The 265,322-nt window shown below is 47.4% G+C and overlaps 6 protein-coding genes across 17 annotated transcripts; 4 read left to right on the top strand and 2 right to left on the bottom strand.

Moving 5' to 3' along the window:
- Positions 1 to 42,459: 42,459 nt before the first annotated feature.
- On the top strand, positions 42,460 to 67,038 carry L3MBTL2 (L3MBTL histone methyl-lysine binding protein 2). Of its 3 annotated transcripts, none has more exons than XM_090042955.1 (17): positions 42,460 to 42,618; positions 45,708 to 45,978; positions 46,262 to 46,395; positions 47,197 to 47,320; positions 47,835 to 47,914; positions 55,157 to 55,274; positions 55,495 to 55,629; positions 57,068 to 57,156; positions 58,786 to 59,017; positions 60,075 to 60,151; positions 60,891 to 60,995; positions 61,582 to 61,729; positions 62,169 to 62,251; positions 62,884 to 63,118; positions 63,858 to 63,923; positions 65,028 to 65,150; positions 66,056 to 67,038. In XM_090042955.1, the coding sequence occupies exons 1-17, from the start codon at positions 42,589 to 42,591 to the stop codon at positions 66,163 to 66,165; spliced, it is 2,160 nt and encodes a 719-aa protein (XP_089899081.1). In that variant the 5' UTR covers positions 42,460 to 42,588; the 3' UTR covers positions 66,166 to 67,038. The 3 variants fall into 3 exon arrangements, with proteins under 3 accessions (XP_089899081.1, XP_089899080.1, XP_089899082.1); XM_090042954.1 differs by having other exon boundaries at positions 60,072 to 60,151; XM_090042956.1 differs by having other exon boundaries at positions 60,072 to 60,151; positions 65,009 to 65,150.
- A 3,254-nt stretch (positions 67,039 to 70,292) lies between these two features.
- Positions 70,293 to 80,423, bottom strand: CHADL (chondroadherin like). Its single transcript, XM_090042952.1, has 5 exons — positions 80,047 to 80,423; positions 78,461 to 78,631; positions 75,933 to 77,606; positions 73,704 to 73,870; positions 70,293 to 72,199 (listed from the first exon to the last, which is right to left on the bottom strand). Exons 2-5 carry the CDS (start codon positions 78,617 to 78,619, stop codon positions 71,968 to 71,970), a joined length of 2,232 nt encoding a protein of 743 aa, XP_089899078.1. The 5' UTR covers positions 78,620 to 78,631; positions 80,047 to 80,423; the 3' UTR covers positions 70,293 to 71,967.
- A 6,809-nt stretch (positions 80,424 to 87,232) lies between these two features.
- LOC149866113 (uncharacterized) lies at positions 87,233 to 98,291 on the top strand. 2 transcript variants are annotated; one of them, XM_090042949.1, is made up of 5 exons: positions 87,233 to 87,859; positions 89,560 to 89,706; positions 91,929 to 92,384; positions 92,737 to 93,335; positions 95,737 to 98,291. In XM_090042949.1, exons 3-5 carry the CDS (start codon positions 91,940 to 91,942, stop codon positions 96,574 to 96,576), a joined length of 1,884 nt encoding a protein of 627 aa, XP_089899075.1. In that variant the 5' UTR covers positions 87,233 to 87,859; positions 89,560 to 89,706; positions 91,929 to 91,939; the 3' UTR covers positions 96,577 to 98,291. The 2 variants fall into 2 exon arrangements, with proteins under 2 accessions (XP_089899075.1, XP_089899074.1); XM_090042948.1 differs by lacking the exon at positions 89,560 to 89,706.
- A 939-nt stretch (positions 98,292 to 99,230) lies between these two features.
- On the bottom strand, positions 99,231 to 137,672 carry RANGAP1 (Ran GTPase activating protein 1). Of its 2 annotated transcripts, none has more exons than XM_090042951.1 (16): positions 137,407 to 137,672; positions 134,844 to 134,982; positions 133,095 to 133,222; positions 132,111 to 132,170; positions 131,214 to 131,393; positions 130,498 to 130,632; positions 126,206 to 126,364; positions 125,866 to 125,979; positions 124,894 to 124,993; positions 122,901 to 122,985; positions 118,891 to 119,074; positions 118,337 to 118,447; positions 117,893 to 117,995; positions 114,817 to 114,905; positions 112,084 to 112,205; positions 99,231 to 106,720 (listed from the first exon to the last, which is right to left on the bottom strand). In XM_090042951.1, exons 2-16 carry the CDS (start codon positions 134,953 to 134,955, stop codon positions 106,651 to 106,653), a joined length of 1,752 nt encoding a protein of 583 aa, XP_089899077.1. In that variant the 5' UTR covers positions 134,956 to 134,982; positions 137,407 to 137,672; the 3' UTR covers positions 99,231 to 106,650. The 2 variants fall into 2 exon arrangements, with proteins under 2 accessions (XP_089899077.1, XP_089899076.1); XM_090042950.1 differs by having other exon boundaries at positions 134,844 to 135,005; positions 137,407 to 137,671.
- Positions 137,673 to 147,172: 9,500 nt separating this feature from the next.
- ZC3H7B (zinc finger CCCH-type containing 7B) lies at positions 147,173 to 213,225 on the top strand. 6 transcript variants are annotated; one of them, XM_090042943.1, is made up of 23 exons: positions 147,173 to 147,378; positions 156,024 to 156,084; positions 158,911 to 158,944; positions 159,712 to 159,909; positions 160,781 to 160,939; positions 165,325 to 165,405; positions 167,474 to 167,533; positions 170,076 to 170,118; positions 174,471 to 174,730; positions 175,368 to 175,719; positions 176,736 to 176,848; positions 177,754 to 177,916; positions 177,999 to 178,160; positions 179,875 to 180,080; positions 180,789 to 180,889; positions 181,958 to 182,139; positions 188,907 to 188,992; positions 199,472 to 199,605; positions 200,739 to 200,844; positions 204,195 to 204,303; positions 206,061 to 206,194; positions 207,945 to 208,108; positions 208,971 to 213,225. In XM_090042943.1, the coding sequence occupies exons 2-23, from the start codon at positions 156,032 to 156,034 to the stop codon at positions 209,161 to 209,163; spliced, it is 3,093 nt and encodes a 1,030-aa protein (XP_089899069.1). In that variant the 5' UTR covers positions 147,173 to 147,378; positions 156,024 to 156,031; the 3' UTR covers positions 209,164 to 213,225. The 6 variants fall into 6 exon arrangements, with proteins under 6 accessions (XP_089899069.1, XP_089899071.1, XP_089899068.1 ...); XM_090042945.1 differs by having other exon boundaries at positions 147,184 to 147,254; XM_090042942.1 differs by lacking the exon at positions 147,173 to 147,378 and having other exon boundaries at positions 167,477 to 167,533.
- Positions 213,226 to 224,951: 11,726 nt separating this feature from the next.
- TEF (TEF transcription factor, PAR bZIP family member) lies at positions 224,952 to 250,573 on the top strand. Of its 3 annotated transcripts, none has more exons than XM_090042940.1 (5): positions 224,952 to 225,108; positions 237,547 to 237,870; positions 240,100 to 240,320; positions 241,026 to 241,237; positions 242,807 to 250,573. In XM_090042940.1, exons 1-5 carry the CDS (start codon positions 225,006 to 225,008, stop codon positions 242,826 to 242,828), a joined length of 882 nt encoding a protein of 293 aa, XP_089899066.1. In that variant the 5' UTR covers positions 224,952 to 225,005; the 3' UTR covers positions 242,829 to 250,573. The 3 variants fall into 3 exon arrangements, with proteins under 3 accessions (XP_089899066.1, XP_089899065.1, XP_089899064.1); XM_090042939.1 differs by lacking the exon at positions 224,952 to 225,108 and adding an exon at positions 230,730 to 231,017 and having other exon boundaries at positions 240,196 to 240,320; XM_090042938.1 differs by lacking the exon at positions 224,952 to 225,108 and adding an exon at positions 230,736 to 231,017.
- Positions 250,574 to 265,322: the final 14,749 nt, after the last annotated feature.

Genomic DNA, 265,322 nt, shown 5'->3' with positions numbered 1-265,322 from the left:
ACCAGCACAGACTTGCACTGAAATCAACTAATTGCTCTAACATTGCGAATGAACTAGTTTAGTTATCATAGTTCCTATTGTTGGGTAGATGAGGCTTAACATGATTATAAAATCCTCCTCCTATCTCTGTTTTTGAGCGGGAAGTGGGAAGTCAGTCTTCAGGTCTGCTCTATCTTTATCAGTCCATTGACACTTAAAGGATGCTTCTTTCTTCCATCACTGGCAGCTTGACTGTCATGCCAAGCTCTAGGTGTTCCAGAGTGGTGTCAAATGGAGCTAGCCTAAAAAGTCATGGAAACTCAGTTCCCTGTTTTTGTCCTTTTATCACTTTCATTTGCCCTCTAACCGAGCAGTTGTCACCTTCCACTCCATTTCCAGTAATGCCATTTGGGTAAGCATGCCTGGTTCTTCACTGTTGACAAGACTCTTTTGATAGAGGTAGAAGCCCACCTAGCAGTCCAACTGAAGAGGGATCAGTATGCTGTAAGACAGCTTGGAGAGCTATTTGCACTCCGCTTGGCTTATGGATGGTGGAGCCTTAAACAAGTGTTGACAGACCTGAGATCAGTTCCATGAACGATAATTTGTGTAGTGTGGACCAGGCCTCCAGACATCACCTCACACTGGTTGGGTAGCCTGTTTCTGCATTTCACTTGCCATCAGGACTCGGCCAGAGGGTGGGAAAGCACTGTTTTAACACTGGTTTGCTTTCATGTTCAGGTTCTCAAGCAGGCTTGAATGCTGCTTAAGCAGCCGTGGTGTTTAGTTCATCAGAAGCGTCATGTCACAGAGCAAGGTGTCAAGCATTTAAAAAAAAAAAAAAATCATTAGGCCCTAAACCCTGGACATTCATGAATCTTAAGCCAGATTTTAAAAGATGGTGTTACTTGCCTTGAAGCTCTGGAGTCTTTAAGCTCTGTGTGTTCAAGGTTTTTGCATCAGACACTGGGGCTGCATGCTTACTCAAGGGGGAAAAAAAATGTAATCCTTTGATTCCAGGAGCCAGAACTTCAAAAAAATACTTTCTGGAATGTGATGTTCCTGATTAAAATTGTTCCTAATTCTTGCACTGGAATGCAGAAGTGGATGGACCAGACAGAGGTGCTATCTTTAAAGTGTTAAATATATGTCCCGCAAGTCCAAGTGTTTTAGAATGAATCCAAAGCATCACATATACACAGGAAACCAGCCACACCTCTCTTCTGCTGGCATTCCCCGGTCATGCTGTGATTGGTCGTGGCTGTTCTGCTGCGGAGGATGAGCTACGTAACATCTTTTCCAAAAATCAGGTTGTTCCTGGAAAACCAATTCTATTCTGGTCCAGGCAACTGCTGAGGGATGAGAGGAACATACATCCCCTCTTCTCTCCTCTCTTTGTGGGCTTTGGCCTCTTAGTGTGGTCACAGGCCTTCTGTAACCTCAAGTACTTTTTCACTGTGTTTCTGAGCACCTAAAGCACTAAGGGGTGTGTTTGCATACGGCGTCTTTATGTCAGATGCCATGTGGCCTTCCAGGAAAGCCACATCTCATTGAGTTCCTTTGAGTGGTCTCTTGTAACCCTGGCTTCTATCTCTCCCAGCACACGGGAGTCAACTTATTGCATGCAGACTTTTGTTCAGCACCAGGATTTAGTAAGTGCTTAAACTGTGAAGGTTTTATTTTCTGCACCATTAACTTTTTTCCCCCCTCTTTTTTGGGGGGGATGGGGGAGGTGGCCTTTTAAAAGAAACTCAAGGAAACATTTGTTGCATGAGCAGGAGTAGGAGAGTGAAGTCTAATGAGATGCATTCACTACACTGCCTCTTTCACAGACCCCACACAAGGAACTTGGAGGTCAATTTTAATTTAAAGCAGAGTTAACCAAGCCACATGGGTTTACGCTCCACCATGGGAAAGTCGGGCAGTGTTGCATCTCCCCTTGCTTAAGCTCCCACCACTGCTTCCCTCCCTTGTAGCAATCGGTAGTGCGGGATGCAGTGGCTGAAGCAGAGCGACCCTGCTGGCTGCACATGCCCCTGCTAGGAACATAATGTACACACACACACACACACACATGCAAGCCTGTGCTAGGAACATTGCCTGCATGTATGCTTACATGTGCATGCTAAGAGCCTTTCCCCAAACTTTGGCAAATTCTGCTTTAAACAAAAAAGGCACTCGTGTAGCTGTGGGATTCCAGGACTTAGCATTTTATGAAAAACCAAGGGGAGCTACGGGACTTGCAATGAAATCAGGAGTGACCTCAAAGCTGTGACCTCAGCTTGAAGGTTGTGACAAATGCAGCCCAGAGGTCTGATGATGTCATCTTTGGAAGCCAAGTGTGGAAGTCACATCTTGCTCAGTTGTGAAAAAGCATCTCCCAAAAGAGGTTTAGGGGATTGTTCAGGGATGCCCTTGAAGACAGAAGAAACTCAAGGCAAGCTCAGCCAGGCATGCTCCTTCCCTGAGGGATTGACCTCACAAGGACTGAGCAAATCTGAGTAGTATCGTGCAGTGATCGTCAGATCAAAACTAGGCTGTGGAGGTGCTGGCCTGAGCTGTACTTGGGCATGGGACCAATGCAGCCTCTTCATGCAGGGAGTGCTGGAGTGCAAAACCACTTTTGTGAATTAGATGTAGTTGGCTCCACCCAGGGGGGACATGCAAGTTGGATTCCCTTTGAGCTGTCTAAACACCCTTGCTGTTGTGCAGGGGGCCTGGTGCGGATGTGAATTATACCCCAAGATGCCCAAGGAGGGTGAGCTAACGCGAGAGGCCAGCTGTTGCATTTTGCCATCACTAGCTATTTTTGCTGCTTTGACTGAACCAGAGATCGCACCGCCTGGTTGTAGAGCATGGGGGGATGTGAGATCAGCTGAAGGCAAAGGAAGTAGGAAGCTGACATGGAGGGGAAATCCAGACCTCAAAGGACATGAGCTGCAGGTGCCAGGTGCTATTGACCCTAGACAGTCTGACTTAAGCCCAGAAAATGTTTCAGAGCGGTAATGGAAACTGAGGCAGGGAGGGTTTATTTCTGTGTCTTTTGCTACCTAAACTAAATTGTACTGGAGTTTAGAAGGCTGTACCTCCCATGGCTGTCTGGTTTCACTGTCATGTGTCCAGGATTGTCAAGTGGCAGGAGCCTGGGGTATGACTGGAGCTCTTGGGAGTGTCTGGTTAGGGCAAAAGCCAAAGTCTAACTCATCAAGCCCCAATTACAATCCCTGTACATGTCCCTTCTGCAAGGACCTAGGCTTCATCCTTGGACAGGCCCCTATAACACTCTCAGTCCTACCACTGCTTTTTTGATAGCCAGGACTCTCAAAGTGCCAAAGGCACCAAAGCCACTACTGTGTAATAGGGCTGAGTGAAATGGAAGCATTTCATTTTGACTAACGTTTCGACAGAACCATGTTTTGTTTAGACTTTTGTTTCAAGTTGAAACGACTGTTCTGTTTCGTTCTGTCGGTGTTTTGCCATTTTGACCCCGTTTCAACATTTTGCCCATAGGATATAATGGTTGAAACAAGCTATAACTTTATCATTTCTAGCCAGATTTAGATGAAACGTGCAGAAATGGTGGACCCTTCTGATGGCATGATGCATGCCAAATTCAAGAAGATCGGTGCAAGGATTTGGGGGGAACTGCACCTCAAGCTGCTGACAGGCAAAACTCGTGACATGGGTGGCACTGTGTGTTAAAGCACAGCAGGCTGTAAACTGCAGGGGAGGTTGACCCTACTGAGGCCATGGAGCCTGCCAAGTTTCAAGGAGATGAGTGCAGGGGTTTTTGGGAAACTGCACCTCAAGCTGCGGACAAGCAAAACTCGTGACATGGGTGCTTGTGCAACTGTGTCTGTCCTGGGGGATGGAGGGTGGGGAACAGGACACAGACTACTGCTGGCCTGGCTACTAAGCTGTTGTGTTACCAGTTACCAATTAATCATGATTCACTGTGGTACCAGTTCCATACATAGTTGCTAGCTACTACATAACGAGTTAATGAGCATGAATTAACCCCTACAAAACACCAGACTAAGGAGAGGAAATAATCAATACAGGCAATCAACTGCCCCAAGACGGAGACAGTCAGTTGCACAAGCACCCATGTCACGAGTTTTGCCTGTCAGCAGGTAGGGGTGCAGGGCCCCAAAACCCCCTGCACTGATCTCCTTGGCAGCTGGCAGGCTTTGTGGCCTCAGCAGGGGCTAGCAGGCCAGCAGCTTTCACCCTGCTGCGCTTTAACACATGCAGTGTCACACGTCATGAGTTTTGCTTGTCTGCAGCGTGAGGTGGAGTTTCCCCCAAACTCCTGCACGTATGTCCTTGAAACTTGGCAGACTTTGTGGCCTCAGCAGGGGCTACCATCCCTGCAGTTTTGACCCCACCATGGCTTAACACACACGTGACTTGAGTCTTGCTTTCAGGATTTTGGAGTTCAGTTTCTCCGAACCCCCTTCACCCAACTCCTTGAAACTTAGCAGGCTTTCTGGCCTCAGCAGGGACTTGCATTCCTGTAGTTTTGACCCTGCTGTGGCTTAACACATACACATGACACAAGTTTGGCTCTCAAGATTTTGGGGTGCAGTTTATCTGAACCCCCTGCAGCTAACTTCTTGAAATTTGGTACACTTTATGCCCTCAAAACGAGCTACCATTTCTGCAAGATTTATCTAAATCTGTCCAGAAATTACAAAGTTATAGGCTGTTTCAACCTTCCCCATTATAGCCTATAGGTGAAACATCGAAACTCTGAAATGTTTCAACTTGCCTTGTTTTGTTTCGAGGCTGTTTCAACCATATCTGCTTCGTTTCAATTTTGCTGTTTCAAGCTTGAAATGGGTCGAAACAGCATTGAAACAAAACTGGTGGCGAATCTCACAGCCCTACTGTGTAAGTAGTAAATAAGTGCTGCTATGTGGTATGTTAGAAAGTACCAGCCTGATCTTCCCCTCATGCTTTCCTCACATTCTCCCCCTTCACGTCCACACCTCACCCTCCCACCCCCTTGGAAATCTCTGCCCTCGCTGCCTGCAGTTGCAGAATTGGAAGTGAAACCTTTTGGATTCGAATGTGGCTGTTTTGGAGGCAGGGGTTGTCCCAAGGCCCCTGGCCCACCTGGTGGTAGAGGTAGATGAGCAGAGGGCTTCTCCTGGAGAAGCAGCAGAGAAAACCATGGTCTCAGCAACTGCCTGAGGTCGACTGAACTGAAGGACATTCTCCCCAGCAGAGGCATCACAAAATTTGTGACGTGAGGCTCCTGGCCCCTTCCCAGCTAGTCTGCCCGTCCTGCCCTCTGAGCCACATAATCGATTTCACCAGCACAAGTACCACCCTGGCGTCCCCTGGCATCACCTCTGGGAAGTGCTCCCGGATATGCTTCTGCTGCTGTCCCACCAGTGCTTGGGGGATGGCAGCCCTACTCCTCTCTCCCTTGTGGGACAGGTCAGGGCACAGCTGGCTCAGCAGAAGCCCCTGTTGACTGAAGCAGGGCAGCAAAGTGTCCTGGACACCTTCCTGCAGCATTGTCTTCCTCTGAACTCAGTAGGGGACATGACCCAGCACCTTAGCAGCCTAAAAAGGCTTGCAGTGAATTTGGCCATGTTTGTGGATCCTCTGGGGTCTCCTCCCCCCTGCTGCCCTCACTCTGCTCTTGCCTCCCTTCCCTGGCATGCTCTTCAGTCCTTGGCTGGGGAAACCCCCCACTGCAGTAGTGGGACAGGTGTTTGCCACCAAGGAGAAGGAGGGGCAGGGGGCTTGCAGACAGCATGGCCCCATCACAGCTGACTGCTGCAAGCTACCATGGGAGAAATGAGGATGAGTTGCTATCCAGGCAGAGGGAAGGTGCGGCCTTTCCAGCAGTTAGCAAAACAGTTGTTGTCATAAAGGCCTCTGATGTGCAGAGATCTTTGCAACACATCTAAATCTATATTGAAAAAGGAAAAAAAAAAAGAATTGGGAAGCTGGATGAACAGGGGAAGGGTTTTGTGCTGCTTGGAGGCTTGTTTTCCAGCTCCATTTTATCCCTGTTGTACAGAAAAGGATTTGGGGGGAGGGTGGGGAGGAGAAAGTAATAAGAAACCAGTAGTTTCTTTCTCTTAGGGCTGGGTTAAGTGGAGTCTCTATTTTGGGCAGTCAGAGCTGTGTATGAAAGGCTGGCTTTCAATCTGACGTTCACTCTGTCTCTCTCCAGCAGAGGAGCAGAGAGGAATCCCGAAGTCAAGACAGAATATGAAGTGGGGAGGGGAGGTGGCTAGACTTTAGGGATGCTCCCTAGCTGAGCCTGAGGGAGCTGGGAACTGGGCCCCCAGGGAGCAGCTAGCCAGGCAATCGGAGAGGGTCTGCAGAGGGTGATTACTGCTCCACAGTTGAAGTTCATTGTTGTTCTCATTCGTTGTAAGCCTGTGTTTATTGAACCTGGTGATCACTACGGGGGGTAGGAATTAAGATTTTTGAAGAGGGTATTTTTGTTTTTGTAGGGTTTTGTTTGTTTGTTTGTTTCATTTGATCATTTCTTAGGGAAGGTCTGGTCCAGGACTTTGAATCTCCTGAGACTGGCTTTGCTGCATGGCCCCAAAGAGGTGATCAGCCAGCCCCGGTGCACTCCAGGATAGAGCTTAAGCTATGGGGAGTCTGGACAGTCAGCACTGACCATGGGGGGCCCAGGGCAGCTGAGTCATGGGGCCCCATTTGTGAGAGGGGCTCCTAGGCAGAGACCCTGGTCCCAGGGCATGTCTCAAGGAGGCTGCATGCTGGAGGCTTCTCGGTTCAAGGGAAGCGTAAGAGCACACAGAACCAGTGAGCTGTGGCTAGCAGCCTAGGGCATGCCCAGCACAACCCCTGAGGAAAGAGTAAGCAAGCACCTTTGAGAGATTGAGCACTGGAGATACTGCACCTACCCCCATTCCCAGATAATCAGGTCTGGTGAGTGTTAACAACAGCCTGCAGCCATGTTAGCTCTGACTACAACACTGGCAGGGTCGGTATTAGTGATCTGTGAAATTCCCAGTGTTGCACTAAACAGTGCTGGAGCTTCAGAGAAGAGCACCATAGTCCAAGCCCCATATGCCACATGGGAGTCTTTTTTTGGGGAGGGAAGTGGTGGTATATGTAGACCTTCGTAGTTTCTAGGGTCGGAAGGGACCTGAGTAGATCATCAAGTCCGACCCCCTGCCATGGCAGGAAAGAGTACTGGGGTCAAACGACCCCAGCAAGATGTTTATCTAATCTCCTCTTAAACACCCGCAGGGTAGGAGCCTGCACCACTTCTCTTGGAAGCTGGTTCCAGACCCTAGCCGTCCTGACTGTGAAGTAGCGCCTCCTGATGTCTAACCTAAACCTACCCTCTGCCAGCTTGTGACCATTATTCCTGGTCACTCCTGGCGGTGCTCAGGGAAACGGTGACTTTCCCCAATGCCTGCTGATCCCTCCTGACTAGTTTATAACAGGCCACAAGATCCCCCCCTCAGCCTTCTCTTGTGGAGGCTGAACAGGTTCAGGTCCTGTAGCCTGTCCTCATAGGGCCTGCCCTGTTGTCCCCTGATCATACGAGTGGCCCTCCTCCGGACCCTCTCCATGCTGTCGACATCTCTCTTGAAGTGCGGCGCCTGGAACTGGATGCAGTACTCCAGCTGCGGCCTGACCAGTGTCGCATAGAGGGGGAGGATCACCTCTTTGGACCTGCTCGAGATGCATCTGTGGATGCATGACAAGGTGCGGTTGGCCTTCCTGACTGCCTCCCCACACTGCCGGCCCATGTTCATCTTGGAGTCAATGATGACCCCCAGATCCCTTTCCGCCTCCGTGCTGACAAGAGGGGAGTTCCCCAACCTGTAGGTATGGTGCCGGTTGTTCCTCCCGAGGTGCATCACCTTGCACTTGTCTGTGTTGAAACCCATCCTATTCTTGTCCGCCCACCCTTGTAACCTGTCGAGGTCTGATGCATCCCTCCAATGTGCCCACGTCCCCCTACATCTTAGTGTCATCAGCAAATTTGAACAGGGTGCTTTTTACCCCCTCATCCAAATCACTGATGAAGATGTTGAACAGTGCGGGCCTGAGGACCGAGCCCTGCGGAGCCCCACTGCCCACGTCCTTCCAGGTTGAGAAGGACCCATCCACTACCACCCTCTGGGTGCGGCCCTCCAGCCAGTTGGCGACCCATTTGACTGTGTGGGTGTCTACACCACAGCCCCCCAGTTTCTTAATGAGAACAGGGTGAGACAGTGTCAAAAGCCTTCCGGAAGTCCAGGAAGATTATATCCACTGCTACCCCTGCGTCTAACGATCTGGTGATCTGACCATAGAAGGCCACCAGGTTGGTCTGACAGGACCTGCCACTGATGAACCCATGTTGGTTGCCCCTAAGCATGCAGTCCCCTGCTGGCCCCTCCTGGATGTGTGCCAGCATCATTTTCTCGAACAGCTTGCCTAGGAACAAGGTGAGACTAACCGGGCTATAGTTTCCCGGGTCCTCCTTCCTGCCTTTTTTGAAGATGGGAACCACGTTGGCCCTCTTCCAGTCCTCCAGTACCTCACCAGAGCACCACGAGTGCTCATAAAGTTGTGCCAGGGGACTTGCAATGACCCCGGCCAGTTCCTTTAGAACTCTAGGGTGGAGATCATCTGGGCCGGCTGACTTGAATACGTCCAACCCCTCCAGAAGCTCCCTAACTAACTCCTCGCTAACCCGTGGCCCAGGTGTGCCTCCCCCGGGGCCCGAGGGGGGCCCAGCAGGGAGGTGGCTGTTCTGGTCCCTACTTAGGAGGACCAAGGCAAAGAAATAGTTAAACATGTTAGCTTTGCCATCTGGTGTGACAACCAAGTTTCCCATGGCATCTTGCAAGGGCCCCACATTACCCGGGACCTTCTTTTTACCCCCTATGTATTTAAAAAAGGACTTCTTCATAGACTGCATCTTTGCATCTTGGCATTCAGCGGGGATGTCACCTTCATATTGTAACTAACTGATGGGTCCAAATGGAGCCTGGGTTTTGCTGCAATATGTATTGTCTTGCCTTCACCTCACACAGGGATCCTATGTGGCCTGACTTAAGTGGTGCAAGAAGTCTTGGGAAAAATCCTAGGATTCTTTTCTTTCTGAAACTACAGAAGACGGATGCTTAATTTTTAAGGGCTGGCTCAGGGCAGTGGCTCAGCCGTATCTGGAGCCTCTCTCTTATGTCATGATTGGTTCAAATCTAGTCCAGGTTAATAGTGATCAAAATCGTTGCCAGCTTGTGGCTGTTTGCAGAATAAGTTGGGGGAGGAGAGGTGCCTGAGCAGTGATTTTATGCTAGCTGCTATTGGACATGCATCCACAGCGCACAAACCACAGGAACAACTGGCAATAATTAGTGCCCTTGTTAGTTCTTTCAGTTCAAGGACACAGGGACCCATTCCAGCTGTCAGGGAACTCAGCAGAAAGACCTCCCATTATCTTCATGGCTGTTTGACTGACGTCTCATGGAGCTTGCTCCTCTCTCCCTTCCCTACAAGAGGGCCTGCTTATGGAAGTCTGAGACATTGTCGGTGGGGGATAAAGCTTGTGCAGACTCTGGGTTGTCAGCCTGGCCTCTCTTCCCAGGGTAAAGCTCCAGCCTAAAGAGCATTGGCTGGACTCGAGGTTTCCATGTGGAACCACCCTCTCTTATTTTAAACTATGTGAAACTCGGTTACTCAGATTCTTTGCTCTTTTGCTTTGGTGATGCCTCAGTGGGTCTTTTTTGTATGAGCAGCTAAGAGATTTCAAACCATTTTACCTTTGGGAGAAAAGACTGATGGCCGCTACCCAGCCCATGTGTGCAGCACGTGGAGAGATGCAGATGGAGAAAAAAAGCATCACTTCCAGCATGAGGCTTCTACTCCCTCTGCCCTTTCAGTGGCACACAGCAGGTCTCCAGGGCCAACCCGGGATGGAGCAGGTCTGGTCCAGGCACCTGCCTCTGAGAAGTACCCCAGACACAAGAGACCAGCAAGGTAGGCTATCCACACAGCTGCCTCTCACCCAGTGGCCAAAAGTTTCAGCCTGTCTCTGGCAGCTCCTTTCATCATTCCCTTTAAATGCATTCATGTTTTTTTAATACAAATGCATGGGGTATTGCTCCGAGCAAGAAACATGAAGATAGTCCTTGTCTTCCAACTCTGCCTTGCAACTGTGAGAACTGAGAACAGCTTCTTCTTTCAAATAAAACCAGGGATCCTGTGAGGTCAGCACACTGGCACTATCAGCACATAGCTAGGGCTCCAGACCTCAGTCCAGCCCTGCACAGACTGTCCCACCTCCTGTGAGACTGCAACCCTTGCAAGAACCAACTGCCTTTTCCTTGCTCCTTCAGCCCTGCCCCACTGCGGCCTTCACAGAAATCTGAATTATTCTTCACCAAAAGCACAGGCACCTCACGTGGAGGATTTCCATTAGCTGTTAGCCGCACAGGACCTCTGACATGGCAGGGCAGTATTGCTTCCCTCTAATATAGGGCCGTGGAAGCTCTAGCTAGTGTGTTTAGAAGTCTGCAAATGTGCTGCATGTAAGGCTCTGGTGCAAAGGTGTATTAAGCACCTCTTTTCACTTTGTACCTCCATGATGTCTGAAAGCAACTTTGTTAAGTAACCAGTGCTAGCAAGAAACACGTGTAGGACAGAGCTTGCAAGGAAATAGGAGCTGTCACCAAGCAAGTCATAACTTGTCCATGAACTCCATTTGCTGATCAAATGAGTATTATATTCCTTACTAGTTCTATTTGGCTATTTTGAAAGATCCTGGAAAAGCAAAATCCTGACTGCAGGGTACTAAGATTTGGAATTTTTGTGTAATACTAGAACAGACAGCAGGATCAACAAATAGTCAATATTTCCGATCGTGTTTATTTGCCATTAAATACTAGATGTTACTCCTTTTTTCAGTTGATTTCCTATACACTTTGGGTCAACAGCAGCAGCAGAACTGGCGAACTCCGCAGCCATCTTTGAAACTGGAGCGTTACATGCAGATCAGTATAAATTAGTTCTTGCTAATCTCATGTATTGTACCCTACAGAACGTGATTGGTTTCCCACCCAGAAAAACTGTGCCTGTGTTTCAAACCCAATTTCTTTAGCAATTCATTGTAAAGTCCACGGAGTGTACAATACAATTTACATCTCATTCAGTACATAAAAATGTTGTTACCTTCATTTCGTTGACATGGTAAAAAAAGTAATTACAAAGTAAAATTGGGCGGAGGGGGAAATATAATTTAACTTAACTATAAAGATGCAAGTCTGCCAGTCATGTAATAGCAAGTTTTATTTTCTACGGCCTCAGCTCAGCCAAGCACTTCATCTGAAACCCCGTCCCTCAAGCATGCGCTTAACTTTAAGCCCGTCTTGAAATTCTCATGACTTCAGTAGGATTTAAACACAGTGCTGGGTCTGCATGACCCACCCTCAGGCTAATCCTGTCCAGTGAGACTACGTGTGTGAGGAGACAAGGGAGAGAGAGAACAAACTGGTAAATGTCTCAGATTTTCCATTTGGATTTGTTGGGCTGATTTCCCCTAGCCTTCATTTCTGCTGGTTGCCTTGGCTCTAGCTGGTTTGTGCCGGTAGATCCCTGTGCACTTTCTGCTCCTTTATGTTGGCTGAGTTCTGCAGATATAGGGGTTTGCCTGCGCAGAACAGCCTTCAGGACTGAAGCCATACAAACTTAAGAAGTGCCATACTGGGTCAGATCAATGGTCCATTTAGCTCAATATTCTGTCTCTGACAGCAGCAGAAACTGATGCTATAGAGAGCGAGCACTGAACCAGGTATATCTAGAGTAATCTATCCCCCATTCATTACCCTCTGCCATCTACCATCATTGGTTTAGGGAAGCCAGAGGAAATATCTCTGATGTCCTGTTTAATAGCTATCAATACATCTGTTGTCCATGAATATGTCTAGTTTTTTTTTTTTGAACCTGGCTATGGTATCTGCCTCTACCACCTCCAGTGACAGTGAGCTCTACAAGTAACTACACATGCATAAAGAAGCACTTTCTCTTGTTGGTTTTAAACCTGCCTCCTACTAGTTTCAGTGGATGCCCCTCATTCTAGTATTCTGGGACTTGATGAATAGCAGTTTTCTGTTCACGTGGTCTACACCCTTTGTGATTTTATAGACCTCTATCTTATCTCCCCTCAGCCTTCTTTTCAAACTGAAGAGTCCTAGTAGGCTTTTTAGTGTCTCCTAATATGGCAACTGCTCTATACCCCTGATTATTTTGGTTGCCCTCTTCTGTACCTTTTAAAAATCTACTATATCCTTTCTGAAATGTGGGGACCAGAACTGCACCTTGAAACAGCAGTATTCAAGATGTGGGTATGCCATGGATTTGTATAATGGCATAATGATGTCATGTATATCACCTTGCACTTACCAATGTTTTAGTTCAATTGCCATTTTTTTGCCCACTCACTTAGCCTGGCAAGAGCTTTCTGCAGTTCCTCTCCATCAGTTTGGAATTTCACTACCTATAATAATTTAGTGTCATCTGCAAAGCTGGAGATTTCACTGTGCACCCCCTGTTCTAAGTCATTGATTAAATTTTTGAACAAACCTGAGCACAGATTCCTGCAGGACCCCACTTTTGACCTCCCTCCAATCTGAAAAAGCAACCATATAGACCTACCCTTTCCTTCCTATTTTTTAAGCAGCTCTCAGCCCACACACGACCCTTCCCTTCAATCCTGCAGCAACTCAGTTGGGCTTGCAGTTTTCAAGTGGCCATTTCCAGCGTTTCACATGCTCTATGCGGCATTGGTCAGGCCGCAGCTGGAGTACTGTGTCCAGTTCTGGGCGCCGCACTTCAAGAGAGATGTCGACGGCATTGAGAGGGTCCAGAGGAGGGCCACTCGTGTGATCAGGGGACAACAGGGCAGGCCCTATGGGGACAGGCTGCGGGACCTGAACCTGTTCAGCCTCCAAAAGAGAAGGCTGAGGGGGGATCTAGTGGCCTGTTACAAACTAGTCAGGGGGGATCAGTGGGCATTGGGGGAGTCACTGTTTCCCCAAGCACCGCCAGGAGTGACCAGGAATAATGGTCACAAGCTGGCAGAGGGTAGGTTTAGGTTAGATACCAGGAGGCACTATTTCACAGTCAGGGCGGCTAGGGTCTGGAACCAGCTTCCAAGAGAAGTGGTGCAGGCTCCTACCCTGGGGGTGTTTAAGAGGAGGTTGGATGAACATCTTGCTGGGGTCATTTGACCCCAGTACTCTTTCCTGCCATGGCAGGGGGTTGGACTAGATGATCTGCTCAGGTCCCTTCCGACTCTACAAACTATGAAATTATGAAACATGCTGACTTTTCAGGCTCCTTTCAGGACATTCAGGGTGTGCAATCAACATTATTAGTGGCTTTTGCAAACTGAAGCTGGAGGTCTCTTCCCTTCTCCCCCTTTTTTCCCTTCCAAGTGACAGAAAGACTGATTCTAGTAGGGTTGGAAGGAAAGTCAGGAGCTTATCTAGTCCACCCCCCTGTTAAAGGCAGGAACCTTCCCTGTCTAAACCTTCCTAGGCAAGTATTTATTTAACCTGTCCCTAAGGAAAAAAAAAAGTGGAAGATGGAGACTCCACAGCTTCTCTGGGTAATCTTTTCCAGTGGTTCACTACCCTCATACTTAGTGATTATATGGGTTCAGGAAGACCTTGCCGAGTGTAACATGAAGATCAATTCACAACATACTACCCTATTTCCACTTGATTTTTCCACTGTGGTGGTGGAGTGTGCATTTGGAAGTCTGAAGGCAAGATGCCAGTGTTGCTAATTCTGCACATGAGACTGACCTACTGTGACCTGCGTGGTCTGCAAAGCTAGAGGTGAGTATTTCTGGGTGGAGCGCAGGGGTCAGTGCTTAGTCCAGTACTTTTCAACATCTTCATTACCAATTTGGATGTGGGGGTGAAGAGCTCGCTGGCCAAGTTTGTGGACGACACCAAGTTATGGGGAACCATGGTCATACTTGAAGATAGGCTACAGTTGCAGACTGACCTAGACAGGCTGGCAAGTTGGGCGGATTGGAACCTGATGAAGTTCAACGTCAAGAAATGTCAAGTGCTCCACCTTGGGACAAGCAACCCCCAACACACCTACAGGCTTGGCGGCACCAAACTGACTAGCACCACAAATGAAAAGGACCACAATATGAGTATGAGCCATCAGTGTGATGCTGTAGCCAGTAGGGCAAATAATACTCTGGTGTTGCAAAAATTTGCTATGGTTCGTTTCTCGGGAGGCAAAAAACTCTCAGTCACAGACACACTCCATTAGCAATACAAAAGGTATATATTTGCAAATAGGGTCAGAGAGAGAGACAAAAGATCAAACCCTCTGCCCGCGGGGAACACTTCTCAGCAGGCTTTTATCCCCTCTCTCCTGAGCACGTGTACAGAAGCAGGAACTCTTACAACTCATTTCCGGTTCATACAAACATATATGAAATGACGTCACGTCATACATCGCATGTGTATTATAATTAACTACTTAAGTATGCGAGGCGGGTAGGCTTATATGTATTAGCTGATTGCGCTTGCTCAGAAAGTACTTTAGGTTACAAAAAGTTCAGACCCAAGGCCAAGATTGCAATTATTCTTATCTACCCTGAGAAATGTAGGGGGCATGAAAGGAAGTGTGATTTAGTGTAACAAAGAGATAGTAAATTTGCAGAACAAAGAGAGAATGATACCTTAGTACAAAGAGCCCTTAGTAGCTTTTTTTTTTTCTTCAATCTCCAGCCCCCCTTCTTCCACCAAGGAGACAAGGAGAGCTAGCAGCTGTGCTGTTCTAACAACACTATTGATAATGCATTTTTAATAATATTTCTAACACTGGTGTGCATCAATTGATGGATCTCCAGCAAAACCAAGGAGGTGATTCTTCCACTCTACTCAGCATTGGTGAGACCACAGCTGGAGTACTGTGTCCAGTTCTGGGCACAACACTTTAACAAGCTTGAGAGAGTCCAAAGAAGAGCCACCCATATGATCAGAGTCTTACACAGCAAGCCATATGAGGAAAGGCTGAGGGGGGACCTGGTAGCAGCATACCACTACACTAGGGGAGTACACCAAGGGCTCAGTGAGCAACTGTTCACCAGGGCACCCAAGGGGAAAGCCAGGAGTAATAGCCACAAACTCCTGGAAGATCAATTCAGGCTCAACATTAGGAAAAACTTCTTCACAGTCAAGGTGTCCAGACTGTGGAATAAGCTCCCTCCAGCGGTGGTGCAATCACCTACCTTGGAAAACTTCAACAGGAGACTGGACAGTCACTTTGCTAGGGTCACCTGACTCCCTGTTATCTTTTCTGCTTGGTTCAGGGGGCTGGACCTGATGATTTTCTGAGGTCCCTTCTGGCCCTGTACAATCTATGCATCTATGAGTGCACCCTAGACACTGACCATTTACTTAGCCCCTCCACACAGAGCCAGAGGCAAAAGAGGGATGGAAAATTATGAATGCCATGCAGACTCATATCCATGCTATACATGTTCATTTTAATGAGTAATCAATTGCAAATGCATGGGCTGTTTTGAGGATTGTTCATTACCATGGAACGTGTTGTACCGATACCTTCCAGACTTTAACATCAAGGGTCTGTTGTGCTTGTGTGATTAATTTTAAAGGCTGCATTGGCTGAAGCTGATTTATTTGCCAAATAAAATCTCTATTTAAATGTAAATCTCAGCAGTTGCTGGTTGGGGATGTGGGGTGCCGTGTAATTGGCTGGTGGAGATTGCACACCATTTTCTGATACTTTAATAAAACATGTTGGTGCCGCTGCAGCAACTTGTTCACTTACGAGTGCATGGACAGCATCAAGTGCTCAGCACAGACGTGGAACATTATCGAACATCCAGCTATGTCAAGGGGAAGAAAAGGAAGATGAGATCAGAACACTTTTCTTGCTCACAAGAGTTAAGTGCACTTTTCAAACAAAGGGTGGCCTGGAAAATTGAAGTGCAAATTCTTTCTCCCAACAGTTGCTGGCAGCTTCCAGGGGAGTGCCCATAATAGAGATAGCTGCTGCCTGCAGTACACTTCTTATTTTCCTTTTGCCTCTCACCTCTTCTCATCCAGGTGAGCACAGGGGTTGAGTGAGGGGAGTAGCTGGCCCTTGCAGTTGTTTGAGCCGTTTGTGTCCCAGACAAAAAGGGGTAGTCCCAGAACACTGAGCAGGTGGCATTAGTCAGCTGGACAAGGTGGAGATCTGGGGCGTCCACCTCCACTGCTGCCTGATTTAGGAACCTGCATGGAGGCAGGTGTTGTCAAAGTCACCTGCATAGGAAACATATATGGGGACCCAATGTCAAGGTCCTACCAGAGGATAGGTGAGTGGAAGGACCTAAAATCACAGCAAAGTAGGGCTGGAAGAGACTTCCAGAGGTCACATCTAGTCCAACCCCCTGCTCGAGGCAGAATTATCCCAGTCTAAACCATCCTAGACTAGTATTTGTCTAACCCAGTGCTGTCTAACTGGTGGCCTGCAGGCCACATGTGATGCACAAGGGACTAAACTGTGGCCCCTGGGCTCCCGTCCAGCCACTGCCTTTCCCCCACTAGCATTCCTGTTGAAGAAGCAGATGGGGCCTCCAGGCTCCTTCTCCCTTGGACTTCATCTCCCCATTCTCTCCCCCCACCCAGAGGTGGGGCAGGATAATATGGCACTGCCCACTGTCCTGGGGGGTGAAGGAGGGCACCTGGTGCAGTGGGAGGGAGCACCGAGGGTGCCTATACATGAGCATCGAGGCTGCTCCAACACGCTGTAATTACAGCACATTGGAACAGGCTTGACTAAATCAAGTCTGCTTGAACTCGGTAATTACCCTGCTCCAGCTGACTTCAGCGTTTTGTGTACCAGCATCCCCGCACTGAAAAATGGCACCGGGGTGTTTTAATTGAAGCTTGAACGAGCCTTAGTTAAAGTACCCTCGCTGCCATTTTTCAGCACAGGGAGTCTGATACATGAGATGCTCTGGGCGCTTTAATTAGAGTAGCTCTTGGAGCTGCTCTAATTAAAACACTCCTTCCCCCCACTCCCAGAGCACATGTATGAACACATACAGCAGGGCAGTATGTGGTGCAGCAGCAGGGAACTGGGGAGGGAAGAAGGGGAGGCAGGTGCATGGTGCAGCCAGTGGGGGGCATGCACTGTGTGGCCCTGGGGACCCATGGCCTCCTCTGGTACAGTCCCAGAACATTCAGCCCCCAGACACTTAGAAGCAGGACAACCCTGATCTAGCCTCCCCTGTGTCACCCTGAGCAGGGAGGTCATGTGTGCCACGTGTGGCAATTTTAAATGCATAATCAACTTGCAGAGGCACTTCTTTGTGGCCTCTGCATCACTGTGGGACAGGCTGTCCTGACAGAGTACACCTTAGAGTGCCCACTGTGCTTTTCCTCTAAGCCTCTGGCTGAAGGAGACTGCCAGTCTTTGGGCACAGCATCATATCGGATTAATTTAAGGGCTGTGTTGACTAAGGGTGGAATATTTTATTTTCAGGGTGGGGAAAATCAATTTAAATGTAAATCCCAGCAATAGCTCGCTGGGGATGTCATAAAATCAACTGGTGGAGATTTGTGACTTTAATCACACCTTCCATCCTTATTGTGGCTCTTTGCTTCCCTACCAGTAAGTGGACTACATTAAGTGCTTAATACAAACATTATCAAACTTTCTGTTCTAGCCAGGGGGGGAATAATGGAGTCATCAGACTAGTCATTTCCTAACAGGAGCAAACTCTGCTTTTAAGGGGTCAAATAAGTGGCAACCTGGAAACTTTAAATACAGAATAAAACAACAGCCTGAAGTACCTGCTCTCAGCACACTCTTTATTTTCATTTTCTCTTCCACCTCTTTTTGTCCCTGTGCTATGGGGTGGGTCCTCCCCCTCACCCCCAGTCCTGCAGTTCCTTGAGCTGTCCCATCTTGCAGGGGATCACTGCCCAATCCAGATGCTGAGCCAGCTGTGGGTTGTGGTAAGGCACTGGAGTGGGCAGGGGAGCAGGGATGTGTAGAGATCCCTGAGCTTGCTTAAGCACTAGCATGTGTTGTCAGAGACATCTACCTGCACCTTCACTTACAATCACAGGAAAGTGGGGCTAGAAGAGACCTCAGGAGGTCACCTAGTCCAGCGTTTCTCAGTCTGTGGGTTGCAACCCAAAAGTGGGTCTCACAAATATATGAAAGGATTGTGAGCTATCATGGAAAAACATGAATGTCATTTGGGAGTAATGTAGGGCCACATGTTGATATTTATTTCTGTTCTTAAAATTAAGACTGTTGAGATGCTTTAACTTGTAGTGTGTAATAATACTTTGTGGCCAAAATACTTGTGTGTTTTCTACTTAAACTATTTACTGGGTCAATGCTTGCAAATGGCTCTTAGTACAAAAAAGGTTGAGAGTCACTGACCTAGTCCAACCCTATTCTTATGAGTCTACTCTTATCCAGTCACAGCAGACAGTGAGAAAAAAATGTTCACTTTAAGAAAATGGCAATATGAAGCTGGAGCCCATGATCCTGAAATCAAAAGCCTCATCCTCTACTAGCTAAACTAGCAAAGCACTGTTTGTGCCTATAGTGGAAACTTTGTAGATGCTGGGATGTCCTTAGTGGTGCTGCTAAAAGGACATTGTGTCACTACCTTCACACTCTTCCAGTCCAGGAACCTCTTCAACATCCTCTGCTCTCATGTCTCCCATTCACATTATATCTCCATGTAAAAGTGGGGCACCAAATTTATCTCAGCATCAACATCATTTACAGCTCTTTCTTTCCTCCTTTCTGCAGCAGTGTCCCTGTACTTAGTCTCCTGGGCAGGATACTTGGCTCTGTAGATTGCAAAGTGCCTGCAAAGGCAGTGAAAGAAAAAGTAAGGGTCACTAAAGTTGGAGTTGCAAAGGAGGCTACTACAATGGGGTTCACACTGGAGGGTACAGAATCATGAAGTTGAGCAGGTCCCACATGCTGGAGCGCTATGGTGTTGTCCTCTATCTCAGTAGTACATTATGGGCCAAAACAGACTTAAATTCGAGCCCTTATTGTGTCAAGGCCATTGGAATGAAAAATAGGCAGTGGTCCAGTTAGATCTGCACCATCTCAGAACTGAGCTGAACTTGATCTTGTATTTCACTTTGAGAGGATTGTACTGGACCTTCACAAAATGAAGCAGGAAATGAAAACAAGCTTTCACTGGATTATCAAGTTTTTTAGGCATATGTACTGAGCATCTTTGATGAGCCACATGCTACCCAGTTTAAGGAGCTGTCATATCCAACTACTACTCATATCTACCAACACCCTCTTCAGCATTGTTGTGTTACATTAAAGCCACCTTTGCCAAACACACTTTTTACAGCTCAGGTCTTAGCAGCTCTGCAGAGGAGTGCGGAATAGCCATTCTGATATTAGGTTACTGTCAGTGATTGAACTGGATGAGGGGCTGGGTGTCTCCATTTCAAGTGGCTTGACTTTAACTGGGGTGTTGACCTGAGAGATTCCCATCAGCATAGACACTTCTTTCTAGATGGATATCTTCTCTGGTAAGAGCAGAGGATTTGCCACAAGTGTGTGCTAGAGGACTTTTAGGAATCTAAACTCATAGGCCTGTAGCATCATGGATGATTGTGGGAGGAGTCTTCCTTCCTTTATTGTATTATTGTAGCAACTTAATACCCAGTCAGCATCAGAACCCAACCATACCAGGTGAGACATGAACATACAGTAAGGGGTGAGGTCTGCTCCAAAGGGCACGTCCAGACGAGTGTGCATGTGCCTCTTGCCCAGCCTCAAACCCCTGTGAGGCGAGGTAAGAGGTACGTGCAAGAACAAAAAAATGTTCCCCACATGCAAACTTGCAACATGGGGAGAAAATTAGACCCCTAGGTGTCCAGGAGTCTAAAAAAACAAAACAAAAAAAGCGGGGCAGGGCACAGTCCCAGACCGTGACCCGAGGCAAGCAGAGGCTGGGTCCTCCATGGAGACACTGTGGCTGCCAGAGCATCTCCATGGTTGGCCCCTCACCCTGGTGCTGAAACACACGGCTGGCCAGGCTGTGTGTTCAGTACTGGGGCTCTGGTGCCAGTGAGTAAGGGGTCAGGGGGGCTGGAGGAGGGGACCATGGGGGGGACCCCCATCAGCCCTGCCCACTCCCCCAGCCCTCCCGATCCCTGCCCAGTTGGGCCCTGCCGCCCTTGGGGCCCCTGCAATGCCCGGCTGGGCTGGGCCCAGGGCGGCAAGACCCGGCGTGGTGTGCAAGGACCACACGCCATGCCCATCTGGGTCCTGCCAGCCCTAGGGTGGCTTCTGCTGCCCCAGGGCCAGCAGGACCCAGCAGGCACGGCAGCAGTCCCCACACACCGCACCAGGTCCTGCTACCCTGGGCCCAGCCCAACCAGGTGGCACAGCAACCCTAGGGCTGGCAGGACCTAGCTGGGCCCAGCACGCAGTCCCTGCATGCCGCACCAGGTCCTGTCACCACTGGCCCAGCCCAGCCAGGCTGCAGAGGAACCCCAGGTCCTGGCTGGGCCCGGCATATGGTCCCCACATGCTGTGCTGGGTCCTGCCACCATAAGACCAGCCTGGCTGGGCAGCCGGAGCAGCCCCAGGGCCAGCAGCCCCCGGGCCAGCAGGACCCGACTGGGCTCAGCACACGGTCCCCCCACTGCTGCTATGAAAGGTTAGTTACAGGCCCTGGACAGAGGGGTGGGGCCCTGTGGGGGGCATTCCATGTGCTGGGGGGGGGGCTGCACCCTGTGGGGGCCAGGGGACCTACCCCTCCTGAGCAGCCCCCCCAAAAAGGTCCCCCACACCCACAGTCCCCCCAGCAATTGACCCACACCTACCCACAGACCAACCCACATCCCTCCACACACACCCACCCACCTTCCCCCACATCCCTTCCCACCCCCTTCCTGCAAACACCACATCCCCCCCTCATCATACACCCATCATGTGTGAAGAAAACCAAAAGTACCTATCAACACATATAGGTTTTTAGAATTAATTTTTTCATGATGACAGACACTGGTAGACTTCCACATAGCTTTAACATAATAAATTATACCAATAAAGCATTGCCCAACTGATCACGCTCTCTCTGTCTCTTTCTCTCTATAGTTGTGTGTGTAGAGTGTTTTTTTGTTTTAACTGTGGAAGAACATGAACGTTGGGGTATGTTTAAATATGGATTTGGGATGCTGCTGCAGCAGTCCAGCTAGCACAAGGGGTAGTGTCTCCAGGTACCAAGTGGCCGGGCCCCAGAAGCTCGAGAACGAGTAGCCCTGAGCTTCTTACAGGGAAAGCTCTTTGTATGGATGGGGCCAGGACAGGGCAGCTGTTTATACTGCTGGGGACAGCACAGGTGCTGGCCCCAGGCTCTAGCTCCCCCTGGCTGCAGATCCAGGCAGCCAGGCAGGCTTATTTTGCCCCAAGTGGCACAGTTTGCTCCACAACAAAGTACAAGTCTGAGCATGTGCACTGAGGCAAAAAGCCCTGGCTCAAATTTGCACTGCTTCTATTTGCGCTGCTGCAAGCTCATGTGTTTGTATGTGTGGACATGCCCAAAGAGTTTACAATCAAAATAGGTAGCACACATGTTAGTCAACGCCATGTGTTCTTACATTTATAGAATATGGCATCCCTTACTCTGTGCCATAAATGTTACTTTGTAACCAAGTTTACACATTCTTAAATATTCATAAGTTCATAATTATTAGGGGCCTTCCCTGTACTTGTACCGAATGTATACCCATCAATTCTTTTCTTACCATCAATGCTTTGTACTCCCGCTAAGCTCTACTTTGGAGATGTGATACAGAACAGTTGTAGACCCTGTACTAATTGCAGGACTCACCAAAAGACAGGATTTGTGGCTTATTAGTGAAGAGAAGAGGAGGTTTCCCGGATGCAGATACTGTATACAGCCTGAAGTAATTAAAGAAAACACTATCAATTGTATAACAGGTGGGGTGTAAACACTGGTTGTGCCGAAACCTGTATTGAACAGATTCTGTCCCATGACTGCAGCTGCTGCTTCAGTCTTTTTGAATTGATAAGACAGAACTATAGCTCGTGGGTTTTCTTAAAACTGTAGTTGTTAAAATAATCATGCTTGGTTAGTTTGATCTCTGCACTCCTTCGTTACAGAGGGAGAGAACGTGGAGGGAGAAAGAGCTGGTCTGTGAATCACACCAATTTGAGGCAGACCTGTGGCAGAGTTGGGAAGAGCTCAGGTCTCCTGCCATCAAGTCCAGGACCTTATTTTCCACTAGGCAGTCTGTCACACTCTGATGCCCTGTTCCTATGATGAGAGAACAGGTATTGGTTGCTGTGGGAACTGCAGTGGGTCAGCTGACCAGAAGGGGGCCGGGCCTGGCCTTTATAAACAGCCCAGGCTGAAGCCTGGCTGGCAGTTCCCTTCTGGCAGCTTGAGGAGTCAGAGCCCTGCAGCAGAGTTGAGCAGAGCAGCCTGAGCACCTAAGCGGCTGCACCATGGTACAAGGGGAGAGAACCCTACTGGGGAGATTTTGCAGGAAAGCCTGGTTGGCCTAGATTGTATGTTATAGCCAGGAGACTTATTGTTGTGTTACAGCCGATGGGCTTATGGTTCTGTTTAGTTATGGTTATACCGGAGGACCGGGTGAGGCTGTAGGGGTGGAGAAGGCCTCATTAGGAGCTCCCCAGTAAAGTGGGGTGCTCCCAGCACTGGAGAAGGTGCTGCACTTTGGGGGTGTCCCAACCTAGAGAGGTAGTATCAGGAAAACTCAGTAGGGCTCCACAGTGGTGGAAGCCCTGGTGCCAGCCGGGCACCATAGTTTAGGGGTGCAATACCCCAACCCTGAGAAGGGGAACAGATGATTTTGCAGGGGCCAGGCACGGCTAAGGCCACCTGAGCCCCAATTGCAAAGAGCACTAGCGTGGACACCGGCCAGACGCCCAGAGGATGTTCACGTTAAGACCCAGGAGGTATACGTGAATCGAAACCCAGAATGAGGTGCTGTTATAAAGACAAGCCTGGTGAGGGTGAGTGCACGGTCAGAAAGCCCGGGGAGGGTGAGTGTGCTGAGAGACAGGACCCCGGGGGGCACCGTCTGTATGCGGAGGAGCCCCAGGGAGGGGCAAGCATATTGAGTGGGCCTAAGAGGGGCAGATATTGAGCAGGCCCGAGAGGGCTGACAAGCCCGGGGGTGCCGGTTGCGTGACAAGCCCGGGGGCTCCGGTCAGGGCACAGGAAGGAAACTGACCAGACAACGTCCGGTACATCGGCGAGGCTTGGGGTGTGCTACAGGGAAGGTTGGAGGCACGCATAGCCCATAAGGCTGGGGTGCACCCGTCACTCTGTATAGAACAGGGGACAGGATTAACACAGCACCGTGTCCAAGGGGACAACAGGCAGCCTTCTTTATAAAGTTTAGACAACATCAAAGACGTGGCAGGAAAGAAAGAGGGTGCTGAATCGCCTACTTGGCACGGTAGGGGGCGTTAGGGAGATCACGGCTGCTCCTAGGTCCCCACGCCGTGACACAGTCCCACTATAAATAGTTAAAAGGAGTTCCTATGTCAGACTGGGAGGGTGGCTAGTCAGATGGCCTGTATAGGCTAGAGAATTTCCTGCTCTTTGGCCTATGTTCTTAATTACTAACTTTATGGATTTTGTCTAGAGGTTTATGATATAAAATTAGTCTAAGACACATGTCAGACTGTTCTCTTCACCTCAACAGCCATCCACCAATGTACAGCTGTTCCCAAGTGGGTTTATGACACTTTGGGGAATGAGGTCATCATCCCTATGGACCCCTAATTCTCCCAACTCTACAGAGGCCAGAGACTTAGCCACACCTCAGGTGCTTTGTAATAACTGTTCCTGTGTCCATTTCTGGACACTGCACCTCAACAAGGACATGGAAAAACATGAGAGAGTCCAGAGAAGAGCCACCCATATGATCAGAGACTTGCAAGGCAAGCCATACGAAGACAGGCTGAGGGACTTGGGCCTCTTTTAGCCTAAAATAGAGAAAGCTGAGAGGGGACTTGGTAGCGGCTTACCGCTACATCAATGGAGTACATCAAGAGCTTGGTAAACAGCTGTTCACCAGGGCACCCTTGAGGAAAACCACGAGTAATGGCCACAAACTCCTGGAAAACCATTTCAGGCTCAACACTAAGGAAAACTTCTTCACAGCCAGGGTGTCCAGACTGTGGAATAAACTCCCTCCAGAAGTGGTGCAATCATCTACCCTCGAAATCTTCAAGAGGAGACTGGACAGTCATCTCACTGGTGTCACCTGGCTCCAGTTGTCTTTCCTGCCTAGTGCAAGGGGGCTGGACCCAATGATCTTGTGAGGTCCCTTCCAGCCCCCATACAATCTATGAATCTGTGAATCCATGAATCATTACACTGTGGTCATTGTAAGATAAACCCTGGCATCTCAGCATTCAGGGGTAGGCTGCTCTGACTTAACTGTCATGACCTAACATGGGGTAAAAGCAGGAAGGGGATGAGTTACCATAGCAGCTGAGACATGGTTAAGTGCCCAGGTCCTGTTAACCACAGGTACAGTAAGAGTTACCATTGTGGGTAACTCTTTAAATTATACCATTTAAATTATAGGACTATCAGTGTGATCCCAATTAGAAGGCATTTGGGAATCACAACTCTCATGTAAAAGGCATTTCTATACCTCCCCAAAATACCCTGGAGAAGAGACAGGTTTGCAGGGTGCCTGGAAAATAATAAAGCCATCACCGGACAGACCAAAAAGTGAGCAGTGAATTCAGGAGCGAAGGACTCTTCAGCACTACCCTACCAGTAGCTCCCTCAGCTCGCAATTCAAGTGGTCTCCTGTATGGCACAGGGACAGGATTACCTTGGGCAACTGGTTTGAGACCAGGCTAGACCTTTGAGAGTCTATCTTGAAACTCCCAAGCAGACTTCTCTCACTCACCCCTACCATGCATCAGTAATATATTCATCTATATGGCATAGCCAGGAACATGGACTTGAGTATCCATCTTTATGCTGTAGGCCTGGGGTACAGGTTAAAAAACACTTTTTTGGCAAATGGGGGGAATGAAAACCTATTTAATAGATGGGCTTCAACATGCTTTCAGAACATAGATGGCAGACTCCTTTACTGTGTGTTGAGATGAGCCAACCCATTTTAGCTAACTCCTGCCTAACCAGAGGTATAACTGGGCAGTTCTTTGCCCTGGGTGGCAATGACTGGGCCAGCAGCCTGGCAGCTGCTATTTTTGCGCCCCCTCCCCACCCTGCAAATCATCACCAAGGTCTAGTGGATGCGTACATCACACTACTGTGCTTAACTGCTGTTTTTTTTTCCCCAAGAGTAGATACAGGTTAACATTTTACAACATAATTTGGCTGGTTAAGGTAAATAAAATTAAATTGCATTTCCATTGGGGAAATGGCTGTGATTAACTCCAGATTAACTACCTCTTTCTGACCCTAGACATTGCAACTAAAGGATCATTTGCTTACAGATCATTTGTTACTGCATAACAAGCCCAGGTAGACCCCACCTTGCTTGTTGTTTATGGACCTCTAGTTTTCCTGCTACGTCTGCTCATATGCTGCTGCAGAGGCAAGCTGTCAGCTAAAGTCTCTTCCACACACCATGTAGCTAGGAGTTCAGCAGCAGCTATGGGAGCAGTTGGCAGCAGACCGACACGACTCTTCTTTGCTCTCCTTACATGGGGTGGGAGGGGTGATGCACCTGCCTCTAAGTGACTGTGGAGGAGTTCACTCAAATCTATTGTTGGCATATGCACAGGTAAAACTGGAGAAAGGCTCTATGCAAGTCACATACTAATTGTTGCAGACTAGTGACAGAGGTAGGAAGGCCAGGTCCAATTAGTCCCCCTTGTCAGGGACAAAAATTAACCTTCCTCATCACTCTTATTTCAAGGACTTTGTCCCAGTTTTTCTTGGCAAACCTTCTGAAAGACATGGATTAACTCAGCAAACAAGATCACTCATGGTCATGACACATATTGCTGGGTCCTACATGAATGCTAGGCACTTGAGAAAAGGGCCTGGGCAGCCCTATAGACAGCTCAGTGAAAAGTTTATGTAACTAAAAAAAAACCAAACAAACCCCAAAAAACACCGAACAAAGTAGTGTAGGACTGCCTAAGAAAGGGAGGGGAAATGTTGAAAAATGTCAGGCTACTCATAGAGAAGTAGGGTTGGAAGGTACCTGCAGAGGTCATCTAAAAGTCCAACCTGCTGCCCGCGGCAGGATCATCCCTATCCAAACCACTCTATACAAATCCAGTGTCTAATCTCTTAGCAAAACTAGTTACCCCTGACCTGTTACAGGAGGTAAAGCAGGGGGACCACAGTGGCTCATGTCCTGCTGCTGTAGAAGTTGCTAATATGTGCTCAAAAGATCCCAAGAAGACAGCCATGGCTCCTGCTACAGAGGAAGGCAACCCCCCACCCCAGTCCATACCCATCTGACCACGGGGGAAAATTCCTTCCTGATCCCAAATATGGTAATTGGCCTGACCCTGAGTGGAGGGGCAAGACCCTCTACCCAGGAGCCTCTGGATTTAAGTCCCAGCATGGGGACTGGTGCACCTGAGTCACAATCAACACCAATGCCTCTCAGAAAGGCTTAAAAAGCTCTGACACGTGTAGCAGTTAGGGAGAAGAATTTCCTTCTAGCCCTATACAGCAACAAGCAAAGATCAGAAGATGCATGAGGCCTACATACTCTCTTTCGAAACGTGGGAGGGTAGACCGTAGAGAAAGAAGCAACAGCTATTGTATTTAGCACATTTTAAGTGTCCCTGAGATGCCTCTTTCACTGAGAGAGAGGGGAGAACAGAAGCATAATTCCTGGTCTGGAGAAAGTAGCTTTGGTTGTTCTGTACACACTTGCTCGTAATTCAAGGGGGGAAAAAAGACTTTCTTTTTCTGAAAAATAAAGGCAAAATGTTTGCAAATTGTAGAAAGAGCTTCTTTACAGATAAAGGCAATGCAAGACAAAAGGTCAGTTGCATTCAAAGATGAATGGATACTTGAGGAAGAGGAACATCCACAATTATGTTAAAGAAGGGAGATACATTTGGAATGTATTGAAATCTCTTACCTTAGAACATGAACCAAATGGTGAAAGAACCTAACAAACACTTTACTCTGTGCGCTGATTATTCCATAATTATCTGTTGTACCTTTTTCTGGTAATTACCACAGACTATATTTTAAATGTAAAAACACGTTCTTAGCTCTTGTCTCTCTTTTCTCATGCAAATCTGATTAAGAGAAGACAGATCTGGGAGTCCAGGGTAAGGCAGGCATAGTAATGCAGCTGTGGTGACTTAAAAAAAAAACAGGTTTGCAGGTTTTTATGGTCCTTTATGTGATGATCATCCCTCACCTGTGACACTCCTACCCCAGTACATGATTTGAGTAGAATCATTTGATAAAGAAGGACAGAACTACCAGCAAAGCTACTTGTTATACAAAGAAAAGATACTTTTTTAACCAAGCTTTCTTGAAAGGGAAGGCATGTAAGTATTAGAATAGAAGTTTGTGTGTGGTGGGGTTAGGATTGTGTTAAACAAGTTGTAGTGATGGTTGTTTTTCAGAGAGTATGTAGCCTGACTAAAGGTTTCCCCTCTGCCTTCCCCCTCCATCCTCCTACATAGCTACTGCAGTGTGGGTCTTCTTTTAATGTGTTGTGGGTACAAGTACATAAGAAAAACGAGAAAGTGTTGGGAATAAGAATATATAAGGCCTCTAAGAAAACTGGTGGAGACACATTAGTTTGTTCAGTTCAGTGCCCTTCTTTTTTGCCCTAACCCATGTGGCTGTGACTATTGCTTTAGTGGATGGTGAATCTTCTGCTACTGCAACACTGAATATGTTCCTGTTCGTGCTGAAAAGCCTAGCTGTTCCCTCCAGCTCCTGTAGCCTTTCATCTAAGGAAGACCCTTTTTTAATTCCTAGTATCCAATATGCGGCTTGGACACATCTCGCTCTATGAACACCCTTTGACAACGAGCCTTACTTAAACCTGTTGACCAGGTAGTAGAGTGAAAGCCTTACTGTGAAAGCCTTACCTTACTGTTCTTACATGGCAGTTTCTTCTAGTGCTATGAACTGTCTGCTCTAGCCCAACACAGGATGATGATGCAATTTAACTTCCACCCTTCACCCTGTGATGAACAGCCCTTTAATAGGGAAGAGAAGGAGGGGAAAAGTACTTTGTCACGAGTGCCTGCCTCTGTACAAGGTGGGGGGTTCCATCAGGACTTGAAAATGTAAGATGCCCTAGCCTAGCTTATTTCCTTTTTTTGGTTTCCTGTTTTGGGTTTAACCAGTATTTCAGCATAGGGTTCTAGCAGTTTAATCATCTGTAGAAGTTTCTTGTGTGTGTGTTTTTTGGGTTTTTTTTGGGGGGGGGGGTCAGTTAAATGAGAGACAGAGAGAATTTCAGTAGTTGGGGAGAAATTTTTTAAGATCGCCTGCTCATGCGGTGTTCAAAAAGTTTGAACCCTCTATTTGAAATGGCTGGCTTGGTTAAATGCTGCTTGGATAGAGAAGCCTTGTGACCGAACTATAAGGTTACAGTCCTGTGAACATACAATAGCAGCTCTTGCTTGTCCTGCAATAGCTGGTGTGCTGTTGCCTTCATAAGCAAGCTGCTGTACTTCCAACTCAGCTAGATTTTTATCAGCTTCAACATGCTTGAGGGTAGCATAGTTGATATAGCAGAAAATGTAAAATAGGGTCAGTTTATTTTTTTTTCAGGTCCTATAATCAAAAGCAAAGTGGGTTTTTGGTTTGTTTTCCTCCCCTTTTGGAGGTGGGGGTAGAGGGGGGATGCATAACAACATCCATGTATAACAAAGGTGCTGATGTTTGCTGCTTCAGTTCCACATTTATCTGGAGCTAAGTTTGAACACAACCGTAATTCTACCTCTGCCAATATGCAAATCAACTGTTTTTTCCACCTTTTCAGTTCTGCTCTCTTACTTCCAGTGTAAATCTGCACAAAACTAATTGCCCCATAGTCTACTATGAGGAAGGGTCGCCATAGTTTGATTATGCACGGTCTAATTCCATGCCAGTCATATAGGCTAGGGCAGCTGTTAGTAACCTTTTTGGGCTACAGGCCAGTGACCCAGTTGGGGTCAGAGGCGGGCAGGCAGGCACTAGGATTCGACTGCTGCTGCTTTTGCCGCAATGGCATGGGGAATGCAGCCTCAGATTGAGCCCCCAGGTGCTGGACTTGCAGGTAGGATCAGATGGCTGTACAGCAGGGGTGGGCAAAATAGCCTATTGAGCTGGCAGCCAGCCTCTTATTTCCCAGCTGCCCCTGCCCACATAGCTGGGGCTGGTTGCCATGGAGACCCCAGCCACAGGTGGGAGAGCTCAAGGCTGGGGTTGCCATGGAGACCAGCCCCAGCCTCACTGACAGGGCACACAGCAGAGCAGGGCAGGGGGCTGCTCCAGAGCTGCTGGGAACTTGTGATGGGGGCAGCTTGCTCTGGAGCCAGGGCAGAGCTGCGATCTGTGGCCTGCATGCTCTGGGCCGGGGCACGCAAGATTGTGGCTCTGCCCCCTGTTGCAGACCAGGTTGTTACCGCTGCAAGGAGCCAGGGCAGAGCCATGATCCCCTGCTTGTGGGCTCCTGTCCAGAGCATGCAGGCGACACATCACGGCTCTGCAGCTTGCTCTGGAACATGCTGTCCCTGCCACAAGTTCCCAGCGGCTCCCTGCTGATCTGCTGGGGCTGGGGCTGGTCTCCATGGCAACCCCAGCCTTGAGCTCTGCTGTGGCTGGGGTCTCCATGGAGACTGGCCCTAGCTATGGACAGGGGCAGCTGGGAAATGGAGTCCAGCTGCTGCCCAGATCCGACCCATGGGCTGGACTTTGCCCATCTCTGCTTTACAGGCCAGATGTGGCCCATGCTCCGGAGTTTACTGATCCAGGGACTAGGGATTAAGGCCAGCCCTTGTAGCTAGTGGCTGGGTTTGTATGTTGAGTATGAAGAAGGTGATGATATAAATATGTTGAGTACTTTTAGCTTTGGGGGTGGGTTAGATGGAAGATGGGCCCTTGAAATAAACAGGGACTGTGAAGGAGTCTAACTGGGGATGCTAGACACTATTGTACCTTTGCTCTTCAACTTGTTGGAAGGCATTTTTGCCCTTGTACTTTATATTAAGCCTTTCAGGACAAGAGTCATCTGCTTGTGAACAACTTGGTCCTCATACTGATTGGGATGCTCTGTAGATGCTGCTGTGCGAACATAACTAATGTAAGCTGTTCACGTGGCCTCCACTCCAGATTCCTCTCACTACAAGAGCTTCTCTAATCATACTTTTGGCACACAGATGTAAAATGGCACAGTACATCTACTTCATACAGAAGAGAGATGCTTTCAGTTTTGAAGGACTACTAATAGACTGTCTACTCCAGCAGTTCCAAAGGGAAGTGAAATAGTACGGCCTATTGCTACGTGGTGAAACTTCTTGAGTTAGCCTAGAAGAGTCAATTACACTAACATGTTTGTGTAATAGCTCTTGCTCTTGACAACTATGACAAAGTAGGGTTGGAGTGTTGTTGTTGTTTTTTCTTTTCTTTTTGTGGCTGTGATTGGTCTAGGGAATGTCTGAGAGGCAAGAGTGTTTCTTCTGTAATATCTCTACAGTTGATCCAACTGCATAGTTGGAAGAGATGTTGGATAAGCTTTGGGGCTTGAAGTACCCTATTTAGCTGTCAAGTGACCTGAACAATGGCACTTTATGCTCCAAAACCTATACCAACTATGACCAACACATTTGTGGTGCTTAACTGAACAAACAGTGTTTCTGGGAAGACAGCCCTATGTCTAGCTACTCTGGGAGGAGACAGCCACCTAGCTAAGGAAAGGGAAGTGACAGGATAAAGATGGGGAGAACTTTTTGTGGTCATTTTGGAGAAGAGTGGCCATTCTATAGATGTTACTTTTTTCTAGGTTTAATCTGGACTAGTGCTGTCACTATATATGTGGATGTCTATAGTCTGAAGTAAAAGTGGCTCCAGTCTGAATTGGCTAATCCTCATTGGATGAGGATTAAAATTAATGCACATCAGGGCAGTCCAAATTTGGTCAATTTTAAACTGTATTCATTAACATGTAGATATACCATGTTGCTTTGAAGAAAAACAGTTCTTAGGAACTCAGATAAATATTTCTTAAGAATGCAGATAAGCATTGAAAATTGGGTTTTTGCAACACAACAGAGGCTATTCCCCCTCCCCTACTCCCCTTCCCACAACTGTACAAAGTCATATGTGCCAACACCTCATCAGGCATTTTTATACATGTAAGCACCGCAGTGCCGGGCACTTTGAAAACACAGTGAAATGTGTGTCAGCGCTGAGAAAGTGGTGGTGGTACGCTTTTGGACTAAAACACATCGGAGGCGCTTTAGTTCAAAAGCGCACCGCTGCCATTTTCTGCACACTGACATGCATTTTGCCACTTATACAACTGCAAGCAGTGAAGTTCATCTCGGTTCACATATGGAACAGACTCGATTAATTGAGTCTGCTCAGAAGCAGCAGATCTCACAGCGTGTTGCAGATCAGAAAAGTGTGTGTATAAATGCCCAATATGATTGAGTATCAATATCCTGACTAAGATCCCAGTTCTGCCCAAGCACATAGGCTACTGGTCTGTGAAGAAGGGGGCAAACTCCCTTGATCATCTATTAATCCTTAATTTGAATTGAAATTTGATTCAAACTGTGTGATGCAAATCAGTTAACATGGTTTAAAAGATGGTGAGCACATCTACAAATGGCCCTAGATACCTTAGCCTGGCTGCTTGACTCTTGCAGGTGTCACTCTTCTTTCTTAGTTGTATTAGTTAGCAGTGTGGAGTTTCTCCTATGTAGAAGAAACTATGCCTAGATTCATGTCTGGCTAGAAAATGGACTCTACATACATTTTGCAGACAGAGATGTCTTCCAGCAGTGCCCTTCTTACTATAAAATGTTTGGTTAAGAAATTGTCTGAATATTGCAATTTGACTCCTGTAGGAGGAGCAGCCCATGTGCTTCCTTTTTTTTTTTTTTAAATTCTAGCAGGCAAACCTGGGCATTAACTTGCCATGGCAATGGTACCTGGTGTCTGTCCCCGATATGGAAAATGGGTTTCCTATGCTATGTCGGGGAGAATGCTTTTAAAGGCACATGGTCAGTATTTTAAACTTCTGGTTTATGGGGCCTTCCTAGAGTTAGAAGATCTTTGAAAATGCAGCATTACTTTATAAAGACTTACATTTCCCCCTCTTTCCTCTTCCTTCCCCCACTCCTCCACAACATAAAGCTGATGCCTTTATGCTATTTTATGGATCCCTGCGAAGTCAGCATTGACAGTGAAGCATTTGTACTTCATTTCAGTATTATCAATATGGTGATCTGGTGAAGTGGCATGGATTTATATGCATGCCACTTTTTTCAACTGCCATACAAACTAGACTGAAAAGATGGCTCTATTTCCCCCTCCCCTGCCATACTTGCATAGGCAAGTCTGGTTGTGTATATGTGGGTTTCTTTGGGTCATAGAAAGTGGGGGAGCTCTCTTGAATTTCTCTTCCTCCCCTCGCTTCCATCTTCCCAGTACATGACTGAATGCATTGAAGTCACATAACCATTTAAACTCTGCAATACTCCCTGTGGTATGGTTCTTTGGACCTATTAAATTCAGGTCAATAAGTCAATTGCCAAGTTATGCAGGATTCAGAATCTTACGATAGTACCGATGTGATTGAGTTCTGAGAAATTGGTACAAGCTGTTTACAATTCTTCACAAGCCCCTATGAAATCTTGGCCACTGTCACTTGGCTGACTCCAGCAATACTTCTTGAAGTGGTGTTGGAACCCAAACATCAGATCCGCCAGCTTCTCTCTTGCCAAAAACCCCCAATAAATACCTTGGTCAAAAGGACCATGTAACTGTGACCCAAAGGCTAAGGACACAAACCCTTCAGCAGAACAGTGAAACCATCAAATTTCAGGGAAAATGTTGAACAGGGAAAGAAAATGAGCAGAAGGCAATGACATCCTCCCTTTACGCTTCTAGAACATCTACTGGTATATTTTAAGTGTCTTCATATTCTATTAGGATTAAGGAATATTCCTAAACTGACTTGACCTCCCCACATTTTTTCTCTTCCCCACGCACACCAGTCTGCGTCTCCTCTTAATATTCCTGCCTCAGGCATACTGTTTCATTCCTACATATTCCACCATAACTGGCTAATGGCATCTGGGTAGGGTGGCCATCATAGAGGACAGTCCAGTTCTCCTCTGTCCTCTGATACAAAACCAGACACCTTTATGTAGAGGACATAAAGGTGTATATGTAGAGGACATGAAGGCATTGGGTTTTGTATCAATAGAGGACAGAGTAGCAGAAAACTGGAATGTCCTCTATGATGGCCACCCTACATCTGGGAAATGCTGAGGGCAGTCTTCTCTACTTCTGTGTTCCTTTTTCCTGAGAAACACTTGCTAGTGAAAGCAGTGCTTGACCCTGTCTTGCTGGACTCCACTCTTGGCTTAGAGATGGTAGGACGACAGCCATGAGTAGGTGGCATGAGACTAAATCTAGCAGTTGCAGTCAGTCTGAGACTTCAGGGTGGTGTGCTAGGCGGAGAGAATGAAGCATCTGGAGCTCAAGATGGGTGATTCTTGGCTGCTCTAAACATAGCAATGAATTGCATCCTGGAAGTATTGAAGCTTTAAGAAAAACCTAAAAGGGAAAGTTGCTATGGTACTTCTACCAGCAAAACCTTGGAGATTTCTGCTGGCTGAGGGAGTCTGCGGTGAAAAGCTTCCCCTCCTCCACCTTCCTTGCTAGCTTGAGAAAAAAGCTTCTACTGAAACTATCCATGCTTCTTACCAATGTTGTTTTAGCATGGGTTTCTTGTGATAAAATCTCTACCTTTTTCATGTGTAGTGTTTTAGAGAAGCAGAACAATAAGAAGGCCTTGTTTCCTCTAGCCTGTCTTCTTTCAAGATGATGAAGTAAGCTATGATGGGTGGGGGAGGGGGTAGAAATAATTCTCTATGCAGGGCCTAGTATTTTGGAAGGAAGAATAAATTATTGATTTTTTTTTCTTCTCTTGTTTTCTAGATGTGGATAGCGTGGGAGTGAGCAGAGAGGTTCCTTGCCCAGTTTTGCCACCAGAGCAATGTTTCTTTTGGGTATAAATTTTGAGATGTAAGTTTTGGTCCTCTTAATCCATGTATCTTGTCCTACATTAAACCACTGAATGAAACATCTCCCGTAAAGTTGAATGGAAGGATGGGCTGTGGGGGGCAGGACGCAGGTTAAAAGGGTTATTGAGGGTTGCTGAAGTCTTGCTTGAAGTCCTAACTGCATCTGTGTCCTGAGGTGAGCATTTCCTTGGTGTAGCTACATGAGCTTCAATGTCTTCCTGCTGCATCCCTGCATGTTGAATTCTGAAGCTGTTCAAAGGGACCCTGTGGCACTGTCCTCCCCTCAGGACGCTGATAGACGGGGAGCACCATGTTGCTGTGGAAAACAGTGTGCATTGTCTCTGCGGGGGGGGGCGCTCTTTGAACCAGAAACTTCTCCTGGGGTTAGGGGGGACTATTCTTTAGGAGGGTGCTCTTGGCCTCTAGATCCATGGCTTTCCTCCAAATGGAGATGAGAAGTGGTGGTATCCTGGCCACAGTTCAGTTTAGGTGACACATTTCTTCTGATCTGCCTTTTCCCTCCCTCTTGCCTGTGGTGGAACTTGCTTCCCATGACAAAGGGGGAGGCTCAGATAGTGAGGGTTTGTGCTGGTCCTAAGTGTACATGTCTGGAGTTCACACTTGGATACAATCCTACAGCTGTCTCCCCTCTTAAACTAGCAAAACCTTACGCATAAGGAAAGTTGCAGACTTTATATAGTCTGAAGTGTTTCTGCAAGTGAGGACTGTAGAGACGAGGAGAACTTAATGTGTAGGTTTTGGGAAAACCTCCTTGACATGGTTCTGACTTTCCCCAGCAGCATACAGGACCCTTAACAACTTGGTTGGCGATGACCATGCTCTCACCCAAGTCTTAGAGCCAACAGCAACACCCAAGCAGAGACAACTGGTGCCACCTTAGTGGGGGGGCATGTGCCCCATCGACCAGTCAGCAACTGTGGGGGGGTCTCCCCATGGCTGATCTCGCTGACCAGGGTTTGCCTGTGGCTGATCGAGGCTACCAAGAAGCAGCCACACTTCTTCACCCGGTGCTTCCACTCCCTGGCTAGCAGTCACGGGGGAGGCACCGGTGCTCCTGCCTGGCCCCCTGCCCATCGCCTAAGCAGGGAGCGTGGTCCGTCAGGGGATACACCAGCACTCTCAGGGTGTGCGCGTGCACCCCCCCCTACACATCATTACTGGGTGAGAGGTTGAGTGACTTTTTTTTTAGCTGAACCTACAGAATGAGGAAGTGGACTCACGTACTCATGAGGGGAATATGGCATCAGCTTGACCATGGAGAAGTTCTTGGGCACTTGTATGGCTCACCTCTGCCGCAGAGAGCACTGTGCTCTAGAGTCCCCCTAAAGAAGTGCTGCCTCCCTAAGATCTTTAATTGCAAGTCTCTCTCTCTCTAATCCTTAATAGCTTCTTTCTCTTTCCTCTCTCTTCTGTCTTCCCCTTAAGCCCAGGGAGTGCAGACAAAGCAGCTCTTGGCACCCTAGCTCCTATACCAAGAGCACCACAATCATCTTCCACTGGCAGGAATAAACAGTGGCAAGAATTTGTGTGCCCAGCTCATTGTGAGCATATTGTGCATGGCATGTAGGTATCCAGCCCCCAAATGGAAGTGGGTCTTGAGTGGCTCAGGTACTGGGTGTCCCTTGCCATATATTTAGGAGCTCTGAACTTTTCATGGAGTTTTTCTCCCGGACCTTTCTGCAGCACCATGCTCTTTCCAGCCCTGCCAAAAAAGGCAGCAGGCTAGCTGTGGCCCTTGTGGCTTACTGAAAAGCCTGTTGTCTTCATTGAGGCAGAGCTCTGGGAGTGAAGGCTTTAATCAGAAGAGATGGTCTGTGGTTGATGTTCACTTTTGAGTAACTGAAGCAGCTCTGTCACCTTGGGATTCTGCAGTGGGCTTGAGGGCACTGATAAGCAGGCTGGGGACTGAGAAATTCAGAAATGAAGCAGCCATGTACTCTCTGGTGCTGCTCCTGAGTTCTCCATCTCTGGCATGATTGAGAGCAGTGGCAGGCCTGAGACCTTCATTACTTGATTTCTGGGGTTCAGCAGGGATGGCTAGGCATGGCTGCATTTCTCAGCAGTGGGCTCAAAAGTGCTGCAAAAAATGCTATCGACTTACCCAAAAGTCCTCCAGTGGAGACCAGATTCCCCATGTGTTGCAAAAATGTGCACCGAGAGACCGTCTCCTCCCTGGAACTGATTAATTCTGGTGTCAGTAATAGGACTAAATATCCTTGCCACATTTCCTTTGGTCCTTCAGCCATCTCACACTACCACACATTCTTCAACAAATGGGAAGGGTAAGGTACGGCTATCACTGAGGGGTTTAGGTGTGTTTATCTATGCACACACAAGATTCCTGGCATAAAGACTTGTCTGTGGCCTGACACTTAATCTGTTGCCTGGGTGTCTCCCTGTCAGTGTTGAAGTGATCTATCCTATTCAAAATCGTGCAGTGGGAGCAGGTGAGCAGATGGAGAGAGCTGCGTTGTATGCTCAGAGGCTGGAAAGGGATTCATACGAAGAAGCAAACAGCAGGGTGAGTGGCTCCTGGCTCTTCTACTGGTGCTCTAGAGAGGACAGGCTCAACAAGAATCTGACTGGATCTGGCAAGAGCCTCCAGGATAATCTGCCAAGCTTCCCCAGTGATTCAACCCAACAGTGACGGTTCTAGTTTTCAGGGAGCTGCTGTTGCTTTTGCTGCTGAACCTACACTTCTCCTAGGACCTAAAGATGATAGAGAAGTAAAAACTGTTGCAATGTAATGCTCTTGCTGTTATTGCTGTAATGCTCCTGAGATGGTGGTAGCAACAAGCAGAATGCAACAAGCATTGGGGGAGTCGCTGTTCCCCCGAGCACTGCCAGGAGTGACCAGGAATAACGGTCACAAGCTGGCAGAGGGTAGGTTTAGGTTAGATATCAGAAGGCGCTACTTCACAGTCAGGGCGGCTAGGGTCTGGAACCAGCTTCCAAGAGAAGTGGTGCAGGCTCCTACCCTGGGGGTATGTAAGAGGAGGTTAGATGCACATCTTGCTGGGGTCACTTGACCCCAGTATTCTTTCCTGCCATGGCAGGGGGTCGGACTAGATGATCTGCTCAGGTCCCTTCTGACCCTAGAAACTATGAAACTATAAACCTGTGCCCCTGCATCTCCTGAAGTCTACCTTCTGGGAGAACACTAGCTGGTCACAAGGAGGTGGAAGGGTATGTCCCTTTGTATCAGCACCTGCTCAGGGTAAGAAGGTGCTTTCCTTGAGTTCTGTACTGCTACAATGGCTTTATGTCCAGCAGGCAGTATGCAGGAGGTGCTCTAACACCTGAAAGAAGTGGCAATGCGTGTTGGGGAATCCATATAGTAGCTGGTCTTTTTGAAGTTCTTCTTCCTTAAAGCAACTCCTGCCCCAGGGTGCTGGCCTTCCTAGCCCTAATCTTGCAATGTACTTTGCCTGTGGCTTTTTTTGGCATACTAAAACCAGGAGGAATACTATATGCTGCTCATTGATAAGATCTCTGAGACTTCCACGCATATACAGGAGCTGGAAAGAAACAGGCGCCAAGGACCTGATGTACCACCTGCTGTTGGGGATCAAGGAGCTCATGTGGGTCAACCATAATCAAGAGCACCTGCTGGTAAGAACAATTTGTGTTTAATATCTCAATATTAAATGGTGAGTGACCAGCTATAAACATAACTGCTGACAAGCTTGCTGTGATAGTTGTTGCATGTTGGTGGTTTGAGGCCTAGTCTAGAACAGACCAATACCATTTGTACTTTTTTAGTGGGAGTTGTTTCTGTTGACCACCTTAAATGGAAACTTTGTGGTTGCTTTCATAGTTTGAAGGACTATGGGAGGGATGGATGGGAAGGCATTACAAAGAATCATGAGATGCAATCTATCTAAGAGTGATACCTAAAGCATGGACCTTCCTATTTCTCTAGTTCACTTCAAAGCATCATAAAAAAATAGGGCTGGAAGGGACCCCAGGAGGTTGTCTAGTCTAGCTCCCTGATCAAGGCAAGATAAAGTGTTCTGATATTGACCAGTTGGCAATGGTGCTCATTTATGGAAGTTTTATGGAAGTTTCTTCTTGATGTTGTTAGTCTCCCTCTAGGTTTAATACGTAACTGGAGATTTGTGGGAATCCCAGTGGAAATTAATGGTATCTTAGGAGTTGAAGTTAGATGTGTTTCTATTTCTCAGCTCCTGCAAGGAAGGCAAAGGCAAACGACTAGAATGTGAAGATCAAAGTACAGCCATATTCTGCATAATATGGGTGAGTTCAAAAGACTAGCCAGGGAAGAAAAGAACCCAAGGTAACTGTGTCATAGTAAAATACATAAGCCTGTCACAAACCACTGTGTGGTCCCAGGGAAATGTGCCTGCAAAAGGCTGAACTTCTAAAGATTTAAGGAATTGGTAGTAATGGACTAAGATTCTCTTCTGATAAGAAAATCTGTAGAAGGCTGACTAAATAAGAAGAGATTTTATTTATAGTGTGTGCACATATACCCAAGATCACAAAGATGCCTGCATCACCCAAGCTATGCTAGGAGCTGACAATTGCTGGACTGATCACCAACTCATCTGTTTGTTGCTCAAACTGGCTCCAAAGCAATGGCAATGTCAAAGGACTTGAGTACCCAGTCAAGCAAGTCTTCTTTCACTAATGCCTCAATGGAAAACTGGTGAATTTCAATCAGCAGCAATGGGAGAATGTCAGCAGCACTCAGGTTGCCTTCAAGTCCACTGCAAGGAGACACTTAGATTCTCTACCAGGAAACATCAAGACTGGCTTGATGAGAATCACTGAGAGATCCAAGAGTTGATTAACTGCAAGCACAAGGCCTTTTGTGCTTGGCAGAAAGATACCAACTCTAAGCAAAATAAATTGAATCTCCAGCAAGGCAAGGCAGAGGTCCAAAGGAGAACCTACAGTACAAAGAACAGATGGTGGAAAGACCATGCAAAGGAGATTCAACATCTTGCTGGTATCCACAAGATACATGGGTTATTTTCAATGTGACCCAAAGCTATCTACAGTCTGAGCACTCAAGGACCAAACCGCTTTAGACCTACGATTGGAAGAGACCTGATCAAGGAATGGTGAGCCATCCATGCCCATTGGAAGGAGCATTTTGAAGACCTCCTCAATCAAGACTCTGTTGTTGATGAGAGGTGTTCTCCACTCCATCCCACAACACCCAGTCAAAGAATATCTTGGAATCCCTCCAACCCTTGATGAGGTGAGGAAAGTCACCAAGCAGGCAACTGGAGTTGATAGAATCCCTGCTGAAATCTTCAAGCAGGGCGGACAGGGCAGGGGCAGAGAGGAGCTCACATCACAGCTCCATGCCTTTTCTTAAGGATTTGGGTGACCTTAGGACTACCATGATCATGACAAAAAAGGCAACAGGTCTGACTATAGAAACTACAGAGGGATCACCTTGCTATCCACCACAGGAAAGCTTATTGCAAGAACCCTCCTGAACTCTTTCCTTCCACTTGATGAAGAGCTCCTCCTGGAATCTGTATGGATTTAGGGCATTAAGAAGCACAACTGGTATGATCTTCACACCTCACCAGCTACAGGAAAAATGCTGGAAACAACATAAACCTCTCTACATGGCATTGTTTGACCTCACAAAATGCCTTCAGCTCTGTTGACCAAGAAGTGCTATGGAGGATCCTTTTAAAATATGGATACCCACTGAAATTCATCACCATTCTTTGCCTGCTACATGAGTGGTTTTCAGTAATGGATCTATCACTGTTTTGAGGTTAAGATGGGAGTTAAGCAAGGCTGCATCATCACTCCAACACTGTTCTTGATTTATTCCTTGTCATGATGCTACATCTGACTACCACCAAGCTTCCAGCCAGAGTAGAGCTAAACTACCAAATAGATGGTAAACTGTTTTTAATCCCACCCAACTCTGAGCCAAAATCAAGACCAGTCAAGCTCAATCCTCAGGCTGCAGCATGCTGTTGATGCTATAGTCTGTGCTCACTTGGAAGCAGACCTTCAGGCAATTGTCAGCATCGTTACGGAGGCATACAAGTAAATGGAACCGAAGCTTAACAGTCAAAAGACTAAGGTCCTCCAACAACAAGCTCTTAATAGTAATTCAGATTCATGGTGAGACTCTTGAGAATGTTGAGTATTTCCTGTACCTCAGAAGCCATCTCTCACAAGAGGCTGACATGAAAGAAATCCAACATCACCTCAAATGTGCAAGTGCGGCCTTTGGATGCACTTGATGAAACAGGTTTTCAAAGACTGTCATCAGATCCAAAACCAAGCTCATGGTTTATCAATCAGTTATGATCCCCACCTTTTTTGTACAGAGCTTAGACTTGTGTGGACAATGTAGAGGAGACTCCTCAAGTCATTGGAGAAATATAATCAATGCTGCCTGCAGAAGATCCTTCAAATCCAGTGGGAAGATGTGCTACACCAACATTTTCTGGCATCCTCTCGCAAGCAAATAGTATGAGTACTGAAGGGATGATCGTCTGACATAAACTTTGTTGGGCCAGCCATATAATTTGGATGTCTGACTCTTTATTCCCAAAGCAAGTTTTATTCTCCAAGCTCAGTCAAGGCATATGCTCAAAAGGAGGGCCGAGAAAATGTTTCAAGGACATCCTCAAGGCCAACTTGGAAAAAATGCAACATTAGCAGCAGCTCATGAGGAAACTATTGCCTAGGACCTCCCCAAATGGAGGAAGGGTCTGCTGCAAGAATCTCGATACTTTGAAACCTTACAACAACATGAGATGGAAAAGTGGGAGTGGCAGAAACAGTGCATCACAGACAGAATCAAGAATCTGGAGCCAGCTACCCCATGCAGAAACACGTGCGTAAATCGTAACAGTCTGTTGATCCTGCATTGGCCATCTTCAGACCCACAGATGAGACGTTAATGGAAGCTGTCCTTGACTGTGATGGGCTGCTGAAGAAGGGGCCATGGCTCTGGCCCTCTACCCAGGATCTCTTGATCATATATTAATACTTCATGAAAATGAGATGTTGGCTGCTGTGGTTCCCCTGCTTTACCTGGGGTTGGTTAGGGTGTTGGGTCAGGACTGACAGTAATCTTGTGTACATGGAGTTTAGATTTTGGATTGTATGGGATAGTTTGGATATGATGACCCTGCCTCAGGAAAGGGGTTGGCCTAAATGATATCTGGAGGTCCCTTCCAGCCCTGCTTCTGTATGCACGTATGTCTTTGTGCATGTGTCCTAAAACTAGTTGCATCTTAGTTGGGATATAAGGCATACCTGTCTTGAATTCAAATCACTCATTCCTTCCTACATAGCTTTCTTCTATCCTGTCATAGTATCTGAGGGAGTGAGTTTGATTTCATGAAAGCTCTGAATAAAAAAGGGGTAGGCCTTACATCTTTGCATATAAAATGCACCTCTGCTCTGCCTTTGGCCTGACTTGAGACTAAAGACTCTACTGCTGCTACCTCCTGCTCACATCCATAGTGCAGCCCGTGCAGCATGAACCTTTAAAAAAAAAATAGAAAAGGTTTTTGTTTTTTTTTGGCGGGGGGAGAAGAAGAAACAGGTAAGCTGCCCCACAGGGCCTCTTATGCTGGTGGCTTTGCTTTAGGCCCTTCCTCTCTCCAGCTTTGCTGAACACCACCACCTCTGCAGGACTGGGCTTGGCTCATTTCTCAGCCCACCAGTCACAACCCCAAAGTGGTTACAGGAGTACAGGAAAGGGCTGCAAAGACTTTAAAAACGGAGTCTCCTTCAAGGGAGAAAAAAACATGGGATAAGTAGGGGGCTGGGGTGGGAGGCAGCGCCCGGGAGTGGGGGCACTGGGTCGGGACGGGCCATGCATGCTTACAAATACGTCCTGGAACAAAACTGGCTGAAAACCACTGCTCCGGGGCACCAGGGACCTGATCCCATGTGAGGGGAGGGGGCTTCATGGTCTACAGGCTTCTAAGGGCTGGGGATGCTGGGCTCCCTGGAGTTGCCCCAGGCTCGCACCTTGCACGCTGGAGCGGGTAGGCCCAGAGCCCGGAAGCTGGGAGCCTGCGGCACGGGGCAGCCCCGACACTCTTCCCCCCGCCTGGCAGGGACGCAAACTACCTGTCCCAGGATGCCGTGCGGCCGGACTGCGCGTTCCTTCCGCTGTCGGCGTTTGCAAAGCAATCTGCCTGGCGATTGGCAGGCGCGAGGGGTCGGCGGCCAACCGGCTGCCTCGATGTATTGGGGACAGTGAAGCTAAGTAGGGCCGAGGTCCCGCCATGTGAGTGCAGCGGGCCGAGCCGAGCCGGGCCTGGCAGGGGTGGGGAGCGCTCGGGGCGCAGGATCCCGGCAATGGCGGCCACGGAGCAGGAGCAGGGCGAAGTAAGGGGCGGGCACGGGGCTGGGGACTGGGGTGGGGATGGGTTCGGACCCCCTTGGAAGGAGCGCGGGGCTCCCCGGAGGGGGCGGGGCGTGGAGCTTTGCGTCACAATCGCTGCCGCGGAGATTCCACGGTCCCGCGGGGAGGCGGAGCGTGGAGCCCTGTGTCACAGTGCCACGGCGGAACCCGCCCCCCCGGGGCCGGGGCCAGGCCCAGCGCGGCGCTTGGGAGCCCTGGGCTCCCCCGCGTCTGGGAGGCCCTGGCTGCGGGCGGCAGGAGCCCTCTCTTGTCCTGGGGCTGCACAGGACGAGCCTTGGGTGCAAACAGCTGGCACTAGGAGAAGGATCCGTGCGCGGGGCCCCTGCCCCCCTTTACACGTATGACACGGTTGGTGGGTGAACCGCACAATAAATGTGGTGCAAAGTAACACTCACACCATCAAAATGGCCATCCTATAAGAACAGCCACTTACCGGGTCAGACATCTTGCCCAGTCTCTTGGGTCTGTGTAGGCACCAACACGTGGGTAAGGGTAGCAGGGAGGTCCTGGGACCTAAACTTAGGCAGCTAGGTAAGAGGTTGAAGTCCAGGACCTCTGAAATGCTTCTGGTGCCATGCCCAGGGCCAGATAGGCAGGCAGAGCTCCAGTCTCTGCAACCTGCTCCCAAGGTAGTGCTTGACAGCTCCGTAGCTGGTTTCTATCTAGCTTTCATTTGAACACACAGCAGGCCCCGTGTTCTGCAGCTGTTCTGCTCTTGCTCTTGCGGACAGCAGAAAGATGCCTGGGCTCAGTGACCAGCTCTAAAGAAAATCTCATGCCACTCCAAGCACCGCACAGGAGAGAGAGACCTGTGGGTGCAAAGCAGTAGGGCTGCTGACAGTGCTGACTGGTGGTGATGTTTCCTTGCTGGCGCCGGCGGCTGCTGCTGCGAGCTCCTTTCTCCCTGTGACTGCATGTCTGTGCTTCTGCTCTTCTCTCCCTTGCCCCTCTCACTGCTGAGCCTCAGTGTCCGTGCATGAGCTCTTGGCAACAGCATATCTCCTAACTTCCTTAATCTGTGTCCAAAGCACAACTAATCACTCTTCCTCCTCCCCTCCATCTTCTTAAAGACGGGCCCTTTGTGCATCTCCTGATTTGCTGTCCCTCTACTCTTGCATCTCCTTGCTGTATGGATATAGCTGTATGAATAGGTAATGATGAAATCACAGGTGAAAAAGAGGTTTGACTGATACTTATTTAATACTTGAAAATGCAAGTTGTCTGGTTTTCCAGTGCAGCTCCTGAGCCAAAGTCAGCCCAGGGAATGTGGTGGTAATAAAGTGTACAGCTTTTACTTTTGTTAGAAAATGCGCCTCCTTGTTTCAAGGGCATTTTTTGATCCACTGTGTCCCAAGCTTTACTGGGGAGGGTTAAATAGCCTGGAGAGCAGCAGCTAGTTACTGAAGTGTTTTCTAGTGGGTGTGAAGAAGTGCAACCACTGGACAGGAAAGTGAGTGAAAAGGGGTGGTCTCTCTCCTTCCCTATGAATTCATACTGACCCCTCCCCACTCAGGATGGTTTTAGGCATTTTGGCTTCTTGCTCCTGGGTCACAGAAGCATAGAAAAGTAAGGCTGGATGGGACCTCTGAAGGTCTTCTAGTCCAACCCCCTGCCCTATCCAAATCATCTGGTACAAATCCTTGTCTACCCTGTTACTAGAAGTATACAACCCTGTTGCACAACTACAATGCACACAGCATCTTAACCTGCCACAGGTAAAGCAGGGGAACAAGGGTGGTCCAGTGTCCTGTTGCAAGGGTTGTTAACATATGCTCAAGAGATCCTAGGAAGAGGGCCACACACCTGCTACAGAGGAAGGCCAGAACTCCCCCAGCCCATGCCAGTCATACCCTGAGATAAAATTCCTTCCTGATCCCAAATGTGATCATTGGTCTGGCCTGGTGTGGAGGGGCAAGACCTTCTAGCGAGGAACCTCCAACTATTTATTAGTCCCAGAAGGAACATTGATACACCCAAGTCAAAATCCCAAGCCTTGGCTGCAGCTACCTCCTTATGCTTTTGAGGAAGGCAAAAAGAAAATTCCCTGAACAGATGCAATAGCAACAGGAGTGGGGAAATAAATTCCTTCCTGGCCTCATGCAGTAACCAGCGAAGCCCAGAAACATGGGAAATAACCATAGTGAGCATAGGCATAGCTATTTGTAGATTGTTCCTGATCCATGCTTATCCAAACTCTTGAAAACCTCCAGTGATAGAGATCCCACAATTCCCTAGATAGTCTATTTTACAGCCTCAGTGCTGTAACAATGAAGTAATTCTTCCTGATATTTAATCTAAACCTACTTTGCTGCAGCCATAAGCCATTGGTCAGCCTCCTGCTTTCTGCTCCCAGTGTCTTTCCTGTGCTTGCCCTTCTGTGACTATGAATCTTCTTTTCATCTGGGAGAGATGTGTACTAGGGGTAAAACATTAAGGAAATGTGGAGCTGGTGGGAATTCTTCCTGCCAGGGAAGCTAGTGCTGGCTCAAGGGTCTGGTCCTGGTACCCTGCAATTGCCACAGCCAGTGACTTGCTCTGGAGGGCCAGGCTTTACTGCATAAGGCAGGGATGGGCAACATCCGGCCCATGGGCTGGATCCAGTCGGCCAGGGACTCCGTTTCCCAGCCGCCCCTGCCCAGATGGCTTGTACCGGTCTTCATGGAGACCTCAGCCATGCCAGCAGCGTGTGTGGCAGAGCAATGCAGGGGCTGCTCCAGAGCTTCCAGGAACATGGGATGGGGGCAGCTTGCTGTGGAGCTGCAATCTGTAGCCTGCTGCAAGGAGCCAGGGCAGAGCCATGATCCCCTGGGTGCGTGCCTCTGCACAGAGCGTCCACACTACAGATCATGGCTCTGCAGCAAGCTGCCTCTGTCCCACATTCCCAGCAGCTCTGGAGCAGCCCCCTGCACTGCTGGCGTGGCTGAGGTCTCCATGGAGACCGGCACAAGCCATGTGGGCAGGGGCAGCTGGGAAATGGAGCCCGGAGGTTCATCATCCCTGGCATAAGGGAACGATGAAAATCTGTCTTCTAAAGTGGTCATTTCTTTGTCAGTTGGTGTCTTCCCTCAGCCAGAAGACCTCCTCCTTGGAGCGGGTGGGAGAGGAGGAGGAGGAAGAAGATGATGACCTGGACCTCTTTGGGGGTTACGACAGCTTCCGGGGTTACAACAGCAGCATGGGCAGTGACAGCAGCTCCTACTTCGATGATTCTAGCAATGATGACATGGCCACCCGGGAAGCGGGGGAGCTGTCCACCTCCCCTCTGCCACTGCACACACCCACCACCCCGGGCCGGATGATGGAGGACAGTGGCTCTGAACCAGGTACCGCCGCACAGCATAGAGTTGCTAGAAGCAGATAAGGACCCATTTCAAAGTAGTGCACTGCTGAAAGATGTATGGTGGTGTAGCATAACGTGTGCGCTTTGGAGGCAGAGCTGCACCGTGTACATTCTCCACTCCCGGTTGCATCAAGTGGGGCCCAGGGTTCTGCCAGGACTGAACGTCAGTCAGTGTTCACTGGTGCTGTAGTAGTGTTGGCTTGAGCTTTGTCCTGGCAGGGCTGGTGAAGCCCCCACTGCTCACAGTCTGTCTGCCTCTCCTCCAGCTGTGTGTGAGATGTGTGGGATCGTGGGCACGCGAGAAGCTTTCTTCTCCAAGACCAAACGCTTCTGCAGTGTCTCCTGCTCCAGGAGCTACTCCTCCAACTCAAAAAAAGCCAGCATCCTGGCAAGGTTGCAGGTGAGTGACACCTGTGCTGTTTCCTCTGTGGGCAAAAGCAGCAACCATTTTGCTGCCACAGACTAGATCAGGGAGGGCCACTTGGGGAGTTTTAGTGAGAAGCTGAGGGTCGCGCACACACAATCTTTCAGAAGGAATCATTTTAACAAATGGATTTTAAAAAATCATATGCTAAAATGAAACAATTACTAGAACATATTTTAATTTTACTTTAAAAAAATGTCCTGATTTTATGGGTTTTTTGAGTATTGTGTGTATATAGTGTATAGCTTAAAATATAGTCTTACTCTTGTATATTGTGGGAGTGGGGGAATGTGTTGGGGGAGAGGTAGAGGGGTGGGGAAGTGTGTGGAGGGGTGAGTGTGTGTGTGTGCAGGGGCTGCCCATGCAGTAGGTCCCAGGAACTGTCCATGGGGGGGGAGGGGGAGGGGGCACGTGCAGCAGAGCTCACCCGGGCAGTGCAGTGTAGGTGCAGTCCGCCCCACCCCTCTGTCAAGCCTGCAGGCCATATTTTGCCCACTGCTGGACTAGATAATGCTCGCCTGAGGCCTGTTGGTGCCTGTTTTCCTTCCTGTGCAGTCTAAGGACCCACAAATAGTCCAGTTGGCTATATGGGTTGGAAAGAAATGGCGGGGGGTGGAGTGAAGCTGTGTCCATTGGGTTTTCAGCTTCTTATGGTTCATGAGTATAGGAAAGATCCTCCTCCCAGAGAGAGAAAGGTAAGTCTGCCCCTCGCCTGCTAGGACAGGTTTTCCCCATGCCTCTCAGTCCCAATATCCGCTCCCTCTTACACTCTTGCAGGGCAAGCCACCTACAAAGAAGGCTAAGGTCCTGCACAAGGCAGCATGGTCTGCCAAGATTGGGGCCTTCCTGCATTCCCAAGGGACGGGGCAGCTGGCAGATGGAACGCTGACGGGCCAGGACGGTAAGTGCAGATGGGCATGGAGGAGACACAGCAGTACATTAGACCGGCTGGCGCAGGCAGTAGCAAGCGACGCAGAGCTTGGTGCACACCCTTGCTACCAATACGTATTGGGATTGGGGAGGGGAAGGAGTGCACATTTGTCTGGGTCAGGTTGATTGCAGCATGGAGAAACCTGGGTGGGAAGGACCCAGCGTCCATTACTGCCCCTTCCTCTGTAGTTGCTGGGAGCACGAGCACATCATTAGCTTAACACCTGGCTGTCACTGCCCTTGTCCTCCCTCTTCCCACAGGATTGTCATCATCTTTCATGTCGGGTTTTAACTTGGACTTGGGGCTTCTGGCTTTTCCCCGCCAGCCAGCAAATGGGATTAGCCCCCAGATCTCTTGTTTGTCAGGGTAGAGTGGTGACCTCTCCCCCTACTGGGCCACCCTGTGGTTCCCAACTGCTGACTACAAAGTAAATGGTTGCATAGGACTTTCTTGAGAACCAACTAACCATGATGTTATCTTGCAGCTCTTGTGCTCGGCTTTGACTGGGGAAAGTACCTGCAGGACCATGGATACAAGGCTGCCCCTGTCAGCTGCTTCAAACACGTGAGTTCTTGCTTTCCATACCTCCCTCTGTGTAGCTTGATAGTAATATGATAAGCCTGAGTTAATTGAGTGAGAAAGTGGTGGTGGGGAATGGGTAGTTGCAAAGGGGAGAGGGTGCTTGATGTCAGACTGTCTTCTGTGTGGCTGGGAGAAAGGCAGAACCTCTTGGCACTGTTTGGGAGCCCAGTGGAAGGAGCATGTGAGTCTCCAGAAGGGGAAATGGGCAGGGATTTGAGACTGAAGGGTCCAGTGACAGCGAGTCAGACTGGTGCTGGATTTATCAGGCCTGACCTCCATGACTTGAGGTAACTAAGGGAGGGAAAAGGACATCATGGCCTGTGCAAATGGTGAAGATAGGTACCCTCAGTTTTCTTTAGAAATATAAACCTTACTACCCTTGGACTCTGGGTGGCTTCTCACGCAGTGTGTCTGTTTTCTCTGGTATTACGTTGCTTTCCTCACTCTGTGGTCCCATTGTGGATCATAGAATTTTTTAGATAAATAATAGAAACTGGAGCTGGATGGGACCTCCTGAAGCTGTATCTAGTGCAAGTTGCTGCTTGAGGCAGGACTGTTCCTGTCTAAATGACCCCAAACAAATGCCTGTTTGCCCTGCACTTAGAAACAACCTCCCTAGCTAGTCTGCTCCAGTGATTGACCTCCTTCAGAGTTAGAAAGTTCTTCCTAAAATCCCTCCTGTAACAGTTTACGCTGTCCCATGTGTGGGCATAGTGCATTTGTGTGACATCCTCTTTCTAACCGCCTTTTCTCTTGGAATTTGAAGACTACTGTCAGACCCCTCTGTCATCTCGGGACTTAAATAATCCCCATTCTTCCCGCTGTGCCTCATGTTCTAGACTTCTGATACCTTTGCTGGTCTCCTGGATTCTGCCAGAACTTCCCTGCCCAAAACTGGCCACAGTCCTGTTGTTCCCTGACACCTGTACAACGCATCTCATTCATACACAGTGCACAGAGATTTGAATTACACTTAGAATTAACTTTGGTCCTCCACTGCACCGGAGTCTACCGTGACAGTCGTGCAGGTGGATTTCACTTGTGGTCTTAGCTCAAGTGATGAAGTGCGCCTCCTGGTGACAGTGCCTAGTTGGGCAGATTCCTGCTGCATAAAGCTCTGGTTGCTAGAATTCACTTGCCCGCACAAACAGCACTGAGGACACCCTTTGGTGTGGAGTCTCCGTATTTCTGTAGTGAGCGACATCTGTTTCTGTGGCCCAGGTGATTCTGTTGCCTGAGAGGAAACCAGTACACAAGGCTTCTGCCAATTGGTCTAAGACCTCATGGCTAGCTTCCCCATTCGAGGGAAGTCACTTGTCTCGTCGGTGGCTGAGCTGTTGTTGAGCATAAAACAATGTTATGAGGAGATGAAGGAAGGGAAGATCTAGCTTAGCAAAGCTCACGGGGGCAAGAAAAGTGCCCCTGCTGTGGATTGGAAAAAATTCTTGGGACTTGTCTTTCCATTCTGTGGCTGGCTGCTGAGGGGCACGGAGACATCCTGCAGCGAACTGTTGAAGAACAGAAGGATTCTAAGAAGTGCTGCAGGTCTGCAAACCAGCTGGACTAGAAGGATGAAGAGCTGAACTGAGAGGAGCTGGTTCTGTTGCCAGCTTCCCAAAATTGCTTTCCAGGAACCCCAGATCTGAAGGAGACGGGCACATGGATGGGGCACAACTAGACACCAGGAAACAAAATGGCACTGACAGCAGCAGGTATGCAGCTTTCTACTGTTATCTGTGGCAACGAGGGCTGATTTCTTGAAGCTGGCGATCTCTAGAACAGGGCTAAACTAAACTATTGTAATTCAGGTTTTAAATCCAAGTTAAGAGAGTGTTGATACAAAGTGGCACAATATTGGCTTAACTTTCCCTGTTAGTTAAATCGATGCACTTTTGTTTATGGTCTTACCTATGTCATCTTTCAGTCAGGATCACTTTTAACCCTCCTCCCTCGTTAGCCAGCAGCCTCTCCCTTCCCTCGTGCCTTTTGTTTCAGTACTCTCCTTGCCATCACTAGTCTAAAAAGAAATTGCCTTGGAAGAGGGACTTAGTATTCAAAACTGAAGTGGGATTGAGTTGATTTTATCAAGTTGATTGTTCTGTGAAGGCCAGATGTGCTGTGGCTTTTGGTTGTTCAACTCTGTCTTTTTGTTTCAGTGGCTACTGCAACAAGATGGTTTTCCCCGGGCCAGTCTGGGAACAAACTGAACCCTCTGTGGTGAAGGGATTCACAGCAACCCTATGTTCATAAAAAGAGAGAGCAAACTAAACCTACCCTTGGATGCATTCATGGGTTCTGAGAAGGGGAAAAAATGGAGCTTTGCCCTCATTCTCCTCTAATCTCGGCAGTATTCCTGCCCAGAGCAGGGGAGATTGGACTTGATGATCTTTTGATGTCCCTTCAAGGCCTTAATTTTTATGAATCTATGAGGGCAGGCTCTGGCAGGCCATACTCTTTCTGGAATTGGAGATGATGCTAAAGAAAGACTGTCAGCATATAAACTGGGGCTCAAGAGAAAATGGCTGCAGCATCAATTCAGAGCCCTTCAACTAAGTTTCTCAGTGGTCACAATACAACTGGCTTCAGACCAATCTGCCGCTGCAATTTGTCACCCTTTTTCTGTGCTGTGTCCTCTTTGCACCTAGCTTGAAATGATGTGGTGGTGAATAAAAGCATTCCTTGGGAATTTTGCATCTTGCTACTACACTGAGTTATTCCACTTTTGAGCCTCCTCCCCAATCAAATCTTTACCAAGCAAGACCAGCATACATGCATCCCACTGACAGCTCACTCCTTCCACTCAGTCGCTTAAAGTCTCTCCATAACAGCAGCTGTTCCATTGCTGCTTTAGCATAGCTCTCCTGAATTGCTCACTGAGTAGATTGCTTACTGCCCATAGATGCACGGAAATCAGTAAGCCCCCTTGGCATCTGTTAAAGTGGTAGAGCTGGGGAGGCAAGGGAAGCACCTGTGACTGTAACAAATATGATCTAGAGAGGGAGGAATGTGCCAGGGTAGCATAAAAGAACAGGAGCAATGGTCTCAAGTTGCAGCAAGGGAAGTTTAGGTTAGATATTAAGAAGAATTTTCTCACTGGGAGGGTAGTAAAATGCTGGAATAGGCTACACTGAGAGGTGGTAGGATCTCCATCCTTGGAGGTTTTCAAGACCTGGCTAGACAAAGCTTTGGCTGGGATGATCTAGTTGGGGATGGTCCTGCTCTGAGCAGGGGGTCAGACTAGATGACCTCCTGAGGTCCCTGCCAAACACAACTTTCTATGATTCTATGAAAAGGTTAGCCCATAGCTCCATGGCTGGTTCTCCAGCCCTCCTTCTGAAGTGGGGTGCAGAAAGCACTTCTGTCTCTAGCAGGTCACCCTCTCCATGCAGCGCTATTATAAATAACAGTGTCTGGTGCAACCAGGTTTCGCTAGGGTCTCACTGCTTCCTCTGCCCATTGTTATGAGGAGTTACCACCCCCAGTTTCAAGTGTTAGGGCTGTTCAACTTCCAAGTAACTGGGGACCACACACCTTGCAGGCTGCACCAGGACAAGTCACAGGCCCTTGTGCTGCACACTGTGTGGACACCCCCACAGCTGCACCATGAGGCTGTGTGGGCAGCTCTGCTGCTACTGCCTTGTGTGCCCATGTGGGCATCCCTGCCACTATTGCACCATGTGTCCACACAGCCCCCTCTAACACTACTGATGTTGCAGCTGAAATAATAGGGGGAGCTGCAGCCTGAGGGCAGTAGCTTCATCCCTCATAAGCCACATGTGGTCCATGGCCTACCAGTTGGACATCCCTGCAGTAAATGTATCATTAGCAATGCTTTCCCTGCTCGGTCGTGGTAGGTCAGCAGCTGTCTCCAGCAGGAATAGACACGTACATTTGAAGCCTGTTCAGAAGGGTGGCAGCCATTACCTTCTGTTTCTAATGTTTGGAGGAGCTGCAGAATGATTCTCAGTAGCAAAACCACTGGGATTTTAACCCTGGATCAAGCAGTGCTAAACACCAGTGCAGTTTTGCTACATGGGAATCATCGTCAGCTTTTACACACAACAGTTCAAATGGCCTTGCTGCTGCCCTTCTGAAACCTTCCACATTCAGAAGGGTTTCGTATGTATGTGTGTCCATACCCATAGACGTCTGCCACACATTACATATATTATGCAATTAACTAGTTAACTGAGCAATAAATTTAGACCAGTCACACAAGCAAAATAATTATCATGCCATAAAAATGGCCATCCAGCTATAAAAAGAGCCAGCCAGCTGCCAAGTTAGTGCTTGAAAATGTGGAACAGCTCTCTAGATGGTTTCTCTCCAGCTTTGATTTGAATGTGGGCTAGGGCCGTTAGTCTTCTTCAGTCCTCCCTGAGCTCATCCTGCCACCTTCTGGCTGATGCGTAGCTGACATGCCCCCTCTGGGTTAGTGCCGGGGGAAGCTCTTTTAGCTCCAGTGAAGTGGGTGCTCACTAAATGAAGATGGAGGTCCTGTTAGTGTCAATCCCTTGGGGATGGGAATAGGCTGCATGTCGGTTTTTAAAGGCCAGAACATTTACTCATTCTGCTTTGGCAGCTGTTTTTGTGTATGTTTCCAGGAACATGCTGCAGTGCTCTTCCCTATGGTGGTGCAGGCCATAATAGTCTCCTCCTTGATAATGGATGTCAGGGCCTGGTGCCAAAGGCATGGGCACATGAGGTCTACTGCTAGCCCATGCCCGGTTTGGAAACCCTGATCCCTGAGTCTGTCAATGTGCTCTTATTGGCATATCCCCCTGCAGTACTCTAAGGCCAGATATGCAGTTGGGATGGTAGCACCTACTCGTGGTCTTTGTTACCCCCTTCATGCTGGTGTCTGGCTCTTGTAGCCAGCTTCCAATTTGCAGTTGCCATTCTTTTTCACAGTGTCAAGTGTCCTTGCCTTCTTCAACTGATACCAGAAGGGTGGAGCTACCTCAGTGTAGAAAAGTCCTTTTTCTCATTATGAAACCACAGCTGTTTATCCTAAATCTTGAGAACAGTTTGGATCTGTCAGCCTTGCCAGGTCTGGATGCTATAAGCTTTGTTCCACCTAGTGAGCATCCTCCCCAAGTGCCAATGTCATTGGAGGACACGAGCACCAGAGGAAATAACCTTGCTCTCAGGCAAGAAGGCTGGGTAGTGGCCGAACATACCTTTCCCAGGCACGTCCTGGCAGCTTCTCACACTGCAGTAGAGCTGGAGCCCAGAATTTGTGCTGGCTTCCCTTTTGAACAAAAGTAGCAACACACACGGGAGCTTCTGGGGATTTATTGGTGTGAGGGGAGGCTGAGTTCTTCCACAGGTCTGTTGGCTTCCCCAAAGGCCTTTCAAAATTGGATTTCCAGGAACTCTGCCCATATAGCGTTAGAATTACAATGGGTGAAGTACCATGCTAGGGCAGATGTGGGACAGTGTACATTGCAGCCTGTGCTAGGGCTCCCTTCTTTCCCCCCTCCTTTTTACTTGTTCCTCATCTTAGATTTCCTTGCAGAATCTTACGTTATTCACCATAGCAGGAACAGGAAAGTCGTCAACATGATGGGGGCTCCTACATGCTCTTTTAGACAAAATAAAAAAGCCATGTGTCTATGCTGCATTTTTGCCATTTCCAGTAGTGCTGTCTCACCGGTTCTGTTGCCAGTGATCTGTTTCCATAGTGGATGCATAGACAGAGGTTTAGGGGAGAAGGTGGGAGGAACCTGACTCAACACAGCTGTTGGTCATTCTGATCAGAAAGCCGGGCCTTAGTTCTTTGGGAACATCCTGAATTCTGCAGCTCCTTGAGTGGTACGGACTGAAGGTTGTGTGCCTGCTCCACATCGGACAGGAAAGGATAGCCCACTGGTTAGCATGCCAGCCTGCAACTGAGTTCAAGCTCTGTCGCAAATTCCCTGTTTAAGTTTAGGCAAGTTACTTAACCTCTCAGTGCCTGACTTTCCTATGTGTAAAATGGGTATACTGCTACCCTCACAGGGATGTAGGGAAGTTAAAAGCACTAAGAGGTGCCCACATACCACTGTAATGGAGGCCATTCAGGTACCTTAGGTCAGTTGAAAAATGGCAGTTTTTATGTACAGGCAGTCCTCAACTTGCAATGTTTTGAATTGCAAGGTCTCACATTTATGGCGTTTATAAATTGACACCCTGTTTCAACTTTAACGTCAGTTTTGACTTTGCAACGTGTGATCCGATGTGACTCCACACCAGCAAACAAGTTTGCTGCATCGCTCATCTCCCTGAAGAACCTCTGTCTGAACTTTCTTGGACACTTCCTTTAAGAAAGCAGACAAGACTCCAGAAAAACCTGCAGCCAAGTCTCCTGAGAAGACTCCAGCCAAGAGCCCTTCAAAAAGTCCGGCAAAGTCACCTCAAAGAAGTCCTTCCAAATCAATATGATTGCTATTTACAATATAAATACATTAATGTAGCTATATTACTCATCTATAATTGACCAAGTTCAAAATTCTGGGATATTTTTAGTGAAAATAGGGTATCGGGCCTTTGTTGAGGAGCCAATCCCCCATTTATAACATTGTTTCTTATGAGAAAATTGGTTCTGAGTTACAACATTTTGACTTAAGACAGGGTTTTCAGAAACCAATTGTGTCCTAAGTCCGAGGATTGCCTGTATATATAATACAGATAGCTGCAGCTACCTGCCCTGTGGTAGTGGTTTTAATATTAAATCACTTGTGCTCTATCTTCCCATTTCAGCTACAATGTAGAGTTGATGATGAACTTGTGTATCACAGTAGTGAATAGGTGGGGGTTTGGCTGACTGAGGCTTTGGTATCTGGGAGGTATGAGGGTCACTGTGGATTTATTGGATTAATTATTGGTTATCCAGTCATCCTGCCATGACGTCCACATCTCACGGAAGCAGAAAAACAGTTAACAGAGTTCATCTTTAAACTTCTGTGTGTGGGCTCTGCTGTGAACACTGCATGCATTGAGACTTTTAAGAACTAATATGTCAGGCTGTCTACAGGCTCGGGCAGGCAGCACTGTACACCCCGAAGTTTTCAAGGTTTCTGCCTCCAGCCATGAAGGGTAGAAAGAAACTTCGATTGTAGAGAAAAGAGTAAAATCTAGAGTACAGGCTATGAGCATAAAGGAGATCCCATTTGTACCGTTCTTGCAGCCCTGGTTTGTAACTGCTGCTCTTGTCTCTCCCTTCACTTTTGCCTGGCTCTGCAGGTGCCTCTGTTCGACCAGTGGGATGATGTGGTGAAAGGGATGAAGGTGGAAGTGCTGAACAGTGATGCTGTGCTCCCCAGCCGGGTGTATTGGATTGCTTCAGTCATCCAGACTGCAGGTAAGTCTCTAAGAGGTTCACTAGCAGCTGGAAAGTGCCAGAGGAAACCGACTGGTGCAGAAAGCTGAAAGGGTCAGTTATACCTAGCCTGGCTAGTTGACAGTCTGCTACAAGAATGACCTGGCGCATAGGGTTGTGGTAGCTGAGGCAAAGCATTCAGCATGCTCCAAAATAGAGATACAGACTGATGCGTCAAGTCTCCCTCCCTCTCTCCTGGCAGGGTACAGGGCACTGCTGCGCTACGAAGGCTTTGAGACTGACTCTGGCTACGACTTCTGGTGCAACTTGGGCACAGTGGACATCCACCCCATCGGCTGGTGTGCTATCAACAGCAAAATCTTGGTACCCCCTCAGAGTGAGTGCCTGTTGGACCCAGTGCTTGGGAGAACAGGTGCCAGGGGAGTTTGGTTCTCTCCTAGTTTAGTGTCATAAACTTGATTTGCTGTGGTTGGGACTGCAGGGCCATGGCTGTCTTTGATTGATTGCTGCCATTTCTCTTGGTCCCTGGAGAGCGGTGAGGACACCATGCTGTTCACACTGCTCCCCAGGGCTGACCCAGGAGAGTGATGGAGAAGCTTTGTTCATCCCTGCTCAACCAGAGGGATAACTTGGGAGTGCTGGTGAAACAGCATTGGCCTGGCATTTTCTGGCTTGGATGTGCTGTTTCTGTGTTTGGATATGCACACACCTCTTCTGACAGTGCTCAAGAAGAGTTTGGACAGCCATTGTTTGGGGGTGATCTAGGCGTAGCTAGGCCTGTGTTCTACTATGAGGATTTCCCATGCTTCTGGGCTTTGCTGCTTGCCTCCTCTCCCCCTTTCTGCTACATGTCAGGGTGTTTTTAAGCTTTAATGGCTTTAGATCACCAGACCCCCAAGTGGCTCATTGGTCCTATGGAGACATTAAATCCTCCCTGTAAAACCATCAGTAAAAGGGGGCAGCTGCTCTATGGTAATGGACCCTGTGTCAGCAGTAGCTCACAGTAAATAAAAGCTAGGTCAATGGTTAGCCCATTGTGGCCTTCAGCAAGAGGCAAGAGTGGGTACAGGGACAGTTAACAGTCTTCAGGTTTTCAGCTACTACTCCTTTGAGGCCACACCATCTTGCATATCTGTAATGGGGACTGGGACTGGGAAAAGATCAGGGATTGCTGCTTCAGATAGCAGAGCCCTCCCAAGATCAAGAGCCAGTGCACAGGCCTGCTGGATTCTCCTAGCAATGCTGCCTGGGGACATGACAACCAAAGGACACTGGTTGAAAATGAAACAATTTGGATACAGGATTTCAAAGCCAAAGGCATGCAGAAGCTGGAAGACCAGCTCAGAGAAGCCAGCAGCCTGCTCTTAACATACACTCAAGAGAGCCCCAGGTAGAGGGCCACATCCCCCACTACAGAGGAAGGCAAAAACCATGTACACACCATGGGGGTTTACTTTGATTTAACTCTCCCTAAATTGAAGTGGTTTTTAAAAACCCACTGTTTCAGTTTAGCGAGAACTAAACCGAATTAAACCCCTGTGGCATGTACAAGCAGCCTATGAGTTCTTTGCCAGGGAAAAACTGCTGTATTTCATTTCTGTAATCAAGAAACAAGTGAAAGTGAAGAGTTGGCATTTTCCAAGGATGGGCTTGAGCCTAACAAGGAATACCTTGAGTATAAAAAGGTGGAGAACCACTGGTTTAGCGAGACAGTCCACAAAGAGGAAAAGTAACATGCATTGTCTATTGGAGGTGCATCAGTGAGGTGACATGAGCTGTTTCAACACTGTGTGCTCCTCTCTGTGCCTGCTCAGCTATCCACGCCAAGTACACGGATTGGAGAGGGTACCTCATGAAGAGGCTGGTGGGAGCAAGGACCATCCCCGTGGATTTCCATATCAAGGTAATGGGATGAGTGTGGAGATTCTTCTACCTCGGTTCACGGGTGGATGCAGACAAAACAGTGTGGGAACAGCGTGTCAGCTTGCTTCTGATTGGATTCACCTCCCCTGGGGTTCATTGAGGAAGAGCGTGTTGTGTCATGTGGAATGGAGGAGGGTTTCTTTTGAACACGCTGAGTGCTGCCAGGCAGAAGATAGGACACAGTGCTCCTTTGGCAGTGTCCTGCATAAATGGCCTGATCTCCATGGTCCTACACAGTGAGACCTTTTCCTCTTTTGAGGCCTAGGCTGGTTTACGAAGCAACCGTTACCAAACAGTGTAAGCCCAGAATACTGGTGGATGGTCTTGTTTTTCATCGGGGCATGAATTCGCAAAGCCTGTTGTCTTAAGAAAACATTCACCTAGGTTGTTTTATTCCAAAGAAATGAGCCATTTGTTTTGAGAGGAAACATTTGTCTTCAGTATGAGAGAGCGCAGCAGTAGGCTGGGGAAGCAGAGCAGCAAGACAGCCTAACACACTTAGCTTCAGGGGCTCACCTGAAACGCACAACAGAGCCAATAATATCTGTGCCAAGAAGTCTGCTAGATCTGAGCAGTTCCTTAGGTTGCTTCAGCTAGTGTGATGTTCCAGAAGGAGAGGGCAGGCTCCCCCTGCCAGCAGATTTTAGAAAGCTGCTTCTTTGGGTATATACTAAATTTCTGAGGGAGGAAGTTAATGCCATGAAGTGTTTGATAGGAATAGGGCATTATGGGATTCAATCATACATGGGAGGCATTGAGGGCATTGCGCTGGCAAGTCTAGCAAAGTTTGCTAGGCCCCTGTGACAGCTTAGGAGGTTGGATTTTAATGAAGTGGCTTATTCATGGGATAATGTCAGATCTGCTGGGTTGTGGAGAAACAAACTGGAGACTTGCTCAACAGAGAGGCAGTAGAGAGAAGCTGAGATGTAACCATGCCTGGGGAAAAACCTTCTTTTCCAGGTACACCTGGGTGTGGCGGTGGGGTACGTGCGTGCATGCATGTGTGTATTAAGATACTGTTACTTCAGACCCATGGCGCAAGAGCTCATTGTGCTCTTGAGATCCTTGGCTCTCGGACACCAAGGTGTTGGAGCTTTATAAAAGCCTCATGGGTAGGCAGGGCTGGGTCTGATTGAAGTTGAGAGTCCCAGAGAAACCTGGGTGGCGCTGGTTGTTCTGTCTTGGCCCCTTAGTCTGTGTTAAGTATGTGCAGCACTATACTGGGGGCAGGTCCCTGTTGCTGGAGCTTGTTTTACCAGTGAGATATGATACTAAGGGGTTTATCCGGCTGCCCTCTCAAGTCAGCAGAAAGGCTCTGCCCACTTACGACTCTTGAAGACCTTGTGGCCACCTTCAAGGCCAATGAGGCATACGCCTCCCTGCCAAACTGAAATGGCCCTTGGGGTTTCTATAGAGCAGGTTATTCTTCACTTCTCAACCCAAAGGTGTCTATGCAGTCTGTGCAGCAGCACTTTCTGCCTATGGCTGCTGTCTCTCTCCCCAGGGGTGGCTGCAGTGAGGAGCTGCTGGGTGGGTAGGGTACCTGTGGAGAGAGTCACGTCCTGGGAAGGTGCTAGAAATGCTCTGTTTTGTTTGTTGCCTTCCCTAGATGGCGGAGAACATGAAGTACCCATTCCGGCAGGGCATGCGGGTGGAAGTGGTGGACAAGGACCATGTGTCTCGGGCCCGCATGGCGGTTGTGGACACGGTCATCGGCGGCCGGCTGAGGCTCCTCTATGAGGATGGCGATAGTGATGATGACTTCTGGTGCCACATGTGGAGCCCCCTGATCCACCCAGTGGGTTGGGCACGAAGAGTGGGCCACAACATCAAGAAGACAGGTAGGGACCTACGTGACACGTGGGCTTTCTGGATGGACTCCCCAGGCTGGGACCTTCCAAAGAGGCAGTGGCATTGGGTTAGGGGTGATGCTGATGGTGATTGTCCATGTATGACTCTAATCCTGATAGGGCCACCCTTATTCTGCAAGCTGGGCATGTCATAGGATGTCCTGCTTCCTGCTGTATCTGGCCACTGGCTCTGTCTGGCCAGGTAATTTCTCCCCTCAGGGTCCAAAGGCCAAACGCCCAACTGTGGTACACCCGGCCAACTACATTCTGCTGTGCATCTGTAGCAGAAATATTATTTCTGACTCAGGCCCCCAGACACAGTCAGTTTCTCCTGTGCAATGTAGAGGTGTTCCATCTTTATTTTACTCTGTCTAATTATTAATGGCCTTGCAATTATGCAGCTTCTTTGTGACAGAGGATGCTAGCCCCTTCAAGAGCAAGTTCCTTTTAGATCACCTCATCTTGGAGCATGTCCCTTTGAGGAGGAGACTTCTTGGCAAGCTTAGGGCCCTGAGAAATTCCAGAGCTCAGATGACAAAGAGACCGAGGCCCAGGGTCTGCTCTTTCCCTCAGTCCCTCCTGGGAAACGAATTTCCCAGAATTCCTCCCTCTGTTACAAGACAGTCCCTGAAACTTGCTCTTAGAAGCTGGTATGCCTTTTTTTTTTTTTTACACCTTAAAAAAGCGTCCCCATTTTTTGTTCCTCTGGCTACTCTTCCCCAGCAGACTGCCCTGCCCATGGGTTAGGTCCTTGGAAACATTTCCTTTTTCAGTGATGAATTTGGCAGCTTTAGATTTCAACCCTAGTTCCCATGACATGGGACATTGTAACTCAGAGGGGTCATTGTTTTTTCCCTTGGTAGTTTTGAATATTGACCTCCCGTGCCCTCTCACTGGCTGGTGCCCTCCTCTTTCTAATAGCTGCTGAGCTCTGAGCAGATGACTGGCAGCCACTTAGGCAAACCACCCCCTCCCCACCTTGAGTACCTCCATCAGTGTAGAGGGTTCATTTTTTCTCCCCTTTCCTGTTTCTGTCCCTGGACAGAAGAAAAGCGCAGTGACATGGCAAACCACCCCACCTTCCGGAAGATATACTGCGATGCCGTCCCCTATCTCTTCAAGAAGGTAGGAGAGCCCTGCCCGTACACCTGCGACTGCCATGGCAAAGTGGGGTGAGGCACAGGAAAGCTTGCCAACCTGTGGGGCTTTCCTTCCCACGTGTCAGACCCACTTGCTGGACTCTGTCACACACGGATGCGGAGCTTTTTCTGCCCTGTGGCAACAGTGGATCTAGGAGCCTAAAGCTTTGCTTGAAGCTGGGGTACAAGGGATGGAGTGGATTTGGGTTGTGGGCATGGTAGGGGGAACTCAAAGATGGAGTCAGTCCTATGGGTTTGGAGTTGTGTTAGTGCAGGGGCCAGGGTGGGAGGTATTCTTGCCCTTAGGTCCAGGGACCTTGCTTTGAGGGGAATGGATACAGCGTGGGACTCAGTCATGGTGAGGTGGTGACTTGCATGAGGTTGAGTTGGACTGAAGGAGCCTGGCTAAGGTGAGGTGCTGGCTCTGAGAGGCTTCTGGCTCTGAGGCAAGGATCAGTTGTCCCCTGTCTTCCCCTCCCCCCCCTTGCTTGTTTTGGACCCTGCCTTCCAGTGACTGTGGTTGCCCCTCTTCTTCAGTCACCCCAACTCCCTCCCTTCATGTCTTGTTTCTTATCTAGGACAGCCTTTCCTTTCTTTTCCCGATATGGGCCCTAGCCAGCCAAAGGACTACTGTGCTTCTCAGAGGGCTTTGAAACTCCTCCCCTTGTCCTTGGGCCCTGGTGGTAACCAACAGGGTATTTCTTTGTACCTGTGGTCTGCTGTAGGTGCGAGCTGTCTATGCTGAAGGTGGCTGGTTTGAGGAGGGAATGAAATTAGAGGCCATTGATCCCTTGAACCTGGGCAACATCTGCGTGGCTACTGTGTGCAAGGTAACCTGGGCCAAGGGGTGGGGTGAAGCCTTCTGTCTTGCTTAGCTGTACTTAATTGAAGCTATGGACAGTGGAGCCTCTTTTCTGTGCCTTGCTGGGAGGGAAGGGCCAGGATAACCCAATCTTTGTGGGGACCCTCAGAGGATTAGGCTGCAGGGTTGGAAATTGGGTTCATGCACTCACTCTGCAGTGGGGCAGCATACAGATGTGGATAGGCATCTGCTGGGCTGTGCCACTGCCTGCAGCAGCTTGCAGGTTGGCTTTCCCAGACAGGGCCACCCTTGCACAAGGCATGTGCTGCACTGGCAGAAGCCTTTCTCCCAGATGCTCTGCTCTGGATAAGAGGCAACATGAATCTGCTCCCTCAAGAGGCCATGCCGGCTCCTGGAGAGTGCAAATGCTGCAGCTAGGTGCTGCTTTGAAGAGCAAGACAGGCTGTTTCACACCTGAGAGGCAGCTCTCTCACTGCCAGGGCATGGTTCCAGCCTAAACCAGCAGCAGGGTTCATGGGGATCTTTCAAGGCCAAAGGCTTTCGAGCAAGCTGAACTGCCTCTCTCATGCTCTGCCCTCCTTGTGCTGCCACAGGTCCTCTTGGATGGGTATCTCATGATCAGCATTGATGGTGCTACCTCCACGGATGGCTCGGACTGGTTCTGTTACCACGCTTCCTCACATGCCATCTTCCCTGCCAACTTCTGCCAGAAGAACAGTGTTGACCTGACCCCACCAAAAGGTGAGACTGAGCCCCTTGGCCTCCATGTGCAAACCTGAGCATGGCAAGGCTTCTGACTTCTTGACCTCATGTTTTGTAAGGGGACATGGCCTGGATGGTTCAAAATCAGGAGGCTCCAGCTTGCTCATCCCCTCTTGGGGACCTGAATGGCCTGACTGATGGGCTGATTGGCTTCAACATAGGCTTTCTTGGACATGTTTGCTTGTTTCTCAGAGTATGGCATGGGTGGATGCTTTTCCCAACCTCTGCTGAGTAGCAGGGGGTTGAGGCTAGACTGCAGCACTCAGTCAAACTGCATGGTTCCACTCATCTTCCTTTGAGCTCTGCCTTGGAAGTGCAAGGGGAAGGGCCCCTAAGCCATGTTGAGTCACTGTTGATACTTAATATGTATCTCCCAGCTGTTCTGTCTACTGACCAGCCCTTCTTCCTCCTGCTGCAGGGTACGATGCAAAGACCTTCAACTGGCAAAGTTATCTGGAAAAGACCAGGTCCAGAGCAGTGCCAGCACGGCTCTTCAACACGGTGAGTACCACCTGGGAGAGTTGCCATGCAGAGGCCCAAGCTTCACACCAGCCCACAGGAAGGAGCAGATGCAGCTTAGGTGTCTCAGAGCTAGGTGTTAACAGCCAAAAACTTTGGGGAGCAGCCAGGAGGATCTATGGATGACACGTGCTTGTGTTTCCTTAGTACTCCCAGGTTCTGCTTGCAGGGATCTCTCGCCCAGTACTGAAACACAGGGGTGGGGTTATGGTCTCTGCTCCATGCTGGCAGAACAGCCTGGTGGTGTCTCAGAAGGGTGAACCTACCTGCCTGTCAGCCTCGCTCAGCCCCCGGCACTGTTCTGGTTTAGAATTGTAGTTGGACAACCCTTCAGTGTGTGGCTTAGTGTATGACCTCAAGAAAAGCAGGTTGACATTATCTGGGGAAATAACTGGGTTTGCTTTGTTATGCTGGGAATTTAGGCCTGTTCATATTTGGGTAGGTGAAGGCACACTTTGTAACTCTGTTATGGCCTTCACTGGGAGAGACCAAGCAGGACTGTCCTGTCTGCACTGTCTGAGCTGGAGGCAGGTACTATAACTGGAGCAGCAGGGTCGTATTAAAGTTTGAGATTGGGTTGAAAGCCTTCATGGTGGGTTTTTCCCTCTGCCCAGGACTGTCCAAACCATGGCTTCAAAGCAGGCATGAAGCTAGAAGCAGTGGACTTAATGGAGCCACGACTCATCTGCGTGGCTACAGTCAAGCGTGTGGTCCATCGCCTCCTCAGCATCCACTTTGATGGCTGGGACAATGAGTATGACCAGTGGGTTGACTGTGAGTCACCAGATATCTATCCCGTGGGCTGGTGTGAGCTGACAGGCTACCAGCTCCAGCCTCCTGTGGCTGCAGGTGAGTGAGTACTGGTTTTTCACTATAACCACAGAGATGCTGGGTTTGGTGGCAGCTGTTTTTGACCCCCAGTTTTGTGTGTTCCTGCTTTCCTGTGACTTGAGGGAGGAGAAAACATCTCCTTACTGTGTCCTGGTCTCCATGTTTCCCTCTCGCCTAACATACAGCCTGATGTAGAACCCAGTGCTAGGGGGCTGGGTGATGGAGAGGAAAGGAGAGGCCCACAGGTAGGAGATGGATTGTAAGCTCCTCCTCATTTCTCCAGCAACCAGTGGAGAATTTTTCTGCTGAAGGCACTTCCAGGTGCCTCTCTTACTGTGCTGTCTCTGTCCTCCCTTCAGGTGCAGTCATCTCCCAGCAGGTGCGGCTCTATCCCTTCCTTTTCCCACTAGCTTCCTGATTTCCTCATAGGATTAGAACAAGCCTCATACAAGGGTGCTGCTCCTCTCTGGACTAGCAGTAGCCACTGCTCCTACCCCTTAGATCCCTTTCCACTATCTTGGAACTGCAAGCCTCATCCCTGAAGTTCCAGTACCTTTCTTCCTCTGTGCCCCATCCTGCCAAGCTTAGGGGCTCTTCCCCCAGGTTCTCCCCGTGATACACACAGGAGCAGTGCTCCATTCTCTTGGCTTTTGTGGCAGGCTGGTGGATATGTCTCTTGTTTAACTTGCATTGGCCTGTCCCTGTTACCTGCTGGTTCTGGAACCCAGCCCTCATTCCTCTCTTATCTCAATGACAGAGCCCACAACCCCCGTGAAAACCAAGGAGGTGCCGAAGAAGAGAAAAAAACCCTATGGGAAGAAGAGTAAGTGACTTAGATTAGCCCCTTCTTCACATCACCCCTTCCTTTTCCTCTGTGGGAGGACCCTTTTGCCACTGTGTGCACTTCACAGTAGGCTGGACCGAGAGGCCTGTTGCTGTGGTTGCAGCTAGTCCATGGTGTGTGGCAGTGCAGCTGCCATCATTCCAGCTTGCATTCCCCCATGCTTCCCTGGCTGCGGAGAGCTCCAGGCACCATGTTGGGAGGGTCCCAGCCCATACTCTGGTCCCCATCTGTGCTGATTAACTTCAGTCCAAACAGAAACTTTCAGCCCCTGAGAACATTCCCCAGCTTTCCTCTGGGGCTGATGTGTTTCTTTGACAACATGCAGCTTCCCTTTTGTCCATCAGCATGATGGGGAGACTGCATGCCTGGCCCAGTTCAGGTAACTGGAAGTCAATCGGGGTTATGTTTCTTTCCTAGTTGGTATTGGAAAGAAAGGGCATGTTGCGGGTGACCATTGGGAAGCAGTGAGATGAGACCGTCACCATCTCCCAATGTTTGTTAGTGCCTAAGAGCCGCAACTCAGGCTTCATTGTGCTATGTGCTGTCCTAACATAAGTAGTGCCTGACAGGCCTCGTCCCCAAGGATTTGCAGGCCATGATATCATACCTAAAAATAGAAAAATTATACAGACGCCACTATGTACAGGAGCAGTCTTGCCCATATGTGAGGAGCAAGGCCTGGGCCATTAAGCAAAGCACTGAAGTGGCTTCAGCAAGCCTGTTCATATAAGTGAAGCATGTGCTTAAGTGCTTTGCTGAATCTGAGCCTTCATGTGCAAGAAAATGAAGTGCTCTGTATTTAGGATGATGGGAACAGTGCACTGTCCACCCCGCTTCTTTTGGACTGGGTGCCTCCCTGGGGCTTTGGCCAGCCCAAAGAAAGATAAATCAGCTGCCTGACTGCTACCAGTGTCTCAGGACTGTCTGATTGGGGGTGGATGCCATCCCCCTCCTAGCTCATTGAAAAACAGCTTGCTGGCTGAGCATGCTTGTCTTTGTCCTGCGTTTGTCGGTGAAAGAGAACAGTTAGCAGCTCCAGTAAGATGGCAGGTCTTTCCCAACAGCTTGTTTCTCCTCGTTAAGGAAAAAAAATGGCTGCCAAAACCCGCTTACTCAAGCAGACAACCAAGAAACCTGTCGGCCCAAAGGCAAAGCGCGAAGCAAAAGCTGCAAACAAGACCTCCCTGGAGCCAGCACCCGATGAGAGTAAGGAGAGGGGGTAGCTATGCCTTGCTGCCCCTTGCATGCATGCCGGGAACGCTAGCACCCCCATGACCTGTCCTTCACAATGTTTCTGCCTCCTCTTCCCCCCACAAGGAGTTGTGGGCTGCAAGAGAGTGCAGGACAGACAAAATCTCCTCTCCCACAGAGAAGGTTTTGGGGCTTTGTGTTGCTCCTGTGGTAGCAATAGCAGAGGGTGAGCTTCGGTCCTTCCCAGTGAGGTGCCTCTTGCTGGTGGCTATGAGCAGCTCTATGGGTCATGCTTCTTATTGCTGGGACCCTCATCAAGACCTGCAGCTCTCAGAGAGTGAAACGTGTGTGTGTGTGTCAAAGAGAGAGAGGGGTCCTCTACTGAGTTCACAGCCGTGGCCAGTTTGGGGGGTGCCAAAATTATATGCAGAACAAAATAACAGAAACATTATTCTAAATAACAACCCTGACCAGCTACGGCTTCACCTTGGTTTAAGACCTTTGTTTTGGTAAGGGGAGAAAGACCTCTGAAGAGATCTCAGAGGAAAAAGCACTAGAATCGCAACTCCTACCTTTCCTCTGTACTGGAAGTGGTGGGGGCACCGAGGTACACAGTTCTTCTAGGGTGTCAATTCCCCTTGGACCGGCTGTGTTCACAACACGCACAGAATGTGCAAAGACAGCAAAACTTCTGCATCTAGGACTCAGACAGGAGGTCGCTGTCTGTCTCAGCCTTTCCTTGATGGCTGCTGAAGCTGGCAGTGAGAGGAGCCACTTTGTGCCCTCCAGTCTGGGCCTTGTCCATTAGTCCCATGTGCTTATGTCCCAGGTGTTTGTCTGACCAAGGTGGGGCCCTGGTGCTCCCTGCTGCTGGGGCCTCGGGGGAGTTGATTGATTGGTTTCTTTTCTCTCTTCCCTAGTTATTGCCGTGCAAGTGAAAGAAGAAACAGTCGAGCCCTCAGTGATGGAGTTAGACTCCTCAGAGCTTCCCGTTCCAATAAGCAGCATCAAGGAAGAGGTTATGGATTAACCCGAGATCCTTCAGGTGGGGTCTCCTTGCCCTGAGCAGCAGCCTGCCCTCTACACTGTGACTCCCTAAGGAAGCTCCCCCACAGAGCTGAGCAGGAGACGAGAAGAGACAGTGCATTCCTGGCCTTGCAGAAGAAGAATTGTTGACACAGGCCAGCTCCATCTTCACCTTTGTCTTTTTTAAACCCTTGTAATGGGTTCTAGGAAAAAAGTGCTGGACTTGGAAAGGAACATGGCTGCTCCTGCTGCTATTGCTGCTGCTGCTGCACATCTGTGGATCGGAGGGTAAATTTCTGAGCCAGGGAACTCCTCTTAGCTCCCCACCATTATTTGTTTCGAGCCCATTTAGGGAGGGAAAGGGGCCTCTGCTGCACTGGGGGCTGTCTTAGTCTTTCACTCTTGTGTCTATGGAGCTTGTGACCCAAAATCCAAGAAGTGCTGGGACTGCAGAACTTCAACCACTATGTGGAGCTTCAGGGGGAACAAGTCAGTCAGGAAGATGGCTGCTGTCACTCTGTGAGCATGCCCCATGTACTCTTCTGTGTGTCCCTCTTTGTAATGTGGGCACAGAACCCAAGAGGGCATCAGAGAGCACAAGGGGAAGGGGGAGAATTCAGCAGATGGAAACCAAGCTGCAAGAGGAAAAATCCCTTCTGATGCCACTCAGAAATGAATCTGCTTCCTGCCATGACAAGAGTTACACAGTTCCCAGGTCCAGAAAAAGAGAGCAGATGATTTACTTTTGCCTCTGTTCCCCCTCCTCTAAGGTGCACAATCCTAGTGTATCACTGCTATTTTTTTAATAATCTTCATGTAAATTTTACCAGTGAAATGTACTGGAATGGTCTGTAAATAAAGACTGAGCGGAAGGTGCCAGGCTTGCCTCTTGGTCTTGCGTGGGATGGGGGGGTGCAGCTCTAGTCCAGAAAAGGCAGAGAGAGAGCCAGGGCAGATAGTCTTTGTGTGGAGCAAATCAGGAGTGTGTGGCTGAGTCCAGAGCTGTCACATAGCCCTTACTTGCACCCATCTCAGCTTGTCTGGAAGATCTCAGGAGAGCGAGCTGCAGCTCCTAGAATGGGGCAGAGGAGGGCTGGCCCTTCTTCAGCCTTTCTAGCAAAACTGCCTGTGAAATCAGCCCCATCTCAACTCAAGCCCTGAAAGATGGATATGGCATGCCCCAGCCCCAGCTTAGGGTGGAATGAGCCTGGGAAGGGCCCGTGATCTTTGCCTCATCTGCAGTGCCTGGCCCCTCTTGGTTCAAGGCTGTAGCACTAGGCAGCCACTCTCCCTCCCAAAGCTAATGCCCACATGTGATAGTAGGGGTTTTATGGGCGTCTTCTTTTATAGAATCACCCTTTTTTCCCAGAGTCTCTGGCTCTTTCTTTTGGAGAGTGTTTTCTTGAAGTCAACAGATTTTATCTCCCACAACCCCAGGCATGCCTGATACCAGAGAGGTTTCCCTGACAATTCGTCCCAATTTGGATATAGACCTCTTTTCTTTACAGGTGCATTCTTCATTTCCCTGAAGGATAGGGAAGCCTAGATCCAAAAGTGGCTGAGCTAGTGCAGGAGGAGATTCTTGAAGGAAAGTGCAATTAGCCAATTCAGTTTCCAAAGTGAGGCATAAATGGGGAACACAGCGTCAGCGAGGAACAGGTGGTATTTTCACAAATGGTTTCAGGTTGACTCCCATGAAGGTGTGGGTGATTCAATTCAGAATGGTGCTGCCTCTCAGGCAATTCAAGTATCTGATGCAAGACTGAGGATGGCAGAGGATATTGGCTCAAGGGGCTTTTCAGGTCTGCTTAGTGTCCTGACGTGGCTTTGAGACTCTGTCTTTGGGACATGTTGGTTTATTAGTGTTTGGTGCGCTGTGTGCCCCCAGGCACTGGCTGGGTAGCATCAGATGTAGGACGTAGTGGTTGGAATGGCAGGACCCCACCTCCCGATTTATATATAGCTTTGTATAGATCAGACATGCAGGTCACATGTGAGCCCTAGTCCAGACAGGGATTTTGGGTGCAGCTAACACATCTTCCACCCTCCATCTCAGCATTTGTTTCTCCTCATGACAGTTGGAGGGTGCCAGTCATAGTGCACGTGCTTTATTAGCAGCGCTGTGTTCAGACACCCACGTTATCTTACGGTAATGGTTAATCGCAATGGATAGATGATGGGTTGTTGAGGCTGCAGAGGTCTGAAATTCTTACATCTTCTAGGTTTGATTTTTCTCCTAGATAGTAGTCTGTGCAGTGTCTTAGCAGGGATTAAGAAAGACTCTGCGCTAGCAAAAAGGCTGTGATGGATGTTCTGGGAATACAACACCAGGCCTCGCTGCCCAGGTGTGCTAATAGAGGAAGCATGCACAGCCTGGGTTACTTCAGGGAGCAGGCTCTTCAGAGGCCCAGATAGCCTTTTCCTGTCAATTTTCTGCACTTCAATCAGTGTGTGTAGTGCTGGGTGCAGGCATTGTGCTGCCCTAAGCAAACCAGCGGATGGAGCCTCCTCCCCCACCAGCCTCTGTTCACTTACGCAGACACCAGACACCTCTGCTTCTTCCCTTTCTGCCAGAGACATCCTGGGGTTCTGGCATTGAGAAGGGCAAATAGACAACTAAGGAAGTGTAGGCCCCAGTAGACCTGTATGAGAGCAGCCTCAAACAGATGTGTCAAACCCATGAGGCCCCAAGGGCCAAATGAATGGAGTGGGGCTGGTTCATGGGTCAGCTCAGGCCCACAGATGACCCAGCACACAGGGCTGTTCTGGCACTGGCCTTGAGCTCCATGCACAGCATGTGCCCCCTCAAAACCCCATGCACTGTATGCAGTGTACACCTTGCCAGACCCTGTGTGTTGTGCCCTGTGCTTCCACCCTAGTCCTACACACTGCATGCAGCATGTGGAGCCCATCCAACATGTATCACATACACCATGTGGGGCCTGTCCAAGATCTACAAGCAGCACCATGGGCTAGATGACAAGACCCAATGGTCTGGATCTGGCCTACAGTCTGGTTCTTTGACATCCCTGGCTGACAGCTAATCTAAGTCAGTTGTCCTGACATCAGTGTACCTACGCTATGCTGGCATAGATTTAATAGATTTCATATACATTAGGGCTGGAAGGGACCTTGTATGATCATTGGGCCCAGGCCCCTGCCCAAGGGGCAGGAAGTCAGCTAGGGTCAAATGATCCCAGCAAGTTAAGCATCCAAATGTTTCTTAAAAGTGTCCAGGTAGGTGCTTTCACTGCCTGGGGGAGGGGGAGTCTATTTCAGGCCTTGGGGGCTTGGACAGTAGAAAAGTTTTTCCTTTATGTCCAACCTAAAACAGTCTTGCAGGAGTTTGTGACCATTGGACCTTGTCATTCCTTGGGGTGCTCTGGTGAACAGGCTTTCCCCCAGATCCTGATACACAGCCCTTATATATTTATAGGCAGCCACCAGGTCATCCCTGAGCCTGCGCTTTTCCAATCTGAAGAGTCCCATAGCTTGCAGCCTCTCTTCATAAGACCTGTTCTCTTGCCCTCTGATCATGCGTGTGGCTCTCCTCTGGACTCTTTCAAGCTTCTCTATGTCCTTCCTAAATTGTGGAGTCCAGAATTGGATGCAGTACTCCAACCAGCCTCACCAAGACTGAGTACAGCAAGAAGATGACATCCTGGGTCTCACGTAAGATGCACCAGTAGATGCAAGCCAGTTTTGTTCGCTCTGCCAGCTGCGCTATTGCATTGGTATCTCATGTTCATCTTGTGGTCAATCATGACCCCCAAGTCTCTTTCGGTCATGGTGCTAATGAGTGTAGCACTGCCGAGCCTGTAAGTGTGATGCAGGGTTTTTTCCCCAAGGTGGAGTACCTTGCATTTCTCCGTATTGAATGCCTTAAGGTTTTCTCTGCCCACCTTAAAGCCTATCAAAGGTCACCCTGGATCACCAGCCTATCCTCAAATATAAATCAAGTAAAGATCTAGCTCTAGGTACTGAATCAGTTCATGGAATGTGATGCTAACCTAAGCATTGCAGAGCATTATGGGTGACAGACATGCTAACAGGAAACAAGAGAGACAGCACCAGTCCTTAAAGTGTCTTTCTCTCACTAAATGTGTTTCCAAATAGAAGGACCTGGATAAATCAAACTACAGCCGGACTTATAAAGGTTCAGCAATAATATGTATAAATGGATCTTCTGCAACAGAACATAGATTGTATAAAGAGCCTTTCCTCTTTTGAGGGCATGCCTTAGTATCTGTCTGTACAGGCAAGGCATCATGCAGCATGCTAAAAAGTGATCCTGAATACTGCCACATTGTCCCCTGGGTTCTGGGGATTCTTCAGACCCTGGTTTAAAACAACAAATACTAAAGGGCTTCATTGAATTCAATGCAAAAAAACCCCATCCTGCATTTAGTGCAGCACTCCCTTTCTGTGGTTCATTTTACTATTAAGCCCAATGTAGCTTATGCTGTTCCAGATGTTCATTTTGCTGCAGGTGTTGGGATGAGTGATGCGTAACTACAGGGTAGAAGTTGGAGGTTTGGGTCATCAGTTAGGGCATGATGAGATAAGCCCTACCCTGGATTTGTCTTCTAAAGTTATTGACAGTGAAATTGTTCATCTGATATCTGGATAGACCTTGAGGTTTGGGATGTAACATGCCACTGAGATGGGGGTGTACCAATAGCCCCACCAAGCTATTGTTTGAGACTTTCTGCAGACTCAGGAAGTCAGTACCCTCCTGATAACATATGGGTTTCAGTGTTAACTGCTCAGTACATTTCTAGCCTTCTTGGCACTTTTTTAAAGGGTTCAGATTCTGCAGATGGATTCCACAGCAAAATGACATGAGATCACCAAGCACCAAGACCTCTGGCTATGGAGAGCAGATGGTTCCCCCATTACTGAAATCAGCCACCCCTGGTATAAAACAGAAAAATGCATCACGCTGCTCTACCCAGCACTGGAAAGCAAGAGAAGAGCAGTGTCATCCAGCTGAAACTGAAAAGAGGTTGGAGAACAAAATGCAGTGATTCAGTGAAGGGCAACAAAAATGGTTAGAGGACTGGGGAACTGGACATACAAGGCAAGGCTGAGGGAGCTGGGCTTGTTTAACCTGAAGAAGAGAAGACTGAGAGGGGATTTAATAACAGCCTTCAAGGGGGGATCCAAAGAGGCTGGAGCTAAACTGTTCTCAGTGGTGGCAGATGACAGAACAAGGAGCAATGGGCTCAAGTTTAGGTTTGATATCAGGAAAAGCTCTCACCAGGAGGGTAGTAAACCACTAGACCAGGCTACCCAGAGAGGCGGTAGGATCTCCATCGCTGAAGGTTCTAAAGACCCAGGTAGACAAAGTTTGTTTGGGATGATCTAGTTGGGGCTGGTCCTGCTTTGAGCAGGGGGTTGCACTAGATGACTTGCTGACATCTCTTAACCCCTCATTTTCTATGAGTTTATGATTTATATTTTATATAAAGTTATATTTTAGCTGCTGCACTCAAGAAAAGCACTGCAGGGCTGTTACTGCTCAAGGCCTCCAACAGAGGGAGCCCTCACTTCTGCTTTTTTCCCTCCCTCCATCCAATTCTTTTTTCTTTTTTTTTTTTAAACTTTTCCTTCCCACCCCACCAAACACCCAGGTCCCAATCTCAGCAGGGCAGGGAAGGGGATCTTGCTTCCCCTTTGCAGTGCACATATCATTGCACCACAGATAAAAGCCCATTGAAGCATCTCTCTCACTAAGCTGCTTCCTAGTAGCTGACTCCTCAGTCACCGCCTGCCAATGGAGGTTGATCTGCCTGATGCTTCTTCTTTAGGCTTTGCTCCTTTTGAGGCCTCTGTCTTGTGCCTTTCCAGCTCTCCTCTTCTTGCTGGGATTTCTTCCTCCTTTGACCTTGACCTTCTCTGGACGGGCCCGTTTGGTTTTCTGCGTTCCCCAGCCTGGGCAGGTCTTGAAGGCAGCAGAAAATTTCACCTTCTGCCCACGGACTTCGGCTGGGGACCCGCAGGTGGCTCCCACACGCAAATTGAGTTTGCTAATCCACCTGAGAATGGGATTGGGGGAGCAGAGGTGGAAAAGGGAACAGGGAAAACAAAATCCTCAGTGCGTGCTGCATTCACAACCCTGGGGACCCCTGCCACCTATCCCTGGGATGAGGACAGCTCACATCACTGGGTACATTACAGCATCCTCAGAAGTCAGCTCTTTAGTGTAGAGCAGGGGTATCAAACATATGGCCCCCAGATTGGATTCAGCCTGTAAAGCCATTTCATAGGGCCCTCCAGGCTACTGCTGGGCCAGGGTACTTGATGGTGTGGCTAGTAGAGGGCAGGGCCCGCCACAGAACCCAGGATCCCCTTGGACTTGGGTGTTGACAGTATGCAGGCAAGCAAGGGCTGTGCTGACAGAGCCCCACTCGTTCTATGGCTGCTTGGTCTGCCAACACCTCTGGTTCAACCTGTAGCTGCTGCCTACCCCATGGAGCTGGCCTGTGACGAGCCTCATGGTCCAGATCCTCCCCAGGGCACAGGGTGTTTGACACCTCTGGGAGAGACAGTAGGAAGCAGTAGATGACAACTTTACAACTTAATGCAAGTGCACTGTGCATTTAGGGGCATGGTGGCAGCATGGTTAAGGCATCTCATACTGGGCTGCATTTGTAAGAGCAGAGCATTGCCAGCAGATCAAGGGAAGCGATTCTTCCTCTCTAATCAGCACTGGTGAGGCCACATCTGGAGTACTGTGTTCAGTTTTGGGCCCCCCACTACAGAAAGGATGTGGGCAAATTGGAGAGAGTCCAGCAGAGAGCAATGAAAATGGTTCGGGGGCTGGGGCACATGATTTATGAGGACAGGCTGAGGGAACTGGGCTTATTCAGTGTGGAGAAAAGAAGATTGAGCAGGGATTTAACAGCAGCCTTCAGCTACCTGAAGGGGAGTTTGAAAGAGGATGGAGCTAGACTGTTCTCAGTGGTGGCAGATGACAGAAAAAGGAGCGACAGTCTCAAGTTGCAGGAAGGGAAGTTTAGGTTAGAAAACAGGAAGAACTTTCTCACTAGGAGGGTAGTAAAGCAGAATCTGCATCCTTGGAGGTTTTTAAGACCTAGCTTGACAAAGCCTTGGTTGGGATGAGATAGCTGGGGCTGGGGCTGGGGCTGGGGCTGGTCCTGCTTTGAGCTGGGGGTTAGATTAGATGTCCACCTGACATCTTTTCCAGCTCTCATTTTCTATGGTTTTATGATCTCCATATGGACGGCTTCAGAGGCAGAAGTCTGAGCCTCAGCCTGGACTCATGCCAAATCCACCCCCAGTCAGCCCAGCTGTGAATGGGTCCCCAGACATGCTGGCTGGGGAGTCAAAGGCTTCTGGACATGGTACTAGATGTATCATTCTCATGTTGTGCCAGTCCTGCAGCCATTTTTTGGGGTGTGTTGTTGACACTTCCCTTAGAAGGATTGAGCCATTGGGAATAGGGAAGAGCTAGGCAGTCGGACAAAAGAGGGTGTTTTCTGATCTGTCCGGTTGTTTTGCCAACATGCTTCCACTCACCTGTGCAGCGGGAAGAGCTGGCAGTCACAGGAGAAAGGTATGTTCCTCAGGTTGATGACCTCTAGCCCCGTGAAGCTGCGCAAATCAGGCACAGTGTACATCTTGTTGTTCTCCAGGTAAAGACTCTTCGTCTTGGAACCGATGCCGGCAAAGGCACCAGAGGAAATCTGCAAATGAAGAGGTGGGGGCTGATGAGCTAATAGGAAAGAGCAGTGGATAACTCGGACAGGTTAGGGCAGTGATAGTCAACCAAGGTGCTAGGGCTATGAGATCCTTTGAAAGATGTCACGGGAAGTGTGAGGAGATAAGCAGATCAAAACAGACTCTGGCTCTCCCTGCCTAACCTTTCCCAGCTCCCACTGTCTGCCCCCTCTGCAAGGAGGTAAGCACCATAACAAATACATTTGTTTTTTAATGAGGTGCCGCTCAAGTCACAACTGTTTATGGAGGGTGCCCCAAGTATGATGAGTGGGTGCCTTGAGTCTGCAGAAGTTGAGAACCGCTGGTTTACAGAATGAAATATCAGCATATGTGTTCTTATTTTGGGTTGTTTAAACACGACCCTGCTGTTTCCAGGTTTCCACAACCATGAATGGAACTAATGACAGTATCAGTGAAAAGCTGCCCTTGTCTCAGTACTACCCAGCAGGAAATTCAGTGTGACAATATAATTTGAAATGCGGGAAGTGCAGCAGCTCATTGCATCTCTGCATAAAAAAGCAAAGATTTTTTTAAAGCTATGAAAGAAGGAGGGTTCTCTCCCCCACTTTCAAGGGCACTACTTGTGTGTGTAAGTGATTTCCTGGGCCCAGGCTGCGTGCATGGTTTCCACCTGAAGTATCATTTGGGTTGAATTCCTCATTTTAGATTAATTTCTGTGGCAGAGAATGTAAGTCTCTGGGTTTTGAGGCGGGGATGGGCGGGGGGGATACCTACTATAATTTCCCATCTCTGCTTGTCTGATTAGGAAGACTGGCTCAATTCCTCCAACCCAGATCCTTCCCCGAGTTTCAGGAGCCCCTCAATGACCATTTGTGACATTTCTGCTTATGGGCTTTGAAAGACAATGCAGAGGATTCGGGGGGAAGGTGGGGTGGACTTAGCTGCAAGTAGCTGAACATGGAATTCATGCGAAGAAAAAAACAACAAGACTTCTTAATTTATGTACCCAGCTTGGGTCATATTTTGGTGATCTTAGGGTCCAGATAAACCTCCTTGGAAGGGAAGGAATCGTGGAGTCACAGTAAAACAGAGCTCAGAATGGACATCTAGTCCAATCCCCCTGCTCAAGGCAAGATCATCCCTGTCTAAACCACCTTGTCCCACTGTCTGGCTAACCTCCAGGCAGCATCCTCTGGGGGAAGCTATCCCTTTCCTCTCTGCTGCTGGGAGAAGCTCTGGGCTCCAGCACCAGGTCTTGTTCGGACAGTAAAAGTGACCAGCCTCACTCCAGGATTGTGTATTAGCACAGCAATCTCCTCAGACCCAAACTTGGATCTACTATTTCCCAGGTCTGAGCAATACTGGGGAAGGAGCAAGTTAGGCTTTTCGAGTAGCCTTACTGAGTCAAGATGGCTGACAGAAATACTGTGGCAATCTGCTGTGTTTTGAGGGGAAGGAGAAAATCAGCTTAAAAGCAGAGGGAAAGCCATTCGAATAAGTCCTGATGTTATGAAAAAAATAGTGACAAATCAGAGGGAATACAAACATCAGCTATTAGGGCCTCAAGAGATGGGTTTAGAGCACAATCAACAGGAGTTATCAAATGTCTGCTACCCCACCCAGGTCAGTGCCTTTCATTTTGATGGGCTTTGGACCAAGGCTTTTAATGAGAGAAAATTAAAGAAATGAGGTAGACAATGACTAGCAGAGGATGGGATATCCATGAAAGGTGTAAGGCGGGATGAGAGCTGCTGAAGGGAGTCGTTTAAGATCATGTTAACAGGAGCAATGGGATGAAGCTGAAATTTAGGCTAATGAGTGGGATCTGTTTCCTCCCAATGAGGTCTCCTAGGCTGTAGGATGGTTTCTCCTCCGGGTAGCGCTAGAATTTGGATTATTGGGGCCATTCACTTAGGTGGAAAGCCCTTCTGGAGAAAATGCTAGCATGTGCTGCAGAGAACAGCTCTATCAAGAGGAGGTGAGGGACACCAATAGTGACCTCTACATTAGGATTCAGCTTTATCAACCTAGGGAACCTGTCCAGCTCATGCTTGCTCTCTTTCACACCTGTTCTAGACCCATATTATCCAGGAACAGGTGCTGCAGGGACCTTGCCACTGGGAGGAAGGCTCCATCCCCAATATACTTGATGGGATTCTTGGACAACTTCAGCTCCCTAAGGGCAGACAAACCCCGGAGGGATCTTGTGGGCACATCCTCTAACAGGTTCTCATCCAGGTGCAGCTTCTCCAGCATCTTGGCGGGGCCCAAGGCTGTGGGGGACACCTGAGAGATGCTGTTCCCAGTGAGGTAGAGCCAGCGCAGCTGCTTTGCTCCAGCCAGGTCACTGTCTGACAGCTGGCTGATGGAGTTGTGCTGCAAGTGCAGGGAAATGAGGTTGGGCAAGCGGCTGAAGGTCCCCCTGGGCATCTGAGTGAACCTGTTGTGGTCCAGGTACAGGTAGGCGAGCTGGGGAGCCCCTTCAAAAGCAGCAGCCTCGATGGCTGAGATGTCATTGTTGGACAGGTAGAGGTAGACCAACTTCTTTAAGCCCTGAAGGGCACCAGGCTGCAACTTCGCAATCTTGCAGCTTTGCAGGTGGAGCGAGACCAGGTTCTTCAAGCCAGGGAAGGAGGCCTTGGGTATGGTGTGGAACTCATTTCGGCGTAGGTCCAGGAGCTGCGTGTTGCCAGGGAACCCCTTAGGGATCTTCTGGAGGCCCTTGTTGTCACAGTTGCTGTGCTGGAAATCAGGCGAGCAGGCACAGGCTTCTGGGCATTTCTTCTTGGCAACTTCCTCTGGCTCCCTTGTGGGAGGAGTAGAGGTGGGGAGCTGCTCTGCTTCTGGGGAATGGCCTCCACATTTCATATTGACAGGCCTCAGTGACTCCAGGTGCTCTCCCCTGAAGGCGCGGGGGTCTGCACAGACAGCATCAGCCTGGACTCTTGCTTTCTCCATCCACTCCTTGAAGGGGCGCATGTAGCAAGAGCAAACCACAGGGTTCCCTGTTAAGTTGATTTTCTTCAAATGGGCCATGTCAGTCAGAGGCTGCAGCACCTGCAACTGGTTGTTGTGGAGGTCAAGTGTGTGCAACTGGGGGCTCTTCACAAAGGCTTTGTATGAGACATCCTGTAGGGCCATGTTGTCCAAGAACAGCTCCCTCAGGGCACCCATTGCAATGGCCTCCTCGCTGACGTAAGTGATGGGGTTGTGTCCCAGATCCAGCCGTGATATACCCGACAGCCTTGACAAGGCCTCAGTGGGCAGGGACTGTAGCTCGTTGTGGTCCAAGCTCAGCCTCCTCAGGGTAGGCAACCCCGCAAAGGCCTCGTTGGCTATGACATGCAGTGCATTATGGGACAAGCGGAGCCACTTGATTGCCTGCAGGCCCTGGAAGACCATATCGGGCAGGTAGACGAGGAAGTTCTCACCAAGGTTGAGGAAATTGAGGAAGCCCAGTTGGCTGAAAGCCCCTGGCTGTATTTCTTCAAGGCGATTCTTTTCCAGAATAAGCTTCTGGAGAGAGGACAGGCCATCCAGGGACTCCTGGTAGATAAAGGCTATGTTGTTGGAAGCTAGGTTGAGGTAGGCCAGCCGCCCTAGTCCCCTGAAAGCGCCCTCCTCAACTCTCTCAACCTGGCATCGCTGCATGTTTAAGTGAGTGAGGTATGGGATCGGGAGGAATGTTCCCCCAGGGATGACTTTTATATTGTTGCCCCGGAGATCCAGCTTTTTGGTGATCTGTTGAGGAGACAAGCAGTAGTTACTGAAAGAGGAACCCACAACCTCTTGCTCTTTCTGTAACAACATGACTGGTTGCCCCAGTCCTCCCTGCCCCAATATTACTGTGATCTCCAGTCTCACTAGATCTCATGCCTAGTCAGTACCTGGAAGAAAGCCCTCTAATCTCCAGCCTCTTGAATGAAGCTGTGTTTGTGCTTCCACAGGGATCTTACAGACTGCATTGTTGTAGTCTCTAGCATAGTGTATGAGCGTAAGGTTGGCACTGATGCAAGATCGCTTCCTGCTGAGTTCCCAACACCACTTCCTGCAGCTGTCTGAGTTTTCCTGGGTTATTTCACAGTGTGACTCTGCTTCAGCTGTAAACCAAATGACAGCAAACTGCACAAAATATATATATATATATATATATATATTTAGTTAGTTATTTATTTATATTTATATTGCCTTGATTGGATTAATTGTTCTGTTGCTTTGATCAAGTAACTGAACTTGAATCAACCCACTCATCTTTTAAAGAGCCCTGTTGGTGGATCTAAAACCCCTTCAGACTTTCATGTTCAGGGCATTCCAAGGCCTTCACAAACATCTGGACAGTGTAAGCCATGATGTTCACCATCTGTGCCCTCTTCCACCTTCCCTCCCCTTTGCACCAAAATGCCATGCAAGAAGAGGCTTGTACAGGCCACCTGGTCACTCCAGGGGCAGAGGAATATGCAGGACCAGTGGTGGCAGGATCAGTGGAGGATGCAGAATCGGTGGTGGCAAATGTGGAAGATGAGTGTAAGGGCACATTGTGTTGTGTCTGCCGCTCAGTCCCTTCCATTTTCCTGCTGTCTCAGCTAGTGACTGACCTGTGGGATGGTGACAGGCACCTTCGTGAGGTTCTTGTTCAGACACATGACATGGTGCTTGATGTTATCACAAAGGCAGATTTGCGGGCAGCGCTCGGTAGCCAGTCTCCTGAGTGAGAAGAGGGTTGACACCAGGAGAAGGCCCAGGGAGCCCCTCATTCTGGAAAGCAGCTAAGTGTGAGAGAGAGGAAAGAGATGCCCCGGTTAGACAGCACCAGGCATTTTGACAGCACATCTCCGCTCCCTAGATCGCAAATGCCCTGCAGCCAACGTCCACAGGCATCACTGTGGAAGTTGTATGGACTGTGCAGTTTGGGAGAAGGAGGGACTGGGCATAGGGAAAGTGCCTGTGTGAAAGTGCAAAGTGAAGCTGAAGTTATTACAGGATGTAACAATCTACACAGAGATTTGGGCACAGCCTTGAGGTTGATTTGTCTGCTCTGGCACAAAGCACTGCGAGTGCTTCAGTCACCAAAAGTGGTCAGGACCATGGACTCGCATCTTCTCTGAAAGACAGCACCTCCAGCAGCATGTTTATCTTTCACATCAAGCTCAGTTTAACTGAAGCCTCAGTCCAGCAGGGGACTTAGTTGTGGACATAGCTTTAAGCACGTGAGCAGTGTCTTAAGCCCATGCCTGCCCTTCCTTGGCTCTTAGCCTGTATTGCCCAGACCAGAAAGCAGCCCAGGCCTTGTGAGGCAGTGAACATGCTCTGAGCACACTGGGGGTGGCGTGCCCTGTGCTGTGAACTTCAGCCACTGTTTGAGCATATTAGGGTGCCAGGAAACAATGCACCGGCAGCAGTACTAGGGTCCTTTTGAATGGACCCTGGTCACTGGAGGGTGGCAAAAGTCTGTATGGAAGAGTCTGGAGCTGTGTGGGAGGGAAATCTCACAAGGTGGTGAGAATAATAAATGCCCATGTTCACATCTACATCAGGGCTCCCCACACTGCTCATGCAGAGAAGGTGAACCTCACATGGACAGGCACGTTTCCATAGCCAGATCAATGCCAGTTTTCCATCTGCTGTTCTGGTAATGAACTGTGCTGCTGACCTGCTGTATCCCAGTCCTCTGCAGATACCACCCTCCAGGATGATCTGCTGGTCTAGTCCGGGAGAGTCTCACCCATTTCTCCATCAAGGCACATACCTGCCCTACCCCACTACTGCTGTTCCAGCCCTGGGCTCCTCCCGGCCCGTGAAACCTCAAGGCTGAGCAGCAGCAGCCAGTGCTCTTCCTTCCTGACACACACACACACACACACACACACCACTCAATGGCAACAAATGTCACGGATTCCAGTCCCAGGCCTTCCCAACCCCAGTCTGGCCCTGCCGTGCCAGCAGCGTTCCCTGTTCCTGAATAGCAGGATCTCCCTGAGCAGAGACTGCTGAGCTGTTCCTAAGGACACACAGCTTGTGTGACATGGGCTAACATCCAGCACGGGGAGCTGCATTAAGATTCTTGAAAGCAGTCTGACTTAAAGCAGGGAAGCCGCCTGCTCTCACAGCAATGTCAGGGCAGCTCATTAACCTCCACCCGCAACCTGGTACCCTCGTTCTGTCCAAATACCCAGAGACTTACCTAGATGTTGCCTCCAGCTCGTTCACCAGGAAAACATGGGGAACTGAAAAGAGTGAAACTGTTACAGCAAAGAAAGAGGAGGTAAAACACCTTTCCTCAGCAGTCACCAGGATCCTGTGAATTCTGTCGTGTGTGTGTTTGGCTTGTACTCGACTTGAGAGCTGAATGGAACATTGTGCCGTTTTCCCGGCAGCGCCTGCACACACGCTCTGCCAGAAGGAGGGGAAGAGAAGCAAAACTTAGAGTGAAGTGCTGCCTTTGAGAGCAGTGGCTAATGAAATGCTTCTGTACTTAGCAGGAGCTGGGGGAGCCGCAGGTAGAGGCAGGTCTGTGAGACTTGATACTATTTAAAATAATACAGCAGTATTGGATCTAAACTGATTCTCTCGTGCCCCTTTCTCTCCTTGACTCTATGTGTACATAGGCTAATTATATATGTAAAAAGCCCAGAGTAATCCAACATTACAGTTTACCACTGAAGTGTCTGTACATCAAATATTAGCATCTCCTTTGTACTTGTAATTTTGCCCTTTTGTACATATATAGCAGTAATAACTCTACCATGCTATGAATTACCAGTACATGGTGAATCAGAGCTGATGTTGGAAAAAGGTTTCTTAATATCCAGACTGTTCTCTAGTTAAAAATCCCTAACATAAAGTTGTATGCACTTATTTCCATTTAAGGAAATGCAGGCAGTGAGACAGAGAGCGGGTTTTTTGCTTTGCAGAGACAGTTGGAGGAAAAGAAAAGTACTTTTGCATCACTGTATTTTTCCACCACTGCCTCCGTCCCTCTGGTATGTGTGCATCTCTTGAGGGATCTCAGAGGATTCACTATGCAGCAAAAGCTTAGAAAAATTTGACATAACTCTCCTTTTGTTTGTTTGATTTTTTTTTTCCTTTCAACTCTTCCTGGCTCCTGGGATGCCTGGAAGAGTTTGCATGTGTGCGTTCCAGTTATGGTTGGTCGTTCTCCTCTCCCCTCTGCAACAGGCCGTATGTGTTACAGTTTGGTCACTGTCCCCTTGCAATGTTTACTCCTGCCAATCACCCCAGATTATTCGACTAGGGAAGAATTTGCATGCAAGTCTTTTCTAAAGAAAGGTGTTTAAATGTGATTTTTTTTTTTCCTTTTTAACAAAGGAAATAGCTGAACAGCACTGAGTTCACTTCCTTACTAAACTTCTTGGCTTAGGTTGCTGATCCTTAATGGAGACATTAGCATGTTTCCTTGTATCTCTTGTGGGCTCTCACTGGTCTCATGGGGACTCCACATGGAGCAGGGGTCCACAGAGGAGTTCACAACAGGAGCCTCTGCATGTGCTGCTGTCAGCTGAGGGCTATGACAGTCTGTCTGGAATAAGGTCAGCACTGGCTTGGCATGGGCTGTTATCCTCAGACTTGTGTGGATGAGGACTTTGTGGAGGTGAGACATTTCAGCTCTCTAGCCAGCCTATTCTGAGAAGGCTTCTTGCTCAGTAAGTCCAACTAGCTTTGTACAGAGGGTGAGGGACAAACATCCAGCCAGGGTCACCTGGATGGCAGAAGGCTGTTTTCCTTTTAGCAGAGCTCAGCCTACTGCTCTGCAAGGGGCATTAGTCATAGAGGTGGTCAAAGTGTGCACCAGCCACGTGATCATCAGCTAAATAGCAGCTGAAATGGTCCACAGACAGAGCAGCAAGGGTTCCCCAGGCCTCTTTGTCTCCTGACCCAAAGGAGGCATCTCTCCAGGGCCACAGCCTGCTACCAGTTTGGCCCACAGAGAGCAGAATGGGACCCTCAGCCAGTCAAAGGCCCCATGTCTTCCTGCCTTCCTCCCTTGGGGTCCCACTGACCCCAGCACCTTTTTGTGCACATCAAGGCTGCAGGATGAAACACAATGTGTTTGCCTGGTTGACTCAATGCTTTAAGCTCCGCACATTTGTCAGTAGCATAACTAAGGTGGGAGCAACACTAAATACACACTTAGAGCTAGGGACAGAAGTTACACATAACCCAATTTAAGTGATCAGAAACTGGTTTAAACTTGTAACAGAACTGAAGCTCAGTGTACAAGTTTCAACATGTCTGAAACTGGTTTAAGATGCATCCTGCTGAATGTAGTATCAGACTTAACTGATTTGGATCAAACTGGTTTATGAAGCTTCTGTCCAAGACCCCTTCCTGGTTCAAGTTAAATCACAGTCCCCCAGCATCCCAGCATGCTTTCTAGCCCTAGGCTGGGCTGGGCTGGGCTGTCTGCTCCAGAGAACAGGGCTGGTCCCACCCCACTGCTCCCTAGTTGGAGCAGTGAGGGCTGGCTGACAAGGGGGCAAGCCTGGCTGGGGATGCAGCCCAGCCTATGGGGGGGGCTGCCCCTGGAAAACCCCGGTTGGGGTTTAACACCTCTTCCCGTGCTCAAACTTACTGCTGGCTGCAACAGTGAACTACAAATCCCAGGTATACCTGGAAACAGGAAGAGGAAGTGATGAGCAATCTTGCAGAGTCCCGTTGCTGTAATTCTGGACTGCAAATCCCAGCAACTTTAGGGGGTAGCAGGAGAGGAAGTGAATGCACAGCCAGAGAGCTGTGGTCTATCACCCCCTAGCTTCTGGCCTGAGCCACTTCAGCCATGTGGCTGCATTTTCTGAGTCAAAGGTAAATGTCTGTTCACTTCTGTTTCAGTTTAATCTGTGCAATTTAGACTAACCTGCAAAGACTGAATTGACTCAGCCTCGGGCTTTTTGGCTGTCTGTACTTAGCCTAGTTGTCTTTGCATTGCAGCTTCTGCTGATGACCCTTCACATAGCAAAGCTAGGGAGGGGCTGCTTCCTGGGGCTAGGCAGGCTTGGTTGAAGGGTGGGTAGGGATTCCTTGCATATGTGTACAGGGGGAGAAGTTGGGCAGGCATAGACTGGGCTGGTGGATCCAGCAGGAGTTAGGACCACTGTCCAGAACTGCATAGCTTGGGAGCACAGAGGAGTCTTCTTTCGCCCCTGTAGAGCAGCCCATGCACAGCCTATGTGATGCATTGTGGGTTTGTCCTGAGAAATATTACTGTAATTCTAGCAATGCCTAGAAGCAGCTGAAACCAATGTCCGGTTGTCTTCAGTCCTTTTTTTTTTTCATCTAAATGCTAAGGTATTTTTTACAGGATTCAGTCTGGATCAGCCCTGATACTTCTAGGAGAGATTTGCCACTGATCTAGTAGAAGTAAGATGATAGCCTCTGGTGTCTAAGGGAGGGTTAAAGGAAGAGGTGGGAAGTGAAGGCTAGTTTTATTGTTCCAAGTGTGTGTAATGGGCAAAAAGCAAACCAAGGACACCAAGGGTAGAAAAACAGGCAGTCTCCATCTTCAAACTGCTTTCTGCTGTAATTGCTTCAGTGGGCTTTGAAGCAAGCCTGTAATGTGTTAGGAGTTCAAGGGAGTATGCTAAAAGTGGCTTTTACAGGGAGTGTTGCTTTAGATACTGGTTCCAGGCATTTATTTAATTAAGTCCGGGTGGGTCCTTCCCTGGCTGATGCAAATAGGCCTTTTTTGGGCTGTTTCAATCTCAGGATCTGACCTCAGTTACACAACTATCACTTCGTAACATATGCCATCCAGAGAGCTGCCTATGCCGTGAGAACAGAGCAGTAGTTCTTCCCTGTCCTATTACTATGTGCTATGATTTATCCATTTGTTACTTCTATAAGATCTGTATTTTTTTCATACTGTGCACTGAACATAGTGATTCACTTGTCCTCAATCTCTCCATCTGTTTGGTGTATCCACCCCTTGGCGCTCACTGAATGCTCAGGTTGGAAGCTTTTAGGAGCACAGAATGGTATTGTGTTACACGTATATATAAAGCACCAGGAGGTCCTGCTATCAGCCTGCAAGACAAACACATCTTGCTCATTTAGGGCCCAATTCTGTGACGAGCTCTGTTTGACTGCTTTGGGAGATGAAAGTGCAAACTGTTTATGAGCTTACGCTCAGTCCTTCAGACCCGTTAAAGAGGTTCTTTTGAAATGAGAATGAGGAAAAAAACTACCCAAAGCTAGCAGTTTGGCTGGGCTGTTTTTTTGGTTTAATTTTGCATGTGTTTATATCAGTCTCTTTCCCTTCAGCTTGTTATTACTGTATTCTGGCCTTTCAGAAGAGATCCGCAGTAGCCAGATCATGGCAAAAGTTTTCAAAAGTGATGAGTGATTTAGGAGCTGTGTTTCCGCTCAGCCAGTTAGGGTCAGATCTTTTCCCACCTATTAAGTACCAGTCCCATTTGAGTGCTGAAAAACTGTTAATGCCAAAGGCAGATGGGTCCACTGCCTCCTCACTGCTTTTGTGTTGTAGTCTTAAGGCTAAGAACAGTGCATCCTAAAAGAAGAAGTGTTTAATTGTTTTTTCCAGACCTCAAGCTGGGGAGAACAGAGTTGCATGCAGATACCTAAGTCCACTTCGGCACTGTTAATTAGGAAAGGGTTGGGCCCTGAGCCATATGTAAAAATCCCAGCCATACTATTATTTTAAAGAAGAAAACAAGTATGTGCATCTGTCCAATCTCTCTTTACATCTATTCATTATCAAGGTGGGGAGGTAGAATATAAAAGCCCCCTAGCAGAGTTGTAATTGCAAAGATTTCTTGTTGTGCAAAGGTGTTGGGGAAACAATGTTCCCATAATCGCAACCCAGACGCAATGATCTAAAATTGCCTGGTGCATGAAATAAAAAAGCAAAAGGGTAATGTCAGAGGGAGAGGGACAGTGCCAGGCAAAGCTGGGGCTCTGCAGCAGCAGTTTGCCCTCCAGAAGCACCCCCACCCCAACCGCTGGGCAGGAGGACAAAAGCAATACAAATACAGGCTGCTTGTTTTGGATGCAAACTTTCTCTGCTTGCATCTGCCTAAGCGGGACAGTGCACAGCAGAGAGACAGCTGGAATTTTCCACTCTGCAGAGGTGACGTGTCTTCCCATGCAGGCAGCAAGAGGGAGTGGGGGGTTAGAGATCTCAATGCAATGAGAATACATGCACAAGATGTTGCTTTTTCCTTCCCCCTCCTGATGCCCAAAGCTGAGAGGTAGGCCATGTCCCTCCCCACCCTTAGGCATAACACTGGCTTCTTTGTGTCCATGGCAGGGCTGGACTAGCACTGGTGGCTGCTGCTGCTGCTCTCTAAATTCAGCTGCTTGTGTTCAATGTTAAGCCTATACAGTACTGCAGGGGCAGATAGGCTGACCCCTTGCCTGTAGGCTCTTAGCTAGGTGGGAAAGGAGCTTTCACTTGGGAGGGAAATCCATTGGGATCCCTTGTGTGAATGAGGCTTTTGCAGGGTCAGACCCTTTGTTTTTCAAGCAAGATATGATGGATGTCAGCATGGCTTTGCAGTGGAGCTGGGCAGGAAGACTTATGACCACTCTGCAGATTAAAAGCAGTGCTGTGGAGAACTGAGGGCTGGTGGCAGGCAGTGAAGGCCTCTTGCTATGGCTCCAGATTGGTGACTTCAAGCTCTGCTCTGGCCCTGTGTTGGAAGCTGTCTCCAAGTGACCCAGCTGTCAATGGGGACCTGGTCATTGGGGCTAAGGAGTCAAAGGTGACCAGATGGGATGCTCCAGCCACATCGCTGCCTTGTGTGCCCTTGATGACAGGAACAAGCGTTCTTAACCAGGCCTGTAGTTGTTAGACTTGCTTAGATCTGTTGACTCTTCACGGATCTGGATGACCTTTTGCTTTCTAGTCTCCATGGCTGAGCTGACTGGCTGTCAGTAGAGGCCAAGACTTGTGGCTTTCCTACGTCTACTCAGAATTTCTTGCAAAAGGAGTTGTGTGTAGAGACTGCAACCTAGTTTCTAGGAGGACCCAGATCAAATCAGGTTGCCCCTATTTAGGAGTCTCCCTTGATTGTTCCGTGTTGAAACAGTACAAAATGGACAAGCTGGCTGCCTGTCCGCGGCCCCAAACACTCCCTGGATATCAGGAAGTGAAATTGCACGAGATGGGGACCCAAGTCAGTTCCTGATTTTCAACTAATGATGTGAATTACTGTAGGCAGCAACAGTGTCCCTGTGGCATCTTCTGTGCATACTCCACCAGGACTGTATACAGATTTCCAAAAAGAGGACAGGAGAAAGGAGATATGTGTTATGTCTTCTACAATGCCAAGCTTGACTCATGCAAACAGGGAGCAAACCAAGCTGGTCAGCTAAACAGATGTCAGATTGGAAAGAATAACTAACGCACTCCCAAGGTCCACCCCTGTGATGCCCAGCTGTGAAACTGCTCACTGTAGATTACCCAAGTCCTTGTAAAGTGATTGTCTTTCCTCCCAGGTGCTTTGATCTGCACTACCACTGTTAATAGGGCTACCACCTGAAAGAGCACCCTCAGGGATTGGTCTCTACGCTGTCAAGATGAATGACAAAACATCAGCTGCCCCAGATACCAATGCATTGCTGCATGAGTTCACATCCAGTCTGACTTCATGCCATGGCTCAGGTTGTACAGCGCAAGTTGGAACCTGAGGGGAAAGCTTTGGCTTGCTCAGTGGCCCTAAGACAGCCCAACTCACCTCCAGTGGGGGCATGACAGGAGGCTGGATCCTGCCGTTTATGGCAAGCCTCAGCAAACGTGTGTCTTGTGTCTGGCCAGGCTCAGACAAACTCCCAGCAAGAGAGAGCTCCTCACACAACTTCAATTACTCTATAGACCAAATAGTCCAAATTTCTAGTCCCAGGGAGGGATGGGGGAAACACACACACACCAGGAGCTCCAGTCTCTGAGACTGCTGGGGGTCGAGGCATATTAAGGGTGTGAGGTGTGATAGTCAAGGTGCTTGTACCTCTAGAATACACCTGGCAGTGAGTGCAGAGACAGATGGGGAGGTAGAATGAGCAACCTTGCAGAGTCCTGTTGCTGTAATTCTGGACTGCAAATCCCAGAGAACTGGGGGGCAGCAGGAAGAGATGTGAACACACATCCAGAGAGCTGTGTTCTAGCGCCTCCTGCTTCTCGCCTGAGCCACTTGCAGGCATGTGGCTGCATTTCCTGAATCAAAGGTAAATGTCTGTTCACTTCTGTTTCAGTTCAATCTCAGAGACAGTGCAGAGTTGTAATGTGCCCTTGCTGGGCTGCTCCCCCTCAAGTGCCTTCCATGAACTTTCATTTCTACCCAGGAGAACTTTTACAATCTTTTCTCCAATGCCTGATGGTGTTTATGCCCAAAAGCTTGCAATTAAAAAACTTTTTTTTGCAAAAATCTTGTTGGTCTAATAAAAGAGATCATCTTTACTGCAAGTCCTGATTGCCTTTTCCCAGTTGCGAGGCACAAAAGGCCTGGGGGATAGTAGCGAGACATGCAGCCGAGAAGAGAGGGTGGCTTGGGCAATGAGAACAGATCCTGAGCACACTTCTTGAATCTGGCATTGAACCCAGCTGGAATGGTTTGCACAGCCTGGCCAGCATGATGGCTTGGCCTGGTTCAAGGGCAGGACATTGTTTTCAAGCGTGGTTTATTTTCTCTAGCAAGCAAGGCAGCAGGAGAGAGGAGGGCTAGACTGGACATCAGGTGTTTGAAACTTTTTGTGTCAAATTTTGTCTGTCTTTCCTTCTTTTTCTGTTGTCTCTACTTTCTCCAGCTCATCTGTATCCTTTTTCACTGCGAACAATTGGAGGAAGCAACTCACGTCCTGACACTGCTTCCTTCATCTGGGCTGTGGGATGTATTTGAGCTGAAAGGGGGAAGAATCACCACAGCAGTGGCTGTGCTGGCTGCAGCACCAGATGGGGCGCTTGGAGAAGAGCTAAAGCATTGGATCAGCACGTACCCCACAACCAGGACAACTTTCAAGACAAGGTAAGGAGAGGAGGTGAAGGTCCAGCGAGAGGTGGCCCTTCTGATGTCAGTGCAGGTGTGGGAAAGCTCAGTAAAGGCAGGACAGGTGGAAAGGGGAATTACTGCACAACTGAAGCCGCCTGCTGGAAACAGGTTTTGCTTTGGTCGGTGATTGAAGGAAATGGTGAAAATGAACTGCAAATATTTCAAATGAGTGAAGTTGTTGTCAGTTGAGGTAAGGCAGGAACATGAATCCCCAGGTCCTGCTGTTGCTGTCAATCAGCCATGGATGAGCCTGAAGCTTCATAGGAGAAAATACTATCTCTGCCTCAAAGAGCTTGCAGTAACAAGAGGGGAAAGCTGCGAGGAACCAGTGAGCAGGACCCACCTATACCTACAGTCTGGGCCTAGTCTTGTGGGTTATGGAGAGTTTCCCATGTAGAGGAGCTGCAGGATAAGACTTCTGTGTTGGAGACAAAACAGGAGCACACCAGGGCCACAAGGGAGGGAGACTTGGTGGGAGAGAGCCATGCTCAAGAGAGGTGGAGGCCAGGGAAAGAGGGAGACGCCCAGGAAATGGAGAGGGAGATGCCCAGGGTAGACAGTGCAGAGATTTGTATCTGGATGGGTGAGATCCTAGGGCAGGAGAGCGGGGGGGACACGGGGAGCTGGAGGCTTAGAACTGGCTGGAAGCAGAAGGGGGACACCTGAGGGCAGCAAATTGACTGGTGAGTGGATGCTTCTCTGCTTTGCATCTGCCTTTTCCACCTCTCTGGCTGCATGCCCCAGATGGCCTCCTCTTCCAGGGGAGCATCAAGCAGGATCAAGGAGGGAAACATCAGGCTGTATTTCTTTTCCCCTACTCCCTCACCCATGCCCCAAAGTCTGAGCCAGAGTAGCCCCAGCTCATCTCACATGGACCAGCTCCATGACTGAGCAGAAGAAACTAACCAGATGCCTCCTGCCCTGGCCCACACACTTGTTTGCTTGCTTTGAGCCTGGCTGAACAGGGGCCTTTTCATTAGCGCCACCTCTGCCCACCTTCTGTTACTAAGACATTTCCATGTGGCAGAAGGAGCAGAGCAGCCAAGTCCTTGGGAGAGGGTGGAGTTATGCAGAGGCTATGCAGACTGCAGCAAGAGGGGGACATGCCCCTGCATCAGCTGAGGAGGAGAGCTGTGGCTTCCCCTCTGATACAGCGAAGGGTGGGGGATCAGGTCTCCCCCTGTCCTCCTCTTTACCCAAGGCACCCAAGTGTCCCTGACCTCCCTCTGGGATGCAGGAGGAGCAGCTGCAGTGGTTGTTTCCACTGTTACGAATCACCGCAGTCCTGGCTCTGGAGGCTGAGTGCGGTGAACGTGGTGGGTTGGATCCATCTCCCAGTGGTGCTGACGGGGTCCAGAGTGACTCTTCAGCATCTGTAGAGTGGCTCCAGATTTCTCTGGAAGCAGGATCTGGCATGGGAGCATTATCAGCCAAATGGAGGAACCTGTTTGGGTTATCTGTGCTGGCAGCCCTACTGCGCCGATGTCTATTCAGCTCAGGAAGCAAAGTCCAAGTGCTGCTGCCCCCAAGGCAGTAGTGGGGAGAGCACTTCAGAGGGGATGAGGTCTGCAGACATTTGGTTATTTTTTGTTGATTCAACAAAGCCTGTAAGGAGCAGAGAGTCAGGTTTTATCGGGGCCTTCATCTTGGGATTTCCTGTGTATTCCCTCTCATAGCAGCCCCTAGATCCAGTCCACATGAGTCACAACTCTTGTGATGATGACTGTCCTACCTGACCGTCCTACCTGCCAGCCCGGCAGACAGTCCACTGGGCTCCGAGAGCTGCTCTGCTTACCAGTCAAGCCTGCCAGAGAGCAATTCAGGTAGGCGTGAGCCAGCTGGCAGTGTGGGGAGCCACCCCCCTGCCAGAGGGGCACTGGCTTCATGAGGTCCTTGGAAGCAGCACAGGGGCTCTGTTAGCAAACTGAGCAGAGGGTCTCTGGAGAAGTTATGCTGAAGCAAGATGGAGCCATTTTACAACAGTCACTTTCCTGACCACAGCCATCCATTAAACAAGAGAAGATTGTACTAGGGGGAGAGAGCAGGACACCAGGTCTTCATTTCCTGCTAGCCAGATTGCCAAGTCAGTGTTTTCCAAGGGGCCTATTTTGTCACGAGTGAACAAAAGGAGGAAGCCCAGGCCCTCAGCCGTTCCTGTCCCCTCCATCTGCTTCAGGCTAAACAACCCAACCTCCATTCAGGAGCTTGTGAGGGAGAGTGACCTGTTGGCAGAAGGAGAAGAGGGCATGAGAGACTGCAGCGATGGGTCAGGGATGTAACAGGAAGGAAGGAAACTGAAGTAGGCAGGGAGATGACCCAGGCTGGGTCTTCTGCTAGTGTAAAGTCATGAAGAATGGTTGATTTATAGCAGCTGAGTGGGGATCCAGTGTAGGGGATGAGGGGATTCAAGAGACAGAGGCAGAGGGCTAGGAGGTGCAGGCTGAACAGGGCAGAGGAAGAAAATAAAATAATGGAGAGAAGTGAAGGAAAAGCTACCCCACCCACTGGCCAGTCTGGTTTACTACAAACCTTTTTCTCCTGGTTATATCACATTGCACTGGCAGGGTGCAGTGTATTGGTCTGAACTGTTACGAATCAATTGCTCAAGGTCTGGTGAATATTCAAGCCCCTTTTAAACTCCAGAAGCCTTTCCATATTAGCAACAAAAAGACTTTTGCTTTAGCAGATGTGTGGAGCACTCAATCTGGGCCCCCGGCTGGCCTCAGCAGTGCTCCAAGCCTGCGAGAGCAGCATGAAACTTCAGACTCCTTCCTAATGAGGCTGCATCTCGCTGGAGGGCTCAGGGAGACTGACTGGACCTTCCTTGTGCTGGGGTAGTAATTAATTCAGATACCAGCACTCCTCTGGAAAAAGAAAAGTAGCGATCAAGTCTACACCTGCCACATGCCAGAGAGGCTAAGGGACCAGATGTCATCCAATATGTTTAAGACCAAGTTTCTGCAGCTCTGGACATGGAGCAATATGGGTGTCATTAGCCTGTGGCATTTGAGACATCTGGTACTGGCTACTGCTGGGAGCAGGCTATTGGACTGGACAGGCCGATACGATCTGCTTATTGCAATTCCTTCCACACTTCCACGTGCACCTTGTATTAGCCAGCCTTCATCTGGTCTGGGGACTTTGTCCTCTCCTAGCTCTCAATGAGCTAAACTAGTTGATGATGGGAGGGGAAGCCAGGGCAGGTCAGTGACATATGCTGAAGGCGGCTCCAGGATTGGACCAGGGGAAAATACAAAATGACAATAACGCTCCCATAACACAGGCAAAACAACAGCCCAAAGGGTGCAAGATGACAAACCTGGACATGTGTTGCAAGGTCACGAATGCAAAAGGGTGGGAAAAAAAACTGATCAGGTGGCTGCCAAGACTGACTTAGTTTGGAGGCCAGAGGGCAGGGTGTCAACTGCCCTAATTTCCAAGGAGGTGTGCTGAGCAGTAGACCCCAGAGCAAGCTCCTTGGCTGCTACAATTCCCACTTTAGCAAAAGGAATGTGGCCATCCCTGAGCCTACCCTTTCCACTGGGAAACTCCCCACATCCCAAACCTAGCTGGGGGAGCCCTAGGATCCACCCTGCCTAGCACTAGCCTGAAAACGCTACCTACCTGTGCCATCAACTTAGCTCAAGGAACCCTATGAGGTCCAACCATAAACACAGCCTGAGACTTTGCCCATTCTCTAACACTGACCTGAGCCCTAGCCTGAAACCCAACTCAGGCCAGGCTGCTTCAGCTGCTCCAAACCTAGCCATAGGCAAGAGATCCCTAGCAGTCTGACCACAAGAACCGTTTTGGAGAGACCCCCAAACCTAGCTGAAAGATCCCTAGCAGCTGCAACCCCCTCACTGTAGAAAGGAGAATCTAGCCAGTGCTGAGTTTAGCAATGGGTGATACAGACATGTTCTGGGCAGAGTCCTGAACAATATAATGAGGCTGGGATGGGGAGACAATCATAGTGGGCCTTTGCTATTCACAAGTCTTTCTGCAACATGCATCCTGCTATTTCACTGCCTGCTTTATACAACAGGCAAGGGCACCATGTCGGGGCTCTGGATCACAGTCTTCACTCTGCCACTGCTGTGGACTCCGATCACAGCCATCGCACCCTCCCCGGATGACACTCTGTGCCCCGTGAATTGCTCCTGCTCCTGGTTGCAGCGGTTGGTCCAGTGTGCCAATGCCAGCCTCTCAGCTCTCCCCATTGGCATTGCCAATAACACGGTGGAGCTTGACCTGCAGCACAACAGTTTCGGTATCTTGTCATCAGGCTTCTTCCCGGATCTTCCTGAGATCACCAGCCTTTACCTGGGCAGCAGTCATATCCTCCAGGTGGCATCGGGGGCTTTTAAGGGTGTCAGGAACCTGTACCACCTTCACCTGGACAACAACCTCCTTGAGCAGCTCCCACAGGATGTCTTTGTGAACATGACAAACCTGATCTTCCTCCACCTGCAGCACAACCAGATCACCTACCTCCCGCCAGGTATCTCCAGATGGAGAGGTCACCAGAATCAGTAAGGGTTGGCTACAGGAAGAATGAGAATGGCTAGCCCTGCATCTCTTACCCTCTCATCCCTGGTCCAAACGTTGGGTCTCCAAAAGCCCCAGTGCTTCTGAATAGATAGGGCTGCCACCAGGCCTCCTGCACATACATGATACGGGTTATCCTAACCAAGAAAAATGAGAGAGGGGAACTCAGGGCTGACAGAGACCAAGGGGCATCCTGATCACAGATTGTTTGAACACAGAATAGTTTGGGATAGGATTTCAGCTGCAGCAGCACCCCCACCCCACTCCTCGCTTTCTCACTGTTTCTCTCTCTCTCTCTCTTTCAGGAGTGTTCTCCTCCTTGAAGCAGCTTAGTGTCCTGGACCTGAGCAACAACCTACTAGTAGAGCTCTCTGACCAAGCCCTTGGTGGTCTCTCACAGCTCCGTCGGCTCTACCTAACTGCTAACCGTATCTCCAATGTGTCAGTCCGCATCCTCCCACGCAGCCTGCGGACGCTCCGCCTTGACCAGAACCAGCTGGAGAGCGTGCCCACAGTCATCCGCACCTCCATCACGCTTTCCATACTGCAGCTGAGTGGGAACCCCATCCGAAAGCTGACATCGCTCTCCTTTGGGAGGCGGCTCCGCTCGCTGAACCAGCTGTTTCTAGACAGCCTCTCCTTGGAGAAGATCACTGCACTGGCCTTCACCAGGCTGCACAGGCTGGAGGTGCTGAGCCTGCGAAACAACAGCCTGGAGTCGCTCCCGTCTCTGGCCTCCATGAGGTCTCTCTCCACTCTGTATCTGACTGAGAACAAGTGGTGCTGTGACTGCAGCTTGATCTGGCTTCGGACCTGGCAGAAGAAGGTGACCCAACAGGATCGCAGCCCTGTTGAATGCAGCTCTCCGACGGTGCTGCAGGGACAGCTCCTCGTGGATTTAGAAGTAAGTACTTGGTGTTCACAGGCTGGCTGGTCTTTGGCCTTCAAGCCAAGTTTTTCCTCTCTTTCACTTCAAGGCCTGGTGGCAGTGGGAAGGGGGCTATTTTTCAAGGCAACAATACCTTAAATTGGAGGAGACAGATGTAACAAATATATTGCAGGCTGGATCTTATGAGCTGATAGCTTCCACTTCCTGAATATTGACCCTCTACCATCTGTGCCCCAGCCCCTGAAAAGCTTAAATTTGGCCTTTTGGTTTCTACCAGCCCATTCCCCAGGAATGAAGATCTTTCCAGGTTTGAGCTGTATTCTTTGTGAGTCAGCTGCTAGGGGGACAGTCTACCCCACAGTCTGCCTAAATGTAAAGCTTTTAGAGAATATGATTTAACATTAACCTTTTGTACAAAGTGTGGGGAGGGAGCAGCAAGGAAAGAAGGGCCATGGGGTATTAAGAACAGTTGGGCTTAATCTTTCAGAGTTTGGAGGGAGTAAGTGTATTGCAGGTCAGGAGGATGCCTCCATGGCAGGTTTGGCAGCTGGTGAGGAGGAATAAGAGAGGTAGTAGCCTACTATTTTCTGTGCTTCTGGCTCAGTTTCCTTCCTTTCTCCTTCTGCTCTTTTCCACTTCCCTTCCTAACTCTTGTAAGGAACAGCTCTTTGTTGGGTTGGGGTGTGGGTGAAGAGGTCAAAGGTCATTCTCCATTTTGGGAGATCCTGGATTCCAGGGCCCTGGGCAGAGAACGGCAGGCTGTGGTTTATGGCGGGCTCAATACTGTGAAGTTTTGAAGGCGCTACCGTGTAGGCTCAGGGCATGAAGAGGTCATGTTCTGTGCCCAGTGCAGCTATGCTACCAAACTCCCCCATGTTGATCTAGCTAGCTGAGCTCAAAGGTCTAGCAAGCTCAGTGAGCACCCTGGGCGTGGGGGAGGTCTAGGGGTATGCCCGCTTCTGTAGAGGGATGGGAGGGTAGGAGGGGCAGGAGTGGGTGAAGAAAGGATTTATCTTCCCAGGCTACTGCTGCTGCCCAAACCCCATCCCCAGGGAGTGGGGGAGGGAACAATTCTGGCACCCCCTTCTAGTTGGGGCCTGGGGTTCACGGCCTGCTTGCCCTGCCCTAATTATGCCACTGACTGAACTTGTGTCTATTCAGAGGCGTGGGGTAAGTTCACTATCCCCAAAACCCTTTCTTCTTCCATATGACGCATCTCCACCTGGCAGGGGAAGCAGCGTGACCACATAGGCAGGTTCCCCAGGGCAGGTGATTCTCTCTGATATGTCCTCCATCGGAGGTCTATATTGAGCAGATTCTTTATGGTGTTGGGTGGTGGAACCGGAGCTTGCTCCATCCACTCCATGCATTGACCTAGTATTCAGTGCTTCTAGGACCGGTGCAAAAAAACAGGGGAGGGAAAAAAAAAAAAAGCATCTCCACTAGGGGCTCCTGCACCACAGCTAAGCTAGTAGAGCCCTGGTGCCATTGTTAAATAAAAGCTCACGTGGGCACAGTGTCCAAGATGGTCCAGATCTCCCCTTTCTGTTGCCTACTTCCCACATCTTCCACCTCCATTCCTTCTCTCGCATTCACTCTAGGCATCTTTTCTCCCCTTCCTTTAGCTCCCTCTAAGGTCTGTTCAGTCTCTTTCACTTGCAGTGCAAAGGAGATGGGCACTGGGCAGCATTGCAGTCTGTCCACTTGGGCCAGGAGCCAGCTGCATATGGAAGGGGTAGCTGGGCCAGCAGCGAGCCTGTGCCAGAGCCGAGGGGGTGGGAGAGCTGAGAGAGAGGCCTCAAGCTCAGTGGGAAGAGCAGACCTCTGGCATGTGATCAACTCAGTGGGAAGCTGAGCCACATCCATTCAGCCATGATCCAGCAGAGCTAGTCAGACTTCCCCTGCCAGTTTGACCAGCTCAGCTAGCAGGTTGTTCCCTTGGGGGACCAGTGGATACAAAAGGGATAGTTTATAAAAATAGTGTGGAAAACGCTTGCTTTTCTAAAGCAGGTCAGGGCTCACCCCGGAGATGGAGTCATTCTTAAATAAGGGACATGTAGTCGCCCTAACATTCTTGCAAACAACAGAGCTAAAGACAATTTTCATAAGAGGAACTGGCCTAATAGTAGAATATACTCCAGTTGGCTTCATCTCTGGCTATCTGACCAGCACCACTCTCCCCCTCCATTTTAATTGGATCAGCTACTCTTCACTTCTGGTCCTAAAATCCTACCCTCCCCACAAAGTAACCTCCCATTTGTGTCTGGTGTTGTGACCCAGAGCGACTGGGCTGTTCCATGCTTGTCAGTAAAGGATCTCTCTCTGCCCATACTGTCAAGAAGATAGTGCTGCTTGAAGGCAGCATTGATATAGGAGAGGAAATTTCTCATCTGGGTTTCTTTTCCTCCCTTTCTAGCTACAGAAACTGACTTGCCCCCCTTTTGGCACAGACTCCACAACCGTGAACCCAGCCAAGAATAATACACCCGTAGCCACTGTGCCATCTCTTCCACAGACTGCCACCGCACTTACCACCACTACCTCTACAGCCCTTATTACCACCAGGGGCACTACAACAACACACTTAACTACCTCCCAGAACTACCCACTGGCGAGATGGGACCCATGCCTGGCCAGCGTCATCACCAGCGTCAGCATCAGGCCAAAGAGCGATACTTCTCTAGTAGTTGCTTGGTCCTTTGCTGGAGACCATGACCAGTTTGAGGTGCGATACAAGGAGGGCAAGGACGAGCAGGTGCTGCGGGTGATAGGTGAGCTGCCTGAGGTGGAGCTCCATGGTCTCCTTGCTGGGACTGAGTACAGAGTTTGTGTCATCCCCCAAAATGAGCATCTGTTGGAGTGCTTGGCTCCTGCTCCCCAGCAGTGTGCAGCAGGGCACACCACAGGCCATCTACAACCCATCCATGCCCCACTCGGACACAGCCACACTGCGGTGGGCATTGGGGTCGCCGTCACTCTTCTAGTACTGGTGGTGCTAGCAGTGGTCACTATTTATAGACTACGGGCCCAACCAATCCAATTCCAACGCCATTATGATGAAGATGAGTCATTCCCACATCGCACCAGCAGCATCAGCCAAGCCAAGGTGACCACGGGCCCAGTTTATGAGAACATAGAGGATGACGACCAGCATGTTTACATGACAGCTATCAGCCAGTGGCCAGAGGAGAAAGTAGACTGCACCCTGGTGACCCCACCCTGGCTCACCCCCACCCCCACATACGTGACTCTCTGATTCCAAAGCTGCTCTGTGAGATGCAATGGCTGAACAGGAATAAGACCCTCAGGCCTTCCAGCCACCCCAGGGACAAACCACTGTTGGAACCCAAGGAGTGAATTGAACTGTTTGTAGCCAACCCTTGCAACCGATGCAATAAAGTCAGTCAGATCCTTAGAAACTGATATAAAATAGGCCCAATACCACAGGCCTGTCTTCTCTCCTGTGCAGGATTGTGCCCTACAGCATAGGTGCCTTACAGTGCAGTTTCTACCACCCTGCTGTAGAAAGGCTTGTGCAGAACTCTATGCCCCACATGTCATTTGGAAACTGGCAAAAAGGTGTCCCAAGCTCTGTTCAGGTATCTAGGTCATTCACAAGGCAACACATCTTCCTACTTTCACAGCCAGTGATAATCAATAATCATGGTGCTCAACCTTCTAGCCCTTCAGGCCAGATGAGGATCTTGCAGTTGGGGTCAGTATAGCAACTGGATCCAGCAGGGGTCTGTCCACAGGTGCAATCTGGCATGCTGGCCTGACTCTGTACAGCACAACCAGCTGTGGTGTGATCTGGGCCATAGCACTCCCTCGGGACTGGAAATTTGGCAGCATGGGAGTGCCAGCAGAATTACAGTAATTGCTGTGGCTCTGGAAGCTGCAGCAATTCATTACCACTGCTCCCCTGCCACCAAATTTCCAGGCCTGTAGGCAGGCCCAGGGACTGGATAATACAGCCCTGCAGATTGGACTGGACCTGCAGGGCAGGGGTTGAACACCGCTGGTCTAGAATCCCAACCCTGACTGATTTATGCCAGACACTCAAACTGCCAGTGGCTGAGAGGGGTTGTTCTTCATATAGCCGCAGCCAGACTGAAAATCTCATGAGCATGATGAGTGAGAGCTCTCACCTGCTCACTCCATCTCTTTCTCTAATTTGGTACTTCCTTAGTAGGGTGAAAAAGGTGCAAATGAGAAAAAAGAAAAAAAGCCTGCAGAGGTAAGACAAAGTTAACCAACCAAAAAGGACAGAGATTCTCTTGGTGGAGTAAAGATTAAGTCTAATTTGACTGAAACCAGAGCTGCTGATCCTAAGTCATATCAAAGTTGGTTGGTGCCTCAGAATGCAAAGAGATCACTCTCATTTTTAAAAACATGCTGGTGCCACCTTCAATGCAGCAGTTCAGTGCCTACATTTTTCTGGGATGTGGAAGACCCTGGGTCAATGCTTTCATCTTCCCCCTTCTGCCAAAAATCTTGGGAACAGCTGCAATAAGTTTGCCTCCCGTCTTTCAGCCAAATTTTCCCAGTAGGTACTATAGACCTAAGTTACTATTGCTGGACAGCCTGGAATACAAACACAAAGCGGCAATGGGAAAATGTTGCCTTATGAATCCATTAAAGCATTTCAACCAGTAGGTGTAAACAACAAAAAAGATAAAATCCCCAAGCCTTGCCACTGAAGTTTCAGTAGATGTAGTGGGTAGGAACACTTTTCTGGCACTAAAAGCAGAGAAGAGATTTGTTTGAGTAATGCCTAAAAGGGCCAGGACTAAACAATGAAAAAAAAGCAAACATCACCTTTGTTTATAGTTGCCATACCCTTCCCTTTTTACTGCAAAATGAAATAATCATTTGTGCATTGATTTACAAAGATTGTTGTGTATCATGCTACCCACCCCCACTTCCAGCCTTCCTGATGTTTTGCTGGACCAATAAAGCTTTTAAAAATCAGTTAAATAGAAATGTGTTCCTCCTTGTTGGCACCAGGTGAGTTGGTTTAATGGAGCAAGGAAGTTGTATCCAGGCAAGCATGAAAGTGTGGTATGTGGTGCTGTAGACCTGTCTGTGGCACTACACACCACACACGCAGGCGTTTTCAGTGCTGCTACCTTGCAGCATGGTGGGGGGATTTGACCCCAGAAGATCTCAGGATCAAAAGAACCCAAGCCAAAAAAAGGCAGGGTGGCAGATGCAGGGGCAGCACACACTGCCCAAAACCAGAGCCTGGCTGGCTGGAGCCACACTCCGACTGCCAGCCAGGCTCCTAGCTGCAGAAGTGCCATGGCTGCAGCTCCCCACCGTCCCCAGGTAAGGCTGTTAGGGCAGCACAGTTGCTGGCCCAAGCCTCCCCTACCCCACCCCGGGTAACCTGCCACATCCCAGAGCACATGTGGCACAGGCATTGCCCAGGAACAAGGAGCAGTGCCACAAGGTGTGCTACTTGTCCCTAGAGAAACAAATGCCCATGCTCATCTGAATGCAGGTATGATGGGTAAAGGCAACTGCTCCAGGACACCAGTTTGACTCCACTTACAGTAGAGTAGAGATATATGACATCAATCTCTAGCATAGAGATCGATGTCATATATCTTGACTGAAGACTTTTTTGAAATCTGGTATCCCATGATCACCTCTTGGCAAAACTGGTCAACTGCAGCCTCGGGTCCACCACAATCCGCTGGCCGGGGAATTGGCTCTGTGGTCAGACCAAGAGGGTGGTGATTGATGGAAGTCAATCGTTGTGGTGCCCTGTGACGAGTAGGGTCTCCCAAGGCTCTGTTCTTGGACCTGTATTGTTCAACATCTTCATTAATGAAGAACAGGTAAAACGGGTTCTGTAAAATGGGTATAGCATGCAGGGACATTAGTATACATCATGAAGCTATCAACTGCAAGAAATCCACACACAGCCTGCGTGGTTTATTTTGAGCTGTTGTGCTCCAGCTGCTTACTTACAGAATTGATGACATAGCACACAAATGTGATGGGCTAACCTGGGTTTCTCTGTCACATACTTGATGAGAGGATCTGTTCCCTTGTGTGCTAAGGTATAGAACTGCAGTGCTTCCATAGCTACAAAAAAAGAATATCTGTACCCAAGGCAACTAGCAAGGACATGCATATTCAGGGACAGAAGACACTCTCCTCTCTTCTGAGCAACAGCCCCTGTCCTCTAGCCCACGAGTTCCAGGGTAAAGGCCAACTGGGAGTACTGGTATGCATAAACACCACCTACTCAAGCTTGCTGGTTAGGGTTTAACTATGAAACTTTGACCCTTCAGTAGATGGGAAGCTCCTGAAGAAATTGGGGCACAAGGACAAAGTTGGCACGGGTACAATCCTCCCCAGTAAATGGGGCAGTTTAAGCTTCACAAAACATAAAATCGACTTAAGCAAAGGACCAGGACAGCAGCAAGGTGGTCAGCGCTTTTTTGTTATCCACAGCACTCTACAGCTTGGAGAAGGGGATCAGGAAAGCTGTACCTCAGGGAACATGCAGCCTAGCTCAGTACTAGTGGCTAAGGCCAGACCCTTTGTCCTTATAAAGCCACCCAAGAGAAGGGGAGTTGCTTACCAGCAATCAGAACTCAAGCTGTGGTTGATGCAGTCTCACTGCAAGGCACATGCACCTCAAAAAGGAAAGTAGCCAGAACACTTGCTTAAAAGCAGTATTTATGTTAACACAGCCTGCACATCCTTGTGCGCCATGCTGAGAGCAGAAAGGTTCCTAAAACCCCTGCCAAGATGAGGGTTTGTTAAGAATCCAGCAGCAGAGAGTCACAAACTGCTGCTCTTTGCTGCAGCTTTTCTTGCAAAGCTTCCCCAAACAGCTGCATGGGACAGCTGCTGTGCTCTAGTTGAACAGAGAAGCAATGCCCTTTGCATGGGTCATTTTTTAGTTCAAGAACCTGCTGCTGGGATCTAAATGGCCTGAGCTCTACTACACTCCTTTGGGAAGCCACTGAAGTCATGGAATCTCTGTAGGAATGAGCTCTGACCACCACCAATTAATGACCACCCTTAGCCATTACACTTCAAACACAGTATACACCCAGCTGAACAGTTTCTGAACTAGTGTTACTACATCTTTGGAAGAACAAAACAGCCAGCTAGAGAGATTCTGGAAGGCTGAATCCTGCATAGGTAAAAAGACAAAGATATTTTCACGTCAATCATGTGAAAGCATGTCCCTGCTTGGAAAGGAATGAGGCTTGGGGGACAAAGCCATAAGATGATTTGCTGGCTGATATATGGTTGAAGGTAAGGAAGGAACTTGGGGCAAGTCCTCAAGGATACCTTACCCAGCTAGAAGATGGCAAATCTTTCCTATACTATTAATACTTGAATCTCACCCACTTCTTGCTAAGGTGACAACAGAGTTTGGTTGGAAGCTGGGGGCAATGAATAAGAAGGTCTCTGACTTGGGAGAAACAGGACTGCCCACTACTAAAAGTCATCCAATATTCACGTTGCATGGTGCAGTGGGTCTGTCTTGGTGAATGTCACAGGGTACAAGGAAACATAATTTTTATATAAAAAGATATTCCTCCCCAAAATTGGATCTAACATCATGTGTGGTCTTTATCGACAGCTGAAAATAAGCTATGTTCATCTGGGCCACTTACAAAACACAAGTGACCATAAGTACCTAATATCAGACTGCTTTATATTTTAGAATCAGCATACTTAACAGGGCATAAGTTGGTTCACAGACCAGCATAACTCATTTTATTAGTTAACAACCAGTTCCTGTATCTTGCCTCCAGTGTAAGAAGTCTGGCTGAGAGGCTTTGAGAGGGTCTACTCATATATAATAGCCAATTGCATTTCAAAGGAAAAAAATCCATTAATAGGCACATCAGTGTAGACACCCATGTTCACAACACAGGTCTCAAGTGAGGAGGAAATGCAGAGTGACATCTGTCTTCCTCGACTAGATGAGTAGATAAATGACAAAGGATTTAAAAGAAGCCTCCAAGGGAGAAGAGGTGTCCAGGGAACCTGGCGTCTAGGGGAAGATGTAGACCCCAGCTGGAAGGGTTTGGGACACTAGGGCACCCCTGGAGCTTGTCACAGTGAAGTATCCTTTCTTGATTCTGAGCAAGAAATTGTGGGAGCTGCCAGCGTCCTAGTGCTTTTCACTACTATCCAAAGGTTTTGGAGCAGGGTGCCTTGATCAGGCTAGAGATAGTAAGATTGGCAGGTAGGATTTTGTCTTTATTTGCAAAGCATTTACACAATTAAGAGGCATGGGCAGGAAGGCAAAAAGTAGTTTGTGACCATGGGATAAGAAAAAAGCATCAGACAAGGAGTGAGGATCGACTTTCACCCTGCTTCAAAACAGAACGAAGGGCACTTCTTGTTAAAGGACAAAACAAAATCAGGGCATCTACAATTCAACCTCAATCTATAAAAATGGCATAAAAGACAGAGCTCTTTGTTTTCCATTTGTGGTGCAGGGATGCTAAGACCACCCACTTTGGTATTCTCCAAGTCTCTGGATGATGCACCAAAGATACCCATCTGATAGAGGACATACTCAATCCAGAGGCTGACTGCCCCAGCCTTCTCACTCTTAAATGTAGAATATAAACAGTAGTACTGTATGTCATGGTCCAGATTGCAATATTTCCAGGTTATCTAGACACTCCTATTGTGCACTTTGTACTGACCCAAGCTGCAGGACATTGAAGTTTCTCTATGGAAGACCAGAGTTCTTGCATTTACAAGTCACCTCCCTGTTGAACAATGTCAGAAAAGTTGTCACTCCCATGATACTCCTCCCCAGGCTGCAATCTCTAGGTGAAAGTTCTGTCCTGAAAGTTGATGCAGTTTTTGCTCAGGATGCTCCACCACTGGTGTGATATTTTTCAGTCTTGTAGAAAAAAACAAATACCACTGTGCATAGCCTTCATCAATCTGATGCAGGCCTTCAGTACAGTCAGATAGGACCTTTTTATGGTTCTGAAGAAATTGGGTTGTCCTGATATCACTCTGTAGAGTAAATCTCCTGGCATCCTTGACAGCTTTTGCTACTTGGGTTCTACGATCAGCAGGAATCTTGCCCTTCAGACTAAACTAACAGAATCAAAAAGGCAGCTATGAATTTTGCGCTATTATAGAATATGCATGGAATAACAAAAGCAAAGATGCAAATCTACAAGACTTGTGTGCTGTCGTCCCTGCTTTATGGTTCAAAAACATAGACTATACGCATTAGACATATCAGGGGACTGACCAGATTCCACATGAGATGCCTGTGCAAGATCCTGAAAATAAAGTGGGAAGACAAAGTAGCACACACAGGAGGTGCTGGAGAGCACAGGACTGACACTTAGAAACCACTATCAAAAAGAGGAGGTTGCAATGGCTCACCCACATCAGAAGAATGGGATAAGGCCATATCCTAAAGAATATTTTGTACAGCGAGATTTGAGATGGCTCTAGAAAGTGGGGCTGCCCTTTATGGCAGTATCACGTGCACAAAAATGATACAAAGGTGTTCAACAGTAGTGTAGAAAGCTGGGAGAGTGTGCAGAATCCCATCTAATCTGGAGGCAACATCTGGCAGTGGTGCAGCTAAACATGAAGTGGCTTTGATTCAGAGCAGAGGTTCCCAACCATCAGGCCACAAAGGATTGGCCACCAGGTCATGGGACAAGCCCCTCTGCTCAGACCCCCGTCTGTCCACCTGGGCAAGCAGCTTCCACCACCGGCAGTCACATGTAGGGTTAGAGCTAGGCAGTAGGGCAGCCCAGAGAGGGAGGCAGCCAGCTCTGTGCATCCCATCCCGCTCCCATGCTGGTCTGAAGTCTAAAAAAGGTTGGGAACCACTGATCCAGGGAATGGAAGCAAAGTGAGAAATAAAGGAAGCCGCATGCCGTAAACTTAGGCTCCAACTCAGACAATACATAGACGTGTGAAACTTGTAACAAGCTGTGTCACTCTTGAATTGGGGTCATCAGCCACAAGTAGATTCATCAGGCACCTGACTAGACCTCTTACATGTACACCATGATCCAGAGGATCTACAGTTGCCTGTAAAGAGAATGCAATACTTCCAGGATATTATTTAGAAACTCCTATCGTGAACTTTGTACTGACCCAAGCTCCAGGACATTGATATGAAGCTTCTCCTTGAAAAAGTGCAGGAACTCTAGTCTTAAGTCATCCATCTAAGCCTCATAACACTGGTAGGAAAATATCTGTTATGATGATCACTGGCAATTGGGGGGGGGGGCAGGAAATCTCTTACCACGTAAGGGAGAATAAAACCAAAAAGGAATTGTTCTTTCCATTTGGAGAGGTTTCCCTGAGGAATGCATAGACATAGGTATGCATGCATTTGAGGTAAAGTTTAGCATGAAGGTGCAAGAGGCTGCATGACCTAGGATGGACAGATAAGTCCTCACTGACATCTTGAAGGTTGAGACCACCCTGGCAAAAGTTCCAGTCATTACTGAGCCTCATTTTATGAGATGTAGCCTGTTCTTGACAGGGTCCAGGGTGGACACTAGAAATGGCCCAGTCTTCAAAAAAGGTGTCAGCTTTTGAATGCTCCAACTCTGCGCTTGGAACAGCCACATAGTGAAAAGCAGCAGAGAATCTTCATGCTTGGAGCTGACTGGTAAAGGGAAATCTAGGCAATACACCAACATGTTTTTTCTCCTGATGCAGGCCACCAGCACTGCAAAGCATTTGGAGACAGCTTTTCATTCTTCCATTCAGCCTCCCAAGAGCCCCTTGTACTGATAATAGATCTGGCCCAATGCAAATTGCAGTTATTTCTTATGAGAGGGCCTGGTGGCAATATGAAACTGCCCTGAAGGTTGAAAGATCTGAACCAGTCTCTCTTATTGTGGAGGGCAAGATCATAGGACCACCATACCAATGATGTGGCAAAACCTCTTCCCACCGTCATGTAGCAGAAGTTCCCATTTTCCCTGGGGCTAGTCCCCTGAGATGGGACAAGGAAGGTGAATTGGTAATGGGCAGCAACCTGAATCAGATAGTATAACTGGCTATGATGGTACCTAGCACCTACTGGTTCTCTCAGCCAGCTCCTCAAATCATGGGGCAAACACAGTTGTTGAAAGGAAAGAACAAGAAGGACAAAGTTTGGAAAGGTGAGGTACATCTGCTCACATCAGCTATTTTGCCTGGTCAGTAAAAGATGCTGGAAAGAGTGCGTCACAGAAAAGTGCTTCTGAAAAATGAAAGCACTGACACTTTCAGTGACTCGGGTATAGCCAATACATGAACAGAGAAGAGGGCTAACTTAGAATGCCTGCCTGGAATATGGGCCAGTATATGTGCTTTTGTATGAGGGCAGGTTTGTTGACCATGAATTTGTTAAAAGAGCCCCCCACCAGTCTTGAAGGCACTGCTTGAGCCTTGCAGATAAAAAGCTCCACTCCTCTAAAAGGGGAGGTCTTCTACACAGCATTCTGCACCTCCTTCAGAAATCCAGACCCCTGGATAGGAGAGGAATAGCTTATGTTTGCATCTGTCATGAAACACAGAGATGCCCATTAGGCCAGAACAGAAAGGAAAGAAAAATCAAGGACCCCAAAGTGGAAACAAATCACACCACTCTCAGGGAGTTCATAGAAAGAAAGAATTAAAGTTGGGGAAAACAGACTTCAAAAGGCGAGGACAGACTATCTAGAAGCAAAGCAGTTGAGAAGAACAGGAAATATATACTATCCTTTGTGCTGTATGCTGACAACATAAGGAGAGGTAGAGTGAGGCACATGTGGTATGACACCTGCTAAGGCAGAAAAATCATCAAGCTTGACATGGATATGGGTGACCTCCTGGAGAAGGAAAAATCTTTTCTTATTCTCACCAGCTATCACACCCAAGGCCTCATGGACAAGCTCCATGATTTCCCAACCTTTACCCTCTTTAGCTCCTGCCACTTGTGGAATGTGTTACTCAACTAATCCCTACCTCATAGGCAGTAGACCGCTAAAAACCAGCCTGGAACTTACAGTCCTTTCCAGCTGTGCCCAGAAGGAAATGGAGGGGACTTCTCTGCTTTCATAGTAAAAGAGAAAAATTCCAAGAGCAGCTTCTTTACACTGGTGACCAGAAACCATTCCAAGAGAATTAACTGAGGGATATATTAATGGAAGACATCTCCTCTTGTCCCTTTCTACCCTGAGGGAAACACTTACAATGAGTAGAAACATATCATGCAGTTCCCAATGACCTGAATATATGTGAGGGGACACAGGTTAGTATAAAGACAAAATTTGACCCTGAACTGTCATTTGTAGTTGCAGGTAAATAATCCCCCGTATTTTAATAGAATTAAGACCCTCTGGTATTTCTTGTTACTAACAGCGTTTTTTCAGCTCCAAGACTGAGGGCAAAGTATCCTCAACTACAAAACCTCTATTTTGTCCCATTTAAGCTGTCCCACATTCACATATAAGAGAACATGATCCTATTGCAACATGGGACTGGGACAGCAAAAGGAAGGAAGAAAGGAAATATTTAACTCCATATGCATTCAGCTGATTCTACTCATTTCCAAACCAAGCCTATTTTAATTAGAAATAGGGGGAAAATGCAGGTAATGGCAATATCACAACAAAACAGGCTTGCTTCCATAAGCAAAGACCACCAGGGTCAGCTCCACTGGAAGGGGACTTAATATACAGTCGGAGGGGCCATATGTTAAAATTCAGATGGGCCACACAGCACCCTCCAATGGCGAGACTAAGAACAAGGAGGAACATGCCTCAGTCCTGGAACAGCAGCAGGGGGCTGGTTAATCTGGTACACCTGGAGAAGCAGCAGCAGCAAAACACTGCTATTATCTTCTACAATAGTAGAGGGCAGCATGATACAGGAGCCATGGTTACCCAAAAAACAAAACAAAACAAAAAAACAAAACTTAGTAGGGATCAGACTCTGCTGCAACTCCAGAGAAACCTCAAGTATGGTACCTCTTGTAAGATGGTGGTATGGGCACAACAGGACAGAAATACTGAGCTCAAGTCAAATAGGGATTTTTTCTGATCCATGTGGAGCAAGGAGCCATAGGACTCATTCTAGCAGAGCTCATTGTTCTGCAGACCAGGGAGTCTGCTTTGGAAGTGGGGAATTTAATTTAAAAATAGAGTCAGCAGGATTCCTCCAAGTTTGTTGAAGCAGAAAAAAAAAAAAAAACAAATGTAAAGATATCCCAGTGAGACGGAGAGAATGTTTCCAGAGAAGCCGAAACTTTCTCCTGCCATCCAGTTAAGAACTCTCTGCTGATGAAGTCTATGAAGGGGAAAAGGACATCATTACGCTTCTGTTACAGCTGATGAAGTGTTTGCAACAGAATGTGGCGGGCAAAAGAGCAGGAATCCAGAGCACGGTTAGGCCTGTAGAGATAGAAGAGAAAAAAAAAAAGTTTGCTTGAAGACTATCTTGTACCTGGGCCTTGAAAAAACAGATTACTACTTTCTTTAAGCAGCTCTAAAGAAAACAAAAGGGTCTCAGGAATGAGTAATATCAGGAAATCAAGTCAGCCTATACTGAATTCTTATGGATGTAAAACACTCCTCCTTACTCAGACAGTACCTCAGATGCATACAAAACACCAAAGCAAGTCTACTTGTTGATATACCTAGTCCCGTGTTCTAACCCGGGGTGGGCAAAGTTTGGCTTGCAACAGACTCCATTTCACAGCAGCCAGTTTCCATGGAGAGCTGGGGGGTGCTGTGGCAGCGCAGGGCCAGGATTTTCATGGACAGTGGCTCAAGCAGCACTGGCAGGGCAGGGATCTGCTCCGGGGCTGGGGCCAGGATTTTGTGGTGGTGACATCAGGGTCCGGAGCCAGGGTAGAGCTGTGATCTTCTGCCCACGGCCCCCGGGCAGGGGCACGCAGGCAGCAAACCATGGCTCTGCCCTTGCGGGGCATGCAGGAAATGGACCGCAGCTTTGTCCCAGCTCCAGACTACACTGTCAACACCATAAAATCCCAGCCCCAGATCAGCTCCCTGCCCAGCACTGCCAGTGCTGCTTGGGTTGGTCTCTGTAGAAACCCAGGCCCTGAGCGGTCTTAGCCCTGCCCCTCCTGGGGTCTACATGGAAACTGGCTGCAGCAACACAGGCAGGGGCTCCTGGGAAATGGAGTCCGGCTGCTGGCCAAACCTGCCATTTTGCCTACCTATTCTAACCTATGCTAGAATCTTTGGAGGAAACTCGCACGGGCTGAAATTCAGTGTTACAACTGATCAGCTCGTGCCATAAAGCCTTGTGAACAAGAGGCTCTGGAATCAATTATTCTAGTAAAACTATAGCAACACAAGTTTCAGGGAAGGATGAAAAATAAGTCATTTCACCACCTATTACTACTACTATTCTGCTCACACATATAGAGGTTGCTTAAGTTAAGTCTTTAATATACATAACTTCCCCAGCTACCCCCTGTAAAAACAAATCTCTTTCCAAGCCCAGCATCTCAGAGGTGAATTTTCTTCGAACAATATGAATTCATTGCCTCCAAAATGATTGGAGTTGTGCGTTGGTGGAGGGGGAAAAACAGCATGCTGGTCTGACTAACCACTACCTATCCATCTCATCCCAAAAATGTACGTTCAATGAAATTCAAAAACAAAAAGACAAAAAGTTATGCTCAACTTGGTGTGCCCAGGGAGAGGGGAGATGTGCTTACACCCACATTTTTGGGTTCCCAGGGGCTGGAGGGGGAAAGGTGGAACATGATAAGGAGCTACAGTCAAGCAGGGGACAAAGACACAGCTGCTCATTATAAAGACTACTTTTATTGAACAAGTAGTGCAAGGGAGCCCACTGATAAAAGCACCAATAAAGAGAGGGGAGGAAAAAAACAAAGTGGGCAGTAAAGGTCTGACTGAGTACCAGAGCAGTCAGCTATAACAGGAGTGGGAAAAGGGGGCATGAGAAGCAATGCAGTATAGGATTTCTGGAAGACTAACCCCACACGCGTCACAAAAGGCTTTATGTCCACACACAACTTTGAACTAGTTCACAACAAATCAATTCAGCACCCATCTGCTTCATGTTTGGATCAGTTCAAAATTATGTTCAAGCATTGTACGTATTTAATAGTGTTCTCCACCAACCAGGCCTTTGGCAGAAGGATGCTGTTCAGGCAATCTGACTTGAAGTCTCCTTCCTGTGCTGTTTGGCAAGACAAGGAGAGTTTGAACTGCACAGTTTGGCTCTGCAGACCTCCACTTAATGTACGTGCTTGCAAGAGATAATTGTTTTGTTGTGACACCTGGTTTAAGTATCCATGCCTCAGTTTCCCCATGTACAAAGCTGGACAGGGAAAGAGGTTAATTAGGTAGGTATGCCCAGCTCTAGGTCCCAGAGATGCTCTATTAGTGTGTAATGAGCCAGCAAGCAACTAAGAGGAAGTTACCTACATTGACAAAGCACGTGTTCTCTAGACAAGCACACAAAGAGGCTTCCTGGTATTTCTGGTGCCAGGGAGGCACTTGAGAGGGTCCTGAAGAGGGAGATGCCCAGAGACAAAGGAGAGAGAAAAGCAGGACAAAGTAGCTTCAGAGATTGAGAGAAAATAGTTCAACTTCAACACCTCCCGTGATGGAGATTCTGCAGTTCCCTAGGCAGACTATTCTATTGTCTCACTGTTAGAAGAACAAAGAGGCTTTTCATGACAGCCAGCCTAAATCTACTTTATTGCAATTTCAAGCCATTGGTGCATATCTAGCTCTGTGCAGCAAGAGGAAAAGGTGATTTTCTTCCTCTTTATGGCAGCCTTTCAGATATTTAAAAAGACTGTCACCTTGTCCCCTCTTAAGCAGCTTTTCCACAAGTTGAACATGCCTATTTCCTTCAGGCTATCTTCATATGATAAAGGGCTTGGACTACAAGTCATTTTTTAATCACCTGCCTCTGGATTCTCTAACTTTGTGCCCAGAGCCTGATCTAGAAAGGGATGCAGTGGCAAGACTGAACCTCACTTTCTAAGCATGTGGCAGGAGCAGCAGCCTTTAAATCTTTAAATCCTGAAAGTAAGAATTCCCTTTCTACCTTCCCCCTTGCAGTCAAAGGCATGTCCCCTCCCCTGTCACTACCTGTGTCCTTTGTCCTGGAAGTGAGGGAAGCTCCTGTTCCACTCCAGCCAGGCTGCACAGGGGCTGGGTTCAGCCTGCAATGGTGGCAGTAGGCAGACAGGTTCCTCTTCCCTGTGCCTGCTCCCAGACTGGGGGAAGAGAGACAAGGGAGCACCACTGGGGAAGAAAAGTCTGCCCACCTACCACCAGTATCCCAGGTTGACTTCAGCCCCCATACAGCTCACCTGGAGTGGAACAAGAGCTCCCCCCTCCCTTAAGGACAGGGTAGTCAGGAGCAGCAGGCAGGGGAGAGAAGAGGTGCCTCTGAGCATGGAGAAGGGGGTGGGGGGAATGTTTATTTTCTTCAAGACTTGACAGTCTTCAGCTGCTGTTCTCAGGGCATGGTCTGCCCACCCAGATGGGCAGCAGAGGAGGGAGAAGGAAGGGAGCTGCAGATGCAAACATCCCTGCAGCACTGGTTACTATTCCCATACCCCCTCTTCATAAAAAAAACGAAACAAAAACAAAAACAGGACATGCTTCTTCTTAAGATGTGAAGCCCAAAAGCTACACATAATACTCTAGATGAGGTCTATCCAGTGCTGTGTAAAGAGACACTATCACCTCCTGCATCTGATCCAGTGCTGTGTAAAGAGAGACACTATCACCTCCTGCATCTGTGATCTACCAAGACTCTTAGATCCTTCCTGGTAGTTCTGCCACCTAGCCAAATGTCACCTATCTTGTATTTGGATGTTCTGATTATTCTTCTTGAGATGCACCTTGCATTTGTCAGCACTCAGCTTCATCCTGTTAGCACCAGCCCAACTTTCCAATCTATCAAGATCTTGATAAACTGCATAGGCTTTGGAGGAGGACCCATTTGCTGTAGACCAGTAAAGGTGGTTTTAAGAGTCAAGTGCCTTACTGCTTTTCACTTCAGATGCACTCCATTCTCTTCAAAAGAGGTAAAGTCCCTCTCTAGGAGCTGAGCCAGAAAGAAGATCTCTGAGGGGGAGGCTGCAAATAAAGCAATGTGTATGTGTGGGTGGAAGAGGAAGGTGTGGGGAGGCAAGGAAGAGAGATATCATGGAGCAAATGACCAGGTCTTAAGAGTCCAAGCAGCCAGTGCCTCACCCACGCTAGAAGCTATACCTGGGCTGGCTTCAGAAAGTTCCCAAAGAAGTACTCCCCTGGGGAAAAAAATCTGAGACTGCTGAACTAGCACTTTTGGCTGCAGACTGGACTTGAGCTTCGATTCCCTTCTACTTGGTTCTAGAAGAACAGTGAAAGAAACATGTGTTATGTTCCATTTCCCTTCTTTTAGGGAAAGAAGGGAAGAAAGGAAGTTGCAAGAGTAACCCAGCAAGCCATAGAGACAAACAAAATGCTGAGGGTGGTGGTGGACGGGTCATATTCAACCTGGGGGGAAGTGGGCAGCAGAGTTCCCCAGGGCTCGGTCCTTGGGCCCACACTGTTCAATTTCTTCATCAGCGATTTGGACAACGGGGTGAAATGCAACCTGTTTAAAAATTCGCTGATGATACCAAAATTTGGGGTGAGGTGAGCATGCTGGTAGGGAGGGAAAGACTGCAACAGGACCTGGATAGGTTACAGGAGTGGGCTGACATAAACAGGATGCATTTCAATACTGAAAAGTGCAGGGTGCTGCACTTAGGTAGTAGAAACCAGCAGCACACTTACAGAATGGGAAACTCCCTTCTTGAGAGCACGGAGGCAGAAAGTCATTATTGACTCCAAGATGAACATGGGCCGACAATGCGAGGTCACGGTTGGCAGGGCATCCACAGGTGCATCTCAAGTAGAGCCAGGGAGATGAACCTCCCCCTCTATGCAACGCTGGGTCAGGGCACAGCTGGAGTACTGTGGCCAGTTCTGTGCGCCCCATTTCAGGTGGCATGTGGACAACATTGAAAGGGTCCAGAGGAGGGCCACCCGCATGATCCGGGGACAACAGGGCAGACCCTACATTGAAAGACTGTGGGACCTAAACCTGTTCAGCCTTCACAAGAGAAGGCTGAGAGAGGACCTGGTGACTGTCTATAAATTCACAAGGGGGGGACCAGAAGGGTTTAGAGGAGACACTGTTTCCCCTAGCGCCCCCTGGCATGACAAGGAACAACGGACACAAATTATTAGAGAGTAGATTTAGATTAGACATCCGCAAGAACTACTTCACAGTTAGGGCGGCTAGGAGCTGGAACCAACTTCCTAGGGAAGTGGTTCTGGCTCCTACCCTGGGGATCTTTAAGAAGAGGCTTGATGCCTACCTGGCTGGACTCATCCGAGTCCAGTCTTTTCTCCCACCCAGGCAGGGGGTCGTACTTGAAGATCTACAAGGTCCCTTCTGACCCGACTTCTATGATGTGCACCCAGCAGCAAAAACAAAAGATCTTGAAAAGAAATGCTGAACTCCGGAAACATCTCAAACTCCACATCTGAACTGCAGTGCCTACATGGAACTAAACAAGTTGATCGGGGCACTTCACATCTCGCTACAGTCAGATGGGCATGAATTCCATTCTATGCCTATTTGATATTATCTTTATAACCACAAGGCTACATAAGGCCAGAGCCATAATACACAAGGGGTTGGGATGGAAGGAAATACATGTATTAATTAATCCATATGCCTACTAGCTAGATGTAATACTTACTTTGTCACAAAGGCCAGGAGAACTGGTGCCAGGGATTTGGGAAAATAGTCCTGCTGGACCATATGGTTCAGAGTCATAAGTGGGCCATATAGGCTTGGAACAGTCTTTACCTTCTCTTCACTCTGTGGAGCCAGAAGTAAAGATGAACAAAAAGTCAGTCATGCAGAACTGTCACACTAAGTGCCTTTGAGTCCCTGCTTTTTTTCATTCTCTATCTTGGCTGGTCAGACAACAGCAGATGCCTCAAAAAGGAAAAGTCAAGTCACCTCCTTTACTACCAGAAAAATGGTAAGCAAAAGCAAGACATTTAATTCTGGTTGATGTAAAACAGAGGACTTCCAAGATGCAGAAGCTGATGCCCACAACAGACACCATAATTTTTTCCATATATGTTGAACTGAAGTTTCCATCTGCTGTAAAAGGGAGAGCTGCCTACTGCAGTATGCACACAATATTCTCTAGGACATGAGTCAGTCCCCCACACCCTCCCCTCCCTTCTCCCAAAGTCTGCATGTCAAACGTACAAGCACCGAGAAGACTCCCATCTGTCCTAATTCAAGCTGTTTTATGAGCTGGGGTATGGGGAAGATTAATACGTGTACACATAGAAAATCCTGGAGGAAATGTTTCCCAGAGATCCCGTGCTAAGGTACTCACTTCAGCTGAGTGGGAAAGCAACAGCTCCTGTGAAGGTCTGTCAGAAGATGCAATTAATCCCTTCTGTACCCTTTCCACCCACAGTATACTGTTTTTAGGTCCCCCACATAATTACTTCTTGGAGCTTAGAAGAGGCCATCTGATCATCCAGATCAGCCACCTGTATCTATCACAGGTCAGCCCTACACTGAACCTGGTAGCTTGTGTTTGGAAGAGGAGCTTTAAAAGTTAAGGACTCCAGATTTCAGTTGGCAGTGAAATACAGAGAATCTGCCTGTCCCTTGGGGAAATCACCCTCTCCTTGTTAGTTAGAAATAAAGCATTTGTTTTTAATTTGGACCTGTCTGGCTTTAGCTTCCAGCCACTGGTTCTTGTTACACCTTTCTATGCTAAATTAAAGAGCCCTTTAGTGCTCTGTGCACTCTTTCACAAAGAGAGCCAAACTCCTTAAATCTTTCACTGAAGAGTCTTTTCTCCATCCCTTCAAAACATTGTGGCCCTTTTCTGTGCCATCTCCAGTTCCTTTGAATCCCTTCGAGCGTGAACAGAAAAGAATACAGCATCCCAGTACTAGTCTCAGCATGTGGAGGCAGAAGGCAAGTCTTTACCTCTATTACTTAATTATTTTGTTAAACTTCTTTTTCCTCCTACCATGATGCCAAGTTGTTTGTTCCCAGGACTCTAAACCATCTTTAGTCTCTGCTTTCCAGGCTACAACCTCTCCTGCCACAACCTGTATTGGTTGTTGTTAAATGTATGACTTTGCCCTCGACTGCATTAAAAATGAATTGCCTTTGAACAGGTCCAGCTATTGCCTCATGTAAAAAGTGTAAGAAAGACGCTCAAAAACGCAGACTCAAATTCCCTATTCATGGATAGGCACACCACCCTAAATAGGTCACATACCCACAAGCCAGAAAAGGGTTTGGCGAACAGCGAATGACAGGCCTGCTAGCTCCCCTAGCAAGTTGGTTTAGGACTCTAAAGAAAGTCAGATGAGATAGGGGGCAGACTATCTTCAAGTTGTTCAACATTTGTAGTAAGAGGGACAGGGAACAGAAAACAGGAAGACTAGAACAAAATGTCCCACAAAACAGAGGACTAGAAAACTAGATAGGGCTCTGCAGCTGCCAATCAGCAGTGATGGACAGGGATTAGCCAGAGAAATACATTTTTAAGATGCCTCTCAGTTCCCAGCCTGTCAACACTGTTCCCCTAAGCAAAGGGAAAACTCCAGGAAGGCATGCAGAAAAAAAACATGTTATAAAAATCTTATTGATTGTGGCATTTCATAGATTTGTTGACTCCCCACCCTCCGCCTCCCCAGGCTCTAGGAAAAATTGTGCCTTGTTAAGTTTCCCAGTCCCAGGGGCTAGAAGCTTTACACCTGTAGATGACATTGAAGAGTACCACTTTTAGCTTACAAGCAGAAAGCCCCACCCATCCTAAATTCACCTCAGCAAATGCTCTGTGTTCATCCTAATATCGTTAACCACCTTGTCGCAGATTATTACGTAGCAACCTTGCCAAAAGGTTCTCTCCCGTGTAGCCATGCACCAGACACTCCAGTCCTTTGCAAGCATTGAGGAGACTGTTAAATGTTTCAATTGAATTGATCAGATTTCTATTATGTTTGATACTGTCCTTTATACAAAAAAAAGAAAAATCTTAAGAGCAGCCTTTATAGATACAAGGAAGATGAATAGGAGATTAACGCACATTATAAGTTGTAAAACTACTTGAGTGTAGCATTTCATGGGTTTCTATAAAAGCTTGGGTATGGCAGCAGCTAAATATGTTTGCATGATCCTCCTTGCCTTAGAGATGTGATCTTGAAAAGACAAGCCAGGCCAAGTAGAACATAAATTAGGCATAACTAATCCACCTCCTGCACTCCAGCAGAATACTGCTCTTTGGAATCCCTGTTATCTCTATAGAGTGCTATTGTGCCTAGGCACCAGGCAGGCATAGGAGCTTTAATGTTCCTGTCTCCAAGGCAACATGATTACCCACAATCCAACCAGAAAACAACACACAGCTCCTGTCATTGCTTTTAACCCCTTCCTGCCCTCTCACCTTGAGCAGCCCCATGTGGATCAGCAGGCTGGTGATGAATGCGTCAGAATTAAAGGTGGCAGAAGTGAAGGCTTTTCTCATTAGGGCATCTAGGAAGAAATACACATATTGAGTTAGAGAACACAGAATACTGCAGTGGCTATTCTTCACAGAAGTCAGGCCCAGCTATATTCAGTTTATTGAAGTTGCTTCAAGTCCTAGTTTACAGCACTGGAATGCCACAGAAATGGGACCTAGTTACAGGCTTTAGGTCAAGTTTGCTACTGACTACAAAAGACCTTGACTAGTTAGATAGCTTTGACAATACCTTAATACAATGGTCTTCAACTGGTTGATCGTGATCGACTGGTTAATCAAGGAGCCTCTGACAGTTAATCTGTCTGCTCGGGGCACAAAGCCCAGTGTGCAGTGGCAGTTACCTTGCCCCACGCACAGATTTTTTTGGGGGGGGACGGGGGGGGACGACATATGCCCCTGGGCATAGGCGACAGAATGGGGGCTAATGGGGCTTAGCCCTCCCAAAACACAGAGCAGTGGTAGGGCCACAAAGCAACCCAGCCATGGGCTTCCCGTAGCTGCAGCAGGGGTGTGGAGGGAGTGGAAGTGGGCTGGAGTGCAAGACAGAGCTACAAGTAGTTTGTCTGGGGGTGTCTGGCACAGGGAATGGGGGGGTGACTCCTGCCACTGCGTGTACCCCAGGAGGGCATGGGGGGGCCATGTGCCCCTAGATCTGCATGGGGGAGGCAGGCTGCAGCTGTGGGCTGGGGATAAGTCAGGCTTTTTCTGGCAGAGGGGCAGCAGTCACCCTAAAATTTGCTGTAGCCCACCCAACCACCCCTGCCCCCAGTGCCACTGCCACCCACCTCAAGCACAGCTTGGTCCAGCACACCCACACTGGGAAGAGCCCAGCTTAGCCCTGGCCCCAGCCCATAGCCTGGTCTCCCCCAAAGCAGATCTGGAGGTATACACCCCCATGCCCTCCTGGGGTGCATGCAGTGGTGGGAGCCACCCTCCCCTCCCTGCACCAGGCATCCCCCTTGCTAAGCCATTCATGGCTTAGTCCTGCACCTCATTTGAGGGGCTCAGCCCCAAATAATTTTTTCTTCCTCCACTTATGCCCCCAGATTTTCGCCAGGATGTGTGCAGCAGCAAGAGCTGCCTCCTCCCCTCCAAAATGAGCTGCCCAGACTCTGACCCTCCCCTGGCCTGGCCAGGGCCCCACTACGTCCCTTACCGTGAAGGCCTCAATCTGCACCTCACCCCCAGACTGATCTGTAAAAGCAGGAAGGGGGGAGGAAGTGGTAGATCTTGTGTTGCCCTTTACTTCAAAAAGTGATCTTCACCTTAAAAGGGTTGGAGACCACTGCCTTGATATATACAAATAAGTCTCTACTCTTGCAAGTGGTCTCCATGCAGGTTCTCAGAGTTGAAAACAGACTGGAGAGAGAGCTAAGTTACATGGATTCTAGTCCTCAGGACTGAGGCTTCATGGGGCCTACAGAAAGTCCATGACTGAAGCCATAGATAGGGCAAGAACCTTAACTTGATGAGCCTGGAGGGTACAAAACTCAGTGAGGGAAGGGATTAGCCTTGCTTGCCCTCAAAAATACAAGAAATGGACTTCCACTGGACTGAAATCAAGTATGCCAATGGATGGTATTTTCAGGGAATAGGTTTATGGTCTTTAGAACAAAGAACTAGTCACTTTTGGCACTGATCTTTACATCTTGGGGGGGGGGCGGGGTTGTTTTTTTAAGTAGGACAGCTGTGGGGTCAATGTCAGGTATCCTCGGAGGGAAACATAATAAGACAGAGATGTCTCATCCTCAAGAAACTACCATATCAACCAGTCACCATCTCAGCTTTTAAGGAGAAGCTATGGATAAGGGAATAGGTATGAAGCATCTCTGGACAACCAGGACATTTTCTACTGGTTTCATTTTAGATTTCAGTTTCCACAAAAGCCAAGACAGAACTCAGAATCATGTATGGATCTCCTGTTTATTCCAGGACAAGGCTAGCTGGCGATTTTGGTTATGCCACTGAGGCAAAGTGGCTTCAGCAACTAAGGATATTTGAAGTACACACAAGATGCCACACTTGTAAGCTAGGAGTCCACTGTTAATTGTGCATTAGTAACAAGAGTTTAAAGAGATGCTACATCAAAGGGTAACCTTCTGTACCTTTTGCATAGGAATGAATACTGCTGGTAGATTTTTAGGGATGAAAAAACAGATAAATTTTCCTCCCCAGCCCAAGAGTAGAAGCACCTCTGTATCCCTGTGGAGTTCCAAGAATTCCACAGAAACCTCAGTCAATTGATTCATACAGTCTAAAAACTATGCCAAAAGAAATGTGTGGATGAGGTATACTGGGCCAGTGCTCCTTTAAGGCCTGCAAAGAACAGTGTCCCCATGCATACCTTCTCCAAACTGTCCCATGCTTTTTGGAGGAAGTTTTTCAATTCCATTTGTTAAGGAAGATGAAAGATATCAAAGTTACTAGTATAAGGAACATCAGATGCCTCAGAAGTGGAAGGGATATTTGTTATCTAATCCATTTTAAAATTATAATCTCCTTGTATATGAGGTGCAACTCAACTGTGGAATTCATTGCCACTGGCTGTTAGGAGAAACTTCAAAAGGGAATCCACCAAAAGAGTCAAATGGAGAAACACTGATTAAAAAGGAGAGCTAAAATAGATTTTGTTCCTCATACTTTGAGGAATAAGCTGAGGTCAGGCAGAGGTTTTGCACCTTTACACTTGTCAAAACAGGATGTCAGTCTTTCTTTCAAATATCTAGCACTAGCCATCATTGGGACAGGGCTGCCATAAAATGGCAGCCCAAGATGGCTACTGTTGTGCCATTTATTTGATTTATAAAACTCAGGCCCTTCCCAACAAAGGCTCAGAGAAACTTACATTAAGTGGACAGAATAAACTTAGAAAAACAGGAGGATGAACAAGGGGAAGATGCCAAAACAACTTAAAAGGAAACTAGAGCAATTTAGAAGCTGCAGCTACTAGTTGGGCTCCAGAGTAACCCCCCCATCAGATGGAGACAGATTGAGTTACCTGTTGTCTCATGCACAGCTGTTTTCACTGGGGCTTCATCCTTAAACACAGAAGAGATCTTAAGGAAAGCCGTAGTCACCTTCTCTGCATCAGCTGCATCTGTCTGAAAGAGATGAAAATCAGGAGCCATTGAGTCCATTACGGGTGCTGTTGCTTCATAAGCAATGAACATTGCAACAGCAGCCTCCAAATGACTGGACACCAAGGGAGTCTCAGTTGTATCATGATGCATACACCATGCTAAAAGGTGGAGCTGCTCTGCTGGCACTATAGCTTCTCCAGAGGTGCCACTTCAAGTAGAGTATTTCTCCACCATGTCCGTTTGGACAACAGGAGGACTTAAAATCTGGATTGTAAAGCTTATGGAAGAGATCACTTGCCAGGATTAAGCAGAACAGCCAACACCTATGATACCAGCCACATTGAAGACACTGGCCTACTTACCTGCTGAGCTATCAAAACAGAACACTTGGGCCCTAATCGCACCAGTTTCTCTGGAGATGGGAAAGCAAGGAATGTGGCAACATCTATTGGAGGAGAAGACACTGGAGAGCCCTGAAACAGAGGATCAGATCTCAGTTCATTCTGGGGAATAACATCCAGTCACATGACTTTGTAGGGAAGGATGTCGCTAGAACAGGCAAGAGTGTTACAGGTCAGAACTTGAATACTAGGAACAAAAAAAAAAAAAAAACCTATACGACCAGAAAATAATGGAGATGGGTGGCAGCACTGTCAGAATTACGTGGGAAACTTGTGCAGCAAATACTATGGTTAGGCAGTTCCAGGACACTGTTTCCCTCTTTTTTTTTTTTTTTCCTTCTGATTAACAATTTTCTACCCTTCCATATTTTACACCCCACAAACCTGAGAACAGAGAGCAACTAGGTCCTTAAAGGCATAAGGACTCCACCCACGTTCTCAGATTCCAAACATCCTCCCCATTCTGAACCTTGTCTCCTCCCTTCCCCTATGCAAGGAAATGAAAGTTAGTTTACATGTGAATCAAGGATCTTCTTAGAAGGCAGCAATTCTTGCTCTCCCTGCCCTCTCTCCTGCAACTGTTGCTGCTGCTCCTCCTCCTCCTCCTCCTCATCTTCTTCCTCTTCCTCATCTTCCTCATCATCATCTTCCTCCTCATCCTCATCGTCTTCATCCTCATCGTCGTCCCCTTCATCATCACTATGAATTAAGATAAGAGCTTACATGAAGATGAGGTCTCTATAAGAGACCTCCTGGAACACAGAACTATTTTTAAAGGCAATTAGAAAATAGCTAAGGGTGTTCCCAAGCCTTAGCAGGAACAAGTCACTTCTGGGACTGACACTTCGGCCTGCAATGGGCAAGTTATGGTTACCGGGTTTCCAGGTCCCAGAAAGAGGACACCCATCACCAAGAGGGGTGGGAACGATGCAACATGACAGTGACATGCCCTCACTGCTGAGCCACAGCTCACCCACAGCCCTGCTTAAGCCCCTCACTCCCAAACAGTACTACCCTGCCCCCCACCCCTTGCTGGTGCCCCTCACTCCGCCCCCCAAGCTGCTGCCCAAACCAAGCAGCTCCTGCATTGCACGTGCGCCCACTCTGTTACACACACACACACACACACACTCTGTCTCTTCCGCCAGAGCCTGTGTGGGGAGCATGCGACCCCCAACAGCCAATCAGCTTGCCTGCTGCTTCCAGCCCGGACCAGCCAAACCCAGACATTTCTTCTAATTTTAAAAACCTGCCCAGATACAGCACAGGGGTCAAAAAAGAGGACATGTTTGGGAAAACGCTAGGTAAGACAGCCTGGCAAGCTTAGGTCATCTCTTCCAGTTGGCCTCAGACCTGTAGTGAGGAGGTTGTTCCATCCAATAGTCCTTTGTAAGCAGCTGAAAAGAGTCAGTTCCTCACCTTAGGTTTGTTAGGAAAAGGCACCATTTGTGGGCAGAAGGGGTATGAGCTGAATAGGCCAACCTATTTTCATCCAAATCTTACAGCATTACCTTCAGATAAAGCTTGGGGGATAAACAGGAGGAACTTGTGCTCCTGGTTAACACAAATAATTACAGCGTCACAAGGGTAACAGAGATCTGATGGGACTCCATACATGACTGGGTCACAGGTATAGATGGCTAAACCCTGTACAGGAGAGATCGAGTGGACAAAAGGGGCAGGGGTGTAGCTCTCTATATCAAGGAAAGCTACGCATCCCTGCAAGCCGACATCGGTGCCCAGGGTGGACAACTGGAGACCCTCTGGGTTAAAGTCTGTGGGGAACATGGCACAGGGGACAATGGTGAGAGTCTATTCCAGACCTCCCACCCAAAGTCAAGAGCTTGACCAGGAGTTTGCCAAGGAATTGGCTAAGGCTGCATGCTCCCAGTCCATGGTTTCCATGGGAGACTTCAACTACCCAGGCATCTTGTGGGAAGAGTGCTCGACCAAATCTGAGTGGTTGCAAAGCTTCCTTTCATGCGTGGATGATCTGTATCTGATGCAAGTCTATGGGCCGACAAGAGATAAAAGCATTGCTTGACCTGGTATTGGCAGCTGGGGACGACCTAATCAGTGACCTAACGATCGAAGGGAAGCTGGGGACGCAGCGACCACCTTCACCACCTGCTGTAAAGCTGGCAAGTCAGTCAGGAATACAGAAGTCCTCAGTTTCAGGAAAGCTGACTTTGACAAGCTCAGAAGGCTTGCTGGTGAGGACCTAAGAGACCATGATCCCAAGGAGAGGGGAGTTCAGGAAGAGTGGCTGCTCCTCAAGGGAGCAATCCTAGATGCACAAGCTAACGCTATTCCGTCTCGGAGGAAAGGCAGCAAAAGGGCACAGCAACCACCTTGGCTCAGCAAGGAACTAGCGGACCTCCTGCGTCTAAAAAGAAAGACCTAGAAAAGGTTGGAGGACAGGATCCACCACCAAAAAGGAATATTCTGCACTGGTCTGGACCTGCAGGGAGTGAAGCAGGAAAGCCACGGCTGCGATGAAACTCCAACTGGACACTAGTATCAAGGATAATAAAAAGTTTGTTTTTAGATATGAGGGGAGCCAGAGGAAAAGCAAGGATAACATTGGACCCCTGCTAAACCAGATGGGACAACTGATGACCGACGCCCAGGAAAGAGCCAACCTGCTAAATGGGTACTTTGCATCAGTCTTTCATCAGTCCCATGGGACGCCCTGCCCAATATGGGCCAGGGAGGCCCAGGTGAGGGAGATTCTTTGCCCTCCATCAATGCTGACCTTGTGAAGGAACACCTTGAGAGGCTGGACACCTTTGAGTCAGCCGGCCCCAATAGCTTATACCCCAGGGTAATCAAGGAGCTGGCAAGCATCACCCGACAGATCTTTGAGAACTCCTGGCACTCTGGTGAAGTGCCTGAAGACTGGAAGAAGGCCAATGTGGTGCCTATCTTCAAGAAAGGGAGGAAAGTGGATCCAGCAAACTACAGGCCCATCAGCCTGACCTTTATCCTGGGGAAGGTCTTGGAAAAGATTATCAAAAAGAGGCCATTCTTAACTGACTGGCCTATGGCAACATCCTGAGGGATAGCCAGCATGGGTTTGTTGTGGGTAGGTCTTGCTTGACCAATCTTATTTCCTTTTGTGACCAGGTGACTTATCACCTGGACAAGGGGGAAGATATTGATGTCATGTATCTTGACTTTAAAAAAGCCTTTGATCTGGTATCCCATGATCGCCATTTGGCAAAACTGGCTAACTACAGCCTCAGGTCCACCACGATTCACTGGCTGGGAAATTGGCTCCATGGTTGGACCCAGAGGGTGGTGGTTGACAAAAGTCAATCGTCATGGTGTCCTGTGATCAGTAGGATCCCTCAAGGCTCTATCCTTGGACCTATTTTATTCAACATCTTCATTAACGATGTAGACATTGGTATCAGAAGTGGACTGACCAAGGTCACCGATGATACCAAACTCTGGGGTAAAGCATCCACACTTGAGGACAGGAGGGCGATCCAAGCTGACCTTGACAGGCTCAGCAAATGGGCAGATGAGAACCTGATGGTGTTTAACACCGAAAAAATGCAAGGTTCTCCACCTTGGGAGGAAAAACCTGCAGCACACTTATAGGTTCGGCAGTGCTATGCTGGCTAGAGCTACAGATGAAAGGGACTTGGGGGTCACGACTGACCACAAGATGAACATGAGCCTGCAGTGTGATGCTGCTGCTAGTGAAGTGAGCAGAATGCTGGCTTGCATCCATAGATGCTTCCTCGAGCAAATCCCGGGACGTCATTCTCCCACTGTATTCAGCCTTGGTGAAGCTGCAGCTGGAGTACTGAGCCCAGTTTTGGGCTCCACAATTCAAAAAGGATGTGGAGAAACTTGAGAGAGTCCAGAGAAGAGCCATGCGCATGATCAGAGGTCAGAAAAACAGGCCTTATGACAGGAGGCTGAGAGCTATGGGGCTCTTCAGCCTGGAAAAGCACAGGCTCAGGGGTGATCTGATGGCCACCTGTAAATTTATCACGGTGACCACCAGGATCTGGGGCAATGTTTGTGCACCAGAGCGCCCCAAGGGATGATGAGGTCAAACGGCTATAAACTCCTCCATGATCGTTTCAGGCTGGACATAAGGAAGAACTTCTTTACCGTCCGAGCCCCCCCAAGGTCTGGAATAGCCTGCCATTGGAGGTGGTTCAAGCACCTCCTTTGAACGCCTTTAAGAGAAATTTGGATGTTTACCTTGCTGGGATCCTATGACCCCAGCTGACTTCCTGCCCCTGGGGTAGAGGGCTGGACTCGATGATTTTCCAAGGTACCTTCCAGTCCTAATCTCCATGAAATCTATGGAAGTTGAGGAGTACATGGATGGCAGTTGCAGAGTTCCTGCTCATGTAGCGAGCACCAGAGAGAACAGTCCAAGAAAGACCTCTGACAGTACTGGGAGAGGCTAATTTCTAAAGAACTTGCAAGGAAGGTGTAAGAATCAGAGCTCTGCTATTTAATTGCAAGCAGACCTCTATCATAGGCTTTCTTTGTGTCCTACCTCAAGGATCCCAGCACATCTGCCATGTTGAAACCTTCAAGGATCTCCTGAAGCTGCTCACAGCCTTCTTCTCCCAGACAGTTACCTACGATATGAGAAAAGGAGGAAAGCCAATTTAAATGCACACACACACACAAAAAATAATAATAATAAATCACCAGCATTCAATGAAGTTCCCATATGTGATCCATTTCTCTAATTAATATAACAGCTGCTTGATTTCTATAACACCTTTATAACAAAACACCTTACAGACAGTCCATAAGACAGACCTGTCTGCAACTGAAACGCAATAGGCATTTATGCACTGGTGCAAGATGGGAAGAATACTTCCGAACCCCAGTTGCAAGGGGAATTTGAAAGATAAGGATTTTAATTGGCCAGAAGAGATTTGGGTAATGAAAACTGGATTCCTCTATAATAGTTTTCACAGTGGATGATGCTGGACCAATTAAACTATGTTGCACAATACCGCTAAAATGCAGCTGCAGACAGTAGCTCAGCACTGCATAGTGAGCGGGAAGCTTTGGCCAAGGAAGTGAAAGCAAACCTCCAAGCATTAAAAATAGTGTACGTGAATATCAAAACAACCTATAAAAGCACACAGGACTGTACCTTAGTCTCATCCTTAAAATTCACATGGTACTCAAATTTAGTCCCAACACCTTCTGAGCTAGATAAGCAGACCAACAGGATTTGAAGCTGTGACTCGAAAGGTTTAATTATAAGCCCATTAAAATCCCGACTCAAGAAAGAACTATTTGCTTAGTCAGCTGAGTAACTCCATGAGTTCCTTTAGCTACAGAGGCACTGATATTTTAGATCAGGAATCTCCTTTAGAAAGGCTGGGGCGGTCACAGCTCTATGCCACACTGCACCGCAAGCACCCTCAAAACGCTGTAGATGGCACCCTCCTCCCCTACTGTAATGTAACCATGTGCCTGTTTGCCACACACTCCCAACATGTACAAAGAGCACTGCTCCTACTATACTGTGCCACACCCCCACATGGTCCATGGGTCATCTTGAACCACCCAAATGCAGGCTCCTTTGGCCCCAACCCCAACGGGTAAAGGACAGGCAGTGGGAACCAGAGAAGGAAAGGGGAAGCCCAGAGACAACAGGGAGAGAAGCAGCACCCAGACTGGGATGGGAGCCTGGGGACTCAAATGTTAAGTCTCCTGAAGGGTTGTGTGGGCTATGAGTTGGACAGCCCAATTTTAGTAGTAGGTTGCACCCCAGGAAGTGTTGCTTTGCAATTCTGAATGGGTTTTCAGGTGATTCTGACATAAGGGAATCACTTTTTTCATCACTTCAAATCCTTTGGTAGTACTGTGGATTTGAATAAACAGTATCTAGGGCAATATTTTTCTCCCTACCCCTCCACCATTAAACATGGGGAGAGCCCATCATCTTGGATTCAAATAATAATAATAATAAAAGGTTAAAAAAAAAAAAAGTCAGCTCTAGCTATGGCCCCAACCTATGGTTGGGGTTGGAATCAGAGTCACTGTCACCCCATAAAGGCAGTCCCAGGACCAGGTTGGAGCAGGAGCCACAGCTGCCTGGCCAGGCAGGGGCTGGAGCCAACATGTGCTCTGTGCCCTGGGTTGGACCAATGACTGAGGGTAAGTGGTAATGGGCAGGTGGGTGGAAGAGGAAGCAAGTGGCATGGGTACACAGACACCCAACACAAGGATGAGGGGGCAGTAAAGGGCAGAGGTCAGGCCACTTGACTCACCTGCCACCTCTCCCCCTCCACCTCCCCCAATCCACTGCAGTGGCTGGGGATGAGAAAGAGGAAGACAAATAAAAAAAAAAGAGACACCCGTCCAATAGTTATATTCTAGATGTGGAAGATTATAACAAAAACGTTATAAATTCTCCATGTATGGGTTCTAATTATTAGGGGAATGATCTTAAAGTCATCTTTGATTCAGGCAAATAGTGTTTCAGTTCTGTAGGAATCTTCTCAACTTCACCACTTGCATACCATTAAGATCCAGTTTCTCCAACTCTGACTTGTCTTCAGTAGCCTCCGCAATAGCTAGGGCAGCATCTCGTTTGATTTCACAGAATGACAAGTTCAGTTCCTGAGAAGCAAAAGACACCGTATAGAGATTCTGTACGCAAACTTGCCCAGTAATAGAGCATACTAGAAAGAGCTGATCCTAATGGGATGTTCTCAGGACTAAGACCATTTAAATTTAAAATGACATTGGAATTTCATATGCAGGAATCAGAGAAATTTCTCACCAGTATAGGAACAAATGGATTTTTGCTTTTAAGTCTTTACTTGCTGACTTTGAAGGCTTATAATTTTCACAAGCATTGGGTCCTTCTGGAGACTGGCTGTTTCATTCCTTACAAATTAGCAAAGATCTAAATATTACAAAGATTCATTCATATTTAAAGGCCAAAAGGGAACATTTTGCTCATCTAGTCTGATATTTGGCAACAAGCCTTTGCTGCCCATATACCCTACAATGCCTTCACCACACCTATATTTTTGGAAATTTCTTTTCTCTATAGGAGTGATAATTTTTTAAAATCGATGGTGGAAGCTATTTGACTGATGCCTCAATTTTCACTGTGACTACCTATAATCAGAAGATGCAAAGTAGAAAACATTTTTCTTTGTGAGTACCTAGAGTAATTTCTACTAGGAAACATGGTCAACAGGAAGGAACAAGTAATAGTGACTGGCCAAGGAATTACTTAACTGACAGCTGTCATCCCCCCACCAATGAGCTACAATCAGTCAAAAGATTCCCAAGAACAGTCCCAATAAATGTTTCACAGTTGTAAGGGGACAGAAAAGTGGACCAAAACGTATAGACTGTTTCTTCCTGCATCACTGAAGGAGAACTTCATTTCTGTCCAGTAGTCTGTGGAATAACACTAAGAGGAAGAAAGACATGTTGTCTGGTGAAGAGAGTTTAAGGTGAGTAACAGAAGGTGGTACCTTTAATTTATGGAGCCCTTCTTTGACAGCTTCAGCAATAGCAATGGCACCCTTTGAGCGCACCAGGCAGTCTCCAAAGTTGATCACTTCTACCTGGCGGAGAGTCTTCAGAGTCTAAAAAGTAGAGAGCGCACATGCATATCAGAGTGGAGTATGTGATGGGTAAAAGCAAGCATCTGCTCACACTACTCAAACAGGAAACAGCATCTTCTCTCACTGTGCTTCACCATGACATTGGACCCAAGGCCACCAAGAAGTGGCTGTCATTATTTACATACACAGAGGTAGGAAGTCAGAAGCAAAAAACACCCAATACAAATATTTATTTAGAGTAACTCACTTCTGCCATGGCCAAAGCTCCCTTCTCTGTGAAGGTGTTGTCATTTAAGTTGATAATCTTCAGCAATGGGTTTATAGCAAAGGCCTGGGCCAATGCTGTGATGCCAGGATGGTTGATTCCATTCTGTGGCATATGAACCTCTTCCAGGGTCCCAATTATCTGGAACAACATGAAGATGAGAGAAGATACAACTTCAGCTTCAGTAGAAACCACTACCACCCTCCCAGAATTAGCCCATAAGTTGCCTCCCTGTCACACAAGTCAGCTATCCCTCATATCAGAACACCCTGAGAACCCATTCAGACTTGCAAAACATCACTTTCTCCCTGCAATCCTGCTAAGTGCTGCAGGTGCATCCTTTTGCATTTCAAATTATGCTTCTAGTGGCAGTTCAAGGCTAATTAACATGTTAAATGTGCATAGTCAGAGCTGGCTTCCTCTTAGGGTGTCACCATCTTTCTGATCTAGATATCTCAGAACAACAATTCTCACCCTTGGTCATGTCACTCAGTTCACTTCTGGGCTGTTACATCATTGGGTACAAGTTAATTTCCTCTCAAGTTCTGCTTCTTGCTCTGACAGCTTCAGAGGAAACCCTCTGAAGTGGGACTGACTGACTACAACAGTTTGGTTTGTGTACAGAGCACATTAAAGCACTCATTTAAGGAGCCTATGTACTATAGCATGAAACTCAGAAGAATCCTGTATATACAAATCCTACTCTTACTATGTGAAAAGAACACACTAATTTTAAAGATTGCAGGCCAAATTTTAAACTTCTATACTGTGCCAAGTTGTTCTGCATTCTTGGAACATTCAAATACTACATGGTATACTAATTCTCAACCAAGATACTGTGGCATCCTGAGGTTCCTTGAGATCCTTTCAAGAGAGTGCTGTGGGGTGCCACACAAACACAGGCACTTTTAGAGCTACAAACATGCCAGCAGAATGGTGTCAGAGGAGGGGCAAGCTGAAGTGCTCTGGGTCAAGATACAAGGGGGCTATGGGGAGAGGGATCTAGCAGTGGGGGTCTACTACAGACCCCCTCAACCAAGGGAAGGAGCTGGACCAGAAGTTTTCAGGTCAGCTTGTAAAGGCACTTAAGGCAAGGGATGTAGTTGTCATGGGTGATTTAAAATTACCTGGACATCTGCTGGGAGAACCATTAAGCTATGTCGGACTGTTCCAGGAGGTTCCTGGCCGAGATACAGAATCTCCACTTAATTCAGGAGGTGCACAGTCCCACCAGAGGAAATGCCCTGTTGGACCTAGCCCTGGGCACAGGCAATGACCTGGTAAAGGATCTCCAGGTTCTTGACCACCTGGGTGATAGCGATCATCGCTCACTGGAATTCATCATCCAGTGCAGGGTGTCAAGGGCCTGCAGCAAAGCAGCAGCCCTAGACTTCAAGAGGGCCAAGATGAGTGGTCATTCCTTAAGGAGACTGTGCTCAGGGCCCAAGGGGTGACCATCCCAACAAGCAGCAAGCGGGGCAAGAGTGCCCGAAAGCACCCCCCTTCTACCGGTTGTACACTGCCTTTTTGGCAATCAAGCGTTCCCAGACGCCCTTGGTGAGCCAGGGGGGCTACCTCCTCTGCTCGGACCTGTAGGGGCGCTGTCAGGAAAGCCAAGGCAGACAAAGCTAGGACTAACATCCAAAATCAAAGATGACAAAAAGTCCTTTTTCAAATATATAGGGAAGATGACGAAAGCACCAGGAAATGCGGGGCCCCTGCAAGATCCTCTGGGCAATCTGGTGGTTGTGCCAGAGGAGAAAGCAGACCTCTTTAACCAATTCTTCACCTCCATTTTCTTGGGCAGGGACCAGGACTTCCCCACCATGATACAAGACAGACTCAAGGGGAATGCCTCCAGACCTCAGGTTGGGGAAGACCGGGTTAAAGGGCTTCTGGAGGGACTGAACATGTTCAAATCAGCGAGTCCAGATGCTCCCCACCCCACAGTGTTGAGGGAACTAGCAGGGGTTATTGCAGGGCCCTTGGCACAGCTTTACGAGCGCTTGTGGTGCTCGGGCCAGGTGCCAGATGTTTGGAAGATGGCCAACATGGTCCCCATCTTTAAAAAAGGGAGGAGGGAAGACCCGGGCAACTATAGGCCTGTCAGTCTTACCTCAATCCTAAGGAAACCCTTTGAGAAGATCATCAAGGAGCACATCTGCAATGGGCCGGCTTCAGGGATGATGCTCAAGGGCAACCAGCATGGTTTCATTAGGGGCAGGTCATGTCAGACCAACCCGATTGCCTTTTATGATCAGATCACAAAAGTATTGGATGCAGGTGTCACCGTGGATGTAGTCTTTCTGGACTTCTGCAAGGCCTTTGACACAAGTCTCCCACCCCATCCTCATTAAAAAACTAGGCGACTGTGGCATTGATGCCTGCACAGTCAGATGGATTGCAGATTGGTTGACGGGTTGTACTCAGAGGGTGGTGGTGGATGGGTTATATTCGACCTGGGGGAGAAGTGGGCTGCGGAGTCTCCCAGGGCTTGGTCCTTGGGCCCGTGCTGTTCAATTTCTTTATCAGCGATTTGGACGATAGGGTGAAAAGCAACCTGTTTAAATTTGCTGATGATACCAAAATTTGGGGTGAGGTGAGCACGCTAGTAGGGAGGGAAAAATTGCAGCAAGATCTGGATAGGTTACAGGAGTGGGCTAACATAAACAGGATGCATTTCAATACTGACAAGTGCAGGGTGCTGCACTTGGGCAGTAGTAACCAGCAGCACACTTATAAGATGGGAAACTCCCTTCTTGAGAGCACGGAGGCAGAAAGGGATCTTGGACTCATTACTGACTCCAAGATGAGCATGGGCCAACAATGCGAGGTCACAGTTGGCAGGGCTAACCGGACCTTGTCGTGCATCCACAGGTGCATCTCAAGTAGAGCCAGGGAGGTGATCCTCCCTCTCTATGCGACACTGGTCAGGCCACAGCTGGAGTACTGCATCCAGTTCTGGGCACCCCACTTCAGAAGGATGTGGACAACATGGAGAGGGTCCAGAGGAGGGCCACCCACATGATCCAGGGACAACAGGGCAGACCCTACAATGAGAGACTGCGGGACCTGAACCTGTTCAGCCTTCACAAGAGAAGGCTGAGGGGGGACCTGGTGACTGTCTATAAACTCACTACGGGGGACCAGAAGGTTTTGGGAGAGACCTTGTTTCCCCTAGCATAACAAGGAATAATGGCCACAAGTTGCTGGAGAGTAGGTTTAGATTAGACATCCGTAAGAATTACTTCACAGTTAGGGCGGCTAGGATCTGGAACCAACTTTCAAGGGAAGTGCTGCTGGCTCCTACCCTGGGGGTCTTTAAGAAGAGGCTTGATGCCTACCTGGCTGGAGTCATTTGAGCACAGCTTTTCTCCTGCCCAGGCAGGGGGTCAGACTTGAAGATCTACAAGGTCCCTTCCGACCCTACTTCTTGATTCATAAGATAAACCCAAAGATTTCAAACAGGATTCTATTGCATTAAAGACATTCTGACCTGTTGTGGTCCAAGTTCAAATAACTCTCTCATTATTAGAAAACATACAACATGGAAACAAGTTATGCTCTCACTTTATAAACTCATTATTCCTAGTTATGTCTCCTTCTATGAAGAAGTTACTCCTCTCAGCACTAACATCCTTAAAATTGACTGCTTCAGGAACATACATACTTGTGTAGCCAAGAAGAACCAAAGGCCAGCATTGTCTGTGGTGTGACCTATGCACAAGTTAGATTTTAATAAATCCTGCATCCCTGCTAAAAAGACATGCATTTAACATACCCACCCACCTGCAAAGGATGCTCCAAGGCTCAAGAGGTCCTGTTAATCAAAGCTTTGGCTTAAACACAAGTGTCCCAGGTAGACGCATGTAAGTGAAAGCCACACCCCTAGCATGCCTTTCACATATGGTAAATTGGTACTGCTATTTCAGCTTACCTTTGCCTTCAATGAGATAGTCAAGGGATGACAAATATTCAAAACAGGTACTTTGTACTTGGGAGTAATTAACACTAACAAGCTATTTGTTTAGTGCATTTGGGACACCTTTTGTTTTGATCAAAACGTAAGAAGTTAATAAAAACCGATGTAAGAAGGGCACAGAAACTTCCAATACTCTATTTGTTGAAAATAGATAGAATATAAATGAGGTAACTACTGTGTGACCTTTCTGTCCAAAAAGATATTCAGTCATTGTTCACCTGGACTTATGAGTACTTTCACCATCAAAGCCTGACACGTTTTCACTTTAGGTCAGGTCTGCTTTGGCACTTACCCCAAAAGCTTCAGCCAGTGCAGTGGCTCCATCATTCTCCAAACGATTCCTTCCAGCCACAAACATTTTCAAAGCCAGAGGTTTGCCCTGAGCGCTTGATTTCCTGTGACAGTCTTTCAGGGCAGCAGCCAAGATCTAAGACAGTGTCAACAGCTTTACATTACTCTAGCGTCTCATCTCCTGGAGGATACCAGAAGTGTTTCATGAACAAGAAGCATTTAGATCACCAGTGAAAGGCATCTGCTTCTGATACGCAATACAGAAACATTACAAAATATTAGCATTAGTTAAACTGAACTGGTAAAGGGAATTACGTCACCCAAGTGCAATAACCTCATTGTGCTGTTTAAGCATAAGCCTCAGTAAACAGCCATGGGTTTCACAATGATCTTATGCATAGGACATTTAGCAACTATGACAGATCATTCTTTGAATTAAGCACAAAACAATAGCCTCCTCTAATACCATGTTGGGGGTTTCAGTTTCAAGAGAACTAAGTCACCAACATTACTAGTTCTTTTGCTCAGAGGCAGGGGGGCTGGGGTGGGAATCATCAACCACCCAGTATTGGAATATAAACTCTGCTCACTTTGGATCATCACCTGAAGTCTGATGGCAATTAAGGTAAAACATGGGGAAAGCTACAAGCTGACCCAAACCCCTACAACCTGCCCCAATCTTTATGGTATAATCAATAAGCAAGTTTTAGGGTTTACCTTGCCACCTCCAATGCCCATGCCACAGTTATTCAACTTGAGTTCCTGCAAGGTGAAACATGCAGGACTCTTCAGCAGTGTCTCAAAGCCACGCACACCATCTGGCCCAAAAGCATTGTCACTCAGGTCCAGCTCCACCAGCTGGGTACCAGCAGAAATAAGTGCATCCCCCAAGGAGATCTTTGGGGGGGGGGGGGGGGGGAGGAAAAAAGGATTCAATTTTTAGTAACAGCTCCAGAAATCCACCAAATACACCACTCCAAAACATCGGGTAGAATGTCTGTTACGCAGTTGGTATGCACTACTACATGGGGGAAAAGGGAACACTTTCTGATCACTACAAGCAGTTGACTTATTCCCCAAAGCTTGAGATTATTACCTTTAGCTTATTTTGTACAGTTCTAAGAATTAGTTACCATAAAGTTATCCAGCCCTCAAGTCAAAACAGTCAGACACACATCAGGTGACTTTAACCTCAATGCTGCTGAGAACAGCAGCAATTTTTTTTCCAGTCTTAAAAGTAGCTGCCTCATGAATCTTCTGAGCAGTAACCTGGGATGTCCCTGCTCAAAAAATGCATCCTTTTATTTTCAAAGCCTTGTTCCAACTCCCACCCTACTCCTCAGGTGGCCATGTTGCTGTTCCTGTTTTGAGAAGAAGCTGCATCAGCGATTGATCAGATGGAAATACATATGCTAGTTCTTCTCTGTCTCATCATCTTGGATGGAGAGAAACCCACCAGCCATGAGATGTTCAAGCTTTATCATCATTTTAGGCCTTTATTTGGGTCTTAGATAGCATATGGGTCCAAGGAAAGGGCACAGAATACAAATAGGAAGGGCAAGAGGAAGTAATAAGAAAAGGATTAAGCCCTAGATACCTAGTTCCTCCACTTACCAGAGCAGGAGGGATCTCAGATCTTAGTCTCCCTGTGAACATGTCACTCCAATGACACTTCTGTAAGAAAGCAACATACAGATAGAAAGATAACCCTTAAAGAGAGTCAGAAGAGAGCAATAATACACAGGTCCCCAAAAATCAGCAGTTGCAACAAGCTACAGGTGACATGATAATATACTCTTCCCTTACATTTGCTATTCAGTTATGACAAGGAACTACACAGCCTATGCATCTACCACTTCACTTGCAAAGAATATGTATCCATTTCTGGAGAGTAATTCATCAGCTGCTTAACAGTACACAGTGACAAAACAAAAGACTTCAGAATATGCAAACATTACCATACCCAATGGAAACCAACGTGGAAAATGCACGGTTGTAGCATGGGAGTTTAATCATGGGTGGAGGAACCCAACATGCTACACTTATAAAAAGGGCCATTACATACTGTGGTGATTGCAGATGATCAAGACCTCATACTGGTTGTATCCAGAAGATGGCATCTATAGTGATGCAGCACAGCCACCATCCACCTCAACACCAGAGTACTGGTAAAAAAAGAGAACTTGGGGGTAGAGAACCTCTTGGAGAGTCTCCCACAGTCTCATGCAGCATTCTGGACTTTGTTTGAGGATTCCTACCCAGACAAGATCCGAGGTAACTTACACTACAAGTCCCACATACTTAAAGTGGCCACAAAGGCACCCCTTTGTGATAGTCTCCTCCCATGGCTTTCTTCGCTCAAGGCTGGGGCACTGTTTAATGGTGAGGATCAGATATTGGAATGTATAAAAGTGCTAAGAAAGTTACGTGGCGAACGCAAGGTAGCCTATTGCACAAATCTATTTTACCCACTGGCAAACAAGGAATCCAAAGCTCATTTCTGAGGACTGACCCATAACAGGTCACTGGAGAAGCAGTATAGACAGACAAGCCTCAGTTATCTCAGCAATACATCCTACCCTTGCTTGTGGAACTCACCTTGAGTTCTGACTTCTTCTCCAGGGCTTTGGCAATGACTTTTGCTGCCTCCACACCCACTGTGTTGCCTTCCAGACGCAGTGCTTCCAAGCCATCACATTCCTCAATTTGCTTGATCACCTCTTCAGCTGCACAGAGCACACAGAGCCTCACTCACCCACTTCTATACTATGCCACATTAGATTCCATATGAAGAACAGGCTGCAGAAGCTTTTCTCCCATTGTCAGTCATCATTTTCCTCTTCTGAATCCTTTGCCCATGGTTTTGCACCACCAAGGAGGGGTTACAAGGCAAGCATTGCCATGGCAATGAATGAAGAGTCTGACAGGGGTTTAAGAGCACCTTCTTTAAGAGGCAGATAAGGCAACTTTGCAGGTCTAGGACTTGACTTAGGAACCAAGTCTCTCTTTAGGGAAAAAGAAAGGGTTATGAAAACAGAAGCAGCCATAGCCCTTCCTCCTGTCTGAATACCAAAGGATTTCAAGCACACCAAGTTGTTAGACTTCTTAAAGTTTTTAAAGAAATGTTTCCTATAGCAACTTAAGGTGACATAATCCATTAAGAAAAGCATTAAAAAGCCATTCTCAAAACAGAAGACAAGTAGTATGTACTAGGGGTGCACCGATAAATGTGTTCTGGGCAGATGCCAATGGCTGATTATTGGACAGCCATATCAGCTGATACCAATCCAACTGTGAATAAGCAGCCCAGCAACCAGAAGAGCCATGTCTGGCTGGTAGGTCTGCGGAGGGAAAGCGGGGTGTGGGTGGTGGGGATTCTCACCAGTACATGCATCCCCAGGAAAAGCATGAGGAGCACATACGCCCCTGGATCTGTGCATGGGGCAAGAGTAGGCTCCCTGCTCAAGGCCAGAACTGCTTCAGCCTCTTCCTGGCAGCTGCTCTCAGGCTAAGCTGATCAGGGCAGGCAGTAGCTGCACTAGAACGGGGGGCTACATCAAATTTTGGGGTGGCTATAGCCCCCCTTCCCAGCACCTCCACCATCCACCCTGCCTAGCCCAAGCACAGCCACTGGGAAGAGGCTGGAACAGCCCCAGCCCCAACTACACAGCAGCAGTTTAACCTCACCCCCTGCACAGATCTAGGGGGTATGTGCCCCCCATGCCTACCCTGGGGGTACACACAGCAGTGGGAACCCCCCCTCCAATGCCCCCAGACAAGCCACCAGCTCTGTCCCACGCCCTGTGCTGCTTCAGCTGGGAAGCACCTGCCTATGTCCCACTCCCTCCTTCACTGCAGGGTCCTCAATCTGCCCCCCCAAACCCCTTCCCTCCCCCATGCCCCTTGCCCCCCACAGACTTGCTGGTCAGATGCTGCCCTCCACATTGCTGGGCTGCACTCCCAGATGCATGCATGCTGCAGCTATGCACATGCATGTGATATTTATCAGCAACACTATCAGCCACATCAGCAAAAAAAAAGCCAATTGCCAATAATGTACGTTTTCCTTTTATCGGTGTGAATACAATATGGACCTACATATCAGTGCATCTCTAGAGTCAAAGATAGTGTCCCTTGACTGCAGGACCAGTACCAAAACTGGAGGCAGTTTGCGGGGGGGGGGGGGGAAGAGGGGGCAGTTGCTTATCATCATCTCCCAGGTGGCTGACCCTTGTGCTGCTCTATTATGCAGGGTTTGTTGGAAGGAGGTGCACTATGAAGCACAGATTTGGGAAAACAGTAGTGCAGGAGTCCAGAGAAACACTTCCATGGCACATTTCCTCTTACCATCTTCTGCAGTGTTGAGTTTCAGAGACTGGCCCTTGAAGCTCAGCTGCCCTCCGCCCACCTTGGTTTTTGCAAGCGACTCTGCTAACTTAGTAATGTCTTCAGATGCCATTTTCTGTGCTTTGCCAACCTTCAAGAACTGCCAATTTTAAAAAAGAATCACTGAAAAAATAAAAAAATAAAAAAAAACACTCAACATACATACACACCTCTAAGAAATAGTTTACCCTAAATTACAAATATCAGCTCAAAATAGCAGTGCCCCTACCCCTCCACTTTTTTGGCATGACAGCAAGACTTAAGTATCTTTCAGAACCTGAAACACTAATCTGTCAGATGCTGTTGAAAATTCAGCTCTGCAGGAAAAGTTTAGACTTAAAGTTTAGACTTTAATGGAGTCATCAAGTTCCATAAATAAGACTGAACTGGGACCGATCTTAATAAGATCCCATTAAGACACCACTCTGTTCTTGAGAGCACTCTTTCAGAATGAGAAAGGATTACTGCTTTCTCCCTAGAGCCATATTCTTTAATATTTATTAGTAACCATGATCCAGTCCATCATGTTTCTTTTCCCTTTAAAAAAAGCTAGACTGAACATGGTACTTTTTTTTTCCCAATTACATCCCTGCTAGTACTCACATCAGCACCTTTCTGGAATCAGACTGTTACTCAACTGCTACTAAGGTGGCAACAGGGAAGTTGGGTACAAAGGCACCTCAGGATTTTTGTAGGGCCTCCTCCATAAATAGCAGAATTTTCTTTACTGCCAGTGATGTCTGAAGGGGAGGTATAGCCCTCTATGGAGGAGCTTAATAAAGGAATAAGAAAACTTTTGTTTCTATGTCACCTGTTTTAAACTAGTAAAGAGTGGTACTGACATAACATCCTTACTATCTGGGGGTTGTTTAACTCTGTGTAAATGGAAGGGCTCAGCCCAATTTGTGAGATAACAAGACTACCACCTTAAGCAGCAGTTATGCTGGCATTTTCCGCTGGTAATTTGGAGACTAGATATGGTGCAAGAGATGAATAAATGACACGTTTAAGTCAGGTTTCAAACATGCTGACAGGGATAAAAGCTTACTCTAACAATTGGAAAAATTAACATCTCCAGTCAGTTCCTGACAGCCTAGATTTTCATATGCACACAAGCTTTTGTCTCCTTAAAACCTCTTCCCCAACAGACTTTCAAAATTTGGCCAAACTTCCCAACTTGAGTTTGACACATCCTCTTTCTTTCCCTCCCACCAACATTCCATGGTGCTACAAAAGTATTTAGCCCCAACATTGAAGCCAGTACCTTTCACCAACATTCATGAATTTTAATACCTTTGGACCTAGAGACGGGAAAAAAGGAAGCCGGTGCCATGGGATTTGCTCAGTTTCCATCCCCATGTTTTAATCAACACCAAAAAAACTAGGACATGGAACCTTCTGACTCATGCCACTCATGCCAGTGAGGTGCTGCAGGCAGAGAAATGGCCCAGAACACTTCACTCCTACGCCAGGCCACCCAGACACTCTGCCACCAAATTCTTCTAACCTCTGCCAGTCCAGAAGCAGCTCCTGTGCCTTGAATCGGACCTTGGTCCAGGGTGACCTGGACACCCATGCTCTAAGGAATAACTAGTTGGATAAGTGGCCCTTTTCTACGTCTAGAACAGCAGTTTTCACCCAGGGTGCTTCAGGATCCTTGTAAGGATGCTGTGCAACATTAGCTCTGTTAGGTGTGCAAACAACTGCGTGTGATTCGCAAGAAAAACCTGGAGATTTTAACTACGATCCCATAGTGTCAAAACCACTCTGACCCACTGGGGTCTTTCAGAAGAACAGAAAAACTGCTTTATTATTTTCCCATGGAGGCAAGAAACGAGCAAAAGCAAACAGCTGACATTTTTCTAGGGATGCCTTGAGCCAGCTCTTCACCTTCGCTTGTTTCTCAAGGCACCTCTAGCTAGACACAAGGCTCCCCTTGGGAAGGGCCAGCTCCTCATTTTTGCTTTTCTGAGGCCAAAAGAAGAAACAGGAGCAGCAGCTGTGCTTCAGGGAAAGCAAGAAGGCCAAACGTCAGGCTTTATTTTGCAGATCACTCTGCGACACCCAGTGCTACATGCCGCCCTCAGAAAGGCCTCAAGGCACCTGGGGGGGGGGGGGCAAAGGGGAGGCCGTGGCCACCCCCAGGGTGAAGAGTGCTGCTCTAGAGCCTCACACCCCACAGGTGCTCCCTGCTTCCACAACCCCCCCTTAGAGACATGTGCATCAGGACCACTGGGCCGCTCCGCCCCCGAATGGCTCTCAAGAGCTGTGACTGCTCTAGAGCCCCACAGGGAGGGTCCCACGCTGCTGCCCTTCCCCCCACGAGGGGGGGCTGTGACGCAACAGCCCTAGCGCGCGGCTGGAATGACTCACGGGGGGAGGGGCGGGGCACTGCAGGTGACGTGCGGGGGGGGTGGGAGCGGAACCACCCCCCCCCGCACACTGGGGGGGAAGGGGATCGAGCCGTCGGCAAGAGGTAGGCCCCCGCCGCGGGGGACCCCTGAGTGGGCGCACCGGGGCTCACCTCCACCACGCATGGGGGCCGCCCGGCTCCAACCCGTCACGCCACAGCCGCTGCAAATGATGGCGAAGAGGGAGGCGGAGGATTTGAAACCCGGCAGTTTTGTTTTCCGCTTTCTGATTGGCTCCCGGGGCTCCTCGTGGCGCAGGCGCGCCGCGCTCCACACCCTGTTCTCCCCCACCCCCCTGCAGCATGCTGGGAGTTGTCGTTTAGCCGGGGGGCGGACTACGAATCCCGTGAGGTAGCGCACGGGCCGCCCCGTCTCGAGGCAGGCTGGGAAGGGTAGTTCTAGCGCCCTAGACGGTCTCGGCCTCTGGCTCGGAGAGCGAGGAGTGAACGGCCCGAGAATCCCGCCATGCCTTGCGCGCGGCTAACGCTTCTTGGCCGAATCTAGATCACGTGGTCTCGGTCTGGCTGCGTGCGCACCGTGGGCGGTAGCTCGAGATTGCAGAGCCTTTCCTCCCGCTTGCCCCTTCGCGCAGGCGCAGTTGTGTTGCGGAGCCTCCAGCACGGTTGGCTGGCTGAGGCGGGGTCGTGTGTACGTGGGCCTGTTGGGGGCGGGGAGGAAGCCCTTGTTCCCCCATAATGGGTTATGCTAAGGATGCGTGACCCTTTGCCAGGCCCTGGGCGAGCAAGAGCCCGGGTGTAAATTTAGGGGTGTAACAGCAACGTTGTAAACCCAACGGGAGCTCCCCTAGCACTGTACATTAAAGAGAACCCCTTAAACATTAACCAAAACCGAATGGGAACCGAATGTTCCCATCTACATCCAGTAAAGGAGTCTCCAAAAACTTATGCCTCGTGGAACGAGTTAGTGTCTTAAGAGGCACCCTAGTCATGGGCAAACACTCAAGGGAGTTGCCACCATTCATCCTTCTCCAGGAGCTCTACTACATATACCAGCTAGCCTAGCAATAAGAAGGCGCACCCTGGAGGCCCTGCTGTAGATTTTGGGCTGCAGGACAGGCAATGTGTCATCATTACACACAATGCAATGCACATGTTTCTCCTTAACTGGAGAAAATAAAAGTTTGACTACTATACTGCGTGGGAGGGAGACAGCACTGTATTTTTCAGTTTAAGCTCAGAAACAACTACAGCTATTGGAATGTGCACTAATTTGCTAGAGTTTATATCAAGTTTTTAAAAACACAAGAAACTAGGCAAGTAGGAGTCCAGAGATACTGTCATTAGTCTTGCAGCCATCACAGTTTGAATCTGCACAAGCAATGTGGATTTATAAACTAAAACTAGCTTTTGTGAGTGGCTTGCCAGTGTCTTCACTATCAGTCATTTCCACACCTGAGTTAATATTACCATACCTGAGTTAAAGTTCTTACCTAGATTTTGGGTGCAACAGGAATCAAAGAGGGTACAACTGTACCTGCCTGGATCTGCCTCTGGCCCTGCTATTCCTTGCTGCTAGGGCTTGCTAATCTGCTTTATGGGGCTCTGCCACCTATGCCAGCCAAAGCAGGAAGTGCTGAGTAAGGAAGACCTCATCAGAGTTGCTGCCTGGGATCGCTGGTCTGGCCCACGCAAGTGCTTCTAGGGCAGGGGCAGACAGTTATTTTGGGCAGAGGGCTGCTTACTGAGTTTTGGCAAGCCATCAAGGGCTGCATGACAGGCAGCCAGGGACAGATAAATACTGATTTTCTACATTTTTAGGGGCCCCGCAGGCCAGATAGAATGGCCTGGCAGACCGCATCCAGACCGTGGGCTGCATTTTGCCCACCCTGTTCTAGGGATTACTACTCTGGTTGCTGTCTCCAGGAGATACCCCCACTCCATTGTTACCATCAAGAGGTGGCTTTTATTGCCAGGAATCACCACTTCTTTGCTGGTGCTCTTTGGGTGACCTATGCAACCTCAGCTTTTTCACACCCTGCTGTACTGCTATAGAAGGGTCAGGGATTTTCAGCTCTTACAGCTATAAGGAGTATAAGGTTCTTGCTTGAACCTATTATAAGGACTTGTGTTCAGAAGCCCTTTCCCTTAAAGACTTGATGAACCACAACATCAACCAGGGAGTAACACCTATCTGGAATCTTATTCACTTTTCACACACAAATATACACACTCATTACTCAAACTGAGGACCACCCACTGTAGAGCTTTCCAGAGATCCCAGCGAGTGCTGTCCCTTCAATGGCCTTTGTGCAACTTTGCATTAGCAACATTTGGGTGCCTACAAACTTCACAGTTGTGGAAGAGAGAGCCTGTGGACACAAAATCTGATCCACCTGACCTTGACAACTGACCCACCAACAGGTGCAAATAGCCATCAGAAGTCCACACACACATACTAATGAGGGCATGCAGCTAAAGAATACACAAACTTACTGTTATAGAATATAGCCATAGCCAAACATGCAGAACATAAGCTAGGTTATACACGGAACAAGACCATCCAACACTGGGGGTTGGAGTGGAACAGCTAGTATGCTTTAAAATTAAAACAGAGTTTATTATTTTTAAGAAGGTGGAACAGGGCAGCACTTTAGAGACTGTCGAAGAGGCATGAGTTTTCACAGAGGACAGCCTACTTAATCTGTATCTGATGTAGGAGGGTGTTGCCTGTTAAGGCTTGTGCCTCTCAGAACAAGTTTGTTTCTAAGGTGTTGCCCTCCCCTGGCTTCTGCCTCTCTCTTATTTCATGCTGCCTTTCCCCCATAGGCAAGCTGTAGGAGTCAGTGCAATGATTAATATAAAATGCTGAAGGAGAGATAGGAATGTTGATGCCTGATCTAATTTGTTCGTGCAGAAGGTTGGAGACAATACCAGTTAGGAGCAGAACTGCAAACCTGATCCATACAACCCTAGTGATTGCACAATTGAAACTAAGAAAAAGCAAAAGTGGCATTTCAATTTTCTTAATTCAGGGTTGGCAACATTTAACCTGCAGGCCAGATCTAGTCTCCTTGCAGGCTAGATCTGGCCTGCAGTGGTATGTGGTAGCAGGAGCACCATTTCCACTCTGTCATGAATTTCTCTGCTATGTGGCACTGATCCCCTCTTCAATGCCCTGCCTGATGCCACCTCAGCCCTCCCTGGTTTGTACTGATGGCTGCTTTGTGCCTCCTACACCTTCCATTTACACTTGCTGCCAAATTTGACACCTCACTGCTGCTGGCGATGGAATCTGCAGCACTCAGTGAAGAGGGTAAGCAGAAGCTGCAGTAAGTTAGCTTGAGAACAGCCCTTATAACACAGCAGGGAGGGCTGGGGCACTGGAGAGGATAGGCTGCTGACAGGGGTGGCCATGTCACAAGCAGCATAAGCAGTAGGGCTAGCAGGCTATTAAGTGGTCTCCAGGTCACGTTCACAAATGTCATCATAATTCAAGTCAATAGTGATAATTTTTTTTTATATTAGGCAATGATCTTTCAAAATCATTACAGTGTCATGTACATAAATATCTCATGGTGAATAAGCATGGAAGAATAGACAAGCTCCTCCAGTATGTAGCCTTCCTTGAAGAAAGTGATCCATTACTCAACATTTTTTCAGTAAATTGTAATTCAGATCTCTCTACAGATCTCCGTTTGAAAAAAAAAAAAATCCATTTAATAGTTTGCTGTCATGCTTGCATGACAGAAAAGATGGGCATCCAGAGAACTGGTAGAATTTCTGTCACATTTAAACCTTGTTTTCCAACTCTGACTTTTCTATTGTAAAAAAAAAATACCACAGAGATATACAAAAGCAGTGTCTGCTACAAGAGTATAAACTATGCAGCAGTATAGATCCTGGTAAAATACACTTGGCACAGCTCTCCTCAACTTGTTCCAGTAGGGATGATCTTTTTTGGCTGCTACCAACAGACACTGACATGGGTTTTATTTCAAATGACAACTGTAGCAAACTGTACAATGAACCCAGTTGTTAGGCACAGAGATTGCTAATGGGTTGGTTGGATTTGTTCTGCTCTTTAACCCTAACATATAATGGGAACATTCCTCACATTTACTCTTGAATAACTCAAGAAAACAGAGGCTGTGGCGGGCCAGAAGGGGGCACTCCTGCGCTGAGCCACCCACCTCCCTGCACCGGACCACCTTCCAGGCTCCCAATGCCTCCCTAGGGGCGCCTTACGCTTGGCCGACCCCTCTCCCGGAGCACACTCGCTAGTCTGGGGATAACGTAGCCGCCACCACCCCGAGAAGGGACTGTCTCAACCCTGTGTCCTCAGGAAACACAGGCCTAATAGTCCGATGGCTACTCGACCGGGTACAGGCGCTTGGGGCACTTCCCCAAGTCAGGGGGCAAAAAGTAAAGTCTCCCTTAGTCCGCAGACCTAAGGGGTCTCTTAGGCATAATTTAGACCCACCCCTCAATAAGTCTCCCACACCAGTCAAAAAGGAGAACTTTATTGATTACAAGGGGTAGGGGAAACTAGGGTACAGGACTGAGCAATATCTTAGGAATCCTAAAGAGCAAACAGTGTGGCTGAGGTAGCCTTTTGATTATGCATCTGTGTTACTGCTAGCTAAATATCTAATCAGATCTCAAGTAGCTTACTCACAAGCATCTTCCAGAGGCTAGTGAAATTCCCTTCTGTAAGCAGGCGGTTTCTAGCTCATGAGTTTGGGGGAGAGAGCCAACTTTAGATGGTAAAGCTCCTCTGTGTCCCCCGCATGGCTACTGCTTCACCTCATGGCTGAAGAGAGAGCCTCCTTCCCCACCCCCCCCAACTTATATAGCCCCTGTGACCTCATTCACCTAGTCCAGTGGAGGTCAGCCCCAGTTGGCTATCAGCCAACCAATTTGTAATACCTGTTACTGGGCAGACTCCAGCCCACCAGGTAGAAACCCCTCACACAGGTACCAGTCAGGTGGGCAGAAGGAGCAGGTTTCCCCCCTCCCTCAGGAATGCAGCCAGCTCAGGTTACCTAAAGAAACAGGCTGAGGTGTGAATCCTCTGTGCTGGCCCATCTTGATCACATTGCCCCAGGGCAGAGATTTTGGGGAGAAACCAAAGTGGCTTTCTGCCACACTTCCTCCCCCGCTTTATAAAGCTTGGATCCGTAGCTTCACAGAGGTATGGAGACAAGCGTGCTAGTTTGGAGGGGTCACCTTTCACCCCTAAAGAGAAATTACATATCACATAATACTGATCCTAACAATAAAACATATCAAACATAATAGCACATTCAGGAACTTCCCTGCCCGAGCGCTCTCAAGCAGGTCCGAGTCCATCCAACCCCCTACCCTTCTTGTCTGACCCCTCCCGGTTAAGCAACAGCTGATCCGCAATTTCAGCAGCCTCAGGGCCAGTTTTGGGGCCCCTGTCCTTGACTAGGGTTTTAACCTCCCTTGGACATCGGTAGTAAAATTGGTCCAGCACCATAAGATGGAGCCAAGGCTGACACTAGAGAGAAGCTGCTCCATCTGCCCATTTAATGAATGCATCCCACAAGAGGGCCATAAAAATCGGTCATTGACTTCTCGGGCTGTAGGCAGATATTCTGGAATTTTTTCCGGAAATAATCTGGTCCCAACTTGAACCTTGAAGACACAGCCTGTTTAAAGGCATCATAGTCATCAGCTGCATCCAAGGGCAGGCTGTTCAGGACCACCGCCATGTCGCCCTCTACCAGAAGAGCCATGTGCATCACGAACTTTTCCTCAGGCACCTTCCACTCTTGGGCTTGCCTTTCAAAGATGCTGAGGAACACATCAGGATCGTCTCCGACTCGGTAGCGAGAGAAGGCTGGGGAGTTCAGTTTGGGCTGCAGATGGAGAACCTCTAGTTCATGCTTGCGCTTGAGCCTTGCCTCTTGGGCCTCCGCCTCGCACTGTGCTGTCTTCACCGCCAGCTCCATCTTTTTCACTTCCAGCTCCATCCTTTTCAACTCCAGCTCCATCCTTGCGCTTGCGGCTAGAAGCTGAAGAGTGGGAGCGAGAGAGCATCTGGTACCTCCAGCGCTCCTCCGTAGGGGGTGATCCCTCGGTGGGCTGTGGAGTTGGTGTGCAGCGCCATGATTCTGGGAAAGACTCAGGAGTTGCCATGCGTGAAGGTTGCTCTGTGGCTGAGTCACTGTCGCTCAGGAGTTTAATCAGCTCTTCCTTCTTTAGCCCTTTCTTCACGTGAAGGCCTCTCTCTTTCACCCATTTTTTTAGTTTGGGCACGGTCATTTGGACGTACTGGTCCGCCATCCTGGCTATCTACACTATCCAGTCGACCCGATGCCAAATTAGAAAATGTTTGCTTCAGGGATTTCAGTGACTCTATTACTCTTCCCAAATGATGCGTGTAAAACAGCAGGGTATTCAGATCCCACCATTGCCACCACGTGTGGCGGGCCAGTAGGGGGCGCTCCTGCGTTGAACCGCCCACCTCCCTGCGCCCAACCATCTTCCAGGCTCCGAATGCCTCCCTAGGGGCACCTCAGCCGACCCCTCTCCTGGAGCACACTCGCTAGTCTGGGGGTAACATAGTCCCTTCTCAGGGTGGCGGCAGCTGTCTCAGCCCTGTGTCCTCAGGGAAACACAGGCCTAATAGTCCGACGGGTACTCGACCGGGTACAGGCACTTGAGGCACTTCCCCAAGTCAGGGGGCAAAAAGTAAAGTCTCCCTTAGTCCGCAGACCTAAGGGGTCTCTTAGGCATAATTTAGACCCACCCCTCAATAAGTCTCCCACACCAGTCAAAAAGGAGAACTTTATTGATTACAAGGGGTAGGGGAAACTAGGGTACAGGACTGAGCAATATCTTAGAAATCCTAAAGAGCAAACAGTGTGGCTGAGGTAGCCTTTTGATTACGCATCTGTGTTTCTGCTAGCTAAATATCTAATCAGATCTCAAGTAGCTTACTCACAAGCATCATCCAGAGGCTGGTGAAATTCCCCTCTGTAAGCAGGTGGTTTCTAGCTCATGAGTTTGGGGGAAAGAGCCAACTTTAGATGGTAAAGCTCCTCTGCGTCCCCCACATGGCTACTGCTTCACCTCATTGCCAAAGAAAGAGCCTCCTTCTCCCCCCACCCCGCCCTCTAACTTATATAGCCCCTGTGACCTCATTCACCTAGTCCAGTGGAGGTCAGCCCCAGTTGGCTATCAGCCAACCAATTTGTAATACATCACCTGTTACCGGGCAGACTCCAGCCCACCAGGTAGAAACCCCTCACACAGGTACCAGTCAGGTGGGCAGAGGGAGCAGGTTTCCCCCCTCCCTCAGGAATGCAGCCAGCTCAGGTTACCTAAAGAAACAGGCTGAGGTGTGAATCCTCTGTGCTGGCCCATCTTGATCACATCGTCGCAGGGCAGAGATTTTGGGGAGAAACCAAAGTGGCTTTCTGCCACAGAGGCTTTAAGGAAAAAAATATTAAATTTTACAACAACAGCAAGATTAAACAATGCTTGTGACAATTTACTATGCTCCTGAAAGCTACACATATTATGCCTGAGCAAGGGAACATAAGATCAGGCTTTTACTGGTTTACATATTTGGGTTTAAAGGTATGATTTATGTTTTTTACCAGTTATATCAGCATTGATATGCTGGAAAGCATTGATGGCCACCAGCAAGCATGTCTTCAATCTATGAACAATCCCAGAGTCACTGATATAGATAAGTATGTCAGACACCCTTCATTGTGGCTAAAGAGAAGAAACAATGAAGCTTTTTTGATGAATAAGATGTCCAGAATAAAAGAAGCACTGTCCACATGGAAAGTCTGAATAAGAACTAACTTGAGGTGAATAAGAGGACTTTCCTTGATAGGTGATGAAAAACTCAGGGGTACCAACTGGATTGCAGCTGTTTGTGAAAGACATGAAACAGATAGAAAAAAAAGCTTTTCCGTATATAGCTATGACCCTTTAAGGCACCTTTGCACCACATGACTGAGTCCGCACTAGATAAATCAACTGACAGTCCCAGAATTTCCAGGACAGTCCCAAATTCTGGGGCTGTGTCCCATTCCTGGAATGGGACTCTTACTCTGTATTTGAAACATCAGTTCCCAGATTAGAACCCATCCAGGCAATGATCAGAACCGTTCAATTGCATGGTCCCAAACCAGACCAGCTGCCATCAGGTCCAGACAGGCATAGGTAAACTGGGTAGCCACCTGGGGCCTAGACAAAGGGGGCCCGAAAATGGTTATTATTATTTTTATTATGATTATTAACATCTCTGGCAGAGGCAGGGACTGATACTAAGAGTTTGCCTGGGGCTGCCAGGAGTCTAGGTACAGTGCTGGCTGCAATCCATGGTCAATGCCTTGCATGATGTGGTCCCAACCTGACTGCCTTCTAGGCCAGTGGTTTTCAATCTGTGGTCCATGGACCCCTGGGGGCTTTCAGACTATGTCAAAGGGAGTCTGTGAAAGATGATTATGATCAAACAAAAATATATGAATACCCACACTTGCAATTCAAAAGGGTCCACACCTCCATTCAAAATTTCCAAAGAGCTCAGCACTTGCATTTAAAATGTTTAGGGGTCCGCAAATTTTAAAAGGTTGAAAACCAGTTTTAGGCACTACCACAATATGACTATTAAAGTATAAGAAGAATATTTTAGCACCAAATAATTAATGAATTAATTCTGACCACACACACGACAGGTGTTCTTGTAGAGTTGCTCGGAACATTATGGACAGCAGAAAAACAAAGCAGGTGATGGCTAAGGCTTGCTAAATACATAAGACACTATGCTTTAACACTGCAAAGATTATGTATTTGACAATATGTAATGTAAATTAAGTATATGATTGTATTGCATTGACAGAGTTCCCAGAAGGCAATCCCAACCCACATTAGCAGAACCTGACATTAGCATGATGATATGTATTTTAAGTAATGCTCTCTAGCCCATATGAACATTGTCTGAGTTGACTGAAGACACAGCAAAAAAGCAGCATTATTTTGGGTTACTGGAAGCTGGCAAACACAATGTGCAACATCTACAGTAATAATATGACTAATTTTATTAGAACGAAAGTGATGATGGAAAGCAGTCAGCATGAAAATAGATCTGCCACTTACTGATATCATTAAAGAAATACAAAATGTCTGGTGGGGTTAGACTGGGCCCTAATCCTGGCACTGGATCCAAGTTCCTTTGATACAATTGGGGCTCCACACAGATGCACAGTTTTACCTGTACAATACTGTATGACTGTGTAGACCTACAGCTGGAAATATTTGGTTAAAAAAATAACACAAATTTATTGACATCTGCTATTTCCTAGCGAGTGTGAATACCCACCAGAAACCATCAAGGAGCTTGAAAATAACTAAAAGCAAATCTGTTGTTTATGTCTTGCATTAAAATAAAGAGTTTTAAAGTGTCTTGTATAATAGGGAGTCCTTCAGAAGTCTGAAAGGACTAGATAATGTCCATATCTAATGTCTACAGCCTCTTTTTTGCAAATTTACATACCTGTGTAGCAACTTGACTTTATACACATGACAATCCCATTGCACGTTGGGTTATGCGAGATCTTTTTGTGAGTGTAATAGAAACATTTACTAAAGAGATCAGTAAAAACAAATGAAATTAGATCGCAGCCACATGAACCATAACAAAAGCTGTGGCATTGTGGCAGCACAACAATTCTGGTGCTATTGAAATAAAAACAGGCTTTCAAGCCCAATCAGGTTTACGTTTCCTTTGAACCTATTTTCACCGAAATTAAAAAAAAGAAACGCAGCAAAGGAAGGATCAACCGACCTACGGAGCAGAAACCAGTTCTTTCTAGGACCCAGCAGTAGACGTGCAGGGAAGCATTTTCTCTTGCTGGTGCTATTGAGAGAGAGAGACCTGGAAATGAAAGTGAAGAGATCAGGAGGCACATGGAGGGAGCTGCAGAGGCAGCCGGCCCAGAAGCAGAATGCTTCCTTCTGTAATTAAATAGCATTTACTATGATTATTACTTATAGTAATAATATCTAATAATATCTCTAGTAATATCATACAATTTATCAAGGAAAGTTATACATAGTGTGGGGGGGAAAACTCAAGCAGAGGTGAGTCCTTTATTATTTGTTTGGATTTGTTGTTTGTCCCCCCCGCCCCTTCCTTACATATACAAGAAGGGCTAGGTTTGAGAAACAGGAAGAAAAGGTGATAATAGGAACACTAGGGAGAAACATCATCCCTATTAGCAGCTGCTCGGAAGAACTGATTTGTGATCGCGAAAGGAACCAGCAGGAGAAAAACGTTTGTGCTTTGGGTGCAGTTTGGAGGCCGCCTTCCTCCACAAACGGAGCATGCGGCTTTGCGAGAAAAGGAGCCTCCTCTCACCCCCTGCCAGAGCAAATGCGGCAGGAGTTTAAAAGTTAAGAGGCGGCTGAAAACGCCGCTGGGTTGGCCGGGAAAGCTCGGCGTGAATTGTTTTGTGTCGGATCGAAGATCTCCCCCGGTCTCTGCTCCTTGGGGTGAACCGCACGAAGCTGCAGCAAAATCCTTCTTTAAAAAAAAAAAAAAAAAAGCTTTTCCGACCAGGCCACGGCCCTCAGGGGCTGGGAAAGTTTACCAGCTAGGAGAGGTGGTTTTGATGCCGTGGTGTTGGGGATGGTTTCCGGGGGGGAGAGGAGAGATTATTATGCTTGTTTCTTTCCAAAAAGCCTCCCAAACTCCTGGAATGTGGATCTGAATCTCTCGGGAGAGGCTCCCGGCGGTGGGGGAAGCCACCCAGCGGCACAGGCCGGTGCCCGGCCCCTCGTGGCTCGGTGGGGAAGGCGGCGCTGGCTGCTCTCCTGCGCCCGCCGGAGGTACCGCCGCCGCCGCCGCCTCCGCCAGGCGAGCCCGGGGATCGGAGGCCTGGGGCTGGGAGCGGGGCGGGGGTCGTGCCCACATGACCTCGGGGCAGGGGTGGGAAGGCCCTGACTGGGGCAGGGGAGTGAACCCCCGCAAGCTGGGGAGAAAACTCCTCCTGCTCCTCTGGTGTATCGAAATGCCCCCCAGCCCAGCGGGAGCCCTGCAGGTTGGCTGGGCAGGGGGAAGCATGGCCTGGACCCAGGCCAAGCAGGAGAGTGCAGGAATTGGGGTCTGGGCGATGGTGATTCCCTGTCCCTCCTCCCCCGGGTTTCTGCCCAGCCCTTCCCACCCCGACATCGGCAGGCGGCAGCCCTAAAAGGCCGTCCTGCTCGTTTCCGGAGGGATGGCGAGGACGGCGGGGTGGGGAGTGAGGAAGGGGACCGGCGGGGCGGCAGGATGTTGGGCAGTGGGCTGGCACTGTGGACGGGGCGCCCGAGACGGGGTGGCAGCGATGGAGGCTGCAGCACGGGATGAGAGGTAGTTTTGGCTCATAGGGGGCTTGAATTGTGGCATGGGTTGTTGGGCATGGCCCACAACCGGGTGTGTGGGGTGTTTTGAACATAGGAGCGGAGCATCGTGGAGGGCGATGCTGATCAGACCGGCTCTTCCTGCGCACGCGCTGACCTGGGCTGTTTGTTGTACCGTCAGACCAGACAGTGTCCTGTGGGCACATCTGCCAAACACCCCGGCCTCTACGGACGGGTGCGTAGAGCTGGGAGCCAGGGGAGCCAGCCTGGACTTTTGGTCTCACCTCGGCTTATTGCCATCTACATTTTTGCATATTTTATAGCCTTTATGATTGTCCAGAGTGTCCTGTCCAAACTGTAGACCAGTGGTTTTTGATCTTTTTTCATTTACGGCCCCCCCTAAAAAATTTCAAATGGAGGTGCGGACCGTCAGAGGTCCACAGACAAGTTGAAAACCACTGCCCTAGAAGGAAGTCAGATGTGAGCCTTCCTCTGTCCCAAGTGAAATATTTTTTGTCCAATGTCAATTCAGGCAGAGTTGACCATAAACACTAGGTATATGATGTGGGAGACTCCAGGTTGTTGTTTTTTTCAGTTGGGCATATGCTTTTTTGGTTTATTTGGGTCATCCATTCTCCCCTTTTTGTGGCTATCCTAGCTGACCACTGGGCCATGCTGTCTTCTCAGAGCAAGGGATGGAACTTAAGTTTTCTAGTGGTCAGCCTGACTGAGTGGGCATAAGTGGCACTGGCAGTCTCTGTAGGTGGCACGCAGCAGATCAGGGAGGGGACAGGCAGCAGATCAGGCAGGGAATATGGGGCAGGAAATAGAAGAGCAGCAGATCAGGTAAGTGAAGGGAATCAGAGTGGTATTTGAGGAGGGTGTCAGGCTAATTTCTGGCATGCCTACCAACAAGGTTGTCCCTCACTGGTCTAAGTTACTGCTTTTAGGGCACAATCTTCTCTGGAGAGAGATAGGTTTGAGTCCCATTTTTGATAATGAGGAGAGACTTTCTTGACATTCTCAGAGGGAAGTTATTCCTATCAGTTCCATCAAAACTAACATTTTAATGCAGTGTCATGTTTTCTGCTTTAAGTAGCTCAATCTGTAGCAACTCATGCTTGTAGCTATAAAAGGCCTTGCTGCAGTTTTCCATGTGTTGGATCAAGCGGTGATTGTTATCCCTAGCTGGCCCAGTGGTGTATAGGGCCCAGGTTTTGGATTTTTGTTATGACTAACTGCAAATCCAAATCCGCAAGTGTCTATGGGGCATGGAAGGAAAATACTTGTAAAATTAGTGTTCCACTGGCACAGTCACTTAGTGTATGGTGCTCAGAGCAGTAAAAGGTAGTGATGCTGAGGTTATGAATTAAAGTTTCACTTGAAGTTTTGGGTTTTTATAAACCAACCAGTGTCTTCATTATTTGACTACTCTCTTACAAAGAGTTTAAATCTTCCTCTAGTGACTGGTTCACATAAAGGACCAACAGTCAACTCTAACTCTGAGAATAGTTTTGTGCTGTGGATGTAACTTCCAAGAGTTATATTCAATGGATGAGTTGCACAGGAAGGAGGACTGATATCCTCTTGTTGCATGTGATATATTGTTTCTGTTACCATGTTTCAAAAGCTAGATAATGTAAGATGTTGAGAAAACATAAATTAAACTTAAGTTTGTAAGGGAAAGGAGGAGATGTGGTGGAGGGTTGCCCAGGCTTGCAAATAATAATGGCAGAGGGAGACAGAAGCATGTAGTGCCTTAGAAAGTGCTAATTTGTGGGGGGTAGGGGTGCACTGATAAAGATTTTCTTGGCCGATACCAATAGCCAATTATTAACTAACCATATCAGTCAATGCCAAATCCAGTAACCAATATTTACTAATAATGCAAGGCATTTTAAAGTACTGACATAACTTAAACGTTTTTTGTTTGTTTTTTTGGCATACTCCAGCAGCCTCCTGTGCCACATGTATCAACATACCGGCCATTAAAAATGGCTGTGGGGGCACTTGAGCTAAAGCTCATCAACCGAGCTTTAGTTTAAGTGCTGCCACCACCATTTTTATGCATGGACAGCAGAGCCAAGTGGAGCAGGGGCAGATGTGGGCCACCCACTGTGGGCTTGGGGCTCTCTGCCCTGCTGCTTTTGCCCTGGGAGCCCCACGTCAGCTGTGTGTCATGTCAACTCACTGCCCCCACTGCTGCCGGGCTGGCAGGGGGTACATGGCCAGCAAAGGGCTCCCAAGGGAAAGGCAGCAGAGCAGAGAGCCCTGAGCCCATAGAGGGCAGCCCACATCTGCCCTGTGTACAAACTGGGGGGGGGGGGCACATGCCCTCCAGAGGTGCACACAGTGGCAGGGAGCTGCCCCCCAACCCTTCTGGACGATCCATCCGTGGCTTCATCCCACTCCCCACCCCAACCCCGGGTTCCATGCACCACCCTGGCTGGGCAGCGCCCCCAGCCCTTGTCCCACGCCCTCCCTCACTGTGGAGGCCTTAATCTGCCCACTCCTTCCCTCAGCCACTCTTGTTCCCTTCACATACTTACCTGCAGGGAGATGCTGTCCATGCTGCTTGGGTGTACTCCTGGCCATGTGCATGCATGTAGCCACATACATGCACATGGCTCCTCCTGCATCTTGCTCCCAGCAGCTCCAAGCAGGACCCCTTGCAGGCTTGAATGCTGCTTGCCTGCAAGGGGAAACCCGCTGTTTCCTGAGGGAACCCAGGCATCTGGGGGCCCTGGCCCCAGGGGGGAGAGGGAACCTGGGTATCCAGGGCCCTGCCCAGAATCTGTAATTATTAGTAAACGTTATCGGCTACAATGGACGAAAAAGGCTGATAGCCAATGGTGTCATTTCCCTTTTATTGGTACCGATCCAATAGGCAACCAATATATCGGTGCACCTCTAGTTGCAGGGTGATCAAATGTAGGACATGATAGGAGCGTAGGGAGTAGTCATGTGGGTAGGCCATGGTGGTAAAGGAAGAAGGGGCGTATGGTCAGTCCTGTGGAACAGAGCACAATGGAGGGTGATGCTGTGGCATGTGGTGGAGGGAAATGGCACCCCAGGGTTATGAAGATGTAAGCGTTGTGGAATAGAACAGACTATTTCAAGGTAGTAGGACAAGGAGGACTGGTCTTGTCTGTTGGTTTGTGACACAGGGTTGACAGTGACAAGGTGTGGGTGGGCTTAGCATCAGAAAGCAGAAGAAGGTGGCCATCTATATGGATGATCAATCAGATTGGCAGTGGAGGAACGTGGTGAGCCATGCAGCAGGGTGGAAAGTGGGTGGTAAGACAGATGGTTCACTCAAAGGCTTGGGTTAGGTCTGGGATGGAGAGAGGCAAGAGAAGCTCTTGGCATTGCCTGATACCAGAGTATCAGAAGACAGCATGCTGGGATAGTAATCGTTTATGTGGATTCTGCAGTAGGAATCAAAATAGTGGTGGGGAAAGCAGGGTGTTGGTGGTGTGGAGTAGGGTGGTTAGATATCCGAGGAGAGCATGCTGAGTGGAAGGAGAAACATCTGAAACAGTATTCCAAGGGGAGATGGATGACTAGGAGCTCAGGAGAGAAGTATGGAGCCTTTCCCCACTAGGTCACTTCCTTTCCTTTGGCCTCTGGTTAGTAATGAGCGACTGAAAGCCATTCTCAGCAGTTAAACTGATTTTAGGTAGCGCTGAAAAGCTAGTGGTCCTAATCTAGCTCTTGTAACCCATGCTCGTATCTCACTTGGCCACTTTGGGTGCCTTGGCAGAAAGGCTGAGGATGTAATGCAGGAGTGGGCAAAATATGGCCCATGTGTCCAATCTGGTTTGTCAAAGGATTTTATTTGGGCCCCGCCCGACATGCTGTGTATGCAGTGGGACTGGGGCAGCATGGCGACTGGACTCCAATTCCCTGAAGCTCCAGCAGCGGCTTCTTCTGGCCTCTGCCAGTGTCTCTGCTACTGCCAGACCCAGCCCTGCTGCCAGGGGATGCCAGCTCATCTGCCCTGCACCCACCACCAGCAGCGCCAGACGGAGCAGATGGGTGGGGTTTCCATAAAGACTGACCCAGGACCGCTGCAGGCAGAGTGTGCTCTGCTGGGTGGATGGGATGGGAGCACAGACAGGCAGGGAGTGGCATCCAGGGATGGGACGAGCAGGGCGAGGGCTGGGATCATAGGGCTGTGCTGAGAGCAGATCACAGCTCTGCCCTGGACCCCAGCCCCATGCTGTCACCACCCCATGATCCCGGCCCTGCCTGCTCATGCTGCTCCCACACACTGCTTCCTGCCTTCCCACGATGCCATCCCCTCTGCCTGGCTGAGTGTATCCTGCCTGCAGGGGTCCTAGGTTGGTCTCCATGGAGACCCTGCCTGCCCACTCTGCTGGGTGATCCCAGACTGGACTAGTAATCTAGTTTTGGTGAGCTGTTGTGGGCTGAGGAGCACGGGGGGAGGGGGGGAGCCATGGAGCTGCTGACCCAGCCTGCAGCACCTCACCAAAACTCGCTAAGTGGCCCTCCAGCCCCCAAAATTGCTCACCCTAATGTAATGGGTCTGGAGACTGTGCTGTCTTTTGCTCTTTGAAGTGGTCCCATGAGAACAGAGCTCAAGCCCATGAGGGTGGAAGGGGGGTGTCTACAGTAAGCTTTGGTAGCTCCTGTTTTGTTGTACTTGTTATGTGGATAAACAGAATGTTAAAATATTTTTTTGGCTTGTTGCCATGTGGCTTTGCATTGACCTGGCTGTTTGATTATTCATGACCATGATGAAAGCAGCCTCCTGTCCTGCCGAGTCCACAGGCCATTGTTTTCTTTTTGTGCCCTTTGATCAGATTTGACCTGCAACTCCCTCTTGCTCCATGTGGTTCCCACTTTGGATTTTGAGGACTTCTGCTTTTGCTTTTTTATACCTCCCATTGCTTCATTAGCCTTTCCTGTGCTGGCTCCTCCACCTCATCTGTTTGCACTCTAATGTCCCTCCAGGTTCTGTCCTTGGGTGACTTCTGTGGCTTTAACTAGTTTCTCTATATTAGATTCTCAACCAGGATGCCTCAACAGCCTTTCAAAGGTGTTCTGGGGTATCGGACAATATATCACTGTTAGATTTGTAAACATGATTCACAAGATAAACCCAGAGATTTCAAATAGGCATCCGTAGTGTTAAAAAAGATTCTGACCTGTTGGAATATTTCTGAGTTCTTTGTAACAGAAAAACTGGTCTATTATTTTTGTGTAGTCTAAAATGAATGAAAACTAAAAGCTGGCATTTTCCAAAGGGTGCTTCAGGTCTAACTTAGGGGTACCTCCAGGTTGAGAACCACTGTTCTGTATGAAAGGTCCCTAAAGCTTCTACCCACCTGCTCTTGCTTGTGCTGCAGGCATTTATCCTAGATGCCCTGACACAAAATTAAACTCAGAGATGTATCTTCCATTCCCTGTAGCTGTTGATCATGGTTCTCTCTCACATCCCACTTTCCCCTTATCTCTCTCCTTGCCCTACATCCAGGTTATTTATGCATTCTACCAGTTCTTCTTGTACGGCAGTGTTATAATACAGCTGTTCTTCTCCATCCCTTCTGTTAAAAGCCTTTGTACCTTGATCATCTCTTGCCTCACTTATTGCAGCATCCTCTTCCCTGGCCTCCTTGCTTCTTTCATCCAGTCCATACAAATCTTGCTGCCGAATCTTTTCTACCTAGTGCTTGGACCATGTCACTCCATTATTAGAGTCTGTCCAGTGACTTTCCATTCCTTGTGCCAGGTACAAGCTTTACAGGCATGCCTTCAAGGGGCTGGCGTGCCTCAGTCCATGCCAGCATCTCTTCCTGTGCTCCCACTCCCTGCAAACTTTGCTCCCTGCAAACTTTCTTCCTAACTGAGGGACCGCGGTAGCCTTGATATTCTCTACAGGACAGAGCATGCTGAGGTTCAAGCTCTAGTGGCATTTCCTGCTTAGACACTCGAGGCTTAATGATCCTTTATTATAAGACTCCATTACCCTTTTGTGGCTGCAGTATCGAGAGGCCTGAAAATGCATGGCAGTGGCTGTCCTGTAAAGTAAATTAGACTGTATTCATCTCAGATGTTTTGGAGTGGAGTCAGAGGCAATTTATTTTTCATAACCCTTTCAAGGTCAGTGAGTGTAAACAATGTCTTGGAGAATATGGTGGCTTGAGTTCCACCTCACTGTCCCATGTGTCTTGTCTTTCATCCCAAATGCCCCTCAGGGTTGAATGCCCTTCCTGGCTGTGGCAGTCTGATTATGTAGGCTCAGGAGTTCTGCATGGCAACATGGTTCTGTGGACTTTCTCGTCTTCCCTGATCCATAGGATGGTCTCAGGGGACCACACGGTGCCTCGCTTCTCTCTGTTCTGTCCTTTTATTAAGGCACCACTGCAAACCTGTATGGTGGGTTATTCCAGAGTTTGCTCTAAATCTGTAGCAGAAGAGCTTTATACAATTAACTGTTTGAATCAACCTCATTTTAGATGAGGATAGGGTCCCACACACCTCACTACCCGTAAATCTAAGGTAGGAGGAAATTATATGTTTAACTTGTTTGTATTCCTAGACTTCTGAAAATCAGAGATGGAAAAATCCAGACAGGTCACCCAGGCTGTTTCCCTTTCCAGCCAGTACATGGTTGTTAGAGGTTTCCCCAGGGTGCCACCCAGTCCAGTTTAAATTACTTTCACGTGATGAAGCGGTCACTGCTTTGCTTGGGAGAATTTTCCCTAGGCTAATAGCTCTCACCATCAGGAAACTTTTTGAGGTATTCATCCTGCATATTCTTTTTGCACAGGTTTCACCCCTGTCCTTTAACTTGCACCACAGTAACCATTTGTTCCTTTCCTTGGTGCTTACTTATTTCAAATGCTTGCACAGAGTTTACCTGTCTCCCCTTGTGAACTGATAACCCCTACCCTACTCAAGTTGAAATCTGGCTCTGGTACGTAGTGATCAAAGTTGCTGACTGTGCAGTGGCTGCTCGGAGGATTGTATGAAATCAGTTTCAGGGCAGGGGAAGGTTGTTGGGACATTTCTAGTGGGGAGCCACCATCTCAGCTCATTTTAACTGGTTTCCCTGCTGGTAATCTAAGCAGAGAGCTCAGACTGAAGTGAGGAGAAATGATAGATAGATTTTTCTTTGCCCCATGGGATGGTGCCTGAAGGTAAAGATGATGCAATTAGGCAGGAGAAGATGCATGTGGCAAGCTTTCAAGGCTTCTGCAATCCACAGGATGCTTTTATGGGTTCAAAAAGGGATCTTGGTATTTAGGGCAGTTGGTCTGAAGTATTTTGCTGGTGCTAAGTTAACAAGGAAAAAAAACTGAACTGCAAAATTGCCAGCAAGATCTATAATGAGTGGTTTTCTGTTTTTCTCTTTGCAGAGACTATAATGGAGAGACAGAAAAGAAAAGAAGAAATAGAAAAGGGACTTCAATTCATTCAGTAAGTGATCTGCATCCCTACTATTCTTTGGTTTTGGAGATGGTGATTTCTTTTTCTGCTGTGGGTTACAAGGTCTGACATTTTCATTCACTGGCCTGGTGGTTAGAAGAGATGACCTGGTCATGGTAGTGTAAAGTCCTGATCCTTCAAAGCACTTCTAGTAAATTTAATCAGGTCACTCTGATTGCTGTCCTGTTTGTGCCCTCCACTTCAGTTCCCATTTGAGCTTAATAGCCAGTGTAGTGCTAATTATAATCTTCTGCACATCTTCACTCCCTTCCACCTAAGGAACTTAACAGCCATTGATAAGTTCAAGGTTTAACTACCTCTCTGAGGTAGGTAAGCAGTTTCAATTCCATTTTACAGGTGTGTAAAGCAAGGCACAGAGGGCATAAGTGAGAGCTTGGACCAGTATAAGTTTAGTGTATTACCTTGATTTGAGAACGGCCATTCAAATGTATCAGTGGCCTGAGGATCTTCCAACTTTAGTAATTAAGGCACAGAAATTCTGGCTGACTGTAAAGAGCAACACCAGAGGGTTTAGTACTCTTCTAGACCTCATCAGAGACATAGGCTGGATGAATTGTGTCCACAGTGTGGTTTTTCAAAACCAGGCAAAGGCTGGGCTCATGTGAGAAGGACCAGAGAGCAGACAGTGGCATGTCCAGGGCACATCTACACTACTTGTGTGACATTCTCTCCCCTGAAGAACAAAGTCTAAAGCAGGGGTGTCAAATTCGTCTAGGGCCTCAGGGTGTATCTGGACGGCGGGACTTCTCACTGTTTGGATCCAGCATGGGGCAAAGGGACAGCTCCAGGGGTGAGGGTCCAGGTGCATGGTGGTGGTCCAGAGCAGTGACTCTGGCTATTGCCGCAGGCTGAGCTCGTTACCATCAGTTAAGGCCAGTGAGATCAAAGGGCCCCAAATTTCCTGGCAGGCCACAGCCCCCAACTTTTGGTGGCCCAGTGAGCCAGATAGAGAGACTCTGTGGGTTGGATCTAGCCCATGAGCTGTATGTTTACAACCCTGGTGTAAATACTGTGGAGTCTGGTGGCATGTCCAGACTAGGGTAAGGAGCACTGCAGTGATGCAGAGTATGCATGCTCTGTTTACACTAAGCTCCCAAATCATTATAATGTGAGCTCTGTGTCCTGGGCATATTTGTTGGCATGTGTCCAGGTCTACCCTAAGATGACAATGTTAAGTCCATTTGGGGGTTTGGGCACACTGAGCAGGCATACTGTGCCTTGTTGCTGTAGTTTGGAGATGATGCAGACATGCCCTGGAGAACCTGCAAGACTGAGTTTAGAATATGAATCATTTCACTTCTAGTTCACTTGTTCTAGTCAGGGTCCCATTAAAAGTCTGATGAGAAGCCTTCTCCATTAAACTTTAGCTTGGTAGTCTGTTTGAAATGAAGTGGTCTCTTTGTGTGTTACGGGACACGTGCACGTTCTCACCACAATAACCACAAGCACTACTGGTCATGCAGCTGGCAATCTCAGAAGAAAAATCTAGAATTACATGGCTTCTGCAGCCTGAATACCTCCCTTCCCAGAGGTTCCCTGAGGGAACTGGGCTTATTTAGTCTGGAGAAGAGAAGACAGAGGTGATTTAATAGCAGTCTTCAAGTACCTGAAGGCGGTTCCAAAGAGGATGGAGCTGGACTGTTCTCAGTGGTGGCAGATGCCAGAACAAAAAGCAGTGGTCTCAAGTTGCAGTTTTAGGTTAGATATTAGGAAAAACATTCTCACCAAGAGGGTAGCAAAGCACTGGAACAGACTACCCAGAGTGGCTGTGGAATCTCCTTCCTTGACGGTTTTTAAGACCCAGGTAGACAAAGTCTTGGCTGGGATGAAATAATTGTGGGCAGTCCTTTGAGCAGGGGGCTGAACTAGATGACCTCCTGAGGTCCTTTCCAGCCCTAATTATCTATGATTCTGTCTCTTTAGTGTAAGAGTGAGGGGCCTTTGTCAAGGGACCATGTGGAGAAGCCTGCTGCATTCATAAAGTACTTGTTCCATAACTGCACAGAGGACTTTAGCATCCTAGGACTAGCATTTCATATTTTTTCACTGGAACTAAATTCAGTTAAATTGGTGTTCTTTTCAAAGACCCTGTCACTCTGACAATGGTCGCACAAAATCTTTTGTGTAAATTGTGTGTTTGTGTGACTGTTTGAACACACCCCCTAGAGCAGGGGTGTCACATTCCCCTATGGTCTTGGCTGGATCTGGACTGTGGGGCTTCTTGCAGGCCAGATCCAGCACGGGGTAGTTCCAGCCTGGAGTATACAATGGTGGCAGTTCTGGCATGGGGCATGAGATGGCTGTGGCAGGTCTGGCTCCTGTTTTGTGCATCATGCTGGAGCCAGAGCTGGAGCCTTCACATGCCTCGTGCTGGAGCTGGAATTGCCACCACCCCTGTGCCAGAACCAGAGCTACTGCTGCATGCCTCATGCTGGAGTTAGAGCTGCCACTGCCACCTACATGTGGCAGTGGTGGCCACAGCATGGGTCAGTAGCAGGGCCAGCAACTGAATGACATAGGTCTGTGGAGGTAGTGATGGGAAAAATGTCTGGAGGGCAACCTGGGCTGTATTAGCCTTTGCTCGCCCTCCTGCCACCGGTTGTCATGTTCACCAGGGCCCTGATCTCTACTTGGTACTGTTGGCTCTAAGTACCATTAAAAAATCCACTATCAAATATGCAGAACATTATGGACTGAAATTCTTTGGCACTGAACCAGAACAACTGCCTCTTTGTTGAGAGATGTTTTTGCTTCTACTGATCCACGTGTCCTGAAAATTTCCTCCTCTCTTTGCAGGTCTACATTACCCCTAAGCCAAGAAGATTATGAGGTAATTTAAGATTTCTTTTCTGAAGGTGTTTGAAGCTGCATAAAGGCAATGTCTGGTCAGTTGCCCTCCTTCACTGGTATTTTATGCCATTATCCTTGTGGTTGGAAGCTGAGAGGAGCAAGTTGTGGGGGAAGTTTGGGCTAGTGTCATTTGTCTATAGTAGGAAGGCTTTAAGGGAAGGAAAACTAGGAGAGTTTACCTCAAGGAGAGGAAGCATTAAGGGAGAGGCATTTAACCATGGGCGGGAAGAAGAATGGGCTAAATTAGTTCTCTAGTAGACCGTTAAAGGCATTTATACACGTACTGTTTTTCCTGCGAGACACCAGAGATCTGCCGCTTCAGAGCAGACTGAATGAATCGAGTCTGCTCTTCATGCAAGCTGAGGTGAACTATGCTGCACCATGTGCAGTTGTATAAGTGGTAAAATGCACATCAGCCTGCAGAAAACGGCAGCAGTGCGCTTTTGAGCTAAAGCATCTCCAAAGTGTTTTCCTTCAAAAGCACACCGCTGCCATTTTCTCAGCAATGATGTGCATTTAGCTGCTTATACAACTGCAAGCGTAACAGCACCAGGCACTTTTCAAAACTGCATCTGTAAAAATGCCCCATAGCTTTACTGAAGCAGGGAGTTAATCTCTCATCAAGAAGAAGGGATTTGAGAGTGCTCATAGGAGTGAATGGGAGTTGGGAAAACCCCTCACAGTTTCTGGCTATCTTCACGTCAGTCCATTTGTTTCTCCCCATTCTCTGCTCCACTTTCTCCACAGGCCTTTTTGCAGAAGCTGGTGCGGAACCTGTTTGTGGAAGGCAATGACCTGTTCCGAGAGAAAGACTTCAAGTTGGCACTGGTACAGTATGTGGAAGGGCTGAACGTGGCAGACTATGCCGCCTCAGATGAGGTCACCATCCCAGTAGAGCTCCTGTGCAAGTTGCATGTCAACCGGGCTGCCTGCTACTTTGCCATGGTGAGGGCCTACCAGAACCATTTCTGAGGGTTGGGGAGAAAATCACAAGCAAGGAAGGGAAATGGGATGGGGTAATCTTGTCCGGCACAGGAGGAGGAGAAATGCAAGAGTCTTTGATTTGTTCCTGTTATGGCATTGTGCCTTGGGTGACTAGACAGAAGATATAAGAAGTGGAGGAGTTGTCCTTAGGCATCTAAAAGTTAGGTACTCCAGGGCCTAACCTTAAAGCCCCTGACCCCAGAAAGGAATCTAGAACCTGGAGTTAGGTGCCTACACTCCTTGGACTCCATGGAGAGATCTGGGTGCCTCAGGAGGGTGATCCAAAAATCCCGCATGCTGAGCAGGATGGTGCCTGGAACCAGCAAGCAACTAGGAAATGCTGAGCACAGGGGTTGTTTTATATGTCACTCTTCTTCTGCACTCAGCCTCTGACTCAGGGCTGCAAGCAGTTGTCTCCACGTGCTTCTAATCCTGAGCCCAGAGTTCTGTCCTGAAGGGAGGAGCGTACATCCATTCTTTTTAAAGAGCAGGGAGCACTTTTTGATTTTAAAATGGAAGTGAAGGAAGTCATGCTGCCCTCTTTATATAATAGCCTCATGGTGTCAGATTAAGGTTGCACAGGCAGCCTTCATACTTAGGATTCCTAACTGAATGCTTGACCTTGCAACCTTAATAATATGGTTTTGTGGTATATGTGCATAATATAATATAATAGGCGTATCTCCCAATGGCTCCATAGATATGTGTTCTTATTCTGTGATGTGTTCTGGGTGAATTGAGGTCAGTGGACTGAAGCAGGGGGAAGGAGGTAGATCCCAATGGGACATGGATGCCATTGACTTTTTGGGGTGGTCTCTTTCCTCTTATGTAGGGCTTGTATGAGAAAGCTCTGGAAGATAGTGAGAAGGCTCTAGCTCTTGACAAGGAGAACATCCGAGCACTTTTCCGGAAAGCTCGCTCCTTGAATGAGCTGGGGAGGCACAAGGAAGCATATGAGTGTAACAGCCGCTGTCTGCTCTCCCTCCCACACGTAAGTATTTGAAATACATGCCCACCCACCTTCTTTGAGGCACTTTCCCTTTGTCCTTCACTTGTTACGTGGTGTTGGTGATAATGGAAGTTTTACAACAAATAGTTCCGTCATAAGAAATGCTTGTGCTTACTAGTGTTGCCTCTTGAGGTGAGAAAGGAAGTTCAGATCTCTTGTCTTTTTGGTACAAATCTTCTCTGCTGAGACTTACCACAAAAGGAACAGGTAGTTTTGGTAGATCTGATGGCTTTCAGGATGTGGAAATGCCCCAGGAAAAATTTGGCTGATGTTGTCAACTCATTGCATGCAGATACTGGAACAACCATTTGGGGGAATGGCTGTTTGGAGCTATCAGCCTTGGATGGGTGGGAATGGAGACATGGAAGGAAAGGTCTCATTTGTCCTATTCCAAATCCCCTGATAGCCAATCCTGATATGTTTTAAATAGAACTAGTTCTTATTTTACTTATTGAGAGCTGTTGCACACCTTTTAAGGTCCTGTGTTTTCTGGAAGAGTGAATGAAGAGGGCTCTAAAGTTGCTTTGATTAGGTAGTTTTTAAATTTAAAAGGGATCATTCCAATTATCATCTAATCTTGCCTCCTATATGATACAGGCCGTAAGATCTTACCGAGAAATTCGTTGCCCATCGTATAACTTCTGTTTGAACCAGAGCAAATCTAGAGACCTCAGATGATAAAGAACTTAATGCTAGATTGCTTCATTGGTTGGCTGAGTTAATTTAACACAACTAGCTTGGGGAGCTAACATGGTACTCATCTGATGATGATGATATTTGTGATGACACACAGGACTACAATCTTGGATCATAACCCTGTTGTGCTAGGCACAGTGCACATGCTTGATCCCTGCCCTGCTGAGCTTACAGTCTAAGTCAGGTAGGCAACTTCCTGGCACATGCCAGTGTGGCACGTGTACTTCGGGGTGGATGGTGGGGAAGTGGCCGGGGCTGTGCTGTCACAACAAGAATTAGGCCCCTCGCAGCTCCCCCGCCATCCACCTCTGGCATGCCAACATCTTACAAGTTGAGGTTGCAGGTGTTTTTGGCACTGCCCAAAAACATTGCCAACCCCGTGTCTAAGTGGTAGCGTTTACTCTTCATAGAGTAGTTCTCTTTAGTCTCATTTGCATCATAGGAACAGCAATGAACTGTTAGTGCATCCAGAGGTTTTTTTGGCAAGGGCACCTGTGACCACATGGTGCCCAACGGCTGTGACGATGTCCTTCAGTGGCCCCCTCTGTCCTGTCTGGCCCCATTCAAATCTCCTTGAGTCACAACCCATTCACTCACCTGCTATGCCTTGATGGTAATGAAAAATAATAAGAGGCTGCCCTCCTTGGGTTGGTGAGTCTTTTGGGGCTCACTCCCTCTTTTTGCCTCAGTGCCTGTTTCCTCAGGCTCTGCCAGCTTTAAGGGTTAAATTAGTGGCTTCCTTCTGCCCCCACAGCACTCCAATGCCTTACAGATGGTACAAGTTATTGCTGCTAGGCCCTCTGGCCACAAAAGCTTTGTTGGGGCTTCAGCATGCCCGGCTTTGGCCCCTTTCCTCTACCTGTATCCCCTAGCCCAAGGTCCACTGTTCTGGACCACAGCTGCTGGGCCCCAGCCCAGGTCTTGCCCTTCCTGGGCTCTGGATGGCCTTCTTGGCTTCAGGATGCCTCTGTTCCTCTCCCTAGTCTAGGCTTTAGCCCTCCTGGCTGCAGCCTGCCTAGGTTCACCCTTCCTGGGTTGTAGGCTCTGGCCTTCCTGGTCTCAGCCCCTTCTCTGACCTCTCTCTGTGGTTTGGGCTATTGGCCCTCTGTGTCTCATATGTCTGCCCTGGCAAGGCCCACTGCTGTGCCTCCCTGGCACCCTGTGGCCTCCTCATTGCGCCTTATAGCCTTACCTGGTCCACTAGTACAGACTGGAAGGTAAAGGAAACTACTGCATTAACAAAAGCCTGCCCTGCTTGGGGCAAACGCATATAAAGGTGGGGGGAAAAAGTACTCTGACACTTTAACAAAACCCTCCTGTTAGGTTAAATAAACAGCCCTCAGCTCAACCCTGATCCCCTGGGGCTCTCACTGCTCCATTTCAGGCGTTGGTCAGGGTCTTCCAGGTGCTTCCCTCTCCTCCTGGGAGTTCAGTTCCTTCTGAAGTCCCCTCCGACCCTAGAAATCTGGGGTTTTTAACCACTTTGGAGCATGACCTCTTCTGATCAGCCAACCCTCCTTTGGCACAGCTGCATCTGGTTAATTCTAACATGCAGCTTGCCCTGTTGCCTAGCTGCTGCCAGGCTTTGCCACCACTAATCTCCTTTTTAGTAGCAGGAGCCTTTGGCTTCTTGTTACATATTGTGCCCTTGTGTTACGGGGTAATAATGGCAGAGGCAGATAATCATGAACTACACCCTCAGAAATGGCAAAGTGGCTGGTAGTTGACCCCAGAGATACTTTTATTCAAGTCCTTTTTAGTGATAGCAACACCAGGCCCCCTGGATGCAGACAAGGGCTTGGTGTGTTGCTACTGTATGTGATTCTTACTATCCATAATGGCAGGGTGAGATATAGGGAAGGGCATGGGCATCTTCTGCCCTTCATCCTCTTATTCTTTTTTTTCTGGTTGCATGCGTCTTCACTTCCAGCACTTCCTTGACTTTGCCTTCCCTTTTATTGATTTATGCAGTTCCGGGCTCCTTCCTCAGAATATGGCAGGCCTTCACTTGACCAATTTTTACTTCCTTTGTTTTTTGAGCTCTGGGGAACTAGCTCAAACCAGTTTTCCAGTGGTCCTTGGAATGTATCAATTAAACAAGATTTATCACTCTGTAGAAATGCAGTTCCTGCGCAAGTGTTTCTTATCTCCTTCACCACCTGGCCTGGCATCTCCTTGTCAATACTTAACTTCTTCCCTTACCCCACATACTTCATGGTCAGGCTACTAGAGTTTAAAAGTTCAATCATGCATCAGCTTCTTTGGGTCTGTACTTGTCTCAGAGGCTTCTGGGAAACTTAGCACCAATGTAAATACGTAGGAATACATAAACCACAGAATGGTACATAGTTCACTAATTATTACCAAAATGCTTCTAACAGAAGCTGCTTCATGCATTTCTTTTGAAGTTTTGATAATCTGTAAGGAATGTTACCAGTCTGGTTAGGACTCAAGCTTAGGCTGAGAGTAAACAAGTAAGGCCTGCTAGCAGCCCTTCTCAGCAGCTGGTAGCCTCGAAAGACAGGATCTCTAAATCCAGGGGGAAACGGGGCATGGTAGCATTGGGAGTGGGGAGGCCAATGAGATGTGATGGGGGAGGCAGGGAGGGAACCTAGGGCAATGGAAGTAACGGTGGAAATTGCCTGGGCAGGTGGAGAGAAGGTTGCAGGCTTCAAGGTCAGCGGTTGGGAAGGAGGAGGGGGAGAGAGAGGGCAGTGATGGGAGGATTTCAGTATAGCATGTTGATGACTTACTTTTTCCTTTTGGGGAAATTAGCAAATTGCTTTTTTTTCCAGCTTTGCAAAAAAATAAAAAAAAGGGATGGCTGAAGGAGGGAGTCCAAAGTTGCAGATAAACAATGGGGGTTGTGGCCGTGGAAATTTGTTTAGCCAGGAAGATGCCAAAACTGAAGTAGGAGAAAGTGCAACTGTGGTGAGGGGATGTTGCATTGTCAGAGGATAGGAGCAGGATGGACTGAGCTGTGGCTGAAAGTTCATAGGATGGACTCTGGTGGGAGAGTGGGGCATGAGAGATGGTGGGGGTACAGTGGCAGGCAGAACTGGCTGAGTTGGTAGATTGTATACCATGAGTAAGAGACCAACTATGTATTGGAAACATTTTTTCTTTTTAAAGAACAGCTAAGAAGAGTGAGCATGGATTGAACTTTTATGGGCTAAATCATTACCTGAGCTCAATGAGGCTGAGGTTAGGGAAAGGCTGTAGTGGCTCTGAGCTGCCCTCCAATCTCCAGATACTGGGAGTAGTGGGGATTGAATCTGGCACTATACCGGCCAGCTCTGGTTCTCTGAAAGCCATTATGTTGAGGGAATCTCAAGCCATTGTTTGGAAATTTAGTACTTGGACCGCTCAGTCAGACCGACCACTTTGAAATGATGGAGGAAGGGAGAGACCCTGAAGCCAGCCTTCATACCTCTGCAGGGCTGAATGACTAACAGCTCCAGCCTGCAAGACCTCTTCTAGAATTGATGAGGGCAACTGGCTTACCCCTCTTCTACACCCCAGTAGGAGATCCAGCCTTTTCATGGCCACCATTGTCATAGAGCTTCAACTAAGGGTCTTATTTGTTTCTGATGGCTTCACTTTCTGTTCAGGAAAATTAGAACTACATGCTTTATGAATGGAAATGTTTTTCAAAGCTGCTTTTTCTCTAGGATGAAAGTGTCACACAGCTTGGTCAGGAGCTTGCGCAGAAACTGGGATTAAGGGTTCGGAAAGCATATAAGAGGCCTCAGGTATGACTCTTTGTAGACTGACTGTCCCTTGTCTTCTGCAGACATGTGTCCAGAAACGCTACCAGCACTGCTCTGAAGTATTCCCATATTCATGGCCTTGTGCTTCAGGCAGTCCCACTCTCACCAATCCATCTCCATCCTGATATGTAACACCCCCACAGGGGTACTAATGGCTATGGACCTACCTGAGTCAGGGTGAGATGGAGGATTTTCTGTAGCCTGCTCGCGGCATGCAAAGCCAATTTCATGGTTATTTTGTGATGGCCCTGTCTCTCGCTGCTGATTGGAGGGGACCCAGCAGCCCTGCCCCACACTGTTGATTGGTGGAGGGTGCCTTCACTCAATCTGTGTTACTACTGCTTTTTTTTTTGTTGATTTTGCAGGAAATCACGGCCAATGTCAGATTTTGTGGCGATTTGCAGACAACACTGTTTTTCATAGTTTCCACAAAACTGCCATTTAGGTCCCTGCTAATGGCCTGCAGACAGAATAATAGTGGTTTGGTGTATAATCTTAACATATTTTGCAAGCTAAGCAGCATGAAGTCCAGTCAGTGTTTGAATGGTTACCCTGAAGGCAGCGGTGTCAAACATACGGCCCATGGGCCAGATCCAGCCTGAAGAGCTGAATCATCCAGCCTACAGCCTTGATGGGGGACCTTCCCCTAGTGCCAGTCAAGTATCTGACTGAGACCTGCAGCACTGGGACCCCAGCAGCACCACAATTTGTTCCCATGGTGGTAGCCAAGTGCCTGCAATGCTGGGTTTGTTCCCGTGATGCTGCTGGCACTCTAGCATTGTAGCTCTTGCCCAGGGGCTGGGCTGCCACCATGCCAAGAGCAGCCAGGTAAAAGTACCAGCACCTGCACTGTCCCTGCAGCTGCATCCAAGCACCCAGGATGCCGGGGCTTTTCCTGCTGGACCAGCCAGAACAGGCACTGCATGCACTGGAACCAGTATGCGGGGAGGTGGGGCACAGGCCTGTGGGGCCAGCCCCGCACTATTCTGCCAGCCCGCAAACCAGGCTTGCATCACACAGGCAGATGAGTTTGACACTCCTGCTCTAAGCTAAACACTGGAGCTGCAGCAAATGGGTTTCATAATTCAGCAGGGAGAATCATTCTGCCAGTATTAAACATGTGCCCAAGTATTGTGGTAGGGGGCGCTAAGCTACCGCTGGCATTGCCTTAGTTAAAATCATTGTTCATGAGAGATCCTATGGCTTGTTTACTCAGGAACAGGAATGTTAGCCTCACTGTCCTGGCCGAATGCCAGCTTGTGGGATTGATGTTCTGTGTTCCTGAAATTCCTCTCTGCAGTTTCATTTTGATCTTAGATCATATTCTCTACCTCTGCTGTAGTGGTGGTGTGTGATATTAAACAACCACTCCTTCTCAGCTCCAGTTCTGCACACATTCACATTTGCAAGCACATTCACACACTCGCACCCCATCTTTGAGCAGTATGTTCTTGTGGGTGTGCAGTATAGAGCACACACAAGTGTTATTGGTTCAGAAGAAAATCTTTTCATTTAACTGAAGCTATGTATTTCAAAATCATTGAATCTCAGGAGGAAAGTTTTCCCTGACATATTTTTCACACTTTCTGTGGGCCCTCTTCACTTTTCCCTCTCATGTTGCTTTGCAGAGATGATTCTAAACTCTGTCTATGAAAGGAATATGTAATATTTTGCTTTTTATTAATCGTACTTTGTTGCAGCTTGTGTCAGCATTTATATTTCATTTCAGTGCTTTACTAAAGTTGTAGCACCTTCCTAGATTTTTTTTTCTTTTTATTGAAAAGGCGAAATCTGTCTATTATGGGGAGCATTTTCATATCCTTATTTTGTATTGATAAGGGATTTTATGCAGCAAGGTAGCTGGAATGAACCTAGGATGCTCATTTTGTTGCAAACGCCAAAATTGAATTTTGGAGTGGCTGACATGCAATAAAGAAATGGAGTGGTTGCGATTCCCTTTCATATATGTATCATAAGGAAGCATTATCATGTCTGTAAATAGCAGTCATTCAGGGCATCACTGTTCCTAAGGTCTTTGTTTTTCTTGCAGCAGGAATTGGAAACCTTCTCTCTACTCAGTAATGGCACATCAGTCAACTTATCCAATCAGGTAGATGCTATGTTTGTTTTCTCTGTATTAGGTAACAGGAGAATCTCTGTGTTTTGGTTGCATGCAAGTTGGTTACCTTTTTGGAGGAATGAAAATATCAGTGTTTTTATATTTCTTGTTTTCAAGGGGCAGTGTTAAGATGATAGCTGTCAAAGGCTGCATTTGGCCTGATACTGGTAGCACATAGCTCATGAAAGCTGAAAACATTCTGAAAATCTGATTTGCTTTTGATTGTCAGTTTTGTTTTAGTTCCTTTAGACTGGATGATTTCACTTCCTATTTATTTCAAGTTAGTTTCACTTCTGGTTCTGATGCAGTTACCTCAGTGCTAATAGGCAAGGACAAGCAATGAACTTAATGATGAAACTTATAAAGTACAGACAGTCAAAAAGCTTGAGGCTGAATTGATTAAATCTGCAACTTATTCTAAGCTGCATAGATTGAACCAGTAAGCAAGTGAATGGACACTCACTTTTGATTCCAGAAATGCAGCCACATGCTTGTATTGGCCCCCCTCTATTGGGAGAGGGAAGGAGATGGGGGGGTGGGGAGGGTGCAGATCGAGGCCCCCATGGTGAGGGAGGGAGTGGGATGGGCTAGGGTGAATGGGGCCCTGGGCCCAGGGCCCAGGGTAGGTTGTAGGACAAAGCTGCAGGAGGGTCGTGCAGGGGGCATGGGTGAGGGAGTACGGCTCCCTGCCGCTGTGCGCAACCCTGGGGGAGTGGGGCATATGCCCCCTGGATTTGTGCATGGGGAGAGGCGGGTTGCCTGCTGGGGGCAGGGGCTCTGCACCCTGTTGCCTTTGCCCTGGGAGCTGTGTCATGCCGTGTTGTGCCTCCTGTTGCTAGATGGGCGGGGGATAAGGCATGGCCAGTGCGTGGCTCCTGGGACAAAGGTAGCAGGGTCATAGCCCCAGCCGTCAGTGGGCAGCCCACCTCTGCCCCGCATATAAATTGGGGGGGGGCCACATGCCCCCCATGCCTCCCCTGGGAAGGCATGCAATGGCAGAGATCCATGCTCCTGGACAAGACTCCTGCAGCTCTATCCCATGACCTGCCCCTGCCCCACTCCTTCCCTCACCATGGAGGCCTTGATCTGCACCCCTCTTCCCTCTCCCCCAATGCCTTTTGCTCCACAGACTTACCTGCTGGGCACTGCTCTATGCACCACCACGGTGCATTCCGGTAGGATTACCATATTTCTAGTTTCAAAAGTGTGTGTGTGGGGGGAGCGGGGGGATGTTGTAATATGTTTGTGGAGGGCAGTGTTATGCCTGTGCCCTGCTGTTGCCCCTCACTTCTGACCCACAGTACCCCACATGCTGCCAGAATGTGCGGGGACCCACACATACCCACCCCCCAACCATACAAAGTACCTGCATAATTTTGAGTTTTTAGCTATGTGATTAAAATCATGATTAATTGCACCTAATTTTTTTATCATGTCACTAATCATGATCACATTTTTTAATTGCTTGACAGCCCTATTTTATTTGTATTGTGGTGGTACCTAAAAGACCTGTTTGTAGATGAGGGCTCCATTGTCCTAGGCACTGTACAAATATTAAGCCAAAATTATGAAGTTTGTTTGCAGCTTCATGAAAACATTTCATATTAGTATTTTTAAATGATTTGCTACTTCGCATTTTCCTTAAGTAAACCATAACAGATGTTTAAAAATGTTATAGTTTTTGTACATAAAATAGGATGCTAAAGGATCATAGTTTGATGTTAATGTTAATGTGCGACTTGCCTTGCTATCTTTCTAGCTATGAGAATCAACCTTAAAGATTTTTTTGTAATTGCACCTAATATTTTTAAATTAAAAATGTTCCTTTTTTGGAAAAAAGAAACCACTGCACAAACACTAAATTTATCCAATTCATCTGCAAATGCAGTGTCTCCAACTTGTGTTTCACTGCTGTCTCAATCATTCTAAGCTGAAAGCAGGAAAAGAAAATCTTTGAACTTTTCCTATTTAGCGAAATTGCAACAATTTATTTCTTGCCTCCAGCTCACAGTCAGCAGTTGTTTTGGTAGAAATCTTTTCCTGTTTTTAGTTGCTATAAAAGTTTTTTGTGGTTATTAACTTGAAAAATAATGTGTGCTAAGAAAAGGGTAGTTGTGTAAGATGAGGCAATCAGATTACATGCTTCATGGAGCTAATTGATTTGGCTCTGGAATTTGGGAAGGAATATTTGTGAGCACACAAAACACCACAATCCTATTTCCAGAATTGCTCAGATGGCCAGGTATTATGGGGCAAGAGGGCTTAGAGTCCTCTGAAGCAACAGGTTTTGATCGTTGCTGGAGGTGAAGATCTCCAAGTTAGTTGGATTGGTTTACAAAATAGTACATTAGTTTTATGATTTTTAACTGAAAGGGACAGTTTAAAAAAAAAAAAAGGAAAAACGATGGCATTTCATAACCATTGGGGGAGCAGAAAGAGAATTGAGTTGTGAAGGACTTTTAAAGATGAATAAATACATTTGTGGTGGTGTTTTCTCCCTTTTCCCTCACCCCACTTCACTCCACCTTTGCAGACAACTTCCAATGGATTGGGTTCTATAGACGACATTGAAACAGGTAAGATTTCTCCTTTCTGTTTGTTGGTGTATTTTTACAGTGGCTATAAAACACCTGAACAGGTTGGCAAATCTAAAAGGCCTTTTGGCTTCATTTGTATCTCTTTGGTATCTCTAAGCTTTAGAGACTAGGAGAGACCTTACTGGCAGAGGGAGGGCTTTGTAGCACGCATATATGGAAACTGGTTTCTCTTCATTGCTTCATTGGGACCAAGGGGGAAATCAGACAAAGGCGGCTCTAACTAGAACCTTTTGCAGTTGAATCCTTCTGGAGTTTAACCATTTGCAGTTGCAGTTATGAAGCAGAACAAGGGGCACATGGTATTTGTGGGTAAATGGGGAAGCCAGGGGATATAACCCTTTTTGACTGTGCTTTCTGAGGCTAGCGTAGATAAATGAGAAGTGAGATTCTGGTACGTGGTCCCAGACAAAACAGTTTAGTTGACATGAGGTTAAGGTTGGAGGCACACATCAGAGCTTTGAACGCATATTATTCTAATGGGTTTAGATGTTAGAAACCCAAAAAATGAAGAGTGAAAGTGTCAAGGTTTTACTCCTCACACCAGGATATGAACAGCCTTAACTCTTCCCCTTTCAAAGTGCTAGCCCAGAGTCTTGTCTTTCTTTCACAGTAGAATATTGGAGACATAGCACATTGGTTTTCCAGTTGTCCTTGCTTGAATATGCCTCATATTAAGTATAAAGATTCATCACTAAATTAATTATTCCTCTCTTACATGTCAACACCTGAATTTAATGATTCAGGCTTTTGTTGTCTCAGTTAAAACATACTTATTCTGTATTTTAATGGTGCTTAAATAATTGCCTGTCACAGACTCATAAGACCCAGTCCTGTGAAGTGATGAGTATATCTTAGGAGCCCCAGTATCGAGATGATGAATTGGACACTTAATGCAGAGTAAGGAATGATTACCTTCAGTAAACTGCTCCTGCACTCAGCAGTTGGCATAAAAGCTCAGTGTCAGCTCTGCTAAGGCTGAATTTTGTCTCATAAAAGGTCAGATCTAAGGGTCCTATAAGTCATCTGTTTACTCAGACTGCCCTGAAAATTGGAGTGGCTCATGGAGAGGGCAGGGTGAAAGGTAGAGTTATTTTTCCAAATTTGGGAACATTTGAGCAATGGGGTTCTGACATGCCCTACCTCACCCTGCCCCTTTTCCATCACCTTTTGTTAAGGTTGATAGCTTCTACCAGTAATTTTGTGTGGAGATACAAGAATCTGATCCATGGATATGATCATAATGGTCTTGATAGTTTGACATAGCCCTAAGTTAGGGTATGGCATCCAGCTTTGAGGAAGCAAAACTGAAAATGGTTTTCCTAAAAAGAGTGAATCAGATACTCTCTAGATAGGCACTTGTGAGCCCATATACCTTATCCTGTGCATGCATAGTCTGAGTAGCCAATCATTTTTCTGATAAATTGAGTAGCTGTAGGGCAGTAATTCTCAACTAGGTTGACATAACATCTTTGTTGCTATGAGATCTTTTTAAGGGTGACACTTGGTATTAGCACTCTTAGGTGTGCAAATATCTACACAAGATTCACAGGGTAAACCTAGAGATTTTAAAAAGGAATCCATAGTGTCAAAACCATTTTGACCTGTTGTGGTCTTTCTGAGTTCTTTGGAACAGAAGAATTGGTCTATTATTTTTTGAAACTCAAAACCTGAGTGAAAGCTAAAAGAGGGTATTTCCCACTTCTGTGGGTGGAGGCAGTAGGATTAGCAATTTGCTTATGCATCTCCAGACAACCTGTTGGGACTAGTTGGCCCTGCTCAGCTTTCTCATGCGTCTTGATGTCATGTCACCATTTCATATTAGTCAGTGCCAAGCATCCACTCATGTGGGCTGTGTTGTCTGTTGTCATTGATGGTTAACATTTTAATTAATATAATACAGCTGATGTAAAGGATAAGTTTGCTACAAAAAATGAAAAGTTGATGAAGCATGTAATGAAATTATAATCAAGAGTGAATCTTTGCATTTAGAAACAAATTAAGTTGAAGCAAGCAAGTTCAAGTAGTAATTGTAAGGCGATGCTGGAAATAGGTTAAGTTGAGAGAGCTCTCATTGTACTATCTAGCTACAAGGTACAGAGATGAGCACTATCCTAAACCTGAATATGTTGTCTTCAGTGAAAAATTATTTGATCAGGCTATGGTTCCAAGTAAGTTGAAATACCATTTCTTTATGAAGAATGGACACGGATAAATTTGGGTTATTTTTAAAATGTATGAAATGGGGTGCTGCTAAATTCAGAAAAGTTATGGAGAGGGGCCTCATGTCTTATAGGGTGGAGAACTCTGGGGGATATACAGAAGCCACTGAATGTGGTCTTCACAGAGCCAACATCAGTCAGATCCTGAGCAAAAATCTGGAGAAGGGAAGGAAAGAAAGACATCACTACAATCTTTTTCTGTCAAAGCATTTTGTTTTCTTTATTTGGGAAAATATAATCTGAGGATAGCAGGAAAGTTTAATTGCAGCTGCATCTCCTGAGTCTCTAAAGTGTGAAACGTTCATAGGCATTTTGGAAGGATTAAATGCACTCAGACGATGGATATTTAATTGCAGCCTTTGCTACCCCTCAACAGAGGCTTATTTTGTGTATGGGAGTTTCTTAGTTTTATAGTTGGTAGGGTTGGAAGGGACCTGAGCAGATCATCTGACCCCCTGCCATGGCAGGAAAGAGTACTGGGGTCAAATGACCCCGGCAAGGTATTCATGTAGCCTCTTAAAGACCCCCAGGGTAGGAGCTAGCACCACTTCTCTTGGAAGTTGGTTCCAGATCCTAGCCGCCCTGACAGTGAAGTAGCGCCTCCTCATGTCTAGCCTAAATCTACCCTCTGCCAGCTTGTGACCGTTATTCCTGGTCACTCCTGGTAGTGCTCGGGGGAACGGGGACTCCCCCAATGCCTGCTGGTCCCCCCTGACTAGTTTGTAACAGGCCACTAGATCTCCCCTCAGCCTTCTCTTGTGGAGGCTGAACAGGTTCAGGTCCTGTAGCCTGTCCTTGTAGGGCCTGCCCTGCTGCCCCCTGATCATGAGAGTGGCCCTCATCTGGACCCTCTCCATGCTGTCCACATCCCTCCTGAAGTGCAGCGCCCAGAACTGGATGCAGTACTCCAACTTAGTGTTTAGTTTACTTAATCTTTATCTTCAAATTTTACCAGAAGATATAAGAAGCTTAGGGAAAAAGATGTATCTTTCCACCTCCTAACCTCCCACCCACTAGTTATGGAGGGGAGCGTCAATTGTGCAGTAGGGTTCTTAGAAGGGAAGCCCATCTCCTGCAAGTGTCATAGATTTCATAGACATTAGGGCTGGAAGGGACCTTGGAAGATGACCAAGTCCAGCCCCCCACCCAAAGGGCAGGAAGTCAGCTGGGGTCATAGGATCCCAGCAAGATAAGCATCCAATTTGCTCTTGAAGGTGTTCAATGTAGGTGCTTGAACCACCTCCGATGGCAGGCTGTTCCAGACCTTGGGGGCTCGGACAGTAAAGAAATTCTTCCTTATGTCTAGCCTGAAATGGTCTGGCAGGAGTTTATGACCGTTCGACCTCGTCATCCCAGGTACTGGTGGTCACCCTGATAAGCTTATAGGTGGCCATCAGATCACCCCTGAGCCTGTGCTTTTCCAGGCTAAAGAGCCCCATGGTGTCAGGAGCTCAGGAGCAGGGCTGTACCCAGTTAGAGATGCCTGGTGAGTCTTAGGAAGGTATTGGGGAACCCATACTCTGTACCAGCATTGGGAGACTTGTCAGGGCCTCCTAATCCCAGGCCCTCTCCCCAGCGAGGTTTTCTGCTTGTGTCTCTTGAATCTGAAGAGGGGATGTGGGAAGTGGGGTTTTAGTTGAGCCCTTGTGGCTATAAGGAGCAGAGGGTGTAAGGAAAGCAACTGAGTTCTGCAGAAGGTGGTAGAAGAGGTTCACTGTAAACTGCTAGCTGTAGGGGGTGGGATATAGAGTACTTGCGCTGTAGGCCCAATGTCTCTAATCCTGGCCCCATTGAATTCAGTAGTTGAATTGTGATTTATTTCAGTCAGACTAAGACCTGCCTTGCTGAGCAAGGTCACCAGGCCTTACAGTGATCCGTATAGTATTGTTTTGCTCCAACTGAGCCATTTTGTGAAAGCCTTTGTGAGGTCAGGGACAAAAATCAAAGGTCAAGAATCTTTGAACCCGGAGTGACCAGCCCCTGATGGTGGTTTCACGTGCTCAGTGCTTGTGGCTTGACTCACTTGTGCTTGTTTCTGTTGGTTGAGCCATGCTCTGATCCCCCCTGTGCAAGGGGCTGTCCTGTGTGACTGGCTCTCTCTCGCCCTGGCAGAGTGCTCCACGGACCTGCAGTGCATTCCTGCTCCCGTTGCCACTTCCATCCCTGTGAGTGAGGGGTTGGCCCTTTTGCCCTCCGACTTGGATGCAAAGGGCCTACCCACCTCGCTCCCTGCTGCCAGCCTGCTCCCTTCTCCAGACTGTGTCTCCCTGCCAGTGCCTGAGAGTGTGGAGGACTTCACAGATGGGGACATCATTGGGGAAGAACTGGACTCTCTCCTGGATTCCATTGCTGATGGGTCACACTATCCTCTAGTAAGAACTCGGATCACATGAATCCCTCCATTCTTATTTTGAATCAGTCCTTTATAGCTTTCTGTCCCCTCTACCATACTGCCACCCATTCTTTCAGAGGAGTGCACTTGATGCCTTTCTTTGCCCACAGCTGGCTCATATGCCTCTAAGGAGCCTATCAGAATTCTTGGCTCACCATACTGCCTGTTATGAGATTGGTAGCTCTGGATGGAGCTGCTGATCCCCAAATACACAATGATAGCATTTTACCTCCTTTTCAATGCCTGGGTGCTGAAGCAGACATAAGGTAGATTCTCCCCTTGCCCTAAAGGGCTATATTTTCTGGAGTGACATCTTGCTGCTGTAGCATTCACAGTCCATCAGCTTATCTCCCTAATGCAGGGGCGGGCAATTATTTTGGGTGGAGGGCTGCTTACTGAGTTTTGGCAAGCCATTGAGGGCCGCATGACAGGCAGCCTGGGGCAGATAAAAAAAATTAGAAAATTAACATTTGGGGGCCCTGCAGGCCGAATAAAAAGGCCTGGCAGGCCGCATCTGGCCCATGGGCTGCATTTTGCCCACTCCTGCCCTAATGTATACCCTGTCCTCTCTTCTCCTAATATGCTGTTTATTTCCTTTCTTCTCTTGACTTGCAAAGTCTCTGGTCCAAGGAACCATCCCCACCAACCTGCCTACTGAGATGCCACAGCTGATCCCTGTGTTTCCGGGTGGAACGCCACTGCTGCCCCCTGTGGTGACAGCAAATATACCAGTCTCCACACCACTGCCACCTGCCTCCTTTGGCCTGGTGATGGATCCTACGAAGCAGCTCTCCTCCTCCTCTGTCCTGGATGCCTTTGAACAAGCACCACCAGGGGGAAGTGGTGGCTCCACTCTGGATTCTCTGGATTCACTAGATCTACTCCCATACCCTGAGTCACAGCTCGATGCACTGGATACCTTTGGGACTAGCAGGGGTTCATTGGATGCCTTGGATTCCTTTGCCATCGGTAGGTACAGAGCACAAGGGTATAGAGCTGGCAGGTTTTTTGTGCCATGAAAGGTATGAAAGGGCTTCTGGAATACTGCTCTTGATGTCTCTCTGATGAGGATAAGTCTATGTCCAGAGAAGAACATTGGAAATAAGTAAACTCTAGAGAAATGTTATGGATAGAGGAAGGACTCAAGGAACTTAATACACAGAGCATGGATAACTGGTAAAGAATTTTGGTGGGATGATTTGATGACTGATCATATGTCAGTGGGGTACATTTACCTATGTGGAAAAGTGGTTGTCCAAGGTTATCCAAGGGGTGGTATAACCAGAACCAGGTCTTAAGGAATCTTAGTTAGATCTTCAAGGGAAGGTATTAACCTTCAAAGTGGAGTGGTAGAAGTCGTTTCATTCAGAGTCCTTTACAACAGAGTCATGGCACATCTACTGAGTGGCAAGACCTTCATCGACAGTGACATAGATGGTTTAATAAGTCTTTGCCATCTCTGATTTCCGTTGGCAATACATATCATATATCATATCTCAAAGAGGACTTCAAGGGTTCTAACGTTTTATGGAGTTGAATTATGGACTGAGACTAGGTAAGGAGCTCCAGAGGAGCTGAGCAATCACTGTGTGTCACTGGATGGTGAAGCATCACATTCAGGATGTGATGAAGCAGTGATTAGTGCATCAGAGATTGGCTGGGCAAATTTCTGGAGCATCTAGTCTCTTCTGTGCTGAATTCCTTTTGTCTCTGGCTGTTTTGGTGGCTAGACCTGGACCCATATTATTGTTGCCTTCTTGTGAGAAGCACCAGATGGGCAGCCTGGAGTTGAGTTCTGTTGCCTTAGGGACTTTCAGAAAAGGGAAGATTTATGGAGGTTTTCAGGACCAAGCAGGAGGCTTGAAATCCCTGGAAGGATGAAAAAAGTAAACCTGTGCAACAAGCATTAATGTGTGTCTCTGTGATGAGGACAGCTCCTGAAAGTAAAGTGTGTGTTTGGGTGTTTTTTTTCTTTCTCTCTTCAGAAGAAACTGGCACTCAGGAACTGCGACACCCTGCTGGCAACCAGACACCATCTCCTGTGGTGAGTGAGCTGTTGCCCCAGGATGATGTACCAAAGTGCCCAGGAGCCAAGGTAGTGGTGGTGGGGCAGGACTACTTCTGAATTTGAGGTTCTGTCTTAGTCTATCCAAAACCCTGGTTCCCTCAGTTTCAAGGCATGGAGCCCCTTGCCATTCTGCAAAACCTCTTTCTAACTCTCCCAGTGTGTGGCAGGGCTGGGCAGAGGACTCTCTCCACTGGTGAATTCTCCTCCCCTTCTTTGTTCCCTACCTAATATAAATGGAATAAGTGGAATGACACAGAGCTGGAAGGGACCTCCTGTGTCAGGTAGTCTGGTTCTCAGTTATCATGCATCCCTCATATAATAATCCTGTTTAATAAATGTATCAATCTCCTAATTAAAATTAGTCACTGGTTTGCCCCCACTGCTCCTATTGGAGGTCTGTTGTGGAGCCTCTACCAAGCTGTCACATGTCTCCGTCACATTGGGTCACCAAGTTGGGAAGGAGCACTTATGTCCTATTGGTGGGGTAATGTGCCTTTCCATAGACTGGGTTACTGAGTAGAGCCTCTATCCTCTGCATTTTCACCTGTTTTTTTTATTGCTTCTGATGCATGGGTCAGTTTCCCCTCAGGTTGTGGCAAGGTGAAGCCTTTGGTTGAGGTGCCTTCCTTCACAATGAGTTCTGCTTTTGAAGGCAAGGGAAGAAGAGAAACGCTTTTACCATTGCCTAGGAAGGAAGACATCCTTTTTTGAGTGTGATACATTTCCTGTTGGGTGTACCTTGAACATCAAGAATGTAAAGTTAATTCTGCTACTTCTCTGGTGTGTCTGCTGCTGGTGGTGGTCCTCTTGTGACTTTGATCCTGAGTGTCTTCAGGGTGCAAATCAATGGCAGAGCCAAGAATTAAAGACTGGGGAGCCAACTACCCACTGCCAGTGAGACTTAGAAGATAGAGATGTGCTTTATTGTCTTTCAGGTCAACCTCAGTGGGGTAAGTCACCCTGCCGTACCCAAGGTGACTGGGCTCCTGCTATCTCAGGCAGAGTCAGCAATGCCCAATACAGCCCTGCTCGTGAAGAACCCACTTGCATCCACTCACCTCTTCAAGCAAGCCTGCCACAACTGCTACCCCAAAACAGGTGAGGTGCCCCTTGTGACACCCCGAGCAGTTAACATGGTTGGGGATCACCCTCTGGCTGATCTGGTTGTGCTTTCGCATAGGCCCCAAAGCTGGAGATTACACATACCGGGAAGGTCTGGAGCACAAGTGCAAGCGAGATATACTGCTGGGGAGACTGCGAAACTCTGAAGACAAGACATGGAAGAGGATCCGACCTCGTCCCACCAAAACCAACTTTGTAGGATCCTATTACCTGTGCAAAGGTGATCTGCAGGGGATGGGTCTGCTGCAGGCAGGGACAGGGTGATGAAGCATGTGCTGGCAGAGGTGGGGACAGGCTTTTAGTGGGCCTTGTTCTCCCTAGAGCCTTCATCAAGCAGTCACTAGGTTTTAGGGGTTGGCTGGTGGGATCCAAACAAGAAAAGAGACTGAGGAATCCATGACACTGTAGGAAATGGGAGCCTTCAGAAGTAGAGTAGCAGGTAGCGTTCACATTGTGAGTATAGGACTGCTTGGAAGAATGATGCGGTTGTCTGATAAGGAGGTAATCAATGGTAAACGAACAGCAGGATGCTTCCTAGGATACATTCTTGGTCAAATGCAATGTTGCAGACTGAGGTGCGCAAACAATGCATGCCCGCAGAGGCTGGGGGGCACAGCGACCACCTGCAGGTGGCGGTGTTGGTGGTGGCAGTGAGCATGGAGCTGCAGCCGTGGCGGCTGTAGGACCGGACTGAGCGGGGAGCTCCTGCAGGCAGCCACAGCGATGTCAGCAGTGGGGGTGGGGGGAGGGATGGTGAGTGCTGACCAGTGGTCAGTGACCATCCGCAGATGCTGCTGGTGGTGTCTGTGGGGAGGGGTGGCGAGCAGTGACTGCCTGCAGGTGTCGCCAGCAGTGTCGGTGGTGCTTTTCGCAGGGGGTGTACAGCCAGTCTCGGGGTGCAAATGCACCCATGTGCACCCCTATGCATCGCCAATGATGGGGTGGAGAGACTGATGCTCCTCCTGCCTGTTCAGTTACCCCAGTGCCACACGGGTGCTTTGGTTTTATACTGTCTCAGGGAAGAACCCACCCTGTTGTAACTAACATCACTTCCTATGGCACCAGGACCTTCTCTAAAAGTCCCTCATCCCTGTACTGAGCAGGCCAGACATCACTTAGTATTTGGGATGTGACAAGATTGCTCTGAGGTGGTGTATCTACAAGATAACTGATAAGGTGGAAAGGCCCCAGAAGCTATGACTTGAGGTTTGTCTACATGGGGTTGCTCATAAAAGTTAATTCAGATTAATTTCTAAAGTGGATTAGCTAAACTATATTAAAGCATTTTGTGGACAATTCCTTATGGCACGGCCAAAGGGACAATTACCTTACTTTAAGGAAAGGATGTACCACTTTTTTGAGCACACATCAGCTGCTCTGCTATAACTGTTCCATAGCTAAAACACAGTGATCTGCCCCTGAATAAAACAGATAGTAAATTATGAGAGTTTAGCTTCCCCTTACCACAGGCTAGAGCAGACAGACAAACCAGTAGATTCAATTGAGCTGGAGTAAGTTCCGCCCCCTCCCCCCCCCAACCTTTTTAAGTGGTATTGTTGTTTAGTTTGTCTGCACCATCAAGAATTTGGGGTAGTTTAATTCACGTTAGAGATGTCACTTTTCAGATGTCATTTTGGATGTGAATTAAACCAAGCCGAAATTTAAGATGACTTACATTTCGGATGAAAGTGTTCATGCAGGGTTATTGTGGTTTAGTTTATTCTAAATTCATACCTTGTAGTTAATTTGGATTGACTTTCCAAGATGTGCCCCTCTATACGAGTCCTTGGGGGTGTGTCTTAACTCTTCAATCTCCTGCTGATTATCTATTGTGAGGAGCAGATAGCAAAGGGCAGTGGGAGGTGATGGGAGAGGGCTCAGTTTCTGACCCAGCTGCCCACCCTGTGTGGCGTGTGCTCTTTATTGCTTTGTAGATATGCTTAACAAGCAGGACTGTAAGTACGGGGATAACTGCACCTTCGCGTACCACCAGGAGGAGATCGACGTGTGGACAGAGGAAAGGAAGGGTACCCTCAATCGCGACCTCCTCTTTGACCCGCTAGGTGGCCTCAAGCGGGGCAGCCTAACCATTGCCAAGCTTCTGAAGGAACACCAGGGCATCTTCACCTTCCTATGCGAGGTATCAGGAGAAAGGGGAGGAAGAAGGGAGGGAGCAGTCATTTTTTTTGTGATTTATGCTATGTCCATTCTCATCTATGGCTGGGTTGTTGGTTCATCCTACCATGGGACCTGTCCTCAGAAGCAGCAGTGCCTCCAAGGATGGTGGTAAAATAAAATCACTCAAGAGGCACCTGAACAATTATATGATCTTGTATGTAGGAGGGGGTTAATCCCTGCCCCTACTCCCTGCAGGTGATCAGCCCACTCTCTGATCCACAGAATGAATTACACTTGTTCTTTATAGCTATAAATTTAATTAATAATCCAACTTCGCCCCAACTGTAATAGATGGTGTCACTCTCTTGAAGTCAGTAGAGACATTGACTAAATTAGCTGAGGATTGACCCTATCGTAACCTGAAGCAGGTTTGCTGTATGTGTAAAAGAACATGCCTTAGTATGCTCATTCTGTTTGTAAATTTCCTCGTTGTTTTCCCCTTGTTTCTATTCTTTTGGGAAGAAGGGACTGACTAAAACTCTCCCAACTGCAATGGAAAATGTAGTTAAAATGTCAGAAAGAGGCAAAGAAGCCCCAGAAGGCCAAGGTTCAGACCCCGTGAGTTAAGTCTATATGAAAAGCTGCCAGTCTGTGTGAAAACTGTGGCAGTGTTCCTTCCTTTTTTACCAGTCCCTAAGATTTCTCATGATGCTGATTCTTCCCTCCCCAGATCTGCTTTGACAGCAAACCCCGCATCATCAGCAAAGGGACCAAGGACTCTCCAGCTGTCTGCTCCAATCTTGCTGCCAAACACACCTTCCATGACAACAAGTGAGTGAGCTAGCTCAGCCCTGTCAGAGCCACCATTTGATTGCCCTGGGCACATCTACACATTCATTAACGTGCAGTAGTTATTGTGCATTTTTAATTTAGTGCTTGCTTAATGAAGTACTAACTAAATGCATAGTAACTAGAGTTACTGTGCAGTAGCACTGGCATACAGGTTTTTAGTGACATTTACTACACAATAGCTTAATACTACTGCACGGTAGCATATTAGCAGAGCCATCCCTGTGGGGGGGTGCAAATCAGGGGCAACTGTCCCAGGCCCTGCACTTTGGGAGGTCCTACAATGCTGGGTGGAGCAGCCAGGGTGACTCAGCGTCACCGCCACCGCCAGCTTTGCATCCAGCTGCTTGCTACCTGCTGCTGATGCTGCCAATGGTGGCAGCAGCTTCTTCAGGTCTGGGGCACGTGGGATCAGAGCGGGGGTGGGGCTCCACACCTTGCTTGGGTCGATCTGCTTGTTAGCATGGGTTTTGCTTGGCATGCTACTGCACATTCGTTATTAGGCTACTGTGCATTAAGTGTCCCCTGCCAGTTACCTCGGGCACTTGTTTGTTTCTTTCTCATACTCCAGGTTCCCGCGACATGAAAGCCCATGGTGTGATACGTTGCCTTGAGGGTTAGTCCCCTACTGTCAAGGGATCTGAGGCCTGATCAAAGCCCAGTGGAATTCACTGAAGTCTTTCAGTTGACTTCAGTGGGCTTCAGATCTGGCCTTAGCTGCTGGTATTTGCAGCATGTGAGGTCTGATGAACCCACAGTGGGGCATCATCAGAGGGCTGAGGGAGATGCAAGGCATTTTTCCCTGCACTGTCCTGTAGTTGCAGGAGGGTTTGGATTCCCCAGCACATCTGACTAGTCAGTGAACTGTTGGATAGCATGTCTGTCAGGATCAGCTTTCTGTGTTTGTTATCACCACCCCACAACCCTCCCCAACTCAGTTCCCTGTCCTCGCCCCTCTCCCCTCATGTTGGAGTGAACGGAAGATGGAGGGATGAAGGTTCGGTCCATTGATGTCTGGTGTTTCCATGGCCTGGCCTTTTCCCTCTGCAGGTGTTTGGTTCACATTGTGCGTTCCACTTCCCTGAAATACTCTAAGATCCGCCAGTTCCAGGAGCACTTCCAGTTTGATGTGTGTCGGCATGAGGTGCGTTACGGCTGCTTGCGTGAGGATAGTTGCCACTTTGCTCACAGCTTCATTGAGCTCAAGGTCTGGCTGCTGCAGCAGTATTCAGGTAAGTATAATGCTGAACACAGCTTGTTGGTTTAGGGGGAAATAGGGAGGGGGTGCACATCCAGGCCTTCTTTAGCACACTTGCTCTGCCCCTGGGGTTGGCTGGGAGGACTGGTGGGGTACAAGAAGGTATTTATCCTCCCTCTCCATGAGGAGGCAGAAGAAAGACCAGGAGGTGATCTGACTGGCACATTGGCCCTTTCAATATGATTGCTAGGATTGTCTGTGCAGAGATGAACCTGGGAATTGTAGTTTCCATGAGTCTTTCCCTCATGACTGTACCTATTGGTTTAAATGTTCATTAGGAAGAGAATTCTAAAACATTTAAGTGATTTATGTCACAGTGGGAACTTGAGTCTTACAAAAAATATGTAGAACCTTTGACAAAGTTACTTCTGAGTGGCTGTAAAACAGGGGCGGGCAATTATTTTGGGCTGCTTACTGAGTTTTGGCAAGCCATTGAGGGCTGCATGACAGGCAGCCAGGGGCAGATAAATATTAATTTTCTAAATTTTTTAGGGGCCCCGTGGGCCAGATAGAATGGCCTAGTGGGCCTCATCTGGCCCCCAGGCCACATTTTGCCCACCCCTACCGTAAAAGAAACAGAATACTCCGAAAAATATAATCCACCATCCTCTTAAAGACAAAGTTCAGTTTAATCCCTTACATCAGTGATTACATCTTTTTAGAGCCAAGGCACCCCTTGTTAGATCCAAGGCAGCCCTCAAAATGCCAACTCTTGTTTTTCACTTGTTTTTTTGACTACAGAAAAATAGTATAGCAGTTCTTCTGTTGCAGAGAACTGAGAGAGACCACAGCAGGTCAGAATGTTTGTAATACTGTGGATTCCTATTTTAAATGTCTTAATTTATCTTGTAAATCATGTTTGTAGGCCTAACAGTGCTAACATTGCCTGGCTCCCCACAACATCTTTGAAAGGATCTCAAGGCACCACCGGGTGCCGCAACCCCCTGCTGAGAATTCCTGGCTTACATAATGGGAGTCCCATATCTGCTGTGCTGTTTTGTGTCTTCTCTCTCTGGGAGTCTGACCGTTTTTCTGATTGCCACGGCCAACCAAGTGGAGATTTTTTACAGACCTGCCAGTGATGAGGCCTGTCATTGTAAATTCATTAATGTGAAACCCAGCACTATGTCTGGAGTAGTTCAGAGAAGAGATGCTTTGAAAAGCTCCTAAAACTGTGGCAGTTCCACTTGGTCATTGTACAATGTGGGGAAGCAGATAGATGTTTGCTTCCCTCCTAAATACTTGTATTTTGACTTGTACAGAAGTACTCACAACCTCTGTAATATTCAAGCACTTCTCAGGTCTTTAAAATCAAAATAACCAATACAGAGTCTTTCCCTCTCCCACACACACATACACACTTCCCAGATGGTCAGAGAGAGTGCTGGATGCATTTCTGGGATTTTTGTCTCCCTGCTGCTTCTTTTGTTTGAATAACTGATGGAGTGATGAGAAAAGGAAATAAGTTTATTACTGTAATTGTGAAGGTGGTAAGCTTTGTGCTTATCCCTGTCTCTTGAAAGTGTGAGTGCTGTTATCCAGCTGTGTTGCCATTGACCATTGGTGATCTGTAAGGCAATAGCAGTGGTTTGTAGATTGCACTGATTGAGTCTGTTTCTCCTGAAGGAAAGGTATACTTGGGTGGTGAAGAATAAAGAACATCTATCAAATCATAAAACTAAGGTTTTATTTGCCAGTCCCCACTCATTCAATCACATACAAATATTCATGTAAGTACAGCAGTGCCCGTACAGAGAAGCAAGTCACCCAGCCTTCCCTGGGAAGTCTAGCAGCGTGTTGGGCTTTTCTTTTATCTCGCTGATCTTTTCCAAAAAATGAACTTAAAGCTTACCACTTTGTCTAAAGCAGCTATTTAAAACACCACCTTCTACATCTAACTTTATTCCAAGAATTGTCTTTGCTTCTTTTTCTGGATCCAGACAATTAGAACAGGACAAGATGCCCCCCTGACCCCCATTCTGAGAGGTCTGTTCAGGTATAACTTGGTTTTCCTTTAGTCATGCAACAGTGACTGAACGTAGGTCCCTTACTAAAGATGAGACCCATCAGCCTTTTAGTCATTCAAGGGTGGGCCCATCAGAACCCCCTGCTTTTCCATTACAGGTTTGATTATAAGGGTGCATGGTGGTTTCGGAAGAAATGTTGAGGGTTGAGAGTGATCCACTGACCCAAGCGGTTTGTAAATCGCTGGCCTAGAGGTAATCTATGAAAGGTTTGGTTCCTGGTCGCTCCTGATCCTCCCCTCATCTCTCGTCCTACTGGAGCATAGCTGCCATGGGAGGTCATGGTAGCAGAAGTAGAAATGATCTCTCAAGTTGATAGGATCATTCTCATGGTGGATTTTGCCTAGTAATCTGCTCACTGGAAAGATTGGTAGGAGTCACTAAGGAAACCTGTTTCTATACGATTGGCTACTGCATTTTGTAGGCACTTGGGCTTTTATGGGGCCTGTGGCTGTGTTCCTAGAGATGATGGAGCTCAATAGTCAAGCTTGGAGAACACCATAGCCAGTCTGTTACACTCTCCCAGGTGGTAAGGGGTGTTTTCTGCTACCATCTATAAACAATGAGGAGTCCAAAATACTTCAAGGGAGTTGTCTTCACTAGTGGAAGATGTTACAGAAGAAATACTGGCCATCTTTAGGTTTCAGAGTTAAGAATTTACTGAGATGTTTGGAGTGGTTCACACCTCTTGAAGCCCTTCTTTGAAGCTGTCTGCATACTCTCAAGGAAGTGTCACAAGGAAGTGTCAATCCTCAGTCAGAGGAAGGGCACACTGAAGTACTCTGGGTTAGAATACAAGGCAGTCGAGGGGAAAGAGACTTAACAGTGGGGGTCTACTACAGACCACCCAACCAAGGGGAAGAGCTAGACCAGGAATTCTTAAGTCAGCTCACGGAGGTAGTTAGGTCAAAGGACGTGGTCATCATGGGTTACCTGAACTTTCTAGACATCTGCTGGGAAGAGCAGTCAGCCAGGTCTGACTGCTCACATAGGTTCCTAGCCTTCATTTAACCCAGGAGATGCACAGCCCCACCAGGGGAGACGCCTTGTTGGACCTGGTACTGGCCACGGGCGACGACCTGGTGAGGGGGCTGTGGGTGCTCGACCACCTGGGCGACAGTGATCAACCCCTGCTGGAATTCACCATCCAGCGCAAGGTGGCAAAGGCCTGCAGCAAGGCAGCAGCCCTAGATTTCAGGAGGGTGGACTTCAATGAGGTAGGGAGAATAGTCAGGGAGGCACTGAGGTCCGAGAGGGGAGGGGAGCCAGGTGTCCAAGAAGAGTGGTTGCTCCTTAAGGAGACGATCCTCTAAGCCCAAAAGGAGGTAATCCCAACACGGATCAAAGGGAGCAGAAGGGCACAAAAGCCCCTATAGCTCACCAGAAGCATCTGTGAGAACGTCTCCTAGCTAAAAAGGGAGGCGCACACCCAATGGAAGAGAGGGGCCGTCACCAGGGAGGACTATACTGGGATTGCTCGGGGATGTAGGGGGGCGGTCAGGAAGGCCAAGGCAGAGATGGAACTGGGACTAGCTTCCCGGATTAAGGACAACAAGAAGTCCTTTTTTAAATATATAGGGGCCAAAAAGAAGGTATTGGGTAACGTGGGGCCCCTGCAAGACATGCTAGGAAATTTGGTCCTCACACCAGACGACAAAGCTAACCTATTTAACGACTTCTTTGCCTCCATTTTCCTGAACAGGGACTAGATCAGCCCCCCCACCGTGCCCTCTCTGGAGGGACTGGATGTATTTAAATCAGCTGGTCTGGACGATCTCCACTTGCGAGTGCTGAGGGAATTAGCTGAGGTCATTGAGGGACCCTTGGCACAGCTTAACGAGCACTCGTGGTGCTCTGGTGTGGTGCCCGAGGACTGGAAGAGGGCCAATGTGGTTCCTATCTTCAAAAAAAGGGAGGAAGGAGGACCTGGGAAACTATAGGCCAGTTAGTCTTACCTTGATCCTGGGCAAGCTTTTTGAGACAATTATCCTGGCACATGTCCACAAGGGGCCAGCGGGGGAAGTTATACTTTGGGGCAACCAATGCGGGTTCATTAGCGGCAGGTCCTGTCAGACCAACCTGGTGGCCTTCTATGACCGGGTCACCAAATCCTTGGATGCAGGGGTAGCAGTGGCCAGAGTCTTTCTGGACATTAGGAAGGCCTTCAACACTGTCTCTTATCCTGTTCTCGTTCAAAAAACTGGGGGACTGTGGCGTCGACACCTACACAGTCAATTGGATTGCCAACTGGCTGGAGGGCCGCACCTAGACAGTGGTGGTGGACAGGTCATTTTCGACCTGGAGGGATGTGGGCAGTTGGGTTCCCCAGCGCTCAATCCTGAGGCCTGCACTGTTCAACATCTTCATCAGTGACTTGGACAATGGGGTAAAAAGCACCCTGTTCAAATTTGCTGATGACACCAAGATGTGGGGGGATGTGGGCACACTAGACGGGAGGAATAGGCTGCAATCAGACCTAGACAGGTTACAGGGGATGGGTGGATGAGAATAGGATGGGTTTCAACACTGACAAGTGCAAAGTGATGCACCTGGGGAGGAAGAACCAGCACCATACCTACAGGCTGGGGAACTCCCTTCTCATCGGTGCAGAGGCAGAAAAGGATCTTGGAGTCATTATTGATGCCAAGATGAACATGGGCCGGCAGTGTGGGGAGGCAGTCAGGAAGGCCAACCGCACCTAGTCATGCATCCACAGATGCATCTCAAGCAGGTCCAAGGAGGTGATCCTCCCCCTCCCTCTATGCGGCACTGGTCAGGCCGCAGCTGGAGTACTGCGTCCAATTCTGGGCGTCGCACTTCAAGAGGGATGTGGACAACATGGAGAGGGTCCAGAGGAGGGCCACCTGCATGATCAGGGGACAGCAGGGCAGGCCCTACGAGGACAGGCTAAGGGACCTGAACCTGTTCAGCCTCCACAAGAGAAGGCTGAGGGGGGATCTAGTGGCCTGTTATAAACTAGTCAGGGGGGACCAGCAGGCATTGGGGGAGTCCCTGTTGCCCTGAGCACTACCAGGAATGACTAGAAATAACGGTCACAAGCTGGCAGAGGGTAGATTCAGGCTAGACATGAGGAGGCGCTACTTCACGGTAAGGTGGCTAAGATCTGGAACCGACTTCCAAGCGAAGTGGTGCTGGCTCGTACCCTGGGGGTCTTTAAGACAAGGCTAGACAATCACCTTGCTGGTGTCGTTTGACCCCAGTACTCTTTCCTGCCGTGGCAGGGGGTCAGACTTGATCTGCTCAGGTCCCTTCCAATCCTACTACCTATGAAACTTTATTAGGTTTTTTTCCCAACCCTAAGGCCTAAAAACGTTGGTTGCCTGTTTTTTAATAAGGCTTAGATTATATTACTTTGATCCTTTGGTAGGAGCTGAATTGTTCAATAAATTCTGCACCTTATTGAAGACTGTGGAACTTTGGATGTGTGGACTCTATACAGTACATCCTGAAACCCATAACATGTAGGATCAAGCAAAGAGATTGCCAGAAAAACAGTTCTGTTTTGGGAGGCGTGCAGTATTAAACAGATGGCAGTCTTCATTTCAAAGGTCTCTGTGGACACCCTTGATGAGTAGTAATGTTTAATGTAGCACCAAGCATTTTTTTTTCTCAAACCACTGCACCAGTTTTAATGCTCACAGCCTGCCTGGAAGGTAGTCAGCAAGTGTTTTTTGTTTTGCAGAAGGGGAAACGGGTTTGGAACATTATGGCTTGTCCAAGACTACCTGACAAGTCAATGCTAGAGCCTGGATAAGAGCTGTGGAGTTTCCCAGCTCACTGTCCTGATCTAGCAGGACTTATGCCACATAACATCTTAGATCAGAGAATAGCATCCATGTGGTATTCCATGATAATAGAGCTTATATAATAAAAGCTTTCAGTCATGGTAATATATACAGCTTTGCTGCCTCTCTGCATCAGTGTTGCTTTATTAAAACAATTATCCATGGCATACTTATTTTTAGTCAGCTGGAAGTTGGTTGGACATTTTAAATCAGCTTCATCCTCCACCTCTAAACTGCGCAGTCGTAGCCCAACTAGTCCTCATCACAGATAACTCGTTTCTACATGCCTGTATATTAGAAAACTGCTAGTCTGTCACTCTCTGCTACTCTGACAGTGTCTCTGTGCCCATAGAGCTGGTATTCAGATAGGTATTCAGGTACTTGAGCCAATCAGTGGAAAATTCTTGAGAGAAAGTCTGACCAAGGTAGCATTTTTGTCATTTTTCATTTTTTTTCCCCCAGCTTCAGCAAAACTGAAATGGGAATCTTCTAAAATAAGAGTGCCTACACAACAACTTGCAGCCAAATATTGAAGGGTGTGAAGTACACCCAGGTTAGTTATTCTGGTGACAGCTTGTGTGTAGATCAGTCCTTGTATCTTGTCTGAACACACAAGATGTCCCACACTAATGATATTAACTTAATTAAAGCAGGTGGGTGCAGTTGTAGTGACAAAGGTATGCCATCTTCCTGTAGGGAAGGGAAATAAGCTTGACTGGGATAATGCTCCCATTATAGCTCTGTAACTCTGTCTACATTAGAGGTTGGTCTGGTTTAACTAGACTGGTACAGAACCTGAATGTAGACAAGGCCTTATAGTTTTCTTCAGCCACTTCTGTGCCTTGTTAGTAAGAGATGCAGTTGATTGGCGGGGGGGATGCTGAGTCATGCCTCTGCTTTGTCTTTCCTAGGAATGACCCACGAAGATATTGTGCAAGAATCCAAAAAATACTGGCAGCAGATGGAGGCATATGCCAGCAAACCAGCAAACAGCATGGTAAGAAGCCTCAGGCCCTGGGACTGATCTGTGTCCTTTGGATTCTTGTTGCCTATTGCTCTAGCACATCTGTCCCTTCCCCTCCCCCTGCCACTTCTCACCGGGTAGAAAGCATATATCGCCACTCCCTTCCCAGGAGCAGTGGCACTGGGTGCCTCCTTTGTGCCGTAGTAAGCAGGACAGTGTGCAGTGCCAGACATGGGATAGACCCGAGGTACCTTTCAGGGAAGGGTTGAAGCCCTGCTGTTTCCACATGCCAGCCTGGACAGCTCCCTGCATGGCCACTGTGGAGATGGGGCTGCTCAGAGGTGCTTCCCCCCACCACAAGCCAGGTACTTTATGCAGCAGTCACTGGTTCTCCTGGTCCAGGGATCAAATGACATGTGCTGCCCTTTGGACAAGGGGCAACACACCTTTTATTGTGGGGGAACCCATTTTAAAGCAAATTGGTAGGGGGAGTTTATCCCATGAGGGGTGGCACATGCAGTTCTGGTACTGGCGGGGGCAGTCAACAGGCCTAGTAGCCCTAGCCAACTGTGGAGGGATGAGGATGCACAGCAGATGCAACACTGTTGGTCCCCTGTTGTGATGGAAGCCATTGCCTGCATCTCTGTCCAAACCTTCCTACCAGTAGTGCAGCTGAGGGGGCAGTAACAGGGGCAGTAGCCCTGGTGCTTGCTTTGTTGGGGGTGGAGGGAGAGGGTACAAAAGTAGCCATTGCCACAGCAGGAGCTGGTACTGCCCCAGGTGCCACATGGCTGCCCTGGATGAAGAGCTTTACTGCTAAACCTCTGCTTCCTGAAGCCGAGCACTCATGGCAGGGCTGACCTTGGAGAAGTGTGCATATTTAAACTGAAGGAATCGCTCCACTTCTGTGTTCTTTCAAGTGGTAGTGCATGGATGCTGCCTTTTTCTCTTTGTGCCCGGTTGGGGCATTCTTAGTTCTGGAGCAGAGCCTAGCCGATGAGTAACCAGGGGAGTCCAGCCCAGCCCTGGGGTCAAATTAAAGCAGCTCTTACATTAGAACACAGCATTCCTGGTTCTTTAATTCATGCCTGAAGATTCAGCTGACAAAGTGGGATACATAGGAATCTGAGGATCAGATATAGCCCAAAAGCACCCCAAGAAGGTAGGTGGGTATTTGTCCTATTTCACAGAATGTGAAACAGAGGGAAGGGTTGCCTTCTCAACTGCTGCAGGACCCAGTGTTTTTTTTGAGGCAGGTAGAGGTACTGTGAAAATGATTGGCTGCAGATGCCAAAAGCACAAGGTGCGATGGGCCCTGGTAGATGCATTAGGAAGTGTGTACACCTGCACTGGGCCTTTGCACCCTTCTAAGGGCTATGGTATGTGGGTTACCCATAGCCAGCTCATTCTTGGGGTCATGCTTGCACAGTTCTGCTGTCTCCTTTGCCATGGTATTCTCCGCCATCCACAGGCAGTAGAAAACAGTGTGAGCTCAGGGATTAGCTCAGCATTGCATTTGAGAGCAACGTGTCTCTCCTGCAGAGTGGCTGTCTTTCTAAGCGATGCAGTATAGCACCACCAGAACTGCTGAAGTGACTGTGGGAGGCCCTCTGGCTTGTGTTTTGCAGGAAGTAAGACTAGATAATTAGAATGGTCCCTTCTTAGCCTCTTCCATGTTCAGGCAGGGTCTCTGCAACAGCAGATGTCCTCGCCTGATATGGAGGGCACCAGACACATAGGATGACACTCAGCAGTAGTAAAGGGAAGTGTGGGCCTTGGCAGGGGTTTCATTTGTGCTTTTAGTCATAGCTCCTGTGTCCAACAACTTTTTTTGCCCTTCCTGTGGATCTACCCAAGCAACCTAAGGAACTGGACCCATCCACTTGTCTATAAGAGCAGGAGGATGGGCACTTGTCAGCAAGCTGCTCTGCAAGGGCCAGCAGCCCAGAATCCATGATGCTGAGTACTTCCTTCTGGGAGCTCAGGTTATTCATAGATCTTTGCATGTTGCTGTTGGAGCTCTGAGGACCTGCAGAACTTTGCTGAATGCTGCAGATTTTCCCCCCCTCCCCCCCGGCTTAATCCTTTCCTGGTTCCCTGTAGGGCACAGAGAGGAATCTGCCAGGGGTAGGGGGTAGGCAACTTTTGGAAAATTCCATCTTTCTTGACCCATGTTCTCAGTTCTCCCTTGGAACTCATGGCAATGGTCCCTCTGGGCCCTTTCCAAGCATACTAGAAGGACAGAAGGTAAATGGCAGGTACTTGGCAAGTGGTAATTTAACACTTACTGGTAGCATGAGGGCAGCTGCTGCATTGTTGTTTTACTTCCCTGCCTTCTCCATTCTCATCAGGTTGCCTTATCCTAAAGCCAGCAGGGACCATTCTGATAATCTAATCTGACCTCCAGCCTAGTGTAGGCCATCAAGTTTCACCCAGCATTAAGCCCATAAAGCTGGTGGAGCTGGAACACATGTAGTATTGATTTACAGACTTAAGCAATGGAGAAGCCAGCACACAAGCTTTTCTTCTTCCAGCTTCACTTTTCATATTCACTTCAGGCTGCTGTCAGTAATTCTGAACATTGCTTCTCTTATCGGTTACAGGAAAGAAGGAAAATTGCAATGCAGGAAGAAAGCCAAAATTTTAAAACTGCCAAATGTTGAAGTAAACAATAAAATTGGTGATTAGACAGTTTAACGGGGATGGGAAATTAATGCAGGAAAAAAACTGAACTTGGTGTTTTTTTAAAAACAGCATTTTAATTTTCACAGTATGATTTTTAGTTAGAAATTGTTGGGTGAAAGCATTTGTACTCATTCAGACTCTAGCAGGGCTGGTAGTATTTGATGTTTTCACCTGGAGCTGTCTGTGATTATGATTGTTTTATTAGTTAGCTCTTTGGGGTCTGATTCAGCAAAACCTTTTGAGCATGTGCTTACATGCCTTCTGGTTCAGCAAAGCATTTGTGTGCATACAGGATTATTTAAAGAAACTTCCTTAAGTGCTGTCAACATCAATGGGATTTCACACAGCTTCTGTGAAGTTGAGCACATGCTTGGTTGCTTTGCTGAATCAAGTCCTGAACAAGGGGTACAAGGTTGAAATCTTTGTCTATAAACTTCATACTCTGCTAGCTGCACTGAAGTTAGTGGAAGTCTGAACCTACATGTTAGCATGGCAGAAATCATAAGAGAACAAAAACACCCTGCAGAGCTTTAAAAAACCTAGGTTCCAGTCTTGTGGCACACTGAGTGCTTTTAACTCTCTCCCCCTTTCTCCCCTCACACCCACACCCCAACTCGCTGAGAATTGCGGCATCTCAGCTCATGAGAAGGTCAGACCCTAAATGTACAGATAGTGCAGCAGCCAGAGACTCTGGAGAGGAAGTAACAGCAAACAGGGAGACGAGGATGAAGCCAAGACATGTGTGTTATCATTGCAAAGATATGAAGCAGTGGAATCAGGAATGCGTCTGTGGCTGCTATCACAGCCTGTGGGAGGTGAGGATAGGGTTGATAGTTGAAACAGGACTGATACAATGACCAACCTTCTCAACAAGCACTAGGACTGTTTTGCATGTAGCTGCTTTGGAGCTGTGCTGTGGGGCCAGTGTCTCTGGAGTTCTCTGTGAGATGTAGCACCAGGGATGTGGTGCAGGTACAGCTAGGAAGTGCTGGCTGGTTGCTCACACCACCTCTTGGCTTCCAAGCCTGGTGCTGACACAGCATGGCACGTATGTTTAGAGCAGGGGCTCTTAACCTGGGGTCCATGGACCCCCAAGGGGTCTGTGGATAGATTTCAGGGAGTCCGTGAACTTGGATGGGAAAAAAATTACATCTTTATTTTCACTAACCTCTATGTATTTTATTTTATGCATTTAAAAACATTATTCTGAGAAGGGGTCCATAGGCTTCACCAGACTGCCAAAGGGGTCCATGGCACAAAAAAGGTTAAGAACCCCTGGTTTAGAGAGAGAGAGAGAGAGAGAATCTGATGTGGCCAGTTAAAGTCAAATGTGTTAACAACAAGCTGTTGCTCCTGCCCCAGTGAGCCCCAGGCAGTCACTTCTCAGAATGATTGTTAAGTCACTGCGGAAAACCTGGGGGCAATGCAAAGCCCCCCGGGAAAGGAAAGTTTATATTTGTCTGTATTGTCCCTGTTCTAAGCATGCTCATCCAGAATAATGTTCATTCAGCCATTCTTCCAGCTGTGTAACTCAGTTGCCCAATAAAAACAACTTCTCAGGAGTACGGTAGTAACAAACCCATCTTCTCCCATTCTGTGCAATTACCAGGAGCGTTAAATGAAAATGCTTTACAGCCAGCTTCTCGAGGTGCCCTTTAGTCCTCAAGAACAAGACATCTCCAGTAGGTTTTAAAACCACTGTGGTCACCCAAACTGGCTTTTGGACTCAGCTGCTAGGTGTCTTTCTTCTTTTTTCTCAGTAACCAATATAAGGACAGCATGCTGGGCTTCACAGTGCTAATGACTCACTGTGCATGCTAGGAGTGGTGCTTGGATCAGTCTCAGATGGTGTGGAGCTCTCTGGCTAAATACCAGAGCTCATCTAAGGAGTTTCTGATCAGAGACTGCCACACTGTAAAGGCAAACTGCTGATGAATTTAACTGTAGACTTAACAGAACGTCCTACAACCATCAACTGCCGGAGCCACTGGAGGTTACCAGCTGCAGAACCACTGACCCTCAGAATTGATGCTTAAGCAGTGAGGGGGAGAGAGGGAAGGAGGTATTTTTTTTTGTTTTTATAATGCATCTTTTGCTTCAAAAGTCAAAGAGTAGCCTGCCAAAACCTTTATTTATTTGGTTGCTACTATTTGCTAGCTATGTTTTTGCTGTGGTAGTGCTCTAGTTTGGCTTTGTAACAATGGGTGTTGCTACAACTGGAGGCACTTCTGACTGACTTAATGTGCTGCAACACCACAAGGCACTGATTTCCAGGCCATTAATTTATCATCAGTCTGCCAGGCATACGTCATGTCTTTACCAATATGGTCATGCTGCAGCAGCTGCTTTGACTTAAGCTTTTCTCCCAGTCTCCAGTGAGGCTACTTGCTTGCTGGATCCATTGCTAGTGGTAAGCATGCTATGCTTTGCATGGCATGCCTCAGGGAATGTGCTTAGCTGTCTTCTGCCAGAGCTTCATGGAATAGCTGCCCACAACTATCAATATTAGCTAGAAAGTGCCTCTGGCAGCTATGACTAGTGTCATCCTTTGAATTTGATGTAGTAATCTGGGACCCTTAAGGTAGATCTAACTGATACATTGTGGCTATGTTGTGAAATATACAAATATACACTGGATAATAGAACAGGCATAACAGGGCTGGTAGGATGGAGTGGGTTACCAGAATTACCTTGACACCTGATATCACCAGCTCTTGGATCTGGGAGGCATGATAAATAATTTCTTGGGTGATGTGTAGGGGTTTAAAACAGGGCCTGTAAGCCATGTCTTTAAGGAAAAAACATGGTTTTCTGCAGCATCTACATGAGTTTCTGGGGGGGGGGGAGTCAGTCTCCTGTGAGATCCCAGCTATTAAAATTGTGCCTCTGCTTACCCACCTGGCAGCCATCCTGACTTGTTCTTGGTGCCATCCACTTCGGTGAAAACGGATATGCGAATTTGCCTCCTGACCATTACACTGACAGAGGTCCCTGTGCAAATGAACAGGGCCAACTTACTGACGTTGCGAGACCCAGTGTTCTCTGAAAGGATCTTGCTAAGAAACCCAGAGCAGTAGGGACTTGAGCCAATGCAGGTGAAGGCCAGCTCCCAACATTTCCTGTTTAGCCTTTCACAATGGTTCAGCTCAGTCTTCTCTGTCAAATATGCACCTTTTGAAAGATTCAATCAGAGACGGGTCACTATAGGTGACCTATAGATCTCTTCCTGGAATGTGATTGGGTGCTGTACCATACACTAGGCCTGCGGCATATTGTCTCCACCTTCTGGGTGTTATGCATAGGATCTGCATGGCTGCTGAACACACCACTTGTCAAGAAGAGTCTCCCTTTCCCTCTCCCTCTCCCTCCTCACTGTGAAGTGCCCAGGATGAAGAGTCCTAGGGGACAGCTGGTTGTGAGTTGGTTACCTGGTAACAGGTATTTAGTTATGTTACCTGGTACCAAACCTTTGTGCTCCACAGTCCATTTGTACCTTGGCGCGCTCCTGTGAAAACGTCATCTTGCACATCCTGGCTGCATGCCCAGTGCCCTTCTGTGCCTGGGTACAACCACTCATGCCCAAATTGAGCTGTAGGCCAAATGCCACTTGTTCCCTCTTGAATCTATGAATCTATGAGTGAGTTTTCGAAGATCCATGCCAGTGGCTGAGCTATGATGCTTGCCAGCTCCTTAATTGGGGTATAAACTCTCTGGGCCAGCTGACTTGAAGGTGTCCAGCCTCTCCAGGTGTTCCTTCACGTGGTCTGCATTGATGAAGGGTAGCAATTCTCCCTCATCCTGGCCGTCCTGTACCATACTGAGCAGGGCCATCCCTTGGGGCTGGTGAAAAACCAACGCAAAATATCCATTAAGCAGGTTGGCTTTTTCCTGGGCATCGGTTGCCAGCTGTCCCATATGGTTTAGCAGGGGTCCAGTGTTATCCTTGCTTATCTTTTGTTTCCTCTTGCCCTTTTTGGACTCTTAAGTTTTAGGATGCAAACAAAAAGGTGTAGGTCTGCTGTGCATAGATTTCATGGATTTCATAGACATTAGGGCTGGAAGGGACCTCAGAAGATCACTGAGTCCAGCCCCCTAACGCAGGGGCAAGAAGTCAGCTGGGGTCAAAAGATCCCAGCAAGATAAATGTCCAAATGTCTCTTAAAGGAGTCCAGAGTAGGTGCTTGTGCCACCTCTGGTGGCAGTCTGTTCCAGGCCTTGGGGGCTTGGATAGTAAAGAAGTTCCTCCTTATGTCCAGCCTGAAACGGTCTTGGAGGAGTTTGTGACCATTTGACCTTGTCATCTCTTGGGGCGCTCTGGTAAACAGGCGTTCCCCCAGATCCTGATGTATACCCCTTATATACTTGTATGCAGCCACCAGGTCCCCCCTGCGCCTGCGCTTTTCCAGACTGAAGCGTCCCATGGCTCTCAGCCTCTCACATAAGGCCTGTTCTCCTGCACTCTGATCATGCACGTGGCTCTTCCCTGGACTCTCTCAAGCTTCTCCATGTCCTTTTAAATTGTGGAGCCCAGAATTGGATGCAGTACTCCATCTGCGGCCTCACCAAGGCTGAATACAGCGGGAGGATGACATCCTGGGATTTGCTTGAGAAGCATCTGTGGATGCAAGCCAGAATTTTGCTCGCATTACCATCTGCAGCATCACATTGGTGGCTCATATTCATCCCATGGTCAATCGTGACCACTGCAGTCAAAAGGAACTTGGGGCTAGCAAGTGTAGCACTGCCAAGCCTATAAGCGTGCTGTGGGTTTTTCTTCCCAAGGTGGAGTACCTTGCATTTTTTGGTGTTGAAAGCCATCAGGTTTTCATCCATTTATTTTCTGAGCCTGTCTGGGTTGGCCTGGATCACCATCCTGTCCTCAGGTGTGGACGCTTTACCCCAAAGTTCGGTGTAATAGACAATTTGGCCAGTCCCCTTCTGATGCCAATGTCCACATCATTAATAAAGATGTTAAAGAGTATAGGCCCAAGGACGGAGCTGGCTGTCCATCAGGATGTTGGCATCAGCCAGTTTATCAAGAATGGTCTCTTTGATATTTTTTTCCAAGATCTTCCCCAGGGTAGAGGTCAGGTTGATAGGCCAGTAGTTCCTCAGATCTACCTTTCTTGAAGATAGGCACCACACTGAACTTCTTCCAATCTTCAGGCATGTCACCTGAGCACCATGAGTTGAGTGACTTTCCCTTCTCAAAAGCACAGTGACAGAGATCTTGGAGTCATCGATTCTAAAATGAACATGGGCCACCAATGGGAGGACATGGTCAGCAAGGCTAACCTAACCTTGTCATGTATCCACAGATGCATCACGAGCAGGTCCGAGGAGGTGATCCTCCCCCTCTATGTGACACTGGTCAGGCCACAGTTGAAGTACTACTCCCAGTTTTGGGCACCGCACTTCAAGAGGGATGAGGCCAACATCAAGAGGGTCCATCTGCAACTCGTGTGATTGGGGGGCAGCAGGGCAGCCCCTACAAGGAGAGGAGAGGCTACAGGCCCTGAACCTGTTCAGCCTTCACAAGAGAAGGCTGAGAGGGGATCTAGTGGCCATCTGTAAACTTCTGGGGGGGACCAGAGGGGAATGGGTGAGACTCTGTTCCTCCAAGTGCTGCCCGGAGTAACAAGGAATAACGGCCACAATTTGACTGAGAGTAGGTTCAGGCTAGACACCAGGAGGCACTTCTTCACAGTCAGGGTGGCCAGGATCTGGAACCAGCTTCCAAGGGAAGTGGTGCTGGCTCCTACCTTAGGGGTCTTTAAAAGGAGGCTTGATAACTACCTAGCTGGGGTCATATGAGCTTAAACTTAGTAGGGGTCATATGAGACAAGTATTCATTCCTGCCCAGGGCAGGAAGTCAGACTTAATGATCAAGTTCCCTCCGACCCTACATCTATGAATCTATGAGTGAGTTTTCGAAGATCCATGCCAGTGGCTGAGCTATGATGCTTGCCAGCTCCTTAATTGGGGTATAAACTCTCTGGGCCAGCTGACTTGAAGGTGTCCAGCCTCTCCAGGTGTTCCTTCACGTGGTCTACATTGATGAAGGGTAGCAATTCTCCCTCATCCTGGCCGTCCTGTACCATACTGAGCAGGGCCATCCCTTGGGGCTGGTGAAAAACCAACGCAAAATATCCATTAAGCAGGTTGGCTTTTTCCTGGGCATCGGTTGCCAGCTGTCCCATATGGTTTAGCAGGGGTCCAGTGTTATCCTTGCTTTTCTTCCGGCTCCCCACATATATAAAAAAGGACTTTTTATTGTCTTTGATACGTGTAGCCAGTTGGAGCAACCACCCTTCCTGAACTCCCCTCCCCTTTGGGTTGTGGTCCCTTAGGGCCTCAACAACAAGCCTCCTGAGCTTGTCAAAGTCAGCTTTCCTGAAGTCAAGGACTTCTGCATTGCTGACTGACTTGCCAGCTTTATGGTGGATAGTGAAAGTGATCAGCTCAAGGTCACTGTCTCCCAGCTTCCCTTCAATCATTAGGTCGCTGATTAGATCATCCCCCGTTGCCAGTACCAGGTTGAGCAGCACTTTGCCTCTTGTTGGTCCATAGACTTCTTGGGTCAGGTAGGGCTCGTCCACGCACATAAGGAAGCTTTGCGATCATTCAGATTTGGCCGAGTGCTCTTCCCATGAGATGTCTGGGTAGTGGAAGTCTCCCATGACAACCATGCACTGGGAACGTGCAGCCTCAACAGGTTCCTTGGCGAATTCCTGGTCGAGCTCTTGATCCTGGTTAGGAGTTCCGTAGTAGACTCCTACCATTGTCCCCTGTGCCATGTTCACCACGGATTTTAACCCAGAAGATCTCCAGTCATCCACCCTGGATGCCAATGTCGACTTTCAGGGACATGTAGCTTTCCTGAACAGAGAGAGCTATACCCCCTCCCTTTTTGTCTACACAGTCTCTCCTGGACAATGTATAGCTGTCTATACCTGTGGCCCAGTCATGGGTGGAGTCCCACCAGGTCTCCGTTATCCCTATGAGATTGTAGTCATTCTTGTTTAGAAGGAGAACCAGTTCCTCCTGTTTGTTCCCCAGGCTCCTGGCATTGGTGTACAGGCATGTAAGTGTCCCGGGCATGACTCGGCAGAAGTTGCCCAGAAAAGGCCTGAAAGAAGCTGGTATAGGATTCAGGCCTCTTGACTCATGTGACTGGATCAAGAGCACATGAAATGGCTAGCAGCGTGGTGTGCCTGTCTAGGCTGGGCTTAGAGGTTGAATTCTGACTGTGTAGCCCAGGGCAGGGGGACCCTGATCTTCCAGCTCTTATTTAGTAATGGATTGTGGTGCCTGGATTTAGTGTGCACACATTAATTCATATGTAGCCCCCAGGGGGCCTCCTTTGCTAGAAGAGCTTCTGCAGGGCCCGAACCATAGGCTTCTGCTAGAACTTCTCAGGGAGGCTGTTGGTACAACTGCTGAGCCACCTGTCCTGGGCTGAATCTCCATCACGTTTGTGCAGCTTCTCCCCCCTACATCACTGGGCATAAACTGAGCTCTGGATCAGTATTAGTAGTGTAGACAGAACTGCACACAGAAGTGCGTTGTTGAGGAGGGCTTCATGCCTTCCTCAGGAGAACTAGGAAAACTGTATAATGGGTAAGCGTAAGGAAACCATACTGTCCTAGCTTTCATACTATGTTCATCTCTGTTGTGTATATAAAGGCACATCCTTTTTTGCCTTTGGAGAACTTGCATTGTCCCAGGGTATCAATGCGCACAGTGGTGTGACTACATGGAGCACTGGCGAGGGGCAGGGTGTTACGGTCCATTTGCTTGAGCTGTCCTTCTTGTGACCCTTCACAGGCTTCCAGTCGGTCTCCAACATCAAGCACCTTTGACCTCCAGATGAAATTTGTTTGTGGCCAGTGCTGGAGGAATGGACAGGTGGTGGAGCCAGATAAAGACCTCAAATACTGCAATGCCAAAGCACGTCACTGGTGAGTGTTCTTGCCTTTTCCTCCCTCTTGGCTTTGTCTTAAAAGTCAATCTCCCCACTGCTGTGTGCTGTCCACTGCTTTGTGCAGCCAGTTTGAAAAGGCTGTGAGTGCTTCCCCGAGCCTGTTCCCTTTGGGAGATTATTCCACTGTTTAACAAATGCTGCTTTTATCAAATGTTTTTCAACTTCAAGTTCTTGCATTTGCCATTTGAATGGAGTGCCACTTATGCACTTGGTACTTTACAAAGAAATAACTTAGGAGTCCACCATCTTAGTTAAAAAGAGCCTGTGTTTTCCCTCTCTTCCCAGCTCTGTTACATTCACCCAAAACAGTTCTTCTCTGACCTTGTTTGCACTCTCCCATTCTTGTAGGTGGTTATTGTATTACTGTTAGTGGTATTTTAGCCAAGGAATGCACACTACACCTTGCAGCCCTTTATAATAATTTTTGTTACTGCTCTCCAGAGCACTTTCAAACCTCCCTGCCTTTTTCTGGTGCTGACGTGCCAGGAGCTGAATACAGCATTACAGGGGAGTCTGACCTGGTGACACAGCGAAGGCCTATCACCTTCACTTCCCACAGTGTATTACTTCTCTTTGGGCAAGCGTTGCATCAAGCTGGGCTTTTTACCACTGTATTCCATTCAGATTCTTTCCTAGTGCAATGTGGAACAGCAACCTGTCTAATGACAGCCTGCTGTTCATGACACTGTATCTGTAATGACTTATATTTCTACAGCAGCCTTTGTCCTGAAGGCTCACTTACTGTTTTTGACAGACTGGTGCACAGAGGTCAACCGCTTTGGGTGGAACACTGCAGCTGCTTAAGAGCCCAACAGCAACACTGCATGGGAGCTGGGGGAGGGGTTTGCTTATGGCTTTCTTGATAGAGTTCCAGACCCTGTGAAAAATCCCTTCTTCCAGCCACTCTGCTGCAATTCTGGGCAGTACATATGCTCACATAGCTATGCATCTAACTGGCCAATTTGTGGAGAAGGCAAACTGTGCTCAGGAGCTCATCTCTTCTGAGGGTTCTGGCACGAGGTTGAGGGTATCTTGGGCCCCCATGCCCTTCTCTACTGTCCATCCCTGATTTGATTTATTTTTTGGTCTTTTTTTATTCCTGTTTTGTAGTTGGACAAAGGAGCGCCGCGTCCTGCTGGTGATGTCCAAAGCAAAGAAGAAGTGGGTGTCTGTCCGACCACTGCCTTCCATCCGTAACTTCCCACAGCAATACGACGTAAGTGCCATACCCCCAGCACAGCTTTTTAGTCCTTTTCCTTCCTTCAGGAGCACTTTATGCACAAAGCAGTGCATAGGTGTTGAGGTGATAGGTGTTTTGTGAACACTGACAGTAGATTGACAGGTAGGTGGATGTCCTCTGAGGTGGAAAGCAGAGACCTGTGGGCCATGAAGAGAGATCAGTTTCACCTCAACCAGGCAGCACTGTGACCTGGTACAAAAAGAAATGATGCAGCAGCCACCATGTAGGTTTTTGATACTGCAGTTAATGCTATCGCCACCTCCCAGAGTGAGATCATAGAGAAGCAGGGCTGGAAGGGACCTCCGTAGGTCATCTAGTCCATCCCCCTGCCTGAGGCAGGATCTTCCCTATCTGAACCATCCCATGCAGATCCATTATCTAACCTCTTAGCAGAACTGTACAGTCAACCCTGACACAACTAAAACCATAACACCCTAATCTGGCACAGTAAAGCAAAGGGGCAGTGGCAGTCAATGTCCTGCTGCTGCAAAGATTATTAAAAATACACTCAGGAGATCTCAGGGAGAGAGCTATGCTCCCCCCACTACAGAGTAAGGCAAAAACCCCCACAGTCCATACCATCATGGGATAAAATTCCTTCCTGACCACAATTAGGAGAGAATATCCGCTAGACAGGAGCCTTGGGGCTTAAGTCCCAGCAGGAGCACTGGTGCACCCCAGTAAAAATTCTCAGCCTTATGCTACCACTTTCCAGACCAGACCAGACATAAGGCAGCAGTCCTAAGAGAAGCTTGTACCCTCCTGCCTTTTTTGCACCTTTCTGCTGGTAAGTGGTGGGCCTTGGTCTCAGAGGCATCCAACTCAGCAGCTTCTGCTAGTGGTAAAACCCATTTAATGAGTTTTAAACAGATTTTAATATAAATTTCTTCGATGCAAAGGCCCAGGCCGCAAGAAAATGTATGAAGTCCGCCGCAACCCCAGTTCAGTGTATGATGGCAGGCAGTTTCCCTTCTCCTTTTTTTTTCCTGATGAAAAAGGAGGATATTGGAATAATATCCAGCTGCAGTTAATGTAGAGCTCTCCTCCCTTTCATCTCAGTGTTGGTTCTCCCTTATTCTATAGCCAAGACAGTCCAGGTGAAAGTGTCTGGGGCCCTCTTCTCTCTCGCACAAGGAAGTTGTCTCTCCAAATCCTCTGGCTCCTTAGGCAGTGTGATTCCTCAGTTGCTCAGCATGCAGCGCCTTTTAATGAGAGAGATTTTTTTCCCTGCACTTTTCCAGGAAGCAAAAGGCTGATCTGTCATCACTGTCAATTTTCAGTGTCCAAAGACTTCTTTTTTTTAAAGCGATATTGCTGATTCCTGGGAAACTGTCTTAAGTTTGGGGAGTTTTTAAAGACTGTTTCTAATCAGTTTTTGTTTGTTTCCTCTCTGTCCAAAGCCAGAATCTTATGCGTTTGTGTGTGTGTATTTGTGTAAGAGAAATAGGTCACAATCCATTGTTAAGTTGACTCTCACGCAGGGAAATTCAGCCACAGGGTGGAAGAGAGGGGTGTGGACTCTGCCAGCATAAGAGACTCTTTGTGGAATGTCTCCTTAGCGCAGAGCAAAGCATGAGAACTACAGGAAATGGGATCCAGCTTCTGACACAGAAGAAGTCACCCTTTGTTTTCTCTACTGTCCCTTGGCTAATCAGCCCCAAATGTTGGCACCCGTGTTCCTGGAGTGTTCACGAGGCCTTTCTTTGATTTATTGGTTCACGTGTATGTGTTAGTGTTTGTGGAAAATATACCAAGCTAAATGTTGCTGAAGAGTGAACTATCCTCTTTGTTTTCAGAAGAGATGCTCTGTGGGCAGCCATGGTGCAATCGTCCTCCTGCTGCTGCCCTGCTAACACACCTCTCACTTCCAAGGGGGAGAGAATAGTTAAGCCTCTGATGATATATTTATTCTTCAGCCTTTCTGCTGAAATTGCAACAGGAAGGTAGTGTGTGACACCTGGGCACAGGCAGATGCTTTCTTACCTGGCACTGAATTAAAACTATGAAAGTATTTTTGCACAGACCACTATGCAGCTTCCATGTGGTAATGATCTGGGTCCACTGATGATATGGGCAGGACTCCAGCCATCAGTTTAGTCATGGCTAGCCTTACAGTTTGTAAGGCCTGAGCTACCAAAATTGAAGAAACCTAGCTCCTTGAGTTTTCTCTAGTTCCAGACCTGCTACTAGAAGGGAAGAGAAGTCAGGTATAGAAGGTCCCTGCCATGTGGGGAGTGCATGCCAATTCTGCCACAGGCCCTGGCCGTGTGCTGTCACTGCCCATTGATCCCAGCCTCTGCCCATTTGTCCTGTTCCTGGGCACTGCTTCCCGCCCACCTGTGGCCCCATGCCATCCGCCCGGCTGAGCACACCCTGCCCATGGCATTCACATTTGTTTACAAATTGGTGCATGTGTGTGTGTTAGTGTTTGTGGAAAAGATACCAGGCTAAATGTTGCTGGAGAGTGAACCCTCCGCTTTGTTCCCAGAAGACATGCTTTGTGGGCAGCCATCGTGCAATCTTCCGGCTGGTCTTCATGGTCACCCCTACCCATCCGCTCCATCTGGTGCCCCTCATGATGGGTGCAGGGTGGACAGACTGGGGTGCCTGGCCAGAGGGGCTGGGTCCTCAGCAGTGGGGAAACTAGCAGCAGAGCCAGAAGGAGCCCCTGCCCCACCTAGGGGTGGCAGGACCAGCCACACATGCTATGGCCCAGGCTGCCCCCCACGCCTGTGCCAGGCAGGGCTGAGGGATTCACTGCAGGCCAGATAAAACCCCAGGACAGGCCATATTTTGCTCCCCACCCCGGTTTAGAGAATAAAAATGTTCAGAGTGTGTATAACTTGCAAAAATTATAGTGGAAATGCACTGAGGAAGTTCACTGTTGTTTCTAGCAATATTTCCTTATTGGGAATTTTGAAGCTTAGCTCATCCTGGATCTCTGTACTTCCTTTAGAAATTCCCACCATCTCCTGAAGACAACTGCTTGTCAGGCTGAAAAGGAGTTGGGTGAGAGTCCCTTGAGCTATGTGGCAAGCCAAGATTACTTTTGGGTTACCCCAGCTTGCTTTCCACCATCTTACCTGAGGCCAGGAGAGATCTTACCTGCATCTAGGATCAGTGTATAGGCAGTGAGAGGATGGACACTGAACCCAACCTACCTGTTGATTTATAGAAAAATCACTTATCCCACATCTTAAGGGTTCCCAGGAAAGAGAGCCCCTCGTTCCTTCTGCCATGTTTGACTCAACATCTTGGTTGATTGCTTAGCCCCTTTCACTTGCGTGTGTCTAACAAAGAAGGTTTCATTTTTCATCTCTTGACAGCTGTGTATCCATGCGCAAAATGGCAGGAAGTGCCAGTATGTTGGGAACTGCTCTTTTGCCCATAGCCCTGAGGAGAGAGACATGTGGACCTTCATGAAGGAAAATAAAAGTGAGTGGTGAAATGTGGGTGTGTGGGTGGGGGCTGGAGAAAGGAAGCTGAAGAACACAGGGTCCTTTGTGGACAGTTGTGGAGGGTAGAGGCAAAGTTGGAAAAGACCCCTAGTTCCCCAGCCTGTGGGCTGAGAAGGTGAAATTGTTTGGTGGGTCTTGTTCTTATGACTGTAGGCTGGAGCTGTGAATATTCCCCAGGCTGTACACAGCTATGCTATACCCTCTTCTGCCAAGGTACCTCAATTCTGCACACAGTCTAGCTATCCTATTTCTGGCTTTTCTCACCATAGCTTTGTTAATACAGCTCAGACCTAACCTGCAGCTTCTACTGTTCCAGTCCTGTCTCCATACAGAGCTCTGCCAAAACACCAGTCCTGGCCTGCAGCCCTTTTGCTATGCCAGCCTTGAGCTTCTTGCACAGTTCTTCTGCATTCCCTACTAGACACTGAGAGATGTCTTTTTGTACAGTTTGAATTCAGGTCCTGAATGAAACTTCTGCAGAACACCACCCTTTACCAACAATTTAATCCTGAATTAATAATACAGTTATGTCCCACTTTCTGAGTTAATTGTACCTTTGATCCCCCTCTGGGTGTCTTTGAGGGCACCCGACTTGGGTCTTGGTCTTCCAGCCATCATCCTTCTTGGGGCACAACCCCATGACATGCTCCTTATGGACCAGAGCCTGAGCCTGAGCCTGCAGAGCAGTGCTGGTCACTGAGCACCTTGGCCAGTCTGGCTTCAATCCAGCACCTGCACTCCTGTTCTCACAGGGACGGTGACAGGGCTGTCGAGAGACCGGCCAGCTCTCCTAAAGCAATGTCTACTTACTCAAAAGCATTTCAGAGAGATCATGTCTTGAAAACAACAATCAATTTGCATGCATTACCTACCTTACCAGCTGATCACATGCGTCTGCATGAAGACCCCAAGAGGTCTGGAGTACTCTGGGTGCTACCTTGGAGCTGACTATTTTGGTAACAGTCTCATGCTTGTCAGTTTTTTGTGAAGAGTTTCTCAGGTGAGAGAGAAGCTTTTATTTGGTGTATTTTGAGCCCTTTGTTTACTGAGAGTTTTGCAGATGCACCCAGTCTGGATGTGCTTGCTTGGGTGAAAGGGTGAAGCCTCAAAAGACTTAGACCCGTCTTTCTTTCAGTCTGGGGAATTTGCCTTCGTTATCTCCTGTTTAGTTCTTTATGTTACCAGTGTAACCAGGACTATGATCATTAGCAAGCCCACAAAGACATGTACAACATTTATAGTCCTGGTAGATAAGCCATTGGATAGTCCTTCCATCCATAGCATGTCACCAGTTTTCCTTGAGAGTGACCCACTGGTTGTTCTGAGGATATTGAGTTTGACAGACCTGTGTTCAGACTCCTGCTTTGTTCAGGCAGGCAGTGGAATACCCAGGGGTATGGATTGGTAGTCAGGTACCTTCTTGGCAGTGTTGAGTCCACAGAGAAGTTGGATCACCTGTCTGTCCTTCCTTCATGGATATCTTGTGTAAGCTGGCCTTGTGGCTCCTCCCTTCCCTAGGCCAGGTGGAGTTAGTTTCCTCCCTCGGGTGCTCTCACTTTGAGGGCTAACACAATGCCATCCAAGGCAGTACCTTAGCACAGAAGTGTCTGTACTTCAGATGAAGGGAAAAGGGCTGCACACTCGGGACACCAGCCCTGTCAAGCCATGCCGTTTCCTTGGCTTGTGTATTTGGATGGGTTGTCTGGGCTAACCTGCCTGATTCCCTTTGTGCAGTCTTGGATATGCAGCAGACTTATGACATGTGGCTAAAGAAACACAACCCTGGGAAGCCAGGAGAGGGGACTCCGCTCACATCACGGGAAGGGGAGAAGCAGATCCAGATGCCCACAGACTACGCTGACATCATGGTAATAGGATCTCTCTCTTCCATCCCCTTACACCTCATTTTGACAAATCCCCTCCTTTTCTCATGCTTCCTTCCAGGAGGCCTTTTGTGAGGCGGGGCTGATTGGAAATCTTGTTTTGGGAAAGAATTTGGTGAACCTCTGTTGAAGCAGCTGAAACTCTAGGAAAGGCACAATCAGGACAATCATGATGAAGCAGAAGGGGACTGCTGCACCTCAGCAAGGGTGCTCTAGGACCTTTCATCAATCAAACACATTTTATTCAAGAGGCAGATGAAAATACACCTTAGGCAGGAGGTCCCGCTTCCTTAAACTGCAGGTGGCCACTTGGGCTCCTGCCCACCCTTGGAGTCCCAGAAGAGCAAAGCCATTGCTGACCATTTTGAAAATAGTGAGGGATGAGAGATGTGTAGGAGTCAGGTCCAATAGGGGCCCACTGGTGGCTGGGTAGAGAGAGATAAGAAGGGGGTCATAGGCAGCCTTACAGCATGTAGCAGCAGGAAGATTTTGGGAAGGGGTGCAAGTTGGCCAGCACAGTGTGGAGAAACCCGGTTTAATTGTTCAGCAATATTCCTCTGGCCAGTCATGAGGAGTATGGTCCATTGATTGAAATCAGAGAAATCAGTGTGGTCCCCTTTGACCAGCAGCTGCTGTTCCTAGCACTGATGCACAAAAATGGTGGGGATGACAGGAGAGTGGTGATGGGGAAAAGACTAGAGGTATACCAGTATATGGCTCCTTATTGTATTGGCACCAATAAAAAGAAAAATGACATTATTGGCAGTTGGCTTTTTTTGGCTGATGTGGCTCATAATGTCACTGATAAATGCTGCATGCATGCACGCAGCCAGGAATGCAGCCCAGCAGCTTGGAAAGCAGCATCTAGCCGTTAAGTCTGGGGGGAAGAGGCGGGGGGGGTGCGATTGAGGCCCCCATGGTGAGGGAGGGGCTGGGGCTGGGGCTGGGGCAGGTGCTGTTTAGGTGCGGCATAGCATGGGACGGGGCAGCGGGTGTCTCATCCAGGAGGTGTAGGGGGCAGTGCAGCTGCTGCTGTGCATATCCCCAGGAGGGGTATGGGGGGCTTCTGCCCCCTGGATTTGTGTGTGGGGTGAGGACAGGCTGTGCACTGCAGGCTGGGGCTGGCAGGGGCAGGCCAGGCAGCAATGGCACTGGGAGGGGGGGCTACAGCAAATTTGGGGGTTGCTGTAACCCACCCTGTAGCTCCCCCTCCCAGGGCCGTCCCCGCCTGCCCCGAGCTCAGCCCTGGCACTGAGAAGAGGCCAACACAGCCCCCAGCCCCAGCCTGCAGTGGGTAGCCTGTCCTTGCCCTGCACACAGATCTGGGGGACACATGCCCACCATGTCTCCCCCAGGGCTGAATGCAGTGGTGGGAGCTGCCCCACCAAGACGAGCTGCCCGCTCTGTCTTGTGCCCCGTCCCACCCTGGCTGGGCAGCATCTGCCCCAGCCCCACTCCCTCCCTCACCGTGGGGGCCTCAATCTGCCCCCATGCCCCTTCCCCTCACACAGGCTTACCAGCCAAATGCTGTTCTTCAAGCTGTGGGGCTGCATATCACCGGTCAGATTTGGTATCAGTCAATATGGCTGGTTAATAATCGGCTGTTGATATCAACTGAAAAAAGTCTTTATTGGTGCACCCTTAGAGGAGGCATCTTTTTCTTTACACTTCCCAGCTCAGGGATGGTCAGGGTGTGTGGTGCTAATGGGCCACTCCGCCTTTCTGTGCTGTTTAGATGGGTTACCACTGCTGGCTGTGCGGGAAGAACAGTAACAGCAAGAAGCAATGGCAACAGCACATCCAGTCAGAGAAGCACAAGGAAAAGGTTTTCACCTCTGATAATGACTCCAGCTGCTGGAACTACCGCTTCCCCATGGGTGAATTCCGGGTCTGTGAAAGGTATGGAGCATGCAACACTTCCCCTGGGGAGGGGAGAGGAGAGCAGACCTGGATGGGGCACTATGCTCTGAATAGGAAGCCCCAAAGGATGTCAGCACATGGGAGTTGGGGTGAGAACTTAATGGAAACATCCTTGGTTACAAGTCTTGTAGGAGTGCCTTGGTATTGAGCTCATATCCCCCCCCCATATGAGTGACACACTGCAGAATTCAAAGGCAGAAGTACTTCACCACACTCACAACGGCAGCTTAGGTCATGGGAAAGGAAAGAAACCTTTAGCCCCACTGCTCTGCCATGCTGACTGCAGTGACATTAGTTCTCACAAGCTAAGCAGACTCTGATTGGGTCATTGCTAGGATGAGAAACACCTTCAGAAAAACCCAGGTTCCATATTAAATGGTTTTAGCCTCACTTATCTGCATTTCTCTCTGAATCAGTGTCTTAAAATGTTTGGAGGAGGCAATATGGTGCTGGAAGTGCCATTTCAGGTGTAACAACTGGGGCCCTGGCTACTTGTGCCTGTTTAAAGTCCCCACAGCATTTTTCTCAAGAGTGCCAGTGCTGGTTTATAAATGTGACCCAAGTACTAATGTATATGATTTCCTTCCGCTGAACGGAATCCCCTCCTTTGCTCCACTGAATACAGTTACTTCACTTCTTGTGCACCATTATACAGTCTCCACTTTCCCTCCAGAGGTGACAACATTTCTGCTGTGTGAAAATGGATCCATTTAAGGAGATGGTTGCAAAGTTTTTCAGAGTATAGCAGTTTTTAAAGGTGCTACAGTAGTCAAGTAATCTGTTTTAATCCTGCTCCTTTAAACGCATTAAATCAAGTGAGCTGTTGTTCTTCTCTTGGCAGGTTCCAGAAGACCAAGACCTGCCCTGACGGGGACAAGTGCCGCTATGCTCATGGCCAGGATGAGCTGAACGAGTGGCTGGATCGGAGGGAAGTGCTGAAACAGAAACTGGCCAAAGCCCGCAAAGACATGCTGCTTTGCCCCAGGGATGACGACTTTGGCAAATACAACTTCCTATTGAGGGATGGCGTATAGTGGAGGGATGGGGAACCCATTGACTGGAGAAACACAGTGGCAGGTTTTCAAAGGGTGGCTGTGGCAAAGAGTTCAAGATACGTGTCTCACAAAGAGAACTTTTTTTTTCATTTTGTTTTAAGATTACCAAGGTGATTTATTGGTGAATGAAATCACAGACTGATTCATCTTTGGCCAGCGAATGCCATGCTCATAACATTTGTTTTCTGTCATTCTTATTTTAATTCTCTTTCCCCATCCTTTTTTTTTTTTATTTAAAGGAACAAATGCTGTCCCCAGTGGGGCATGAAAGAGAAAGAGAATCACGTTGTTAAGATTCCCCTGTTCCCAGATTCCAAGCTTGGCTGCCTTGTTTTATGGGACATCACAATATAAAGAATGCAGATATGGAGGAAAAGCCAAGTGAAGGGTCAGGGTTCTTGGAACAAACATGCCTGTAAAGTTACATATGTCCCTTATTCTCAGTATCATGAATTAGCCTCCAACTATCTCCTTTGGCATGCAAATGTGGAAGAACTGTACCAAAACAGCTATAGTAGAGACTCAGATAAGAATTGCCTTAAAATCCATTTGACTTAAAACATCTGGACGGAGCTCCTACTCCTGGGTGATGGTGGAGGAATAAAATTAGATCCTTAGTCTTCCCCAGAGACACGCATGACAGCTGAAGAGCATAATGGGTGTCTCACTCCCTAGTTGACTTGGGTCTGGGAAGTCCTTTTGGCAGTTTGAAGGCAGTCATAGGTGATTGTTTCCTGTTGTGATTGATTGTAGCCAAAGAGAGAATGGGTAATGGATTGTTTGATGTCTTTTTCATGAACCGAAAAAATATCAGATGTTTCTTAAATTGGTATGACTGCACACGTAAGATCAGCCAGAGAAGGGAAAGTAACTGTTTTTTTGCCCTTTGGCTGTGGCAAGTCAGTCAGCTTCTCCTCTCAGGGGGGGTTTACCTCTTTAAATGGTGTAACCTAATTAATTGCTTAGATACTAGTCCTGTCTGTAAAGACTGAAGGCTCCGTCAAAAGAAGCAGGCTAAAAGTCAATTAAGTGGACATTATTAAGTAGTACAGGCCCAAAGTTTAGGGTGTTACTTAGTGTTTTAGCGAAAAAATATGATTAGAAGTGATTTCATGGGTTCTGTGACATTTGGAGCTAGCACTATTCTCTGATGTATAGTGTGGCTACCGAGAGGGGATCCATGAGGGGGGCTAAAACATGCTGTACTTCTCCAAGGAAGGGCATGGCCTCATGTCTTTCATACAGGAATGTATTAAGGAAAAGGCTGCAAGCAGCTGTAGTGTCTGCTGTGTCACTTGTATGCTGGCCTCTTTAGAATAGTGGTGAAAGGACTTGATGAAGTTCACATCTCTGACACTGGTATGATATAAATTATGTTAGAAAGTTAATCAAGCTCAAATGGAGGAACCTAGTTCGCTGATAGATGGACATGAACTGTAGTGCAGAATAATCCTTCCTACGTAACTCCCCTGGGTCTGGATCTCAGTATTTATAATGGCAGTAGTGAGCTTCTGACAGAATGGGGATATGCCAGTAGACTGATGCTTTGTTGGTGGCCAACTTGGTGCCTTGCCCTATTCCATCTGGACCTGGTGAGTGGGTGTATCAGTATCTGCATGGTTCGTACTGAGCTTCCCTGTCCATCGTTTTCTTCAGTCTACACATGCATGTGATGCATCTAGACAGCAGCATTGGTTCCAGAGCACTCCGCCTCTACCTTCTTGAGAGAAATGTCTTGTTCTTTAGGGTGTCTTACAGGATTATTATACCAGTGAGAAGTCAGAGCCCTGTCTGGTGTGGTATCTGCGCTGCATGGATAATAAGTAAAACATGGCTATACATTGCATGGTGCTGGGTGCCATTTTCATCACACCTTCCCTCCCACTCTAGTAACACTTATGTCTGTGGCTGAGAGAGATCACGTAGATGTAAATACATGGGAAATATTGAACTGGCAGCTGGCATCTTTATAAACTCTTGTAGAGGCAGCTAGCTCAGCTCTTCCATAGTGGTTGCAGTCTCAGAAATGGGAACAAGGAGACCTAGATTCTGGTCTTTCCATTCTACCTCTCCTACTCACTGGTCCTGGAGAAGCTGCTAGCCCTCGTTTTTCTTACTTGTAAAACTGAGGTAATGCTTTACCAGGTATGAGACCTAATTCGCTAATGCCAGCACAACGCTGCGAGATCCTTGCATGCCAGGGCACTGGAAGTGCATAGCCTGTTTAGGATGAGTGCTTTATGATAGAACTGGGAGAAGAGGGAATCCTTTCACCATTGCTGCCCACTCCTCCCCCCACCAGACTGAAGGTAGCTGGGGAGCTCCTACCCCCAGTGTTCGCTCACCCCTACCCCCTGGTCCCATGGGGCGTTGCAGTTTTTTGGGTGGGTGGACAGACACTGTATTTCTTCTGACCTTTTTTCTAGCTACCCTATCCTTGCCTTCCCAATGTGTGTTCAGCAGCCACACCACCCGCAGGATTTACCAAAACCAGAGAAGTGGGCATCAGTCCGCAGGATTGTACCCTGTTTTAGGCAGTGGGGAAATTAATTACCATTGGGGAATGCTGGTAAGCATTTTTGTTAAAACCAAATCTGCATTTATAGTGTAACTCTAGTGTTCGCTGTGCCATGATTTAAGATAAGATGATCATTTATTTAGATTATGGAGGGGAGTGATTTAAATAACTCCCCATCTCTTTAATCAGAAAATAACTGCTCTGCACACCCTCCTCTCCAAACTGATAGTGTTCCCAGGCCTGTTGTTATGAAGGGGGCAAAGGGAGGAAGTGTGTTGGGGGGGATGTGGTCACAGGTGCTGCATTGAGTATCTATTTTTGTTTTACCTGATATGATAACCTGATATGTGGTGTTGCAGTATTTTGTCACCAGACTTGTTTTAGTGTGTATATATGTGACCCACCCCCGTGAAAGCATATATACACAGGTATTAAATATATCGCTCTATATAATATTATATATGTGTGTGGTATCAAAGGAATCTTTTTAATGAGGGTAATGGAAAAGGACTTGGGCCAAGAAACGCAGCATCTCCTGTTTAAATGTAATTGCCTTTGTTTTGGAAGGGGGCACATAAAGAAGGAAGGGAGGGTTTAATATAGACAGGTATAAAGTTCTGGATAGAACGGGTTTCTCTTATACCTTTGAAAACCCTCTGGTGATGTTCTTACAATCCCATCTCTGTGAAAGAGTATTGAAGTGCTTAACTAGTGAGTGAACTATCAAGGGCAAGAGGCACCAGATTTGAACCCTTATTTTATTTTCCTTACAGCTCTTTTTAAAAGTTCATCGGATCTTTGGGCATGTAAATTCATCCTGCCAAAAATACTCGGCACTGGCAGCACAACAATTAACCTGTAGGCCTTCATGGTGTTATTGCATTGCTTTTGGAGCACGGTCAACCAAGCACTCGTGAAAGACCTTGCAATAACAGTCTAGCCTCTCCATTTATGTGGTGTGGGAGCTAAGAGGAGAATTTTCACCAAGGAAACCGCTCTGAGGGGTGTTAACAAAAGAGATTTTTTTTTTAAATAAAGAAAAAAGGATAAGGAAAAAAATATATATCCCTTAAGCACACAAACGCACAGTATTTGATTTAAATCAGTTTGTTAAATACTAAAGGATTTAGTGAAAATCCTTTGGGTCAAGGGTGGGATTGATGTGAAGCTGGTGTCGGAGTTAACCAGACTTTTAAAGAAAAATCATATATTTATATCATATGAAATCATGTGTCAAAAATGTATGGGCCCTTAGCATGTCAAAGGGAAAGAAAACAAGGGGATGCTTCAGTTCTAAGCTGGATAGTAATGAGTTAGAGTCCTTTAAATTGTCTTTGTATTAATATAATTCAAGAATACCACGCTTTACTATTAAAAAGAAAACCTTAGTATCTTTCAAAAGATCTAGTACCAGGATAATAATGTAGACGTTTTAACAACATTTTTGTTTTGTTCTTAATAAAAAACAAACAAACTTGCTTCTTTTAGCCTTTGTAATAGAAAATAAAAGTGTGCACTTTAAACCCTCTCCTGATGGTTTGTTGGGACAGTGTTTTCCTACAAGGCACAGAAAAGCATTATTTGGGCTTTAGGGCATCTCGGATAAAGTAATACTGTGGTGAGTATGGGGTGTGAAAGTCAAAGGGGGTGTTCCTGTGCCAAGGGACTGAAGGGCACCTGGTACCCTTTGGTATAATGTGGAGCTATCTTTCTCATTGCAAATGTGCGTATGTGCATGTGTGTCATCAGATACATTACAGGTCTCTGCTGGGTATGCCAGTCTTCTATATGAAAGCAGTCCATTCAGGAGATACAATTTTAGTCCTCATTCTGAGTCGACGCAAGGTTTGTGATCCCATTCTACATTGATAATTATGGAGCAACCAGGATTTGAAGCTGCTGACTGCCAGCTGGTTGTAACCCTATTCCAAGAGTTCTTCTGCTGTGTGTGCTGCTTTGTGCAACTAAATTAAATGGTTCCTTCCCCACCCAGGTTTCTGTGTAAAACAACCTCACAAAATGCATTGCATCATGAAAAACTCCCCACAGGCCTCTGCACCTAGGTACTGGAAGCTCAGGCAGTACCAAATACTTGCCCAGATTTTCATCTAATAGGAATACTATATCCACTGGGGCAACACAGGAAACTTAAAGGACATCTGATACTAGGACATCTATTTTCACTAATTGCCTAAATGCAAATCCATCTGAGATTCCCCTTGTTTATAATGCAAATATTGGAGATGTAGCAAAGAAAGTCATATGGAAGCATTTGGCCCCTACTGTGATGGGGGCTCTATAAATACCCATATACTGACTGGAGTTGTGGGATCAACAGATTATGAGCTCTCCATGGGTTCAAGATTACAAAAAGGAGCCTGGTTACAAATTGCAGAACAGCTTTGTAGAGGGCACAGGCAGAGGATGATCCACTGATAGGATGCCGGGCTAAATGAAGCTGGCAGTGCAAAACCATACAAAGAAAACAATCCAACACTGTTTTAAAATGTCTATCAAGATACTGCATGTAAAATTTGTGAGACTGTTGTGTTACACTATGATCAAGGTGCCCTTTGGTAACTTCTGTAAGCACCTTCTATGCAGGTAGCATGCCTTTCCCTGGAACGTTGAGTGTGTCTCCACGATTTGTGAAAAAAGCTGTAAAAGTACAAAAGGCAATAGAGTAAGATGGAAGGATCAGAAGGCAAGACATGAGGAGAAAAACTGATGGGGCTAAGTATTCATGGTAAAGAAAGGAGAATCTTCTTCAGGGACATGCACCCAAACTGAAAACACCTTCAAGGTAAAATGACCACCAAAGTTCACTGAAGGAGTGCTGAAGCTTGAAGTCAAAGAGCAATGAATGGCTTGAACAAGTTAAAGTGAAAACACGAACATTTAACAGCAAGAGAGCGAGCCATGAATTGCTCTTGCCACCAGTGAAGAAGGCTCCAGGGTTGCACAGCAAGTTAGATAACATGCTAATTTAATGGAGGAAGAACTGAGAAAGGCAGTGGAAGAGATTGTACTGGATGAACCGAACAGAATGTCAGAGAAATGGGAGGTGCACCCTCAGTGGGCTAACCAGGAGTGGGTAATGTTTAAAAAAAAAAAAAAAAGACCTTTAATGAAGTTGCATTTTAATCTCACAATCTGAGTACGCTTGGCCTAACGTGGGTTTTCAAACTGATTCATTGATTGATCACATCTGTCTTTCCACATTTATAGAGTATCACTGTAAAACAGTAATGCAACATGAAGAGGCAAATATCATTGTGGTGAATCATAGTTATTATTATGGCAGTGCCAAAAGGCCAACTCAGTATGGAGCTGCATTTTGTGAGATACTGTACAAACCCAGCAACAGATGGTCCCTGCCCCGAAGGGATTACAGTCTAAGCAGACCAGATAGACACAGGGCAGAGAGAAGAGCAGAGCACACAAACAGAGTGAATGATGTGATGGCAGCACACGCGGTGGAACCACAGATGTGGGGTTGGTGTAGTCAGGCAGGTAGAGGTAAGTAATAGGAAGGAAGGGAACGACACGAAGCAGGGGAGAAGACACTAAGAGGCAGGAGTGATATAGAATTAAAATGAAGAAACTAGGCAGTAGAGGGTACCCATCAGCATGGGGCAGAGAAAATTCTTGGGCAGCTAGAAAGTCCTTTCAGGCTTTGCAGCTGATTCTACCAGCCAGTTTCTAGGCAGCGCATCTTCAGCTGGCACCCACTGCTTGGCACTCCTTGGTCTCCCATCAGGAGCACCGTGTGGTTCTACATGCATCCAAAATGTGGATGCCTCTTCTGCACAGTTTGGGATCCAGTGAAGTGCTTAGATGCCCATGGCTAGGGACAGACATTATACATAAAACAATTTAAGTGATCAGAAATTGGTTTAAACCTATAACAGAACAGATATTCAGTGGACATAAACCAATTTGAAAATGACTGAAATTGGTTTGAGATAAACCTGGTTCTTAACTGACTTGGGTCAAACCGGTTTATGCAATGTCTGTCCAAGACCCCTTGCTGGTTTAAGTTAAACCAGACTCCCCCAGCATCCCGGCATGCTCTCTGGGCTGAGCGGGACTCTCTGCTCCACAGCAGAGCTGGCCCCTCCCCTCTGTTCCCAAGCTGCAGCTCCCACACACTGCAGGTATCTGCCTGGCTTCCCCCTGTGCTCCACACCCCTCCCCCACAACTCCCTGCTAAGCAGGAGTGTCCTGCCAGGGCTTGGCCAAGCTTCCCCCACACCACAGTTCAGCACTGAAACAGAAGGGAGGGCTGCTCTAGCGCTCCCCAGATTCTAGCCTGAGCCACTGCAGGCATGTGCCTGCATTTCTGGGATGTCTATGTGGTTACAAACCAATTTAGATTAGCCAGGTTAGACTAACCTGCAAAGATTTAATTAATTCAGGCTCAGGCTTTTGTAATGTCTGTCCCTAGCCCATCTAACCCTTCCTTGCCAGGGCAGCAATCATTACTATGACTGTGTCTGACTGATTCCTTGGGCTGGCACCTCTGCAATTCTGTATATGAGATGCTGCACTCCAAGCATTAGCATTCTCTAATTAACTTAAGAACTACCAGCTCTAAAATGAGACCCTAGGCACAGACTTTTCATGCTCAGAGAAGAAGTATTTATTCTTGTAGGAGTCCTGGATAAATCTCTCTTATTCCTAGAGCAATACCCTTGGTCTACAGTGACCATTCTGGTGCCTAGAAGGAGGGGCAGGGTTGCTTGTTGCTGTAGCTGCATATTGACTAACACTCTGCCCTGGTACTCCTTTGGCAGCAGGCCTAGAAAAGTAGAGATGGGTAGCACCAGTTGAATAGGGAGTGTGACTGCTTCAGTGTTCATAAGCCAAACATGAACGGGAGAACCTGCAAGGGAACTCGAGGTGCTGTAGGAAGTGGTGTGAGTGACTCAAGCCCACATGCTGCCTCTGAGTCTGTGCAGAACTGACATTTCAGAATGACAGCACAGGCTTCTGCCATCTCTGCTTGGAGACCTAAAGCAGAAGCCCTGACTGTTCTGGATCATCCAAAGATGTTTTTCGTAACAATATGAGTGTCAGCCTCATCCAAGTTCCAGCCTGGGTAATTGTTTTCTTCTGACCTAAATTCCTCCTGGTAGCTTCAGTTGGACACGGTGTTCTTTGCTTCCTGTTCTGATCTGCTGTTCAGTTCTGCTGTGTGGCATATAATCCCACAGGCAGCTACATTTCAGTGATGGGTGAGTAGTACAGTCTGTACAGTGCTTTGGGATACAAGGGGTAAAAGAGGTGGCTGAGAGATGTCAGTATTAATTACAGAGCTGGTCTTAGCCACTTGATAAAGAATCACAGAAAAATAGGGCTGGGAGGGATCTTGAGAGATCTGGTCTAGTCCAAACCTTGGGTCAGGCAAATGTTCATCTAACCCAGGGTTTCCCAAACTTTGGGGCAGTTTTTTCTGGATTAAAATTGGGAGCATGCTTTCAGATTTCACAGCACCCTAGTTGAAAATCACTGAGATTAGATCCAATCCAGAAAAAGATATGGAGGGAGGCCTCGAGGCTAAAAAAAAAAGTTGAGAATCACTGATCTAGCTGGTACCACCTAAGGGCAGTAGGAGCAGGACCTCACCCCACTGTGCCTTGCTCTTTCTGATGTCTGCCCCTGCTGACCTCTGGTTTGTACCTCAGGGGAGAAGAACAGCCCCTGCTACCGAGGCTCCTCCTGCAAGGTCTCACATACCCATGATCACCCCCATGGCCCCTAGAGCATGGAAGGAGTGAAGTGGATGAGCCAGGTTGCAAAATTTGCTCTGTCTGCATTTACTTGCCCACTTGCAGTCAAGTGCACTGCTGGGAGCATGAGGGAGTCAGGCACAAGGGCTGCTGAGGAATGGGTAAAGGAGGGAACCAATAGCAGTGGCAGTCTCCAGAGGAGCAGCTCCAGGCACTACTGGAGTAGCTGGTCAGGCATAGGGTCCTGTATGGGAGACTAGAGCATTTACCCCTAATGGGATCTCACAGCACACGTCTATCCCTGTGCCATGGCACGCTCTTTGGGAATCAGTGGTCTAATCCAGTGATTCTCAACCAGGGAACTTTTCAAGGGTCCTGCGGGACGTCATGCAATGTTAGCACTGTTAGGTGTGTGCACACAATTCACATGATAAACCCAGAGTTTTCAAATAGGAATCCATAGTGTAAAAACATTCTGAGTTGTTGTGGTCTCTCTGAGTTCTTTGCAACAGAACACCTAATATTTTTCTGTAGTCAAAAAATGAGTGAAAACAAAAAAATGGTATTTTCCAAAGGGTGCCTTGAGTCTAACAAGGTTGAGAACAACTGGCCTAACCTGCCCTTTCAAACTTCCAGTAGTGGTGATTCCACAACTTTTCTAGGTAAAACTGCAGACCACAGGGGAACTGCACTGCATAATTTGTAGTCTACAGGATTCAAACCTGTACAATGATTTTTTTTTAGTACAACACCCTACTTTGCTGGTTACAACTATCTGATATAAAAGAGGCATGAGGGCAGACACAGAAGAGCTTTAGTGGCCACCTCATTCAGAAGTGCTGATCCTTCTGTGATTTCAACTACTTTCCTTTCTTCCATCACTCTCCTATATTAATTTGACTCCTAACAGGGGTGCTGGAAGCATGTTAGGTCCCTGCCTACCATCTTAATTTTCCAGGGAGCAGCAACCTGCAAAGGATAGGTTTGGGTAAGCAAAGGTATAGGGGACCCACCTGTAATGAGAGTTGTCCAAGGTGACACATTTTTACATTGGCAAGCTAATTAACTTCTGGCATGCCCTGTGTGAGGAATGTCTTCTGCCTAAGGCTAGAAATGCAAGTTATTCTGTTTGCTTAGCCCATTTCAGCTGCTTGTTCAATACAGGGGCCCCAGTAATAGACTCTGCTTGTCATTGATATGTGGGACAGAAGGAAGGGGCCAAAGCATTACTGTTAGGACTCATTAACATTGTGAAAAAAGAACTGAAGTGCAAACAAGCAATGGGGAATAAGATGGCAGAAAAAAACATAGGACTGTCAAATGGAGGGCTGTATGGTCACAGCCCACACTGATTCCCCATCCATGGGCTATACACAAGTGCCAGCTTGGAGTACTGATCACAGCAATGCCAATCTGAAGTCACAGAGATATTGGCCATGGAGATACCTAGCCAGAGCAGCTGAAAAACCCTGCTCTGACCACTGCACTTGGCTGTGGGCTGCTGTCAGACAGTTGCGGAAGCATTTCTCAAGCTCGTGTTAAGCAGGGGTGAAGGGGCTGAAATTCTGTACCTACAGGTGAGACCAAAACCCAGTGCTTTCCCCACTTCAAGGAGGAGAGTGCTTTATCCTATCCCTATGGCTTCCACAACAAACAGCCTGCCCTCCCCTCCCTATCACCCTGCCTGGGGGAGCTGAGCTGAAACTGAACACCCTGCTGTGATGTGCCTAGTGATCAAAGAAAAGGATTAAGGAGAAATGTTCAGCCTGCTGTTGACATGAGGCACACCTCCCTGGCTCCCACCGGCAGCCTGTATCTGGGGATTAACTCTAATTCTTCCTCCCTCCCTCCCCACCTTTCCTCTCCTGTAGGAGCTGTGACAGGAACATTCTGATCAATCAGGCTGACCTTTTCTGATTAAGCTGGGGGGAAGGAGGCCTTTCAACAACCAACTGGGTTAGATTTTTTGAATTGTCCTGCTGCAAGGAATCAGACAGATGTCCATAGCAATCAAATTCTCCACCCTTAAAACAGGATTTTCATGTGTAATTCCTTCACATACTACCCCCTTGCAACATACCAACCCAAGAAATAAAGAGGGAGTTTGGTGTAAGCCCTTGCTGAGTACTAACACCACCAAGTGGGAGCAGTTTTGTAATGTAGGAATATACCTGATTGTGATGGCCTCTTTAAGACTACTTCAACAGTGAAAAGAAATAAATAAGCAGTCCAGGAGTTGGTAGTCTAGAAGCTAGTTAGCTGCAGGACTAATAGATCATAGGGCTGGAAGATTATGTCCCCTGGAGAAAACAACAGCTGAGAAAACTGTGGGAGCCAGGAGCATAGCCTGGCAAGGAGAGTTTGTACTTGCAGGACTGCTACAGTATGCCATTTGGTAAAACTTTATAAACAGAGTGCCAAATGAGGCAAACCCAGTTCAGATACTCTGGTTCTGTCAATAATTGTGGAAGGGGACTGAACCCTGATACAGTACTTATACAAACTAGACTTAAATTGATCAACTCCTTTTACAGTCACTGAACTGAGTCTCTAGCGTTATAACAAAAGAAAATCTCCCTCTTCCATTCTCGACCCCCTGAGCCATCCAGTTGCTGCTTTGCTGCATAATTATTTTTTTGAAATAATTGTCTCCATTTATTTGAATTACACACCCAACAGCCTAGCCTGTGGTGATCAATTATAATTGTTCACAAAGGGCAAAAGATCCAACCAATTAATTTAATACAATGGATAGTCATCGGCTAGGGACTGATTCAAAATGAGCAGAAAGATACTGGAAAGCAACTCAAGGAAGGCCACTGAACCTCAGTTCTGTTTGGCAGCTGCCCCAGTAGGCTTAATATAATCCTTTCCAGCTCTACTGATGCAGCTGAACTTCCACTTGCTCTGGTATCACAGACCTGGGTTCCCAAGAGGTGGTGTAAATGCCTTTCATTTATAACCATCATCCCTGGAGGTGTGGATAATGCCCTTTTGGAATGGGGAAGCTAGATATGCAGCAGACAATCCTTTTCAAAGGTGGTAGTGAAATGTAAGTCATTAGCAGAGAATGTGTGGAAATCTGGCTCCTGTCAAAAGCTACAAAAATTCCTCAAAATAAGTCCAAATTATTTATGGAATAAATAGGTAAATCTCCTGCTCAGTGACTGATTTCAGTTGATTATTTAGTACAATAGGGGGTTTAAGACTAAATACTGAAAAATCTAAATGACTGATGTAGAAAGGTTAATGTCTAGCCACCAATAAATTGTTTCCTGGTACGATGGGAAATGAGTGCCAAGGAATGAAGTGCCAGATTTTTATAACCACAAGGGTTGGAGACTTCCTAAAGTACACTAGGAATCCTTTTGCAACAGAAGTGACACTAAAGCCTTGTGAGAGATGACTACGTCATTCAATAGAAGATGCTTCTGCTGCCAAAATTAATTGTCTCAACTGAATGAAAAAACCCCATCTATTTATAACATTTCTATTCTAGGAGACAAACTGCACTCAATAAGCAGAGAACTTCACTTACTTTCTATTAAGGCTGAGCTATTATAATAATGAATGCTGAGGGTTGAGCAAAATATAATTGAAATGGGTGAGTTTAGCCATCACCCTTTATTTAAGATAGCTGTAGGAAACAATTAAGCTCCTCTATGAAAAAATACTGATTTTCTGACCAAAACATAGGCCTCTGCCACTGCCCAAGGCCTCACAAGAATTTGAATGATGCGTACAGAAGGGCCCTACTGGGTATTGTTTTGAGTGGAGGCATATGTGTAAGAGAAGCAAGCGAATGGAAGCAGGAGAAAGCTCGCTACAGCAGTGCTCCTCGTATGACCCTGAGAAAAAGATGAGAGCACTGTCTGGGCTAACAGCTTAGTGGCAGACAGGAACATGGAGCTGTGCCCAAGGAAATCATCTCCTGTTGTTTGACTCCTGTGTTCTGAAGAACCAGAACCCTGCATGTTCTTTGTAAATAGAGAGGTTTTCTTCAAAGATACCTGACTTCACCGTGTCCTCCCTTAACCAAAACAACCCCTCCACTCCCCCCAAACTTTGATTTACTGTTCAGATCAAGAAGGGTACTGATGATGTTAATGGTAGTGGCATCAAGGGTGCTCAGTGATATACTTTAAGCAATAACAATTTATGATAAAACTCTATAGGAAAATACTTTCTCAGTGTGAAATTAATTTAAAGCGAACAACGCTAAATTGTTGGATCTGCTACTAGCAAAAGGATTGGTTCCATGAAGAGCTGGGGTTTGAAGGAAGGAATATGGGCCTACCATTAATTGTTATTAAAACACATAACTGGAGTGAAAAGAATGTGAAAAATGCAGAGAGCTGTACTGAAACAGATGCCAGGGGAACCATATACGTAGGAACCCAGCGTAGCAAAGCCAGTATCCCATGCAGACCTAATGCAAGCGTGAGAGTGGGATCAGTAAGCAGCAGGGTGTGTGCAATCAGATATGCATTCAGCAGGCCAAAATTTAGCAAAACAGTTGTGAAGGTAGCCCAAACCCACACCATGTAGGGCTTTAAGATCTAGGAGTGGTAACTCGATCTTAATTCACATAAAGAATGCAGGGGTGGTATAATATGATCATGGTTGCTCAAATCTGTGAGCAAACATGCTGCTAGGGGATTAACAAGTTGTGAATGATGAAGTCCTACTGAGAGCTACATTTAAATTTAATTACAACATAAACCTATACGCAAGCCTGTAAATCATTGCAGGATAAATAAGGGTATAGCTAGTCCAAACTGAACACCTTGGTGCCATGGCTAATACATGACTGTTTCAGATGAAACAATGTTTACTTAAACTATCTTCACTAATCCCCATCACATCCTCTCACAAGTAAGGACCCAAAAGAAGAGACAAGCTCCTTGTTTTTATGATGCTACCCCCTGGAAGGATTTGTTTCCCAAGGTCTTGAAATCAAGTAAGCCCTGATACATCATAATGTATTATGTATTATAGAAGCATTTCTCCAGGACAGAGACAGCATTTTCTGGGTCTATGGGACAAGAGGAATGTATAATTTTAGCAAGACATCTCAGAGATATAGTGGACACAAGAAATGATCTATTTGATCTCAGTTGAATAGCACCCATCATTTGGTCCATCACTGCCAAATGGTAAAACACTCGTGCTGGCAATTTCACACCCTCATAAATTCCCTCATTTGCTGCAGCAAAAATCCACAGTCAATAGTTCTACAAATTACTGACAAGAAGATTATGCAACAGATAACTAGGGGTGTTCAGTCAAAGTGTCCCTGATCAGTGCAGTATCACCTTCCAAGAGAGGTCACAGCCTAGCATGGAATCAGGCATGTGCAACTGAAATACCACCACCCCTTCCATTGCCATTTTAGAAAGGGACTAACTGATTTGGTCATAACTGAACTGATAACCATCCTGGAGTCAACAGGAGGAGAGTGAGAAGGACAGATCATTGCATATCAAGGCACAGTGGGTGCCAGTCCACGTTATGCAGACATGGATAGAGCCTCACAATAATGAATGTCTCTACAACCAATCCACTTGCCTCTACCAACCAAGATGGACAAGGTTTGAAACTAGATGGTAGGTGTGAGAGAAGAACATGGGCCTTCTCCTTGAGAGAGTATGTCTCTTTTCTGCCCTACACTGAAGAATGGGTGGAGACTTAGAGCTTCCTCGCTCTACAAGAGGGAGCTGCTGACAGGTTGGTGTCCAACCTGGAGAACCGATTCTCCTCCCCTGGGATTAAAGTAGCCACAATCTTTTGAGCATTAAGGAATCCTCTGGGGCCTATCACTTTACCATAGCTTTTGGCAGGAGAGGTACACTATAAAGACTGGTACTTGTAGGCAGTGGTGTATTTGCCAGCCTGCGTGTGAGTTGATTGTTATTACAGGTTGGCTATTGTTTTTTAATTTAAAGGAAGGTGCTGAGGGCTTAATGTTATTGAATCTAAGTGCTGTGCCAAAAACACCTAACTTGAGATTTTTTTCAAAGCTTATTAGTCCTAATTAATTTGAAAATCTCAGCCATACAGCCCAGGATAAGCACGTTCCCCTATTCCTTCTATTTTAAATATATCTAACCTGTTTATTGTGATACTGAAAAGAAACACAGTATTCTTGGAGGGGCAGAAAAAAGATCATCAGTTTTAAAACTCTGGACCCTGTCCCAGCAAAATACTTAAGCCAATGAAACCCAAAACCTGGCTCCAAAGCCAAACTGGCTTTTCAGCCTGTCACTTACAGCTTTCACAGGAAATGTTATGAGGGTTTTTGTTTGCTTGCTTTTTCTTTTTGCTGCATGCATTGGCTGCGTTCTCCATGCAACACCTACAATCTCTCTCTTTCAAGCTGTACAAGTACCGTCCTGTATCCTTTTGAACTGAAGCATGTTTACCACAGTGCACCTAAGGCTGTGAATGCTGTCATGGCTTTTTTGGTTAACACTTGACTGCTCATGCCATTCTTGAGCCAGTCCTGAATGCCAGGGGTTTTTGCACATGCATATATTTCAAGGTGTGAGTGGTCCCACTCACTTCAGTAGAGATACTTTTCTGTGCTTAAATTAAGTATGATGTAACTCGCTTTGCTGGCTTGGGTCCACTTTCTGGGAACCCCAAGTGTTAAAGGTTGTTCATGCTTATGAAATATTTAATTAGTACTAATTTAAATGCACACATTTGAAATGACAGCAGAGGAGTGCAGGGGGATATAGTTAAAAAGCGGGGAAAGTAAAGGTGGTTCTGTTTGCCCCATGCAGCCGCAGAAACAGGATTCTGAAAGGTTCAGGAGACCACTTGAGGACAGCCAGATCTGTTCCCCCTCTAGAGCCAGGTGACATCAGAGGAAGGACTTTAGCCACTGAAGTGGGAAACATTTATGCTCACGCTTAACTTCCCACAGAAGAAGTCAACAAGCCCTTCACTACCTCTAAAGACCTCCACTCCATCACCCAGGATGGCATCTGCTCATCTTGTTTTTGGATCAGCTTTTGCGGTGCCTTTGCAGACAAATGCTCCTTATTTTATTGTGTTCTGTTTTTTTAGGCAAAGATGGGTAAGAGTGAGATTTTTGAAGGGGAACCCGGGTGCCTTGCCCTGTTCCCAGTATTACCCGTGTCAGAGCAGCATGGCAGGGCTGCCGCTGTGTCCAGGGAGTGTACCTGAGGGGAGGTAATAAACAGCATGGAAAGATGTCAGGGAGAGGGGCTCTCCTTGGGCCTGGCAGCCACTGGGGTACAGTACAGCGCCTATCTGTGACTAGCTCTGAGGCTCTGCGCGAGCAGTGGTGGGAAAAGCGCGCAGACACCTCAGGACTTGGAACGTTAGGTAACTAGCCCCGTTCTCTGCCCCCTGATTGGCCGCGGCGCACCCTAGCCGCCTATCCTGGCGGGCAGCTCAGCCCGGGGCGCTCGCGGGGCGGCGCCGCCATTGGCCGGCGCGGGGCGGGGCGGGGCGGGGGCCGAGCACCCCGCCCCCCCTTCCCCTCCCTCCCGCGGCGCTCTCGCATCTCCCATTAAAGCCATCAAAGCCCCTCGCGCCCGGCAATGTCGGGTTGCAGCAGCCGCGGCGCCCCTGCAGCCATGGACTTCCCCGAAGTCCTGAAGTCCCTGCTGGAGTACTCCTTGCCCGGCACCGGCAACCTGGCAGGTAGGACGGGGGGTGAACGCGCGTGCACCTCGTTGGGATTGCAGAGACAGGCGGGTGCCTGCTCGGGGCGTATCGAGGAGCGGGCAGGAGAGAGGAGAGCCAGTGTCCGAAGCGCCGAGCGGCCGATCCCGCGTCCGGGGGCTTCTCAGGCTTTGCACGTGGGCCGACGGGGCAGGGCAACGGCCGGGAGTCGCTCCCCGGTCGCTGGCCCCAGGCTCCAGCTCTGCAGTGGGGACCGTCGCCCCCCGCCGCGGGTCGCGTGGTGGTGCGGGCATCTAGGCGAGTCGTGCTGCCGTGCGTGGACCAGGGGAACGCTGGGGTGAGGCTGTGCAATGCGCGTCCCGTCTCCACCCGGCCCGGCCGGGCATTGATTGTGGCTGGAGTCGCCGGGCGCCGAGAGGGACCCGTCTAGGCTCCGGGGAGGGCTCGGACATCCAGTGCTGGATGCGCGGGACGTGGGGGGTCGCCGACTCCCCTCTGCAGGTGGGAGCTATCTCCCACGGTCCCTCCTGCATATGTAGTTAGATGGGGAGGAGGTGCGGGGTCATCCGGCCTCAGGGAGGGGTCGGACTAGATCAAGGTTTCTCAACTTGTATGAAGGATGTTTTAAAGGGTGGGAGCCAACTTTTAAAAAATGGATCAACAAACTTTAAACATGGATTCTCCTTTAAAGGAGAAAAACTAGAGGGGAAAAAAAACAGTGTTTTTTCCCTTGCAGACTGGCAGAGATCCAGCCTGCTAGGGGCTGCTTGGGGGCTCCTGCTGCCTCACAACCCACCCCCTGCCCCATGCTGGGGGCAGTGGGTGGGGAGTGTGGGGTGCTGGGTGGGGACTGGCCATCAGTCTTTTTACAAATGGGTCCTGTTACAAAAGATGACCTCTGGAGGTCCCTCCCAGACCCTGCTTGTTCATCCAACCCCCTCCCTCTTCCCATCTGCAGGTGGGAGGTTACAGCTACTTTCTGCTTGCAGCTAATACTGTTGCTCAGTGTTGTGGGAGTGCTGTTAGAAGCACCAAGGCATTCCTCAGTCAAGTCCAAACATGTGCCTGGTGACCTCGTAAAGGCCTGTATTTGCTGAACTGTGGGTTGTGCGAAACTGCTTGCCACGGTGAAATGGTAGCAAAGGGTTATTGTGATGCAGGCAGCCTGCTGCAGAAAAGCCATTCGCGACATATGGCTGTTGGGCATCTACCCTTAGTAAGGGGTTTGTGGGATAACGAGGGCCTGGTGGGAGTCAAGGGTTTGGTACTGAATAAAAGTAGCTCTAGATTGAAGAGACACATGAGGCAATAGGAGTACCTGTGATGACAAAGGGGTTAACTGGAACTAGTGCTAATTTATTCTCTCAGTTCCTCTTGGTGTGAACTCACTCCTTTGCCCCCCTGCTGGGACCTCAAGCAACCATCAGCCTCTTGTATGTTATGGAGCTGGATGTTCAGGACCTGTTTCTCAGCTGTCTCATGCCATGATGAAAAGCTGCCTTGGAAGGGAGGGTGCAGTTGTGGCAGAAGGAGGAAGGTACTTTCACTGGTACAAAGGTCCTTGTAGCTGAGATGAAGCTTGGCTTGATAGATCCTTGGTTTCCACACCAGGGACACCCGAGGCACCCCAGTGCAGATCATCCACTGGAGGAGGGCTGGGAAAAAGAATCTGTTTTCCAGGAGCTAGAGAAAAAAAAATCCATTCTTAATTTGATGAGCCTTTTTATTTGGGGGAGGGGGATATGGTACATCTACCAACCCTGGCAAGCCCAGAGCCTCTTTCAAGGCCCTTACCACATGCTTCTCCCAATCTGTTAGACCCCAGACACTCATTTTGCACATGCTGTACTCTCAGAGTGATTCTCCTGGTAGTGGTGAGTGTACACACCCACTCTGCCTAGAGTGGGTATTTTATTTACAGACCTGTTGCACTGGAACTGGGATTTACCTCTCCTCATTTGGAGCTGAATTCCCTATCACAAACTTTTCAATATAAAAGCCAAATACAATCCCCTCCTTGCCTTTTATCCCCATTCTTAATACCACAGTGCAAGAGAAACTGGCATTAAACTTGAGTGCCACTTGCACTGTAGAATTGCAGTGAACCAGGAAGGTATGGCTGATGTACAGCAACTCCTGGTTTGTTACACCTATCCATTTTTTCTGTTGGTGATTAGAATATCTAATCTCAGGAGAAGGCCAAGGAAAAAGTCACAAAACAGCCTCTCATCACTGTCTCAGGCAGTACCAAGTATGTGACACCCAGACAACATGCAGTGGAAGGGATCCCACAAGCAGCTTCCCACATACTCCTACCTGCACAAGTGACTAGTATTATGTAAGTCAAACTGCCCATGTGCAAAAGTCACAAGGCTATGACTGTACAAAATTAAACAATCATAATGTTCAGCATCTTATGAGCTTGTATGGAGAAACAAGCAGTGGGTGATGTCAGTCTTAAGTAAAAGCATTGTAAGTGGCTGCTTTGGGACCTTAAAGTAATGAAGTTTGGTGAATGAGCCTAATCACCTCTCTTAGTGGTATTGGAAGAACATGTAAATTCACTGCCAGACTAGATTGCTTTGGGGATCTGGAGTGGAGAAAGGCACTGATTAACTGCTTCAGCATTGGCATTTAGGCTCCTCACACTATAAAATCGCTCCTGCTGTGGGGCAGGGGAAACAGCATGTTTAAAGTGAAATAGTGGAAAGCAAAAATGAGGACTGGATCCCAGTTTGCAAGGGCACAATGACACCCCTTCAGCTGAATCCCCCTGGTATTTTTCTCCTTCCAGTTCTGCTCCTTCTGGTCTCTTCACACTGAGTTTTTCGTTGTTACCTGAAAGAAGAGTAAGAAGAAACTTTTCCTACAGTCCAGTTTCCCTTTCTAGAGCTACTAGATCTGGATATGGGGTAGGGGTGATGGAGGGTGGGGTTGGGGCTTGTCTGGTGTGAATGGTCATTGCCTCCTGCTTAATGGCATATGGTATACTGCATCTGCTTTATGTATATGTTTCTCTTTTTCTGCCAGACAAGCTAAAGGAGACTTGCCATGCGTACAATTCATTTACCAAACAGAATCTGTAGCAGGTGTTTATTAATCCATTTGACATGAGTCTGGTTCTGCTTAGTTTCTTGTACTGTGCATCATGCTAGCTGGGTGCCTTTCAGTGATGTATTAAACAACGTAACTATCACCTATTACATTTGCCTTCTCTGTTCCTATCCCTGGGGTGGGGAAATTCTTACTGGTTTGTCCTTTGTTTTGATATACTGTGAAGGATGTGTGTTGTGACCACCAACTCAAAGAAATGTACCTTGCAACTGGGACAGGAAGGGGTTACATTTTGAGGTAGCTCTTGGATCCTGTGGGAGGGAACTCTGTAGTCATAGATAACTCAGGAAAATGCACAATTGAGCTTCCCTCTTTTAAAAGATAATCTACCATGCTGAAGGAATGCAGTTCTTTGGCTGAGTTATGGAAGTACTTCCTATGGGTATGGGGTGGTTTGCCTTGAGTATGGATACTACTGCCCTCCAATGCTTGGGATGTATTTTTATTTTTTATTTTTGACATTACTATGGAAATGCCCAGCATTTCTGGAGATACTCTTTCTGTCTAGAGAAGAGTATATTTGAAATGTATATCACCCTTGTCTATGAATGTATTAATTCTGCCAGCTGAGATTTTGAGGAGCATCTCCAGCACTTAGCTGTGTTGAGGTTTTGGAAACAAAGACTGCATGCAAGTGCTATTCCCTTAACTTATGTAGTAAGTGTGGTGCATGTTTCCTGCATCAATTACATGTATTCTCAGGAATGCTGCATGAAATCACTAACACTAAAAAAAAACTAGAGCTCTTGATCACCGTATGCTACACTGTTGTGAGGCGCTTCCTCCATCTCCTCAGTACTGCTATATTGAACCTATATCTCTGAATGTGGTACCATTTTCCCTTTGTTACTTGAAACTGTTTGCAGCCCTTGAAATACAGTCTCTTCCTTCTTCCAAGGGTTTAGCAACATTATATCCAGCATGCACAGCTATGCTGTAGAACCAGGAGACCAAATCCAGTCCCCTAGGTATGCGATCTCTTGATCCAGCTGAGAATTGTTGAGTTAGGCATGATGCTTTTCAGTATATCCTCTGAACAGCTACATTAGCTGACCTAGGCAGTAGCACTACAGTATCTCAAGGCTGGGTTTGCTTTGGTTTTCCCAGAGGCTTGTTCTTAGGAGAGGAATTCTTATGATGACAGCTTTTGATATTATAATTATTATTTTATTTCAGTTCAAACAGCACGCTAGCACCTTGCGTTACTGTGCCTCCCTGCCCTGTCTTTCATCCAGGGTGTGTCTGACAGACGGTGGTTCTCAACCCTTCTAGACTCAAGGCACCCCTTGGAAAAATGCCAGCTCTGTTTCACCATTTTTTGTCTATGGAGAAATAATAGAGCTTTTTTTTCTGTTGCAAAGAACTTGGGGAGATCACAACTGGTTAGAATCTTTTTACCAGACTGGATTCCTATTTGAAATCTCTGGGTTTGCCTTGAAAGAAGATAAGAACTGCCTTGTACTGGGTCAGGGGACAGGTGGCTGGGAGTGGGTGCTTAGAGGTAATCTGGTAAGAACAGAGTTTCCCTCACTGCGCCTCTCGCACTTGCAGCCTCCAGCATTTAGGTGAAGGAAGTTCTGATTTGGAGGCTGTGCCCCCAACTCCTGCACCCAGGAGCCGCCCATGCCCTTTTCCTCCAGGAACTTGTCCAATCTCTTTTTGAACCTAGCTAAAGTCTCAGCCACCCTGACACCTGGAGGCAAGCAGCTCCACGCCATAAGGACATCTTGTGTGAAAAAGAACTTCCTTTTGCTTGTTTTAAGCAGGGTGTCCACTAGCTTTAAGGCCAGGCCCCTAGTTCTTTTCCTGCCAGGGCAGGCACGCAAACAGGAGTCACGAGTAGCAGCACTGGCAGTGGAAGGCCCCTAGGCTGAAAAGCCCTGGAACCCAGAGCCCAAAGCACCCCACAACTGCTGCCCCAGGCTCCCTCTCTTGTGGTGGGGGGGGGCTCATCTACTCTTGCTGGGAGGGGGAAATCAACAGAAGGCAGGGGACCACCCCCCACCCCAGCAGCCACTGGCATTCACTTCACTGCTGAGCGCTGCTGAGAAATCCCTGCCCCGCCCGACGCCCGCACGTGGCTGCCGCGAGGGCAGCAGAGCCACGTGCGCATGCGCGCAGCCCAGTCTGTCGCGCCGGGCCCCGAAAACAGCGCGCGGAGGACGGGATGTGACGCTACCAGCCCCTCCCCCCCGGAGGTCGGAGCCGCCGACCGTTAACGGGCTATTGGCTGCCTCCCCTGCGTGCGCACCGCGCCGGCTACCGTTACCCGCTCCCTGCTCGGTCCCCCCTCCCCTCCGATTCGCGCCAGTGGAAGAAACTGCAGCTGGTGGTGACGTGGGAGGGGCTGCCATGCTAATGAGCCTCTCACCCTTCCCCGCACGTGCCCGGCGGTGGGGAGCGAGCGTCCCCGCCTGCCCCTTGACGCCAGCGCTGGGGGCCCGGCCGCCGTGGGCCCGCCCCTCGAGCAGCTCACCCAATCACAGCGCGGGGCCTGCGCGAGAGGGGCGGGGACAGGAAAAAAAAAAAAGCTCGCGCTGCTGAGTGCCAAGGGGAGGGGGGAGCGGCAGCCTGCCTGCGCATGCGCGCTTCCCCGCCTGCCGCCGCCTCCGGTGTGTCGGTGAGTCCGTGGGAGCTGTCGCAGCCCGCCTCGCCCGCCCCCCCCGCGGGGAGCATGCCCGGCCGCGCCGCGCACCAGGAGGCAGCCGCGGGGAGCGCCGGGGCCGCCGCGCAGCCGGAGCGGGGCCTGGCCGGCGCCTTCCCACTGGTGCTGAAGAAGCTGATGGAGAACCCGCCGCGGGACGCCCGGCTCGGTGCGTGAGCGGCGGCGGTGCCTCTCCTCGCGCCCCCTCCTTCCCCGGGGTCACTGCAGGACGCGTCGCAGCGGGCAGGGGGCGGGGCCCGCGGGCCGGGGGCGGAGCCTCGCCGGGGTCAGCCCAGGTGAGCGCGAAGCTCGTGGGCCCCGCCCCCTCGGCGTCACAGGGCGCCGCACCTGCCGCGAGTTCTGGGCTGGGGGCCTCACGCGGGGGGGAAGAGGGTTCTACGCGGCGCTATTGCGCAGGCGCCTGAGTAGTAGGGGGTGCGGAGTGCGCCTGCGCGGCGGCAGTGGTCGTTGCGCACGCCCCCGCTCTGCAGCTCCTGTCTCCGTGGCGGGTCTCGGAGCCGCTTGGGTTCTTGCTGCTGCTGCAAGGCAGACAGGGCTCTGTGGGTAGATGTGATCTCTCTTATTAGACCAGCTGAGTTGTTGGAAAAACTGTTCTCTGCAAGCTTTCCGGCACAAACACCTTCTTCAGGCATGGGGAGCGTCTTAAAAGAGGTCACATTTCCCCAGCGAGTCTTGTCTGCCTGTGTCCTTACGCCAGCACGGCTGCAGCCAACACCCCTAAGACTGCTGCAAGGTGGCATGTGCCTCCGCTGCCTCCAGGCCCACAGCAGAAGGCCTGGCAGCAGGAGGGAAAACTTCCCCTCTTGCCCCCTCAGAAAGGTGCAATATTGCAGTAACTGAAGCCAAGCTGGTAGCTCAGCAGGAAACACCAGGGCCTTGCCCTGAGGAGGGACAGGCAGCCTGTTGCCTGCATGGAGGCAGGGGTAGCTTGTGGAACTGGAACTTGAGGATTTGGGCACAACCATCCCTTCCTATAAGTTTTAAAACATCAGCTGCCTTCCAACCCCCAGCATGTGCCTCCTGCTCTTCAGGCTTTGATTTTGCTGCCTCCGGCCATTGGCTTCTGAGAATCTTTCCTGTTCATCTTGAGATGGAGTTTAAATACCTCAAGCTTTTAAAGTCCTCTATGGACTCACTTCTATCTGCGTTGCCTTGGTGACCTTCCCAGTTACGTCAGGCTTTGGCTGCTCTTCTAGGCAGCAGAAGTTGTGCTTCTTTCCTTTTTGGTCTGTCCACATCCTATTAAAAATAAAGAAACTTTAAAGACTCCAAACCATTCTCATACAGCTGCTGATGTTTAAAAGGTTTGCCAGTGCTGTTTTAGTTCCAGTATCTCAAAAGGAGCCTTAAGGAGATTTCTGCTCTCACTAGTTGAATGTAAACAGCACCAGACAGCTGAGGTGTTGACATTGCTGCAGCTTCACCGTTTCTGGGCAAAAGTTGTTTTTGCTCCCTGCCTTGAACATACTGCAGAGCCTGGGTCTGGGATATCTGTTATTTGTCTATAATGGCCTGTGTTCTTCTTGGGTAATATCATCTCTCTTGTCATCAGCAGCTACCTTTTTGAGATGCACCACATGCTTTGTGTAGGCTATGCACTAGTATGGAAACAGCCTTCTGCAAATAAGCTGCCATGTAATTATGTAGCTAGCTGGCTTGAGGGAGACTTCCTAATCTTCCTGAGTGGTATGGATGGTATTCACCTTGGGCTGGATCTCATCAACTGAAGAACCTTTGCTGTATGTGAAGGCATTCCAACCTCTAGCCAGTCTGTATGTCAGTTGCAGCCCTGACCAAGGCAAGGACAAAACTAAGAGCCTAACAACAAATTCAGTAAGACTGAGAATAACAATTAATCTGCTGGCACAGGAAAGCTATCCTGTCCCTTTTACAGTGGGCTGCCACACCTCGGTCATAAAGTGTTGCTGGCATCACCAGTGTACCCTATAAAATGGTCGTGTGGGAGGTGGGGTAAGTTCATCAATGAGCAACACAGTGATAGGGATCAGGGAACCTGTGGAACTGCTGTTGGGAAATGGGTTACACTGGTGGTACTAAACATCAATGGGACACCCAGAAATTCCCTTCCTCTACCCTGGGGAAAGCACAGCAGAGCATAGGATCCTTTCTGGACTGTGACTTGTTCTGTAGAAACGCCATTGTTTTTTCCACTTTTAATGAATGGGAATGGTCTTCTGCAGCCAGTCCCAGACATTCTTGTGACCAAAATCATGCCTGAGCTGTGGATCTCCTTGTAACTTACCTATATATGTGTTGTGGCAGAAAGACTGGCTCTTGAGAGGAAGCACAAAGATGTCTGCTCACTTCCCACTGACTGCTAAATACAGTTGTGAATAGCATCCAAAAAAGCTAAAAATGTAGAAACACCCAGCATATCAGTGGTATATGCTGAATGGTTTAGGCCAGTGTTGTCTAATTTGTAAGCAGCAAGGGGTTGCACACCCATGAGTCATACAAAGCTAAGAAATGTCCCCCTTACTCCTCCACCTGCTGTACTGTGTGCCTCTGCAGGTATCCCTCCACTGTTGCACTGTGCACTTCTGTGGGTACCACTCTACCCTCCCCCTGCGCTGCATGCCCATGTGGCCCTGGGGTTGCCTGCTTCACCTTAACCTCTCTCAGGCTGCATGTGGATAGCCCTGGCATAGGCTTTTGGAATTGAACTGTATGTTGACCCCAAATTCATGAATTGGTCCACTTTCCCTTGGGGGCAGTAGGACTAAACTAGACCTGAAGTGGTATTTGGCTTGGTAAGGACCATTGGTTTCAGTTGTAGAGTCCAGTTTATTAGGGTGACCTTGGATCTCTGGAAGCAGGGCACTGTAGGTTACTGCATGGGTGACTGGTGCCTCCTGAATCTGGGGGGGCACCAGTGAGGCGCAACCTGGGGGTGGGGAGGTCCTCCAGCGGCCAGCTGGTGAGAGGGGTCCCCCAGCAGCCAGTTGCTGAGCTTGGCAGTGGCGGAAGTGCTGGCACTGCTGCTGCTGTCTGTAGAGCCAGTTTCAGGGGGGCACACGTGCTCTGTGTGCTTCCTACTGGCCAGAGCACTTGCTCTCAGGGTGGTGGTGGGGAAGTCCCCTACTCCTCCTATGCATCACCTATGGGTTATTGTAGTGTCACCATCAGGTTACATTATAAATATGTGAAGCAAATTAATTTTAAGGATCCCATGCTGCAAATCCCTTCATGGTCAAGGTGTTAAAAAAAATCATCTTGCTCTCTATTATGTATTGTGCCTTCCATGAGGCTGTTCAGCAGGAATCAAAGATCAACTGAAGAGAGAAAAATCCAGTGGGAAAAATTCAGTGGCATAAATGTTACTGTTGCTGAAAACAGCTTATCTTCATACATGCCATGTCACGTTTGACACACACAGACGTAATATTGCTGTTAGAAGGGATGATAGAGCATATCTAAAAGAAGGCATATAAGGTATCTAGTACATGTCTGTTTCACAGCCTATACCAAAGAAAAAGATTGAGAAGACCCTTTCCTTAGATGAAAGAAGGATGGGACCTGGTTTGGCCAAGGGAAAAGAAGAAGACTGGAAGCAGGTTGAGCTTGAAAACAGCAGGGTGACTTTGCAGACCTAACTGGTTGTGAAAGGCAGCAGAGACTGCAGAGGAGAACCATAAATGGCATCAGTGTGCTCTGCATGGAGACAGAATGTGACAGTTTGAAACAGAGCAATATTCCTTGGATATGTCATCTTACAGATACCTTTGAGCACTGTGGTCTCTGACTTGGATACACTAAAAACCCATTTCAGATTTCCTTTCTCCCTTTTGCTGTTTTGTGAGGCATGATATTAATTAAGTTATAACAAAAATGCTGTGCGTTTTGATAGCAGTGTTCCTTGTTCTGTGGTGGTGCTGTTTTTAAAGCTAGATCTCAGATGTTTTTCTATTTAATAATCAAGTTGATTTAACATCTACAGTTTCTGTTTCTTACCTTGTCAATCAGAATAAAGGGGATTTACAAAACTAAGCAATTGTGATCACATTAATGCCCAGATCCCTATTTAGGATCTAGGTCCACTTGTGCTGATGCTTGTATGGTGCCTGGCATGAAGAGTCCTTGAAAAGCTTGTGATTTAATACTGGATCTGGACTGCTAGTCTTGAAGCTTTGGATGGTAAACATTCTTAGCTTGGTTGGTTCATTCAGGATGAAACCATTTTCTTCTTTACACTTATTTATTTATTTATTTTGGAAGCAAAGTACAGTTGGTTGAAATAATGCAGGAGGTGTTTTTTGCATGGCAGTGGTGTTTCTGTTCAGCAGAAACCTTCTGTTTGCTTTGAGCCTTAAAAAGGCACATACCACCTCTGTCCTTCCATTGTGAAGGTAATGGTTGACAAACTGTCAATATAATCAGAGTGGGATTTCCTTGAACAGGATCTCTAAAAGTCTTGGCAGGACTTAATGATTATTGTGGTAAAATGATTGCAGTAAGGTGATCTCCCTGCTGTATTCCATCTACTTCAGAACAGTCTAATGTTCTCAGCTGTGAGCATCATACCCTTTAACCTGCCAGCCTGTCTGAACATCTAAGCTCCTATCTGATCTAGCACAGTTTACATCCTGGAAATATTACACATTGTTTATATGGCATAAAATCAGAACATTGATTCTGTCTGTCTTCACAGTACAAGCCAGTTTGTAATATTTGAGTGGTCTTGCAGAGGTATTTTTACACCCAAGATGACATTTTCTACATAAACCTGTACTGCTGTCTGTTTTTTCAGTCCAGCAGGCCACTCTGGATATTCAGTCCTGAAATGTCTATATCAAGCAATAATTGCCTGGGATTACTATTTTTTACTGAGCAGGTTTGCTGAGCGAGGAGCTCTTATGAGATGCTGTTGTTTTAGTAAGCCCCTCAGGAGAAGGAAGAAGATATCCTTGGTCTGGTAGAAATTCTGTAGCTGTGACTCTTCATCCCAGGTATCCACTGTGCCCTTGCTTCGCCAGTAATTGGGCATGCTTCTCACCCCAAAATTTTACTTGAACTGAGCATCGGTTAAGCCATAGTGTTTTGAACATACATCTTTAATTTCCAAGCAGTGTCATTAGTACAGCAGTCGATGAGTTCATTTTTCTAGTTCTTTGCTGGGATTCTGCCCAAGACCACCTGTGAGCCTCAGTACTAATATGAAACATTCAGTTGCACTTTTGGTACAGTGTATGCCTCATGGCATAGTAAATAAAGCATCTGTTTCTAGGGGGAAATTCCAAATATTCGCACCTCACCATGTACTTTACAGGTTTGCATCGGACAGTTCCCCACAGGGGAGATTGTATATGTTTTTGAGCAGTGTACAATTAACGATTCCAACAATAGTTGGAGGTTGCACTGTGTGAGGGCAAAGCAAATGCTTTAAAAAAGTACTTTAAACTGTGATAGTTCAGGTCTCTAATGTAGACAGGCCTCTTGTCTGTTTTCAAGTCTAATCTGAAAACCCCTTTTCTTCCTTGCTCTCTGTCTGCATCTTCTTAGAATGCTACAGTAAACTTCCTCACTACCTTCAAAGCTTTCTTAATGACCTCCATTGTAATCCTACTTCTGCACTTACTCTCCTTGTCTTCCAGAAAAATCCCCCAAACATCTTACCTTAAAGAATCACTGCAACAAAATCTAGACACTGGTGAGTCATGGTGCTGCAGATCAGGGTGCCACTCTTTTTGGCAGATGTGCTACAAAATAGCCCTGCACCCCGCCCCCCCCCACTGCCACTCTAATCCCCTTCCCCTGCCCAATTTGCTGCTCTGCTTTCTGTTCCCTGTCCAATCTGCTGCTCTGCTTTCTGCCTTATATGTTACTGTGCTGCCTGTCCCCTCTCCAGTGTACTATGTGTCCCACACAGAGGCTTTCCATGCCATTTGGGGCATGGGTGCGGCAGGTTGGCCACCCTTTAGTTAAACAACAGTAGGGTAGATTGTCAAGTCTTTAATTCATTTTCAGACTCTAAAAGTTGGAGTCTCTGTTGTCAAAGCTAAAAGCTCTGTTATCTCCAAGACTTTAGTATACAGGGTGTTTATAAAGTCCTTGTGTAACTTTAAACTTTAATAACTTTGGATATACACATGATAGAAGCAAACTGTAAACAGTGATTGAAAGCATAATTCATTAAGTTTTAACACAATACAGCTCAAATTTCTAGACTTCAATATAACTGCCATCTTTCATAATACATTGTCCAATTAGATTTTCCAACTCAAAAAACATTTTCCAGTTGCTGCTGAGGGATTTCATGAATTGCATTTGTGATTCTTACCCTATGCATACCTTACACTATGCTAAAAAAAACTTAATGAAATATGCTTTCAATTGACATTTACAGTTTGCTTCTGTTACGTATATATCCAAAGTTATTAAAGTTTAAAGTTTCACAAGGACTTTATAAACACCCTATACTAGTAAATCTTTGTGGTCCAGCCATTACAGGAAAATAAAAGCACTCCATGTTAGGTGTGGGTTTCATGTAAATGTTTGTCTGAGCCAACCAATATTATAAGCATGTCATGGAGTGGGAACAGTGCTTACTGGGTTTTCTTTCTCTGATGGAGTCCAAGATATACTGTTACTGTTCCTTTAACCTTGCTTTAATTTTCTAAACTGCAAAGTGTACATTGACTGTAACTTGTATCTTTCAGATAAAGAAAAAAAGGAAAAACTCGAGGAGGATGAAGCAGCAGCTGCCAGCACTATGGCAGTGTCTGCCTCCCTTATGCCTCCCATCTGGGACAAAACTATCCCTTATGATGGGGAGTCTTTCCACCTGGAGTACATGGATCTTGATGAGTTTCTCCTGGAGAATGGTATTCCTTCCAGCCCTAACCATCTGGATTTGAACCAGAACCCCCTCTTGCCTGTGGCTGAGCTGGAAGGAAAAGAGGGTGCCAGTGCATCTGCTGCCTCACCATCATCCTCTTCTTCCACTGCAGTTTTCCAACAGTCAGAAGCAGCCTCAAGTACAGGTGGGTGAAATGACTTGGGGCCATGTGAGGGGTTTCTATTGTGATGTGGAAAGAGAGCTCACCTCAATCTGGGGAGAAGCATCACTGCCATGCCAGAGTTAGCTAAAGCAGCTTAAACAATATAATTGTGTCCCTTTGACAGTGTTTCATCCACTGGGACAGTTCATGACAATCTTGGTGAAGATATTTGTTCTCATTTCCAAAATGTCTAAATGCCCCTGTCCATTGCCATTTAACCACTTTACATTCAATATAGCAGTTCACAGATTTTGTCTCTTGATACTACAGCTTGGGGAACCAGCCTAGCTAAAATAAGTATTAATGTAGCACAAACCTCCCAGAACTCAAACTGAATTGTCCTCCATCCCTTCTCCCTCCCCTGTACCCCTTCCACCTCAAACTTTCTTATTCCTTTTCATATCAGAAGAGCTGAAATATGAACAGAAAATGGCCTTCCTTTATCAGTAATTCTTCCAGCTTTTATAGGCTAGTGCTGGAATTCTTGTGAAAGTACCTGTTGTAACGCTTGGAGATTTAATCGTTTCAAATAAGTACTTGTGAGCCATTAGTGATTCAGTCCATTTAGATACATCTATATATAAGTTAACATCCATCCAGTGAACTGTGAGGGTTAGGCTTTCTTGTTAGATTTTCATAGATTATGAAATGTTAATTTTTAGAGAGAGGCTGTTTCTACTGGTACTTGGAAGTTCCTGGGACTATTTGGAAGTTTCTTGACCACTTGTGGTAGCAATGCAGAGACAGAGGATGCAGCCAAATGATCCATTTACTAAGTAGCAAAAGTGAAGTGGAAACATGATGTGTACTACATAGTACCTTGCTCAAATCCAGCGTAAAGTTACTCTTTGAAAAATGTGCAGTAACTTTACTACAATGTGTCGTGTCCACTGCTCTTGTCTGTTTCATCCCATAGAAGCCTCTTTTTTTTCCAGTGTAAACCATTTCCTCTGCCACCTAATGGGCAGGTACAGTAACAGCAAGGCATGTAGTTTGGAACAGCTGTTTGTTCTTCCATTTCTATGGAATAAAACAGGGAGTCATTTACTCTGCGGTAATTGTGTTGTGTGTCCTTACCCAAAGAAAGAAACCCTGCATTAGTACTAGCAATCCAACTACCTTCTGATTCCTGCTCTGGGAAGGAGCCTAGAATCTCAGGTTAGTCCTACACTTGAATGCCATATGATAAATAGCCAATAAGTCTGTACATTGCTATACTGGGAGTGAGATTTATAGAAGAGGTCTGTGCTCTGACACCCCCCACCCTATGGAAACCTGGCAGATAAGTATATAATATGAAGCAAAAGCTCTTACAACAGGAGCTGTAAGCTGGCTTCTTGTCTGCATGCTCACTTGTAGCTTCCATGTTTATGTCTGATGTTTTATGTTAAACTTTAGTTATAGGAGAGGAGGTCCTACTTTTCTGAAATTCTTGCATGATATAGCCATAGCCTAGATGTGGCTGAATTTTATTGATGGGTGGAAAGATTAATTTATCTGCCTACTTTTTTGGCACTAAACTTTGCCATCCATTGCTGTGAAATACACCATATAACCATAAGATCGCTATAATACACTGCTTATCTCAGTGTCCTTAAAGGTCATGCTATAACTCTATTTTTGTCACAGTACAAATCTCTTCTATCCCAGGCCACCTGTTATGATATTGCCATATAGCAAAGAGGAAGAACACTGTATATAGATCTATAGTACACAGGTATTTTTCATGTTTTTTTTAAAGTGATTTGTCCGTTTCAGACCAGACAGTGAGTGAGAGGAATATCTGAATAGGCTCATGTTTCCATGGGAATTTCCAAGGCAGAAAATGGCAGGCAGCTAGAGTTCTGTGAATTTCTCTCATTTCACTGTGCTGGGGGAAATGCATTTTTTTTAATGTGTAGCAAAGTGCATAAGGCTTTTGTTTTGGAGAGTGGTTAATACGTTGTGCCATTTTCCTCCCATTGTATATTACTCTGGCACGCATTACCACAGCTTCTATTCTTCCACTGTTCAGCATCACTGCAGGGCTGTGACACTGCCTCTTTTAGGAGATGCACCATGTTGTGGGTGGCCCCCAGGATAGTTCAGGTGTGTGCTAAATGATAGTAGTTAAATACTGCATACAGTAAGACAGTGAACAGAGATGTGCATATGGGTGCATGGATTCATCACTCTTGTTCTCATATTGTGATGTTCTCCTGCCTTTGCCAGAGGCCCCTCCACAGAATGAAAGAGATACGCCCAGTCCCATTGATCCAGACTGTGTTGAGGTTGAGGTGAATTTTAACCCTGATCCTGCTGACTTAGTGCTTTCCAGTGTGCCTGGTGGTGAGCTCTTCAACCCCCGCAAGCACAAGTTTACCGAAGAGGACCTGAAACCACAGCCTATGATTAAAAAGGCCAAGAAGGTTTTTGTTCCAGATGAACAAAAGGTAAGTATTTGTTATAACGCTGTGCTTGAAATTTGCATTGCTCTTTTTTATCTATTAAATAATTGGGGCAAAGCTAATGTACTATACTTGCAGAATTGGGTGAGGAGCATTGTCTATGGTAGGCTGATTGCTATTCTTGTGTGGATAGGAAGGCTACTGCAGTTTTGCTAGCTTGGTGCAGTGAAGTGAGTCAGTTACTGGGCAGGTGTGATCTGTAGCCCTGGACAGAGAAATTAGAGGGAGGAAGACTGTTATGTCACAGCTTGTTCATGCCATCTTTTCCCTTCTTCAGTGGTGCAAGCTGTTCCTCAGAATAGATGTATTTTTCAGTACCTATTTGCCAACACTTTTGTGTAGTTCAATTGTTAATGAGGCAACAGAACATCTATTGCTTTCTGTGGAAAACTATGCCCCAGCCTGATAGAATTAAGTGTTAAGAAATTGTTCTTGATTACTAACTGAAATGTTCCCTTGTTTAATTCAACATCACTTTGCACCCTTGATTTAACCAAAGTCTCTCAGGAGTCCAAAATCCTATGTTATGCTGTTGCCTGAATTTCAGTTAATATTTGAACCATGTCTGCCGAAGGTCCTGCAGTGATGTACAGGCAATAATCAGGTGGTTATGGTGGGGCAGAAGGGTACCTGTTTGGGACAGTTCAGCATTTCAAAGCCAATTGGACTAGCATCCCTTCTTTCCTTCAGGATGAAAAATATTGGACGAGGCGGAAGAAGAACAACGTGGCAGCAAAGCGCTCCCGTGATGCTCGGCGGCTGAAAGAGAACCAGATCACAATCCGAGCAGCCTTTCTGGAGAAAGAGAATACGGCTTTGAGGACGGAGGTGGCAGAACTGCGCAAGGAAGTGGGGAGATGCAAGAACATTGTCTCTAAATATGAAATCAGATATGGACCCTTGTAAGCACACACTCCTTTTCATTGCTAGGGTTCCTGTTTTAGTCTCTTAGACCTCTCTGCCTCCTGTAGAGACCCCAAGAAATAGTGTGCGTGGAGGCTTTGTCATTTTGCATCTATAACAAAGATCCACTTCTGGTGACACACCTGGATCAGGCCCTTTCCTAACAACTGTGTTGCCAGAACATAAGAAGCATCCATCTTTACAACTTTGTTTTAACACATCTAGAGTGTTTGGTGATGCTAATCCAAAAGAATGGATTCTTCCATTCAGGGGAATAAAAGTGAAACCATCTAGATGGCTGGACAGGGCTTTTTCTTTCTGTTGTAATCTTCATTTTAAATGGAAAGATAGCCCAAGTGTCCTGTTTTTGCTTGTACTGTCACTTTAAGTTTAGTTTTATAATTGATTATACAATTGGGTGCTGCTGGACAGCATTGTAAATTGATTCCTTTCCCACTTGTGCTCCTACATGTTAAAACAATGCCAGTTGGGTAGGGCTCGTGACATCACTGTGCTCTTCTTAGGCATGGGAGTGGCCTGCCTTCTGCAGAAGTGTGGAGAACCCCCAGATTAATTACCACGTTATGTAAACCAGTGTGCAGCAAGTACGTTGTTCTGAAACATTACTTAAAGATTGTGGCAGGTTATTTTTCTGGGCAGTTTTCAGAAACACAGGAATGAGGTGCAAGGAAAGAAATCCAGTACTTCTCCTTCTACTGTGGGCAAGCAGATTTCTGAACTGTGAGCAATGGGTTCCATGAAATATATTGCTCTTCAGAGAATCACAGAAAATGAGGGTTAGAAGGGACCTCAGGAGGTCATCTAGTTCAACCCCTTGCTCAAAGCAGGACCATCCCCAACTAGATCATCCCAGCCAAGGCTTTGTCTAGTTGGGTCTTAAAAACCTCCAGGGATGGAGAGTCCACAACCCTTCTGGGTAGCCTGTTCCAGTGATTTACTACCCTCTTAGTGAGAGAGTTTTTTCCTGATATCTAACCTAAACTTCCCTTGCTGCAACTTGCTTCCTCCTTTCCCCTAAGAGGGACTTCCCTCTTCCTGAACTGCTGATTATGCAGTGCACAACACTTAATTTGGAAGTGAGGGAGATAGGCACCACCCAGTTGGGCATTTGCCAAAAGAGCATAGGTTCTGCCTTATCGGATCAAATAAGCCCACATGCTTGGGAACTGCCCCCACGTGCTTCAGAAGAAGGTTTGTAAACAACCTAGCACTGAGTTGGTAGAGAATTCTTCTAGACCTCTGGAAGAGTTTTCTTTTTTTAGGGTCCCTTGTACAGTGAGCAAGCTGACAAGAAGCCACACCCACTCTAAATGTGAATATTTTTTCTACTTGGAACTGAGGTTTGGGGGCGTTTTTGTTTTGTTTTGTTTGCCCCCATCTGACCTGAGCTGACATTTTCATGCTGGGCAGGTCTAATTCCTTTTGATAATCCTAACATTTTACCTCTTAGTGGAGAGGTTTTTCTTTTCATGGGGTGGTGTGTGGTGGTATTGTGGGGAGTACATTCTAAATAAATTGTAACACTTAATGCTTTGCTTTGTTTAAAGTGACTTATCTGATTCCGAGTGATGCAACTCCTAAAGACTTCTAAAAACAAAGAAACTAAAAAGCACACATCAAATTGCCTGTCTTCAGAGTGAATGGTGAAATCTGTGAGGTATCCCTACACAAACAACTGACGATGACCCTGCCTGCTTGCAAGTACCCCATCTGAACTACCAAGGGCTGGGCATGATGAAAAGTGCAAAGTCTCCTTAATACTGTGTATGGCTTTCTTATATCTGTTTTTCTTGCTGTAACCATAAATTACAGTAAGGTTGGTTACTGGGGATTTGTCAAGTACACTCAATTCATGTTTTTGAGTTCAGTCTGTTGACAATTTGTGTAAATAGTAAACTTTTTTTTTTTTTGGCACTTGAGTGGGAGAAAGCGGGCAGTTTTAACTTAATGGCTAAAATTATATCTTAAGCACTTCTTTTATTTCTTGAGAATTGAAATGTTTACTTACTTTTTTTCCCCTCTGCAGTTGAATAGGTTTTAGCTAATGCTGCAGTTGGAGTCTGGCAAGGTATAACATCTTGCAAGGTACTGTAAGTGGAGAATCAGAGGCGTCCACAGGAAAAGCACTCTAGGATGCACTCTAGGATGCATAAGTTTTGAACAAATGCAACAGACTTATTGATGTAAGTGACGAAGCACCACAAAGTGTGTCAGCCAAAGAGTAATGAAATAAACCCTGTCAGGTGCTCTTTGTAATTCCCAGAGCCCTCTAATTCCTTCTATGCCCTGATAAGCTATACTGTTGGGAGCCCACTCCTCCCTTTGTGTAACTTGTTAGGAGGTTCTCAACAAAACGAGACATTTATTTTCTGACTGCTGAACTGCAGTAGGGAAGAAGTGTGCACATCTCCACTGCTGAGTCCCTTATCTTGCAGCATGCTCCCACCACTAAGACTGAATTGAAGTTCTAGCATGGCTGCTAGCCAGTGTTTCTCATCATTGTCTCTTTTTTCCCCCCTCCTGCCCCACTTTGTTATTTCCCAAGTGAATCCAAACTTGCCAGTGACTGCTTTGGGACATGAAGTAATTCTAAAACTTGAGACATTCAGGCACAGAGTGGTAGATTCAGAGTGTAGATAGTTTTCCAGGGAAGTTGGTCCTACATAGAAAAGAAAGGATGTGAATGGAAGGAAGTTCCCTTTATAAGGGTACCATTAATACAAAAAAAGAGTCTACCTGAACACCAGGCTGAAAAACATATCCATAGGGAAAGTAAAAGTGGAGTACTCCACATCCAGTGAATTATTGTAGGGCTACACCTACCGTCAAGGTAATATCAGTAACACAGAAGTGGGGGAAGGGTGTTGTCTGTGCCACGTACCCTCTCAGCCAGGAGATAACAAATAGCAGATACCTTGATTTAAAAAAAAAAAAAAAAAGCTTTGAAAAGCCTTCAACAGGAAAAGTGCCTAATTGTGGGGCTCAGTTAGTTGCAAACAAACTTGTGAAAAGTGTTTTAATGCTGAATAAATATTCTCTTTGCCTTCATCAGAGAGATTCTTGCCCTTTAGAACTTTCTTGTAGAAAGATAAAGAAGAAAGGGAGCAGTAGGGTGGAAGCAGATGGTATGCAAACTTTAACCTCCCCCCCACCCCACCCCCAAAAAACAACAACAACCCAACAACAACATTGTAATCAGTTTTTCACAGCCTAACCCTTATAAAATTGAATCTGCTTTTATCCATCAAATGTACTGCGTAACCTATTCTCAGAAATGAACTGTGTTCTTAGTTTTTAAGAACTTGTTTTAACTTTTCTCCCTAACCAGTAAGAAATTTTAATAATATGTATATAGCCTTATAACTTAGGACTCTTAAGTTTCCATAGGATAATCCATGAAAGTTTTAAACTTCAGAAAGGTTAATATTCCAAAACCAAATTCCTAGAATATCAGGGATCTATTACTGCAGAACTGGACTGACATTTTTGGTGTGTGTGTATAGATAGGGGAAGGATATTTTTTGTTAAATGGCCTTGCCATGTATTTTATAGATACCGTATGCATGTAAGATATGTTAACAGCTTTCTGCGTTTATCTTAACTTTCCATTTAATTGGTTCTGATTTTTATTATTTTTGACAGCTGTGCTTATTGTTTCAAGATAAGTGGGCTTTATTTTTTTAATTATTAACTTAAAGGGTATGGCAGTTGAACAATGATGTTTATTGTGCTCCTTCATCATTATGCTTTAGGAACAATTCTGAAATCCTTCAGCAGTTTCAGTTGATGTTTAATTAGATGACAGCAAGATACTCTGATAAACTTTAATGACATCATCTAGAAGAAATACGTATATAAAACTTTTTGCAGTATATTGTGCTATGTTATGAACATAGTGTTCAAGTAATAGGAATGATGTATAGATTCCCATTTGCTCTCCAAATTACAGCACAAATTTATGCAATAGGTAAGTGAAGTATTCATTAAATTTTGTCTTTTGGAGAAGAATGTTCTTAATGTATGTACTTCCCTGCAGAACCGTATACAAGACTGCACATCACATGTGCTGTGGTATGTAAGCGTGTTGTAAGATTATCTCACTCTCAAGTATAGTTTTCTAAACTGTGGCTTAATTTTTATAGTTGGAGAATTTTCTTATTGTGAAGCAAAATCTCTGAGACAATTGTGGTGACTCTTTATCCCTTTATGAATTCAACTCCCACCCATCATTTCCTTCATCTGTCAGACAACACCTATTTCTATCATGTCCTGGGTTTCTGTTGCATGATTATGGCACCTTTTTGCTGCCCCCACCCCCTCCAGTTTTTGCAGTCTTTTGGAAGTTAGGCATGCAGCTGTAGAGCTTTCCATTCTTTTTGGAATTTATAACCAGTCATCCTAGATGACTGTTGTAGGTCATAACATAACTGTATGTCCATCTTACTTGTGTAGCTTCTTCACGTTTAACATAGTGGCCACAAGACTGACACATTGTTTTCCTGAATTTCAGCATTAAAATGAGAAGTTCCTTAACAACAGAACAAATTCAGTATTGGGAAATATCTGTGGAACCTTCTTGCATATGTTGTTTCATGCCATGTGCCCCATTCCTCATGTAAAGGGACCATCTCTATGGGAGGAAAAACGGAGTTTAGTCTTCAGCCTCACTAGAGGCTGCCATTTGCAGTAGGTTGTGATATGGTAACCTGTTCACTGGTAACACACTGAAACCACTAGTCATTTCACAAAAGTCACTAAACAGTCACTGATAGTTATTTTCAAGATGTATGTATTGTTAATAGTGTTTGGGGAAAGTCTGTTTTGAAAGCTGATATCTAATTCTACGTATCAGAAAAAGATTTTAACACAGCATTGTTTTCATGTACAGTCTCCCACACAATCTAACAGTAAGAATTAAATCTTCATCTAATAGCAATGCATTAAATATTCCCTATAAATTCAGTTTTCAACTTAATACTGAGTCTTACTGCCACTGAATTAGATGGCCAATCAGCTATTAACTCCCATAGGAAGCAGCCTTTTGCGCTTTGGTATGGTGGTTTTAAGGTTTTATTTGACATTGAAGTGGTGAATGCTCTTGCATGCTTAGCTGGGGTCAGGTGAACATACCTGTGATTGTAAATGTAACATGGGTGAACTGACTTCCTTCCAATCACTTGGTTTAATTTAGAAGCTAGTGAAATATTTTTAATATTTAGACAATCTGATGAATTATGTCTTCGCTGTTTGGTATGGGTGAAGAAATATGTAAGAAATTTTTGTTGGCAGAAGAAATGTTATAAATTTCATGCGACTTTTTATAGTTCTTTCCTGTTTGTTTTTTTGTCTTCCCAGCTGATAAATTTCTATTTAATTTCTTTGCTGTTCTGTTTGGAAGTCTCAGGTATTTTAACCATAGTAATTCTTTTCAGCATTACAGTTAGTAGTAGGCTAGAGATAAAGAGTCATTGTAAGGTATGAAACGTAATGAAGGACCAGCAGCTAAAGAAATTAGGAATACTGTAAACCTACTAAGCATTGTGGCAAAAATATTTTATCTTCTGGAGAAAGCCATTATTTCTGCTGATGACAGCATTGCTGCTGTCAAGTTTTGCTTACGTCTTACAAAGTGCTGTAGGACTGAAGCTTTTGATCAGAAGCCCTGATTTTTAAGAAGGGTTTAGATATTGCAAAGTGTTATAAAATCAGGGTATGCCTATGTTATGTTTTTGTGGCTTTGCATTCCTCCTTTGCCTTGGACTTCTCAAACAAACATGAATTAACGTAATTTAAATATTTTTTTTTTCCAGTAAACTAAGGATAAATCTTCAGTGAGGAATGAACATTTATTTTTCATAGTCATGTAAATATTCTTTCCTTTGCAGAAATACAAAAACTTGGCTAGTTTTCCTGGTCTTCAGTAATCCCTCTTACCACCTACCAGTATAATAGTGATAAATCAAACTCCACAACTAGAAGTTAGGGAAGGGAATATAAGTCTAACTATACATTGTCAGAGATGCTAATAAAAAACTATTTGTTTCCTTTTTTTGGTAATTTTAATTACTCAGTGACACAGATGTATATGAAAATAAACACCTGTGACACAACGTGATCTGTTAGCTTAGTAGTAAGTTACTTATTATAACGCGTCATTTCAGAATGCAAACTTTTTCTAAAATTCAAGCTGTCACATTGTAGGAGGAGTCTGTAAGGAAAGTAGAAAAGCAGATCATATTGTATCTGCTGGAACCTTCCCGCAAAGTTGAAAAGCAGAAAAGAGAATAAAAAAAGACTGGAAAAGGAGGGAAATGAGACAAGGACAAGATATGGGCCTGAACCAGAATGCTGCAACTGAAACTGAATTGGTCCTTTGATGTTGGGGACCTGAAGAAGGGCACATTCTGCCTGAAAGCTTACCATCTTTCCCAGATATATAATTAGTCCAATAAAAGATATTGCAAAAAAACCAAACCCCTTGCATCTTACTTTGGGGTAATATAGATCCTCTCCGTTTGGTTTTATGCTGAAGGCATAAGCAACAATAACACCCTTTTCCTGGTTGTTTTCTTACAAGCCATAGTTGAGAATGAAGACGGAAAGAATTTGTGGGGGTAGGGATAGGGTAGAGAGAATAGATATTGCTTTAACTAGCACGATATTAATAGATCTAGAAATGTAGGTCTCTAGGGACCTCAGCTCCGAGCAGGGAGGCAGGATCTGTTTATCTAAAGCAGAATGGGAATGAAAGAAAATGTCTTTGTCCTGAGACTCCTAGATTATTCAACCTGAGTGCAGTTGACTCTGCGTTGGGTAAGCCCTGTATCCACATGGAGTCTGACAGCCCTCACTGAAGTTTGCATGGGTATAAGAGTCGGTCAGCACAGTTGTGGAACTGCATTCTTGTGAGAATTCATGGTTGCTGTTGTTCACACGTCTCTTAACTAGCCAAATTCACTACTACCTTGTTTTGCCAGCTGAGCATGAGCAAAGGCTATCTTCACTGGAAAAAAAACTACAGAAAGATGCTCCTTATGGCCATTACATTAAGGCAGTAGGTGCTGGTAATGCTGAGCTCTATTCGTGTAGTTGCCTGAATTTCTTGGTAGAGATGAACCATGCCTCACTTGAGGGTGAGGTGGGGTTAGTATATTCAAGTAAATGGAATAGCAGCTCTCACTTATTCATAGATTCATAAATGTTAGGGTCAGAAGGGACCTCAATAGATCATCGAGTCCGACCCCCTGCATAGACAGTAAAGTGCTGGGCTCAGATGACCCCAGCCAGATGCCCATCCAATGTCCTGTTGAAGACCCCTAGTGTAGGGGAGAGCACCACCTCCCTTGTTCTAACGCAGCAGCCAGGTGTCTTTTTGCTAGTAGTCCAGGGATAGCAGAAGGATTTGTCTTCTACACGGTTATGGGAAGTTTTCTGCCATGTGGCAATTAACATGGTTGTTGGAATACTGAATTTTGTATAACTTCAAACTTGTAAATACACTTCTCAAATCAATTGCAGTCCTATGAAGTGAGAAATAAGTGCTTCCATTGCAACATCTGAAAATTGTTAATGCTTCATGCAGCTTGATTTTAGGATTTATTTTTTATTTTTTGTAGAGAACTGCAAAAATCAAACCAAGTGAGATTTGTTGTGAAATTCTGCTTAGGTGTGATGCTTTCTGTTGATGAAATGTATAATAAACCATTCAAGCAGAGATGCTGAGAATTTGGAGGAGTTGATTCCCCTCGGGTAGAACTCTCTGGTTTTTTTTTTGCAAACATCAGCTCAGTAACTATTCTCACCATACTTGGTCAATCCATCCCAGTTGCTGGACAGTTGATTTGATAATAGTAACTAACGCTTGGAAAGGGTTCCTTTTGGTTAATTGGTTGGTAAAGTACAGCATGTTCAGAAAAACAGAAAACTAAGTTTTAGACTGCTATCTAAAACAGACCTGCTTTAAACAGACCAGGCTGTGCCCGTCAGCCAGACTGCACCATGTCACTGACCACACAACGAATTTACTGACCATTACTGTACCTCATCTGTGATCTAAGCAGATAAAGTTGTCATCAGTCATTTTCTGTGCCTACATAAATACGTGATTAGCTCATTTACTCACAGTCCCTGGTGTATACAGAGAGAAATTTATTGGACTTAAATTTTAACTGAGTATACTTTCAGTCGATACTGCACTACTGGAACCTTCAGCAGCTAGTCAAATTATTATTTTGGGTTTTTTGGTCTAATCTAAATGAACGTGAAGCATATGGATGGGTATTTTGGGCAAGCATTGGGAAATGGATGTGGGTGGATTGTTGGGTGAGTGGTTTTTGTCCCTGAGTCTTTACGTAGCGCTGGGGACCATTGTCATGGGATAACACCTTCCTTGCACTGTAGTGACTTCCAGTTCAGTATCTGCTACAGAGTTCCATTAAAATAACAAAGGTAAAACCTGTCTTATGGAGTGCAGAAGTTGCATTCCCAGCCTGTGAAGTACCTAACTATGAAGCAGCTAAGTATTATGTAAAAGATTTCTGTTCTTGTCAGGCTCTTTCAGAGACGAAGTCTTGTTCTGAGAGCTGGAGAGAGCTCAATCTTACAGTTTCACATTCTCTTGTTTTGGGGATAAAAGCTATAAATGATCTAGATTGGCAAGTGACACTACTGTGTCCCATTCACTATAAAGATGAATTTGATGGCAGAATATTTTATGCATTGCAAAATATTCCCCATTTTAATATGTAGTTTTATACATTAAGCACCTGATGTCTAATCTCTGAGCTGCTTCCATTTTGGAGGTGGTCTAACTAATTCCTGTATATGGTTTTGTAATCAGTCTGCAAAGTGCTTGGGGGATCCTTTTGAATGAAGGGTCCTACAGAAATGAAAGATTGTTACTATTTGCCAGCCATAATGCTTTTTAGAACAGTTGGGCAAATTGTGCTGCTATAAATATGTAATCCCCTAACCCAGTCTACTCATTTTGTACTCTCACCCTGTCAGCAGCTGATTGGTGGGGAAAAAAAAGGTGCTTGAATGGCAGTCTGAGGAAAGGGCATTTCACTGTTGCAGAGCTGGTATTCTTTTATATTTTCATTTGTTATGCTTTTTTAAATGAACAAACCATAAAATCTACAAGTCGTGAAAAACAGCTTGGATTATGTGGGCAGTTTAAATCCTCTCACCTCTCTGCTCTTACCTGTTTTTTAAAAAATGCTTTAGTTTAAAATGTAAAGTTTTGACTGTATTAAATTCTGTTAGTATTTTTTCCTTTGTAAAAAAACAATAAAATGTATATTCCACTATATAAAGATCTAGCCTTTTTTGCATCTAAACAATTTACATGCGTGCACTTGTAACATTATGCTTGATGTAAAGACTGCAGTTCTCAAAGTGAGTGGAAGTTGAAAGGGCTGATCCTCTTCCAGAATCAGAGCCTCTACCCTGCATTTCATATGTATTTACTTCTGGTGGTCCCTTTGTGCAAGGAGGCCCAAGGAAAATTTGTCACTGAGAAAGGTTGATCTGAAATCCCTGAAGGACACTAAATACAACATCTTGCAGTATTTCTGGTATCTTTACAATCACAGTTTAAGACAAGGAACATATAGAATGAGAAGCTTTGTGTATACTATATGTATTTACAATCTCAACCTGTCTGGTCTTCCTACTACTTACCAGAGTGCCAGTAAAGTCATGTATCTGGTGTATGAAGCAGAACTTATTTAGGTCTCCAAAGAGCAGATGCACTGACATTGATGATTAACTACACTAAGCTTTTAAAGAAATGGTCCTGGTGAAAAGTGCCGAATTGTTTATCTCCAGGTCTGGTAAAAATCTAGGCAGTGGGGTTGTACACTTTTTACCATTTCCTTGCTGCACCACATCTCTGATGGGAAAGGCCATTCTTAGCTGAAATGATGTACAATCTCTCTGGTGCCACTTGTATTCTTAAAGAGGCCACTTAAAAGCATCTTAACTATGACATTGCTTTGCATGACAGGTTCCATGCCCTAAAAATATTCCAAGAGTGAGATCTAAATTCACTGCTAATCATAGTCCTATGAAGGGGAAGAGGGGAGAGAATCTTGGTTTCTCCTTTTTAGTAGCTGTCCACATACTCAGCCCCTGAGCCTTTGATTGGAAACTTCTTGCCTTAGTAGTATCTGTATCCACACACTAAGGGAATAAAGGGTGGTGCAAGCGCAGTTCTTAACTGTCTTGCTAGGGCATAGTGCTCCATTAATTTGAGTCTGAAGCTTTAGCTTATAGTTACTCTTCTTTTAATGGCTTTACCCCATTTTTGTTTCATTCTCCCTCCCCATTTTGTATTTAGGGATTTGGTGCTACTCTGCATCCCCTTCCCTATACCACCTCTTTTGTCTATTAATGTGTGCCATGGTCACTGTTGGGTTTTTTTTTTTGTTTTTTTGTTTTTTTTGTGTGTGTGTGTCAGCTTCTCTTCTGGGACTTTGTTCTTTGGACTTTGTTCTATTTTCTTCTCACTTTTTTCACTACCTGGAAGTTTTCAAATGTCATCTCCAACATCTCCTGGTTTCCTGCATTGTCCCTTTTGTGAGGGACTTCTCCAGCATCAGATAGCCACTCCAGATGTGTCCTGTCTGAAATGTGAGACTTTCGCAGGTAAGTGTGACATCTGTCATTCTTTCAAACCATCAACTTGGAAGGAGAGGGTTCATCTCAACCAATCATTTTATTCCAGTTCAAACTCTGACTCTTGAAGTTCCACCCAATGCTGACATTTGCCTGGCACCCTTTCTACTCCTGGAGGCTCTCATTGTCTCTGGCATTGTGGAAAACAGCATTGACATGTCCAGGTTCTATTCTAGTGATGAATCTCCAACTAAATGAATGTGAAGAAAACCTATTCCTTCCTCACATTACAATGTTCGATGTACCTCTGGGATTGGACAGTCAAACTCAGAGAGTGAGGCACAAGATTTACCAAATGCTGGGTCCTCCTGGCCTATTAGTCTGTGGCAGCTGGAGTCAGCATAGACATACTTGGTGCTTTAGATCAGAGTCCTTGTGTCCTGATAGACATTCCGTGGAGGTTTGCAGAGCAAACCTTTGGTACCACCTTTTAGTTATGACGGAACGTAGGAAGGATAAACTCTGGATCTCTTACATGGAGCAGTCTAGTTCCTCAAGTCCTATGCCTACACCAGTGCTTGGACTGACCTCAATGACTGGTCTGTGTTTTGAATTTCACGCTGTACTAGTTTCTGTACTGGATACTCTTATTCCCCATGTTGAGCTAAAACCTGTAGAAAGTCAGTCCCTTGGCACCAAGCTGGTCTGATTACAGCACTGATCCTGGTGCCATACTTAGAATCAAACATCTTCCCAGCTCAGGGCCTCACACCATTATCCTTTGACAGAGTCCCTTTAGATTTTGAGTCTAGCACCAATTGTGGCCAGACCATTGTACCTCTAGCACTAGTAATGCTCACTTTCCTAGGAGATCCCTTTGTTTATTGCAATGGCAGACATTTCTGCACCTTCTTCAAATGCAATGGTACCCCTGCTTCCATTTCCCTCCGTTCTCTTTTGGGGTTTAGTCATCTGTGGTCTTACACCCACTAGGCAAGTTACCTTCTCCTAGGAATAAATACTGTACTGAGGCACACAAGCTGTAGCTGAAACGCATTTGACCAGCAATAAATTAATTTGCTTTGGCATTGGAAGGAATTACTGAGGGCACAAATAGGACCCCCTGCTTCCCATCACTAGAGGAACTAAATGATGAGTCTAGATGTCAGTGAGCTATACAGGGTGACAGAGGCAATAAACAAAGTGATCCACTAGAATGACCTCTAGCTGCAAATTATTTTAGTCATTTCTCTCCAATTAGTACCTTCCTGAAAAATATTGGAAGCAATGACCAGAGCAACATAACTTGAGCTGTGTGAAAAGATGGTTCTGGTATACTTAGATCAGAGAAAGCAATGTATCGGAAACTTAGGACCAGGCCCTATGGCCTTGGTAGGGGACAGCAACCAAAATTGGCTGCTGTGAGGACTGTTTATGTGGATCTAATTCTAAAAACAGCACAGGTGCTTTATATCTGTTGCTAGCAAGAAGGCTGCTGTCAGGACTAGACCCATTTGAAGGTTCCTTCTTCCTATTCAGTGATACTTTTTCTTCCTCCCTCCTACCTTAAAAACCGGAACCAAAAAAAACCCCCCAAAAACAAGAAGAGGAGTTTATAAATTTGCTAAATAACCATATTTAGGTAGTTCCTTTCAGGAAAGAACACATTTTTCCTATGCCTGTCATCCATTTACAGTGCAGCGATGATCAAATGACTCCACCCTAAAAAGGGACCATTTTAACTGGAACAATCTGCTTCCTGCGTGTATCAAAGTCAGATCTGCTGACTTCCAAAATAAATTCTTACACCTTTTTTGCCAGGCTGTTGGTTGTAGCTGTGTTCGTCTAAGGACATAGGGTGGCAATGTTCTTTGGGTAGATGTGGTATCTTTTTATTAGATCAACTAAGTACAGTTAGACCAACTTCTTGCCTTAAGAAAGGTGTTTGTGCCTGAGAGCTTGCAGAGAACTTTCAAAGAACATTTTTCCAACTATTTAGTTGGTCCAATAAAAGATACTGCATCTACCCAAAGAACCTTGCCTGCCTGCACCTTTTGGGCTCTGTGCAGCCAGCGCTGTTGGGAGAGAGTCAAAGCCTTGTACTGTTTCTGTAGTACCAGTCATTTACTTTCTGCCCCAAGAAAACCACATAGGAATTAAACGTACAGAGAATTTCTGTGAATGAGCAAACCATGACAAGGTATTATTTCTTTGACCGTTTGTTTTTTTCCCCTGTACTACTCTTCGTTATCTGTTCTTATTAGCTAGTCACACCTCTGGACAAACACTATGAGTACCGTGTATAGACTACAGGGAGTGCACTGTGTTTTAAAGTATTAATTGAGAGCAAGAGATTTGTTCCCCAGTAGCCGCCTAGTTTGCACATGCAATGATAACTTTCACTTGTTGCTGAATTCACCTTAGAAACCATGAAGATTTCCTGATTAATTAACCAAGAATGAGGTAAAAGGTAGGTGTGGGGGGGTTCAGAACTCAGAAATGGAAGGAAGAAGTGGTAGCATGTGGGCTTTAACTGGTTCTTAAGCTAAAGGAAAAGGCTAGGTTTAAAGTTTAATTGGAAAGACATGACCACAGGGGAAGGGTTGGGAGAGAAGGCCCTTAGGAGGTAGTGCACAAGTAGAAGGGAAACATATGACCGACTGTTAACCTCTGTGGAGAAGGGAGGAGACAGAAGAAGCTGAACTGGGAAGGACTGAATGAGCAGGCAAGCAGCCAGGAAGAGTGGGGTAATAAAAAAGACTCTGATCATATTCAAGATGTAGCAATGGGGGGGGAGTTTGTGCACTCCCCCACCCCTCCCATCTGCATACCAGCTTGTAAGTTTAGGGTAAAGGTGATTCAAATTCCTTTAGTATTGGACTTTGCTTTCAGAGAGGAAGAGAGTGGAGTCAGTACCCATCCCACTTGCTACAAGAATGATTTTTCCTTGTGCACACTCCACAGTGGGGCTGCAGGCACCTCCCTTGCTCTTGTTTGGTGGCTTCTGGCCAGCAGTACATGTACGTTGCATATAAGCCCTGATGCTACTTTTGTGCCCTGCACCAGGGACCTCAAGGGCAGCACATCTTTTGTGCTCCAACTACCCCTTGGCTTCAGCTGGAGCTTCTTGTAGTCAGCTCATGGATGACAGGAAAACCTTGCAAAGTGCCTTACAAAACTAACAAATAGTTTTTCTAAGCATTACTTACCCAACAATTAGTTTTAATTTTTTGTCCATTGATGCCCTGGGCTTTTCTAGTGTTTTGGAAAGAGAGAAAGTGAGCTGCCTCAAACCCAGAGCAGGGGATTTGAGGTCACCCAGATTCAAGTATTGCTTCTCATGCAGTGGGGCTGTACCAGCTAAGCGTGGCCATTTGTCTACATCACATAATCTGGCGCTGTGTAGAGACAGCTAAGCTGGGCTGTGTCCTGGAATCAGAATAGTCACGTCAACATGGTGCTCCACCTGTGCTGGTATCTCTGCTTGGCACGCCACGGTGCTGGGTAGACATATCCTAACTGCCTCTACCTCCCAGGAAAGCCTTCCATCTTCAAGTCCTTTACCTGCTGAGCCCACAGTGATAGCAGACCCGAAGCCTAGCCTAACTTCCCCTGCTGTGCAAATCCATGGAGCAAGTGCTGTGCCCAGGACCTTAGAGTTCTGTTGTGTGCTCTTTCTAGACCTCTCAGACCTTCAGTCCTGTCAAAATCAGACAAGAAAACACCTTATAACAAGGTAAGGAGCAAAGAGAGCATCAGCGGCAGAGTCCCCACAAAAAGCTTCTCTTGGTCCTACCATACTGCTGAAATTTTTGTGTTTTGAGCAGTTCAGGATGAAGTTTGAGAATGCCATAGTACCAATGCCCCTGCTCAATGGCTTCTGTTACATGGGCTGCCCAACAGACCTCACTGGCTTACCTGTCTCTAGGCCAGGAGGACATGCCCAAGACCATGATCCAGCCCATGGATGTGGGAGCTCTTTTTCTAGCTTTTTTGTTTCTCCTTCTCAGAGGCAGTGGTGGTTTCTCCACACAGTGGGAGGATTTCAAAGAGTTATAGGACCTTCTGAAATAGTGGTGGTTCTCTCCAGAGCCCATGGAGAAGGTAGATGTACCAGCACAGACATTTTCTGCTCAACCTCAGCAGGAAGAAATGGCTTTGTTTATAATCAAGGCAATAATTGACCCCTCTAGATGGTTCTAGTCGCTTCAACCAGGTCAGCCCCCCATCTCAGGTCAAGTCAACAAGAAATTGTGGGTTATATGTAAACCACAAATCCACTTTCATAGATTTCATAGACCTTAGGGTTGGAAGGAACCTTGCAAGATCATCAGGTCCATCCCCTTGCCCAAGGGGCCAGAAGTCAGCAGGGGTCAGATCACCCCAGCAAGATAAGCATCCAAGCATTTCTTAAAGGTATCCAGAGTAGGTGCTTGCACCATTTCTTGGGGTAGTCTATTCCAGACTCCAGAGACTCAGATGGTAAAGAAGTTTTTCATCATGTCCAATCTAAAACAGTCTTCCAGCAGTTTGTGACCGTTAGACCTTATCTTCCCTTGGGGTACCCTGATGCACAGCCCTTATATACATTTTTATATACATGTTTTCTACATTCTTCCCATCTCTTTTCCAAGATGGAAGCATTGCTCCTCAACCTGGATAAAGATGCATCCTGCCATTTTGCTTATAAAGAATAAAACCACTTAGGTGGCCTCCTTGTTCTTTTACCTGGGAGGGCAAGGAGCATGCCAGCCTCCACCTAGGAGGTCCCCAAACAGACTGCATAAGAATGTGCTATGAGGTGGCCAGAGTAAACCTGCCTACAGTTGTCAGAACATGGTCCTTCAGAGCTTAGGTAACCTGGACAGCCTTGCTGAAAAATGTATCCTCAGGCATCTGCACAACAGCCATTGGAGCTCTATTCACATGTTATGCAGCCTCTGAAACCTTCATGTCTGATGCTGTCTTAGGCAAAACAGACCTTTGGTCATTATTTTCCTGGGATTCTGAGAGTTAATTGGTTACTGTGTTAACATTTTTTATGTGGACAATTGCTTAAAGGAGAAAGAAGTTACAAACTTAGCAGTAAGTGAAGTGGTCTGGGATGTATTGTCCACGGGCACCTTCTGCATCTATTCCAGCTATCTGTCTGCTCTTCCTAAGCATCCTGAATACCAGGAATTCCTCTCTTGAGAGGGAACTGAGGCCAGTAGGTGATCTTTTTTGCCCTTTAAGCCAGAGGTTCTCAAACTTTATGATACGGTGACTCTGTAAAATAATACATAAATTTACATGACCCCCCCCTCCCCCCCCATGATTAAAGCTATTGATTAAAGCCGGGGGTTTTCAACCTTTGGTCAGTGTACCCCCAGTGGCTGGTCAATGGGGGTCCCCCAGCAGCAGAAGCACAGCGGTGGAAGTGGCACAAAGTGCTGGATGGCAGCAGTGGCCCTGCTGGGGAGGAGTTTGCAACCCCCCTTTTAAGTTGCTTGTGACCTCCACCCCCCCACCACCTTTGAGAACCCTTGTCTCAAACCCACAGCTTGAAAAACCCAAGTTTAAGCCCTTGATATGAGGAAGGGCAGGGCACATGCACCTTGTATGAGTACTACTAGCCAAACATCTCTGAGCCCCAACACACCCAAAATAGTGTGTGAGCATGGAAAGTGTGCATCTAACAACTCCAGTCACTCAAAGGTACGTAGCTTGTCTAGTCAGTCAAGTCAGAGCAAGATGATATTGCAGTGACTGCAGCTCATGTAGACATACCTGAACCAGCTTTAAGTTAACTAGCTTGGGTACTGTTGACAACATAGCTACAGCGCAACAAAGCTCAGTGAAAGCTGCAGAACCTGCTTGGGAATTTATCCAGCTTCCCCAACAGGTTTGCAGCCTATGCCATGTTCTGTGCAGCAGCAGCTGCCTGGCTAGCAGCTAAAGCTAGCTTGGGTATATCTATGGAAGTTGCAGTGACTGCAGTGGTGACAGAATGGCAGAGAGAAGCCAGTAGTGAATCTGTTCAGCTCTGGCTGGATTCTTATGCCTGACCTATCACCAGGGGATCTGAGGCTCCACAGAAGTGGAGGATGAAGAAGGTGCCCCCAACAGTCAGATGGGATTCTGCCCAGCAGGGAAAAGTTATGCAAGGGGCTATTGTCCTGTTTGTATCATGATGAATTTTGAAGCCTGGTTCAATTAGTGAGTTTCACAAATGTGAGGTTTTCAAGGATGAGGTGAGGTATGTAAGGTGACATACTTTTTCAAAAGTGGTGAAGTGATGTAGGTTCTACTGAAAATCATGAGGTTTAGGCCTTTAAGTCACTTGGATACTTTTGGAAATGATACCTTTGACATGAAGGAAGCAAAGTGTGTAATTCTCAGCTAGGAAGTCAGTAACGTAAGATTGCTACTGTAAATAACACACATGACATACCAGGCATGTTGGGATCAAAGAACTTGAATATTAAAGTATGGAAATATATTAGTGTATGTTCAAGAGCCAAATACATTTTGCTGTTAATACATTTGCTAAAAAGAATGTCCCCTAATGTGACCACCACCATTAAACCCTGTAATAACTACCTAGTCCCTGATCCCAAAGATACAGCTACTAAAGAGAAATAGTAGTTCAGTTATTAAGCCCTAGAAAGATGAAAAGAAAAATACTTTTTCCACATGTACTCCATCACTTTATCCAAAAAAGTCCCCTAGCTTTTGATAAAACTTCCTGTATTCCTTCCAATAAGTGCCCCAATATACTTGCTACCTAGCCCACTCTCAAGCCTTTGCCAGGAGTATGTTGCTCTCTCCCCATGGCTGCTGGTGTGTGTGTGTGTGTGTGTGTGTGTGTGTGTGTGTTCATTTATTAATTTAAGGAAAGTGCCTGTTTTTCCAGGAACTGATCACTAGATGGCTCTGTGGCAGCATAGTAAATGGATGACCTTGTCTCTTTAAAAAACAAAACCCCACCAAACTCGCCATTGCGCAAGAAGCCAAAGGTTCGCCATAGTGGATTAAAGGGAAAATGGTGGGGGTGGAGAGGGGTAGGAAAAAAGATTCTTTGCTTAGAGATGTTAATCCAGTCTAAAGTCTGGCTGCCTTTAAAGGGCTGGCATTTAAAGGGCCAAGCCACTCCTTGCAGAGACCATTTTTTTTCTTTCTGCTCCTCTACCGTTGTGAGCGTTTATCAGGCAGGAAGCCAAATACAAGCTGGTCCAGTTCTTTGCTAGATTAGTTTTATCCGGATGAACAAGCCACCCAAAGGAACACGGTCAACTGAGAGCAATGACCCTTTTATGCCATGGGCAGAATAGACGGGGGAAGTAGGATTTGCTTTGCTGGGACAGATCAGAAAGCTACCTCATCCAGTAGCCTCACTCTGCTACTGGCCAGCACCAGATGCATCAGGAGAAGGTGCAAGAAAACACACAGTGGATATTTGTTGAATGCAGATCTGTTGAGAAATTTCTTTCTAACTACTGTCACTTAAACATGTGCCCGGGAGCATGAAGAGTTCTGTTCCTTCCACATTTTCGTCCCATCTCAGATAGCAGCGTAGCAGTGGGGAGGGACAGCGCCTTCCTCTGGTCTCTGCTGCTCAGGGAGGGGCTGAAAGGTTGGCAGTGTCTCTGGGTTTGTGCAAAGTATCATTTTTAAATGCTAGGCTGACACTTTTTGGTTTCTGCACCCCAGGTATTTAAACAGAGAGAGTAAGATGGGGGGCTGTGATGTCTGTGGATTTCATAGCTCTGCCAGGTCCCCCTGGGCAACCTCTAGGAAATCATTTAGATCAATATGTTCTATCCCTTGGTAGTCCCCAGATGGCCCCAGCTAATCTACTGTGCTTAGCTGGTCTATCACTTCAGAGCACCTCCTTTTCTTTTCAGTGTATTCATCCTGTCAACAGCCCTGCAAGGTTGGGACATGCTGTTGTCCCTATTACAAAAATGAGGTGCTGAGGCACAGAGAAGTGAAGTGACCTGCCAAAGGTCACATAGGAAATCTGTGTCAGAACAGAGAATTGACTGTGGCTCTCCCAAGTTTCAGACTGAGGCCTCAGGCAGGAGTGAGGCATTTGGGGATGGGGTTGGGCAAGTTGTGTGAGACCCCAGTGAGCTGGGGGCTCGGGCAGGGCAGGGCAGGGCTGTGATCTGGGAGATGAACATTCAGAAATTGTTTCAGAGCCAGTACAGTCAGAAGGCATATGTTCAAATGCCCAAGCAACAGCCCCTCACTGGCTGCTTGTCCATCTGTGAACCATGGAGATAAAGCAGATGCCCTCCTATACCCCAAAGACTTTATAGGATAAGATAAGAAAGGAACATGGTCAAGATAGGGTTGAAGGCAAGAGGAGATGAGAGAGGAGGTAGAAAAGGCCAGGATATTTGTATTTATTTCTTTTTTAAATATATTTCTCTCTCTATATAAGGTTATATATATCTACTCTCTAACCTTGCTTACGTTCAGCTTGGTTCCTGCTGCTGTCTCGTATACTTGCATGTGTACCAGGGCTCTCTCGACCAAACCCCTGTTCCGGCACAGGATGTTCAGATCGTCCATGAAGACCAGGACCTTGGCCTCTTGGTTGCTGCTTCCTGGGATGTGGACTCCGTGTATCTTTGGGTCTTGCTTCAGGCACTGGGCCAGCGGCTGGGTGGTGCAAACGAACAGGATCAGGGAAAGTGGGCAGCCCTGCTGGACTCCCAACTCCACTACAATCCGCATGCTCGGGAAACCGCTGATTTGTACTTTGCTGCTCACTTCCATGTAGGGGGTCCAGAGAAGGCCAGATATCCACCATGGCCTGGCAAAGTTATTGAAGTTTTGGAGAATGTGGGCATGGTACTAGGGAGAGGCGCCAGTGAAGCATTTGGCTCTGTAAGGGAGGGTGAGACAACCCAAGACAACACATGAGAAGAAAGTGGCAGGCACGGGAATTTGAGGCTTGAGGAAAAGGTATCTTTATTTGCCCAAGAGAGTCACTGACCCTCTGAGAACCTTCCTTGGCTTCTGTGATGAACTGAAAGAGGCACCAGTGAGACAGATCTGAAGGAGCTGCTTTCTTTCTGTCCCACCTGGGGTGAGCACAGCCCTGCCCCTGCCCCTGTGGTATGGGATCTTCATTCCCCCATCCCAGTGACCTGGAGAGTTAGGAACAAAGGGGCCCAGTTCATCACTGAGCTGGAGTAGAGCTCAGCACAGGATCTATGGGATGAGGATAAGGCAGCTTTATGCCACCTTTGCTACTTCCCCCACAGTGTGCTTGACCAAGCATTTTCCCCTGCAGGGTAGATCAGCCTCAGAAGTTGCCTTAACTTGTGCCCATCTACCTAACCCTACAGAGCCATCAGAGCAGCCAGGAATAGCTGATGTGCAGCAGTACACTCGCCAGGGACACATTCCCTAAGGATCCCCCTGATACACCCCTTTCATCAGGGCCTATTATGGGGTGGTGTTGCACTAGCGCTGTGCCAGCTAGGGATTCCTCAGGGGCTGGATCTGGAGCTGTGCCTGCCCTGGGGGGGCAGCAGGGCACAGCTTCATTTCGACTTGTGGTGTTTGGAGAAAGGTCTGGTTGCATCTGGCACTCTTCTGAGCAGACACCAAGTGCTCTGTACCTGGGATCATCTGTCTCTCAACCTCAGTTTGACTGACGGGGCAGCACTGGAATATCATGCTCCCGCATGAGAGTGCAGTTTTCTCACTGCTCTGTCCCCAGTGCTTGCAATAACCCAGTGGCTGGTTGGGCAGAGAATGACCTTTCTAAAGTTACAGCGAGGACGTGGAGTGCTGCCAATGAAGAGAGTGGAGGGGAAGGGAAAAGAGGAATGATAAGGTGGGGGCAGGGGATAGGGGAGGGGATGGAGATAGGGAAGGAAAAGAGAAGCCAGAGGTGAGAGATAGGTGGGCAGTGGTGGGAAAGGGCAAATAAAGGAAGGTGAGGGGGTCTGGAAAAAGAGGAGAGGAAACATATGAGAGAAGAGACTTTAAATGAGTTTATCAGTGCCAGGAGCAGGCACAACTATACAGCCCTCTGGGATCTGCTCCTGTAAGAAGTGCTGTGTGGAAGTGTGCCATGATCCTTATGATTTGAGTGTGGGCAAGGGCCTGCGGTACCTTGTTTCTCCACTGGGAAAGGGTTTGCGAAGGGCATTGGGGCAAATGAGCATCAGGATGGAAGCAGCAGAATAGGGCTGGAGAAGAAAGAGGAGATGGGCTGGATTTAAAAATAGCCCCATCTCATTTTTGTGGCCATTGCTCACTGTGTGTAATTCACCCCAAGGCATCCTGGCTCCCATGTATGCTCCTGTTACATAATGGGAGGCATGCAGGCATCACTGCAGCCTTGGAACGGGGAGAGAAGTGACATTTATGCAACTTGTGTTTCCCAGTCTGTTCCTCCAGCCCTGACAAAAGACCTGCAAATGCTGAGCAGCTGCCCAACACCTGGAGGTTGGCCAAGGGGCTAGGAGGCAGGTTGTGTGAATAGCAGGGAGAGTTCCCAGCTCCTGGGCTGTGGTATGATGGGGAATAGGGAAGAGGCAAAGGTTGGCTGTGTGGTGGCAGTGCCAGTGTAGGGAAAGGTGCAGTAGGAAATTGAAGGTTGGGTGGAGGTGCTTTTGGTGGTGCCTTTCAGAAGTTCCAGAGCATGAAGGAGAGGCACAGGATCATTTAGAAGAGAAGGGAGTGAGATGGATTTTGAGAATCTAAAGGAGTACAGGGCCACCAGCAGGTGAGGGAAAGGCCAGAAACACTGTTGGGGAAGCTGGGAAATCAGTATGCCAGAAAATTTAGAAACTGAGGAGTGCTCAGAATATGGAAGATCAAGATCTTTGCAGAGGGCTAGGTCCAGTGTGAGGGAGTGCTCGGTGAGCCGGGTAGCTTGGTGCAGGTCAGCCGATCGCAGTGGTCATGCATGAGTACTTACTTCCTCCATTTCCCCAGTCCAAAGGGCGAAATGCTCACGCCTCTTACAAAGAGGGCAAACTACATGCCATTCCCAATGCCAGGCATTCCTGGCCTCAGATGCTGCTCTCTCACGTGGCTTTCTCACACTCCCAATTTTGCCTGGAGCTGTGGGGGTTGATGACTCAGGGAAATTCCAGAGAACAGAGGAGATACATGCAGTGAAGCAGCAGAGTGTGAGGGCAAACAGGCAGGAGCAGGGTCTGGTAGGGAACTGGTGCCGAAGGACGGCATCTGGGACCATATAAATGCAAAAACGACATGCTCCACCCAACCAGCTGGCCTAGAAACATTCTCACACCCACCTCCTGCCCAGAAACAGAGCCATATGTCTGCTCTCTGCAGGATCCTCTCTACTTCCAAAGATCACCCGCTCCTCTTCCTGATGCCTGCAGCCAGACTGCCTTGGGTTACTCATGACTCATTATTATGTGGTTATTTAAAGTATGTGTGTTAAGTGCGAGCCACGTGCTCGGCCTGTACAGATTTGGAGGAAGACACTGTTAGGGTCCAGGAGTTTACAGCCTCAGAGCCAGACACTGAGCAATGCTAAGTCTTGCTGGACACCCACGCATCCTACTGGAGTCCATAGAAACTACAGGTGCTCTTCTTTTCACAGGGTCTGACCCTAGCTTGGCAATGCCACGTAGTCTGGTCCAGCTTGGAGTGATTCCAAAATACCACCCCCTTCCCACACACCAGCCAAGTGGCAGAGGTGATTACTGTGTTGCTTTCTACAGACTAAACAAGTCTGGGCTAGTTGGTAGCTAGACACGAGACCCCGGCCAAGCTTCTTTTTCCCTGCTGACACCCACCATGCCACGAGGGTGAGGGAAAAGTAGATTTAAGTCAGTGTGATGATGGCTGTAGGCCACCCAGGGATTCCACTTCGGATGGGGCAGGGAGGTAAATCTGGCCATGTGCCATTTGCCCTCCTGCCAGTTATGAATTTCTAAGAACTGCTAGAATATTTCATAAGGATTTACTAAGACTTAGACTTTTCTAACTATTCTCTGCTGTTTCCCTTTCAAACTGATATCCCAGCACAACAAGCAGGCCCTGCATCTATGTGCTGTGTGGCTCAGCATCACACAGCTGACTGGTCAAGAGACCTCTAGCTGATGAATGATCCCAGGTGAGGAAGTTCACTGTGTCACTGCAGAGTTAAGTGCTTTATTCTGGCCCCAGAGATTAGCAGGGCTGCTCTATTCCGGGGCCAGCTCAAGAGCCCAAGTTAAGAGATGATCTGTGGTTGACCAGCAAATCACCCCTCCCCGCACCCCTACCTCAGTCCTGCCCTCCCCAGGTGACAAGAGGCGATCACCACCTCCACAAGTCCATAGCCTGGGATTGGAGAGGGTCACCACTTGCCTTAACAGTTGGCTGGAGAGTTTACACTGTTGTAAGAGGAGACTGCTACATCCTCTGCAGGCCAGCTCAAGGGTATCCATGTGTGGAGCAAGGCACAGGAACCCTGACTGAGCAGAGGCTTTGCTGTAAGCAAGAGTGGCTGTGCTGGGTCTGCAGAACAGAAGCTAATGGAGGACCGTGACCAACTAGATCCGTGGACTCCTTCTGGCCCAGGCTTTCTTTGGTGGGCAGTGTCACAGCAGGGGCTTTACCTACGGAAAAGGGGGCCTGGGTTCTCTAGCTCCAGGAGTGCACAAACATTGGCCTGCTCTTACCATGAGGTCCTGAGTTTCCCATCCGCTAGTCCAGCACTGGCAGCATGTAAATAGGACTTGGGGGCCTTTCCTAACTTTTTGTGCAGAAATCCTGCCTTGAATAAGCACCTGTCTCCATGAGGGTCTCTTTCCTGAAGCTCAGACTTGATGGAAGGGTGTAGGTAGCCTGGAGTTGTTTGTCCTTCCTGAATACTGTAGCCTCGTTTGATTATAAATAATCACAAAGGTATCAGGGATGTTATTAGTGCTAATTGCTCATTAGGCATTTCCAGAAAGAACCAAGTGTTTTCCAAGAAGTGATGATGACAAAACAGTGGCAGGCAGGAGATGTGGCATGCAGCAGGAGAAGCTGCACCTTTCTTTATCCTCCCTCTTTCCACTTCTTCTTCTGTACAGCAATTTCCCTACCAAGATCAACCCCTGATCATCTTTTTTGCCAATGGATCAGGGTTTTTTCCTGAAGTAATTGGTGTAGAAGAAATATGTGTGTGTGTGTGTGTGTATGCATGTGTGGCAAGGTGTATACAGCAAGGTCTTGGGGTACAACCTTGCATCAATACAACCATTTATTCTCTCTTGAGGTACATCAACTCAAGCAATGACTGCATGCAAGTTTGCACACTGGCAAGAGTTAGCCTTGGGGGGTTACGATAAGACTTTAAAAGAAAAGCCTGCAGCTGCTGGGAGCGGTGGGAAGAGGATGTATGTGTCAGTGAACTGGTGCTCAAATGCAGTGATGAGAGACACTAAGTTGCTTTCAGATGAAACAAAGCTGAGGCCCTGTCCAGTTCTAGTC

Source organism: Crocodylus siamensis, chromosome 4 (assembly GCF_052110815.1).
Source record: "Crocodylus siamensis isolate JL-2025a chromosome 4, ASM5211081v1, whole genome shotgun sequence".
NCBI lineage: Eukaryota > Metazoa > Chordata > Crocodylia > Crocodylidae > Crocodylus > Crocodylus siamensis.
Note: the sequence above shows the minus strand (reverse complement) of the source record. Positions and strands in the feature narration are given on the sequence as shown.

Bases quoted from the DNA above. Each gene is read 5' to 3' on its own strand.
- L3MBTL2 (XM_090042954.1), top strand. From the start codon at position 42,589: ATGGCGGCCACGGAGCAGGAGCAGGGCGAA. The intron at 61,730-62,168 runs GTGAGACTGAGC...CTCCTGCTGCAG, and splicing joins TGACCTGACCCCACCAAAAG to GGTACGATGCAAAGACCTTC. The intron at 63,119-63,857 runs GTGAGTGAGTAC...TCTCAATGACAG, and splicing joins CCAGCCTCCTGTGGCTGCAG to AGCCCACAACCCCCGTGAAA.
- CHADL (XM_090042952.1), bottom strand. From the start codon at position 78,619: ATGAGGGGCTCCCTGGGCCTTCTCCTGGTGTCAACCCTCTTCTCACTC. The intron at 77,607-78,460 runs GTCAGTCACTAG...TCTCCTCAACAG, and splicing joins TGCCTGTCACCATCCCACAG to ATCACCAAAAAGCTGGATCT. The intron at 72,200-73,703 runs GTGAGTGGAAGC...TCCCATTCTCAG, and splicing joins CAGCTCTTCCCGCTGCACAG to GTGGATTAGCAAACTCAATT.
- LOC149866113 (XM_090042948.1), top strand. From the start codon at position 91,940: ATGTCGGGGCTCTGGATCACAGTCTTCACTCTGCCACTGCTGTGGACT. The intron at 92,385-92,736 runs GTATCTCCAGAT...TCTCTCTTTCAG, and splicing joins GATCACCTACCTCCCGCCAG to GAGTGTTCTCCTCCTTGAAG. The intron at 93,336-95,736 runs GTAAGTACTTGG...CTCCCTTTCTAG, and splicing joins AGCTCCTCGTGGATTTAGAA to CTACAGAAACTGACTTGCCC.
- RANGAP1 (XM_090042951.1), bottom strand. From the start codon at position 134,955: ATGGCATCTGAAGACATTACTAAGTTAGCAGAGTCGCTTGCAAAAACC. The intron at 117,996-118,336 runs GTAAGTAGGCCA...CATCTCTTTCAG, and splicing joins CTGTTTTGATAGCTCAGCAG to ACAGATGCAGCTGATGCAGA. The intron at 112,206-114,816 runs GTGAGAGGGCAG...CTGGCTCCACAG, and splicing joins TCCACATGGGGCTGCTCAAG to AGTGAAGAGAAGGTAAAGAC.
- ZC3H7B (XM_090042943.1), top strand. From the start codon at position 156,032: ATGGAGAGACAGAAAAGAAAAGAAGAAATAGAAAAGGGACTTCAATTC. The intron at 199,606-200,738 runs GTGAGTGTTCTT...CCTGTTTTGTAG, and splicing joins AATGCCAAAGCACGTCACTG to TTGGACAAAGGAGCGCCGCG. The intron at 206,195-207,944 runs GTAATAGGATCT...TGTGCTGTTTAG, and splicing joins CAGACTACGCTGACATCATG to ATGGGTTACCACTGCTGGCT.
- TEF (XM_090042938.1), top strand. From the start codon at position 230,786: ATGCGCGCTTCCCCGCCTGCCGCCGCCTCCGGTGTGTCGGTGAGTCCG. The intron at 240,321-241,025 runs GTAAGTATTTGT...TCTTTCCTTCAG, and splicing joins TTGTTCCAGATGAACAAAAG to GATGAAAAATATTGGACGAG. The intron at 241,238-242,806 runs GTAAGCACACAC...CTTTGTTTAAAG, and splicing joins GAAATCAGATATGGACCCTT to TGACTTATCTGATTCCGAGT.